Source organism: Dendrobates tinctorius, unplaced genomic scaffold (genome assembly GCF_039654945.1).
Source record: "Dendrobates tinctorius isolate UK_male_01 unplaced genomic scaffold, ASM3965494v1 ptg000019l, whole genome shotgun sequence".
Lineage (NCBI taxonomy): Eukaryota > Metazoa > Chordata > Amphibia > Anura > Dendrobatidae > Dendrobates > Dendrobates tinctorius.
In genome coordinates this window covers 27,390,950-27,679,307 of record NW_027361687.1, presented here as the reverse complement: position 1 = coordinate 27,679,307, position 288,358 = coordinate 27,390,950, and the positions used below count along the sequence as shown (strand labels likewise).

The window sequence follows — 288,358 nt, the reverse complement described above, 5'->3', positions numbered from 1 at the left end:
AAGGAGAGCAAACTGCAATGTTGTATGAAAAAAAGTTCCAAAATGGAATAGTTTTTATTTTTACGCGTTTCTTGCTAACACCAACTCTTTTTTATTTAAAAAAAAAAAAAAAAAAAAAACACGACATAGGTGTGCTTTCAACTAGGATGCCCATATAGTTGAAAGTGTGATGCTGAGCTGGGGACCCACCTGGCATTGCGGGACAATAGCACACCCTGCGGGATAGAGTTTGACATATGTTATTTAGAACATTAAGTCACAATTCTGCTGCCTTGGAGAAACCCTTGACTATGCCCTATCTTTCAAACCATACATCCAAGCCCTTATTAAACTGTAAAGCGCTGCGGAATATGTTGGCGCTATATAAAGATTATTATTTCTACGTCCAACTCAAAAATATTTCCAACATTCGTCCCTTCCTCAACCCTGGATCTACTAAAATGCTAGTCCATGCCCTCGTCATCTATCTCTGACTAGTGCAACATCCTCCTCTGTGGCCTCTCTACTACCACGCTCACACCTCTCTAGTCTGCTATTAACTCTGCTGCCCAAATAATCCATCTCTCCTCTCTGCCAATCCCTCCACTGGCTTCAAATTTACCAGTAAATTCAGCTTAAACTAACAATGATTTACAAGGCCGTTATCCATAATCCATCTCCGTCATACATCTCCAAACTAATCTCACAATACATCCTCCAGTCTTTATAAGATCTCCCTATAGCCTCTGCAATCATACAATCCTCACCCAATCGCATCCAAGATTTCTCCCGAACTTTCCCCATCTTCTGGTAATCAGCACCTCAACACAACCGATCGTCTCCAACACTTGGAACGTTCAGAAGTAACCTGAAAACTCATCTCTGCAGAAAAGCCTGCAATGACCTCGCTTACAAAATGGAAACTGGGCTGATGCAAAAGTTTAGGCACCCTTGTAGATTTGTGTGTTCAGATAACTTTGACCAAGGTTTCAGACCTTAGTCAGCCTGTTAGGGTTATGACTTGTTCACTATCATCGTTAGGAAAGACCATGTGATGTAAATTTCCCAGCTTTATAAAAACCCAGCCTCCTCTAACTTTGTGGCAAAAAACAGCAGCCATAGATTCTTCTAATTAGCTGCCTAGTGTGCTGAAAATGAAAATGGTGGAGGCCTACAAAGCAGAAGGCTACAAGAAGATAGCAAAGCGTTTTCAAGTTGCCCTTTCCTCAGTTCGAAATGTAATTAAGAAATGGCAGTTCCCAGGAACAACGGAGATCAAGATAAGGTCTGAAAGACCAAGCAATATTCGAGTGAGAGCTGCTTGTAGGATTGCTACAGGGGCAAATCAGAACCCCACGCATGACTGCAAAAGACTTTCGGAAAGCTTTAGAAGACTCTAGAGTTATGGTACATTGTTCTACTGTTCAGAGACAGCTGGATAAATATGGCCTTCATGTAAGAGTCACCAGAAGAAAAACCTCTCCTGCGTCCTCGCCATAAAATTCAGCATCAGAAGTAAGCAAAAGAACATCTAAACAAGCCTGATGCATTTTGGAAACAATCCTGTGGACATATGAGGTTTAAACAGAACTCTTTGGCCACAATGATCAAAGTTTGGAGGAAAAAGGGCACAAAAATTCAGGAAAAGAACATCTCGCCAACCATTAAGCATGTGGTGGATCAATCATGTCTTGGGGTTGTGTTGTAGCCAATGGCACGGGTAACATTTCATGGGTAGAGGGAAGAATGGAGTCAATGAAACTTCAACAAATTGTTGATGCAAACATAGCACCATTTGTAAAAAAGCTGAATTTGAAAAGAGGATGTCTTCTGGATAATGATCCTAAACACACAACAAAATCCACAATAGACTACCTCAAAAGGTGCAAGCTAAAGGTCTTACAATGGCCCTCACAGTCCCCTTATCTGAACATCATTGAAAATCTGTGGCTAGACCTCAAAATAACAGTGCATGCAAGATAACCCAGGAACCTCACAGAACTGGAAGAATTCTCCAAAGAAGAATGGTTGAAAATCCATCAAACAAGAACTGAAAGACACTCGTCTGGCTACAAAAAGCGCTTACAAGCTGTGATACTCTCAAAAAGGGGGCGCAACTAGGTACTAACCATAAAACACAATAGCATCGGTGTATAGCTGCATCCTGTATGCCATGTTGACACACAGGTGCAGCTGGTAACAGACACTCAAGGATCAATCGCTAAAATACACGGAGCGGAGATGTGGAAACCACAACAAAAATTGCGACCATAGATCAACATCTTTAAAAATATATATATCATCTTTATTAAACCATGGACAAGACAAGACAAAATGGGGGATCTGTGCAAATGGCAACCAAAAGTGCAAATACAAGAACGAGCAGGACCAACCACGGTGAACCTGAGCTGTAATGAAAAGGCTATTGTTTAGATATCCCAATCTGTATAGGGAGAGGTATATACCAAATCCAAATGGATTCAAAGGGTTAATAAGTGGGAAACCTGAACTGCCTTAAATTACTAGGACATCTGCACATGTCCATTGTTCTACATAGAAGGGCTAATGCCCAACATTTATTGTCCACATGTGCCTTCCATATTGAGGGGCTGGATGTCAGTTGGATATACGACTACCGCCCCAAGATATAACCAGATATACTAAAACAGCATATGTATATAAATGGAGCGTCTAGATATTCCAAATGCTGCAAAACATGCATATGACCCAGCGGGGTGTATACCCCGATACACATTACCTCTCTCAAGCTTCAGGATGACCGGGCAGTGTGTTCGTCTCCCCGACGCGCGTTTCGGAGCAATGGGCTCCTTCCTCAGGGGGCGTAAGTGAACAGCACATAGTGCGTCTATTTAAATGCGCCTGCCAGATATGCCGCGGACGCGCCGTCCGCCAGTCCCACTGCGGGCACGCCCCCCACCAGTGACGAGACCGGAAACACGCGGGCCCACGTGATCCGACACCCGACACCGGCAGGGCATGTCACACAGGGGGAACAGCAGGCACGCATGTGCGGCATATGCTAGAGCAATGGCGGCCATATTGCATAGGGGCAAATGGAATGAACACATAACATTATATACAAGTACAACAGGGAAAGGAAACATACTATAGGCACAAACGTGTATATAGGGTCATGAGCCATGATGGTTCATGGAAATTCATTATTCATGGAAAGCTGGGTCAAGAGAGAGGAGAGGGAGAACACAAGATGTGGGCAAACACACATGATATGCCCACACTGAAACCCCCCGCACCAAAGTCACAGCAATACATATTTTCTTCAGTATATCCCCACACAAACAATATTAAAGATATATCTAGTACATAAATGACCCTTTCTCTGAGAAAACATTCATGCATACCCCCTAAGGCCCAGCAGGAAAAAACCATCCTGAGAACAAGTAATCCCATCTATATGGACATCATATCCACGAAATATGGGCCGAAAGAAAGGGGAGAGCCAAAACAGTTGTATTATTACAGCCTTATATTCCATATCTACATACATATAGGATAACAAGACACCTATAGGGCACCATGTCTCATAATATTTAAAGAGGGGGAACGGAAGCCATAGGAAAAAGTCCATCTAAATTAACGATATAGAATTCCTTGATAGAAGGACACAGCCAGAGTTCACACCATCTTCCTCATAAATGACAATATCCCCCATGATGTCGAGAATGGATATCTCCAGAATTCTTCTCCATATTGTTCCGTGGGTGTCACCGGGTTGCATGGAATTCTTCTTTCTTAACCAGGAGCAAAGACTATCAGTGTCCCAAAAACACACCATTCACCCGTGGAACAGGCTGCCACGAGAAGTGGTGAGTTCTCCTTCAATGGAAGTCTTCAAACAGAGGCTGGACAGACATCTGACTGGGATGATTTAGCGAATCCTGCTTTGAGCAGGGGGTTGGACCAGATGGCCCAGGAGGTCCCTTCCAACTCTACGATTCTATGATTCTATGACCCTAATAACAAACTAAAACAAAGCAAAGAATTGCCCTCACGCACAATTTTTTCACGTTCAGGGGGTCTTTCTTCCTGCAGCTCCAGGAGACAGCGATGGGGGCGGCGTTCGCACCCTCCTATGCCAATCTGTTCCTGGGTCTGTGGGAGAGAGACCTCCTGATGTCAGATCGGCTGTCATCTATGGAGCGCCTCCCCTTTTGGACGCGCTACATAGATGGACATTCTATTATTCTGGCAGGGGGATATGAGATTGTTGGACAAGTTTATTTTGGAGCTTAACAATCCGCAGCATATCCGGCAGGCGCATTTAAATAGATGCACTATGTGCTGTTCACTTACGCCCCCTGAGGAAGGAGCCCATTGCTCTGAAACGCGCGTCGGGGAGACGAGCACACTGCCCGGTCATCCTGAAGCTGGAGAGGGGTAATGTGTATCGGGGTATATACCCCGCTGGGTCATATGCATGTTTTGCAGCATTTGGAATATCTAGACGCTCCATTTATATACATATGCTGTTTTAGTATATCTGGTTATATCTTGGGGCGGTAGTCGTATATCCAACTGACATCCAGCCCCTCAATATGGAAGGCACATGTGGACAATAAATGTTGGGCATTAGCCCTTCTATGTAGAACAATGGACATGTGCAGATGTCCTAGTAATTTAAGGCAGTTCAGGTTTCCCACTTATTAACCCTTTGAATCCATTTGGATTTGGTATATACCTCTCCCTATACAGATTGGGATATCTAAACAATAGCCTTTTCATTACAGCTCAGGTTCACCGTGGTTGGTCCTGCTCGTTCCTGTATTTGCACTATTGCACTTTTGGTTGCCATTTGCACAGATCCCCCATTTTGTCTTGTCTTGTCCATGGTTTAATAAAGATGATATATATATTTTTAAAGATGTTGATCTATGGTCGCAATTTTTGTTGTGGTTTCCACATCTCCGCTCTAGGTACTAACCATGCAGGGCCCTCAAACTTTTGCATCGGGCCATTTTCGTTTTTGTAATATTTAAAATGTAAAAGATGAAAATATAGATTTTTTTTCCCAAAATACACTTTAGAAATAAAAAATAATGCTTCCCAATCTAAAACCTGACTGCAGATATCCCCTAGGCTGGCTCCCTTGCTGCACCACTCTTTTCTCTGCATCACCGTTGGCGCAGTCAGATACTGGCGGGGCGACTGGTTCATGCAGCTTTGTTGATACTTTTCGTGCCAACACAAAGGGCTGGATGCCAGGACAAGAATAGAACCTTTTACCTATCTGTGTCACTCCGCCCATTCCATTTATACTGCAAGCTCTGGTGACATTTACTTGCTTGTCCTCATGGGTCAGATCATTTTCTGGGTGTAAAACCCACCGAGTATAACATTACCAACAGAGTAGAAGGATTTCTATGGAATGTCAACAACTCACTGCAGAAACAACCTGCAACAAATATTGCATGGCTCTGCAAATCTGTCATCCTTAGCAAGGACATTCATACACATCCGTCCTGGTCCACAACTTAACATTAAAGCAAATCTGTTGCCAGATACCAAAATAAATTATTAAGTAGACCTGATGAGACTAGGGTGCTTACTCTAAGTCACAAGGGAAATGGCTGCACACTCCTCTTATTAAATTGAGCATTTGGTAAATCAAGGCAAAGTGTGACAGAGCGTATGGGTCCAACTGTGTTTCGCCTCTGCCCCCTGTACTGTCAGACGGCTGAAGCTTGTATTGAGCTGCTTGAAATCTCAACAGCAGCAGGAAGGAGGGACACTGAGGAGATGTCAGTCAGGATAAGTGGGCAGAGATGGAGTGTAAACTTTCAAAAAAGATTATACAGCCGTTTCAACATGAATTTCCAAAAGTAAGTACACCAGTCTCGTCAGGTATTTGAGTCCAGTATTAAGCAATACAGGTAATAAACAGTCAAGTACTAGAAGAGCAACATGAAAAACTAGTGATCACCAGGGTACCTTTGACAAAATAATGGTATCCCATGTGGTTGTAGGCAAGAGTTTTCTAAAATGCCCGAAAGTACTAAAAGCCCCTTTAAGGAAAGCAAATTCACATCCTGAGCATTTCATTAATTCCCAGTTCCGACAGCTCAGAATTGCATACAATATGTCTCTTTTACGCTCCATGGCCAAATCCTACTTTTCTCAAAAGCATGGGAAGAAAATTCAATTGGAGGTAGCAAGGTTGGGAGTAATTCCTTTGTTCCGTGTGCTGGAATGCACTTGCCTAAGCCGCATTCCAGAATATCAAGTCGCATTCCCAAGAGCGTGAGTGTGAGCAGGCGGCTGCTGAAAAAACTTTATATAGTACCGGAATTCCTGCAACTTACCATTTCTGTGCATTCATCAGGATCCAGTGCTTCTAGAATACATGCACAAAGACTTCATGTACACGGAAACAGCGCTACACGTGGTGCGGAGAAAAAGTTGGATATACAATTTGATTAATCAGAACTCACCGGACAACTAAGAAACTAGAGAATACAAAGAGCCAGAAACAAACTTCGGATATAGATATCTGAGAACAACACACACAAAAAAATTCTATATATGATAATAATAAATAAAAAAAAAAATTATATATATATATATATATATATATATATATATATATATATATATATATATATATATATATATATATATATATATATATATATGTGTGTGTGTGTGTCCGGGATTGGCATCCGCACCATCGCGGCTACAGCCACAAAATTTGGCACAGTCACACGTCTGGACCCCGAGAGCGTCATAGGCTATGTTGTGAGGCGAAATTTTAACCCCGCGTGTTCCAATTCACCAAACAATTTTGCCTATTCTTATCATTTCTATGGTGTTATCGTCCTTCTGTAAAGCTGGAAATAACAATTTATTACCATGTCAACACAGACCACCCTCTGACACAGACTGCAGGGGGAGCCCAGTATCACACAGGAGAGGATTAGATACACGGCTCAGCAGTCAGTATCACACAGGATAGGATTAGATACACAGCTCAGCAGTCAGTATCACACAGGATAGGATTAGATACACAGCTCAGCAGTCAGTATCACACAGGAGGATTAGATACACGGCTCAGCAGTCATTATCACGCAGGATAGGGTTAGATACACGGCTCAGCAGTCATTATCACACAGGATAGGATTAGATACACAGTTCAGCACACAGTATCACACAGGATAGGATTAGATAGACGGCTCACCAGTCAGTATCACACAGAATAGGATTAGATAGACGCCTCAGCAGTCAGTATCACACAGAATAGGATTAGATACATGGCTCAGCAGTCAGTATCACACAGGATAGGATTAGATACACGGCTCACCAGTCAGTATCACACAGAATAGGATTAGATAGACGGCTCAGCAGTCAGTATCACACAGAATAGGATTAGATACATGGCTCAGCAGGCAGTATCACACAGAATAGGATTAGATACACGGCTCAGCAGTCAGTATCACACAGGATAGGATTAGATACACGGCTTAGCAGACAGTATCACACAGAATAGTATTAGATAGACGGCTCAGCAGACAGTATCACAGAATAGGATTAGATACACGGATCAGCAGTCAGTATCACACAGGATAGGATTAGATGCACGGTTTTTATGTGCAATATAATCATTATAATTTGTTATAACTAACCACAGTTGGTTACTATGCCCAGGCAACACCGGGCTCTTCAGCTAGTAGGTGTGTATATATATATATATATGTATATATATATATATATATATGTATATATATATATATATATATATATATATATATATATATATATATATATATATATATATATATATATATATATACACACACACACAAACATACATACGTATAGGGGTTTGTGAAAATTGCAAAGTGCTTGTTCATATATCCAAGGAGGCTAAAGGCCCTTTTACATTTAGCGATGCACCAGCGATCCAACCAGCGATCCGACCCGGTCAGGATCGCTGGTGCATCGCTAAATGATCGCTAGTGAGCTTTCATACAGAAAGATCTCATAGCGATGCAGCAGCGACGCAGCGCACGATACTTACCATTCACACACAGCGATCCTGCGTCCTCCCGCCCGCCTCCACGCGTCGCTGGACGTCTCAGCAGGAAGCGCCCGACGAGAAATGGAGCCGGACATTCTCGCGCGATCAGCGATGAGCAGCGGGGGAGCCGGTCGCTGGTAAGTATCACACATAGCGATATCGCTAGCAATATCGCTATAACGTCACAAAACCAGTGACGTTTTAGCGATATTGCTAGCGATATCGCTTAGTGTAAAACCCCCTTTAGGAGCGGTAAGCGGCTGAAAAAAGAAGAGGACACAACCCCTTTATTTGTCAGCAGGTTTTTGCTATATAATCTGAGAGCAGGATGATGTAGAGACAAAGTGTCACTTACTAGGCTTCTTGGTGCACTTTTGATAAATTCCCTATTTTCTCTGCTGTAGATATAGCAGTGCTGAGATGTGTAACCCCACTCATACCACTGATTGGCAGCTTTGTATGTTACTGTTGATTAAGCTGCCAATCAGTGGTGGGGGCGGGGTTGCACATATTAGCCTGGTTGGCCTGCATGTGACACCAGTCCTGCAGTGATAATCTCCTGCTGATAAAACACTGATTGTATTACAACACACCTAATAAGTGACACATCCCTGGAATCGGGCTCTCTTGCTCCATATTATGCTGCTCTCAGATCAAATAGCAAAAACTTGAAGACAGACTTTCCTGTTTTGTGTCAGTGAATTAATTTGAGGATTACACCACGTGTACATTCACCTTGAATCCAGATTTTTCTCTCAGTTTTACTACAGTGTAAATAAATTGTTACTAAACATATGTGAAGTGTGAGAAACGACAACAAAAATGCATCGGCTTTGATTAAAAAAAATATAATTACAGTTCAGTGTCCTTTATCGAGGATCAGATAACCATCGAGATGTGCAAGAAGATCTACGCTGATTAAAGCCTTAGGAAATTGTATCCGATGCATGGGGAAGGAATCAGCTAGCATCGGCCTAGAGAGTCATCTTGTGTTGATTTGGGCTATAGTAACATCACGGATTAGACTCCGTTTGACAAAATCTAAGAGTATACATGATACATAAAGCTGTGATTCCTAGTCGCTTCAAGGAAATAGTGTAGACTACTATACAAAAAAAAAAAACAAAAAAAAAAATTGTACAGGTAATTCATCAGTGCAAGGGTTAAGCTAATTAAAAACGGAATAAGCCATAAGATCAGCAAGAGGCTATTTAAATTAGTGAAGGCTTCTTTGCACTTTCGATCATATATAATTTACAAGTTTAGCAGGGAAGCATGACGCTCGCCTCCAAGTATCAATTATTAATGGGAGGATTTTTTTCTCGCAGTCAAATTATAACACATAGGTTGATGGCTTAAATCTATTTTGAGTCAGCGGATGTGAACGTGCATTAATGAAAGGGCACGATCGCACAGGTCACAGCAGGCCAAATGCGGAGAACGGGACTCATTTTTGCCCTTTCACTGCCGCGCGGAGGTCAGTGCTTTAGAAACCTATTGGTCACAGGATATATATCATATCCATCTTATCCAAATCGCTGCTTCTGAACAAGCCGAGAACGGTGACGTGCATCTATATGCCACATCTGTATATTCTGCAGCATTTGCAGGCAACTAGGTACAACTGCAGCTAAGAGGGTTTGGGTGTGTGCACATGTCGTATTGTTGCTGCGTTTCCCCCATGTTTTGCAGTACCAGCAAATTGAAGATTTCTGAAATTCATAGCACACATTGAGAGTCCTCAGTGGTTGATACCTTTTAATGGCTAACTGAAAAGATGGTAACACATTGCAAGCTTTCCAGACTACTCAGGTCTCTTCATCAGACATTGACTAATACAACATCTGAAGAATCACATATTTATGCACAATACAGCACAGAAATAACGCAATAGATAAGACAAGTGACGTGACGCAGAATTATCATTATGGGATAGGGAGAAACATAAGTATTGGACTAGTTCATAGATAAGGAGTCTGGATGTTTTATTGTCCTCTGATTGGGGTTTCCTAATGTGTTGTGATGCCCCTACAAGGTCTTAGAAGCAAATTCCTTAATTGATGTAAAAATACATAAATCCATGCGACACATTCATTCCAGCACTGAGCGTGTCAAAGGTCGTCATAAATTTATACTCAGACTCTTCTGTCTCTCTGAGATGTGAAGTTACTTTCATATCCATGGTGGTGTTGTGATCAGGCATACAAAAATGTTTTTCCACAGGTAGATCCATTATTTTTTCTCTTATTGTGTGACGATGAGCATTCATCCTTGTTCTAAGCTTTTGCCCTGTCTCCCCCACATACAGACCCCCAGTTGGACATTTAGGACAAATAATTAAGTACACCACATTGCTTATTTTTCCTTTTTACACTTCCTTTTCCTGTGTAAAGAGGTGATATCTGTCAGTGAAATCCTGCCTCTGGTGATAATGAGCCTGCTGAAAACTCTCCCTGAAATGACAGGCAGTAAGGGACTAAAATAGCCCCAGTGTGAAACTTGCAAGATCATCATTTGTTTTAAAGCTCAGTTTTGAGGGGAAAAAAAAAAAAAAGAAAAGACAACAACATTGCCAAAAATGTTGTAAAAAAAATTGTCATATTCTGGTGTCACATTCCCTTTAAAAGACATTTGCCTAAAGACCAATGCACGGTATATAAAGCTGGCATCAGTAATTAAAAAGTAAATAAAGTGTCAGTCTACTGTCACCAACCACAGATTCTAAATTAAAGGGGCTGTCTGGGAAGAAGTTATCCAACTCACCGATTACTGTAATGCTGATTTAGGGATTACCGTTTTCTCTGGAAACCCCTTACCATATCTATGGATCATGTCCTAGTGACACAAGTCAGGTACAATGTATATGCGCTGTCGATTTATTGGTCCTGAACCCACAAAATCAGGAAATTACCAAGAAAGATTTTTATAACCCGGGAATTCAAAATCCAAGGAAGCTCATGAAAAGGATAACAATTACATCACTTTTGAAAAGTGCCATTAATAAACTTAGGACCTGATTCATTATTGTGTATAGGTCTTTCTTTTCCTCTCGTTTTCAAGCTTTTTCGCCTACTTTTCATTTGTGCCTTTCTAAAGTCTACGTTATATGTTTTCCTGCATTTTATGTTCACCACTATAGTTGAGGTTTCAGTGTTTCCAGACTTTTCCCGGCTGAATCATCATTTGCAACTTATTAAAATGGCCCCATATTTTTTTTTAAGCAAACGTACAGCCACACAGCTGGATCTGGAGAGAGGTCAGACAATAAGATAGCAGCCAGCCCGGCGGGTCGGGAGCATCCCTCCAGGGCGATATTAGGAAGCTGCTCGCCTCCTTAGCGGCAGGTTGTAACGGTCAATTATTCAGGAGTGCAGCACCCATGGGACACCTAATATACTGAGCGAACAGAACCGACACCAGCATACGGGCCTTTACCACGTCGCCCTTTTATTGAGATTTACGCGCTGTGTTCCCCTTTACCCCAGATGAACCGTCTCGATACTACGATGCTTTAATGGGGTGCAGCTAAATCATGCTTTCGGAACACGGGCAACGGTACCAGTACAATCGGACCTGCCATGTCAAGGTTACCTACAGAAGTTTCCACTAATCCTAAGATTCAGGAGAGTGGAGGAAAATATTGATCCAGGGAGCAGTCTGCTGTTCTAGGGTGTTATAAGTGCCTTCCTTGAGATTACCTAGTGTAAGTATAAAAAGGTTGACCTCCAAAGGCCCAAAGACTTAGTGCTCGTTATTCAAGCCTCCTTATATAATCGCACTGACCACCTGAAATGACCTGTCAATCACCAGGAGCGGAGCTGGGAAGAGCTGGACTAGTCTTGTCTCACTCTAGAGTCCAGCCGGATATTTAAAGTACGGTAAATTTTCTCTGAAATGCCACAGAGAAACATATCAGGCTGCAATTATGCAGGCAGAATCACATTCACTCTGCCAGCGGTTTGGGCAGCAGGAATCCGGTGACAGGTTCTCTTTAAATTGCCTTTTTTTATTTTTTATTTTTTTTTTAAATAATTGTGTCCAGCCTAAAAAGTGATGCAACTTTGCAAATCACTTTATTAGGGGGTTGGTCTTCATTCACTTTTCCCCAGTCTATTTTCCTGCCTACTGCTGCATTTATATCAGAACATATTCATTTGGAGTACAGATGATGGCAGTGATGGGTAAGCCCCGGTCTCCTCCTCTGAGTGTTGTGCTTATCAGAACAAACTCCTGCAGCAGCGTATACCCAGAGACAGCGAGACACAGGGGCTGACCCATCACTGCCATCATCTGTACTCCAAATGAGTATTTTCTGGTATTAAGCATCTGCCTGGTATAGTAGGGGCTCTGCTCCAGTGTATGTTCTACACACGGGGAACCTGACATAAGAATTAACAGCAAGTCCCATGTCAGGAATTGTTTAAAGGAGTATTTCCATCTCATAAAGTCATTGCTAATCACCATCACAAAGAGGTTGCCCGTGTTCTTGCCAAAAGTCTGCAGTCACTTTATGTGACTGCAGACCTCTGAACCCTCATGGGGTGCGCACTACCCGCTGTCAGGATTCTCTTCGAATGGTGGTGAGAGCAGGACGTCACATTCCAGCTAGACATGAACAGCCATGCCTAAATCAGCTGTATCAAGCAAGGCTGTGAATGTCTAGTTGGAATGTGGCTGGAAATAGACAAATCGCACAGTAGACCCCCTGCTCTTGACGACGCTGGGGAATGACTGCAGACTTAGCAAAAGATAAGACAATCCCTTCAATGATTATAACAGGGTCGGACAAGTTGGATGCCCCACACTGATCGCGAGAATAAAGGGGCTTCAGGGTTACACCCACAGCCATAATGCTCTATTGGCAGCTGCAGTTTCCAGCACACAGTTGGGGAGATGTAGTTGGCCCCTGGCGATGTTCCCAGTGACTTATCCAAGGCGCTCAGTGATGGGAATAGCCCTGTTATTAAACAGCACCGCTTCCAGTACACAGGGCTGAACTGCAAAGCCAGACAAAGCCCACAGATTTGTCTTTTCAAGTTGCAGCAAACCTTTAATCTTAGCACCTATTTTATGTAACGAGGTGAGTCCATGTGATCATCACAAGAACGGGAGAGATTCCCATCCTCTGCAAGTAATTAAAGGAAACCAGTCACGGGAGGACAAGGCTGCAATATTAAGGAGCAGCTCTGGGCACTGACGGAAACCAGAGACGTCCAAAGCTGAACTTTCTGGTATCGTCTGCCACTTAGTCAGGTGACGGGGCTAGGAGTGGTTGCACCGCTGTATACTGTAAGTACACAGCAGAGCGCACCAGCAGAGCCAAACATGCCACCATCAGAACTATGGGGTCACAAATGTCTACAGCTTCTTTTAGCCAACCTGATCTCATTTTGATACTCAATGTGCCGAACAGATCAGCAAATCAGAATTTATAAATTATGTTGTCTTAAGCCCCATAAAAAAAAAAAAAAAAAATCACTCCACACTTCTGGCGACTAGGTGTCTCCCTTTCATGTAACTTGCTGCCCACTGCCTGGTACCCAGTGTAATCTGTCTCTAGCAACGGCAGAGATGCAGACGGATTTCAAGAAAAGTAAGATCAGGCTTCTTTGCTCATACTGCATGAAGACCATGGCTGTGGAGTCGGTAAGCCAAACCTCCCACTCCAACTCCACGACTCTCATACCAGGGCTGTGGAGTCGGTAAGCCAAACCTCCAACTCCACGACTCCGATTCTCTAATACCAGGGCTGTGGAGTCAGTTAACCAAACCTCCAACGCCGACTCTCTCATGCCAGGGCTGAGTCGTTAAGCCAAACCTCAGACTCCAAATCCACCTCTCCAATACCAGAGCTGTGGAGTCGGTAAGCCAAACCTCCAACTCCGACTCTCTCATACCAGGGCTGTGGAGTCGGTAAGCCAAACCTCCAACTCCGACTCTCTCATACCAGGGCTGTGGAGTCGGTAAGCCAAACCTCCGACTCCAACTCCACAACTCCGACTCTCCAATACCAGGGCTGTGGAGTCGGTAAGCCAAACCTCCGACTCCAACTCTCTCATACCAGGGCTGTGGAGTCAGTAAGCCAAACCTCCGACTCTGACTCTCTCATACCAGGGCTGTGGAGTCAGTAAGCCAAACCTTCAACTCCACGACTCCGATTCTCTCATACCAGGGCTGTGGAGTCGGTAAGCCAAACCTCCAACTCCAACTCCACAACTCCGACTCTCCAATACCAGGGCTGTGGAGTCGGTAAGCCAAACCTCCGACTCCAACTCTCTCATACCAGGGCTGTGGAGTCAGTAAGCCAAACCTCCGACTCTGACTCTCTCATACCAGGGCTGTGGAGTCAGTAAGCCAAACCTTCAACTCCACGACTCCGATTCTCTCATACCAGGGCTGTGGAGTCGGTAAGCCAAACCTCCAACTCCAACTGCACGACTCCGACTCTCTCATACCAGGGCTGTGGAGTCCGAAAGCCAAACCTCCGACTCCAACTCCGACTCTCATATACCAGGGCTGTGGGTTCGGTAAGCCAAACCTCCAACTCTCTCATACCAGGGCTGTGGAGTCAGAAAGCCAAACCTCCAACTCCACGTCTCCGACTCTCTCATACCAGGGCTGTGGAGTCGGTAAGCCAAACCTCCAACTCCAATTCTTAAGGAAATAATTTATGGACTTCAATGCGCTGCTTGACAAAAAACAGAATCCCACTTACGGTGAAAGATTAATCATTTATTCCCAACGCGTTTCGAAGGACTACTTCTTCCTCAGGGGATGACAAACATGTCCTTACTTCGAAACGCGTTGGGAATAAATGATTAATCTTTCACCGTAAGTGGGATTCTGTATTTTGTCAAGCAGCGCACGGAAGTCCATAAATTATTTCCATAAGAATTGATGTATCAGCGGTCACTCGGCTTGACCTTTGGATGTGCAGCAGCTGACCACGAATCCTATGTGCTTGATCTCTCCTACAAATAGGCAAATGAATTTCTTTTAATCTTTTAATATTAACTCGGATAAGACCCTATTGCGCTTTTCTATTCCTTTAGTATATTGCATTGAAACCTCCAACTCCGACTCTCTCATACCAGGGCTGTGGAGTCGGTAAGCCAAACCTCCAACTCCACGACTCCGACTCTCTCATACCAGGGCTGTGGAGTCGGTAAGCCAACCCTCCGACTCCTATATTGCTGGTAGACTGCTGATGAATAAGAACCATACATTCAGATACTGAAGATGGTAAGTTACACTGCGTAAGAATTTAGACAGAACGCACCAAAAGAAAGTTTAACTTTTTGTCGGGGATGAGAGCAGCTAGACCATGATTTTTCTGCAAGTCTTGTGTGAATGGTGTAAAGTGACCTGATTATTGCAGCTTCTTCCTACATAATAACTGTTACAGGGAACCGGTCATCTTTCTTTTTGCCCTAACCAAGGCCAGAATGAATCAGAGTCTGGGTGCACTATTGCAGGCATGTACATTTTACTCTGAAACAATGTGGTAGTTCAGAAGAATCATACTTTGAAAAGCCACCAGGGACTCGGCTGATTACTCCTATGCCAGATCGTTGGTGGCTTCTCCCCGGAACCATCACTCTGACAGCGAGTGACCCGAGAGTCTAGGAAATCAGGGTGGGGAAAAGCTGGCCCATGAGCTGCCTTGGCCCTGGATGGATTTTCAAAGTAAGTTTTCACTGAAAAGCCTTAAGCGTTTCAGAGTAAAATCCACATGCATGCAATAACACAGCCAATGTCAGAGTCACTCTGTCCATGGTTGGGGTCAGTATGAATCTCCTGTCAGGTTCCCTTTAAGCACTAACGTCCACCTTTGCACCTTTACTTGTTCCGTTCCATGTAAAGTGAAAAAAACTTAAGTAAATTTGGAAATATTCTTAATTGAAGGGAATCTGTCACCAGGTTTTTCCCTTAATGTGAGAGCAGCATGATGTAGAGACAGAGACCCTGAACCCAGTAATGAGTTCGCTTACTGGGCCGTTTAACGTCATCTTGATAAAATCTTTGTTTTATCAGCAGGAGATTATCACTTGAGATCTTGCTGCCAAGTAGTCTAAGGGTACCGTTACATTTAGCGATGCACGAGCGATCCCAACAACGATATGGATCGCTGGTGCATCGCTAAGTGGTCGCTAGTGAGCTGCCACACAGGCAGATCTCACCAGTGACATAGCAGCGGTCGGGGTCGCTACTTACCTGTCAGATGCGGCGATCCTGACGTCCTCCCGCCCGCGTCCACGTGTCGCTCGTCGGCGCCACAGGAAGCGCCCGACGAGAAATGGTCCAGGATGTTCTCGCGCGACCAGCGATGAGCAGCGGGGGAGCCGGTCTGAGGTAAGTATCACATGTAGAGATATCGCTGCTGCGTCACAAAACCAGTGACGTTACAGCAATATTGCTAGCGATATCGCTATGTGTAACGGGCCCTTAACCTCGTCCTCACCACTGATTGGAAGCTTTCTGCCAATGTACAGTGTACACAGAAAACAGCCTGGGGTGTGGGCGGGATAATAACGTGCTCAGTATTCAGAGACCTGCTAGAAGTGGAGCAGAGAAAACTGATTTTATTAAAACTGCATCAAGTGACATATTGCTGGAATTAGGCTCTCTCTACATTATGCTGCTTTCAGATGGGGTAGCCAACGTCTGGTGAAATAGCCCATTTAAAAATCACCTACTGTTAAGTGTCTACAGCTTCTATGCAGATGCATGCCTTTATGGCAGCACACCACAAACGACTGCTGTGTCACCATGTAGCTATACAGGTCAGCACATGATAACTTACTGCACACCAATGAATTCCCTTCTTTTGGAGTTACACTTAGATCAGCTTCCTTAGCGTGACCCACACTGCACATAGAGCATGACAGGCGAGCCTGCACGGCTACGGTCCGCTGTGATCTACTACTGCGCAGGTCCTTGATGGATCTCTGCTTCAGTGAGTGTCATCTCTACCTGTAGAAAGGATGCTTTCCACAGTGCTGATCCATCGCCGCAGAAAAACTGAACTTGACAAATCCCTTTTCTTTTCACAGCCCGGCCTGCAGCAGTGGATGCAATACAGCATAGAGGATTTCTCCCAATACGTGCCCACACTACCGAAAATCTGTGCATCCAGATCACTGTACGCACACTGTATTACTGGATTATCACACAACCCTGTGGCCAATGGCTCCCCGTGCCTCCTCTATCCCATAATCCTCTCTTTAGGGTATTTATACCTGCGCTCACACGGGGCACAGCTGGCGGGGTGGCTTATGTGCAGTCATTAATAATCCCCTTGATATTCACATGAGACAAGTCCCCGCACAACACATGAATTTCTACTACTGTATCACCCCCCCCATACTCCTCTAGGACTAATCTTTCTTCATGGGGACTATAATTGTCCTCTCCAGCGCTGCACAATCTGCAGCTATCCTCTAGTTATTTCTTGCAGGACAAATCGCAGACTTATGGAATTAGTCATTTGTGTGCACTATATAACAAAAGGTGGCTGAACCCATTAGGATCAGGGATCAGCAGCCTACAGAACGATAGCTGTTGTGGAACTACAACTCCCAACATGCCCAGACAGACTGAACATTACTGGCCAGTATGAACGACTGAAAATGTATGGGTCACTGAAAAGATGCATAGCCAGGCACAAGCCAATACTACCCAATATAAAATGCTTCCAGATCCGTCATCCACACACTACTTACACAGCTCTGTGGGGAAAATCATATGGGTCTTCTCAACGGCTAACTCTTTTGCAAATCTGCACGCGACAGACACTCTGGATCTATGACAATATCCACAGTGGTTTTCTTCTGGCACGTGTGGATGTATGATGCAGATATGTCCATATTTCCATTTGCACATTCAGACAAGCGGAATTCATATGCAAAACCAAAGACAGTTCCAATGAGAACAACAGTAGAAGGGCCCTACTGACTGTTGCTGGGCCCCACTGGGTTCTGATTAGTGTCAGGTTTAGGCTAAGTGCACACGTTGCAGAAAATTTCTGCTCAAAAACCTGAATCCCTTCCCAGAAACCGCACCTATTTTTCTGCGGCGGTTTTTGCGTGTTGATGCGTTTTTTTCCGCAGCGGTTTCAAACCGCATGGAAGAAGCCAAAACCGCGGAAAAATCTGCAAAATTAATGGGCATCTGCGTTTTTTTACCGCAATGCATTTTTTTCGCGGTAAGAATTGCATCAATGTGCACAAAAAGTGCAAAATGCATAGAAATGACTGGGAAGCTTATTTTTAGCGGTTTTATAGTGAAAACCGCGGTAAAAACCGCTAAAAAAACATTGTGTGTGAACACAGCCTTAGAATGGAAGAAAAAGTGAAGGCAGCAGAACATTGTCTCCCGTTCTAACAGCAAGTACATTGACAGACCAAACAATCATTAGGATCTGTTAGCAGCAGTGCTGCAATTGCTCCGTTATGCACATGAACTATGTCTTTTTCTTCTAAACAGAATGTGCAAACTAATGTTAACTAATAGTCTAAGCTGACACAAAAGACGGGAAGGCATGCAAATTAGTCTCTTTTGTTCCTCAAGAGAGCAGTCTTGCAAAGTAATATCTAGGAGAGGTAGGAGTCAATGTCTGACCCTTTAAACATGACCTTGGATAAATGCCAAACCAGAAACTCATCTACAAATGCCTTTATGGGGGGTGTTTGCCCCTCATAGGTGTGGATTGGATTCTGGTTGGGCTGGCTGAGTGTGACACCCTTGAGGATCTGCTCAACATGGATGAGAGGCAAATACCCTGAAATAGGCATCTGTAGTTGAGTTTTTAGCTTAATATTTGTCTACATTAATCAAGACTGGCGTTCGTCACTCCGGGCTTGATGAGGAGGGTGTGCTGGAGCCATGGGCGTGCACCTCTTCACGAGTGTAAGATGAGCGGCATACGCCTCCCTCCAAATCCTACCCCTTCTGGAGTAAGACTTGCGGCATGGGGAACACAGCCATTCGACGACCCACAGACGCCCCTCATCCCACCCATTTTATCGGAGCTATGAAAACGCCAAAAGCTGTAAAATTTGGGTGCAACTTGGAGTTGTGCCTAAATTTAGTGACTTTTCAAAGTTTTAACAGAAGAATTCTGGGGTGAAAGCTTGGATGCATCGGACGCATTGACATAAAGGGTAGGCATCTAGGTGGTGAGATAATGTTGAAAACAAAAACTAATTTTCATGCTTTTTACATATAGAGTATTATATTCAAACTGCCACAAGACAATGCAGACTTGTTACAACAGACATTAAAATATTTTGGATTTTGAATGAATATTGTGATACCAGGAATACTTCTGTTTACATAATAAGGAAAGAGTTTATTTATAAAGCGCAAGTGTATCCTTAAATGGGTTATTCCCATCTCCACAGATGAATACAGCTTGGAAATACAAGCACATCTGCAATTTACTGCTTATTAAAACTTGCAGCAGTTTTTGATACAAACGTTTCTCTTTCCCTTACAACCTGATGCTTAGGAGACCGACCATGGCTGCAGTCTAGCTTGTAAGCAGCAAGCTACAAGAAAAAGAGAAATGTTAATATCTCAAGAAGGGCTGCAAGTTTTAAGGGATTAGTTGATAACACTGTGCTCCAGGGATCCTGGACAGCTTCAAAACAGAACACAGCCTGCAAACACTGTGCATGTTTTGCTGTCTTGCAGCAGTGGTCGGTCTCCAAAGCAACAAGCTGTAAACAAAAAGTGTATCTCTCAAGAAGGGCTGAAAACTTAAGCAAGCCACAAATTGCACAATTGCTTCCATCCAACGATAACCATTTGTAACGATGGAAAGAACCCCTTAAAGTTCATCTCACATATCAACAAGACAGTAAATATTCTCCGCAGAGACTCCCCACAATCAGCTAATGTATATCAGCCAGGATAACATGAGAAAAGCTGATTTCCATTACTGTCCAATACTTTTAAGAAGCAAAAAGGGGCGAAGCAGGTACCAAAGGCCCTTGCATCTAGCAATCCATGGGAGGGAAGAGTGCCATCCACATCAAGTCAACTGGTGCTCAAGGACAAAAAGTGACACATTCACTCATTTACATTCCTGACAAACCTCATTGTCAGCCACTTTTTCCATCACAAGATACAGTGTACCATGCGATCGCTACTTCCAATAGGTGGCGCTAGCATTCAAGTCCTTGCATGGCGTGTTAGTCTCCTCATTCTGACATGCCAGGCCTGGCTCGGCTTGTCACTCTACACAAGAAACTTTACTCCTTAGATACTAGATACATTGTTTTATAGAACTTTTCTTCCCGCAGCAGATCTGGGTCACTCAGATCCCTTTATACAGGTAGTATAGAGCGAATGCGGGAGATATAATGTCAGTCCCTCTAGGGGTAAAACTAGTAACATGACACAGCGGATACATGAGCCATCATGGTGCAGCTGCATCCACCAGTCTCTGGGAGTTTCCTCAGAGTTTACCAGTCACTGGCAGGTCTTCTGCCACATCCACTGTCCTGACATAGTGTCATGGTCTTTGATGGAAATTTGGGCAAAGGAGTCCATGGGAAAATCAGAACACACTGGGTTACTATGATTTTTTTTTTCTTACATTTATGGCATCAAAAATACGCGTGCAAATTTTTTTTTTTTTTTTAAGGCGTGCTTTGAGACTCCCATCAATCAGAAGTCTTAATCTTATAGACATGATAAACAGCCTTATAGCACATCGTTCAGAAGGTGACTGTTTCCGATAAAGGAATAATTTATGACATCACGCCAGCCTTTCTAGAAAACACCGGCGATTGTCTAAACGCTGTGACTAACATCATGTCCTCACTATATCTGAAACTGAACCTGTCAAAGACTGAACTCCTTGTGTTTCCTCCCTCAACTAATGCACCTATACCCGATATTGCCATTTCCGTGTGTGGTTCCACTATTACTCCCCAGCAACATGCCCGCTGTCTTGGGGTCATACTTGACTCCGAGATTTCATTCACCCCCCACATCCAATCACTGGCTCGCTCTTGTTATCTGCATCTCAAAAACATCTAGAATTCGACCTTTTCTTACCTTTAATCCTGCAAAAACTCTTACTGTTTCTCTTATTCAGTCTCGTCTGGACTACTGTAACTCTCTTCTAATCGGTCTCCCTCTTACCAAACTCTCCCCCCTCCAATCTGTCTTGAATGCTGCAGCCAGGATCATGTTCCTCGCCAATCGTTACACTGATGCCTCTACCTTGTGCCAGTCCTTACACTGGCTACCCATCCACTCCAGAATCCAGTACAAACTTATTGCCCTCACCCACAAAGCACTCCATGGCTCAGCACCACCCTACATCTCTCTTGTTTCAGTCTACCACCCTACCCGTGCCCTCTGTTCTGCTGATGACCTGAGGTTAGCATCCCCGATAATCAGAACCTCCCACGCCCGTCTCCAAGACTATACACGTGCTGCGCCAATTCTTTGGAATGCACTTCCCAGGTCAATACGAGTAGTCCCCAATCCCTACAATTTTAAGCGTGCCCTGAAAACTCATTTATTCAGACTGGCCTACCGCCTCAACACATTAACCTAACTATCCCTGTGTGGCACAGCCAAAAGTTTTACCATAACCAGGTTCCCCACATGCTTTAGGCATCCATTAGCCCTCTGTGTCTGTACTGTTACACACTTAACATTACGGCTGGTCCAAACAATCAGGGCAATTGTTACCACCCACCTTTCGTGTCTACCTTTTTCCTCATAGACTGTAAGCTTGCGAGCAGGGCCCTCATTCCTCTTGGTATCTGTTATGATCTATGTGATTATTGTTATGCTGTAATGTCTATCGTCTGTACAAATCCCCTCTGAAATATAAAGTGCTGCGGAATATGTCGGCGCTATAGAAAATGTATTATTATTAACAATACCCCATTGTCATGTGCTCATGTCTGCCTGCTCAGACGGATCCATGTGGGGACTACTGCCACATTCCTATATGTATGGATGTGAGATGGTTTCATAAGAATTTATTTTGTTTCTATGGTTTTGAACTGGAAACAAAATGTCACCTCTACAGGTAAAGTTAGAAGAGTGCGCCATCGATGACTACTACATCAGACACGGTGGCCAGGCGGCGTTCACAAATGGTGACCAAGAGCAGTATTGGAGCTGTGTACATCCATATCCCCAGTATAATGTCCTCCCCGCCACCGGACAGAAATCAGGGGCAGGACTGGGGGATGCGTATATCCATATGCCCAACATAATGCCGACACACACACACACTGGAGTGATCAGGGGCAGAATTGGGGGCTGTGTATATCCAGAATATCCCCAATATAATGCCCCCTGGTAGTGATCAGGGGCAGGATAGTGGGCTGCATACATCCATATCACCAATATAATTCCCCTCCCTCCCCCAAAGTGATCAGGGACAGAATTGAAGGCTGTGTACATCCATAACCCCAATACAATGTCCCCCCCATGCAGTGATCAGGAGGAGGATTGGGGGCTGTGTAAATCCATATCCTCAATATAATCCCCCCCATGCAGTTATCAGGAGCAGGATTGGGGGCTGTGCATATCCATATCCTTAATATACAATCCCCTCAAGGCAGTGATCAGGGGCAGGAGAGGGCTGTGTACATCTGTATCCCCAATATAATGCTCCCACCCACTGGCAATGATCAGGGGCAGGACTGGGGGCTGTGTACATCCACATCCTCTATACTGTATAATGCCCCCACCCTGTGCAGTGATAAGGGGCAAGATTGGGGGGTTGTGTACACATACATCCCCAATTCAATGCCCCCCTGGTGTGATCAGTAGCAGGATTGGGGTCTGTGTACATCCACATCCTCAATACAATGCCCCCCGTAGTGATCAGTAGCAGGATTGGGGGCTGTGTACATCCATATCCCCAATACAATGCCCCCCGTAGTGATCAGTAGCAGGATTGGGCGCTGTGTACATCCACATCCCCAATACAATGCCCCCGTAGTGATCAGTAGCAGGATTGGGGGGGGGGGCTGTGTACATCCACATCCCCAATACAATGCCCCCGTAGTGATCAGTAGCAGGATTGGGCGCTGTGTACATCCACATCCCCAATACAATGCCCCTGTAGTGATCAGTAGCAGGATTGGGGGCTGTGTACATCCACATCCCCAATGCAATGCCCCCCCCGTAGTGATCAGTAGCAGGATTGGGGGGCTGTGTACATCCATATCCCCAATGCAATGCCCCCCGTAGTGATCAGTAGCAGGATTGGGGGCCGTGTACACCTATATCCCGTATGTAATGTCCCCCCAGGCAGTGATTAGGGGCAGGATTGGGGGCTGTGCACATCCCCCTCCATATATAGACCTCTGTGCATGTAAACAAACCCTCCCCCACCGATACAGGCTGTGCCCTTACACATGGAGTATCTGTATAGGGTGACGGGCACATGACTACTACCCCCATCCTCCGCACTCACCTGGGAATACAGCTGGGGCTGGAACCATCTATCTCCCAAGTGGCAAACAAGTTCATGGGCACCGGCCTATTCAGCGCTCCCGGGAAGCTCAGCCGCCCCTTGTCCGCCATGGTGACCGATGTCTGCTCCCGGCCAACAGAGGGATGTCGCCTGCCTCAGGGCGGAGGACACAAGCAGCCTCCTCCGGTCACATCTCTCCCCACTCCGTGCCCTCCTCAGGCGCGTCCCCGACACTCCGTGCCCGCGCGCTGACGCCGATACGCCGCTTCTACAATTTTTTTTTTTGAATATTAAATGCTTTATCAACAACAACACACAAGGCTCCAGTGCAGGAAAGGGCGGCCGCCGCTGTCCCAAAGCCCACCAAGCGCGCCCCAGCAGCTCAGATGTTTCACAGCTATTATTATCCGAGGCTACTAATCCGCCCGATCGGAAGTGACGCCGCCGGGAGCCAGCGGTGCGCTGAATAATACAGGACTCATGGCAGCGGACAATTACCTGCCCCAGTAAACGCCATGTGTATGGCATGGAACAACTAATCGAATTGCCTCTTACATGGTAAAACGAGCATTGGCAAAATAAAAGCTGCAATGTGATTGGTTGCTGTGGACAACTACTATATTTTTTTGCATACGAAAAGCTTTATGCGTATAATGACAACATAGCTGCTAAATAACAACCAATCAAATTACTTCTTACGTGATAGAACATGCAAACACAAAATACGAGCTGGTATGTGATTGGTTGCTACGGACGGACGGCTACTACTACAACATAATCTATATATAACGTGGACAAAGTCAGCTGGTGTTGGAACAACCAATCAAATTGCCTTCTACATAAAACACGCAGGGACATTATGAAAGCTGAAATATCCTTGTTGCTATGGGCAACTGCTCATAATCTTTACATGCTATCTATGGTCAGCGACTCAGGTTTTTTTAAATATTTACATACCCACAACATATTTAGCAGGTATATGGAGCTATCAATCAAATTGACTCTTACATGGTATAACAGGTTCGTAAAGATGTCCCTGTGTGATTTCTCTTTTGCTCCATTATGAACAAAATGAGCTGTATCCTACTTACCTCTGAAGAGTCATGGGGGCGGTGCTTCTAGTGTATAGAGCTATGGGGGAAGTGCTACCATCCTAAAGAGTCATGGGGCGGTGCTATTATTCTAAAGAGTCATAAGGGCAGTTCTACTATTCTAAATGGTCATCTGATGGTGCTACTATTGTAAATATCATGGGGGCAGTACTACCATTCTAAAGAGTCATTGGGGCGGAGCTATAATTCTAAAGAGTTATGGGGCAGTGCTACTATGGTATAGAGCTATGGGGGAAGTGCTACCATCCTAAAAAGTCAGGGGGGCGGTGCTGTTCTAAAGAATCATGAGGGCAGTTCTATTCTAAATGGTCACCTGATGGTACTACCATTCTAAAGAGTCATGGGGCGGTGCTACTATTCTATAGCTATGGGGGCGGTGCTACCATCCTAAAGCGACATGGGGGCGGTGCTATCATTCTATAGAGCAGGGGGGCGGTGCTGCCATTCTATAGAGCCATGGGGGCGGTGCTACCATGCTATAGAGCCATGGGGCGGTGCTACCATGCTATAGAGCAATGGGGCGGTGCTACCATTCTATAGAGCCATGGGGGCGGTGCTACCATTCTATAGAGCCATGGGGCGGTGCTACCATTCTATAGAGCATGGGGGTGGTGCTGCCATTCTATAGAGCCATGGGGGCGGTGCTACCATGCTATAGAGCCATGGGGGCGGTGCTACCATTCTATAGAGCCATAGGGGCGGTGCTACCATTCTATAGAGCCATGGGGGCGGTGCTACCATTCTATAGAGCATGGGGGCGGTGCTGCCATTCTATAGAGCCATGGGGCGGATGCTACCATGCTATAGAGCCATGGGGCGGTGCTACCATGCTATAGAGCCATGGGGGCGGTGCTACCATGCTATAGAGCCATGGGGCGGTGCTACCATTCTATAGAGCCATAGGGGCGGTGCTACCATTCTATAGAGCCATGGGGCGGTGCTACCATTCTATAGAGCATGGGGGCGGTGCTGCCATTCTATAGAGCCATGGGGGCGGATGCTACCATGCTATAGAGCCATGGGGCGGTGCTACCATGCTATAGAGCCATGGGGGCGGTGCTACCATGCTATAGAGCCATGGGGCGGTGCTACCATTCTATAGAGCATGGGGGCGGTGCTACCATTCTATAGAGCCATGGGGCGGTGCTACCATTCTAAAGAGCATGGGGGCGGTGCTACCATTCTAAAGAGCATGGGGGCGGTGCTACCATTCTATAGAGCCATGGGGGCTGTGCTACCATGCTATAGAGCCATGGGGGCGGTGATACCATTCTATAGAGCCATGGGGGTGGTGCTACCATTCTATAGAGCCATGGGGGCGGTGCAACCATTCCATAGAGCCATGGGGCGGTGCTACCATTCTATAGAGCCATGGGGCGGTGCTACCATTCCATAGAGCATGGGGCGGTGCTACCATTCTATAGAGCCATGGGGGCGGTGCTACCATTCCATAGAGCCATGGGGCGGTGCTACCATTCTATAGAGCCATGGGGGCGGTGATACCATTCTATAGAGCCATGGGGGTGGTGCTACCATTCTATAGAGCCATGGGGGCGGTGCAACCATTCCATAGAGCCATGGGGCGGTGCTACCATTCTATAGAGCCATGGGGCGGTGCTACCATTCCATAGAGCATGGGGCGGTGCTACCATTCTATAGAGCCATGGGGGCGGTGCTACCATTCCATAGAGCCATGGGGCGGTGCTACCATTCTATAGAGCCATGGGGCGGTGCTGCCATGGGGGCGGTGCTACCATGCTATAGAGCCATGGGGCGGTGCTACCATGCTATAGAGCCATGGGGGCGGTGCTACCATGCTATAGAGCCATGGGGCGGTGCTACCATTCTAAAGAGCATGGGGGCGGTGCTACCATTCTATAGAACCATGGGGGCGGTGCTACCATGCTATAGAGCCATGGGGGCGGTGCTACCATTCTATAGAGCCATGGGGCGGTGCTACCATTCTATAGAGCCATGGGGCGGTGCTACCATTCTATAGAGCCATGGAGGCGGTGCTACCATTCTATAGAGCCATGGGGCGGTGCTACCATTCTATAGAGCCATGGGGGCGGTGCTACCATTCTATAGAGCCATGGGGCGGTGCTACCATTCTAAAGAGCATGGGGGCGGTGCTACCATTCTAAAGAGCATGGGGGCGGTGCTACCATTCTATAGAGCCATGGGGGCTGTGCTACCATGCTATAGAGCCATGGGGGCTGTGCTACCATTCTATAGAGCCATGGGGGCGGTGCTACCATTCCATAGAGCCATGGGGCGGTGCTACCATTCTATAGAGCCATGGGGCGGTGCTGCCATGGGGGCGGTGCTACCATGCTATAGAGCCATGGGGCGGTGCTACCATGCTATAGAGCCATGGGGGCAGTGCTACCATTCTATAGAGCCATGGGGCGGTGCTACCATTCTAAAGAGCATGGGGGCGGTGCTACCATTCTATAGAACCATGGGGGCGGTGCTACCATGCTATAGAGCCATGGGGGCGGTGCTACCATTCTATAGAGCCATGGGGCGGTGCTACCATTCTATAGAGCCATGGGGCGGTGCTACCATTCTATAGAGCCATGGAGGCGGTGCTACCATTCTATAGAGCCATGGGGCGGTGCTACCATTCTATAGAGCCATGGGGCGGTGCTACCATTCTATAGAGCCATGGGGCGGTGCTACCATGCTTTAGAGCCATGGGGGCGGTGCTACCATTCTATAGAGCCATGGGGCGGTGCTACCATTCTATAGAGCCATGGAGGCGGTGCTACCATTCTATAGAGCCATGGGGCGGTGCTACCATTCTATAGAGCCATGGGGCGGTGCTACCATTCTATAGAGCCATGGGGCGGTGCTACCATTCTATAGAGCCATGGGGCGGTGCTACCATTCTATAGAGCCATGGGGCGGTGCTACCATTCTATAGAGCCATGGGGCGGTGCTACCATTCTATAGAGCCATGGGACGGTGCTACCATTCTATAGAGCCATGGGGCGGTGCTACCATTCTATAGAGCCATGGGGCGGTGCTACCATTCTATAGAGCCATGGGGCGGTGCTACCATTCTATAGAGCCATGGGGCGGTGCTACCATTCTATAGAGCCATGGGGCGGTGCTACCATTCTATAGAGCCATGGGGCGGTGCTACCATTCTATAGAGCCATGGGAGTGGTGCTTCTATTCTAAAAAGTCACGGGGGCGCTGCTGCCATTGTAAAGAATCATGGGAGCGGTGCTACTGTTCTAAAGGGTCATGTTCAGGTTCCTACAAGACAATGACCCAAAACATACTGCTAAAGCAACACTCGAGTGGTTTAAGAGGAAACGTGTAAATGTTTTGGAGTGACCTAGTCAAAAGCCCTGAAATTAATGCAATTGAGAATCTGTGATCAGACTTGAAGATTGCTGTTTACCAGAGGAAACCATCTAACCTGAAGCAGCTGGAGCAGTTTTGCCTTAAGGAATGGGCAAAAATCCCAGTGGCAAGATGTGGAAGCTCATAGAGACTTATCCAAAGCGACTTGCAGCAAAAGCAGGCTCTACAACGTACTGACTCTAGGGGGTGAATAGTTATGCACACTGAAATATATAATTATTTCATCCTATTTTTTGTTTGCCTTATAAAAAACAAACAAACAAATATTCACAGTTGTAGGCATGTTCTTTACATGAACTGATGGACACTCTCAGAAGAGAAAAAACAATTAGGTATATCTATTAAACAATACAACTGTGTAATAATTTAGCGTGCTTTGTAGAGCCGACATCAGCACCCGGTGAAACTAGCCAAGTGCAGGGTCTACGGCACCTGGAGGTGGGCATGGAAGGGGTTAATTGACTCACCTTTACATTGGAGTCAATTGGACCAATGTATATAAATAGGCAGAAAGCGCCCCCTAGTGGTCGTTTCCTTTTTAGAAAGCTAGACAGTGCATGATGAAGTCATGGGAAATATCAACTCTTTGTACATTGGAAACTTTTTAAATCCAATTATATTGTAAGCTCTTGGAGCAGGAGTCCTTTTATTTAGTCCTTGTTCAGATTTTGCAAATTGTAAAGTGCTGCACGATATGATGTTCGTGGATGAAACGCGACCATTTGCAATCCTTTTTACTGGTTTTGTACTAATATTGAGCTATATAAAAGGTCGTCTTGTTGTGCACTCCCAAAGTGAAGGGATTTGCTGGTCCTGTCCCCTATGGGGCACTTCTCCGCCCGCACCATTCACTTATAGAGGAGTCATCAAACCCTCTGTCTGGTCTTTCATGAGGCCAAAACAGCAGTTCTCCCTCACAGCCTCTCCGCTCAGGAAGCACAATGGCCGCTTCTTATGTGAAAGGACAGTGGGGAACACAGGGATAGGTAAGTAGAGTAGGTAAAACCCTGCCAGACTGAGAATTAAGGCTCATTCACACGTCAGTATTTTGCATCCGTGTTTGTATGCCAAAGCCAGGAATGGAACTTACCGAGAAAAAAATATAATTGAAAGACTGATGTCTGTTCCTTATTTTGGAGACATTCCTGGTTTCGGCATACAAATACTGAGGAAATACTGATCAAAAATACTGATGAGTGAAAGAGGCCTTAGAGAAATAGGGAGAGAGAATATGCCTGGGTCTGGCGATTTCGGGGCCACCCTTTCAGCGGCCTTAATGACAGAGGATACCAGAAGTCAAGGAGGACAGGTGAGGTATACAAAAAGGGGCTGTGCACAATATGGCCTCCAGGGCATAAGCAAAGTAAGATGGGGGACATCCACTGCACCGTAAAGCAGAAAAGTGCAGCAGACCTAAAAAGGTAGTGTCTGCCTCCTCCAGACACTAGTCTAAAACGGAGCTGCCTAGTGTGAGGAGAGGGTTTAACCCACAGGACGGACCCTCTCATCCCCGCCTGCCCCCAAAGTGTGCGCAGTCTGGTGGAACGGCCCAGGGCTACCAGTGTCCCCCCCAATGTTTTTAACAAGAAAGATCATTTCTGATCCCATTTTTAATAAACTAGTGTGCACAATAATAATGTACAATGAAAAAAAAGTCATCAGTAGCTGCAGTACAGCAGAGGGCAGCCATCTCCGCTCTCTATATCCTGCAAATCAATGAACCTCTCCGGAAGCAGAACAAGACGGCCAAGAATACAGACACTCATGCCAACAAAGGTCACATGAAGGACGATAACCCTGGAAATACAAGTGTGCCGAGGACTGAACAGCCTCAAATACCGCGCCGCACTGCCCAGTCGCTACCTCTTGGCATCACATGTTACACATCATTTGTGCAAAGTCCCCATCAGGCAGCAGAAAGTGACCAGCGCTTCTACTGCAAACACAGGCACTCCTCATCTCCCCACACAGTGGCTGTATACGGCACTTCACTACAGATATAGTCTCTCCTAGGGGCAATCTGGCACAGGTAGAAGGCCTCCATGGTACAACAATGGACACAGTCCATATTGGCTCTCAAAAAAGCTTTTGGTCAAAATCCCCTAATGTTTCTCTTGCCCTACCTCAACTTGATTAGGTAGAGAAAGGAGTAAAGTATGCTTTCTTTTACACCAATTCTTTGCTGTGTACTATTAACCCCTTTACCCCCAAGGGTGGTTTGCACGTTAACTCCCGGGCCAATTTTTACAATTCTGACCACTGTCCCTTTATGAGGTAATAACTCTGAAACGCTTCCATGGATCTCGGTGATTCTGACATTGTTTTCTCGTGACATATTGTACTTCATGTTAGTGGTAAAATTTCATTCATATAACTTGCGTTTGTGAAAAAAAATGGAAATTTGGCAAAAATTTCGCAATTTTCCAACTTTGAATTTTTATGCCCTTAAATCACAGAGCTATGGCACACAAAAAACTTAATAAAGTAACATTTCCCACATGTTTACTTTACATCAGCACAATTTTGGAACCAAATTTTTTTTTTTTTAGGAAGTCATAAGGGTTAAAAGTTGACCAGCGATTTCTCATTTTTGCAGCACCATTTTATTTTTAGGGACCACATCACATTTGAAGTCACTTTGAGGGCTCTATATGATAGAAAATACCCAAAAGTGACACCATTCTAAAAACTGCACCCCTTAAGGTGCTCAAAGCCACATTCAAGAAGTTTACTAACCCTTCAGGTGCTTCACAGGAATTTTTTGAATATTAAAAAAAAAAAAAAAAAAAATGAACATTTAACTTTTTTTCACAAAAAAAATTACTTCAGGTTCAATTTTTTTTTATTTTAGCAAGTGTAAAAGGAGAAATTGGACTGGAAAAGTTATTGTGCAATTTGTCCTGAGTACACCAATACCTGATATGTGGGGGGAACCACTGTTTTGGCGCATGACAGAGCTCGGAAGGGAAGGAGCGCCATTTGACTTTTTCAATGCAAAATTGGCTGGAATTCAGATCAGACGCCATGTCACGTTTGGAGAGCCCCTGATATACCTAAACAGTGGAAACCCCCCCAAGTGACCCCGCTTTTGGAAACTAGACCCCCCAAGGAACTTATCTAGATATGTGGTGAGAACTTTGAACCCCCAAGGGCTTCACAGAAGTTTATAGCGTACAGCGGTACAAATAAAAAACCTTATTACCACAAAAATGATCTTTACACCCTCAATTCTTACTTTTCCAAGGGTAACAGGACCCTAAATGTTATTGTGCAATTTGTCCCGAGTACGCTGATACCCCACATGTGGGGGTAAACCACTATTTGGGCGCATGGCAGAGCTCGGAACGGAAGCAGCGCCATTTGACGTTTTTGGCTGGAATTGCGATCGGACACCATGTCGTGTTTGGAAAGCCCCTGATGTACCAAAACAGTGAAAACCCCCCACAAATGACACCATTTTGGAAACTAGACCCCCTAAGGAACTTATCTAGTTGTGTGGTGAGCACTTTGAACCCCCCAGTGCTTCACAGAAGTTTATAACGCCCGGGCGTGAAAATAAAAAAAAAAAATTGTATTTTTTCCACAAACATGATCATTTAGTCCCCAATATTTTTATTTTCCCAAGGGTAACAGGAGAAAATGGACCCCAAAAGTTGTTGTGCAATTTGTCCTGAGTACACCGATACCCCATATGTGGGAGAAAACTACTGTATGGGCACACGTCGGGGCTCGGAAGGGAAGTAGTGACGTTTTGGAATGCAGACTTTGATGGAATGGTCTGTGGGTGTCATGTTGCCTTTGGAGAGCCCCTGATGTACCTAAACAGTGGAAACCCCCCACAAATGACCCCATTTTGGAAACTAGACCCTCTAAGGAACTTATCTAGATGTGTGGTGAGCACTTTGAACCCCCAAGGGCTTCACACAAGTTTATAACGCCCAGGCGTGAAAATAAATCATTTTTTTTCCACAAAAATGATATTTTCCTAAGGGTAACAGGAGAAATTGGACCCCAAAAGTTGTTTTGCAATTTGTCCTGAGTAGGCTGATACCCCATATGTGGGGGTAAAACACTGTTTGGGCGCATGGCAGAGCTTGGAATGGAAGGAGCACCATTTGACTTATTCAACGCAGAATTGGCTGGAATTGAGATCAGACGCCATGTTGCGTTTGGAGAGCACCTGATGTGCCCAAACAGTGGAAACCCCCCAATTCTAACTCCAACCCTAACCCCAATCTCAGCCCTAGCCCTAATGGGAAAATGGAAATAAATACATTTTCTTGTAATTTTATTATTTTTTCCTAACTAAGGGGGTTTGATTAACTATTTATGGTGGGTTTTTATGTTTGGCGTCTGTCACACGCTAAAAGACGCTTTTTATTGTAAAAATAGTTTTTGCATCACCACATATTGAGAGCTATAATTTTTCCATATTTTCACCCACTGAGTCATGTGAGGTCTTATTTTTTGCGGGACAAGTTGACGCTTTTATTGGTATCATGTTCGGGCACAGGACTTTTTTTTTTTTAATCGCTTTTTATTCCGATTTTTGGGACGCAGAATTAACAAAAACCAGCGTTTCATGAATTTGATCGCTGATCTGTCACATCACAGATCACTGTGACAGATCAGCGATCTGTCACAGGCATGGAAGACGACTTCCTCTTGCCAGCGCTTTGCAGGCACTGAGGAAGCCAGCTCCCTGCAGGACCCCAAAGGTCCGTCGCCATCTTGGATTCGGGGACCTGCAGGGAAGGAGACCCCCGCAGCAGCGCTGCACATTGCGCTGCTGTGGGGGGCTCAGGGAAGCACGGAGGGAGCCCCCTCCCTACCGATGCTTCCCTTTAACCCCCGGTACACCGTGATCGTGGAGTGCAAGGGGTTAACGTGTCGGGGCGGTCCGTGATAATCAGCTGACACATGGGCGCCGCTGATCGCTGTGACGTACTATCCCATCCCTGGGAATTGAGTCCCAGGGCACATGGACGGGATAGTACGTCACATAGCAGTAAGGGGTTAAAGGGAGTCCATCACCAAGTTTTTGCTATATAACCTGAGCAGCATGATGTAGGGGCAGATAACCTGATTCCAGCAGTGTGTCACTTACTAGGCTGCTTGGTGCAGTTTTGATAGAATCCCTGTTTTCTCTACCATAAATGTAGCTGAGTTGGGAAAGCTGAGATGTGTAAAGCCCCGCCCACACCCCTGATTGGCAGACTCCTGTGTACACTGTCAGCTTGCAACTAATCAGTGGTGGGGGCGGGGTTATACAGATCAGCCTGACTGCTCTGCATGTGTGATGTAGTCCTGGAGCGCTAACCTGCTGCTGATAAACTACAACACTGGAATCAGGATCTCCTGCTCTACACAAAACTGCTCTCAGATTAAACAGCAAAAACCTGCTTACTTCTTCCCTTTAAGCCTCTCTTTCTGAACTCCAACAACTTGATTCACAACTTCTGAAAGTGGCACAAATATTTGACTTTTTTTTTCCATTTCGTCAATATGGCTTATGTCAAAATTTGCATACAAGCTTCTTTAAATTAATACATTCCCCATTATGTTTGTAAAGAACAGCAGCGTCTCCCTGCCCCATGCACATGTGCTTTGTGCACAGCGTACGCAGTGATCGGCATCGGGCAGGTCCAAATCAATCTGCCCCATCCTTCTTTTATCTGCTCTTGGGATATTTTGGAGGCCCCTATACACCAACCACTCATACTTATAGCTAGCCTACAAAGCATTTATCAGAAGGGTTTTTGTCCTTTATGGTGTGATATTCAGCCTTTACTAATTTTTAACCTTTCAATGGAAAAAAACAGGAATGCTGGGAAGTTATTATGGGGGTCCAGGTTCAGAAACAGAATGGGGTATCTTTAGAATATGCCGAGACAAAGCCCCAGCAATCCGCTTGCTTGACGAGTGCTGCGGCCACTTCTGCATATCGTCCACATAGGAGCTACTCATGAAAAACCCTGCACAGACAACAAATATACGGTATACTGAAGCAGCCGGCACCTGCCCCAAATATACAAATAGAGAAAAAACACACGATCTTAAGAACATTCATTTAATGGGATTTTCCTTTCAGTTGTAGGTATTTACAGCTAATAGAAGTTTAAACAGCCATAAACATCATGGATTGCAGCTGAAAAAAAATAAAAATATATATTTATAAAGATGGGGGGGAAAAAAACAAAACTTCCTTTTGTAACAAAAAAATGCAGTGCCATGTTCTTCTGAAATCTTTCCTTATGAGAAAGTGCAGGGTACTGGTAAAACATGAAACCAGCTCATCTTGTGTGGAAACCCATAGGGTGCTTACACAGTCCGGTGTGGGGGGGGGGTTTAGGTTTTTTTTGGTTTTTTTTGCACACTGGATTGCTAAAATACCTTGTAATACTGGAGCGAAAAAGACCAGGTTTTAGAAAAAAAACAAATTATAGGAGAAAACTCACAAATCCACAATCCAAAGAGGGGCAGAAGAAGAAAAGACATGGTGTAAAATATATACAGTTTATTTACAATTTGATTTTCGGGTTGTACAGTCTTCTCTTCAGTCCGCTGCTCCAGTCTGGTGAAGACAGATAGAAGATGGAAAAAAACCCAAAGAAAAAAAACAAAACCTGATGGAACACGATGGCAACATGCAAGGACTGGAGCAGCGGCCAAATTCTCTCAGATAAGTCCTCTTCTTTTCTTGTAGTCCTCTAAGTTCAATGATCTACGGGGTGCTCCGTCCTTAGCAGCGGGAGCTTTCGAAGAGATAGCGAGAGACTTGGATTCTACAAAAAAAAAAAAAAAAAAAGTAATATGATTAGATATTAGAGAATTTATTTTCTAGCTCATTTAAATACAATATTAAAAAGGATTAACAAGGGTATTGTCACGAATTACAAGGGGGACATATTTGTATCCCACCGTTGCCAATTTGTCATTACAAGGGGGATATATTCATATACCCCACCACTGCCACCATTTTGTCACGTACCCGCTTCTCAACACATGGGGATGCGCCTGCAAGGGTTAATCTGTCTCCTCTCACTCAGTCCAGCATTTAACCTCTGTCCTATGCTGCAGTGGGATTATAAATCACACCCCGACACAGACTGACACAGACTGCACACCCCACGCACCGAACACATGGGTGATGAGTCCCGGAAATACTACTACTATGTGCCAAACACCAGGAGCACACACTCTAAGGCTATGGATTCTTTAGACTAGAGCAACAATGTTCAGACTTAAAGTTTCAAGCTTTAATACAAAAGGTACAGTGCTTACAATAAAAAGGATATAAAAATGAAAATAAAAAGTGAGATAAATATGCAAGAACAGTGATAACATAAAAGGGAGAAAACTTACAGAAATATTGAACTTTGCATTCTGGCATTCTGTCCCCAAGGGAGGGGGGAATATGAAATTGAGTAAAACAGCTAGGCTGCCCCTCAGGCTGGGTTCACACGTAGCGGAACTCTTGCGGAAATTACCGCGAGAATTCCGGAATTCCATTCCGCGGGAAAATCAAATTTTAAATTCCCGCGATTTTCCCGTGGAAAAACTAGCAATTTGCAAGCGTAATTAGCTTGCAGAATTGCTAGCATTTTCCAAGCGATCTGTAGCATCGCTTGGAGAACTGATTAACAGGTTGGTCACACTCGCCAAACAGTGTTTGACGAGTGTGACCAACTTTTTACTATTGAGGCCGCCTATGCGGCATCAGTAGTAAAAGATAGAATGTAAATAATAATTAAAAAAATATTGTTATTCTCGCCTTCCGATGTCCCGCGCAGTCTTCCCGCCTCTCTCCACGCTCCCAGTAAGCCTTTGCAAGCGATGATGTCCGTCCTCGCGGGATCGCAATGTCTCGCGGTAATTCGCGATGACGTCGTGCGAATGACCGCGAGACTTCGCGATCCCGCGAGAACGGACATCATCGCTTGCAAAGGCTTACTGGGAGCGTGGAGAGAGGCGGGAAGACTGCGCAGGACATCGGAAGGCGAGAATAACAATATTTTTTATTTTAAATTCTATTTTTTACAGGGATATGGTGCCCAAAGCCCGGAGGACAGTCTCCTCTCCTCCGGACCGTGGGTACCATTCGCAATTGTTCTGCTTACTTTTCGCATGGTGTGCACAGCCACATGCGGAAAGTAAGCAGAACAACGCATTCCTATGGGTGCGGGATCGCCGCGATTCCGCAAATTAATGAGCATGCTGCGTTTTTCACCGCGAAGCGCTGCATTAGCACAGCATTGCGGAATGCCATAGGAATGCATAGGATGCTTATTTTTTGCGTTTTCGCGGCAAAATCGTGTGGTAAAAAACGCCACGTGTGAACCCAGCCTCACTTTGAGCAGGTTTTTACGTGTACAGGCCTAATTTATAGATTAACTGGGAGATTGGATTTCTAGACCAGCCTCTCATGTTAATATTCTAATTCTTGATTTGTGACTAGATTATGGCTATTTAACCATGAATACAATATTTTCCTCTGAGCACTATTTGTGTGATCTTTCTCGTAGACAGATAGTGTCAAGCTGCAATTGGCGTCTCCCTTAGAAGAGTCAGGTGGTGTGAAATGTTTACACTTTGTGTGTTCTTGGCAAGGCCCCCTGGAGAGACTGGAAACAGGAGACTTCCTTTCTCTGGATAACATATGCTATCACATTTGTGAAAGCTGAAAGTCTAAGGACAGATGCTAATTTTTAATTTTATATATATATATATATATATATATATACACACATACATACACATATACACACACACACATACACACACACATACTGTACATATTTCACTACAGGTACTTTTGTAACAGTTGGGGATTAAGTATTGTTTTCTTATTACTTAAATCATTATCGGAAATTGGTTTCATTAAAAAATAACATCTACCATTTGCACGTGATTGCTAGATGGAGAATGAGTTAACTAAGACTCCATCAGTGAGCTCATTCTAAGGTTCTGGGTTTGTAGCATGGAGCTCCTTACAACTGATTTATGACAACAGATTACCTTAATGTTGAATGTGCAGGGAAACGAAGCCAAAACCTTTAAAAAGGCAAACATTACAAACTTTCTAATGAAACCCAATTGCAAAAATGATCTTTGCAATGAACTTTTTTTTCTAACAAAATGTCCCCAAAAGGTGAACTACCCCTTTAAGTTTCAGATTATTATTTTGGGGAGGGTAGTAAACAGCAGCAGGAAAGACCACCACCGGTGGATCGGACACTCTCTGCTGAAGTCATTGGTAACCTCAATAAATTGTAATATTAACACCTTCAACCTTCAACTTTTTCCAAGAGCCAAAACTTTTTTTTTCCCTCCATCTACATAGCCATGTGATGGCTTTAGTTGTACTGTTGAATGACACCATTAACTTTACCACTCTCTTAGCTTGACTAATTAGTGGACACCATGTAGCGTTTGCAGAGCCCCTCTGTAAACCCCCACAAGTGACCTCATTTTAGACACTAGACCCCTCAGGCAACGTATCTAGAGGTGCAGTGAGCCCACCGTGAACCCACAAGTGCATCACAGAATTTTATAACGTAGAGCAGTGAAAAAGAAAAAAATACATTTTTCACACAAACCATGTACCTTTTGCCTCAAATTTTTCATTTTCATAAAAGGTAGCAAAAGAAAATGACCACATGATACGCTGTGCAATTTCTCCTGAAAACAACGATACAACATAGGTGGGGGGAAACTACTGTTTGTGTGCACGGCAGGACTCGGAAACAAAAGGTGCACCAACTGAATGTTGGAGCGCAATTTTGGCTGGAATAGATAGTAGATGCCATGTCGCATTGGCAGAGCACCTGATTTGCCGTAACAGTGGAAACCTCAACAAGTGACCATTTTGGAAACTCCACCTTGAGGAATTCATCTAGGGATGTAGTGAGCAATTTTATTTCTCAGTCATTTCATAGAATTGTATGACATTGGGGTGAGTAAATGGAAAATTACCATTGTTTAAACAAAAAAAAAAAAGTTGCTCTGGTCTCAAGTTTTTAATTTTCAAAAAGGGACAATAGAAGAAAATGAAAGGTATAACTGTGTGCAATTTCTCCTGAGAACGCCAATACCCAATATGTGGCCGAAAACTTCATTTGAGGCACAGTGCTCAGCTCATAAGGGAAGAAGTGTCATATTGGAGTTCAAAGTTTGCTTGAATGGTTTGAGAGTGCCATGTCACATTGGCAGAGGCCCTGAGGTGATAGAACAGCAGAAACCCCCATATATGACCTAATTTTACAAACTACAACCCCCCGCCCAATTTATTCATCAGGGTGTGCACACGTAAGCGTTTTTCCGCTTTTAAGCGTTTTTACTGGCAAAATCGCTTAAAAAAACGCTTAAAAGAAGCATCCCATTCATTTTAATGAATTCTGCACTTTGTGCATATTGATGTTTTTTTCGCGAAAAAAAGCATCGCGGTAAAAAACACAGCATGCTCATTAATTTCGTGGAAAAATCCACATTTCTATTTTCTACGAGACTGGGGTCGCTCCGGAAGAAAAATGCATAAAAAAACCACACGGAAAATGCACATTTTCTGGGAAGGAGTCCGGTTTTCAGTCAGGAATTTTCTGCGTACCTGGGTACATAGCCTCAAGGGGTGCAGTGATCATATTGACACTACAGAATTTTTTTTATTTTTTATTTTATTTTTTTTTAACATTGAGCAAGGAAAAACTAAAACATTTTTACCACTAAAATGTTGTTTTAGCCCCAAATGTTTAATTTTTCTAAGACAATCTTAACAGGGGACAGGGCGGCTTTAAGCACTATTTTATTGCAGCCGCGGCCGATTTCCCCGAGTCCGGTCCCAGGCATCCCCCTTTCATCCCTGGCCGCGCCCCCTCTCTGGTTTCCCTGGCCATTCTCTACCGAGCGCTTGAATTTCAGACTCTCTCTGGGCCAATAGGAGGCCTCACTGGGTCAGAGAGTGTCTGCTCTGGCCAGGCCACGTCCCCCGCTTTGCGCGTGTGTTTTCAGTTCCTTTTTTCTCGCCTATCGGAGCTCCCTCTCCCGGCCGGGAAACGCCCCCCCCAACGATTCTCCAATCAGATTTGCTCTCTGTTCAGGCCGGCTGACAGATCCTTCGGGCTGCCCACGCCACCAGGTGTGTCAGCCAATCAGATACAGTCTTTCGTTTTCACCGGCCAGCATTTTCCCAAGGATACCAGTAGAAATTAGACCCCCAAAGTTGATGTGCAATTTTTCCTGAGTACGCTGATACCCCATATGTTGGGGTAAACCACTGTTTGGGCACACGTCGGGGCTTGGAAGGGAGGGAGCACCGTTTGACTTTTTGAACGCAAAATTGGCTGGAATCAATGGTTGCACCATGTCGCGTTTGGAGACCCCCGTGATGTGCCTAAACAGTGGAAACCCCTCAATTCTAACTTTAACCCTAACCCCAACACATGCCTAACCACAGCCCTAACCCCAACACACCCCTAACCCAAATTCTAACTCTAATTCCAACCCTAACCCTCTTTCCAACCCTAACCCTCTTTCCAACCCTAACCCTCTTTCCAACCCTAATGGAAAAATAATACAAATTTCTTTATTTTATTAGTTGTTCCTGCCTATGGGGGTGAAAATCAGGGGGTTTATTTACTTTCATTCTATTTTGATCACTGTGAGAGTTTACCACAGTGATCAAAATGAATGAAAGGAAATTGCAGCAGGCGGGCGCACTGTGCATGCGCCCGCCATTTTCCAATATGGCGGCGCCCATGGTCCGGGACCGCGGGACACCGGGAGCCATAGCTGCACTCGATGAGTACCGGGGGGGGGGGGGGGGGGGGGGGTGCGATCGGAAGGTGAAAGGTGGGGGGAAGCGGAGGGAAGGCGGGGTCGAATCGGTGTCACCAGCCATGTCCGATGCTACAGCAGCGTCGGACATGGCTGGATTGTAATATTTCATCAATTTTCATTGATTAAATATTACTATCGCTCTGATTGGCTGTTGAAAGTGAAACAGCCAATCAGAGCGATCGTAGCCATGTGAGGGCGAAGCCCCCTGTATCTGCGGGTCGAGTGACCCGCAGGGGGGCTTTGAAGTCATGACACAGGGTATGCGTCGTTGGTCGGAATGGCACCGACTTTCATGATGCATACGCTGTGTCACTGCTCGTGAAGTGCTTGCATTTACGAGCTCTATCCAACAATATTCATTTATTAAACTGGGAATAATCCCTTACAGTAAATATATATCTCCATATACACATTTCATATTTGTTGGATGAACATCTTTGAAGATGGTTTTCATTTACCTGAACTGGGGACTTGTAAGTCAATTTTCACATCAAAGTCATGCACTTTAAATAGGTCCTCTGACAGGTCGCTGGTTGACTTTGTGTTGCCGTCTTTATCTTTGCTTTGATTCTGGAAGATAAAGATGAATTTGGATTACAGTGAATAAAGATCTCACCCAGGTGGACCTGAGCTCTGCTGGATAGCAGACATGGGGTGGGCTCTTACTGTTGCATTATCTTTAGCAGGTTCTGGGTTTCCCGTTGATCCATACTTGGCATTCAACTGCGCAATAATAGCAGCCTGTACTGCAGGGTCCCTGGACTGGGAATTCAAAGGAGACAGGTTAATCATTTTTTCCCCTTTTTGGGTCTTTGCCCTTTCATTCCCCATCATATAACTAGTCAAGAAGGCTAAAATGAGACGTTTACCCCAAATCTCATTACAGGTTTCAAACAATCAGATTACCAATGACTATCTAGGGGTAATGTCCTGAAAGGTCACTGGTATCCTATAATGATACTGAAGAGGGGGAATAAGTAGAATCACTTACATTGGATACCATCGTAGGTTTGCATTGTCTCCTGGTGAAGGGATCCATCTGCTGCTGCTTCATGCTCTGAGACTCTGCCTACAAAAGAAGGTACCGTCAGCGAACTACAACACTAAGCCTGAATTCACACCTCCAAGTCTCACTGCCTTCTACCATCACTAGGTCTTTTGATCTGAACTCAACAGCTTTATATATGACTAGATTGCTCAGTACAGATCATAAGACCCGCAGCTGCTACAGGACTCAATACACAGACAGGGAAAAGTGGACATGCAAAACCAGTCATCTCCCATTGTCAGGGCTGAGGAAATCCCAACAGTCAGACATCCAACAATCACCCTGAGGATAGGAGACATATGTATTTAGAGCTAGAACCGTGACTGGCAGCAGATGTTATACAAGATAATGTTAGCAATTACAAGTCTAATGCGAACTCACCACTAAGGCCTTCTCAGATTCCACGATGTTCCACTCTCGGTTCCTCTGATTAATGTAGCTGCAATTGACAGGAAAGTGAAGACATACTAAATATGTGACAAAACTACAAAATCAATTTGTAAAGAATATTTGCGTTTTCTTCGCGTGATTGAATGTGATAACTAGTTGGGACATTCATCTTCTGTCACACAGTTTTGATAAATACAACCCAATGAAGTGACCATTACTCATCCTCACCTAATGGCAGAAATATTCTTCGTCCGTTGACGATCAAGAGCTTCAGCCCTTTCCTCCAATTCATTCAGCTCGTCTTGGATCCTTTTAGCCCGATCCTGTTCTCCTGCCTCCTCGGCCATGGCCTAAAACAATGTCAATTAGTAAAGCCAGCTAGGTCTTGGGGTTATTTTTTATATTATTAAATGTATTTTTTGGGAATAAGAATTAAATTACAAGTATTGGATCTTTTGGCTTCTGCAGCCTCTATGCATCACAGTACAGGGCAGACTATTGAAGCAAAGCTGAACTTTGATGTGGTCGTAAATCAGCATAGACTATATTTCAGGGAAAGATAGATCAGAGCTTCAGGATAATAATCCAGGCAGTTTCATTGTTTGCTACATGTAATGCAAGAGACTTCTGGAAATACCCATTGTTCTTAAGAAAAAAAAGACAAAACAAAAAAAACACGTGGCTTTATTTTAGGAAGTCTAATCAGTAAGTGATGGTTATACCTTATCTTTCAGGAGCTGGGTTTTCTTCATAGCATAATTAGGGGGAGCTTTCCTAAACCGTTCCTTTTCTTTTACAATCTGCAACAGGTTTGAGAACAGCAGCGGTGGTGAGCCATAAATAAGATGATCCAGTAAAAGACTTTTTGCGTGACAGGTGGAAAACATTGCAAACATTTCACAAGTGTTGGGAGCACTGACTCTTATTATTGACTACACTAAACCTCATATAATCACGAGACTTGTATAAATTTAGCATTAATTAAAATAGCTCCTATTCCTGTAGAGGTTTTCTAGCCATAGACTTACAGAGAGAATATTCAAAACGTGACCTCCGCTCCACAAAGTAATCACTAAGTGATCCGGCAGGCAGTGGACCGGTGTGGGGATGAAATTGGGAGAAGACAGTGACCGGCTATACCCGACTACACTTTCGTACAAGATATCTAACACACAGGGGGCATAACACTGCTCACCGTAGTGCTCTTATGAAGGGAACCTGACCGCTGGATAAACACCTAAACACTAATTAGTGAACGTCGTGAATTTGCCCATGCGCAGTGGACCTCTACCTACATAACAGGGCATTCAAGTCACACTGCACATGCTCAGAGTCACGGAGTTCCCTAGCAAAGTTTTGGGTGGAAAGAGAGAGGGTCTGGATCAGGGATCGACATCTGCGTAGTACAAGTACAGACTACTTACGTCCTCGATGTCCTGGTCGTTGAACTTATAGTTCATGGCCTCTTTAATAGTTACTTCTTTTTTGTTAATCTCGTCCAGTGTGGGGAGCTGCATGCTCGCTGAGAACATCTACAGACCAGAAAGAGGGTTTTTAAAAAAAACTAAAAACATAAAAAACAAATGACAACTTATTGGAACAGACTGTGCTGTGTTATGGTGTTAACAGAAATAACAGAATGGAATAAACCTCTTAAATTACAGAATACACATTTGGTAAAGAAAAAGGCAATACTCACAGCTTCCTTCCATTTCATGAATTCACTTTCTGTGAACTCCTGGTTGGACACAAACTCTAGGCGAAATACTCTCTGGTCATTCCCATGTCTTAAAGAAAAAAGGAAGCAGAAGTATGTCACAAATATGATAGGAGATAATCATTGTTACAGGCACCATGTCCAGAGGGGTATTACCTGAGCTGCAAACCTTTGTTTGTCCTCGTGCTGCCCAGTTGGTAAACTTTTGCCGTTTCCACTACACCAGTGATTTCGGCCACCTGTGAAAGAAAGACCTTGCACATATAAAAACTGTGCAGAACAGGTGCCCTGTGTGAGCTCTCTCACCAGTCATCGGCATTAACACTGCTGCACAAATACTCTAAAGGGAGCACATGGTAAAGATGACATAAGAGGGGCTTGGACTGGCTCACTGGGCTCTCGATACCTGATCGATTTATGGCTCCATGGCAAAGGAGGATAAGGTGGAGGGGGTTAATGTATAACTTTTATTTATTCCCCTGCCTTAAACATGGTGACTTCCAGTGCCTGGACACACGGCTTACCCTGTACACAGGTTTGCTGTTGTGGTTGCCGATTCCGATCCGTACGAAGCATCCAGACACGGTCTTGGCGAAAAAGGGCATGTGGCACCAACGTTCCAATTTATGGCGCGACAGGCGGACTTTATTCAGTTCTTCCGGTAAGGAAACAGGCAAAGATTTTGGTGGAATTTCTTCGGTTCTGTAATAAAATTTTATTTTATACAATTTTCATGTAGATCTTATTTCTATGAAAATACTCAGAGCCATACTCATGGAGACCACCACGTCCTTACACTTAGTACAGCATCCTATATGGTAAAGTTATACAACACCATTACCCACCCAAGAACCCTGTCCTTCAAATTATTGGAGTGAGAATATTGCTCCCTGATTCGCAGCTCGATTGTGTAATAATCATCATTTATTCATGGCAGCAATGGAAAACTTACTCCATTTCATCTTCAGAAGAGGAAGACGATCTAGAGGAGCGGTCGCTCTTCTCACTAGACTTCTCATCTTCCTCCTCCTCTTCATCATCGGAGTAAACTTCGCTAGTCTTTAGAGGCTGCTTACGAGCAATAAGCTCAGCTTTAGAAAAGAGAAAAAAAGGAATTTAGTCAAACATTATACTAAATATTGCTACCATCTCAGTGGTTGGTTGACTGGAGGTGGTGCAACCGCTGAGACCTTCAGCGATGGCTAAAACTAGCAGTCCAAAATCAGATATGAATGGACCGGTGGTAAAGCAAATGAGCTCCATTCACACTATGCGACTGCTAGTGATGGTCATATAAAGCCACAGTCCAGTAGTCTGTAATAAGTACATCATACGGCACATTCAAGACCACCACTCCTATTCTTGTAGTGGAATCAGGATTCCCATTCTGCTGACCAGTGTGGGCCTCAGTGGTCGACCTCACTCCAAACTAACAGTTCTCACCTATCCACAGAAATTGGATTATAAATTGGTAGAGCGGCGGGACGCACGGTGGAAACCACCACAGAAAACCCATGCAGACACTGGGACAACATAGAAACTCCATGAGGATTTTGGCGTTTGTCCGCTTCAGTCCAATGAGTGCAAAGTAACTGTACTATCCACTGAGCCACCATACGGCCTATCATCCACTACAACTCCCAACGGACACCAATAATTTTTTTGTGCGACACACACCCCTGTGGTCATATGAGGAACGTCATACCAGTCTTGTTCTTTCTCTTTTCTCTCTCTGCTCGCAGTTCCTCCATAGCTTGGGACTTCTTGTCCAATTTCTCATCTCTCTTGGAGCGTCTCTCCTTATTATGAGACGTAACCTTCATTATAATTAAAAAAAAAAATTACAGAAGGAATTTTAATTTCAAATGCAAAAAGTTTTTCTATCTCAAGGTAAACGTTTGGCATTGCTAAATATTAAAAGTGTGTAATATACAGACTGCTAGGATTCAGCACTCCTAGCCAATTAGGTCCCAAAAGTATTTACTTTCAGTCTCTTCCCGACTAGATTCTCTTTCACGTCTCAATGCTCTACTGAGAGAAGCGGATAAGAATCTAGTCAGTCAGTGACAAGTGTACAAACTGTGATCACAGCTAACAGTGGCTAGCAGATCTCAATCTTAACAATATGCATATTACACACCATTAGTATTCGGCAGGCCGCAATTAACTAGATGACGACACTTTCACGTCCTGTGGATATCAGCTTTGTACCTGAGCCTGAGCTTCCAAGATCTGCGTTTGCTTTTTCTTTTCTTGCTCTTCATCGTGCTTCTTCTTTTTCTCTTTCTTCTCCTTGCGCTTTGCAGTTTTCAGTTTCTTTTTAATCTCAAACCTATAACATAGATGAAAATTTTTAGCATGAAAAATTACAAGAGTGACTTCTTGTCCGTCCATAGGCCCTGCTAGGAGACTGACATCTAGGAGGGGGACCAACCTATGCACCATTGGACATTGTAAAGCGATGTTCTCCGCTTCCTTTATCAGCTTAGCATCCAATGAATGAAGCAGCATGAGTAGACCCATCCCCGCTCCATCCTCCTCACCCCTGTACATATAAGGATAATAGCGAGCGTACCGTCTTTTAAGCACTTCTCGTTTTTCAATCCGGTTAAATAACTCTTGTTCTCGTTCCTTCTCTGTCATCTGCTCCAGCCGTGCTCTGTCCTCGTCATCGCCCATAAGATCATCCCCATATCCATCACAGAACTCCTCTTCCTCTGAAGAGGAGTCTGAATCCGAGCTTGAGGAAGAACTGTTACTATCGGAGTCCGAAACTTCACCTGGAAACAAGGATTTCACAAAATATAGAAGAACTTTAATTACCTTAGACACACGTCATATTTATTAAAGGACATCTTAAAAGGGGATTCTACTGATGTGCAGTCCTTGGGGATATGGGCTCAACCTAACGCAAGTGACCCCTTCACTCTCCTGATTGTGGTCGGACCACAATCATACACTTCTGACATACCCCAATGATAAGCCATCGATGTGATTCTACAAACCTTCATAAAGGGGTTGTGTAGGACAAAAGACCTATAGACTGTCTACTTGTCAGTGACCACTGAACAATACATTGAGCTGTGAAAGCCCCCTGTCCTGTTGTGCATACCGCCGGTCAGTGAGGGTTTCTGACCTCCACCAATCTATTCTACAGAAAGATCAATCGTTGAGTCCTGGACAACCTTTTTAAAAGTGCAAAAATCAGTATGATGTTAAAAATGCAACCATTCCCACAGATTTATACCCCCTTATGAAGATTACTACTCACCTTCTTCAGGTGCAGAGCTCTCCCCCGAGCTGTCCTTTCCGGAGCTCCCTGAGGAGGCGCCTTTGTTAGTCGTCTTTTTCATGGACGCTTTCTTGTCAAGTCCTTTTCCAGGTTTTCCCTTTTTCTTATTTTTCACTCCTCCGACAGTCCACTATAAGAAGCAGAAATGAAAAGTCAGATTTTTTAGTTATGCTGCCCCCATAAAGAATAAAAAGGTATAGCTCCTCACTTCATCGTCACTGTCAGAGGTTTCAGAGTCAGAGGTTGCGGCAGGTTTGCTCACTGGCTGTTCCTTCTCTTCGGAGTCACTTCTCTTCCGCTTAGCGAGGGACAACAACTCCTAGGAGGCAAAAATAACAATTTGTTTTTTGTGGAGGGAGAGAGGGAATTATTTAAAGGAACAATAACGCCAGAAATTACATAAATCCAATATCCCAGCAATTTCACCATTACTTTCATTTTTTAGATATTTTAATATTTGACAAAACAGAGACATAAAACTTGAGAAATACATAAAATCAGCAGTGCTGTCCGTCCTCCTGCATGTCACGAGCCTCGCATGTCAATACCTGGCACTGCCGCCGGCAATCGGGACCTATAATATGGCTAGGAAATTCATATACGATACCCATGTATATCCCATATTGCCAAGGGTTTCCTAGGCGAACAAAACTTTTTAATGAAAAATATATCGTCTTGGGTGAACATTGGTGGTGTAAGGACAGATTGGGCATAAAGGGATCTGTACCAAGTAGGTAAGTTACAGTGATCGGCTCACTCCAGCAGTCCCAGTCAAGCTCGACCTCTGCTCCATTCAGAGGGGACTTTGCTACGGCTCTTAGGATCTGTGGTGGTTTAGTAGGACATTGTCCACGGTCATATGGATGATTATGGTATCTCACACCACTCCTCTTCATTTTGGGAGTCAGCAGTTAACTCTCTGAAGAATGAGCTATTGAGTAGCAGCGTCTATTAGATGGGGCAGGGCTGGCTCACATTTGAGAAATATCCAGAAAACACTGCCGCCCTTCAGGACAAAATGGTGCACTACTAGGACACGCCATCACTTTATGCTGGGAAAGAGGCCCATTTCTGAGATCTCAAATGGAAAAATGTGAAAGTATGTGCACGGCAGCACCTCCCTGCCACCTACTATATGCAGCACCACACTACAACAGCAGCCCCTTTCCAGATCAGAGGTCTGAGCACCCCTAGAAATATGCCATCACTATAAAATCCCCTATAACATGTACAGCCTTACTCTTAGACTGTAGGTTACATTCACACATCAAATATTCGATTAAGTTTGCACCAAAAAAGTGTAATGAAATTGGCATGTGATTTTATTGCAGATTTTGCTGCAGGGAGGCGGCAGATTTCACACTACTGAAATCTGCAACAGATTTGAAGCAATCTGATGCAGATGTCATAACCATTATAGGCGTTCCTTCATCCTCATTAGGGCGTACAGTTACAAAGTAAATGCTTTGCAAACTTTGCAATTTAATAAACCCCCCCCCCCCCCCCTTCGTTCAATTACAGAGTCATTTGTAGGCTAAGTCAACACTAGGCGATTTTTCGGCTTTTTTATGCCAATTTTGAGCTGCGTTTTACAGTACAAGTTATGTATGAGATTTCATATATCTCATGCACACATATTGGTTTTTTGCTATCAGGATTTGGTGCTTTGCATGCTTTTTGGACAGAGAATATCACTACTTTCAACATTTTTTACCCATTGAATTGAACAAAATTCCTGCAGGAAAAAAAAAAAACGCTGCCAAAAAAAGTCCAGTGTGAACTTAATGTTATTGTTTGCTCCTCATTGCCTAGCTTATTAGCCACCTCTGGATGGGGCCAGCTTCAGTGCTTCCCTGATTGCAGCATTAGAGAGGGCACAGTTCAGACAAACCTAACAATGAAGACACTAGTCTGAACTGTCAATCATCAGAAGCGTACCGGCCCCGGCAGGCAGGAAACTGGGAGCAGCTACTCCTGATTGATGACTTTAAGGGGTCCCAAGCCCTCAATGTTTAACCAGCGAGAATAGGACCTCCGGGACCACTGCAGATAGACCCATTCAATCAATGCATGACCAGTGTGGGGTCCTCAAGGTTGTTCCATAAACTTCTAGGCCAGGCCCCCCCCCCCCCCAAAGACAAGAGGTGGACATGAATGCATAGATCTTTCAATTCTTATTTTTTAGGGGAGCTACAAAAAACGCCTTGAGTGCTTGCCTGCCAATTCTCAGCAAGTTAATATCAGCAATTTGAGAGAGATCTGGTCACATACGGCCACCTCTCTACAACAGAGAGCAAAGGGGCGCTCTACACAAGGTAGATAAGGGCACAACACCATCAGCCATTTACGGGACATCTTATTGATGTGCCACATATGTCCCAGGTAAAAATAACCCTTTAAAAGGGATCATCCACCCAAGAGCAATGACAGTATATTCTCACGCTGGGGTCCCCTTTAGATACCCTAACTTAATGCTGTAGTGTACATCTACATGGGAAAGAGGAGCAGAAAATGTACCAGCAAATTCGCCAGCACATTACAGTACCATTAAGGAATCAGATCTGATCCACACGCTGCAGAATTTTTCCGCATCAGAATTGACCGTGGTGAGGATTTTATAATGCCACATTACATCAGTTTCTGTTGCAGATTATCACCCCTTTCAATATTACTAGTGCAGGATTGCCGCCAGGTAGCCTTCCGACCACTGCAAACTCATCCTTACTGTCAGAACAAAGTGGCGATGTTAATATTCAGGACCGCTCTGTTCAGAAACAGCACTTTATTGGGAAGTTAGGGGTATCAGTCATTAGACCCCTTTGGGGTAAGTGAACACGGTCAGGAATTGGCAGCGCTTTGGAGACGGCGCATGTCCACTGTGTTCAAGGCGCTGCCAGCTATTGAACGCATGTGTTCATCGGACAGTGTGGACTCACTGCGTCCGATGCATTGCATGGGTGAAATTCATCTTGTGGAGGCTCACGTCTCCTCACGATAGACATGCTGCAGTCTGGAAAGACGCGCCGCATGTCCATCCCAGCGGGTGAGCCGTGGGCGTCTGTGGACGCATAGTGGGCATGGCATTTCTTCAGATCCCATCCACTATGCTGTAACATCTGGACGCTGCACAAGTACACAGAGGCCAACCCGCAGGATTTACTGATCGTGTGCGGGTATCAGATACCACTCACTTTCAGAACAGAAGTGACGGGTGCAGAGAACGTTACGGACCCCATACACCAGTGATTCGTGCATGAGTTCTAGCAGATGTGTGGTGTTGTAACATGATTGTTCTGATGTAGGAGTGAGTGGCAGTGGATAACCCCTTTAAATGTCACTGATGGGAAGAGCCCTTTAGAAAGTAGATAATACGATCACTTTTATTATAGCAGGAGGACACCAGGGTCTGAAGAATAGAAGGAAGACCAGCAATCCGATGGCTTGACACAATCATGATAACAGAGAAGACCGAATTTCCTACAAATCGTTCATCCATCAAGTCACCATGGCTCGAGACCAAGCCGAAGGCTGTTAACTGATAAACATTATAGTGGGAGGGGTGGATGATCTCTGGGACCCTTACTAATCCAGGGACTGAAGGAGAAGAGCTGTTGTAGCAGCGCACCCCTTTCACATATTTACTGCAGTAAAGGGGCATTTCTGGTCACTCTCGGCAACTTGGCTACCCGGGAGAAGGGAAAATACTATAAAAGTGCTTCCATCCATCCTCAAAACCACAGGTCTCTAAAAAGTGAGAGCCAGTGATCAATAGAGGATGGCAAAGCCTTCTCCAAGAAAACCATCCCCATTTGCATTGCACTTTTCATGAGACAGCAGTGATTCCAGCAGCAGCATACAGCAATCTGCATCCTGGATAAAGTCGCCCCCATCCTAAATTTGAAGTCATCTCTTGGCCACGGTGTTGGGTATAACTTCCAACAGCTGGGACCCCACCAATCTTAGGAACAGAGGTTGCACATTCACACCAGTCATTAATGGGAGTGCTGACCACCAGCCAACCACAAGTGGTCTCAGACAGAATGAATGAACCTTCGTTCTTAGGACTGTGGGGGTCCCAGACGAGGCAAGGAAGCCCTCAGCCTTCCGGCAGAGGATTACAACAGAGAGAAGACAGCCCCTAGCCCCACGCCAGAGGGTCCCAGCAGGGGAAAGGCGGCTCCTAACCCCACGGCAGAGGGTCCCAGCAGAGGAAAGGTGGCCCCTAGCCCCACGGCAGAGGGGTCCCAGCAGAGGAAAGGCGGCTCCTAACCCCATGGCAGAGGGGTCCCAGCAGAGGAAAGGCGGCTCCTAACCCCATGGCAGAGGGTCCCAGCAGAGGAAAGGCAGCTCCTAACCCCATGGCAGAGGGTCCCAGCAGAGGAAATGTGGCCCCTAGCGTCACGGCAGAGGGGTCCCAGCAGAGGAAAGGTGGCCCCTAACCCTACGGCATGGGGGTCCCAGCAGAGGAAAGGCAGCCCCTACCCCCACGGCATGGGGGTCCCAGCAGAGGAAAGGCAGCCCCTACCCCCACGGCATGGGGGTCCCAGCAGAGGAAAGGCAGCCCCTACCCCCACGGCATGGGGGTCCCAGTAGAGGGAAGGCAGCCCCTACCCCCACGGCAGAGGGTCCCAGCAGAGGAAAGGCAGCTCCTAACCCCACGGCAGAGGGTCCCAGCAGAGGAAAGGTGGCCCCTAGCCTCACGGCATGGGGGTCCCAGCAGAGGGAAGGCGGCCCCTAACCCCACTGCAGGGGGGTCCCAGCAGAGGGAAGGCGGCCCCTAACCCCACGGCAGGGGGGTCCCAGCAGAGGAAAGGTGGCCCCTAACCCTACGGCATGGGGGTCCCAGCAGAGGAAAGGTGGCCCCTAACCCTACGGCATGGGGGTCCCAGCAGAGGAAAGGCAGCCCCTACCCCCACGGCAGAGGGTCCCAGCAGAGGAAAGGCAGCCCCATGCCATCTGGCAGGTAGCCTCCCATCCCCATGAATGGAGACAATGTGAGGGCAGATCAAGTCTCCGCTCTCATGTGTAGCACTACAACAGCCAGCAGTCTGGCGAGGGCTGGGCGGCCGCAGTCATAGACGTGGTACAATACACAGCGCCCCGGGTGTGATGGACCACAGATGCCCCCCCGGCGTCACTTGGGCACAAGGAATAGTCGGTGCCCAGCTATAGTCCAACCGGGGCTCTGTGATCCCACCGCTGCCAGGAGGAGCTAGCAGAGCCCTGCTGATTACTCCTGCGGCATTACAGCGGCGTGTGCACAGAGTCCACAGTCACAGCCTCCCACAGAGCCCATGGCGACCACATAAAGGCTCCTGAGCGCCAGCAGCCCGGGCCCGGGAGAAGGGCACTTGGCCCAAGTCACTCCCGAGCCATAACAAAGCATCTGCCGCCCACCTGGTCCAGGTTGTCGTCGCTGCCGCTATCATCTGAGTCAGAGTCGATCACTATCCGGTTCTTCCGCTTCTTCACCATGACTGCAGCTTGTGTGCAGCACGGCCGCGGCGCCGGAACCTCTACCAGCACTCAGAACACGTCTGCGCACGCGTACGATTCCTCAGCGTTCTAACCACGCCTCTGGATATTGTGACGCCAGTACGTACAAAAAAACGCATCCAAGCGTGGGCGTGACGCAAGACTCACGTGTCCTCTCCTGCGAAAAAGATGGGGAGAAAACACGTGACCCGTCCTCAGTTTTCCGTACCTGTCGGAATGTAGCGACTGTATCATCGCTATTAGTGGAGCCACTAAGACGAGAGCAATCGAGCGACTACATGGATCCCCTCAGCGGGCGCGAACGTGCTGCCGTCTTCTGGATGGGTAGTGGTATTACACGTTGGACCGGAGTTTAGCCTTTTACTGAGTTTTTGTCTATTACCTTCAGCACCCTCACTGTTTAAAATTGTTATGAGAAGTTTTTGGAGCAGAACAGTTCCAAATCTGAAAACTCCTTAGAAAGATGGAGGATCTGCTCATTTTTCTCTAAAAAAAAAAAAAAAGCTCAAAAAAGAAAACCTGAAACTCAGCTCCAAAAACCCAGGAAAAAACTCAGCGGATGGGTTGCTATGCCATCTACGGTAAACTACTGCCAATGGGTTGATGTGGCGATTAACGTACACAAAAGCTGATGGTCTGCTATGGTGTTTATCGTATACTACAGCCAATGGGCTGCTATGGTGTTTGCCATACACTAGTGCCAATGTGTTGCTATGGCGATTACCTACACTGCAGCCGATGGGCTGCTATGGTGTTTGCCATACACTACTGTCAACGGGTTGCTATGACGATTACCATACACGAAAGCTGATGGGTTGCTATGGCAGTTACCGTCTACTAAAGCCGATGAGTTGCTATGGCGTTTGACATACACTACAGATGACACGTTGCTAGGCCGATTACCATCCACTAATGTCAATGGGTTGCTATGGCATTTTCTGTACACTGTAACCAATCCAATCCCAGAGGAGTTGGGGCTTGATATATTGAGACAAGAGTGTAATACACACCACTCCCCAAGCATTGCTGTTTACTACTATGGGGGACTAAAAAAACTTTGAAGTGTTAAAAACAAATCCCATAAATCTGTTTAAAAAAGGAAAAAAAATGGTTTAAATATAAAAGTGTATTGTCACCTTTTTGGTATTGCCACAGCCATAATGACCTCTACTATAACACTATATTCTTTCTTATGCTGCACAGTGAATACGGCAAAAGAAGCAAGCACAGCAGCAGAATTGGCATTTTACTTTATCCTGTCACACAGAAAAAAAATAAAACATATGTCATAATGGTGCCAACAAATACTACAGCAAGACCCTATAGAGCTCTGTAAGTGGAAAGTTATGGCTGAGAACAAGATGCAACTTAAATAAATATATTATCTTAAAAAAGTGATTTTCTTATGCAAAAGTAGAAAAATGGAAAATAATTCTATAAATGAGATTGCATTGTATTTACCATACCATAAAACAGTATCATTATTAGTTATTCTGTATGGTGTACATCATAAGAAAAAAATACCAGTATTCGATTGTTCTCCTATAGGCTCACAAAAAAAGTGATCAAAAAGTAGTATTTTTCTATCCAAAATTGGCACCAGTGAATGCTAAAAGCTCATCTGGCAAAAAATAAGCCCTCTATAGAAAAAAAAATAAATTATGGATCTCTGGATAAGGCCAACCACATTCTCCCCCTTCAAAAAAAAACAAACAAGGAAACAAAAATAAGTTTTAATTATGTGTTTTTGTGAGAGTAGAAACACACAACGAGACCTACATGAATCGGCTACTGTAATTATCGCATCGACCAACAGAATAAAGTTAATATGTCAAACTGCATAATAAAGCATACAAAAAATAATTCCAGAATTTCTGCTTCTTTTCTATTTTCCACCATAAAAAAGTGTAATAAAAAGTGATCAAAAAAGTTGCATATATTAGAACAATTTTAGCACTGAAAACTACATCTTGTCTCGCGATCAACTAGTAAATTCTGAATTTTCTCTGAAATTATGGTGGCACAAAAACTTTTTTTTTTTAGAAACAGTATTTAATGTCACACAAATATAAATAATTGTGCTGGCCCATACAGTTAAATTACACATTATTTGTAGATCACATGAATAGTTGGAGGGAAAAAGAAAATTGCTGTGTTTTTTTATACCTATTTCCCTTCATAAAGATATAATAAATTAGGTAACAAATTATTTGTACCTCAAAATGCTGCTACTGACAATTACAACTAATCCCGCAAAAAAAAAAAAACATATTAATACTATACTGCTATACCGATAAGTCACTAAATCGCAAAAAAATAAATAAATAAAAATACTATGCTTTCTGGAATAAGTAATATGTCCACGTGACCCAAAATAGGCAATTCCTCAAGGAATTAATATAAATATGTGAATATATTTCATGTTCCCTTTAAGTGATATTATGTACAATTTTGGCACATCACATGGATGCTCTTTTAAAGCACCACTCCAGTGTTTTTGTTTTTTTTTCAGCACTGAAATGGTGCCACTGGTATAAGCCTTCTGCGCCTAGCAATACACTTACGTATGAGCCACCGTCTTTATCTATTATCAGCGTCACTCCAGTACCGATCTGCTATCTTGTGATCGCAATTTCTGACTTCCTGGAAGTGAGAGGTAATGGTCCCCATCACTCTAAGGGGAGAGGCACATGGCTTTATAAGTCAGACGAGGATTGCAAAGCAATGCTCGTACTGGCCGCCGGCTCTTCCGAAAGGGGCATGACAACATGTATCTCTATGCAGCTGTTAGGAGAGCTGACGGCCAGTCCGAGCATTGCATTGTGATCCTCGTCTCAGTAATACAGCCGTGTGACTCTCCAGTTAATGTAGGTCTAAAGAGCCTCATTCTGGCTTTCATAGACGTACATTGAGTTGTGACCTCTGGCTTGCCCAGCAAACACTGGAGCAATCCGGCAGGTCACAACCTACAGAAGATGACCGGAGTGGTGCCGATAACTGATGATGACAGAGGCAGGTAAGTATAATACTAAGGGCAGGGAATTTACATTGGTAGCACCACTCCAGTGCTGCAATAAAAGGAAACAAAAAACGCTGGAGTGGAGCTTTGACGCCGGATGAATGTGGGTCTCACGTATGAGGTTCAACAACCAAACCTGATATTAGAAGGGAGTCATTACTTCTGAGGCTATGTTATGGCCTTAAATGTTGGAAAAATAAAGAGCAATCAGAAACATGGTCTAGAAACCGAGACATGTACGAGATTGAGTTGAAGCTGGTCTAGGTTTGTGCATACATCTTGTGATCGTATGGGCTACGACAACTGGGTCTCATTAACAGCAGTCACTTTCTTGGCACTAAATCCTACAATACTGGCTGTAATCACCAATGGACATGAATTCTGTGAAATTATGACAACAATAAGAATGCCAAGAGGGTAGACAGGTCATTAACAGTTAAAGAAAGCAGAAGATGACAGTGGCTCGGGGAATGGCATCAAGGCTTCCGCCACTATCTGTACACAAAACATACAGTACTTTGTTGAGATGGCTTCCTCTAAACTAAGTGGTAATATCCAGGAAAATGCATAAACATAATGTAGACGTATCCCTGAGATTAAAAAGTGCTTTTAGTTTTTCCCATATCTCAGGTTGATGGCCAAAGCTGGTTCTTGGAAGCTCCAGTTTCAAGAAAAATGTTAAGGCACTTCTAAAAATTCTTTCCAATGTTGACCTCAACCATAACTTCCAGTAAAGTCAGAGGTCTTATGATCCAACCAAGTACTTTCAAGATCTCGGTGTTCAAAGATACATTCTCCATGGCCTTGTGTTCCAGCTCTTTAGAAGATTTTACTTCAATGCACAAGCTGTAAAATAAAATGAGGGAAAAAAAGTTCTAGACAAAACACAAAAGATATCATCACTGAAAAAAAAGGAAATGTTATTTACCATACAGTCAGGGAGTTGTAGATTTGTTGGTGCAACAGCTCGGTTCATCTTCGAGGTTGGATACCTGAGAAAGTTACAATAAAATTTGAGTGAGGAATATATATATGGTACACTGTTTCATGAGTATTTTGATTCTATGTGTTCCATCGTGTCTGACCCTTCGATATTCTGTAGGCCCATTCTTGCCATGCTTAACTGTTTTCCTAGGCTTCTTTCAATTGTTGAGGTTCATTCCCTTGATGTTATTTAGCTAATGGTCTTTAGATATCCCCTATTTTCTTTTACCACTGACCATTCCTAGTATAATTTCCCTTTCTAGTGAATTTGCTCTCATCGCTCACCCAAAAGAGGTACGGTATGTCTGGTGATCTAGCCTTCTAACGATATCTCTGGGTTTAACGAATCAAGAACATCTTTGTTGGCCATCCTAGCTATCTATAGGAGATCTGCAACACCACAACTCAAAGGCATCTATTATTCTTCTATCTTCTTTCATGAGTGACCACCTCTCGCATCCATGTTTCATTTCCAGTCATCAGTCTTTGTTTGACTGTTAATGAGACATCCTTGCACTTCCACTTTTGCTCCATGCTCACCATGGATGCATGCCTCAATTTTTTTCGACACCTGATCTCTGCTGCCATACCACTAATGTGATTAATTATGGACCCAAGCAAAACTAAGCTGTAGTCCATCTGTTCCATCTTTCTAGGGACTATATACAGTGGGTACGGAAAGTATTCAGACCCCTTTAAATTTTTCACTCCAGAAATGTAAACATTTTTTGCAAATTTATTAAAAAAGAAAAACTGAAATATCACATGGTCATAAGTATTGTCACGTCACCGTCAGACTCGGGGCCTGCTGTTCCGCCCTCAGCCACTAGGAGGCGACGGACTGTCACGCCGCCCTCGGGCTCGGGGCCTGCTGTCCAGGCCTCGGCTACCAGGAGGCGCCGGACTGACATGTCATCGTTGAATTCAGGGCCTGCTGTTCCGCCCTCAGCCACTGTGAGGCGCCGTGGCTCGCGCCCGAGTAATGGCGGCAACAGTGAAAGGGCTTCTGCGCAGGCGTCTAGTGGACACAGACTCCGCTCCTCTGTCAGTCATGAAGGGGTTGGTGCATCGTCATCAGGTCTGGTCCTGGGGGCGGTCCTGATGACATCATCAGCCCGGGAGCCTGTGAGGGATGACCTGATCCCTCAAATACCTTTGGACTGGGCTTGCAAGCCGCCGAATATATTCTTGGTTCCCCTGCGTGTTACTGTGTGAATTGCTGTTGACTGACTCTGACTTTTGCCTGGACTTCTGACTCTGCTTCTGCCTAACGATTCTGTACCTCTGCGACTCTCCTGGTTTATGACTCTGACTTTGGCCTGGATTCTGACTCTGCTTCTGCCTAACGATTCTGTACCTCTGCGACTCTCCTGGTTTATGACTCTGGCTTCGGCCTGGAATCTGACTCTGCTACTGTCTACTGTTTTTGTACCGTTGCTGCCTGACTGGTTTAGTCTCGGATATCATTGCCTCTGTGTCCTGTATTGGAACACCTTTCTGGCGACCGTCCTGCTCTGGTCATTGCTCCTATTCAGACAGCGCCTCCTGGGCTCTGCTATAAATCCAGATCCCTGTATAGGGGTAAAGGGTATCAGTGTTTCTCGGGGTGCTGTCTGGCTGCAGTCCAGACCGCAGGCAGACGTCACAAGTATTCAGACCCTTTACTCAGTATTGAGTAGAGGCACCCTTTTGAGCTAGTACAGCCATGAGTCTTCTTGGGAATGATGCAACAAGTTTTCCTCACCTGGATTTGGGGATCCCCTGCCATTCTTCCTTGCAGATCCTCTCCAGTTCCGTCAGGTTGGATGGTGAACGTTAGTGGACAGCCATTTTCAGGTCTCTCCAGAGACCCGTCTGAGGTTTGCTAGAAAGCATTTGGATTATCCAGAAGAGTATTGGGAGAATGTCACATGGTTTCATGAAACCAAAGTAGAACTGTATGGTAGAAACAAAACTCGTCGTGTTTGGAGGAGACAGAATGCTGAATTGCATCCAAAGAACACCATGCCTACTGTTAAACATGGTGGTGGCAACATCATGCTTTGGGTCTGTTTCTCTGCAAAGGGACCAGGAGGACTGATCCGTGTACATGAAAGAATGAATGGGGCCATGTATTGTGAGATTTTGAGTGCAAGCCTCCTTCCATCAGCAAGGGCATTGAAGATGAAGCGTGGATGGATCTTTCAGCATGATAATGATCCCAAGCACACTGCCAGGGCAACAAAAGAATGGATTCGTAAGAAGCATATGAAGGTCCTGGAGTGGCCTAGCCAGTCTCCAGATCTCAACCCCATAGAAAACCTTTGGAGGGATTTGAAAGTCCGTGTTGCTCAGCGACAAACCCAAAACATCACTGCTCTAGAGGAGATCTGCTTGGAGGAATGGGCCAACATACCATCAACAGTGTGTGCTAACCTTGTGAAGACTTACAGAAAACCTCTGTCATTGCCAACAAAGGCTATATAACAAAATATTGAGATGAACTTTTGCTAATGACCAAATACTTATTTTCCACCATAATTTGCTAAATAAATCTTGCCAAATCAGACAAGGTGATTTTCTTGATGTTTTCTAATTTTGACTCTCATAATTGAGGTCTACCTATGATGTCAATTACAGGCCACTCTCATCTTTTTAAGTGGGAGAACTTGCACAATTGGTGGCTGACTAAATACTTTTTTCCCCACTGTAGATTTTTAAGGCCTCTAAAAAAATCAACTTCACAGTTACCTAAGGGGGAATGGTATTTGTACAGACTACGGTAGATCACTTTGGTAGAAGATCAAGTTCATTCATGTCTTCCTGTATTTAATGAATGGGGACCCTACGTTGTGTAATTTGCATTTCTCTTAAAGAAATGTTTTTATCTTCTGTTACAGAAGTTAGCTTTCCTTCAGAAGAAAGAAAACGCTCTCTATAGATTCCTGGAAGTAGCTACTGTATAAATTAATGTCCTACTTTTTAACAGGTCTGTCGCCACATCACTAAGGATATGAATGAAGCAAAACAAAAAACACCTATTCTACAAACAGCTGTCTTGGAGTTTCCTCACCTCTCACCCTCATTACAACAGAGGAGGGTACTGACTGCCTGTTTGAAAAGTCTTTCATGGAGAACCATTTGACGTTACTATGGGAGCAACATAGTCAAGATTGACAGCAAAAGTTAAGAAAGTTTGAGTTAGGTGATGACTAGAAGACTATAACTTCAAAATGGCTTACTATCTTGGTTGTAACTTCCTATCAAATAAAATTAAAAAAGTCAAAATAGATGTAATCGAATTGACATTTTTCATATCGGCTTTCAGCAACTTACCTCCTCATACTCTTCTTTAGTCTTCATACTACATGAAAACAATATCAGAGAGATCTTAGAATAATCAAGCAGTTGCATAGAACACATATAGATATATAGATACAAAAAGGAAAAATTATACACAGCTTACGTTTTTCCACGAGAGACATTGTTGAATGTAGACTCTAAAATAAGAACAAAAGAACAACAGTTTTACTGAACCAGTAACATGCACTGTGAGTTTCTTGGGCTTGTGTTGATTCAAAACCCAATGACCTGACCATCAATGAAAAATGAAGAGGGATATTAAGAATCTCCAGGGATCAGAGACTCTTGTTATGTTCAGAGTCTCCAAGTCTATCCAACTCCTGGACATACTTGTATATACACTGAAGAGAACAACACCACTTGGGAACCCATACTGGAAAGATGAGGTAAGCTAAGTCTCAGTGAAGCCTGTCCCACATTGTCCTTCAAATATGTCCTATTGAGTTGTGTCAAGTCTATATGAATATGCAACTTATGAACCGATCAACAATCAGATTGCCTAATGTTGATTATTCCCAATGAAGGAGGCCAATCCTCTTGTGGATCTATGCTAGGGCAACCTGGAATTTTGGAGCATATCCGCTAGAGAAATCCATTGAGTAAGCCCTGGATTCCTGCCATGAAACATACATGTTGTGAACATACCCTTGAGTTTCGTCCAAACCAGCTGATCCCTATATTGAGGAGCATCTTTTACTTTCCTCACAGGTCATCATCATTGATATAACAGTTGATCTAGCAACATGCATCCAGCAATGTTCTAGGTCATTCAACCAACACAGCCACAAAATAAGATTGTAACATCTAATCCTTTTACATTGTGAACACACCCTAGGTTTTTGCCTATACCGGATGATTCTTTTATTCAGAAGCATCTTTCCCTTCCATTACAGGTCATCGTGATTGATCTATCATTTCATCTATCGATGTCCTTTCTCTAAACTGTGGGTTATTTTAGCTTTCGTCTCTAATCTTCTCAACATGCATGATGAAAAAACGGTGCTCCACACATGCAACCAATATTTCCACTGACCAAATAGGGGACCTTTCATGATAGAGGATCCTTCAACAATGGTCTATATCACTCAGCCAATATGTGACTTAGATTTTCTGATCTTTACAGAAGAACAAAATCCAGTTATTCAAACATTTGGTTTTCCAGTTTTGGTCTCCAAAGACAGTGCTATTGGCCTTTATGATTTTCCCTACTCCCTTCACCTCACTGACACTGTTGACTTACCTGAATCTTGAATAGAAGATTTCAAGTTTTTATTCTCAGCGATATCTGTGAATAACAAAGTATATTACCATAATATACATATATAAAATTCTTATTCAAAAAGTCCCTTCCTTTAAAAAGAAAGTGGGATCATCCACTAATCTGGTAGGCCAATATTTAAAGCCTTCAGGTTACTGAACAGGTCGTAGCTCAAAAATATTGAACCCAAATTATGTGATGCCATCTATGCACTGCATTGTCTAGCAATGCAATGTTAAAGTAAAGTGGCGCCCCCAGCAGAGCCCAAGGCATAGTGGTAGCACAAGCAATATAAAGCTGTGCTACAGGCAGGGGGTACAACGAAATCTCAAGGAAATGGCAGAGGCTCTGAATATTGATCCTCAGGCACTGAAGGGTGACACAATGGATTACAGTGTAAGCTCTGGTGATTTTACACCACAAATTGCATAGTAATATGGAAGGAGATAGGTCCACTGTCACATAATTCAGAGAACAATACTCAGCAAAGCTAACAGTTTCCAATACCAACAGGTAGAATTGTGAATGCAGCTCTGGAGTATTACGCAGGCTAGAACTTAGAATCAATACAAAATACTGTTAATAGTTGTTTGTTTGTTTTTTATATTCTTACTCCAGAAACACAATTCTAAAAGATGGAAAATAAGAGGTCAGAAAAGATGGAGCAGCACAGTTATATCTCTGCTCTGGGGTCGTAGGATGGAACTACTTAAAGGGACATGTCTTTAGATCAATACTGGCCAGTTTTTGCTCTAATTTTATTATTTTTTAAATCAGGTAATTTTTTATTAAACCTTTTCAAAAATTGAAAAAACAGGTAATCATATACAGGATATTTCCCAAATAGTATATTACATACAGTTGTGGCCAAAAGTATTGACACCCCTGCAATTCTGTCAGATGATACTCAGTTTCTTCCTGAAAATGATTGCAAACACAAATTCTTTGGTATTATTACCTTCATTTAATTTGTCTAAAATGAAAAACCACAAAAAGAATTGTCCTAAAGCCAAATTGGATATAATTCCACACCAAACATAAAAAGAAGGTGGACAAAAGTATTGGCACTGTTCGAAAAATCATGTGATGCTTCTCTAATTTGTGTAATTAACAGCACCTGTAACTTACCTGTGGCACCTAACAGGTGTTGGCAATAACTAAATCACACTTGCAGCCAGTTGACATGGATTAAAGTTGACTCAACCTCTGTCCTGTGTCCTTGTGTGTACCACATTGAGCATGGAGAAAAGAAAAGAAGACCAAAGAACTGTCTGAGGACTTGAGAAACCAAATTGTGAGGAAGCATGAGCAATCTCAAGGCTACAAGTCCATCTCCAAAGACCTGAATGTTCCTGTGTCTACCGTGCGCAGTGTCATCAAGAAGTTTAAAGCCCATGGCACTGTGGCTAACCTCCCTAGATGTGGACGGAAAAGAAAAATTGACAAGAGATTTCAACACAAGATTGTGCGGATGTTGGATAAAGAACCTCAACTAACATCCAAACAAGTTCAAGCTGCCCTGCAGTCCGAGGGTACAACAGTGTCAACCCATACGATCCGTCGGCGCCTGAGTGAAAAGGGACTGTATGGTAGGAGACCCAGGAAGACCCCACTTCTTACCCCGAGACATAAAAAAGCCAGGCTGGAGTTTGCAAAACTTACCTGAAAAAGCCTAAAACATTTTGGAAGAATGTTCTCTGGTCAGATGAGACAAAAGTAGAGCTTTTTGGGCAAAGGCATCAACATAGAGTTTACAGGAGAAAAAAAAAGGCATTCAAAGAAAAGAACACGGTCCCTACAGTCAAACATGGCGGAGGTTCCCTGATGTTTTTGGGTTGCTTTGCTGCCTCTGGCACTGGACTGCTTGACCGTGTGCATGGCATTATGAAGTCTGAAGACTATCAACAAATTATGCAGCATAATGTAGGCCCAGTGTGAGAAAGCTGGGTCTCCCTCAGAGGTCATGGGTCTTCCAGCAGGACAATGACCCAAAACACACTTCAAAAAGCACTAGAAAATGGTTTGAGAGAAAGCACTGAAGACTTCTAAGGTGGCCAGCAATGAGTCCAGACCTGAATCCCATAGAACACCTGTGGAGAGATCTAAAAATGGCAGTTTGGAGAAGGCACCCTTCAAATATCAGGGACCTGGAGCAGTTTGCCAAAGAAGAATGGTCTCAAATTCCAGCAGAGCATTGTAAGAATCTCATTGATGGTTACCCGAAGCGGTTGGTCGCAGTTATTTTGGCTAAAGGTTGTGCAACCAAGTATTAGGCTGAGGGTGCCAATACTTTTGTCTGGCCCATTTTTGGAGTTTTGTGTGAAATGATCAATGTTTTGCTTTTTGCTTCATTCTCTTTTGTGTTTTTTCATTTAAGACAAATTAAGTGAAGATAATAATACCAAAGAATTTGTGTTTGCAATCATTTTCAGGAAGAAACTGAGTATTATCTGACAGAATTGCAGGGGTGTCAATACTTTTGGCCACAACTGTAAACATAATAGAACCCCACTAAAATCCCTCCCAACTCACCCCCCACCCTCACCTGAAAAAAACACCTCTCGTCTCTACCGATGCATTTGGTCTCTCACAGCTACAAGTTTTGGGTAATATCCTCCTCAACGCTCTCATCCATGTTAATCTAGGAGGCGCCAACCCGGGTGTGTCCAACCAAGGTGCCCACATATCTTCCCATTTCTTAGTTGTTCTCTTTTGATACACATATTTTTCCATATCTATATTATTATTAACTGAATCGGTAACTTCCGTCTTTGTGGGTACAGAAGATCCTTTCCAGTGAGCCGCCACCTTTTTACGAGCTTGATATAATATTCGTGAAACTGTCAGCTGGTGCTCCTCCGATATCGGCAAAGTCTCCACCCGACCCAGAAGAGCCATTTTGGGGTCTAGTACCATTTGACATTGATAGACAGTATTAAGTAAATCATTTACATCTCCCAAAAACCTACGTAACCTAGGACAGTTCCATGACGTGCATCAGATCCGCATTGGGCGTTCCACATTTCCAACAATCTGCCTCTCTAGCATAGTCCATTTTCAACAGCCGTACAGGAGTTCGATATATTCGATGAAGCAAATAAAGATCCGACACTCTCTGCGCCTTGCTAACCGAGACTTTCGTGACTTCTTGCAATGCATCCTCCCATTCATCATCTGTTAAATCATCTACATCAACTTGCCACTTATTCATCACTACTCTATCCAACAGCGGAGTTTTAGCTGGATTACCTAGTGGAGCGAGTCGCTGTTATGCTTCACAAGCATGTCTCAGCTGGAGATATTGAAAATATCTTTTATTAGGGATGGAAAATGTCTGTTTGAGATCCTCAAAAGATCGAAACTCCCCTTCAGAATAAAGCTGTGATACTAGTTTAAGCCCTCTCCTTTCCCATAGCTCAAAACCCTCTAATTCATTTAGCTCTGTACATGTCAAGTTTCTCCAGATCAGGGAATGCGCCGTGACTCCCTGTATACCCAATATTGCTCTAATTTTATTCTTGCTATATCGGTGAATATTTATTTTTTCTTGCTTGATTTTCTTTAAATCCACCATTTGTTATCAGAGATATGGGCTGTTTTATTTAGTGAGTCCAATATGATTGCTATAATCTTCATCAAGGGGGTAGGGCTCAGGGGATCCTCCGGGGTGTGCCTTTAGGTTGCCATGCATTATTACCCTGTGAGACATACCCATTATGGGAAAGGATATCAAAATTAGCAGTAAATAAAAAGGCCCATCTCTCTGGAAACATATGGCGGATTTTACAGTTGAAAAAAATGGAATAGTTAGGGGAAGAACAGGAGTAAAACAACAAATACTGGTCATTTTTGAACAGTCACCATTATTTCAACCAGACATCTAGAGAGAGACCTACCTTGTCCACTTTTGCTTAAATACATCCAAACTATCACGCTGAATGCTGCTGCTGCTGCCACGATTATGATGTATATTATTATAGGCACATGGCTACGTGTCTTCACATTTTCTATAATAAGCAAAACCAGACTTATAATATAGGTAAGATCTGTGGAAGAATACACAGGTTATTGACTTACAGTAAATATGAGTGCTGTATTAGTGGGCACAACGACACCCACCAAGTCCCCTCCAGGGCTATTAATATGGGGCGAAGGTGGAGAGAGTAGACCGTAAAAGCACCTCCCCATATTGTCTATCCGGTTTTCTCCTTGTGCCTGCTCCGTTCTTCCCCAGCTGTGGGTATAAGCATCGGAGATGTGGTGCACATGCACCATCCACACACTCTGTACTCCAGCCTGCGATATTCGTACACTCTGTAAGCCGGCATGTGCCATCCGCACACTCTGTTCGCCGGCATGCGCCAACCGCACATTGTGCCATTCCAACACTATGTACACTCACATGCACCATACTGCTTGCGTAGAATGGAAAAGTCGGTTGCTGCTAGAGGCGTTTGAAGTGTTGCTCTTCCGACTGTTGCTTGGTGTTTCTGCTGTGTGCGATTCCTCATCCCCTTTATTTTGTTTACCTCTTTTACCTCCCCGGTGTTCCTCTTTGTTGTATGTGAGTGCGTATTTGTATGGCGCCTCTAGCGTTACCGAGCCCCTGGCCTCCTTGACCAAGTAGCTCCCCTCACCCTCAGAACCTCCAAGCACAGAGTAAAACAGCCCTGGCTCACATTGCAAACTCGACTTCTCCAGCAATGCTCTAGGAGTGCTGAACGCCTATGGAGAAAAACCCGCACACCAGAAGACTTCATCCACTTCAATTTTATGTTAAGAACCTATAACGCTACCCTTCACCTCGCCAAACAGACCTTCACCACCCTGATCTCCTCACTAGGCAACAACCCCAAGAAACCTTTTGACACTTTTCACTCCCTCCTCAGGGCAAAAGCACAAGCCCCTATCACAGACATTTGTCCTGACGACCTGGCCTCCCACTTTACAGAAAAAATAGATAATATCCGTCAGGAAATCTGCTCCCAACCACCAAGTGCTGTGACTCCCATCCCTTCCTGCATCTTCCCTGGCTCACTTTCCACATTTGATCCCATCACAGATGAAGAAGTCTCCAGACTCCTCTTGTCCGACCACATGCACTACCGACCCCATTCCCTCACATCTCCTCCAGTCTCTCTCTCCAGTCGTCACAACTCACCTAACTGCAATCTTTAATTTCTCCTTCTCCTCGGGCATTTTCCCATCCTCCTTCAAACACGCCATCGTTACTCCATTACTAAAGAAACCCGCTCTCGACCCATCCTGCACAAACTACAGACCAGTCTCCAATCTCCCCTTCATCTCTAAACTTTTGGAGCGCCTAGTTTACTCCCGCCTTACCCATTACCTCTCCACTCACTCCCTCCTAGACCTTTCACAGTCCGGCGTCCGCCCCCTACATTCGACTGAAACTGCACTCATCAAAGTGACCAATGACCTGACAGCAAAACGTAACGGTGACCACTCTCTGCTCATTCTTCTTGACCTATCTGCAGCTTTCGACACTGTTGACCACCATCTTCTACTCTCTAGGCTCCAGTCACTAGGCATTAAGCACTCTGCTCTCTCCTGGTTCTCTTCCTATCTTTTTGACTGCTCCTTCAGTGTTTTGTTCTCTGGCTCCACGTCATCTCCTCTTCCTCTCACTGTTGGAGTACCTCAGGGCTCAGTCCTTGGCCCCCTTCTCTTCTCTCTCTACACAGCCCCAATTGGACAGACCAACAGCAGATTTGGCTTTCAGTACCATCTTTATGCTGATGACATACAACTATATAAGTCATTCCCCGACCTTACCCCCGCTGTACTAAAGAATGCCAGTGACTGTCTTTCCGCAGTCTCCAACATCATGTCCGCTCTCTATCTGAAACTCAACCTCTCCAAAACTGAACTTCTTCTGCTCCCGCCGTCTACTAACCTCCCTAAATCTGACATCTCCCTCTCCGTTGGTGGCACCACAATAACACCCTGGCAGCAGGCACGCTGTCTGGGCGTTATGTTTGACACCAATCTCTCCTTCACATCCCATATACAATCTCTTGCCAGCTCTTGCCGCTTACACCTAAAGAGCATCTCTAGAATCTGCCTGTTTCTCACCATGGAAACAACAAAAACCCTCACTGTAGCTTTGATCCACTCTTGCCTTAATTAGTGCAACGCTCTATTAATTGGCCTTCCCGTTAATTGACGATCTCTCCAGTCCATACTTAATGCATCGATCATCATGCAGGATCGTCCATCTGGCTAATCAGTACTCGGACACGTCCGCTCTTCACCAGTCCTTACATTGGCTGTCCATTCATTATAGGATCCAATTCAAAGTACTTGTTCTCACCCACAAAGCTCTCCACATTTCTGTCTATCGGCCTAACCGACCGCTGTGCTCTGCAAATGACTTTCGACTAACCTCAGCACTAATCCGTACCTCCCACTCCTGACTCCAAGACTTCTCCAGCGCTGTGCCAATCCTCTGGAATGCTCTACCACAAGAAATTAGGACTATCCACAATTTGCATAGTTTCAGGCGCTCCCTCAAAACACATTTGTTCAGAGCGGCCTATCATGTTCACTACTCACAATCATTCTATGTGCAAGTGTGCATGTGTAGCCCATTCACTATCTCCATCCATCCTTCACTCCCTCAAGATGGCTAGACCGTCATTGTAAATACATAATTGTAAATACACACCTGTACTTTGTATCTCCCCCACATCATTGTAGATTGTAAGCTCTCACGAGCAGGGTCATCTTATTTTGCTTTAATTATTGTATTGTTTATGTTGTTACTTATGACTTGTGTTTGGAACTGTTAAACTGTAAAGCACTGTGGAATATGTTGGCGCTATATAAATAAAGATTATTATTATTATTATTTACTAGCTGAAGAGCCCTGCGCTGCCCGGGCATAGTAACTAACTGTGGTTAGTTATAGCAAATTATAATTATCCTCCATCACATAGTCCCGTGCCCATATACCCATCATACATATCCACGATCCCATAGGCCCGTGCCCATATACCCATCATACATATCCTCCATCCCATAGTCGAGTGCCCATATACCCATCACACATCCTCCATCCCATAGTCCCATGCCCATATACCCGTCATACATATTCTCCATCCCATAGTCCCATGCCCATATACCCATCATACATATTCGCCATCCCTTAGTCGAGTGCCCATATACCCATCACACATCCTTCATCTCATAGTCCCATGCCCATATACCCATCATACATCATACATACATATTGCTTCCTTTCTGGAAAGTGGGGCGGGGTTCAATTTGATCAACCCTAGGTTCTTCCAGGCTTATGGCCTCAAACCACAAATATTGTCCCGATCAATATCCTTTATCACTATTGACTATGCACCCTTGAGCCAGGGGTACTTTACTCAGGTAATTCGTAAGTTGCATTTACGGGTAGGAGCTATGTACTCTAAATTTATAGATAGTTATGTGCTAGAGGGCTTGTCCTCTCTTGTGTTTCTTGGACTATCTTGGACTACGCTGCACAACCCTGTGGTAGACTGGCAGACTCGGGAGGCAGTGAAATGGAGTGAGTATTGCCAAGAACACTGTTGGGCACCCGGCTAACCAGGGTTGGTTATCAATCTTTGCCTGAATACCTGTCTGACTTCGGGTATGTGTTTTCGGAACAAGGGTGTCTGGAACATCCTCCACATCGTCCTTATGATTACGCCGTTAATCTGATTCCTGGGGCCAAGCTGCCAAAAAGCAGGTTGTACAATATTTGTGGTCCATAGGGATAGGCTATGAAGGACTATATCATTGAACTTCTGCCAAAGAATCATATCAGACAACCTATCTCATTCCTGCAGGGTTTTTCTTTATCAAGAAAAAAGACGAGGGCGTTACGCCCTTGCCTAGAGTTTCGCGAACTCAATCGAATCACAGCCCGGGATCCATACCTTCTTCCTCTTATACTGGAACTCTTTAATCAGATTGTGGGAGCCAAATGGTTTTCTAAACAGGATCTCGGGGGGGGGGGCGTATAATCTCATTCGCATTAAGGAGGGGGATTAGTTGAAGATAGCCTTCAATACGCCTGTGGGATAATATGAAAACCTCATGATGCCATTTGGGTTGACTAATGCTCCAGCTGTCTTTCAACACTTTGCTAATGACACTTTTAGTCACCTGGCAGGTAGGTTTATTGTGATCTACCTTGATAACATTTTAATTGGTTCACCTAATATCGAGTCATTGCAGGTACATGTCAGACAGGTCCTCCAGATACTCAAGGACAATACTGTACATATTTTTGTCAAACCAGAGAAATGCATGTTCCTGGTTCATGAGATCCCTTTTACGGCTTATTTTTTATCATCCACCGGTTTTCGCATGGATCCAGCGAAAGTCCAGGCGATACTGAATTGGGATCATCCTGAGGACCTAAAGGCCTTTCAAAGATTTTTAGGTTTCGCCAACTACTACCGAAAGTTCATCAAAAACTTTTCAGTAGTAGCCAAACACCTGACAGACATGACTAGGAAAAGAACAGATTTTCTAAATGGTCCAGCCCGGCCTGGGAGGCTTTTGTTACCTAAGATGTTTTACAACTGAGCCAATTTATTATAGAAGTTGCTGCGTCTGAGGTGGGGGAAGTATTTTAGGAGGGCGCATCTCCTAGTAAATGGCGTCCATGTGCATATTTTTCTAAGAAACCATCATCTGCTGAGAAAAAGTAGGACATTGGTAATAGGGAACTCTTGGCAATCAAGTGGGCTTTTGAAGAGTGGCATCATTTTCTGGAAGGATCAATTCATCCAGTCATGGTAATCACGGATCATAGAATCAGTGTAGCATCGGACACTTTTAGACAGGCAAGGTGGTCTTTGTTCTTCGCTAGAGTTAATTTTTTGTGACATATAGGATGGGGAATAATGATGTTAAGGTGATGCCTTATCTCATTGTTTTCCTGGGGTGGAGATAATTGTGAACCAGTTACGCCATTTTTTTTCGGAAAAGCAATCTTTTAATAATTAAATACATGTGCAGTAAGCTGCACACACACTGTACTAATTGTATTTGTCACAGACATCTCTATATCTACATATTCTGAGTGTAATCCATCTCTTTTATGCTGTTGGCTCCTGCTGTAATTTTACAGTACGTGGCTGCTGAATTGCCGGCTTTTCTAACTATCTATCTATGTAATATATATCGTAGTGCAGCAGGGTTGGTGCTGTGTGACAGACAGGCAGTGACCAGTCAAGAGTTTGTTTTCTGCTGTCTTCTATTTGGACTGGTCATGCAGGGGTTAATCCCCTCTGCCTTGTTCTGGAGCTGTCTGGGCTATTTCAGTCCTCTGCAGCCTGCGGGCCAGCGTCAGCTATACTGCAAGCTTCCAAGCTATTGCCTCTGACCTGTATTCCATTAGTGTTCCTTCTGCCTCTGATTACCTGGACTTGTGTATGACTCGGCTTGATCTCTGGACTCTGCTTCTAGTTTTTCCGTTTCTGATACCACGCTTCCCGACTGGCTTTTTGACTCTCTGGCTTGTACCCTGACTACGTCTTACTTTTCTGATACCACGTTCCTGGCAGATCCTGACTACTTGCTCATCCCTGACTACGCACTAGCTGTCTCCCTTGGTACATCTGCTCCTGACAGTTGCTGACTTCAGCTAGTCTGACCACTCTTTCTTTACCAGTGGCAACTGTGCGGCTGCTCCGTGTTATTACTCTGTGTGTAACCTCTCTTCCCTCACCAGCACCCCCTGGTGGAGGTTACACTGTAATGCACTATAGCAGCACCTTACAGGTATCCTCCGGATCGCAGCAGAGAATCAAGATAGTCCGTATCCGAGACCGGTTGCTGTGGGCGACTGTACCACCATGTAACTCTGAGGGGTGCCAGGCCTTTTGGCTTTGTTTGGCTCCGTGTTACTTCACACAGGCAGAACCTTGCAGAGCCACCTGCTCTGCAGTTTGCAACCCAAGACTGACACCCCCAAACCTTTGCTGCAGGGTTTTTAAATGGAATCTGTGGCCATGGGCCACTTGTAAGATCCGGTCTGGAGGGAGTGAACCACCCCACTACCATCCTGTAGTTCGCTCCAAAAATAAAAGCCTTCAACCGGTTTTCCTAAACATTGCCTTGGTCAAATATCTTGACCAGTTCCACACTTACCTTTATTTGCACTGCAGCCATAGCTATGCCTGTGACTGCAATGCAGTCCAGCGGCCTCAATACGCTTCTACGCGCATCCTAGGGGATAAATAGCGACCTTCGCATATAACACCCATCACTGCCTCACAACATAAATACAGGTCTGGCAAAAATTAAGAGACCACTGCACAGTTTTATAAAAATCAGCTTCTCTACATGTTTGACAGCCATTCCATTCCAGTGCCAGTTGAATTCCAACCAGAGTACACTTCATTCTACTTAATGTGCTTCTGATTAGGTGATCAGCTGAACCAAATCTTATTTAACGAAGTATGTCTCAAAAACATCTTATATAAAGTGCACAAAAAGTGTAAAAAAAGCAAGTGTATCAAAAGTGCACATAAGAACAAGATATATGTGTATAGTAATGTGCTCCTGGACCCCTGACGAAGGCAGTGTGCCGAAAGGGCGCGTTGGGGAGGGCGCCCATCCAGGAGACCAGGAGCACATTACTGTGTGAGTTACTATATGATTTTGGTGATATATTGTCACGTGCTCCGTCCTGAGTGACACGGCCAGCAGGCCGGTAACTGATAAAACAGGACGCGGCACGTGTTATTATCCTATGTGTCGCGGCCCGCAGGCCGGTAACTAATACAGTAAGACAAAGGGAATAGGGAAAACATGGGTAACAATAACAATGGTGGCCCTGCGATAGGGAATAGGGACGTGGAGACCTCCTGCACTCCCCTGAGTCAGTGTCTCTACACTCCTAACGTTCCCTAGGCCAGTTCCGCACCGGGCACCAATCAGGAACCTCAAAACCCTGACTCGCCCTGCACCTAAACCCTCACTAGGGAATTGGTCCGTGCGGAAACTAATCCCACCACTGCACTAAAGACACACAAGGAAAAGTGACAAAACAGGGGAAACAACATTTATCTTTGCTCTGTTGCTTACGCTCCTAGCAACAGAGCCCACCACCTGCGTGCATCTTTTCCTCCAACCGGGTCCAACACCATAGTGCAGCCTTGGAGCTCTTATAGAGCTATCACACCTGATACATAATTAAGTGCACAAACTAAGCTAACCAGAGTGTAATGGCCCGAATGGCCACCGGGGGAAAACTACAACTGAAATCACCACAGTGCAATGACCCTAATGGCCACCGGGGGCAAAACCACCTTTGGCACACAGCCAAGGGAAAAAAAGTTACTTTGTGCATTTACTCTGTCAGATCCAACCTGGATCGTGACATATATATCCATTATTCTTCTCAAATATGTTTCCTCCGTGGTCCTGCAGTATATGATGTGGACACACTGACACCTTGTGGTGTCTTTTGCACTTAGCAATTTACTTTTCTATGTACTTTGGGATAGCTCCTTATATATTGTTCTTATAGGCACTTTTGATACACTTGTTTTTTTACACTTTTGTGCACTTATAATAATAATAATAAATTTTATTTCTATAGCGCTGACATATTCCGCAGCACTTTACATTTCGGAGGGGATTTGTACAGACAATAGACATTACAGCTGAACAATAATCACATAGATTATAACAAATACCAAGAGGAATGAGGGCCCTGCTCGCAAGCTTACAATCTATGAGGAAAAAAAGGGAGGCATGAAAGGTGGGTGGTAACAGTTGCCCTGATTGTATGGACCAGCCATAATGTTAAGAGTGTATCAGTACAGACACAGAGGGCTAATGGATGCATAAAGCATGTGGGAACATGATGCGGGGAGCCTGGTTATGGTAAAACTTTTGGCTGTGCCACACAGGGATAGATTAGGTTAATATGTTGAGGCGATAGGCCAGTCTGAATAAATGCTTTTTCGGGGCACGCTTAAAATTGTGGGGATTGGGGACTAGTCGTATTGACCTGGGAAGTGCATTCCAAAGAATTGGCGCAGCACGTGTAAAGTCTTGGAGACGGGAGTGGGAGGTTCTGATTATTGAGGATGCTAACCTCAGGTCATCAGCAGAACGGAGGGCACGGGTAGGGTGGTATACTGAAACAAGGGAGGAGATGTAGGGTGGTGCTGAGCCATGGAGGGCTTTGTGGGTGAGGGTAATAAATTTATACTGAATTCTGGAGTGGATGGGTAGCCAGTGTAATGACTGGCACAAGGTAGAGGCATCGGTGTAACGATTGGTGAGGAATATGAACCTGGCTGCAGCATTCAAGACGGATTGGAGAGGGGAGAGTTTGGTAAGAGGGAGACCGATTAGAAGAGAGTTACAATAGTTGAGATGAGAATGAATAAGAGAAACAGTAAGAGTTTTTGCAGACTCAAATGTAAGAAAAAAGGTCAAATTCTAGAAATGTTTTTGAGGTGCAGATGACAAGAGAGAGCCAGTGATCGAATGTGGGGGGGCAAAGGAAAGCTCGGAATCAAGTATGACCCCAAGACAGCGGGCATGTTGCTGGGGAGAAATAGTGGAGCCACACACAGAAATGGCAATGTCGGGTATAGGTACATTAGTAGAGGGAGGAAACACAAGGAGTTCAGTTTTTGACAGGTTCAGTTTCAGATATAGTGAGGACATGATGTTAGACACAGCGTTTAGACAATCGCCGGTGTTTTCTAGAAAGGCTGGCGTGATGTCAGGAGAAGAAGCGTATAATTGGGTGTCATCAGCATAGAGATGGTACTGGAAACCAAATCTACTGATTGTTTGACCAATAGGGGCAGTGTACAAGGAGAAGAGGAGGGGGCCTAGGACTGATCCTTGAGGAACCCCAACAGTAAGGGGAAGATGATAGGAGTAGGAGCCAGCAAAAGATACAGTAAAGGAGCGGTCAGAGAGATAGGAGAACCAGGAGAGAACGGTGTCCTTGAGGCCAATGGAACGGAGCATAGTGAGGAGGAGCTGATGATCCACAGTGTCGAATGCTGCAGAGAGATCCAAGAGAATTAGCATGGAGTAGTGACCATTTGATTTAGCTGTTAGTAGATCATTAGAGACTTTAGTGAGGGCAGTTTCAGTAGAGTGTAAGGAGCAGAAGCCGGATTGGAGAGGGTCGAGAAGAGAGTTATCAGAGAGATAGCGGATAAGACGGGAGTGGACCAGTCGTTCCAGGAGTTTAGAGATGAAGGGAAGATTAGAGACAGGTCTATAGTTAGCGGCACAGTTTTGGTCGAGGGATGGTTTAAGTAGTGGATGTATGATGGCATGCTTAAATGAGGAGGGAAAGATACCAGAAGAGAGAGAGAGGTTAAATATTTTAGTTAGATGGGTGGTGACAGCAGGGGAAAGGGACTGGAGGAGATGTGACGGAAATGGATCACTGATGCAAGTGGTTGGGCGAGAAGATGCTTACGTCTTCTTCTGTGACTGGTTCAAAATCAGAGAGTGAGCTAGATGCAGTGGGGGAGGGAGGACAGTGCATGGTATGAGGTGATTGGGAGATAATTTCCTGTCGGATCTGGTCAATTTTTTCTTTGAAGTAATTGGCCAGATCGTCAGCTCGGAGCTCCGTGGTTGGGGCCTGTACTCTTGGGTTGAGTAGAGAATGAAAAGTGTCAAAGAGACGTTTCGGGTTATTGGACAGTGAGGTGATGAGGGTGTTGAAATAGGTTTGTTTGGAGAGGTGAAGGGCAGTGTTGTATGTTCGAAGCATAAACTTATAATGGATGAAATCTTCGTGTAGATTGGATTTTCTCCACAGACGTTCGGCGCACCTGGAGCACCGCTGCAGGAAACATGTTTGCAGGGTGTGCCACTGTTGTCGCCGTCTGTGTTGTGGTGTTCTAGGTGTTCTATTTATAGGGGGTGCAAATTCATCCAGGGCACTTTGAAGTGTTTCATTTTAATGCTCCAATGCAGAATCAGGACTTGAGAGGGAGGAGATAGGGGCCAATGATGACTGCAAGTTCTTCGTAAGTTTCTGGGTGTTAATGGCCTGTACAGTATGTTTCTATAAGTATGGACAGTGGGGGTGACCTGAGCAGCCTGGCAGTTCTTGATAGAGAATGAAAGAAGATTGTGGTCAGAGAGCGGGAGAGGGGAGTTTGCAAAACCATCCACTGCACAAAGCCGAGAGAAGACCAAGTCGAGGGAGTTTCCGTCTTCATGCGTTGGAGAATTAGTAAGTTGCAAAAGGCCAAACGAGGAGGTTAGAGATAAAAGGTGAGTAGCAGATGGGGAGAGGGGAAGAGCAATGGGGATGTTGAAATCTCCCATGATGAGGGTAGGGATGTCACAGAAGAGAAAATGTGGAAGCCAAGTGGCAAAATGATCCAGGAACTGATGGGAGGGGCCGGGAGGACGATACACCACCGCCACTCGCATGGAGAAGGGGGTGTAGAGTCTGACGGCATGGACCTCAAAAGAAGGGAAGACTAGTGAGGGTAGTTCAGGGATAACCTGAAAGGTACATTTTGGTGATAGGAGCAGACCAGCGCCTCCACCTGCTCTATTGTCTGATCTTGGGGTATGAGAGAAGTGTAGTCCACCATATGAAAGAGCAGCAGCAGTAGTGTCTGACTGCTGGATCCAGGTTTCAGTAAGAGCCAGGAGGTTAAGAGAATTAGAAAGGAAAAAGTCATGAATGAAGGAGAGTTTGTTACACACTGAGCAAGAATTCCAAAGTGCACAATTAAGAGGGACAGATGGCATGCAGGGAATATTAATAAGATTAGAGGGGTTTCTGAGTGTAGCAGTTGGGGGGTTTGACTTTCTATAACATGGGGGACCAGGGTTGGGAGCAATGTCTCCTGCGACTAGGAGAAGGAGGATAGAAAGAGTGAGCAGATGGTTAAGTGATTTGTGAGAGCGTCTCTTATGTTGAATGGGGGGACTGACTGGATCTGTGTAATTTAACAATGTGAAAAGAGCGTGAGTGCTATATATAGGAGAGAAAAGAAGCGAGGGGCTGATATGGATGGAGTGTAGAGAGTTAATGCCAGGGCAGTGGATGTGTGTGAATGCAGCGGCCAGGATATAAATTACACAAATGCATATGGTATATATTTGTTGTACTCCAAATGTACAGGGAGTAGATGTATATAAATGTCTTACATGTCTCCTGCCCTGTCTAACTGCCATGTTATAACTGCCAGTACTTTCATAAACTGTACTTCGATAAAGTGTGCATAAATGCCCCCTGCATAAATTCGTTCCCCAAACTATGTCTGAATATATAGGAGGCTAAGGATTGGGTTTTTTTCTCTCTCTTCTTGTTAATCAATCAAACTAAATTGAGACAGCAGGGCCCAATAAAATGTTGGGGTCAGATAAACAGATGTCCAGCACTACATGGATCATAAAGCACTTTGAAAAGTTTCTTGACCTCACAACATAAGGGGACAAGCAGAGTAAAGCCCCCGTTACACACTGCGATATCGATAGCAATATCGCTGTAAAGTCACCGATTTTGTGACGTTGCAGCGATATTGCTAGCGATATCGCTGCATGTGATACTTACCTCTGACCGGCTCCCCCGCTGCTCATCGTTGGTCGCACGAGAACTCCCTGGACCATTCCTCGTCGGCCACTTCCTGCTGCGCTTCCTGTGGTGCCGACGAGCGAGGCGTGGACGCGGGCGGGAGGACGTCAGGATCGCCGCGTCTGACAGGTAAGTAGCAACCCCCGACCCCTGCTATGTCGCTGGTGAGATCTGCCTGTGTGGCAGCTCACTAGCGACAACTTAGCGATGCACTAACGATCCATATCGTTGTCGGGATCGCTGGTGCATCGCTAAGTGTAACGGTACCCTAAGTTGAAATAACTATATATCAGATATAAGCTTGCATAGTTGAAAAGACATAGAGCATTCAGGATTAACTGCTTGCTGACATTGAATGGAGGAGTTGATTCAGAGCAGAGATTGAAAGAGGTGGTTATCAGATATAAGCTTGCAGAGTTGAAAAGACATAGAGCATTCAGGATTAACTGCTTGCTGACATTGAATGGAGGAGTTTATTCAGAGCAGAGATTGAAAGAGGTGGTTACCTGTATGAAGAGAATAGAGATGCGTGTCACATTTCATCCATGTTATAACTGCCAGTACTTTGATAAACTGTACTTCGATAAAGTGTGTATAAATGCCCCCTGCACTTTATATAAGATGTTTTTGAGACATACTGTTTGGATTTCATGACTCTCTGATTTTTATACACATTTTTAGTGTTGTGTTTTCACATCAACTAGCTAGATATATACTGGATATCAGCGCTCTTTTTTAACATACAAGTATTTTACTGTTTACATTGATCTCTTGTCATTATTAATTACCTGTGATACCAATAAATATTGAACTATTTTTCTTAACATTATGGACTTATGATTGGTTTTTGCTTGAGATAAAAAAATACGGTATCTATAAAGAGAAAAATCAGACAAAATTAAAATTTTGCAGTGGTCTCTTAATTTTTGCCAGAGCTGTATATATTTTTGTGTGTGTGTCACTGACATCTATATAAATATGTGTATATACCTATTCTATCTATTCCATCCTAACCTGTCACGCTGTGATTGTACTTCACACGGCACATGAATTTCCAGCTTTTATTCTTTCTATCTATTATATATATACAGTCATATGCAAAAGTTTGGGCACCCCTATTAATGTTAACCTTTTTTCTTTCTAACAATTTTGGTTTTTGCAACAGCTATTTCAGTTTCATATATCTAATAACTGATGGACTCAGTAATATTTCTGGATTCGAATGAGCTTTATTGTAGTAACAGAAAATGGGCAATCTGCATTTAATGAAAATTTGGCTGGTGCAAAAGTATGGGCACCCTTATCATTTTCTTGATTTGAACACTCCTAATTACTTTTTTCTGACTTCCTGAAGCACTAAATTGGTTTTGTAACCTCATTGAGCTTTGAACTTCATAGCCAGGTGTATCAAATCATGAGAAAAGGTATTTAAGGTGGCCACTTGCAAGTTGTTCTCCTATTTGAATCTCCTATGAAGAATGGCATCATGGGCTCCTCAAAACAACTCTCAAATGATCTGAAAACAAAGATTATTCAACATAGTTGTTCAGGGGAAGGATACAAAAAGTTGTCTCAGAGATTTAACCTGTCAGTTTCCACTGTGAGGAACATAGTAAGGAAATGGAAGAACACAGGTACAGTTCTTGTTAAGCCCAGAAGTGGCAGGCCAAGAAAAATATCAGAAAGGCAGAGAAGAAGAATGGTGAGAACAGTCAAGGACAATCCACAGACCACCTCCAAAGACCTGCAGCATCATAAAAATAGTGTTTTTCTTGGAATGCTGTGTTTTTTAGCCTCCATGCATAACGCCTTTTTGTATGACCAAACAACTCAATCTTTGTTTCATCAGTCCACAGGACCTTCTTCCAAAATGTAACTGGCTTGTCCAAATGTGCTTTTGCATACCTCAGGCGACTCTGTTTGTGGCGTGCTTGCAGAAACGGCTTCTTTCGCATCACTCTCCCATACAGCTTCTCCTTGTGCAAAGTGCGCTGTATTGTTGACCGATGCACAGTGACACCATCTGCAGCAAGATGATGCTGCAGGTCTTTGGAGGTGGTCTGTGGATTGTCCGTGACTGTTCTCGCCATTCTTCTTCTCTGCTGTTCTGATATTTTTCTTGGCCTGCCACTTCTGGGCTTAACAAGAACTGTACCTGTGTTCTTCCATTTCCTTACTATGTTCCTCACAGTGGAAACTGACAGGTTAAATCTCTGAGGCAACTTTTTGTATCCTTCCCCTGAAAAGCTATGTTGAATAATCTTTGTTTTCAGATGATTTGAGAGTTGTTTTGAGGAGCCCATGATGCCACTCTTCATAGGAGATTCAAATAGGAGAACTACTTGCAAGTGGCCACCTTAAATACCTTTTCTCATGATTGGATACACCTGGCTATGACGTTCAAAGCTCAATGAGGTTACAAAACCAATTTAGTGCTTCAGGAAGTCAGTAAAAAGTAGTTAGGAGTGTTCAAATCAAGAAAATGATAAGGGTGCCCATACTTTTGCACCAGCCAAATTTTGATTAAATGCAGATTGCACATTTTCTGTTATTACAATAAAGCTCATTTGAATCCAGAAATATTACTGAGTCCATCAGTTATTAGATATATGAAACTGAAATAGCTGTTGCAAAAACCAAAATTGTTAGAAAGAAAAAAGGTTAACATTAATAGGGGTGCCCAAACTTTTGCATATGACTGTATATATATATATATATATATATATATATATATATATCTGCTCAAAACAATAAAGGGAACACTAAACAATACAATGTATTGTTTAGTGTTCCCTTTATTTTTTTGAGCAGTATATATATATATGTGTGTGTGTGTGTGTGTGTGTGTGTGTGTGTGTGTGTGTATGTGTGTGTGTCCTTAGAAGAATATTTCCTTTGACAACGATGTGTAAATGACAGAGAATTGCTGTGTGTAAAAGCTCATGTTAAAATCGCATTGCAGTCAGATAGCAATCGCACTGCTTTCGGATGTAAATCGGATGCTAGATGTGAAAAATCGGATTGTACTCGCATGACACTTGTGCGTCTCTCGGCACGGAGACTCGGACCGATACTTCATACATTTAGTGTGACGCCGGCCTAACTCACATGACCTGTCACATGATCTACCGTGAGGGGGGAGTGAAGTATTGTGACATGTCATGTGATACATTGGGTACCTGGGGTTGGCGGGGCACACTCCAGGTACTGCTATTCCACTCCTGCTGGGTAGTGGGAGGAGGGCAGTGAGACCAAGCCTCTCTACAGGTTTTATGTAAAAGGACAGGTATTCCTTAATAATCTTAATTAAGAGGGACACCTACCATGATCCATGAGGTAAAATGTCTCAATTACTATTGTACCATTTTCCAAAGTAGCTTCAGCGATGTACTCCCCATTATCATATTCGGTCACATTACAGATACACAAAGTCCTTCCATTATTGTCCACCGTGTATCTACTGTTCAGCCTGTCCATCATCGAGTCATCTTGAATCTTGGCAATATGCATTAAATTTTCTGTGGTTCTATGCGTCCAGATAACTTCTTTAGTAGGTTGGTGAAAAGATGTTGGAAGGCGAATGGAGGAACGTGAAATACTGTGTATGACCTTATGCCATGGAGGGAGTGCTACAATTGAACACATGAAACAAAGACATAATTAGAGTGAATGCACCCCCAATCCCTCCCGTTGTCTTACGTCCCCCAGCTTAGTAATTTATCATAGATAAACCTAAACCATCGACATGCAATGTTTTCTTATTGTAGTGACTGTGCAGTTGTGCCCAAACAGCAGTGCTAATGAGAGGCGCCCAATAAACTGTGGCAGGCAAGTCCCATCTGGCAGAACCTGGACAGTCCTCCTGATCAATCACATTAAAGAGCAGCCATACAGCTGCACCAATAACTTAGGCTCAGCAGCAAAATAGTGCCTGTGCCTAGCTGCTACAACCATGTACCACTGTACCAAGAGAGTAAAGACCACCACACGTTTGTGTAATTTTGGTCCAGATAGAAAGGTCAAAGGATAACTGTTCCTTAAAGGGGGGACGTGTCACTTGCAGTGAATTATTCATTTATTTAGGTATAAAAGATGCTTTCTCCGAATTTTTTTTTTTAAATTTGTTTATAACAAAAAAAGATCGTACACACTTGTATATATCCAAAATAACACGTGTAACTTACAGAGCATTTGCAAAAGAATAATAAGTTTTGCACAATAAACTATTTGTACCATGTAGATTATACAAGTTTTGTGTGGTTACATAAGTAATAAACCAGTTAACAAGTGAACAAGGAACATTGAGTATCATTCAATGGACCAGTCACAGAAGAAGAAGTAAGCAGGCTCCTTGCATCTTCTCGCCCAACTACTTGCACCAGTGACCCATTTCCGTCATATCTCCTCCAGTCCCTTTCCCCTGCTGTCACCCCTCACCTAACTAAAATATTTAACCTCTCTCTCTTCTGGTATTTTTCCCTCCTCATTTAAGCATGCCATCATACATCCACTACTTAAAAAACCATCCCTCGACCAAAACTGTGCCGCTAACTATAGACCTGTCTCTAATCTTCCCTTCATCTCTAAACTCCTGGAACGCCTGGTCCACTCCCGTCTTATCCGCTATCTCTCAGAAAACTCTGTTCTCGACCCTCTCCAATCCGGTTTCCGCTCTTTACACTCCACTGAAACTGCCCTCACTAAAGTCTCTAATGATCTGCTAACAGCTAAATCTAATGGTCATTACTCCATGCTAATTCTCTTGGATCTCTCTGCAGCATTCGACACTGTGGATCATCAGCTCCTCCTCACTATGCTCCGTTCCATTGGCCTCAAGGATACCGTTCTCTCCTGGTTCTCCTCCTATCTCTCCTTTACTGTATCTTTTGCCGGTTCCTCCTCCTCTCACCTTCCCCTTACTGTTGGGGTCCCCCAAGGATCGGTTCTAGGCCCCCTCCTCTTCTCCTTGTACACTGCCCCTATTGGTCAAACAATCAGTAGATTTGGGTTCCAGTACCATCTCTATGCTGATGACACCCAATTATACGCTTCTTCTCCTGACATCACGCCAGCCTTTCTAGAAAACACCGGCGATTGTCTAAACGCTGTGTCTAATATCATGTCCTCACTATATCTGAAACTGAACCTGTCAAAAACTGAACTCCTTGTGTTTCCTCCCTCTACTAATGTACCTATACCCGACATTGCTATTTCTGTGTGTGGCTCCACTATTACTCCCCAGCAACAGGCCCACTGTCTTGGGGTCATACTTGATTCCGAGCTTTCCTTTGCCCCCCACATTCGATCACTGGCTCGCTCTTGTCATCTGCACCTCAAAAACATTTCTAGAATTCAACCTTTTCTTACTTTTGACTCTGCAAAAACTCTTACAGTTTCTCTTATTCATTCTCGTCTCGACTATTGTAACTCTCTTCTAATCGGTCTCCCTCTTACCAAACTCTCCCCTCTCCAATCTGTCTTGAATGCTGCAGCCAGGATCATATTCCTCACCAATCGTTACACCGATGCCTCTACCTTGTGCCAGGCATTACACTGGCTACCCATCCACTCCAGAATTCAGTATAAACTTATTACCCTCACCCACAAAGCACTCCATGGCTCAGCATCACCCTACATCTCCCTTGTTTCAGTATACCACCCTACCCGCGCCCTCCGTTCTGCTGATGACCTTAGTTAGTATCCTCAATAGTCAGAACCTCCCACTCCCGTCTCCAAGACTTTGCACGTGCCGCGCCAATTCTTTGGAATGCACTTCCCAGGTCAATACGATTAGTCCCCAATCCCCACAATTTTAAGCGTGCCCTGAAAACACATTTATTCAGACTGGCCTACCACCTCAACACATTAACCTAATCTATCCCTGTGTGGCACAGCCAAAAGTTTTACCATAACCAGGTTCCCCGCATCATGTTCCCACATGCTTTATGCATCCATTAGCCCTCTGTGTCTGTACTGTCACACACTTAACATTATGGCTGGTCCATACAATCAGGGCAACTGTTACCTCCCACCTTTCGTGTCTACCTCTTTCCTCATAGACTGTAAGCTTGCGAGCAGGGCCCTCTTTCCTCTTGGTACTTGTTATAATCTACTGTATGTGATTATTGTTATGCTGTAATGTCTATTGTCTGTACAAATCCCCTCTGAAATGTAAAGTGCTGCGGAATATGTCGGCGCTATAAAAATAAAATTTATTATTATTATTATTATTATTCAATCTTGTACATATTCGGTAATACATGACTCATAAGAATTCTCTAAACTACAACTACAACAACTACTATCTCGCTGCCTAACACTTTGTACTGTATTATCCTCTATGTAATGCCTTAACCCCTTAAGCCCCAAGGGTGGTTTGCACGTTCATGACCGGGCCAATTTTTACAATTCTGACCACTGTCCCTTTATGAGGTTATAACTCTGAAACGCTTCCATGGATCCCGGTGATTCTGACATTGTTTTCTCGTGACATATTGTACTTCATGTTAGTGGTAAAATTTCATTCATATAACTTGCGTTTATTTGTGCAAAAAACGGAAATTTGGCGAAAAGTTTGAAAATTTCGCAATTTTCCAAATTTGAATTTTTATGCCCTTAAATCACAGATGGCACACAAAAAACTTAATAAATAACATTTCCCACATGTTTACTTTACATCAGCACAATTTTGGAACCAAATTTTTTTTTTGTTAGGAAGTTATAAGGGTTAAAAGTTGACAAGCGATTTCTCATTTTTGCAACACCATTTTATTTTTACGGACCACATCACATTTGAAGCCACTTTGAGGGGTCTATATGATAGAAAATACCCAAAAGTGACACCATTCTAAAAACTGCACCCCTTAAGGTGCTCAAAACCACATTCAAGAAGTTTATTAACCCTTTACGTGCGTCACAGGAATTTTTTTAATATTTAAAAAAAAATGAACATTTAACTTTTTTTCACAAAAAAAATACTTCAGGTTCATTTTTTTTTTATTTTACCAAGGGTAACAGGAGAAATTGGACTTATTGTGCAATTTGTCCTGAGTACACTGATACCTGATATGTGGGGGGGAACCACTGTTTCGGCGCATGGCAGACCTCAGAAGGGAAGGAGCGCCGTTTGACTTTTTCAATGCAAAATTGGCTGGAATTCAGATCGGACGCCATGTCGCGTTTGGAGAGCCCCTGATGTACCTAGACAGTGGAAACCCTCCACAAGTGACCCCATTTTGGAAACTAGACCCCCCAAGGAACTTATCTAGATATGTGGTGAGAACTTTGAACCCACAAGGGCTTCACAGAAGTTTATAACGTACAGCGGTACAATTAAAAAATCATATTTTTTCCACAAAAATGATCTTTTCACCCCCAATTTTTATTTTTCAAAGGGTAACAGGACCCTAAAAGTTATTGTGCAATTTGTCCTGAGTACGCTGATACCCCATATGTGGGTGTAAAGGCCCCGTCACACTAAGCGACTTACCAGCGATCCCGACACCGATATCAAGGTGTCAGGATCGCTGGTAAATCGCTATGTGATCGCTGGTGAGCTGTCACACAGACAGCTTCACCAGCGATCAGCACAGCGATGCCGAGCGCCCGGCATCGCTTGCCATCCTGTAAAAAATAGAATCAAAATAAAAAATATAGTTATTCTCACCTTCCGACGTCCCATTCAGCCATCCCGCCTCTCTCCACGCTCCGGTCCCAGTGATCCTATGCACGAATGACCGCGAGATGTCACGGTCTCGAGGGATAACAAAGTCTCGCGGTCATTCGTGCAAAGGATCACTGGGACCGGAGCGTGGAGAGAGGCGGGATGGCTGAACGCGACGTCGGAAGGTGAGAATAACTATATTTTTTAATTTTTTCAATTATTTTTTACACCTGATCGCTGGTCTCCCGCCTGTCACACACAGAGATGCGTGCTGGCCAGCGGGAGACCAGCGACCAAAGAAATGTCCAGAGATTTCTTCCAGTGATCAGCGATACCGGCAGGGGGGCCGCTCGCTGATCGCTGTCACACACAGCGATCTCGCTGGTGAGATCGCTGTTACGTCACAAAAGTTGTGACTCAGCAGCAATCTCGCTACCGAGATTGCTTAGTGAGACTGGGCCTTAAATGACTATTTGGGCGCATGGCAGAGCTCGGAAGGGAAGCAGCGCCATTTGACGTTTTTGGCTGGAATTGATCGGACACCATGTCGCGATTGGAAAACCCCTGATGTACCAAAACAGTGGAAACCCCCCACAAATTACATCATTTTGGAAACTAGACCCCCCATGGAACTTACCTAGATGTGTGGTGAGCACTTTGAACCCCCAAGTGCTTCACAGAAGTTTATAACGCCTGGGCGTGAAAATAAAAAAATCGTATTTTTTCCACAAACATGATCTTTTAGTCACCAATTTTTTATTTTCCTAAGGGTAACAGGAGAAATTGGACCCCAAAAGTTGTTTTGCAATTTGTCCTGAGTATGCTGATACCCTATATGTGGGGGTAAAACACTGGGCGCATGGCAGAGCTTGGAAGGGAAGGAGCACCATTTGACTTTTTCAACGCAGAATTGGCTGTAATTGAGATCAGACGCCATGTAGCATTTTGGAGAGCACCTGATGTGCCCAAACAGTGGAAACCCCCCAATTATAACTCCAACCCTAACCCCAACACACCCCTAACCCTAATCTCAGCCCTAACCCTAGCCCTAACCCTAGCCCTAATGGGAAAATGGAAGTAAATATATTTTTTTTATTTTATTATTTTTCCCTAACTAAGGGGGTGCTAACGGGGGGTTTGATTTACTATTTATGGCGGTTTTTATGTTTGGCAGCTGTCACACGCTAAAAGACGCTTTTTATTGTAAAAATAGTTTTTGCATCACCACATATTGAGAGCTATAATTTTTCCGTAGTTTGAGCCACCGAGTCATGTGAGGTCTTATTCTTTGAGGGACGAGTTGACGTTTTTATTAGTACCATTTTCGGGCATGTGACATTTTTTGATCGTTTTTTATTCCGATTTTTGGGATGCAGAATGAACAAAAACCAGCGTTTCATGAATTTCTTTTGGGGGGTGCGTTTACACCATTCCGCGTGCGGTAAAATTGATAAAGCGCTTTTATTCCTCGGGTCAGTACGGTTACAGCGATACCTCATTTAGGTTTTTTTATGTTTTGGTGATTTTATGCAATGAAAACTATTTTATATAAAAAATAATTATTTTTGCATCGCTTTATTCTGCGAGCTATAACTTTTTAATTTTTTTGCAGATGATGCTGTATGGTGGCTCGTTTGCGGGACAAGCTGATGTTTTCAGCGGTACCATGGATATTTATATGCATCTTTTTGATCGCGCGTTATTGCACTTTTTGTTCAGTTTTATGATAATAAATCATTATTTTTTGCTTCGTTTTTTATTTTTATTTTTTAAGGGGTTCGCTAAAGGGGTTAACTAATGGGACAGTTTTACAGGACGGGTCGTTACGGACGCGGCGATACCAAATATGTGTACTTTTATTTATTTTTTTTTTTAATGAATTTATTGGGGGATATTTTTTTTTTTACTAATTTATTTAGCGATTTTTTTAAAATTATTTTTACACTTTTTTTTAACTTTATTACATTGTCCCAGGTGGGACATCACTGTCCTGTGACAGATCGCTGATCTGTCATATCACAGATCACTGTGACAGATCAGCAATCTGTCACAGGCACTGCTGCAGACTTCCTCATGCCTGAGCTTTGCAGGCACTGAGGAAGTCAGCTCCCTGCAGGCCCCCGAAGGCCCCCGTCACCATCTTGGATCTGGGGGTCTGTAGGGAAAGAGCCCCCCGCAGCAGCGCTACACATTGCGCTGCCGTGGGGGGCTCAGGGAAGCACGGAGGGAGCCCCCTCCCTGCCGATGCATCCCTTTAACCCCCGATACACCGCAATCGTGTTTGATCGCGGTGTACAAGGGGTTAACATGTCAGGGGCGGTCCGTGACTGCCCCTGACACATTGTGCCGGGTGTCAGCTGTGATAATCAGTTGACACCCGGCCGCGATCAGCGGCACTCACCACGCGGGCGCCGCTGATCGCTATGACGTACTATTCCGTCCCTGGGAATGAAGTCCCAGGGCACATGGACGGGATAGTACGTCTCATGGCAGAAAGGGGTTAAAATGTAAATCTTAACATTTCACAGTGGTGTCACATCATTACGCCTTAGTAGAGTAAGATGAGAAGAGTTCCACCTATCCCAAATTTTACGGAGTAACCGAGTTCACCAATTCAATCCAGGCTCTAAGTGAGGGGCGTGAGTCCCCCATCCAGCGCAGTGCCGATACCTTCCTGGCCATGAAAAGAGTCTCCTGTAGGAAGATCCTAACATAATGTCCCCAAGTTTCCTCATCCAACACCCCAAACAGACTAGTGGATGAAGAGGAACCGGAGTTTGTACCAGGGATGTCAACAATGATGTCACCTCTTTCCAATAAAGGAGGATAATAGGGCATGCCCATATCATATTGTTCTGTCACCACATGAGGTGAATGGAGGTGTAGTTGATTGGGGCTGGGAGAGATTCCTACCTTCCGTTTCCTCGATGCAGAGCAGACAGGACCATTGTTGCTGTTTTTCTGTTCATGCAGCTGGAGAGATGATACACACCAAGGATTGTGAAGTCCAGACTTGTTTATTGGAAATCTGGACATGCAGCATAAGATTGGTAATGCAGTACTTCTCCAGAAATGCAGGTGTAACAACCAAGCTGGTACAGCAAAGTGTGTGCAACAAGGTGCAACAAATGTGGTAAAAAAACTGATGCCTTTCACAGCTAGGTACAGGCGCGTCTCTCCCGGGTGAAGTGAAAATAAGAGTGGCAGCCAGCAGGAAGAGAAGGAGTGACCTGACCTAGAAGTGGAAGACATGTGCTAGAATTAATTAGCTGCAGGCTGCCAAACAGCAAAAGGACATCAGGTGGCAGCAGACCAAATGTAAGATTTATACAAAGAATGGTAATATAATTCAATCTATTAAACCATATAATCATAACTTAGACGGAACAGCACACTCCCCGTCTGAAATTCTGTAAGGGATTTCACTATATTAATGATTTTTTTTGTTTTTAAGTAAAGTTCAATAACCTAGAAAATAAACAGAAATATGCATGCATGCAATAATAACTTCAAAACGAGGTAGCTAACAGACAGTTCCTGAGACAATCCAAAGAAACCCATCTTCGGATCGGAGAAGCCGCACTAGGCCAAACTATCTCCGACCCAACGGTAAATGTTATGAATGAGTCACCATAGGAGGCAAAAACAGAAATACTAGCTAAGTCCCGAAAACCAGAGAAGTTGGCAGCTATCGGATTGCAGACCCCTGAACCTAACAACAACTAGCAGTAGCCGTGGGGGGTTCCTACGGTGCCCTAGACCCCTCGATCACAGCCGGAGAACTACATAGCCTAAAGACAGAAAGGGAAATCTAAACTGCCCCAGAGCAGACCCCAAAGCCATAGGCAGCCCCCAAAATATAATGACGGTGAAGCAAGATGAAAAAACACTCACACAGATAGAAAGATAGATTGAGCAAATGATGGGGCCCAAACTAACTAAATTGGACAGAACAGAAAAGCTGCTGTCTGCAATCCGCCAAAACCCTCTCAAAAACAAGAGCCAACAGACTGATAGGGAAAAAAGCCCTGAAGACGCTAGGCTTCAAAAAGACTATATCAGTACTCCGGTATTATCTGAAGACAGAGCAAAAAGGAATTCAGCTCACCCAGACGGAAAGGCAGAAATCCAGAAAAACAAGGCCAAACAAAACCAAAACACAAATGCAAAAAGTAGAGCAGAAAACTTAGCTTTTGAGGAGCAGGAATCAGACTGGTCTCCAAGAATCCCTCAGAGTAATCACCCGCAAGGCAGAAGGGCGTCGGCTGCCTTATATCCAGTCAGCAATCCCAGTCACCCAGTCATCATCATTCTGCTCAGGTGCTTTGTAATCAGCCTCACTACCTTCCTTCACCAGAAGAGGGAGTTCATCAGACCTCAATGGTGAAGGGGAAAATTAACTCACAACAGTACCTCCCCCTTGAGGAGGGGTCACCGAACCCTCATCCACACCACCAGGGCGATCAGGGTGAGCCCGATGAAAGGCACGCACCAATCTTTTGGCATGAATATCAGAGGCAGAGACCCAGGAGTTATCCTCCTGACCATAACCCTTCCACTTAACCAAATACTGGAGTCTCCGTCTAGCCAGACGGGAATCCAGTATCTTCTCTACCTCATATTCCATGTTACCTTCAACTAATACAGGGTCCGGAGGTGCCACCCCAGGAACAACTGGTTCAACAAACCTCTTCAACAAGGGCTTATGAAACACATTATGAATTTTAAATGTGACAGGAAGAGCCAAACGAAAAGAGAACGGATTAATAATCTCCAAAATCTTGTAAGGTCCAATAAACCTAGGCTTAAACTTAGGAGAAGCCACCTTCGTAGCGATATTTTTTGATAACCAAACCATATCACCAACCTTAAACTGGGGACCAATGGTCCTATGTCGGTTGGAAAACCGCTGGGCCTTTTCCTGGGAGAGAGATAACTTATCCACCACTTGGTCCCAGATCAGGTGCATTCTATCCACCACAGTGTCAACACCTGGGCAGGCAGAAGGCTCCACCTGCCCTGAAGAAAATCAAGGATGAAACCCAAAGTTACAAAAAAAAAGGTGACATCAAAGTGTCAGAACTAGCTCTATTATTTAAAGCAAATTCGGCCAAGGGCAAAAATGAAACCCAATCATCCTGATCAGCGGAAATAAAACATCTCAAATACGACTCCAAGGTCTGGTTTGTTCTCTCCGTCTGCCCATTGGTCTGAGGGTGAAAAGCAGAGGAGAAGGACAACTGAATTCCCAGCTTGGAACAGAAAGTCCTCCAAAATCTAGACACAAATTGAACTCCTCTGTCAGATACAATGTTCTCAGGAATCCCATGCAAGCGAACCACCTGTTGCAAAAACAGGGGCACCAACTCAGAGGAAGATGGCAACTTAGGGAGTGGTACAAGATGAACCATCTTAGAGAACCTATCACAAATCACCCAAATAACAGTAATTCTCTGAGAGACAGGAATATCAGAGATGAAATAAATTGAAATATGGGTCCATGGCCTCCTGGGGACCGGCAAAGGCATCAACAACCCACTAGAGCGAGAATAAGGTTTAGACCGGGAGCAAGTCCCACAGGACTGCAGAAAATTCCTGACATCACGAGACAAGGCGGGCCACCAAAAAGACTGACTCACCAGATATCTAGTACCAAAAATACCTGGATGACCAGCCAATGCAGAGCAATGAACTTCAGACATCACTCTCTTCTTCCACTGGTCATGAACATACAACTTTCCACAGGGACAACGCTCAGGTTTGTCCTCCTGGAACTCTTCCAGAGCACGTCTCAAATCGGGCGAGATGGCAGAAAGAACTACCCCTTCGCCTAAGATGGTAGCAGGCTTGGTCACCACAGGAGAATCAGCAAAGAAGCTCCTAGAGAGGGCGTCTGCCTTGACATTCTTAGTGCCAGGAAGAAAAGAGACCACAAAATCAAAACGTGTAAAAAACAAGGCCCACCTAGCCTGTCTAGGGTTCAAGCGTTTGGCCGACTCCAGGTAAATCAAATTCTTGTGGTCAGGGAGGACCAAGACTTGGTGTTTAGCTCCCTCCAACCAATGTCTCCACTCCTCAAATGCCCATTTCATTAGATTAGATTAGATTAGATTAGATTAGATAAACTTTATTGATCCCGGAGGAAATTACAGTATTACAGCAGCAGAACAAAGATCAAGAACATTACAAGAACAATACACACTTTACAAAATAAGTCTATATGGACAGCAGATGCGGATAGACTGGTACTTGTAACTCACCAATTCCCCCCCATACACTTTGAACTTCATTTAGTCTTGGGATGCTTTACACTTATACATTTGTTAAACATCCCCACAGCTGTCGGAACAAACGATTTTCTATATCTTTCCTTTTTACACATTAGTTGGAGTAGACGCTTGCTGAATGTGCTCTTTTGCTTCGCAAACAGTTCATAGAGCGGGTGTGTATTGTTGCTCATTATAGCCTTGCATTTCTTAGTAATTCTATCCTCTAATACCTCCTCGAAAGTCCTGAGTTGGAGACCCACCGCCGCACTAGCCTTCTTGATAAGTTTATTCAGCTTATTCGCGTCAGCTGTGCGCACACTACTACCCCAGCATATAATTGCATCAAAGATTGCACTCGCCACAATGGATTGGTAGAACATTTCAAGCATTTTGCTACACACATTAAACGACCTTAACTTCCTTAGGAAGTAAAGTCTACTCATCCCTTTCTTGCAAACCTTCTCCATATGGCACCTCCAATCAAGCTTGCTGTCCAGGTGAACCCCCAAATATTTGAAATTCTCCACCATCTCCACATCCTGACCATCAATAGTGATAGGTAAGCAATCCTTCATGCACCTTCCATAACTCAACACCAGCTCCCTGGTTTTCTTTACGTTGAGTTCTAAATGGTTAGCCTGGCACCAGTCAACAAAGTCCAAAACCACCCTTCTGTATTCCTCCTCCCCCCGGTCTCTCTCAATACCTCCGACTATCACTGAGTCATCAGAGTACTTCTGAAGGTGACAAAGGTCTGATTTATACTGAAAATCAGCTGTGTATAACGTAAAAAGGAATGGCGACAGCACCGTTCCCTGAGGGGCTCCAACACTACTCCGCACACTATCCGATACGGCCGCCCCCAACCTCACAAACTGTGGCCTGTCCGACAGATAATCAATGATCCAATTCACTAGTCCCTCATCAACCGCCATTTCAACCAGCTTTTTACGTAATAATAGTGGCTGTAAGGTGTTGAATGCACTGGAGAAATCGAAGAACATGGCACAACATGGCTAACAGTTCCCGATTCCCCACATCATAGTTACGTTCAGATGGAGAGAACTTTCGGGAAAAGAAAGCACAGGGATTCATTTTAGATGTTACAGGATCCTTTTGGGACAAAACAGCTCATGCACCAATTTCAGAAGCATCCACCTCTACCTGGAACGGGAGTGAGACATCAGGTTGCCGCAAAACCGGGGCAGAAGTGAATCTTCGCTTCAGCTCCTGAAAGGAAGAAACAGCCTCCGGAGACCAATTCAACACATCAGCACCCTTTTTAGTCAGATCAGTCAATGGCTTGGCAATCCTTGAAAATTTTGCTATAAATTTCCGATAAAAATTAGCAAAACCCAAAAACTTCTGGAGGGCCTTCAAAGAAGTGGGCTGAACCCAATCATAAATGGCCTGTACCTTGGTCAGGTCCATTTCAATAGTTGACGGAGACAAAATAAATCCCAAAAATGAAATCCTCTGTACCCCAAAAAGGCATTTCGATCCTTTGACATACAGGGAATTCTCCCTCAAGATCCGGAACACAGTCCGAACATGTTCCACATGAGAATCCCAATCCTTGGAGAAGATCAAAATATCATCCAAATAGATAATCAAAAATTTATCCACAAAGTCTCGGAAAATGTCGTTCATGAAGCACTGGAAGACAGAAGGGGCATTAGTGAGCCCAAAAGGCATCACCAGGTACTCAAAATGTCCCTCCGGAGTATTAAACGCCGTCTTCCATTCATCCCCATGCTTAATGTGGATAAGATTATACGCCCCCCTGAGGTCAAGCTTGGTAAACCAGCAAGCACCTTTAACTATGGAGAATAGATCCGAAATCAGGGGTAACGGATTCTGATATTTAATAGTAATTTTGTTGAGGGCACTGTGAGAATCATGTGGGAATAGTGGATGAGGGCAGGTATATCTCGCCCAGATTCCTTTCCTATGTGGCCTAGTCTGGTCAGTATCGCACCTGCTTGCTAATGAATAATGGGAGGTGGATATAAAAGGATGCCAGGTGGTTGTGTGAGTGTCTCAGCCTGGGAACACAGAGAGCCTGTCTGTGTGAGAGACACACGTGAGTGGAAGCAGTGCCCACTGCAACTGTGGTTTGGCTGGACGGGAGAAGCCCGCCAGTTGGTAGTTAGGTTGTCCATTGTTTAGTTAGTGCCGGACAGGCAAGGATTTGTTTTATGTTTTATTTCCTTTTGCATTGCTTTCACCGTTAATAAACCTGACCCAGGGTCAGTTACACCCGAATCCCAGCTCTGCGCCTGAGTTTCATGCTGAATGCACGTGACCTTTGACCCCAGCAAAGGCGATCCCGGAGTGTTTTATCACATTGTGGTGGAGAACGCGGGCATCACGTTGCAAGCATGAGCATGGAGGACGTGGTGAAAGCGCTGGTACAGTCCACCGCCGTCCAGCAAGAAGCTAATCGGGTGATGATGGCCCAGCTGAAGGAGTTGGTGGACATGACAGTTACCGATCGTTCGCTTCTCCAGCAGGTGGCGCAGCGCTTGGCAAGCTTACCTGAGGTTAACCTGGAAGCCGAGTCGAGAGTGATTCACGTGAGTCGGTACTGGCAGAAGATGACGACAGAAGATGATGTCGAGGCATACCTGACTACGTTTGAACGGACGGCGTTGCGAGAAAAATGACCGAAGGCAAGATGGGCCGGCCTGATTGCCCCGTTTCTTTCCGGTGAGGCCCAAAAGGCTTATTATGACTTAGAGCCTGAAGCTGCGCAGGACTTTGACAAACTGAAAGCCGAGATCTTGGCCCGGCTGGGAGTGACGACCGCTGTCCGTGCACAGAGAGTGCATCAATGGACTTATCAGCCGGATAAACCACCGCGGTCACAGATGTTCGACCTGATCCACGTGACGAAGAAGTGGCTACAACCCGAGGTGCTGACAGCGCCAGAGATAATCCAGAGAGTCGTCATGGACAAGTACCTGAGAGCTCTACCGCCAGCCCTGAGGAAGTGGGTAAGCCATGGAAATCCTACGACGGCAGATCAACTGGTGGATCTGGTTGAACGTTACTCCGTGGCGGAAGGACTCCGAGACGACGCTACCCCACCTCGTTCTTCATCATCTCCACGTGGAACCGGTAAGACTGTTCCAGGGAGTAGGGGAGATGGAAAAATCCCTAAGACAGTGGGGGAGGAAAACGGGACTGCCCGCACTGCGAGGCCGAGAGTAACGAACTATGGTCTAAGCAAGGGGCCCGTTAGGTGTTTCCGCTGCCAAGAGATGGGAAATATTGCTGCGAACTGTCCGGTCACTACTGAACCCATGCAGTGCGACGTCACAGACTCTAAAAACCGCATGTCTATGGTTGCACGGGTAGTGAGTGTGAATGCCGGTCAAAAGGATGTGGAAAAACACTTGTGTGATTTAACTGTTGATGGCAAAAATGTGGTGGCATTGTTAGACTCGGGAAGTGTGGTGACTCTGGTGAAGGCCAGTCTGGTGTCAGGCCCGACTGGACCATCAGACAAATTTTCTGTAACGTGTGTGCATGGAGACACCTGTTCGTACCTCACCACGGTCATATGCATTACAACTTCCTATGCAACATAAAGTGGGACTCGTCCCGGCGTTATTGCATGATGTTATCCTGGGCCGGGATTTTCCCCACTTCTGGCAATTGTGGGAGAATCAGTTGATGCCTTTGGGTAATAGTGTACATGATTCTTCTCCCAGGGCGCGTGTGGGTCCCGAAACCCGGGAAGAGGTCTCCCCGGAAGACTCGGGGGAAGAGTCTGCGGGAAATGACCTGCAGTTCCCGTTTTCAGTCATGGCGGGTGATACGGAGGAGACCGGGGAAGAGGAGGACGCTGACAGCCATCCACCTCCCCGTTTGCCGGATTTAGAAGGTCAGAAAGATGACTTCCAAAGCGAGCAAATAAAGGATCCTACCCTTTCTCAGGCTAGGACAAATGTAAAAGTGATAAATGGGGTACCCGTAGAACCTGGCTCTAGGCTGGCATATCCTTACATGGTTCTGGAGAATGATTTACTCTATCAGATAGAGAAAAAGGGGGAAGATACGGTGCAACTATTAGTCGTGCCAAAACCCTACCGGCGGCAGGTGCTGGACCTGGCCCACGGACATGTGATGGGAGGTCACCTGGGTATCCAGAAAACCACCGAAAGGATATTACACTGTTTTGTTTGGCCAGGCATGCATCACGATATCCGTGTATATTGTGAGTCTTGTCCTGACTGCCAAGCCTCTGCACCTAAGCCCCGGTTCTGTAGCCCTTTGGTACCCCTACCTATTATTGAAGTCCCGTTTGAGAGGATCGGGATGGATTTAGTTGGGCCCCTTCCACGGTCTGCACGAGGACACCAACATATCCTGGTCATCTTGGATTATGCCACTCGTTACCCGGAGGCCATCCCTTTGCGTAACACGGCCACCAAGACGATTGCCAAGGAACTGGTGCATGTGTTTAGTCGGGTCGGTATACCAAAACAGATACTCACCGACTAGGGGACCCCCTTTATGTCCAGGGTAATGAAGGAGCTCTGCCGATTGTTACAAATCGAACCGTTACGCACATCCGTGTATCACCCTCAAACAGACGGGTTGGTCGAACGGTTCAATAAAACTCTGAAGCAGATGCTGAGAAAGGTGATAGACAAGGATGGGAAGAACTGGGACTATTTACTTCCATATTTGCTTTTTGCCATCAGGGAAGTACCCCAGTCTTCCACGGGATTCTCGCCTTTCGAGTTATTGTACGCCCGACGTCCTCGCGGACTGTTAGACGTTGCAAAAGAAACCTGGGAGGGTCAGGTCACTCCGTTTAAAACAGTGATAGATCACGTCACACAAATGCAGGACCGTCTTGCGGCTGTTATGCCTATCGTCAAAGAACACATGATACAGGCTCAAGGAGCCCAAAAAAGAATCTATGATAGGGGCGCCAAGATCCGTACGTTTGCACCCGGAGATAGGGTGCTGATCCTGGACCCCACGGTGGACAGTAAGTTCCTGGCAAAGTGGCAGGGCCCCTTTGAGATCAAGGAAAGAGTTGGTGAAGTAAACTACAAAGTATACCAGGCAGGTAAACGGAAACCTGAACAGATTTATCATGTAAATCTGATAAAGCCCTGGAAGGATCGGTCTGCCTTGTCAGCGGAGCTGGCCCGTCCTGTCTGCTCTCATACCGTACCGGAGGTACGGGTTGCAGAGACTCTCTCGGAGCAGCAAAAGACTGAGGTCAGGCAGTTTCTACTTCACAACCAAAAGTTTTTCTCAGAAAAACCCGGGCAGACTACACTAATAAAACATGACATCGTAACGGAACCTGGTGTCACAGTTCACGTAAAGTCCTACCGAATCCCGGAAGCGCGCAGTGAAGCCGTTTCCCGAGAAGTGAAGGCAATGTTAGAGTTAGGTGTCATTGAGGAATCGCACAGTGCTTGGTCCAGCCCGATTGTGCTAATTCCTAAACCGGACGGCACCATCCGGTTCTGCAATGACTTCAGGAAACTGAATGCGGTCTCAAAATTTGATGCCTACCCCATGCCCCGGGTCGACGAGTTAATAGATCGGTTAGGAAAAGCCCGGTATATTACGACCCTAGACCTAACAAAGGGGTATTGGCAGATCCCTCTGATGGAGGCTGCCAGAGAAAAGACAGCATTTGCTACCCCAGAAGGTCTATTTCAGCATGTGTATATGCCGTTTGGACTGCACGGAGCACCGGCGACCTTCCAGAGACTGATGGATCGAGTCCTGAGGCCACATAGGCAGTACGCTTCGGCCTATTTGGACGACATTGTCATTTACAGCTTGGACTGGGAGACTCATCTCCAGAAAGTACAAGCTGTGATTGACGACCTGTGGGAGGCAGGTTTAACCGCGAACCCCAAGAAATGTCACATCGGGCTAGAAGAAGCCCGGTATTTGGGGTATGTAATTGGGAGGGGTGTTGTTAAACCCCAGGTTGATAAGATTCAGGCGGTTCAGGACTGGCCACAACCTGTCAACAAGAAGCAGGTGCAAGCCTTCCTGGGGATCGCCGGTTATTATCGCCGGTTCATACCCAATTTTGCAGCCATCGCTACCCCCCTGACGGATCTTACAAAAGGGAAAGACTCTGTCATGATTGAATGGAGTTTAGCGGCTGAAGCCTTCCATAGCCTAAAACGGGCACTTTGCTCTCAGCCCGTACTGGTGACTCCGGACTTCCGCAGTGAGTTTGTGGTACAAACGGATGCCTCTGATACCGGTATCGGGGCCGTACTCTCACAAGTGAGGGACGGAGTGGAACACCCAGTCCTCTATCTCAGCAGGAAGCTGAATAAACATGAGCAAAGGTATGCAGTCGTAGAAAAAGAGTGCCTCGCCATTAAGTGAACTCTAGAGGCCCTCAAATATTACCTGGTGGGCCGAAAGTTCAGGCTGATCACTGACCATGCCCCTCTCAAGTGGATGCACTTGAACAAGGAACGGAATAGCCAGGTGACCCGGTGCTTCCTTGCCCTGCAGGCCTACACTTTTACGGTGGAGCACCGCCCAGGGGTACAGATGGGAAATGCAGATGCCCTGTCCCGAGTGCACTGTTTGACGGGTGTCATTGCTCGACCGGAGTGGTCTGAGCAGAAGGGGGGGGATATGTGAGAATCATGTGGGAATAGTGGATGAGGGCAGGTATATCTCGCCCAGATTCCTTTCCTATGTGGCCTAGTCTGGTCAGAATCGCACCTGCTTGCTAATGAATAATGGGAGGTGGATATAAAAGGATGCCAGGTGGTTGTGTGAGTGTCTCAGCCTGGGAACACAGAGAGCCTGTCTGTGTGAGAGACACACGTGAGTGGAAGCAGTGCCCACTGCAACTGTGGTTTGGCTGGACGGGAGAAGCCCGCCAGTTGGTAGTTAGGTTGTCCATTGTTTAGTTAGTGCCGGACAGGCAAGGATTTGTTTTATGCTTTATTTCCTTTTGCATTGCTTTCACCGTTAATAAACCTGACCCAGGGTCAGTTACACCCGAATCCCAGCTCTGCGCCTGAGTTTCATGCTGAATGCACGTGACCTTTGACCCCAGCAAAGGCGATCCCGGAGTGTTTTATCACAGCACGATAATCAATACAAGGCCTTAATGAACCATCCTTTTTGGCCACGAAAAAAAACCCGGCACCTAAGGGTGAAGAGGATGGTCTAATATGACCCTTCTCCAACGCCTCCTTAATATAGGATCGCATAGCCTCGTGCTCGGGTACAGATAAATTGAAGAGCCGACCCTTAGGAAATTTACACCCCGGGCTCAGTTCAATTGCACAGTCATAACTCCTATGAGGAGGCAAAGACGCAGACTCGTTCTCACTAAATACATCATAAAAGTCCGCCAAATAGTCAGGAACATCATGCGACTGAGGAGAGGTGGAAAAAAACGGAGCCTCACTAAGGGCACACCGACAACCCCAACTCACCACAGACACATATTTCCAATCCAAAACTGGATTATGAATTTGCAACCAGGGAAACCCCAGAACAATTGTATCATGTAAATTATGCAACACCAAAAATCTGCAATTTTCTTGATGGTCTGGGGCGACCCGAATTACCACCTGGGTCCAAAACTGAGGTTTATTTTTCGCCAAAGGAGTAGCATCAATCCCCCTCAAAGGGATAGGCGTCCGCAGAGGTGTCATCGGAAATCCACAATGTTTAGCAAAATCCAAGTCCATTAGATTCAGGGCTGCTCCCGAATCCACAAAAGCCTTGGAGGAAAATGTGGACAGGGAGCAGATCAGAGTAATTGCCAGAAGAAACTTAGGTTGAATACCACCCACAGAAAACGTGTGTGCAAAACGTTTCTCTCGTTTAGGACAGACAGAAATAATATGGGAGGCATCTCCACAAAAAAACACAGCTTATTACGCCTTCTGAACTCCTGACGTTGCTCCCTGGACAAAACTCTATCACATTGCATAGGTTCAGACACTTGTTCAACAGGTGGCAACACCTCTCGTGCAGTCCTGCGTTCACGTAAACGCCGATCAACCTGAATGGCTAATGACATAGAATTGTCAAGACCAGAGTGAACAGGAAATCCCACCATAGTATCTTTTACGGCTTCTGACAAACCCTTCCGAAAGAGAGCTGCCAAGGCATTATCATTCCAGGTAGTAAGGACTGCCCACTTTCGGAATTCTTGACAGTACAATTCTGCAGAATCTCGACCCTGGCTCAATGCCAACAGGGTCTTTTCAGCCTGATCAATAGCATTAGGTTCGTCATACAACAACCCCAAGGCTTGAAAAAATGCATTCACATTAGTCAGAATAGGATCATCTGGTTTAAAAGAAAACGCCCAATCCTGGGGATCGCCACGCAGCAAAGAGATGACAATTTTAACCTGCTGCGTGGAGCTCCCTGACGAGTTAGGCTTCAAGGCAAAAAATAATTTACAATTATTTTTGAAATTCAAAAATTTAGACCGATCCCCAAAAAACACATCAGGAGTAGGGATCTTTGGTTCAGCAACATGTGAATGAGCAAGGTAGGCGGAAATTCCCCGCACTTCCGCAGCGAGCTGCTCCACACGATCAGACAATTGCTTTATCTCCATTGAGAGAAAAAAAATTCCCCCTATGGCCTCAGAGATATAGAGGAAAAAATATACACACTCTTTTTTTTTTTTACAATTCTTTACTGCTATTGAGTACCCTAGGATCTGCGGTATGGCGGGTGATTCTGCTATGAATGAGTCACCATAGGAGGCAAAAACAGAAATACTAGCTAAGTCCAGAAAACCAGAGAAGTTGGCAGCTATCGGATTGCAGACCCCTGAACCTAACAACAACAACAACTAGCAGTAGCCGTGGGGGGTTCCTACGGTGCCCTAGACCCCTCGATCACAGCCGGAGAACTACATAGCCTAAAGACAGAAAGGGAAATCTAAACTGCCCCAGAGCAGACCCCAAAGCAATAGGCAGCCCCCAACATATAATGACGGTGAAGCAAGATGAAAAAACACTCACACAGATAGAAAGATAGATTGAGCAAATGATGGGGCCCAAACTAACTAAATAGGACAGAATAGAAAAGCTGCTGTCTGCAATCCGCCAAAACCCTCTCAAAAACAAGAGCCAACAGACTGATAGGGAAGAAAGCCCTGAAGACGCTAGGCTTCAAAAAGACTATATCAGTACTCTGGTATTATCTGAAGACGGAGCAAAAAGGAATTCAGCTCACCCAGACGGAAAGGCAGAAATTCAGAAAAACAAGGCCAAACAAAACCAAAACACAAATGCAAAAAGTAGAGCAGAAAACTTAGCTTTTGAGGAGCAGGAATCAGACTGGTCTCCAAGAATCCCTCAGAGTAATCACCCGCAAGGCAGAAGGGCGTCGGCTGCCTTATATCCAGTCAGCAATCCCAGTCACCCAGTCATCATCATTCTGCTCAGGTGCTTTGTAATCAGCCTCACTACCTTCCTTCACCAGAAGAGGGAGTTCATCAGACCTCAATGGTGAAGGGGAAAATGAACTCACAACAGGTAAACCAATGGATGAAGTACTAGGACAGTGTTCTGTTCATGGTTTATCCTACCAGAATGTCCTCAACAGAGGGTGGTTTAAGGCAGACGTGCCAACCGTGACAGTCTTTGTCTCCAAGTGAGCTGAGATAAGATCTCGCAATGTGGACTAACCTTGCTATAGTCCTGACGCGTTTCATTCAATTGGAGAAGCGTTGGCAACCGAGACTGGAGGTTGGTTTAGTGTTCGTCGCCAGAGCACTGACCTCAGAGCGGTCTTCTGGATCGCCATCCGGATCCTGGATGCTGAAGACTTCCTGGACACATCCACTTCCCGTCTGTTCCAACAGAAACTTAGGACCTGAAAGCCAAGAAGAGTTAGCAAAGGACCTTATAGACATAGGTCTCGTGGCATGGTCAGCTGGATTAAGTTCAGATGGGATATAGTGCCATTGTTCAGGCTTGCAAGACCTCCTTATTCTCTCGATGCGGTTACTGACATACACGTAGAAGCGCCATGTTTGGTTGTAGATGCAACCTACGACAACCTTACTGTCACTGTAGTATTGTACGTCGTCTCTGTTGGTGTCCAGCTCGTTCTGTATAAAGTCTGCGAGTTCTACTGCAAGCACGGTTGCACAGAGTTCAAGCCTGGGAATAGTGTGATCAGGCTTGGGAGCCAACTTAGCCTTGCCGAAAACGAACCCAACTTGATTTTGATTGTCGGGTCCTGTCACCCTCAAGTAGGCGACAGCTGCAATGGCTTCTGTGGATGCGTCTGAGAACACATGGAGTTCCTTCCTAGTGCTAGCAGCAAGTGAGGTTCTGGCGTAGCATCTTGGTATATGGATTTCATCCAAGGCACGCAAAGACTGCTTCCAGGTTTCCCATTTTGGTTCCTTATCAGGCGGGAGTGGGGCATCCCAGTCCTTGACGGTCTCGGAAAGCTATCTCAGAAAGGATTTACCTTGTATAGTAATTGGTGCTACGAACCCCAGTGGGTCGTACAAGCTATTCACCACTGACAGGACACCACGTTTAGTGAATGGTTTGTCTGCACAGTTGATTTGGAAACTGAAGGTGTCGACAGACAGGTTGCACCTCAAGCCTAAGCTTCTCTGCACAGGCGGACAGGCTGGTCCCAGGTCTATGTCCTTGAATCCTTGTGCGTGGTCACTTGAATCAAAGGCTCTCATGACAGCCTGGCTGTTTGAAGCAATTTTGTGCAATCTAAGCTTAGCTTGGTACAGCATACCTTGGGTCCTCTTGAGTAGATCGATAGCCGCTTCTTCTGTGGGTAGAGATTTTAGTCCATCTTCTACCTAGAAGTCTTTCTCTACAAAGTCTCTGGCATTTGTTCCATATTCGGTCTCTCCTTCTTGAGCGGTTCTCCGCAGGCCAAAGGTTGCCACTGCGGGGGAAGGGCTCTTCCCGAATATGTGCACCCTCAAGCGATACTCCACGATCTCTTTGCTGAGGTCATTGTCCTTGTACCACAGGAACCTGAGGAAATTCCTGTGGTCCTCTCTGACTATGAAACAGTGGAACATCTGTTCAATGTCAGCGGTGATGGCAATGGGCTCTTTCCGGAACCTCATCAACACTCCTACTAGGTTGTTTGTAAGATTAGGACCCGTGAGGAGGACATCGTTGAGAGATACACCTTGATGTTTGGCGCTTGAATCAAAGACAACTCTAATTTGCTTAGGTTTCTGTGGGTGATATACTCCGAATGAGGGTAGGTACCAACACTCCTCGTTTTCCTTTAAGGGAGGCGCTGGCTCCGCATGGTTGTTCCGGAATATCTTGCTCATAAAGGTGACAATGTGTTCTTTCATCTCCGGTTTGTTGCTAAGTGTGCGCTGGAGAGAGTTGAATCTGGACAAGGCTTGTTCACGATTGTTCGGGAGTCTTACACTGGTAGCTCAGAAGGGTAGGGGAAAAACCCAGTGATTAGTCTCATCCTTAAGGAACTCATTGTCCATTATCCTGACAAATTCCTTGTCTTCCATTAACGGGGCTACATTGTTGCATTCTTAGTTGTATGAAACACCGATCTTCCCAAGTCGTCTGCATAGGGAGAAGGAATGACATCAGGCAGCTGTACAGGATCTGGAGGCTTCTCTTTCACCTCATAGTGATGAGGGCATGGTTTGCAGAAAGTAGCTCGCCTGTCTCTGTGTACATAGGTCTTAAAGGAATCGACTCTTGTTCGGTCCAAGCACACATTTCCTATGATTACTCACCCCAAGTCGAGTCTCTGTGCGTAGGGGGCATAGTCAGGACCATTACACTGTTGGCGGACCTTATGTATCCTTAAATTGTCTCTCCTGAGCAGAAGTAGGATTTCAGCATCTGAGTCCATAGGTGGGATAACACTGACTAGGTGCCTTAGGTGTGGTTGGTGGAACGCAGCTTCCAGGGTAGGGATCTCATCCCTTTGGTCGGGTATTTGATCGCATTCGATTAGCGTAGGTAAGGGTATTTCTACGCCTCCGTTGACAGGAGAAGCAATGAAACCTTGTGCCCTTCTGCCGCTAGTCTCTATGCGGCCTGAGCAAGTGTTCAGAGTATATGGCGTTGCTGGTCCCTTGATTACAAAGGTTTCAAAGAACTTAGGTCCAGCTAGGGATCGATTGCTCTGAATGTCAATGATGGCATACATTTTTACTGCCTTCTCTGGTTGCTCTTCTAGATAAACTCTGATTAGGCATATCCTGGCACAGCATTTATCACTTTGGCTCTCCCCACATACCTCTGAGCATGAGCAGGAGACAGCCGTGGTAGACTTGGCGTTATTCTGTAGCTCCCCGCCATGGCTTGTAGCCGGACTAGAGGTAACTGCGACTGCTGGATCGCTGGTGGCTGAGGTTGGATGCAAAGCTGATAGGCGTTTGTCACTATGGCACTCTTCACACTTAATGGCGGAATTGCAGTCCTTGGCCATGTGTCCTAATGAGGCGCAGCACTTGAAGCATACCCCAAGTTCGCTGAGGATTTTCTTGCGCTCCTGCATGGTTTTGGACCTGAAGCCTCTACATTTGTTCAGTAAGTGTGTTTTTTTGTGAATGGGACACTCACAATTGAAAGACTTATCTCTCGATGGAATAGTGTACTGTTTATCGGCAGTTACTGCAGATGGTGGCAGGTTAGTCTTTCTGACACTTATACTGCTCCTCAAGTCCTTGCGTCTATGTGAGGCGCTTTCATACCTTGATGACGGTGTTGCTGGAGCTGTAGTATTAGACTCCAGGAAATCTAGGCTAGGGTCGTTCCTCATTTGGGCATGTTCATCGACAAACTTGCAGAACTGATTAAATGGAGGAAAGGTGACATCATGTGACCTTTTGTACCTCGAAACGCACACTGCCCACTTCTCTTGCAGACTATGTGGAAGCTTTGAGATGATTGGGTTCACCCCATGGGCGGTGTCCAGGTAGCACAATCCAGACGCGGGTCTCTTTTTGCAAGTTCCAGCTCCATAAGCAGATCGCTTAAGTCCAGAAGCTTGTGGGCTTCCTTAAGGTTGATCCTTGGAACGTTCTGCAGTCTCTTGAATAGGGGCTTTTCTATTTCTTCAGCGCTGCCATAGGTTCATTCGAGTCTCAGACAGTCAGCAGCAGCGAGACGTGCTTCAGCTTGCCCCACGCTGACGGTCCGAAGACTCTTGATACGGTTTGTGGAGTCAGGACCCAACCATTTTACCATGAGGTCGAGCTCCCGTTCTGCCGATAGGTTTAGGTTAGCAATGGTGGCCTTGAAGGTTGCTTTCCAGGCTCTGCAGTTCTCTGCACAGTCGTCAAACTTTGAGAGGCTGGTGCTGATTAGATCTTTGCTCACCATAAACCTGGCTAACTCAGGCATATCCAATCCTTCACTCCTTGTTACCATGCTAGCTTGTGTTGCCTCTCGGGAGTATAAGTTGTGTGGCGTGGAAGGGTGAATTGTTCCCGGGTAGAATGATGTTGCTGCAGGGTTGAGCTGTGGTTTAACCTCTGGAGGTTTTGATGACTGCGGCTTGAACTGTGGAGATGGATTGGAATGCGTCTTGTGATCATCTTGTGATGATTGCTGCTCCTGAGGGGACACATTATGACGTTGGTCTTGGGTCTCTGCAAATGCTGTGGGTAACACTGGCACCGTAAGTTGGGCTGACTTGGACATTTCCACATTGTTGGGTTGAACATCTCTGGAGAAGGTGTGTGCTGCAGATATCTGTTTCTGCACGTAATCACTGGTACGGACAGCTGGGTCCTCTTCTTCCAGTGGTGGTAGGCAAATCGGGTCGAGGTTTTGATTAAATGCTTGCTCGAGTATTTTTACTTCAGCTAGCGCGATTTCTTCCTCCATTTGTGTTTGAAGAATCTTTGCTCGAGCCTCTGCTTCTGCTTTCTTTTCTGTAAAGGAACGTCTTAGTTTGGATCGCTCTGCATTTAAACGGGCCTCTAGGATTCTGTCGCTGAGGGCTGAAGTTCTTGAGCAGGATGATTTGTATGACCGAGCAGAGTGTCTGCATGAGCCTGACGTGTGGGATCTTGATTCTTGCAGATGAGCAATATGGACCTCCGCTTTACCTTTGGCGTCTTGCACGGCGGCATCCCTTTCTCTTTCTGTGGAATCTACTTTGCTCAATTCTGATGAGGCTTCATCAATATTAGAGTCTTTTAGGAAGGCAACGTACCTTGCGGATAGTCTCTTGTATCTTCCGTGGGCCGTGTCTAGCCGTTTTATAGTGTCCTGTAGATTTGCTGCATCATTTTTGTGGTGACATGCTTGACATGAGGGAGGTGACTCGTTCCCATAGGTCGTCCAGGTTGTCATTGAACTCATCCTTTGTACTGTGATAGTTTTCGACAGCCTTTATGGTTGGTTTGACAGAGTGTCTTGGTCGTGAGTCTTGGCCTGTTTCTGAAGCTGGCTCTGTTTCCCCCTCTTCATAATGGACAGTATCGGGTAGTATTTGCTCTGTTTCAGCAGTGGGAGACTGTGCAGGGTCTTTTTCGGCCATTTTGATTTAAGGTGCACTGTCTCTTTAAGAAACTGAACTTTTGAATTGGGGGCTGGAAATCGCAGTGCAGCTTAGTTAAGATGTCCTGACAAGATTCCCAATGTGTTATTAGAGAATTGTGGGGTTTGCAGTCCGATAATCTGCAGTGATGTTGTATAATATACAGAGAGTCTCTATGCACAATGCGGTCTGGGGTGACGCTGCAGAGTTTCTTAGCAGAGCAGGGCTGCAGTATGTGAGTGGGCAGACAGGTTAGGATATAAGGGTGATTTTTTGCCAGGCTTCAAGGCAGTTTTTTGACTGTTCTGTCCCCACATGAGGTGAATGGAGGTGTAGTTGATTTGGGCTGGGAGAGATTCCTACCTTCTGTTTCCTCGATGCAGAGCAGACAGGACTATTGTTGCTGTTTTGCTATTCATGCGTCCGGAGAGTTGATAAACACCAAGGATAGTCCAGACTTGTTTATTGGAAATCTGGTCATGCAACGTAAGATTGGTAATGAAGTACTTCTCCAGAAATGCAGGTGTAACACCAAGGTGGTACAGCAATGTGTGTGCAGCAAGGTGCAACAAATGTGGCAAAAAAACTGATGCCTTTCACAGCTAGGTACAGGCGCGTCTCTCCCGGGTGAAGTGAAACTAAGAATGGCAGCCAGCAGGAAGAGAAGGAGTGACTTAACCCGGAAGCGGAAGGCATGTGCTAGAATTAATTAGCTGCAGGCTGCCATACAGAAAAAGGACAGCAGGTGGCAGCAGACCAAATGCAAGACTTATACAAAGAATGGTAATATAATTCGATCTATTAACCCCTTCCTGACATCAGACGTACTATCCCGTCCATGGGACCCGGGCCCCCGACACGATAACCCCTTGCACACCGCGATCAAACATGATCGCGGTGTACCGGGGGTTAAAGGGAAGCATCGGCAGGGAGGGGGCTCCCTCCGTGCTTCCCTGAGCCCCCCCACGGCAGCGCAATGTGCAGCGCTGCTGCGGGGGGCTCCTTTCCTGCAGGCCCCCGAATCCAAGATGGCGACGGGGGCCTTCGGGGGCCTGCAGGAAGCTGGCTTCCTCAGTGCCTGCAAAGCGCAGGCATGAGGAAGCCTTCTGCACTGCCTGTGACAGATCGCTGATCTGTCACAGTGATCTGTGATGTGACAGATCAGCGTTCTGTCACAGGACAGTGATGTCCCACCTGGGACTATTTAATAAAGTTAAAAAAAAATAAAAAAAAAGTGTTAAAATAAATTTAAAAAAATCGCCAAATAAATTAGAAAAAAAAAAAAAAATATTCCCCCAAATAAATCCATTTTTTGGAAATGAAAAAAAACCAAAACAATAAAAGTACACATATTAGGTATCGCCGCGTCCGTAACAACCCGCCCTATAAAACTGTCCCATTAGTTAACCCCTTTAGCAAACCCCTTAAAAAATAAAAAACAAAGCAAAAAATAATGATTTATTATCATACTGCCAAACAAAAAGTGTAATAACGCGCGATCAAAAAGACGCATATAAATATCCATGGTACTGTTGAAAACATCATCTTGTCCCGCAAAAAACGAGCCACCACACTGCATCATCAGCGAAAAAATAAAAAAGTTATAGCTTGCAGAATAAAGCGATGCAAAAATAATTATTTTTTTATATAAAATAGTTTTCATTGCATAAAACCGACAAAACATAAAAAAAGGCCTAAATGAGGTATCGCTGTAACCGTACTGACCCAAAGAATAAAACTGCTTTATCAATTTTATCGCACGCGGAACGGTGTAAAAGCACCCCCCCAAAAGAAATTCATGAAACGCTGGTTTTTGTTCATTCTGCGTCCCAAAAATCGGAATAAAAAGCGATCAAAAAATGTCATGTGCCCGAAAATGGTACCAATAAAAACGTCAACTCGTCCCGCAAAAAATAAGACCTCACATGACTCAGTGGGTCAAACTACGGAAAAATTATAGCTCTCAATATGTGGTGATGCAAGAACTATTTTTACAATAAAAAGCGTCTTTTAGTGTGCGACAGCTGCCAAATATAAAAACCGCCATAAATAGTAAATCGAACCCCCCGTTATCACCCCCTTAGTTAGGGAAAAATAATAAAATAAAAAAAATGTATTTAATGTATTTATTTAGGGTTAGGGCTAGGGTTAGGGTAGGGTTAGGGCTAGGGTTAGGGCTAGGGTTAGGGCTGAGATTAGGGTTAGGGGTGTGTTGGGGTTCGGGTTGGAGTTAGAATTGGGGGTTTCCACTGTTTGGGCACATCAGGTGCTCTCCAAATGCAACATGGCGTCTGATCTCAATTCCAGCCAATTCTGAGTTGAAAAAGTCAAATGGTGCTCCTTCCCTTCCAAGCTCTGCCATGCGCCCAAACAGTGTTTTACCCCCACATGTAGGGTATCAGCCTACTCAGGTCAAATTGCAAAACAATTTTTGGGGTCCAATTTCTCCTGTTACCCTTAGGAAAATAAAAAATTGGGGGCAAAAATATCATTTTTGTGGAAAAAAATGATTTTTTTATTTTCACATCCGAGCGTTATAAACTTCTGTGAAGCACTTGGGGGTTCAATGTGCTCACCACACATCTAGATAAGTTCTGTGGGGGGTCTCGTTTCCAAAATGGGGTCATTTGTGGGGGTTTCCACTGTTTAGGTACATTAGGGGCTCTCCAAAGGCAACATGACACCCGCAGACCATTCCATCAAAGTCTGCATTCCAAAACGTCACTACTTCCCTTCTGAGCCCTGACGTGTGTCCATACAGTAGTTTTCTCCCACATATGGGGTGTCAGTGTACTCAGGACAAATTGGACAACAACTTTTGGGGTCCAATTTCTCCTGGTACCCTTGGGAAAATAAAAAAATGGTGACTAAAAGATCATGTTTGTGGAAAAAATATGAATTTTTTATTTTCACGCCCGGGCATTATAAACTTCTGTGAAGCACTGGGGGGTTCAAAGTGCTCACCACAGATCTAGATAAGTTCCTTGGGGGGGTCTAGTTTACAAAATGGTGTCATTTGTGGGGAGTTTCCACTGTTTTGGTACATCAGGGGTTTTACAATCGCGACATGGTGTCCGATCTCAATTCCAGCCAAAAACGTCAAATGGCGCTGCTTCCCTTCCGAGCTCTGCCATGCGCCCAAATAGTGGTTTACCCCCACATGTGGGGTATCAGCGTACTCAGGACAAATTGCACAATAACTTTTAGGGTCCTGTTACCCTTGGAAAAATAAGAATTGAGGGTGAAAAGATAATTTTTGTGGAAAAAATATGATTTTTTAATTGTATGGCTGTGTTATAAACTTCTGTGAAGCCCTTCGGGGTTCAAAGTTCTCACCACACATCTACATAAGTTCCTTAGGGGGTCTAGTTTCCAAAATGGTGTCATTTGTGGGGGGTTTCCACTGTTTTGGTACATCAGGGGTTTTCCAATCGCGACATGATGTCCGATCTCAATTCCAGCCAAAAACGTCAAATGGCGCTGCTTCCTTTCCGAGCTCTGCGATGCGCCCAAATAGTGGTTTACCCCCACATGTGGGGTATCAGCGTACTCAGGACAAATTGCACAATACCTTTTAGGGTCCTGTTACCCTTGGGAAAATAAAAATTGGGGTGAAAAGATCATTTTTGTGGAAAAAATATGATTTTTTAATTGCACCGCTGTACGTTATAAACTTCTGTAAAGCCCTTGGGGGTTCAAAGTTCTCACCACACATCTACACAAGTTCCTTGGGGGGTCTAGTTTCCAAAATGGGGTCACTTGTAGGGGGTTTCAACTGTTTAGGTACATCAGGGACTCTCCAAACGTGACATGGCGTCCGATCTGAATTCCAGCCAATTTTGCATTGAAAAAGTCAAACGGCGCTCCTTCCATTCTGAGCTCTGCCATGCGCCGAAACAGTCGTTCCCCCCCACATATCAGGTATCAGCGTACTCAGGACAAATTGCACAATAACTTTTGCAGTCCAATTTCTCCTGTTACCCTTGGTAAAATAAAAAAATTGAACCTGAAGTATTTTTTTTGTGAAAAAAAGTTAGATGCTCATTTTTTTTTAAATATTCAAAAAAATTCCTGTGACGCACCTAAAGGGTTAATAAACTTCTTGAATGTGGTTTTGAGCACCTTAAGGGGTGCAGTTTTTAGAATGGTGTCACTTTTGGGTATTTTCTATCATATAGACCCCTCAAAGTGGCTTCAAATGTGATGTGGTCCTAAAAATAAAATGGTGTTGTAAAAATGAGAAATCGCTGGTCAACTTTTAACCCTTATAACTTCCTAACAAAAAAAAATTTTGCTTCCAAAATTGTGCTGATGTAAAGTAAACATGTGGGAAATGTTAGTTATCAAGTTTTTTGTGTGCAGTATCTCTGTGATTTAAGGGCATAAAAATTCAAAGTTGGAAAATTGCAAAATTTTCAAAATTTTCGCCAAATTTCCATTTTTCTCACAAATAAACGCAAGTTATTTGAATGAAATTTTACCACTAACATGAAGTACAATATGTCACGAGAAAACAATGTCAGAATCACCGGGATCCATGGAAGCGTTCCAGAGTTATGACCTCATAAAGGTACAGTGGTCAGAATTGTAAAAATTGGCCCGGTCATGAATGTGCAAACCACCCTTGGGGGTGAAGGGGTTAAACCATATAATCATAACTTAGACGGAACAGCACACATATGTATAAAAACTTTTTTAATAAGAGGTTTTTTATATAAAATTTTTTTATATATTTTTCAATAAAGAATATTTTTAATAAAATTGTCAGCACACTATGATTTTATCGGGTACAATATACAGTATGTGTAGGGAGAAAAAAGTTTTTCATTGATATATTAGGTTCATACACTTTTTAATGGAGGACTGAACGGTATTCATATTGAGCGGACAGTGAGGCGTGCATAGATATAAACAGACAGTGGTAGTGCAGGAGCCATACCTTGAGAAAGAGGGACATTTCCCTCGAAACGCGTCGGGATTGGCCCTTGCACACATCCGTCATTCACGGACAGGTGACGTGAACGCTTAGCCACGCCCCCCGCTCACCACGCTACCTCACAGCAGCGCCGTCGGCCGAGGCTACCCACTGTGCCTTTCAGTGTCTCCACCGGGGTTTCTTTTCAACGGGAGGACGCTCCCAACATTAGACATTACTGGACATTGTACAGAAAACTCCCCCGACGTCTGATCATCACACGCAGGACCCTGTCATACCTCCCACAGCTTGTGAATGACAAAGACAGGTCAGTTTCATTTCAGCAGCACCTTTGGAACTTGCTATTGTGCGCGGCAATCTAATTTGCATTTGAACAAGTATAAAAACTTCATTTGATGAGTGGCATCGTAAACATTCTGATGTTTGGAACCGACCCATCTTAAAGAGTCATAACGGAGTTAAGTATGATTGGTATATTATATACAGTATAACTGGGTCATTCTATTATTAATAGATGGGGATACCTTGATTGGAGACTCCAGAATCTCTTCCCATTCCTCTTCCTGCACATCAGGGAAGAGTCTCACCCACTTCCCCTTAATTGATCTCATAGCAGAGTCAGTTCCTACTGATAGCATGTATGTACATAAAGAGGAGATAAGGCCCTGAGGACCTAGTGAGTTAAGGATTCCTATCAAAGGTAGAGACGAGGAGATGCACGTGGTGTGGGCCATGCTATGTGACTGAAAGGCTGATCTTAGCTGGAGGTAACAAAAAAATTGGGATTTCGGAATACTATGTTTAGCCTGTATTTGCTCAAAGGACATTAGGGTACCATGATTATACAAATCTCCTACTGAGGAGACATCATATAGAATCCAGAAGTCAGTAGACAGGTGGTTTAACAACACCGAAAAATAAATATTGTTCCACAAGGGCAATTCAGCTAGATGTCCTCAAATCTGATAACTTTTTTAATTTGTCTCCAAACTGATCGTGCTAATCGAAGTAGAGGGGTAATAAATGAGGGACACTAGTTTTATCTGATTCCAGGAAACCCAGTGGGCAGTCAGTCCGTGCAGCATGAATCAAACGACTTTCAGAATTAGGTAAGTAGTTATCAGGCATCCATATACTTAATGATTTAACCCTTTTCCTACATTGGAAGTAATATTCCGTCCATGTGACCTGGGCCCTAATTCCCATGGACAGAATATTACGTCATAGCGATCAACAGCACCCACGAGGTGAGCGCCGCTGATCGCAGCCGGGTGTCAGCTGATTATCACAGCTGACACCCGGCACAATGTGTCAGGGGCGGTCACGGATCGCCCCCGACACGTTAACCCCTTGCACACCGCGATCAAACACGATCGCGGTGTACCGGGGGTTAAAGGGAAGTATCGGCAGGGAGGGGGCTCCCTCCTTGCTTCCCTGAGCCTCCGACAGCAGCGCAATGTGCAGCGCTGCTGCGGGGGGGCTCTTTCCCTGAAGATCCCCGGATCCAAGATGTCGACGGGGGCCTTCGGGGGCCTGTAGGGAGCTGACTTCCTCACTGTCTGCAAAGCGCAGGCATGAGGAAGTCTGCGTCTATGCCTGTGACAGATCGCTGATCTGTCACAGTGATCTGTGATGTGACAGATCAGCGACAATGTAATAAAGTTAAAAAAAAAAAAAAGTGTAAAAATAATTTTTTAAAAATCGCTAAATAAAAAAAAAAATATTCCCTAATAAATTCATTTTTTGGAAATAAACAAAAAAACAATAAAAGTACACATATTTGGTATCGCCGCATCCGTAATGACCTGCCCTATAAAACTGTCCCATTAGTTAACCCCTTTAGCGAACGCCTTAAAAAATAAAAATAAAAAACGAAGCAAAAAATAATGATTTATTATCATACTGCCGAACAAAAAGTGAAATAACGCGCGATCAAAAAGACACATATAAATATCCATGGTACCGCTGAAAACGTCATCTTGTCCCGCAAAAAACGAGCCACGACACAGCATCATCAGCAAAAAAATAAAAAAGTTATAGCTCGCAGAATAAAGCGATGCAAAAATAATTATATAAAATTGTTTTCATTGCATAAAACCGCCAAAACATAAAAAAAAGACCTAAATGAGGTATCGCTGTAACCGTACTGACCCGAAGAATAAAACCGCTTTATCAATTTTACCGCACGCGGAACGGTGTAATCGCACCCCCCAAAAGAAATTCATGAAACGCTGGTTTCTGTTCATTCTGTGTCCCAAAAATTGGAATAAAAAGCGATCAAAAGATGTCACGTGCCCGAAAATGATACCAATAAAAACGTCAACTCGTCCCACAAAAAATAAGACCTCACATGACTCGGTGGGTCAAAATATGGAAAAATTATAGCTCTCAATATGTGGTGATGTAAAAACTATTTTTACAATAAAAAGCGTCTTTTAGCGTGCGACAGCTGCCATATATAAAACCCCGCTATAAACAGTAAATCAAACCCCCCGTTATCACCCCCTTAGTTAGGGAAAAATAATAAAATTAAAAGAAAATGTATTTATTTCCATTTTCCTATTAGGGTTAGGGTTAGGGCTAGGCTTAGGGCTAGGGTTAGGGCTGAGATTAGGGTTAGGGGTGTCTTGGGGTTAGGGTTGGAGTTATAATTGGGGGGTTTCCACTGTTTGGGCACATCAGGTGCTCTCCAAATGCAACATGGCGTCTGATCTCAATTCCAGCCAATTCTGCGTTGAAAAAGTCAAATGGTGCTCCTTCCCTTCCAAGCTCTGCCATGCGCCCAAACAGTGTTTTACTCCCACATATAGGGTATCAGCCTACTCTGGACAAATTGCAAAACAACTTTTGGGGTCCAATTTCTCCTGTTACCCTTAGGAAAATAAAAAATTGGGGGCAAAAATATCATTTTTGTGGAAAAAAATGATTTTTTTATTTTCACGCTCGGGCGTTATAAACTTCTGTGAAGCACTTGGGGGTTCAAAGTGCTCACCACACATCTAGATAAGTTCCGTGGGGGGTCTAGTTTCCAAAATGGGTTCACTTGTGGGGAGTTTCAATAGTTTAGGCACATCAGGGGCTCTCCAAACGCACATGACACCCGCAGACCAATCCATCAAAGTCTGCATTCCAAAACATCACTACTTCCCTTCCTAGCCCCGACGTGTGCCCATACAGTAGTTTTCTCCCACATATGGGCTATCAGCGTACTCAGGACGAATTGGACAACAACTTTTGGGGTCCAATTTCTCCTGGTACCCTTGGGAAAATAAAAAAATTGGTGACTAAAAGATCATGTTTGTGGAAAAAATACAATTTTTTTATTTTCACGCCCGGGCGTTATAAACTTCTGTGAAGCACTGGGGGGTTCAAAGTGCTCACCACACATCTAGATAAGTTCCTTGGGGGGTCTAGTTTCCAAAATGGTGTCATTTGTGGGGGGTTTCACTGTTTTGGTACATCAGGGGCTTTCCAAACACGACATGGTGTCCGATCTCAATTCCAGCCAAAAACGTCAAATGGTGCTGCTTCCCTTCCGAGCTCTGCCATGCGCCCAAATAGTGGTTTACCCCCACATGTGGGGTATCAGCGTACTCAGGACAAATTGCACAATAACTTTTAGGGTCCTGTTACCCCTGGGAAAATAAAAATTGAGGGTGAAGAGATCATTTTTGTGGAAAAAATATGATTTTTTAATTGTACCACTGTACGTTATAAACTTCTGTGAAGCCCTTGTGGGTTCAAAGTTCTCAGCACATATCTAGATAAGTTCCTTGGGGGGGTCTAGTTTCCAAAATCGGGTCACTTGTGGGGGTTTCCACTGTTTAGGTACATCAGGGGCTCTCCAAACGTGACATGGCGTCCGATCTGAATTCCAGTGTCATGTCGGACGCTATTCACACCACAGCGTCCGGAAGGCAGCGGTAGTTCCATCTCCGTTCACTATAGCCTCAGTGGCGCCGGCTTGATTTTACTCAGGTTATCGGGGGTTAATCTAGCTGGAAATCAGGTAGGATGTTTGGTCACGCCCACGGTCTTTAAATAGTCGTGCTGGCCTATGGGCGTCGCCAATTATAGCTTGTGTTTTATGCCAAGTGGTTCCGGTCTGGAGAGGAGGTGTTGGAGAGAAAAATTTGTTGCTGGTGGCGTATGATCCATTGCTACCTTTTCGCCTTCCTATATTTGTGTTTTGTTTTGCCCTGTTAACATTACGGTATTGTCCTGTGTGTATGCGGCGCGGTGCGGTTTATGTTCTCCCTGTCTGTCATTACTGTGTGGGCTTTGGTGGTTTGACGACTCACTGGGTGGAGGGTGGAGGGTTTAGCTTAGGGCTGAGCAGGAGATAAGGAAAGGTTGGAGGCTCAGGCATTTGCACCATTAGCAAAAACCCTGGGTTGAGGGTCAGACAGGGTTTTCCCTAGTTGGAGGGACTCCGCAGGGGCCCCGGGTATTTCAGCCTTCTTTGACCTAATTATAATCAGCCCACAATATTTGGGTAGTCCATGGATTCCATGACTTCCATAAACCGCCAGTTGGCGGCGCTGTCCTTACAGGTCACCGAGTTGAAGGGGGCAGTTCAGCAGCAGGGACTGGTTGTAGCTAATGTGCAAGTGGCTTCTGCAGGTGCAGGTGCAGAGCCGAAGATTCCGCTGCCTGAACGATTTGCTGGGGAACGCAGCAAATTTGTCATCTTTCGGGAGGCCTGTAAGTTATACTTTCGCATGCGCCCTGTCTCCTCAGGTAATGACGTTCAGCGGGTGGGTCTGGTGTTATCCTTACTGAGTGGGGACCCCCAAGCATGGACGTTTTCCTTACCAGCTGACTCTGCTACGTTTCATTCGGTTGAGAGTGTTTTTTCAGCACTCGGGCCCATTTATGATGATCCCGACAGATTGGCTCTAGCGGAATCTAAAATCCGCGCCCTCCGTCAGGGGGAACGTATGGCGGAAGATTATTGTTCAGAATTTCGCCGTTGGGCAGTAGACACACAGTAGAACGACCCAGCGCTGCGGAGTCAGTTTATTCATGGGGTTTCAGGAAGAGTTAAACAGGCCCTCCTGATGTATGAGACTCCTGCATCGTTAGAGCCTGCCATGAGTTTGGTTATTCGTATTGATCGCCGTCTGCGTCAGGGGGCGCAGGAGACGTTGCCCCTGGGGGAATGCAGGGGTGCAAGTGTGGTTGCTGCAGGTGAGCCCACGGAACCTATGCAAATCGCTGGGGTATCACTTGTTAAGCGTCGCGTTCCTGGGTTCAGGAAGTAAGGAGCATGTTTTTACTGTGGTAAAAGAGATCATTATGTAAATGCTTGTCCTGTGCTACCTAAGAAAGTCGCGCCGGCGGAAAACTGGTAAGCTCAGAGGGTATGGAGGAGGCCCAACTGAGCATATGCATATCCTCCATGATGGTATATCAATGTATGCTCCCTGCCAGGGTTATTATTGCGGGCAGAGAGCTACCAATATCTGTGTTTGTGGATAGCGGTTCCACCACTAATCTCATGGATGAGGAGTTTGCACGCACGGCCGGTTTTAAGATCGAAAAACTCCCTCATCCTATTCGCGTGGTTACCATTAATGCCGCTCCCCTCCCACAGGTGGAGATTACTGAGTTTGTAGCTGAGGTTAAACTCCACATTGGGGTCCTACATTCTGAGTGGGTTACATGTAGGGTACTCAATAATCTCCCAGCACAAATGGTCCTGGGTTTCCCATGGTTGTCCAAGCACAACCCGGTGATTGCCTGGAGAACCCAGGACATCGTCCAGTGGAGTGGTTTCTGCCAGGAAAATTGCTTGGCCACATGTGTGTCCGCCGTGAAGTCCAGCCTTCCAGAGGCATTGCTGGATTTTGCGGACGTATTCTCTGAGAGGGGTTGCTCAGAACTACCTCCACATCGAACCTATGACTGTGTGATTAGGTTAAAACCCGGGGCCAAATTGCCAAAGGCTAGGATGTTTAGTATTTCTGGTCCGGAGAGACAAGCTCTTAAAGACTATATCGCGGAGTCTAAGTAAAGGGCACATCCGGCCTTCATCCTCGCCTGTAGCAGCGGGGTTTTTCTTCATTAAGAAGAAAGATGGGGGGTTACGCCCGTGTCTGGATTTCCGGGAGTTAAACCAGATTACGGTCCATGATCCCTACCCGATGCTTCTGATCCCTGATTTGTTCAACCAGGTGGCGGGTGCGAAGTGGTTTTCCAAACTTGACCTCAGGGGGGCGTACAACCTCATAAGGGTCCGTCAGGGGGATGAGTGGAAGACGGCGTTTAATACCCCTGAGGGTCATTTTGAAAGCCTAGTTGTGCCATTTGGGTTGACAACCGCGCCTGCTGTTTTCCAACATTTCATAAATGATGTATTCGCTCATGTGATGGAGAAATTTGTGATTGTGTACCTGGATGATATCCTCATTTATTCGAGCGACCGGGACACTCATTTAGAGCATGTTAGGCAGGTGTTACAGTTGCTCCGTGAGAATAAGCTCTATGCTAAACTTGAAAAATGCGTATTTTTTGTTCAGGAGTTGCCTTTTTTGGGATATAGTGTGTCTGCCGCAGGGTTTAAAATGGACGCCGCGAAGGTGCAAGCGGTGCTGCGATGGGAACGGCCTGATAATCTAAAAGCGCTCCAGCGGTTCCTTGGGTTTGCCAACTATTATAGGAAGTTTATTAAGAATTTTTCTACTCTAGCCAAACCGCTCACGGACATGACGAGAAAAGGTACCAATCTCGCTATCTGGTCTGAGGTTGCGGTGCGTGCATTTGAGCTTTTGAAAAACCGTTTTGCTTCAGCCCCCATTCTGGTGCAACCGGACGTATCTAAACTTTTTACTGTGGAGGTCGATGCGTCTGAGGTGGGAGTGGGGGCAGTACTGTCACAGGGCTCGTCCTTGAGCAATATGCGTCCATGCGCCTACTTCTCCAAGAAGCTGTCGCCTGCCGAACGGAATTACGATATCGGCAACAGGGAGTTGTTGGCCATCAAATTGGCTTTTGAGGAATGGCGACACTTCTTGGAGGGGGCGGTCCACTAGGTCACAGTCATCACCGACCATAAAAACCTGCTCTATCTGGAGTCGGCCAAGCGTCTGTCTCCCATGCAGGCTCGCTGGGCATTGTTTTTTACACGATTTAACTTTCTGGTGACTTACCGTCCTGGGGCTAAAAACACCAAGGCGGATGCCTTGTCCAGGTGTTTTCCGGGGGCAGAACTGCGGGAAGATCCGGTACCCATCCTCCAGGAAGGTGTAGTGGTTTTAGCTCTCACGACTGAGGTAGAGGTGGAGATTGCTGAGGCCCAGGAGGAGGTACCGCCAGGACTTCCCGCTAACAAGTCATTCGTACCCCTTCATCTTCGCCTTAAGGTGTTGGGGGAACACCACGACTCTGTCCTGGCTGGTCATCCAGGTGTTAGGGGCACCTTGGAGCTGGTATCGCGCCGCTTCTGGTGGCCAAAGATCCGGCAGGACGTGGTCTCGTACGTGGCAGCTTGCATCACGTGCGCCAGGGCCAAGTCGCCCAGATCCCGCCCTGCTGGCACTCTACAACCTCTGGGGGTACCTAGTAGGCCATGGACAGAAATCTCCATGGACTTTATCACGGACTTGCGTGCCTCGGCGGGGAACACGGTCATCCTGGTGGTGGTTGATCGATTTTCGAAGATGGCGCATTTTGTGTCGTTGCCTTCTTTGCCCAACGCGAAGACGTTTTCTCAGGTTTTTGTGCAGGAGGTGGTTAGACTACACGGAGTTCCGTCGGAGATATTGTCTGATAGGGGTACCCAGTTTGTGGCGAAGTTTTGGAAAGCTTTTTGCTCACGATTGGGGATCAAGTTGTCTCATTCGTGGGCGTTTCATCCGCAGTCAAATGGTCAAACTGAGCGCATGAACCAAAATCGGGAGCAGTATTTGCGATGTTTTGTGCCTGACAACCAAGAGGAGTGGTCGACATTCCTTCCCTTGGCTGAGTATGCGTTAAATATTCACCGCCAAGAATCATCGGGAGAGTCTCCGTTCTTTTGTGTTTACGGTCACCATCCTCAATTTTGTACCTTGCGTCAGGGTGGCTCTGGGGGCGTCCCGGAGGAGGACCAGCTAGGAGTTCAATTATCATCGGTTTGGAGGAGTGTGAAACAGCGATTGCTGAGCATGAGTGCAAGGTACAAACGAGTGGCTGACGCTAGACGCGTGCCAGGTCCGGACCTGTGTGTGGGTGATTGGGTGTGGTTAGCTACTAAAAACATAAAACTCAAAATTCTATCATTGAAATTGGGTCCAAGGTTTATTGGCCCTTTTAAGATTGCTGCCATCATTAACCCGGTTGCTTATCGGTTGGAACTTCCTGTGGTATACAAGATACACAACGTGTTTCACAGGGCTTTATTGAAAAAGGTGGTAGGCTCTGAGGACACGACGCCGATGCCACCTCCAGTCATGGTGGATGGCGATTTAGAGTTTGAAGTCTCCAAGGTGGTAGACTCTCGAGTACTGCGCCGTACTCTTCAGTATTTGGTACACTGGTGGGGGTATGGTCCGGAGGAGAGGTCTTGGGTACCAGCCACGGACATACATGCGGATCGGCTGGTCAGTTCGTTTCACCGCCGTCATCGGGACAAGCCGGGTCCTATGAGTCTTGAGGGCCCTGGGGTCCCTCGTAGAAGACGGGGTACTGTCATGTCGGACGCTATTCACACCACAGCGTCCGGTAGGCAGCGGTAGTTCCATCTCCGTCCACTATAGCCTCAGTGGCGCCGGCTTGATTTTACTCAGGTTATCGGGGGTTAATCTAGCTGGAAATCAGGTGGGATGTTTGGTCACACCCACGGTCTTTAAATAGTTGTGCTGGCCTATGGGCGTCGCCGATTATAGCTTGTGTTTTATGCCAAGTGGTTCCGGTCTGGAGAGGAGGTGTTGGAGAGAGAAATTTGTAGCTGGTGGCGTATGATCCGTTGCTACCTTTTCGCCTTCCTATATTTGTGTTTTGTTTTGCCCTGTTCACATTACGGTATTGTCCTGTGTGTATGCGCCGCGGTGCAGTTTAAGTTCTCCCTGTCTGTCATTACTGTGTGGGCTTTGGTGGTTTGACGACTCACTGGGTGGAGGGTGGAGGGTTCAGCTTAGGGCTGAGCAGGAGATAAGGAAAGGTTGGAGGCTCAGGCATTTGCACCATTAGCCATGGTATTTTGTAGACTTTTTTTCTTGCACATATACCTTATTTTATTGCGGATTTTGCACACATGGACTAATAAGGGAATTGTGCAATTATTTTATACATGGTTTATTTTATATACCAGTGGTTATGTCATATTATATGTGGTTCAGTGGCCTCTGTTATTTGATGTGATGTATTAAAAAACATTTTTAAAGGAAAAAAAAAATATTTTGAATAAACATTTATATATTTTTTGGATTATACTTGGTTGTTCTTTGTGGTATTAATACATATCTAACCAGACCAATGGAAATAGAATTGAGTGGCTAGCCTCTCAAAGGTTATATACCCAATACACAGACACTAAGTCTAAACGTAAACTATTCTTTACCTGTCAGTCCTATTTTGAGCTGGGGAACCAGGCAAGTAAATTTTTGGCCTTCCTGGTGCACCAACACAACACATCTAATACTATACTTCAAATTCGTAAACCGGATAATTCAATAGTAACCTCGACTGAAGATATACTTCATTGCTTTTACGATTATTATAAACTGTTATATGAATCTAAGAGTGATTCTGATATTTTGGAATGTCTAGATCACTTGTCAGATATAACATTCCCTACATTGAGTCCTGCCCAGCGGGCCTTTATGGATGCCTAGTTTACTGTAGAAGAGATAGAGGATGCCATGGCGGACATTGCTTCCGGGAAGGCTCCTGGGCCGGATGAGTTCCCCATTGAACTATACAGGAAATATCGGAACATATTGGCACCTCTCCTTTTAAGGGTGTTTCGGGGGATTTGGGAGGAAGGGTCTCTGCTTGAATCCTTTTACAAGGCAAATATTATCGTACTTAAGAAGGAGGGGAAGGACCCTCTGGAATGGGGATCTTACCGCCCAATATCGCTAGTAAATGTAGACTATGAAATCTTTACTAAGGTCCTTGCATCCTCTTAAATATGCCTTAAGGGCATCCCAAAAAAAATTAACATTCTGGGGTTCTGGGTGGAATCAAATGAAGCAGTTTAACTGATCGATAGCTCTATCATTAGATCCTATCAATTTCAACCAAAAAGAATTCAACTTCCAGACTATATTATTATTCAGTTGCCCATATTTAATGCCACGTGGACCCGTCCTGTGTGACTCGACCCGTAGGCCGGTAACTAAAACAACAAGACTGTACAAAGCTGTATATGGCCCCTCTAGTTGAGGTAGAGGATAAGCCTCAGACCCATAAATCCACTACAGGTGCTGCTGAAACACATCATTCAGCTCCTCACTAACCTCAGTGTCTCCATTCCAACCTCAGTGAGGGCCAGCAGCAACTGCTCACTGGTCGGAACTTGGCCCATGGCTCACCAGAGAAAAATGTATGGTTGGTGATAATGTCATGTGGACCGGTCCTGTGAGACACGACCTGTAGGCCGGTAACTCAGACAACAAGACACGGCACGTGTAACTGTCCTGTGTGACAGAGCCCGCAGGCCGGTACTAAAACAACAAGACACGGGGAAAGGGGCAACAGTTACAACGGTGGGCCCTGTGATAGGGAACGGGGACGTGGAGACCTCCTGCACTCCCCTGAGTCGGTGTCCCTCCACTCCTAATGATCCCTAGGCCGGTTCCGCACCGGGCGCCGATCAGGATACTTGTCACCCTAGCACACCCTACACCTATCCCTTGCTAGGGAGCTGGGTGGTGCAGGCACTGACCCCACCGCTGTACTAATACACACCAGGGAAAAATACAAACAGGGGAAACACAAAAAGACTTATCTTGCTCTGCTGCAGCACCAGGCAGCAGAGTGCATCACCGGATTAACTTTTCGCAGTGGCTCGACACCTCAGAGCCAGCTGCCACCTTCACCATCTCGCTCTGGGCAGCCAGGGTTCAACACCAGTTTCAGCAGTGGCTCCAACCTTCAAGCCAGCTGCTAACTTCACCAGGTTTCTGCAGTGGCTTCCACCTCAGCCAACTGCTCCCTTCACCGTGGTTGGAATCCCAAAAAGACGCTATCACCAACACCTGCTCGTAGACCATGTGACCCTACATAGGAAAAGGGAATGGTCAAATGATCAGGGACTAAAGGCTGCTATAATCCCAGTGACCACCGGGGGCAAAAGGCAAAGCAAAGAAAACATCAAGTGCAATGACCCTAACGGCCACCGGGGGCAAAACTAGAACTGAAACCACACAGTGAGGAAAAAAAAAGGTTACTAGTGCTTTCATCTGTCATGATCCAGCATGGATCATGACAGTACCCTCCCCTTAATGAGGGGCCTCCGGACCCTCAAGACCGCTCTTCATCAGGGAACCACCTACAGCGGGGACGCCCAGGTCCAGAGTTCACTCCAGCAACTACCTGCACTTCAGGTTTATGACAAACGAGCACCACTGGTATTGGCAATGTATGTTCCGGAGGCACCACCCATCTCCAAAGCGCCGATCTGGGGAACGAGAGGTGTTTGGGCAAGTATGTGGTTAACTCCAGCTGGTAAGTCTCTGGGCCCTGGACAGCCGAAACCAGATACGGCCCGATCACCTGAGAATTCCAGAGCCCCGCAACACACTTCCACTGGATGTTTTTGGTGGCCACCCATACATGCTCGTTCACACACAGGTGAACTCTCTGGAACTGACAACAGAGGCGTCCTCCTGTGTCGCCACATATGTGGCGCCCCTGAGGCTCAGTCGCCACAGAGGTACTGCACCTTCTCCTAAGGTGTGGTGCCCCACCATCCAGGTAAGTTGGAAGCTCCTGACCATGCTCCAACACTCGCACCCCACACAATAGAGTAGTTCAGCAAAACCACATTGCGGCTCTTTGCTTAGAGAGAAGCAGAGCGCCTTTGGTGGTTCCCTGCTTGGAACACTAAACGTGCTGGGAGGTGGGTGGAGTTGAGAATACACATAAAAGAGCGGGAAGGTTTTAGGATTGTGGTCAGTCAGTCAGAAGGAGAGTCTGAGAGAGGAAGCCACTCGGAGAGGAGTGGGGATCCCTGGAAGAGGGATGGAGGAAGGAGTGCTGCAGCTGCCTCAGTGATCTGAGCCAGCTGGCACGGGAAAGGAAAGAAGGAGAAAGACATTGAACCGAAGCCTGAGCTTCCATAGGAGAGAAAGACAAGTACGGAACATAGGAGTGAAAGGGAACACAGAGGACATGAGTTAGAGGAAGAACCCTGCCTAGAAGTTCTAAGCGCAAGGCCGGGGCCCGGTCCCCGAGGTTGTATGGACACTAATGGTTCTGCAGCAGACACAGGTGGAGTAGTGAGCTGTAAATGCACTACTCCCATCTAAGACTTGAGGGCACAACAGCAACACGGATAGAGAGCCGGGACTCAGGAGTAGAGAGTCCCCAAAGCAGGCTACAGCTGTCTGCCGTACAAGTAGAGTTCTTGGGAACATCTGTCAGGAGGAACTCCAGTGTAACTCAGTACTAGGAGATCTTCACACTTAAAGGCGCTATAGAGGAGACGTTCAGAAAAGGCACATAAGTTGGCGAACTGTGGAAGGGAGCTATCATGATCCAGCGTGGATCTGACAGATTAAATGGAAAAGTGACCTTTTTTTCCTTTGGCTTGGTGCCAAAGTGTGTTGTGATTGCCCCCGGTGGCCATTAGAATTATTACACGTGGTGTCATTCATTCTAAGTTGCCCAGGTGGTGGTGAGTGGTATCGCACCTTAGTTTTAGGTTTAATGTGCACTTAATTACAAATCAGGTGTTAGGCTCTATAAAAGGGAGCCAGCTGGGTTCAATCACTGTTGGTGATATTGATTGTGTGTGTCATTTGGGAAGCAAGCCTGGGTGAGGAAGGAGCTGAACATGAGTCCTGCACAGCCCAGCCAGAGGGGCGAGTGGCAGCTAGGTGGTCTGCAAGAAGGGCTTGCATGGCTTGGTGGAGTGACGACTATGGAGAGAGTTGCACTCAGCATGCGGGACTTGGTTGCTGAGAGCTGGACTCAAGCATGCTTGACTTTTTGGGCAGGAGCTGAACTCATCTTTGGGACTCTGTTACTGGACTTCTGCAACTGGTGGTGGACTCTGCTCCAAGGCTGCACTATGGTGAAGGATCCAGTTATGGTGATGGATCCGGGTGGAGAAGATGCACGCAGGTGGTGGGCTCTGTTGCTAGGAGCGTACGCAACAGAGCAAAGCTAAGTGGTGTTTCCCCTGTTTTGTCATCTTTCCTCATGTGTGTTTTAGTGCAGTGGTGGGATTAGTTTCCGCACCGACCAATTCCCTAGTGAGGGTTTAGGTCAGGACGAGCTAGGGTTTTTAGGTTCCTGTTGCGCGCCTGGTGTGGAACCGGCATAGGGAACGTTAGGAGTGCAGAGACCCTGGCTCAGGGGAGCTCAGGAGGTCTCCACTTCCCTATTCCCTATCGCAGGGCCCACCATTGTTAATGTTACCCAGGTTCCCCCTTTATTATTTAAATTCACCTTACTGGAGGCGGGGTTTCCAGACTTGTATATACGTGTTTATTATTTAAATTCGCCCCACTGGAGGCGGTGTATCCAGGGTCACGTGTGTCATATGGGTTCGCCTTGCGGTTCTCGCTGCGTCCAGACACACGTGACCGTGACATTATCACCAACCCTACATTTTTTTTTTCTGGTGAGCTTTGGACATGTGGAGACCGCTGAGTAATTGCTGCCGGGCCTCACTGAGGTGAGTGGGGAGCACCAAGGTGTTTAGAGCCGCTGCAGCAGCAGTTATCAGGGTCTGGGGACTCTGCTCAGGTAACTAGGAAATCAAAATGGCGGCTTTGGCAAATTGCGGGTCTGGCAAAAGCCCCCTTGAGTCGCTGCTGGGGAGCGGGACTTGTTCATACAGGTGGACGTATCCAGACAGGTGGGTGGAGTTGGTGATCCCCATGGTGCTGTCTGGGGTTCTCCGAGGTGAAGGGGTACGTCCCTGTAGTGGGCAGACTGGTGTATAGTCCGCGGGGCTCACGCCAAATCTTCCATACCATTGAAGAAGCCGCCCCCTCCTGGTCGTTTGGAGGAAGGCAACCAGTGAGTGTATATATCCTCCATATTCCTGTCCCCTTCTCCTCCAGGTGTGTGCAGCAGGTGCGCTGCGGGGGAGTAGGGACAAATCTCAACCCTCCCCATTAACCAACCCTGGGAGGGTAGACCTCATGGTGAAAGGGTTGGAGGGTGGTGTCCCTTGGTGAATAGCAGGGGTTTGAGTGTGGTGACAGCAGGGGGACGCCTCTGTTGTTGTGTCCAGAAGGAGTTCACCAAATATATGACTAACGAATGTGTGCAATAAACGTTCAGGTCCGGACCTGTGTGTGAACGAGCGTGTATGGGTGGCCACCAAAAAACATCTTGTGGAAGTGTGTTGTGGAGTCTGATCAGCTCATAGCAAACATACACATACATAAACTCGTTCCCCAGGTCGGCGCTGTGGAGATGAGTGGTGCCTCCAAAACGAACATTATTGCCAATACCAGCGGTGCGTTTGTCATTAACCTGAAGTGTCAGGTAGTGGTGGGGTGAACTCAGGATCTGGGCGTCCCCGCTGTAGGTGTTTCCCTAATGAGGAGTGGTCTTGAGGGTCCAGAGGCCGCTCATTAAGGAGGGGGTACTGTCATGATCCAGCGTGGATCTGACAGATTAAATGGAAAAGTGAATTTTTTTTTTCCTTTGGCTTGGTGCCAAAGTGTGTTGTGATTGCCCCCGGTGGCCATTAGAATTATTACACGTGGTGTCGTTCATTCTAAGTTGCCCAGGTGGTGGTGAGTGTTATCGCACCTTAGTTTTAGGTTTAATGTGCACTTAATTACAAATCAGGTGTTAGGCTCTATAAAAGGGAGCCAGCTGGGTTCAATCACTGTTGGTGATATTGATTGTGTGTTTGTCATTTGGGAAGAAAGCCTGGGTGAGGAAGGAGCTGAACATGACGCAGCCCAGCCAGAGGGGACGAGTGGCAGCTAGGTGGTCTGCAAGAAGGGCTGGCATGATGTGGTGGAGTCACAGTTTATGGTGTCGGCAGGAAGTGCTTGCATGGCTTGGTGGAGTGACGACTATGGAGAGAGTTGCACTCAGCATGCAGGACTTGGTTGCTGAGAGCTGGACTCAAGCATGCTTGACTTTTTGGGCAGGAGCTGAACTCATCTTTGGGACTCTGTTACTGGACTTCTGCAACTGGTGGTGGACTCTGCTCCAAGGCTGCACTATGGTGAAGGATCCAGTTATGGTGATGGATCCGGGTGGAGAAGATGCACGCAGGTGGTGGGCTCTGTTGCTAGGAGCGTACGCAACAGAGCAAAGCTAAGTGGTGTTTCCCCTGTTTTGTCATCTTTCCTCGTGTGTTATAGTGCAGTGGTGGGATTAGTTTCCGCACCGACCAATTCCCTAGTGAGGGTTTAGGTCAGGACGAGCTAGGGTTTTTAGGTTCCTGTTGCGCGCCCGGGGCGGAACCGGCATAGGGAACGTTAGGAGTGCAGGGACACTGGCTCAGGGGAGCTCAGGAGGTGTCCACCTACCTATCGCAGGGCCCACCATTGTTAATGTTACCCAGGTTCCCCCTTTATTATTTAAATTCGCCTTACTGGAGGCGGGGTTTCCAGATTTACGTGTAATACCTAAATTCGCCTGTCGGAGGCGGCGTATCCAGCTGCACGTGTTATTACTTAAATTCGCCCCACTGGAGGCGGTGTATCCATGGTCATGTGTGTCATATGGGTTCGCCTTGCGGTACTCGCTGCGTCCAGACACACATGACCGTGACAGGAGCATTCCATCTTGCCTGGAGGTTCACTGAGTCCCTGACCCGGAGGACATGGCACAGAAGCGGGCACTACAGACTGTGAGTAAAGCTTTGGAACTACATTCCCTGGTGTCCTCCATTCCTTCCTGTGTCCGTCCGCCTGGCACTGCTACATCCCCTGCGCCAAACACTACACCATCTAAGTGTCTCCACATTTACACTACCCTGGGACAACAGCCCTGCCTGTGGAGGGCTATAACATCACTGCTGCACCACACCATCTGTCCCAGAGGATCTGTCTGCAGCGTCGGCTTAACACCTCTCTTTCCGAACACCACAGGTGGCGTCACGAACTATTCATCTAACTACATTCCACCATTCACATCTTTCTATTACTTGGGCGCCCAGGGCCACGGTCCGGGTCACCGATGCTGTGACACATCCCACTGATACCGGCCCGGTACCGAGTACCCTACGGCCCTGGAAGGGCGACCCACACTCACACCCCCGCAATTCACCAAGGGAAACACCACCCTCCAACCCCTCCCACTATGAGGCCCGTGCCTCTCAGGGTTGGCATACAGCTCAATGTCTTCTACGACTTGGTTCAAGCCCCCCTGGCTCAGCGGGAGAGAGTTAATGGCTTGGACGCTTATGGGTTTGTCCAGCGTCTTACACCTCAGACTATGAGTCTGGACAACCTGAGCATCCACCAGACTGACTTCTGCTCCACTGTTCACAAGCACTGGTATGCCCTCAGGTACCTCGTCAACCATCACCTCTGTTGTCATAGTACCTTCTGAGGGCGAGGAGGAAATATACACTCCCAGGTCGTCTTCCTCCACACGACCAGGGGAACACGGCTTCTCTGACAGTACAGAAGTTTCGGCGTCAGTGCCAAGGACTAAATCATTAGTCTGCTCACTACAGGGACGTGCCCCTTCACCTTGGGGAACACCAGGCAGCACCATGGGGACACCGACTCCACCCACCTGCCTGGGTACGTCCGCCTGTATAAGCAAGTCCTGCTCCCCAGCAGGGACTCCACGGCACATCCTCGCCAAAGCTGTATATGGCCCCTCTAGTTGAGGCAGAGGATAAGCCTCAGACCCATAAATCCGCTACAGGTGCTGCTGAAACACATCATTCAGCTCCTCACTAACCTCAGTGTCTCCATTCCAACCTCAGTGAGGGCCAGCAGCAACTGCTCACTGGTCAGAACTTGGCCCATGGCTCACCAGAGAAAAATGTATAGTTGGTGATAATGTCATGTGGACCGGTCCTGTGAGACACGACCTGTAGGCCGGTAACTCAGACAACAAGACACGGCAGGTGTAACTGTCCTGTGTGACATGGCCCGCAGGCCGGTACTAAAACAACAAGACACGGGGAAAGGGGCAACAGTTACAACGGTGGGCCCTGCGATAGGGAACGGGCACGTGGAGACCTCCTGCACTCCCCTGAGTCAGTGTCCCTCCACTCCTAATGATCCCTAGGCCGGTTCCGCACCGGGCGCCGATCAGGATATCTGTCACCCTAGCACACCCTACACCTATCCCTTGCTAGGGAGGTGGGTGGTGCAGGCACTGACCCCACCGCTGTACTAATACACACCAGGGAAAAATACAAACAGGGGAAACACAAAAAGACTTATCTTGCTCTGCTGCAGCACCAGGCAGCAGAGTGCATCACCGGATTAACTTTTCGCAGTGGCTCGACACCTCAGAGCCAGCTGCCACCTTCACCATCTCACTTCTGCTGCGGACACCGGGCAGCTAGAGTTCAACACCAGTTTCAGCAGTGGCTCCAACCTTCAAGCCAGCTGCTAACTTCACCAGGTTTCTGCAGTGGCTTCCACCTCAGCCAACTGCTCCCTTCACCGTGGTTGTAATCCCAAAAAGACGCTATCACCAACACATGCTCGTAGACCATGTGACCCTATATAGGAAAAGGGAATGGTCAAATGATCAGGGGCTAAAGGCTGCTATAATCCTAGTGACCACCGGGGGCAAAAGGCAAAGCAAAGAAAACATCAAGTGCAATGACCCTAACGGCCACCGGGGGCAAAACTAGAACTGAAACCACACAGTGAGGAAAAAAAAAAGGTTACTAGTGCTTTCATCTGTCATGATCCAGCATGGATCATGACAGTACCTTCCCCTTAATGAGGGGCCTCCAGACCCTCAAGACCGCTCTTCATCAGGGAACCATCTATAGCGGGGACGCCCAGGTCCAGAGTTCACTCCAGCAACTACCTGCACTTCAGGTTTATGACAAACGAGCACCGCTGGTATTGGCAATGTATGTTCCGGAGGCACCACCCATCTCCAAAGCGCCGATCTGGGGAACGAGAGGTGTTTGGGCAAGTATGTGGGTAACTCCAGCTGGTAAGTCTTCGGGCCCTGGACAGCCGACACCAGATACGGCCCGATCACCTGATAATTCCAGACCCCTGCAACACACTTCCACTGGATGTTTTTGGTGGCCACCCATACATGCTTGTTCACACACAGGTCCGGACCAGAACATTTATTGCCACACATTCATTTGTCACAACACGGTGAACTCTCTCTGGAACTGACAACAGAGGTGTCCCCCTGTGTCATGTGATCTGAGCCAGCTGGCACGGGAAAGGAAAGAAGGAGAAAGACATTGAACCGAAGCCTGAGCTTCCATAAGACAGAAAGACAAGTACGGAACGTAGGAGTGAAAGGGAACACAGAGGACGTCGGTTAGAGGAAGAACCCTGCCTAGAAGTTCTAAGCGCAAGGCCGGGGACGGTCCCCGAGAGTGGACCTTCGGGCGTGCAGCAGCTGACAGTCGACTTATGTGCTTTTATCTCTCCTGGAATAGGTGAGTACATTTCTTATCATTTATTCCTAAACACCACCCGGATAAGACCCTATTGCGCTTTTTTATTTCCTCAGTCTCTTATATATCTAAGACTTGTGGGCACAACAGCAACACGGATAGAGAGCCGGGACTCAGGAGTAGAGAGTCACCGAAGCAGGCTACAGCTGTCTGCCATACAAGTAGAGTTCTTGGGAACATCTGTCAGGAGGAACTCCAGTGTAACTCAGTACTAGGAGATCTTCACACTTAAAGGCGCTATAGAGGAGATGTTCAGAAAAGGCACATAAGTTGGCGGAGTGTGGAAGGGAGCTATCATGATCCAGCGTGGATCTGACAGATTAAATGGAAAAGTGAACTTTTTTTCCTTTGACTTGGTGCCAAAGTGTGTTGTGATTGCCTCTGGTGGCCATTAGAATTATTACACGTGGTGTCGTTTATTCTAAGTTGCCCCAGTGGTGGTGAGTGGTATCGCACCTTAGTTTTAGGTTTAATGTTCACTTAATTACAAATCAGGTGTTAGCCTCTATAAAAGGGAGCCAGCTAGGTTCAATCACTGTTGGTGATATTGATTGTGTGCTTGTCATTTGGGAAGCAAGCCTAGGTGAGGAAGGAGCTGAACATGAGTCCTGCGCAGCCCAGCCAGAGGGGATGAGTGGCAGCTAGGTGGTCTGCAAGAAGGGCTGGCATGACGTGGTGGAGTCACAGTTTATGGTGTCGGCAGGAAGTGCTTGCATGGCTTGGAGAAGTGACGACTATGGAGAGAATTGCACTCAGCATGCGGGACTTGGTTGCTGAGAGCTGGACTCAAGCTTGCTTGACTTTTTGGGCAGGAGTTGGACTCATCTTTGGGACTCTGTTACTGGACTTCTGCAACTGTTGGTGGACTCTGCTCCAAGGCTGCACTATGGTGAAGGATCCAGTTATGGTGTTGGATCCGGGTGGAGGAGAAGATGCACGCAGGTGGTGGGCTCTGTTGCTAGGAGCGTACACAACAGAGCAAAGCTAAGTGGTGTTTCCCCTGTTTTGTCATCTTTCCTCATGTGTGTTATAGTGCAGTGGTGGGATTAGTTTCCGCACCGACCAATTCCCTAGTGAGGGTTTAGGTCAGGACGAGCTAGGGTTTTTAGGTTCCTGTTGCGCGCCCAGTGCGGAAGCGGCATAGGGAACGTTAGGAGTGCAGGGACACTGGCTCAGGGGAGCTCAGAAGGTCTCCACTTCCCTATTCCCTATCGCAGGGCCGACCACTGTTAACCCCTTAATCCCCAAGGGTGGTTTGCACGTTAATGACCAAGCCAATTTTTACAATTCTGACCACTGTCCCTTTATGAGGTAATAACTCTCAAACGCTTCCATGGATCCCGGTGATTCTCACATTGTTTTCTCGTGACATATTGTACTTCATGTTAGTGGTAAAATTTCATTCAAATAACTTGCGTTTATTTGTGAAAAAAATGGAAATTTGGCGAAAATTTTGCAATTTTCCAACTTTGAATTTTTATGCCCTTAAATCACAGAGATACAGCACAGAAAAAACTTGATAAGTAACATTTCCCACATGTTTACTTTACATCAGCACAATTTTGGAACCAACATTTTTTTTGTTAGGAAGTTATAAGGGTTAAAAATTGACTCATTTTTGCAACACCATTTTATTTTTACGGACCACATCACATTTGAAGCCACTTTGAGGGGTCTATATGATAGAAAATACCCAAAAGTGACACCATTCTAAAAACTGCACTCCTTAAGGTGCTCAAAACCACATTCAAGAAGGTTATTAACCATTTAGGTGCGTCACAGGAATTTTTTGAATATTTAAAAAAAATGAACATTTAACTTTTTTTCACTAAAAAAATACTTCAGGTTCAATTTTTTTATTTTACCAAGGGTAACAGGAGAAATTGGACTGCAAAAGTTATTCTGCAATTTGTCCTGAGTATGTTGATACCTGACATGTGGGGGGGAACCCACATGCAGGGAAGGAGCGCCGTTTGACTTTTTCAATGCAAAATTGGCTGGAATTCAGATCGGACGTCATGTCGTGTTTGGAGAGCCCCTGATGTACCTAAACAGTGGAAACCCCCCCAAGTGACCCCATTTTGGAAACTAGACCCCCCAAGGAACTTATCTAGATATGTGGTGAGAACTTTGAACCCACAAGGGCTTCACAGAAGTTTATAACGTACAGCGGTACAATTAAAAAAAAATCATATTTTTTCCACAAAAATGATCTTTTCACCCCCAATTTTTATTTTTCCAAGGGTAACAGGACCCTAAAAGTTATTGAACAATTTGTCCTGAGTACGCTGATACCCCATATGTGGGTGTAAATAACTATTTGGGTGCATGGCAGAGCTCGGAAGGAAAGCAGCGCCATTTGACGTTTTTGGCTGGAATTGAGATCGGACACCATGTCGCGATTGGAAAGCCCTTGATGTACCAAAACAGTAGAAACCCCCCACAAATGACACCATTTTGGAAACTAGACCCCCCAAGGAACTTATCTAGATGTGTGGTGAGCACTTTGAACCCCCAAAGGCTTCACAGAAGTTTATAATGCCCAGGCATGAAAATAAAAAAATCGTATTTTTTCCACAAACATGATCAATTAGTCTCCAATTTTTTTATTTTACCAAGGGTAACAGGAGAAATAGGACCCCAAAAGTTGTTGTCCAATTTGTCCTGAGTACGCTGATACCTCATATGTGGGAGAAAACTACTGTATGGGCACACGTCGGGGCTCGGAAGGGAAGTAGTGACGTTTTGGAATGCAGACTTTGATGGAATGGTCTGCGGGTGTCATGTTGCCTTTGGAGAGCCACTAATGTACCTAAACAATGGAAACCCCCCACAAATGACCCCATTTTGGAAACTTAGACCCCTAAGGAACTTATTTAGATGTGTGATGAGCACTTTGAACCCCCAAGGGCTTCACAGAAGTTTATAATGCCCAGGCATGAAAATAAAAAAATCGTATTTTTACCACAAACATGATCAATTAGTCTCCAATTTTTTTATTTTCCCAAGGGTAACAGGAGAAATAGGACCCCAAAAGTTGTTGTCCAATTTGTCCTGAGTACGTTGATACCTGATATGTGGGAGAAAACTACTGTATGGGCACAAGTCGGGGCTCGGAAGGGAAGTAGTGACGTTTTGGAATGCAGACTTTGATGGATTGGTCTGCGGGTGTCATGTGCGTTTGGAGAGCCCCTGATGTACCTAAACTATTGAAACTCCCCACAAGTGACCCCATTTTGGAAACTAGACCCCCCACGGAACTTATCTAGACATGTGGTGAGCACTTTGAACCCCCAAGTGCTTCACAGAAGTTTATAACGCCTGGGCGTGAAAATAAGAAAATAATTTTTTTCCACAAAAATGATATTTTTGCCCCCAATTTTTTATTTTCCTAAGGGTAACAGGAGAAATTGGACCCCAAAAGTTGTTTTGCAATTTGTCCTGAGTATGCTGATACCCTATATGTGGGGGTAAAACACTGTTTGGGCGCATGGCAGAGCTTGGAAGGGAAGGAGCACCATTTGACTTTTTCAACGCAGAATTGGCTGTAATTGAGATCAGACGCCATGTTGCATTTGGAGAGCACCTGATGTGCCCAAACAGTGGAAACCCCCCAATTATAATTCCAACCCTAACCCCAACACACCCCTAACCCTAATCTGAGCCCTAACCCTAGCCCTTACCCTAATGGGAAAATGGAAATAAATACATTTTTTTTATTTTATTATTTTTCCCTAGCTAAGGGGGTGATAACGGGGGGTTTGATTTGCTATTTATGGCGGTTTTTATGTTTTGCGTCTGTTGCACGCTAAAAGACGCTTTTTATTGTAAAACTAGTTTTTGCATCACCACATATTGAGAGCTATAATTTTTCCGTGTTTTGACCCACCGAGTCATGTGAGGTCTTATTCTTTGCGGGACGAGTTGAAGTTTTTATTGATACCATTTTCGGGCACGTGACATTTTTTGATCGCTTTTTATTCCGATTTTTGGGACGCAGAATGAACAAAAATCAGCGTTTCATGAATTTCTTTTGGGGGGGTGCGTTTACACCGTTCCCTGTGCAGTAAAATTGATAAAGCGGTTTTATTCCTCGGGTCGGTATGGTTACAGCGATACCTCATTTAGGTTGTTTTTTTATGTTTTGTCGGTTTTTTGCAATGAAAACAATTTTATATAAAAAATAATTATTTTTGCATTGCTTTATTCTGTGAGCTATAACTTTTTTATTTTTTTGCGGATGACGCTGTATGGTGGCTCGTTTTTTGCAGGACAAGATGATGTTTTCAGCGGTACCATGGATATTTGTATGCGTCTTTTTGATCGCGCGTTATTGCACTTTTTGTTTGGTTGTATGATAATAAATCATTATTTTTTGCTTCGTTTTTTATTTTTGTTTTTCAAGGGGTTCGCTAAAGGGGTTAACTAATGGGACAGTTTTATAGGGCGGGTCGTTACGGACGCGGCGATACCAAATCAGTGTACTTTTATTGTTTTGTTTTTATTTTCAAAAAATGAATTTATTGGGGAATATTTTTTTTTTTTTTACTAATTTATTTAGCGATTTTTTTTAAAATTATTTTTACACTTCTTTTTTTTTTTACTTTATTACATAGTCCCAGGTGGGACATCACTGTCCTGTGACAGATCGCTGATCTGTAACATCACAGATCACTGTGACAGATCAGCAATCTGTCACAGGCAGTTCTGCAGACTTCCTCATGCCTGCGCTTTGCAGGCAGTGAGGAAGTCAGCTCCCTACAGGCCCCCGAAGGCCCCCGTCGCCATCTTGGATCCGGGGGCCTGTAGGGAAGGAGTCCCCCGCAGCAGCGCTGCACATTGCGCTGCCGTGGGGGGCTCAGGGAAGCACGGAGGGAGCCCCCTCCCTGCCGATGCTTCCCTTTAACCCCCGGTTCACCGCGATCGTGTTTGATCGCGGTGTACAAGGGGTTAACTTGTCGGGGCGGTCTGTGACTGCCCCTGACACATTGTGCCGGGGGTCAGCTGTGATAATCAGCAGACACCCGGCCGCGATCAGCGGCGCTCACCACGGGGGCGCCGCTGATCGCATTAGACGTACTATCCCGTCCTTGGGAGTTAAGTCCCAGGGCACATGGACGGGATAGTACGTCTAATGTCAGAAAGGGGTTAATGTTACCCAGGTTCCCCTTTATTATTTAGATTCGCCTTACTGGAGGCGGGGTTTCCAGATTTACGTGTAATACCTAAATTTGCCTGTTGGAGGTGGCGTATCCAGCTGCACGTGTTATTATTTAAATTCGCCCCACTGGAGGCGGTGTATCCAGGGTCAGGTGTGTCATATGGGTTCGCCTTGCGGTACTCGCTGTGTCCAGACACATGTGACCATGACAGGAGCATTCCATCTTGCCTGGAGGCTCACTGAGACCCTGACCCGGAGGACACGGCACAGAAGCGGGCACTACAGACTGTGAGTAAAGCTTTGGAACTACATGCCCTGGTGTCCTCCATTCCTTCCTGCGTCCGTCCGCCTGGCACTGCTACATCCCCTGCGCCAAATACTACACCATCTAAGTGTCTCCACATCTACACTGCCCTGGGACAACAGCCCTGCCTGTGGAGGGCTATTGTAAGGTACTCCTGGGGTGGACCCGCTAGACCGTGGCACCGAACCTCCCGGGGGCGAGCTGACCAGGTGGACCACCCCCTATACAGGGAGTGTTTGGGGCAAGCCCGCGGGTAACTATTACCACGGCAGCTGGTACCCAGGGAATGTATAGAGAGGCCGGCCACAGGCTTGGGATGCTGGCGGGAACCTCCTCTGGATCCGGAAGACGGATGGCGGTCAGGTCAGGGACACAGGCGAGACGGGGACAGCAAGCACGAACAGAAGGACACTGGTGCGGGAACAGAACTGGACGGGACACGACCACGGACCTCCCGATCCTAGGAGAGAGGACAGTGGAAAAGGCAGGTGAGCTACAGACAAACAGGACGCAGGGGCGTACATAGGAGAACGGGCCAGAATCACTAACGAAGCGAAGTGATAATCAGGCACCGCCAGCAGGAAGAGGCGGCCTGATATAGGAGAAGTAGCAGAGATCTTCCGGGTCGTGACCTCTCAGTGCAGGAGAGGAAGGCGCGCATCCTCAGGAGGAACAGGAGGCGCGCGTGCGCCCGGGCATAGTGTGTGCGGGCGCCCGCCGAGGAGGAGGGGCGGGAGCGCGCACCCGGTGCGGTCCAGAAGACCGGACGGACGTGATCGCCGGGCGGAGGAGAGGAGCCGGGAGGGACCGCGGAGAAGCCCGAGGCAGCCGACGCCGCGGCGAGGAGGCCACCGGCGAGCGGGTAAGCTGCGGTCGGGGAGAAGCAATGGGAGGAGTGCGCGGCTGCCGCCGCGTGACAGTACCCCCCCCCTTACGCGCCCCCCTCCGCAGACCGGAAAAAAATTTAGCCAAGATTCGAGGAGCCTGGATGTTCTCCTGGGGCTCCCAGGACCTCTCCTCGGGGCCAAAGCCCTTCCAATCAACCAAAAAAAAGGTTCTTCCCTTTTGCCTCCTCATGGCCAAAATATCTTTAACCTCAAACTCATCGTCTGCGGAGACAGGCGGAGGCGAGTGAGGAGCCGTGGAACGGAAACAATTGAGGATAACTGGTTTTAGAAGAGACACATGAAAAGCATTAGGGATGCGGAGAGAGGCGGGAAGCCGTAGTTTGTAGGAGACGTCGTTAATGCGGGACAAGACCTCAAAAGGTCCAATATAGCGGGGGGCCCAGTTTATGGGAAGGGATATTGAGGCGAATAAACTTGGAGGCCAGCCAAACTTTATCACCTGGGTGATATGGCGGGACATCCAGGCGCCTCTTGTCTGCGTGTCTCTTTACCTTGTCACGAATCAACTCGAGAGCGGTCTTGGTCTCCTGCCAGATCCTGGAGAATTCACCGGTCAGAATATCAGCCGCCGGTACACCCGAGGCAGGAGGAACCGGTAGAGGTACACCTGGATGTTGCCCGTAGATGACAAAGAAAGGGGACTTGCCAGAAGACTCACTGACGTGGTTGTTATAGGCAAACTCAGCCCACGGGAGTAATTCAGACCAGTCGTCCTGGTGGACATTAGAAAAGTGCCGGAGTTAGTTCACCAAATTCTGATTCGTCCGTTCCGCCTGACCGATGGACTGTAGATGGTAAGATGAGGAGAAGTCAAGAGTGACATCCATCGATCTGCATAGGGCTCTCCAGAAACGAGAGGTGAATTGGACTCCTGTCACAAACAATATGTTGGGGAAGTCCATGAAGGCGGAAGACATGCTGAACGAAAATCTTCGCCAAGGCTGGTGCCGATGGCAATCCGGGAAGAGAGATGAAATGTGCCATCTTAGAGAACCTATCTACCACCACTAGGACAAAAGTACAGTTGGCAGACTGGGGTAGATCAGTAATAAAGTCCATGGCAATGTGTTGCCAAGGGGACGAGGGTACTGGAAGCGGGTGTAGAAGGCCAGAAGGCAGCTGCCTAGGCACCTTGATCTTGGCACAGGAGAGGCAGGAAGCGACGAAATCCCGGACATCCCGGGGAAGAGTCGGCCACCAGTAATAGCGGGACACCAGGACAAGTGTCTTTTTAAGCCCGACATGACCAGCCAGCTTGGAAGCATGTCCCCAGTGTAGGATTCGTCTTCGGTCCTTTTCCGGCACAAAAGTCTTGCCAGGTGGAGGTGAAAGGAGAGAAAGCGGTGCCACCGTGATGAGCCTGGATGGATCCAAGATATGCGTGGGTTCCTCTTCGACATCTGCGGAAAGAGAGGACCTGGACAAAGCGTCAGCTTTGAGGTTTTTATTGCCTGGACGAAAATGCAGAGCAAAATCGAATCGACCGAAGAACAGAGACCACCTGGCCTGTCGTGGGTTGAGTCTCTGTGCAGACCGAATGTAAGCCAGATTTTTATGGTCTGTGAAGATTGTGAAGGGATGTACGGCGCCCTCCAATAAGTACCTCCACTCCTCCAGAGCTAACTTGATGTGGCAAGCAGTTCTCGGTCTCCGATGGAATAATTCCGCTCTGGAGTGGAGAAGGACTTGGAAAAGAAACCGCACGTAACAAGCCTACCAGAGGGAGACTTTTGAGATAAAACCGCTCCAGCTCCAGTTGCAGACGCATCCACTTCGAGGACGAAAGGCTTGTTGACCTCAGGACGATGGAGTACGGGTGCCATGGCAAATGCTTGTTTCAGAGACAGGAAGGCGTCCTCTGCTTCAGGGGTCCAGACGTGCGGGTTGGCTCCTTTACGGATCAAAGAGGAGATAGAGCCAGCCAACGAGGAAAAATGAGGGATGAACTGCCGGTAGTAATTTGCGAAGCCGAGAAATCGCTGAATGGCTTTCACCCCATGGGGACGTGGCCAGTTAAGCACGGCAGACACCTTCTCCGGTTCCATACGCAAGCCAGAGTCGGAGATGATATAGCCTAGAAATGGAAGGGAAGACAGTTCAAAGGCGCATTTCTCCAATTTGGCATACAGGCGATTCTCCCTCAATCGTAACAGAACTCGGCGGACATCTCTTCTGTGGGTGGACAGATCGGGAGAGAAGACGAGGATATCGTCAAGATATACGACCACACAGGAGTACAGAAGGTCTCGGAAAATGTCATTTACAAATTCCTGAAAGACTGCGGGAGCATTGCACAAACCGAAGGGCATGACAAGATACTCGTAGTGTCCATCCCTGGTGTTGAAGGCGGTCTTCCATTCATCTCCGGAGCGAATACGGATGAGATTGTAGGCTCCACGGAGATCCAATTTAGAAAAGATTTGCGCCCCTCGTAGCCGGTCGAACAACTCGGGGATGAGAGGTAGAGGATATCTGTTCTTGATAGTAATCTCGTTAAGGCCCCGATAGTCAATACAGGGGCGGAGAGACCCGTCCTTCTTCTTGACAAAAAAAGAAACCAGCTCCGGCGGGAGAAGATGACTTCCGGATGAAGCCTCTGGCCAAATTCTCCTGTACGTACTCAGTCATGGCCTGGGACTCGAGTGGACTCAACGGATAGATTCGCCCCCGGGGCGGGGTCGACCGGGGAACAAGCTCGATCGGGCAATCATATTGCCGGTGCGGTGGAAGAATCTCTGCCTCCTTCTTATCAAAGACGTCCGCAAAGGCCCAGTAGGCCGAGGGCAGATCCACAGGGCCCGAGACAGGAGACGAGCTCTTGAGGGGTTGTACTGGACGGAGACATCTAGTCTGGCAGAAGCGGCCCCAGCGAAGAATATCTCTGGACCGCCAATCCAGGACAGGTTCGTGCATCCTCAACCACGGAAGTCCCAGGAGCAAGGTGTGGGACAGAGACGGCAGCACGAAGAAGGCTATTCTCTCACGGTGCAGGACCCCGATCTGTAACTCCAGCTCTTCAGTGACCAGTGTAACGGTCTCGCGCAAGGGAACGCCGTTGACTGAGGCTAACTGCCGGGGAACCTCCAAGGACCTGACAAGTATCCGCAATCTCTTCACCGCCTCGAGTTGGATAAAATTCCCAGCAGCCCCAGAGTCAATATAGGCTACCTCAGAAAGATGTTTGGAACCCTGGATAAACAAAACAGGAAGGGTCAAGGGTAGAGAGGTATCAATGACACCTAGGGAGGCCTCTCTTACCTGTCCTAGGCGGAGGCGTTTCCCGGCCTCACAGGGCAGGAACGTAGAAGATGGGAGGCGCTGCCACAATAGAGACAGAGACCATGAGTGAATCTCTCCTGGCGGCGTAGCTCCACGGGTCTGAGTCGGTCCACTTGCATGGGCTCAGGGGCTGACGCCGAGGTGGAGGGTCGCGAGCGGGGAGGACTGCGTGTCGGAGGAGAAAAACGAGTGGGCCTTCTCTCCATGGCGGCCTCGCGGGAGCGCTCCCGGAAACGCAGATCAATTCGCGTTGCCAGCGAGATGAGATCCTCCAAAGACGTAGGTGTATCCCTGCCTGCCAACTCGTCTTTAATTCGAGCCGACAAGCCGCGCCAAAAAGCCCCCACTAGGGCCTCGTTGTTCCATCCAAGCTCAGAGGACAACGTACGGAAATGGATGGCGTACTGTCCCACAGAGAGGGTACCCTGGCGAAGGCAAAATAAGGACTCGGTGGCGGAGACCAGACGGCCGGGCTCATCAAAGACCTTACGAAAGGTCTCCAAGAAGGTCGCAAGCTGGGAGACTATCGGGTCATCACGCTCCCACAAGGGATTTACCCAAGCCAGTGCCTCACCCTCTAAATGGGATACCATAAAGGCCACCTTGGCCCGGTCGGTAGGATACTGCAGGGGCGCCAACTCGAAATGCAACTGGCACTGGTTAATGAACTCCCGACAGAGTTTGGGATCACCGCTATAGCGTGGGGGTTTAGCCAACCGGGGGGAAGGATGAGGAGCTGCCACCGGTACAGGGGCAGCGGCCGCAGTCTGAGGAGCTAGTAAGCGGTTATCTACTGAGGCTGTATAGTTCAAAATGTGGGCCTGGGTGTCGCGCTGCTGGGCAAGTTCCTGCTGCAAGACGGAAATCTGGGAGGCAATCCCAGGATCGGAGGTTTGCAAAGAAGAAAGACGGGACTCCATTGATTTGAGGAACGACATGATCCTCGCCTGATTCTCCAAAGGAACAAAAGTTCCTTTTGGGTCGGGGTCGGGGTACCAGCAGGATCCATGGCCTGATTATTCTGTAAGGTACTCCTGGGGTGGACCCGCTAGACCGTGGCAACGAACCTCCCGGGGGCGAGCTGACCAGGTGGACCACCCCCTATACAGGGAGTGTTTGGGGCAAGCCCGCGGGTAACTATTACCACGGCAGCTGGTACCCAGGGAATGTATAGAGAGGCCGGCCACAGGCCTGGGATGCTGGCGGGAACCTCCTCTGGATCCTGAAGACGGATGGCGGTCAGGTCAGGGATACAGGCGAGACGGGGACAGTATGCAGGATCAGAAGGACACTGGTGCGGGAACAGAACTGGACGGGACACGACCACGGACCTCCCGATCCTAGGAGAGAGGATAGTGGAAAAGGCAGGTGAGCTACAGGCAAACAGGACGCAGGGGCGTACATAGGAGAACGGGCCAGAATCACTAACGAAGCGAAGTGATAATCAGGCACCGCCAGCAGGAAGAGGCGGCCTGATATAGGAGAAGTAGCAGAGACCTTCTGGGTCGTGACCTCTCAGTGCAGGAGAGGAAGGCGCGCGTCCTCAGGAGGAACAGGAGGCGCGCGTGCGCCCGGGCATAGTGTGTGCGCGTGCCCGCCGAGAAGGAGGGGCGGGAGCGCGCACCCGGCGCGGACTAGAAGACCGGACGGACGTGATCGCCGGGCGGAGGAGAGGAGCCGGGAGGGACCGCGAAGAAGCCCAAGGCAGCCGACGCCGCGGCGAGGAGGCCACCGGCGAGCGGGTAAGCTGCGGTCGGGGAGAAGCAATGGGAGGAGTGCGCGGCAGCCGCCGCGTGACAGCTATAACATCATTGCTGCACCACACCATCTGTCCCGGAGGATCTGTCTGCAGCGTCGGCTTAACACCTCTCTTGTCGAACACCACAGGTGGCGTCACGAACTATTCATTTAACTACATTCCACCATTCACATCTTTCTATTACTTGGGCGCCCAGGGCCATGGTCGGGGTCACCGCTGCTGTGACACATCCCACTGATACCGGCCCGGTACCGAGTACCCCACGGCCCTGGGAGGGCAACCCACACTCACACCCCCACAATTCACCAAGGGAAACACCACCCTCCAACCCCTCCCACTATGAGGCCCGTGCCTCTCAGGGTTGGCTAATGGCGAGGGTTGAGCCTTGCCCCTACTCTACTGCCGCACCTCAGCTGCTACCACTGGAGAGGAAGGGGACGTTTGTAGAGAGACGGCAGAGACAGTAGCCCCTAGGCAGCAGCCCTCACACGACTGCTCCCAGCTGACTACTTCCCTAGTCCGCCAATCTAAAACCGGGTTGTGTTTTTTAGACCAAGGGGGCCCACAACGACAGGCGCTGGACCTCCCCCCATGATGTAGTATGGCTGGGACACATCCTGATGTCCGCCATACAGCTCAATGTCTTCTACGACTTGGTTCAAGCCCCCCTGCCTCAGCGGGAGAGAGTTAATAGCTTGGACGCTTATGGGTTTGTCCAGCGTCTTACACCTCAGACTATGAGTCTGGACAACCTGAGCATCCACCAGACTGACTTCTGCTCCACTGTTCACAAGCACTGGTATGCCCTCAGGTACCTCGTCAACCATCACCTCTGTTGTCATAGTACCTTCTGTGGGCGAGGAGGAAATATACATTCCCAGGTCGTCTTCCTCCACACGACCAGGGGAACACGGCTTCTCTGACAGTACAGAAGTTTCGGCGTCAGTGCCAAGGACTAAATCATTAGTCTGCTCACTACAGGGACGTACCCCTTCACCTTGGGGAACACCAGGCAGCACCATGGGGACACCGACTCCACCCACCTGCCTGGGTACGTCCGCCTGTATAAGCAAGTCCTGCTCCCCAGCAGGGACTCCACGGCACATCCTCGCCAAAGCTGTATCTGGCCCCTCTAGTTGAGGCAGAGGATAAGCCTCAGACCCATAATTCTGCTACAGGTGCTGCTGAAACACATCATTCAGCTCCTCACTAACCTCAGTGTCTCCATTCCAACCTCAGTGAGGGCCAGCAGCAACTGCTCACTGGTCGGAACTTGGCCCATGGCTCACCAGAGAAAAATGTATGGTTGGTGATAATGTCACGTGGACCCGTCCTGTGAGACACGACCTGTAGGCCGGTAACTCAGACAACAAGACACGGCACGTGTAACTGTCCTGTGTGACATGGCCCGCAGGCCGGTACTAAAACAAGACACGGGGGAAAGGGGCAACAGTTACAACGGTGGGCCCTGCGATAGGGAACGGGGACGTGGAGACCTCCTGCACTCCCCTGAGTCAGTGTCCCTCCACTCCTAACGATCCTTAGGCCGGTTCCGCACTGGGCGCCGATCAGGATACCTGTCACCCTAGCACACCCTACACCTATCCCTTGCTAGGGAGGTGGGTGGTGCAGGCACTGACCCCACCGCTGTACTAATACACACCAGGGAAAAATACAAACAGGGGAAACACAAAAAGACTTATCTTGCTCTGCTGCAGCACCAGGCAGCAGAGTGCATCACCGGATTAACTTTTCGCAGTGGCTCGACACCTCAGAGCCAGCTGCCACCTTCACCATCTCACTCTGCTGCGGACACCGGGCAGCCAGAGTTCAACACCAGTTTCAGCAGTGGCTCCAACCTTCAAGCCAGCTGCTAATTTCACCAGGTTTCTGCAGTGCCTTCCACCTCAGCCAACTGCTCCCTTCACCGTGGTTGGAATCCCAAAAAGACGCTATCACCAACACCTGCTCATAGACCATGTGATCCTGTATAGGAAAAGGGAATGGTCAATTGATCAGGGGCTAAAGGCTGCTATAATCCCAGTGACCACCAGGGGCAAAAGGCAAAGCAAAGAAAACATCAAGTGCAATGACCCTAACGGCCTCCGGGGGCAAAACTAGAACTGAAACCACACAGTGAGGAAAAAAAAAAGGTTACTAGTGCTTTTATCTGTCATGATCCAGCATGGAACATGACATTTAAGTTTAAGTACAACCGGGCTATGATCCGAAACCCCTCTACTACCAAGTGCTATATTATCCACCCATATCGCTAGACCACTGGATCCGAATATGTAATCTATGCGCGACAGAGAGCACCTGGTAGATGAGTGACAAGAATATTCCTTCACCTCAGGGTGACGCACCCGCCACAAATCCAACCATCCACTGCCACAACCTGTCGAAGAGTCAATTCTTCCTGTTCATTCGCCTCCTCACTATCAGAGGCACGGTTTTTGCGCTGTTCTGCAATCTTGACCTGTGAGGAATTATTTCTGAGGGACAGTTCTGGCAAACTCCTTTAATTTGTCAGCCACTCCTGATCCCCTTGAACGATTCATGGTTTACAGCAATGTGGTACAGCAGGATGACTGAGCTTGTATTTATGGGGGATTCCTCACTCCCAGTTACGAACACAGCAGAGCTATTGCAAGGTATATATGTCTTGAAGCAACTCTGGGCAGACGGAGTGTATAAAGTTTTAAGTATTGTGACAGGATCCGGGTTGTTACCGGGATCCTGTGCAGCAAAGGAGATCCACAGTGCCTGCAGAGACAGCAGCAAGGGTCTAGGGACCCTTAAAATGGCGGCACCGACGTGTCTGGCATTTTATTAATGAGAGAGTGTGGGGCCCGTCTCTTAGGGCACACACCGCACGTCCCCCTTAGGTATCAAACGGCCCTCCAAGGATGAGATCCAAAGTCGTCTCTCCTCCTGTTGGAGCGTGCCTAAGAAAATGGCAGCCGCTTCACACAGGCCTCGCCGTCTCCTTGTGGATTACATCCTCGAAAGCACTCAGCAGAGATACAGTGGGGAAAAAAAGTATTTAGTCAGTCAGCAATAGTGCAAGTTCCACCACTTAAAAAGATGAGAGGCGTCTGTAATTTACATCATAGGTAGACCTCAACTATGGGAGACAAACTGAGAAAAAAAAACCCAGAAAATCACATTGTCTGTTTTTTTTTCATTTTATTTGCATATTATGGTGGAAAATAAGTATTTGGTCAGAAACAAGCAATCAAGATTTCTGGCTCTCACAGACCTGTAACTTCTTCTTTAAGAGTCTCCTCTTTCCTCCACTCATTACCTGTAGTAATGGCACCTGTTTAAACTTGTTATCAGTATAAAAAGACACCTGTGCACACCCTCAAACAGTCTGACTCCAAACTCCACTATGGTGAAGACCAAAGAGCTGTCAAAGGACACCAGAAACAAAATTGTAGCCCTGCACCAGGCTGGGAAGACTGAATCTGCAATAGCCAACCAGCTTGGAGTGAAGAAATCAACTGTGGGAGCAATAATTAGAAAATGGAAGACATACAAGACCACTGATAATCTCCCTCGATCTGGTGCTCCACGCAAAATCCCACCCCGTGGGGTCAGAATGATCACAAGAACGGTGAGCAAAAATCCCAGAACCACGCGGGGGGACCTAGTGAATGAACTGCAGAGAGCTGGGACCAATGTAACAAGGCCTACCATAAGTAACACACTACGCCACCATGGACTCAGATCCTGCAGTGCCAGACGTGTCCCACTGCTTAAGCCTGTACATGTCCGGGCCCGTCTGAAGTTTGCTAGAGAGCATTTGGATGATCCAGAGGAGTTTTGGGAGAATGTCCTATGGTCTGATGAAACCAAACTGGAACTGTTTGGTAGAAACACAACTTGTCGTGTTTGGAGGAAAAAGAATACTGAGTTGCATCCATCAAACACCATACCTACTGTAAAGCATGGTGGTGGAAACATCATGCTTTGGGGCTGTTTCTCTGCAAAGGGGCCAGGACGACTGATCCGGGTACATGAAAGAATGAATGGGGCCATGTATCGTGAGATTTTGAGTGCAAACCTCCTTCCATCAGCAAGGGCATTGATGATGAAACGTGGCTGGGTCTTTCAACATGACAATGATCCAAAGCACACCGCCAGGGCAACGAAGGAGTGGCTTCGTAAGAAGCATTTCAAGGTCCTGGAGTGGCCTAGCCAGTCTCCAGATCTCAACCCTATAGAAAACCTTTGGAGGGAGTTGAAAGTCCGTGTTGCCAAGCGAAAAGCCAAAAACATCACTGCTCTAGAGGAGATCTGCATGGAGGAATGGGCCAACATACCAACAACAGTGTGTGGCAACCTTGTGAAGACTTACAGAAAACGTATGACCTCTGTCATTGCCAACAAAGGATATATCACAAAGTATTGAGATGAAATTTTGTTTCTGACCAAATACTTATTTTCCACCATAATATGCAAATAAAATGAAAAAAAAAACAGACAATGTGATTTTCTGGATTTTTTTTTCTCAGTTTGTCTCCCATAGTTGAGGTCTACCTATGATGTAAATTACAGACGCCTCTCATCTTTTTAAGTGGTGGAACTTGCACTATTGCTGACTGACTAAATACTTTTTTTCCCCACTGTATTTGGGAAAATGCTATGGAGTTTAACTGGAACAGGATATGTTCTATGAGGAACCTTCAATGAGGTCTCCACGAGGGATGATTGGTGGCTGCCTTTTGATAATATATCACAGCAATGTCTCCATTCCGCTATCGACAAATCGAATCTCATTTCTTCCTCCCATTGTATCAAGTATTTTAATTTTTTCTCATCGTGGGGGGGTTTAAAGGGAATCTGTCACCCCATTTTTCGACTATGAGATGGCGGCACCAACATCAGGGGCTTAGCTACAGCATTCTGTAATGCTGTAGATAAGCCCCCCCGATGTACTCTGAAAGAGAAGAAAAAGGGGTTCGATTATACTCACCCAGGGGCGGTCCGGGTCCGATTCGGGTCCGGAGGGAGTCGCGGTCCGGTGCCTCCAATCTTGCAGCGATGACGTCCTCTTCATTCCTGCCCATCACGGCTCTGGCGCAGGAGCACTGCTCTGCCCTGTTGAGGGAAGAGCAGGGTACTGCAGTGCGCAGGTGCTGGAGCTAGAGCCGCGACGGGCAGGAATGAAGAGGACGTCATCGCTGCAAGATGGGAGGTGCTGGACCGGACCGCGACTCCCTCCAGACCTGAACTAGACCGCCCCTGGGTGAGTATAATCTAACTCATTTTTCATCTCTTTCAGGGTACATCGGGGGCTTTTTCACAGCATTACAGAATGCTGTAGATAAGCCCCTGATGGCGGTGGCCGCAGCTGATAGGCGAAAAATAGGGTGACAGATTCCCAGGGGCTGGCTGGCAAATTTTAGCATGGAGGGCAAGCACACAGCAGTGGCCCACGAGTAGTTGCCCATCCTTAAAGGGGTTGTCGGATCTTAAGCTACATGTCTACATTCATTATGTGTGAATCCTCACATCATGCGCACCATGTGTTGTGATGATGGTCCGGTGCCGGCGCCGGGAACAGGTGGTCTTGTGACCACAAGCATGTGATACATACAATGGGTACAGAAAGTATTCAGACCCCTTTACATTTTTGACTCTTTATTTCATTGCAGCCATTTGGCAAATTCAAAAAAGTTCATTTTTTTTCTCACTAATGTACACTCTGCACCCCATCTTCATTGAAAAAAAAAACAGAAATGTAGAAATTTTTGCAAATTTATTCAAAAAGAAAAAATGAAATATCACATGGTCATAAGTATTCAGACCCTTTGCTCAGACACTCATATGTAAGTCTCATGCTGTGCATTTCCTTGTGATCCTCCTTGAGATGGTTCTACTCCTTCATTGGAGTTCAGCTGTGTGTAATTAAACTGATAGGACTTGATTTGTAAAGGCACACACCTGTCTATATAAGAGCTCACAGCTCACAGTGCATGTCAGACCAAATGAGAATCATGAGGTCAAAGGAACTGGCCAAGGAGCTCAGAGATAGAATTGTGGCAAGGTACAGATCTGGCCAAGGTTACAAAAGAATTTCTGCTGTTCTCAAGGTTTCTAAGAGCACAGTGGCCTCCATAATCCTTAAATGGAAGAAGTTTGGGACCACCAGAAGTCTTCCTAGACCTGGCCATCCAACCAAACTGAGCAATCGTGGGAGAGCCTTGGTGAGAGAGGTACAGAAGAACCCCAAGATCACTGTGGCTGAGCTCCACAGATGCAGTAGGGAGATGGGAGAAAGTTCTACAAAGTCAAATATCACTGCAGCCCTCCACCAGTCGGACCTTTATGGCAGAGTGGCCCGATGGAAGCCTCTCCTCAGTGCCAGACATATGAATACCCGCATAGAGTTTGCTAAGAAACACATGAAGGACTCCCAGACTATGAGAAATAAGATTCTCTGGTCTGATGAGACAAAGATAGAACTTTTTGGTGATAATTCTAAGCGGTATGTGTGGAGAAAACCAGGCACTGCTCATCACCTGCCCAATACAATCCCAACAGTGAAACATGGTGGTGGCATCATCATGCTATGGGGTGTTTTTCAGCTGCAGGGGCAGGACGACTGGTTGCAATTGAAGGAAACATGAATGTGGCTAAGTACAGATATCCTAGATGAAAACCTCTTCCAGAGTGCTCTGGCCCTCAGACTTAGACCGGGGTCACACTTGCAAACGGAATGCCAGAAACTTGTGCGAGTCTCTCAACTCAATACCTGGCACTGCCGCCGGCACTCCGGACCGGTGTGTGCGGCTGCAAGTATTCCTATGCAGCTTGAATGCTCCGGTCCCAAATGCCAGCAGAAGTGCCGGGTATTGAGGCGAGAGACTCACGCGAGTTTCTCACATTGCAGTTGCAAGTGTGACTCCGACCTTAGTCAAAAGGTTCACCTTCCAACAAGACATTGACCCTAAGCACACAGCTAAAATAACAAAGGAGTGGCTTTGGAACAACTCTGTGACCATTCTTGACTGGTCCAGAGCCCTGACCTAAACCAAATTGAGCATTTCTGGAGAGACCTGAAAATGGCTGTCCACCAACGTTCACCATCCAACCTGACGGAACTGGAGAGGATCTGCAAGGAAGAATGGCAGAGGATACCCAAATCCAGGGGTGAAAAACTTGTTGCATCATTCCCAAGAAGACTCATGGCTGTACTAGCTCAAAAGGTGCTTCTACTCAATACTGAGCAAAGGGTCTGAATACTTATGACCAGGTGATATTTCAGTTTTTCTTTTTTAATAAATTTGCAAAAATTTCTACATTTCTGTTTTTTTCAGTCAAGTTGGGGTGCAGAGTGTACATTAGTGAGAAAAAAAGAACTTTTTTTGTATTTACCAAATTGCTGCAATGAAACAATGTGAAAAATTTAAAGGGGTCTGAATACTTCCATACCCACTGTATATTCCCAGCCACATTCCGACCAGACTGTCAATACAGTTGCATTAGGTCGTGCAAGTCTAGTCGGCATGTGACCGCATGTATGCAAATCTCAAACTTGCAGTCACACACCCGCCGAATAATACAAACACAGCCCCATTGTATAATGATACACACACACACCACAGTCCTTGAATCTACTCTAGCAGTAAAACTCTTGGCCCAAAACTCCCTTTCCTCCTCTCCTCTTGTCAGGCCATATAATCTTCATTTCCTATGTGAATCACTGCTTATCATGCCCGCCGTCCGCAACCCATACGGTCCCTCCATAACACCACCATACAGTCCCTCCATAACACCACCATGCAGTCCCTCCATAACACCACCATACAGTCCCTCCATAACACCACCATATGGTCCCTCTATACCAGCACCATACGATCCCTCCATACCAGCACCATACGGTCCCTCCATACTAGCACCATATGGTCCCTCCATAACACCACCATACGATCCCTCCATACCACCACCATACGATCCCTCCATACCACCACCATACGATCCCTCCATTACTCCATCATACGGTCCCTCCATTACATCACCATACGGTCCCTTCATAACACCACCATACGGTCCCTTCATTACTCCACCATACGGTCCCTCCATTACTCCACCATACAGTCCCTCCATTACTCCACCATACGGTCCCTCCATTACTCCACCATACGATCCCTCCATAACACCACCATACGATCCCTTCATTACTCCATCATACGGTCCCTCCATTACATCACCATACGGTCCCTTCATAACACCACCATACGGTCCCTTCATTACTCTACCATACTGTCCCTTCATTACTCCACCATACGGTCCCTCCATTACTCCACCATACGGTCCCTCCATTACTCCACCATACGGTCCCTCCATAACACCACCATATGGTCCCTTCATTACTCCACCATATGGTCCCTCCATAACACCACCATACGGTTCCTTCATTCCTCAACCGTACGGTCCCTCCATACCAGCACCATACAGTTCCTCAATAACACCTTGTCCACCATATAGTTTCGCAACAGAACAATACACTGCCTCACTAAGGCTGGTTTCAGACTAGCGCATTTTACATGCAGCGCACGGCACCACTAAGCCCCGCCCCCTGCCCGTCCCATCCAGTCATTTCCTCCTACTATCGCACACGACTGCATGTTATCTGCGCACCCTATCTTTAGCATAGGGTGCGCAGACCGGCAGACCGTGCGCTAGTAGGATTTTTGCGTGCGCTGCGCACTTTTGAAGGTGTGCCGGTGTGCGCCGAACGCACCATGTTGCATTTTGTTGTGCTCGGCGCACCTTCAAAAGTGCTAAAGATAGGGTGCGCAGATCGCATGCAGCCATGTGCGATAGTAGGAGGAAATGACTGGACGGGGCGGGCAGGGGGCGGGGCTTAGCGGCGCCGTGCGCTGCATGTAAAATGCGCTAGTCTGAAACCAGCCTTAGAACAATGAACAATGCTTTACTAATACCACCATAACGTGCCTCAGCAAAACCAATAGAGTGTCTGAACAGTACCACACACATATCCATATGTACACGCAGAATCATACAGTATATTATATCTGTAATATAACGCTGGGAGCGTCACTCTGTCTGAAGCCTTTATAGACTGCACAAGCGCAACCTGCCTGCGCAGTCTGGCTCCAGACAGAAGAAGGCATCCAGCGGTTACAGGTAAGAGGAGTGTGTATGGCGCCACAGATGGCGGTACGCATAGACACTGAATGCATACTGTGATCTCCGGCGCCATACTTACATACTTACCTGACCAGGAGGAGCGTTGCCGCGGCGCTTCTCTTCTCGCTGGAGACCGAGGCGTCGGAATCGCGCATAGCGCTGTCCGGCACCATTTTACTGAAGACACATTTGCAGTGTCTTCAGCAATATGGCGCTGGACAGCGCGGTATGGGCATGCGCGTACTCCGGCACCGCACTCGGCACCGGTGCAGTTTAATAGGGGTGAGGGGGCAATGCATGCCAGGATTAGGGGGTGAGGGGACCATGCATTCCAGGATTGGGGGGTGAGGGGGCCATGCATATCAGGTTAGGAGGGGGCAGCACATACCAGGATGGGAGACCATATACCAATAAAAATGCTCGCCACCCGGGCGTAGAACGGGTTCATAGCTACGTGTGTGTATATATATATATATATATATATATATATATTGTGAGGTAGCACTGTCATTCAAGTAGGGGATACTCGCTCAGCAGCCACAAAATCAGATCCGGCACAAATTTTCCATAAACTCATAACAGTCCATGCGGTTTATTAGGCATCATAAACCATGACCAGCAACATAAAGATCATATAAACGGCATAGCGTCCATGACAGAGCTTCACTCTGTTAGCAATGTCCAATACGCAGGCTTTTCAGCCTCACAGTTATATCTCACCCCATAAGGGTTCTCTCATGGCTGCTTCTCCATACTGCAGACATTCATTCCCTCCAGGGAACTCTCAGGCACTTGCAGCCATTAAAACACAGCGTCCACATGCTGTCAGGAAGGTAGCCACACAAGACCTTCCAAACGGACCAATCGGGTCCCTGCATTCACCCCATGTGACCTACCCTGGCCACATTACATGGTCCATAGCCATGCCCACCGGGTCACATGACTATGACCTCATCATAGGTCCTTCAACCACACATATACACTTTGCAATAGCGTTATTAAACACACCCCCTGGGTGGGATTGTAGGTAACTAGTCCCTGACACAGAACCAGCACCTCAGCAGTATCACTGCTGATTAACACACACATAAATCTCCATCTCAAGGTCACCCACCTTGAGATACATAACAGTCATTCCGTATTTCGCCATTCATCCCCTCTTTTGGGACATTCATACAGCGCCCCCTAGTGGACACAGTGGTCACTACACCACAATATACACACACACACATATATGGAGAGGTAGGGATACAGATGGTTTTATCATTGGTGTTCTGCTGCCCGGGTTACAGTTCTCAGTCCAGTGCAGGATTCTGCTCTGCGGGGGTCAGTTGGTCGCTCTGTCTGTGGTATGATGGGATTTATGGCAGCTGTTTCAAATGTCACAGATCGGGGTCTCAGAGAAAGTTCAAGCAGCTGCCATAAATCAACCGCAGCCACAAGACAGAATCCAGACTTCTTCTCCTCACTAGTCTATGCACAAACCTCCGGCCCCAGTGGAATATGAGGACTCCAGTGTGAGGAAGCCTTTCCCTACAGCCTGAGTGGCAGCATTACTGCACCTGTAATGGGGTGAGCTGCAGTAATGGCTATGATAGCTGACAATCTTCCATAATACATCCTCTTACCACCGAGGATGAAGGAGCCCACACAGGAGGTGAAGCAGACAGGAAGGACATGAATCATGGGAAGGTGCTCACCTGCAAGCAGTGCAGGAACTCCATGGCCCCAGGCAGCAGAATATACAGCAGAAGCCATCCAGCAGCTTGAGCTGCTGAGGAGTGGAGGAGCTGTCATACTCCTCCTCCAAGAAGCAGCTGCAGGAACAGAGCCGGAAGCTTCCCTGCAACTACTCTGCGGCTCCCTGGCTGTGCCCGGCCGCAGAAAGATTTAAAGGGGCCGCGGGGCCCAATTTACCTTCAGCCTATTGCCACTGCCTGTCTAGACCTGCTCATGACATACTGCTGCAGCCTGCATGTCGGGGCGGCTGGGGGGATGACGTAACCACGCACTACAGTTGCGCTATGTATTAAAATCATTGCCGGTCCTCCAGCGGCCCTGTGCAACTGCTTAGGCACCAGCCCGGGAGGCATATGCCCTCCTGCCACCCGGCCCAGCCCGCCCCTGGGGAGATGACAGTTTTAACCTGCTGCACCGAGTTCCCCAAGGAATTAGGTTTCAAGGCAAAAGACAGTTTACAATTATTCTTAAAGTTCAAAAATTTAGACAGATCCCCAGAAAATAAATCAGGAATAGGGATTTTAGGTTCTACAGCAGACAACTGAGCGAAATAGGCAGAAATTCTTCGAACTTCAGCAGCGAGCTGCTCAACACGATCACACAATTGCTTAGTATCCATAAAAGAAAAAATCCTCCTACGGCCTCCAGAGAAAAAAAGGAAAAAATATATAAAAAATTCTGACACCTTTTTTTTTTTTTTACTATTCTTTCCTTCATTAGAGTACCCTAGAATCTACAGTTTGGCCATAGATTCTGTTATGAATAGGTAACCGAGGAGGATAGCAGGGGAATAGACTAGGCAACCAGATAACCAGAGAGGTTGGTAACTTAGCGGATTGCAGACCCCTAAACTGACAACACAGCTAGAATTAGCCATGGGACGTACCTAGAAGCCTCGGCACAGCCAAAGAATTAACTAAGCCTAAAGAGAGAAAGGGGAAAGCCAAACTGCCCTGGAGTAGAACCCCAAAGGAATAGATAACCCCCAAACATATATTGCCGGCGAGAAAAGATGAGGCACAAAACACAGGCAGAAAATAGAGTAAGCACATGATGGGGCCCAAACTGTCTAGATAGAACAGGACAGGAAATGATACTGTCTGCAATCATGCAAAAAACCCTAAGAAAAAATCCAACACGTCTGATATGCAAAGAGTAGGCCACACAACCTCTCCCCCACTAAATCAGAACTCTGGTGTGAACTGGACGCAAAACAAAAGATACTGATATAACAGGGGATTAGAAACACTGAAAAGACTGACATGAGCTGTGGCATAAGGAACAGAGTCCAGCACAGGTCCCAGCAGGGAACAAGGCTGAACTCACACCAGCAAAGCAGAAATCAGAGAAAAGCAAAAAATGGATCAAATGCAAAAAGATTCAAGCAGACAAATAACTTATCAACACAATCACACAATTGCTTAGTTTCCATTAAAGAAAAAAATCCTCCTATGGACCCCAGAGAAAAAGAGGAAAAAATATATAAAAAATTCTGACACCTTTTTTTTTTTTATCTTACTATTTTTTCCTTCATTAGAGTACCCTAGAATCTACAGTTGGGCCGGTGATTCTGTTATGAATAGGTAACCGAGGAGGATAACAGGGGAATAGGCTAGGCAGCCAGATAACCAGAGAGGTTGGTAACTTAGCGGATTGCAGACCCCTAAACTGACAACACAACTAGAATTAGCCGTGGGACGTACCTACGATGCCCTAGACGCCTCGGCACAGCCAAAGAAATAACTAAGCCTAAAGAGAGAGAGGGAAAAGCTAAACTGCCCCGGAGTAGAACCCCAAAGGAATAGATAGCCCCCGAACATATATTGCCGGCGAGACAAGATGAGGCAAAAAACACAGGCAGAAAATAGAGTAAGCACATGATGGGGCCCAAACTGTCTAGATAGAACAGGACAGGAAACGATACTGTCTGCAATCACGCAAAAAACCCTAAGAAAAAATCCAACAGGTCTGATATGCAAAAATACTGAGGCCACACGACCTCTCCCCCACTAAATCAATCAGAACTCTGGTGTGAACTGGACGCAAAAAGAAAAAAAAGATACTGATATAACAGGGGACTAGAAACACTGAAAAGACTGACATGAGCTGTGGCATATGGAACAGAGTCCAGCACAGGTCCCAGCTGGGAACAAGGCTGAACTCACAGCAGCAAAGCAGAAATCGGAGAAAGGCAAAAAATGGATCAAATGCAAAAAGATTCAAGCAGACAAATAACTTATCTGAAAGATGCAAGACAAAGCAGGAGCCAAGCAGACTTCCAAAATGCTCAGGAAGAAAACCAAATCACCGGCAACAACTGAGGGAAGGTTGCTCACTTAAATCTCTCCAGTCTGTAACACCTGACCTCCAATCATCCTCCTCAGGTGATTGACTTCTGTCAGCCAGACCAGCTCCATTACCAGCAGCAACCAGCAGAGGGAGCCCAAACTCAGAAGCCAGGTCAAAAATGTTCACAACAGACTGCGTTCTGGACATCTGTCAAGTCTGCAGTCTTTTCCATGATTGTGGAGCCTATTAAAACAGACTAAGGGACCTTTTTAAGCTCTTAGGAAACCTTTTCAGGTGTTTTTTGTTAGTTATTCTAATTTACTGAGATAATGACTTTTGGGTCTTCATTGGCTGTAAGCCATAATCATCAACATAAACAGAAATAAACACTTTAAATAGATCACACTGCATATTGGGGGCTATATGAGGGCTCATATTGTATATAGGAGGGCTATGTGAGGTCTGAGGGGAATAAATAAAGGTGACTTTCTCCCATCAGTGTTTGGATAGTAACGCTATTCACCTTCAGATTAACCCATATCTGTAGGTTAATAGTGTTTTTTCTGGCGACATGTCATTTTAAACCAGATATTTATTAATTATTTTGTGTGATATAGATAACATTTCCCACACGCCTACTTTACATCAGCATCACTTTTGAAACATTTTTTGTTGTTGTTAGGAAGATATAAGGGTTAAAAATTGATCAGCAAGTTCCCATTTTTCCAAAAAATTTTTCAAAACCATCTTTTAGGGACCACATCACATTTGAAGTGACTTTGGGGGGCCTATATGACAGAAAATACCCAAAACTGAAATGTTAAAAGCTGCACCCATCAAAACGCTCAAAACCACATTCAGTAAGTTTATTAACCCTTCAGGTGCTCCACAGGGATTAAAGCAATGTGGAAGGAAAAAAATAAAATTTTACTTTTTCCCAAAAAAATGTTACTTTAGCCCCCGAAATTTTCATTTTCACAAGGGTAACAAGAGAAAAGGCTACATACGATTTGCTTTTGCCACTGGTTTTACTGCATCGTTAGTTGGTCTTCTGGTTTTTCCCCCCGGTGGCCGCTGGTATTACTGCATTGTGATTAATTATCTATGCAGATGGAAACCACTCCCACCTTCCTATATAAGCTCACCAGGTGCACCAACTAACTGTTGGTGATATTGTTCCTCTTTGGAGACCAACCAAACTGAAGTTCAGGAGCTGACAGCATCCTATGGTGCTTCAGTTGCATGCTGCTTTCATGTGGCTATCTCTGCTGTCCATTAGTATTGCAGCAGAGCAAGCTAAGTCTTGTCTTTCAGTTTATTTAACCCCAAGGTGTTTGTATTACCCTTTCCCTGGTTTTTGGTGCAGTTTACTTTATCCCCTCTCTCACCTCCTGGGGAGGGGGTTGGCTGTTTAGCTCAGGGCTGAACAGGATATAGGGACAGGTTGGAGACTTACCTTTAAGTGTACCCCCAAGTTAAGGAAAGTCAGGGTACCCCTTAGTCTTAGGGGCAGTTCAGAGGCCCTTGTTCCACATCCCCTGTTTTCCCCTTACTGCCCCGTGACAACTCCATTTTACAACCTACTCCACTGAAAGAATTCATCTAGGGACACGGCCTAGTATGGACTATGGGGCCCGGTGAGGAGAGGGGCTTGCTCTGGGCCTCCCTTTTCGCCGGGCCCCAGGGGCAGGATTTGGCCATTTACTAATAACTGAATGTGCGCCCTCAGACGCACGTTCATTTGCAATCTCTTACCATGCAGGATCGCCTCCTGCACTGCAAAAGGAGCCGCCAGCCAATCAGAGGCCGGCAGCTGACATGAATGCGTATATCGCTGGAGTATGACGTCACTGCCAGAATGTAAGACATTACTACTATAAGGGCTAATTAAGGTATATTATTACTGCTGTGATGTATTTTATTTTTGAGGATATTGTTTTCAGTGGGAGTGCTTTTTTTCTTCATTTGGTGTAGTGTAGAACTTGGGGAAAAATTGGGGACTGTGTTTTAGATAACTGTTATTTTCTGCAGAGACGTGTCCTGGCTGGAAGAATTGATGGTGGTCTGTGCTGGATGAAGAAGAAAAGCAAAGATGAATATCTTCAACTAAAGACCTCACTGGTTATCACTGTATTACTTGTACACTGACACTATACACTGTATACTCCATACAGAGCTCATTTGTATAATGTCACCGGTAATCCCTGTATTACCTGTACACCGACACTATATACAGAGCTCCTGGGTATAATGTCACTGGGGATCACTGGATTACCTGTACACTATACACTATGAACAAAGTTCATGTGTATAATGGCATTGGTGATCCCTGTATTAAATGTACATAGACACTATATACAGAGCTCCTGGGTATAATGTCACTGGTGATCACTGTATATTGCCTGTATACTGACACTATAACAGAACTCATTTGTATAATGTCACCAGTAATCCATGTATTACCTGTACACCGACACTATATACAGAGCTCCTGGGTATAATGTCACTGGTGATCACTGTATATTGCCTGTATACTGACACTATAACAGCGCTCATTTGTATAATGTCACCGGTAATCCCTGTATTACCTGTACACCAACACTATATACAGAGCTCCTGGGTATAATGTCACTGGGGATCACTGTATTACCTGTACACTATACACTATGTACAAAGTTCATGTGTATAATGGCATTGGTGATCCCTGTATTAAATGTACATAGACACTATACACAGAGCTCCTGGGTATAATGTCACTGGTGATCACTGTATATTGCCTGTATACTGACACTATAACAGAGCTCATTTGTATAATGTCACCAGTGATCCCTGTATTACCTGTACACCGACACTATATACAGAGCTCCTGGGTATAATGTCACTGGGGATCACTGTATTACCTGTACACTATACACTATATACAGAGTTCCTGTGTATAATGTTACTGGTAATTAATGTATTACCTGTATACTATACACTATATACAGAGCTCCTGAGTATAATGTTACTGGTGATCACTGTATTACCTGCACACTGACACTCTATACAGAGCTCCTGTGTATAATGTCACTAGTGATCACTGTATTTCCTGTACTCTATACACTATATACAGAGCTGCTAGGTATAATGTCACTGGTGAGTCACTATTACCTGTACACTGACCCTACACATATATAGTATAATAGCACTTATGGTAATATTAATATTGTGGGTATTTTTTTATTACCAGTGTCAGTATTCTAGCATTCAGTCACTATGTGATGGTAATATGTGATCTGGTCATGGTGTGGCAGCAGTTGTTCTTTGTATGTAGTATTATTCAGTCTCTATGCAGTGGTAATATATGGTCTGGTCATGGTGTGGTGGTATTTCTCCCTTGTATGTGGTATTATTCGGTCACTTTGTGGTGGCGATATGTGGTCTGGCCATGGAGTGACGGTATTTGCCTCGTACGTGTTGCATATTTGTCCCATGCATGTTGTATTTTTGGTCAATTGAAAAAATGGCCCCCGTTCCACTCTGTATCCTTCTTCCAGCTTGGCGGCTGCCCAGGGTGCGCGCAGGTCCCAGGGCACTGTGCTTAGGGCGCGAGCACGCTTTCCCTCTCTTAACCCCTTCCAGGCATTTGCAGTAAATATACATCATGATAGGGAAGGACTTCCAGACCAATGCAGTACATGTATGTCATGGCGATTGACGCTGGGTGTCAGCTAATTCTGACAAATGACACCCAGCTCTCGGTGCCAGGAGGCACTTTAACTCCCTAAATGCTTCAATTGGTGAGATCGCAGCATTTAGCAAGCAGGCAGAGGGAAGAAAACCCCTCTGCCCTTGGATCTGTCCCGATCATTAAATGACAACATCCGAGTCATCAGGCACTAGCAAGTCAGTTAAATCATGCACAGTGCATGATCTAACTCATTTGTGTCTGCAGGACTGACAGCCTATAACAGTGATGGTGAACCTTTTAGAGACAGAGTGCCCAAACTGCAATCCAAAACCCACTTATTTTTCGCAAAGTGCCCTTAATACTGAGGTTTTAGATTAGAAAGACAACTCATACATTAGCACGCTATAGAGTCAATATCAAAGAGCTTGTAAGCGCTGCACTCCAAGCCTCCAAGATACCAACCACCAATTATAGTGAGGGTTTGTTCTTGAGAATGGAGAGGATTTTTAATTAAATATAAAATTGCAAAGTTGTTTTGTTTTTACAACATCTTTACAATTGTAACCCTTTATCATGATGAGAACAATCCCTTTAAGGCAGGGATATCAAACTCAAATACACAAAAGCGGGAGTCACACATGGCAATCTCGCTAGCGATATCGCTGCTGAGTCACACTTTTGTGACGTAACAGTGATCTCACCAGCGATATCGCTGTGTGTGACAGCGATCAGCGAGCGGCCCCCCTGCCGGTATCGCTGGAAGAAACCTCTGGACATTTTTTTGGTCGCTGCGTGTGACAGGTGGGAGACCAGCGATCAGCTGTAAAAAATAAAATTAAAATAAAAAATATTGTTATTCTCACCTTCCGGCGTCCCGCGCAGCCTTCCCGCTCTCTCCACGCTCCGGTCCCAGTGATCCTTTGCAAGAATTACCGCGAGATTTCGCGAACCCGCGAGAACGGACGTCATCAAGGTAATTCTCGCAAAGGATTACTGGGACCGGAGCGTGGAGAGAGGCGGTATGGCTGCGCGGGACGTCGGAAGGTGAGAATAACAATATTTTTTATTTTGATTCTATTTTTGACATGAATCCATGGCATCAGCGCTAACGAACACAGCGATGCCGGGCGCTCGGCATCGCTGTGCTGATCGCTGGTGAAGCTGTCTGTGTGACAGCTCACCAGCGATCACATAGCGACTTACCAGCGATCCTGACACCTTGATATCAGTGTCGGTATCGCTGGTAAGTCGCTATGTGTGACTCCAGCTAAAGGGCCAAAGTTAAAAGCTTGCAGAAAGTTGCAGGGCAACCTTGATATTTGTTAAAAAATTTTCTACAATTGAGGAAGTTTTTCCTTATGAAATAAAATGATAAACTATTGGAATTATACTGGAATAATATAATATAACAGCAGTAAAAAGCGTATGGCCTAATGGCCTAATTTACATATGTAATAACAAAGAATAAAAACCTTGATTAAAACAGATAATAAAGTTGATGCAAACAAACACAGTATGATACCTTCACAGTGAACTCCTCCACACGCATAGTATGATGACCCTACTGTACCCCCCTCCCTCAGTATCTGCTTTAAAAACAACAGCATCACTGTGTTTGATTGGCCTGCAAACTCGCCTGACCTTAACCCCACAGAGAATCTATGGAGTATTGTCAAGAGGATGATGAGAGACACCAGACCCCACAATGCAGATGAGCTGATGGCTGCTATCAAAGCAACCTGGGTTTCCATAACGCCTCAGCAGTGTCACCGGCTGATCGCCTCCATGCCATGCTGCATTGATGCAGTAATTGATGCAAAAGGAGCCCTGACCAAGTATTGAGTGCATTTACTGAACATACACTTCAGTAGACATACATTTCGGATTTTAAAATCATTTTTCCAGCTGGTGTTATAAAGTAATCTAATTTACTGAGATAATGACTTTTGGGTTTTCATTGGCTGTAAGCCATAATCATCAACATTAACAAAAATAAACACTTGAAATAGATCACTATGTGTGTAATGACTATATACTGTAATAGGAGTTTCACTTTTTGTATTGAATTGTATTCTAATTTTGTGAGATGTACCTGTATACTCACGTGGTCAAAATCGTTGGTGCCCCTTGTTTAATGACAGAAAAACCCACAATAGTGACAGAAATAATTTGAATCTGACAAAAGTAATAAATAAAAAATCTCTGAAAATGAACAAATTAAAGTCAGACATTGATTTTCAACCATGCTTCCACAGATTTAAAAAAACAAATAAAACTCATGAAATGATGGTACCCTTTAATTCAATATTTTGCTATACTGTATATACCTAAATATATATATTTATATATATATATATATATATATATATATATATATATGTAATAACCCTGCTGGCATCACTGCATGGCCACCCATCCCCCGCACACCAACTTACTTTCTGCTTCAAGCCATGCTGTGAATTCTGTCTGTTGCCAGCTCTGTGCCTCTGCTCTCCATGTTTCCAGACTGTGTGTATAGGGGGGCGGCGCCTGAACTCTCTGGTTCTTATGCAGTCAGGGTGCACCTGGGTAATCTGTCCCTGACCAATCACCTGGAGCCCTTGACTATTTAGCTTCGCCACTCCCACTGAAACATTGCCTGTGCAATGTCTAAACTCAGTTAGCTCCTTGCTGCTGAGCCAGCCAGGCCCTGTTCTGTGTATCTCCTTCTCTGGAGGAATACTTCTTATCTTGCCTTGTACCTTGTCCACCTGCCAGGAGGCAGAATATCCTGGTCCTTGTGTCTTTATCCCTGTCTCTCTGTCTGAACTCAGTCTTACCTTTCTCTATCATTCTCCCTTTCTCCTTGTCCGTGGCCCCCTTCCTTGCTGTGTTTTTCCTTGTGTCCTCCCTGTCTGTGCATCTGCACTCTCACAGCTTTATCTGTGCATCTGCACTCTAGCCACTCTGTCTGCACGGCTCCTGCTGCCGCTGCAGAACCTCTTGCTGCAGCTTCTCTCCACAGACCTTGTGGTTCAGCTTTGCTCCATTCTTGCTGCTGCTGCAGAACCTCTTGCTGCAGCTTCTCTCCACAGACCTTGTGGTTCAGCTTTACTCCATTCTTGCTGCTGCTGCAGAACCTCTTGCTGCAGCTTCTCTCCACAGACCTTGTGGTTCTGCTTTGCTCCATTCCTGCTGCCGCTGCGGAACCTCTTGATGCAGCTTCTCTCCACAGACCTTGTGGTTCAGCTTTGCTCCACTCCTGCTGCCGCTGCAGAACCTCTTTCTGCAGCTTCTCTCTCCACTCCTGCCTTCACCTGCACCTCCTGTGTGAATAGGTCCAAACCTGTTCCTTCATATTCCACTCTTGCCTGCCTGCATCCATACCTGCACCTGCTGTGTGAACAGGTCCAAACCCATTCCTTCATATTCCACTCCTGCCTGCCTGCATCCATACCTGCACCTCCTGTGTGAACAGGTCCAAACCTGTTCCTTCATATTCCACGCCTGCCTGCCTGCATCCATACCTGCTGTGTGAACAGGTCCCTACCTGTCCTGTGTCTCAAGCCGTGCCCGCCTGTCCTGTGTCTCAAGCCGTGCCCGCCTGTCCTGTGTCTCAAGCCGTGCCCGCCTGTCCTGTGTCTCAAGCCGTGCCCGTTTGCCCAGTGTCTCCAAGCCGTGCCTGCTTGCCCTGTGTCTGTCTGCCAGTCAGTCACATCTGTCCAAGTGACTTGTCTCCAAATGGGATCAGCAGCCACAGCCAGACACCACCCTGGAGTGGCACCCGACAGCTATCTGCAGCACAAGCCTGACCTCACCATCAGAGGCTCCATTGAAGACCAAGGTAGCTGTCGCAGTCACGCCCCTTCCAGGGTAGTCTGGTCTGTGGCACAGTGGGGCCATAACCCCCGGCTCGCGCCATTCAGCCAAGGCGCGAGCTTGACAGTATATACATACACACACACACACACACACACACACACACACACACACACACACACACACACACACACACACACACATTGTATCCATAATTAAATATTATGAAAAAAAAACAACAACATTTGGTATCACCGCAGCTGGAAGAACCCAAGCTATAAAACTGTACCACTAGTTAACCCCTTCAGTGAACAGCATTAAAAAATAATTAAAGGGAACCTGTCACCCCCCCAGGGTGTTTTTAAGTAAAAGAGTCACCTTCAGCAGCACCAAGGCTGCATTCTGTGAAGGTGGCTCTTCCGTTTCTGACCCCTAATAACGCTGAAATATCGACTTTTATAAATAGGTCCTCATACCTGTAATGCGTCCCATAGGTATGGTGTGGCCCCCTGTATCAGCCGCCTCCCATCCGTCCATCATGCCTGTGTCTTGTGCCTGGGCACCGCCTACCATCCATCAATCATGCTGCTTGTCTTGTGCCTGGGCACTGCCCTCCATGCCCTCCATGCAGAGCAGTGCGCCTGCACAGGAGCCGCGACAGGAAGCATAGAAGAGAACGTCACCACTAGAAGATGGGAGGCGCCGGACCGGACCGCGACACCCATCGGACCAAAACCAGACCCGGACCGCCCCTGGTTGAGTATAACTCATTTTTCTTCTCTTTCAGGTTACATCGGGGGCTTATCTACAGCATTACAGAATGACGGTGGCGCTGCGCAAACAGCCCGTCCTCATTAGCCCCAGAAACGCTTCATTGTGTAGACGGATGCCTCTAACGTGGGCCAAGGAACAGTCCTGTCAAAGGATGTGAACGGAGAGGAGCACTCGGTCACCTACCTAAGTAGGAAACTCACCCCGGCTGAGAAAATTATAGCAGAGTGGAGAATGAGTGCCTCACCATTAAGTGGGCCTTGGAGTCCATACACTATTATAATGTATACTCGGTCGACCATTTTGCTTGGTGACAGATTATTCACCCTTGGTATGGATGAGAAATGCCTAGGAGAGGAATGCTCGGGTCACCAGCATTCTCTCTCTGCAGAATTTTAATTTCATTGTGGAACATCGGGCGGGAAGTCGCAGGGAAATGCTGAAGCCTTGTCCCGGGCCTCCTGTATGGTGACAAATGTTCAACCCCACAAGTTTGAACAGAGGGGGGTATGTGAGACAGTGACCGGTGTTATATGCGAGGGTCGCTATGTGTCCCCCAGGATGCTCACAGAAGTGTATTAAGGCTGCTGGAGTGCATTGCAGCCACAGATATAGCTGTGGTTGCAATACAAAATAAAAGTAAGTGTGATCTTGGACAAGCTATTTGCCCAAGGCAGATTTAGAAAACCCGGCATGGGCTTTTATTTTTGGAGCGAACTATAGGATGATAGCAGAGCAGTTCACTGTCTCCAAGCCGGGTCTTGGTGTGGGAGAGAGGGTCTCCATCGAGTGTCCGGGTCGGAACCAAGGGGACCGTCATTTGGGTTCCGGGGGAAGCTGTCCCCAGGGGACAGAGTTCGGGGACGGACCGTTGTGACAGACAGATGGGCTGGGGGAGGGACCAGTATAAAGGAGGCGGGGAATTCCCGGGACAATGAGTCAGCAGACCGGGACAGAGGCAGCAGGAGACTGCGGGAGTGACTAGAAGCTAGAGCGACTTACCGGTGCCAGGGAAGACGCTCACTGAGGACTCCAGAGGGACGGCGCCACTGAGATCCTCTGAAACTTGCTGCCCCGCTCCTGACCACGGCCTCTGCGGCCCCAGTTCGACCCGCGGCCGCTGCCGCCTCACCTCAGCCCGCAGCTGCGGCCTACCCGCCTCGTTCTAGCTCGCGGCTGCAGCCCGCCACCCGCAGCCGCCCAGCTCTCACCAGTGGCCGCGGCAAGTACAGTGCCGTTGGCAGCCACCACTGTCCCGCTCCGGTCCGCAGCAGGGGCCAAGCCTCTGCTGACCGCAGACTCCCCGTCGCAGCCGTTGGCTGCGCAGGTGGCCTGTCATCCGCCACCCCACATCGCTGCCACTTGCCCCAGTCCGGGGGTTGCAGCCCATCCTGTTATGAATGGGTCACCGAGGAGAAAAAGGCAAAACAAGCTAAGCCACAGAAAACCAGAGTGGTTGGTAACTCTGCAGATTGCAGATCCCTGATCTTACCACACAACTAGCAGTAGCCTTGGAGCGTGCCTACGATGAACCTAGACGCCTCGTCACGGCCGGAGGACTACATAAGCCTAAAGCAAGAAAAGGGAAAACTAACTGCCTCAGAGCAGACCCCAAAGGAATAGATAGCTCCCACACATGTATTGACGGTGAAACAAGATGAAGGCACAAACACAAGCAGGAAAATAGGCTGAGCAAATGATGGGGCCCAAACTAACTAGACAGGAAAGGAAAGGGAAGACACTGTCTGCAACCTGCAAAAAAACCCTACAAAAATAATGTCCAACACTTCTGATAGCAAAATTAACCGTGAAGTCACTAGACTTCTCCCACTATATCAGCACTCTGAAATATTCTGAGACAGAGCAAAAAGAGATCAAACTAGTAAAGGACAAAAAGCCAATTGGCAAAACACTGATAAAAAAGAGTGGAAATTCAGCTCAGCCCCCAGCCGGGGCTGGCAGACCACACAAAAAACTGAACAGACCAACAAAATGTGTGAACATTAGCAGAAAAACAGCTTTAGATGACTGGAACAGAGCTGAAAACCAAGAGCTGACAAGCCAGAAGGAATCACCAGCAACTGAATAGGGCGTCGGCTGTCTTAAATCCAATCTGAGAATCCTGAGAACCAATCGTCATCCTCATTCTCAGGTGGCAGATCTCCACCGATCAAACCAGCCGGACCACCTCCCAACACCACCAGAGGGAGTCCAGAAGGGGAACCAGAGAATTAACTCACAACACCATCCGTCCAAGGACTCCGCCGGGGCCTGTGGGGCTCCAGTGTCATCGGCGCGCCGGATCGCGCGAAGACTTTGCCAACGCCTCAGCAACTGGGCCCAGCGACTACTACTCCGAAAGACCACCAACCCAAACGGCAAGGGACGTCTGGACGGCTAAGGTGACTATATAATTAAGGACCCGTAGTCTGCCATACCGCAGCCCTATAGTGACCGGCTATTGCCGGAAGTAGTCGTGTTCTACCCGTTTGTGTTTGCTTGTACTTTATAGAGCCCCTGCGAGGGCAACCAGTGTTACCCCCTTTTGTTGATCAGGCCGTGACTGAGGAAAGTTCCCTCTAGTCTTATAAACGTTATTCTAGAAAGCACCAAATTGTCTCACAACTCGCCACTGCATCCTGCAAGTACCACATTAGAAACCCTGCAGCAAAGGGTTTGGGTATGTCAGAGTTTGTTTGCAAACTGCAGAGCAGGTGGCGCTTAGGTGTGCAGTAACACAGAGCCAAGGGAAGCGACCGTCTGGTGCCCCTCAGCGTGACATGGTGGTGTCGTCGCCCAAGGCAACCGGTCTCGGATACGGACTGTTTTGACGCCCCAGCTGTGATCCGCAGGATATAGTTGTATTCCCTTTGTAAGTTTATTTTGGACATTTCATGGGACCTTAACCACTTTCTGACATCTGACGTACTATCACGTCCACGGTACCCGGGCCCATATGGCCGGGGATGGGATAGTACGTCATCACAGCTGACACCCGGCACTATGTGTCGGGGCGGTCACGGACCTCCCACGGCACATTAACCCCTGGCACACTGCAATCAAACAAGATCGCAGTGTATCGGGGGATTAGGGAGGCATCGGCAGGGAAGGGGCTCCCTCCGTGCTTCCCGAGCCCCCCCGAGCAGCGCGGTGTGCTGTGCTGCTCGGAGGGTCTCCTTCCCTGCAGGCAGTGAGGAAGCCTGTGCAGCGCCTGTCAGAATGCTGATCTGACACAGCGCTGTGTTAAGTGTCAGATCAGCGATCTGAAACTTCACAGTAATGTCCCCCCCGGGACAAAGTAATAAAGAAAAAAAAAAGGTGTAAAAATAATTTATAAAAAAAAGTAAATTTAAAAAATAAAAATCCCTAATAAATACATTTTTTGGACATAAAAACCCCCCAATAAAAGTACACATATTTAGTATGGCCACGACCATAACAACCCGACCTATAACACTGTCCCACTAGTTAACCCCTTTAGTGAACCCCTTACAAAATAAAAGAACAAAGCAAAAAACAATGCTTTATCATCATACCACCGAACAAAAAGTGCAATAACGCGCGATCAAAAAGACGTATATAAATAATCATGATACCGTCGAAAATGCCATCTTGTCCCGCAAAAAACGAACTGCCAAACAGCGTCATCAGCGAAAAAATAAAAAAGTTATAGCTCGCAGATAAAGCGATGCAAAAATAATTATTTTTTATATAAAACTGGTTTTAATGAATAAAAGCGCCAAAACATAAAAAAAAGACATAAATGAGGTATCACTGTAATCGTACTGACCCAATCAATAAAACAGCTTTATCAATTTTACCACACGCGGAACGGTGTAAATGCACCTCCCAAAAGAAATTCTTGAAACGCTGGTTTTTGTTCATTCTTCATCCCAAAAATTGGAATAAAAAGCGATCAAAAAATGTCACGTGCCCGAAAATGGTACCAATAAAAACATCAACTCATCCCGCACAAAATAAGACCTCACATGACTCGGTGGGTCAAAATATGAAAAAATTATAGCTCTCAAAATGTGGTGGTGCAAAAACTATTTTTACAATAAAAAGCATCTTTTAGTGTATGACAGCTGCCAAATATAAAAACCCACCATAAATAATAAATCAAACCCCCCTTTATCAACCCCTTAGTTATGAAATAATAAAATAAAAAAAAGTATTTATTTCCATTTTCCCATTAGGGTTAGGGTTACGACTGAGATTAGGATTAGGGGTCTGTTGGGGTTAGGGCGGAAGTTAGAATTGGGAGGTTTCCACTGTTTGGGCACATCAGGGGCTCTCCAAACGCAACATGGGGTCTGATCTCAATTCCAAGTCAATTCTGCATTGAAAAAGTCAAACGGTGCTCCTTCCCTATCAGCGTACTCAGGACAAATTGGACAACAACTTTTGCGGTCAAATTTCTCCTTTTTCCCCTGGAGAAAATAAAAAAATTGTGGACTAAAAGATCATGTTTGTGGAAAAACTATGATTTTTTTATTTTCACGCCCGGGCGTTATAAACTTCTGTGAAGCACTTGGGGGTTCAAAGTGCTCATCACACATCTAGATAAGTTCCTTGGGGGGGTCTAGTTTCCAAAATGGGGTCATTTTTGGGGGGTTTCCACTGTTTAGGCACATCAGGGGCTTTCCAAACGTGGCATGGCGTCCGATCTCAATTCCAGCCAAAAAAGTCAAATGGCGCTGCTTCCCTTCCGAGCTCTGCCATGTGCCCAAATAGTGGTTTTACCCCACATGTGTGGTATCAGCGTACTCAGGACAAATTGCACAATAACTTTTGGGCTCCTGCTACCCTTGGGAAAATAAAAATTGGGGGTGAAAAGATCATTTTTGTGGAAAAAAATATGATTTTTTAATTTTACGGCTGTACGTTATAAACTTCTGTAAAGCCCTTGGGGGTTCAAAGTTCTCACCACACATCTAGATAAGTTCCTTGGAGGTCTAGTTTCCAAAATGGTGTCATTTGTGGGGGGTTTCCAGTGTTTTGGCACATCAGGGTCTTTCCAAACGCGACATGGTATCCGATCTCAATTCCAGCCAAAAAAGTCAAATGGCGCTGCTTCCCTTACGAGCTCTGCCATGCGCCCAAATAGTGGCTTACCCTCACATGTGGGTTATCAACGTACTCAGGACAAATTGCACAATAACTTTTAGTGTCCTGTTACCCTTGAGAAAATAAAAACTGGGGGTGAAAAGATCATTTTTGTGGAAAAAAATATGATTTTTTAATTTTACGGCTGTACGTTACAAACTTCTGTGAAGCCCTTGGGGGTTCAAAGTTCTCACCACACATCTAGATAAGTTCCTTGGGGGGGTCTAGTTTCCAAAATGGTGTCATTTGTGGGGATTTCCACTGTTTTGGCACATCGGGCTCTCCAAACGTGACATGGCGTCCGATCTAAATTCTAGCCAATTTTGCAGTGAAAAAGTCAAACGGCGCTCCTTCCCTTCTGAGCTCTGCCATGCGCCGAAACAGTGGTTCCCCCCCACATATCAGGTATCAGCGTACTCAGGACAAATTGCACAATAACTTTTGCAGTCCAATTTCTCCTGTTACCATTGGTAAAGTAAAAAAAAATTGGACCTGAAGTAATTTTTTTTGTGAAAAAAAGTTAAATGTTCATTTTTTTTTTTACACATTCAAAAAATTCCTGTGAAGCACCTGAAGGGTTAGTAAACTTCTTGAATGTGGTTTTGAGCACCTTAAGGGGTACAGTTTTTAGAATGGTGTCAATTTTGGGTATTTTCTATCGTATAGACCCCTCAAAGTGGCTTCAAATGTGATGTGGTCCCTAAAAATAAAATGGTGTTGTAAAAATGAGAAATCGCTGGTCAACTTTTAACCCTTATAACTTCCTAACAAAAAAAAATTTTGGTTCCAAAATTGTGCTGATGTAAAGTAAACATGTAGGAAATGTTACTTATTAAGTTTTTTTGTGTGCTGTATCTCTGTGATTTAAGGGCATAAAAATTCAAAGTTGGAAGATTGCGAAATTTTCAAAATTTTTGAAAATTTCAATTTTTTTCACAAATAAACGCAAGTTATATCATTGAAATTTTACAACTGATATGAAGTACAATATGTTACGAGAAAACAATGTCAGAATCACCGGGATCCGTGGAAGCATTCCAGAGATATTACCCCATAAAGGGAGAGTGGTCAAAATTGTAAAAATTGGCCCGGTCATGAACGTGCAAACCACCCTTTCGGTGTTAAGGGGTTAATGTCTTTTGAACAATTACAGGTTAAGCATGGTGTCTCGAGATCCCAATTTTTCTGCTACTTGTAGTTGAGGTCCGCCTTTCAGTCACACATGAGGTGTATGGATGTGGGCCGTGCTCTCTCCTCTCTACCTCTGATAGGAATCCTTAAACCGCAGGGTCCCCAGGGCCTTATCTCCTCTTTGTATACATACATGCTGACAGTGGGAGGGAAGTGGAATCTGCCATAAGCTCTATTAACCCCTTACCTACAATTGACGTAATATTCCGTCCATGTGACCATGGACCTAATTACCATGGACGGAATATTACGTCATCGCGATCAGCGGCGCCCACGTGGTGAGCGCCGCTGATCGCGGCCGAGTGTCAGCTAATTATCATAGCTGACACCCGGCACAATGTGTCAGGGGCGGTCACGGACCGCCCCCGACACGTTAACCCCTTGCACACCGCGATCAAACGCGATCGCGGTGTACCGGGGGTTAAAGGGAAGCATCGGCAGGGAGGGGGCTCCCTCCGTGCTACCCTGAGCCCCCCACGGCAGCGCAATGTGCAGCGCTGCTGCGGGGGGCTCCTTTCCTCCAGGCCCCCGAATCCAAGATGGCGACGGGGGCCTTCTGGGGCCTGAGGAAGCTGGCTTCCTCAGTGCCTGCAAAGCGCAGGCATGAGGAAGCCTTCAGCAGTGCCTGTGTCAGATCGCTGATCTGTCACAGTGATCTGTGATGTGACAGATCAGCGATCTGTCACAGGACAGTGATGTCCCACCTGGGACAAGGTAATAAAGTAAAAAAAGAAAAAAAAAAAGTGTTAAAAATAATTTTAAAAAAATCGCTAAATAAATTAGTAAAAAAAAAAAAAAAATATTCCCCAATAAATCCATTTTTTCAAAATAAAAAAAAACAAAAACAATAAAAGTACACATATTTGGTATCGCCGCGTCCGTAATGACCTGCCCTATAAAACTGTCCCATTAGTTAACCCCTTTAGCGAACCCCTTAAAAAATAAAAATAAAAAACGAAGCAAAAAATAATGATTTATTATCATACCACCGAACAAAAAGTGCAATAACGCGCGATCAAAAAGACGCATATAAATATCCATGGTACTGCTGAAAACGCCATCTTGTCCCGCAAAAAACGAGCCACCATACAGCATCATCCGCAAAAAAGTAAAAAAGTTATAGCTCGCAGAATAAAGCGATACAAAAATAATTATTTTTTATATAAAATTGTTTTCATTGCAAAAAACCGACAAAACATAAAAAAACGACCTAAATGAGGTATCGCTGTAACCGTACTGACCCGAAGAATAAAAACGCGTTATCAATTTTACCACACGCGGAACGGTGTAAACGCACCCCCCCAAAAGAAATTCATGAAACGCTGGTTTTTGTTCATTCTGCGCCCCAAAAATCGGAATAAAAAGGGATCAAAAAATGTCACGTGCCCGAAAATGGTACCAATAAAAACGTCAACTCATCCCGCAAAAAATAAGACCTCACATGACTCGGTAGGTCAAAATACGGAAAAATTATAGCTCACAATATGTGGTGATGCAAAAACTATTTTTACAATAAAAAGCGTCTTTTAGCGTGCGACAGCCGCCAAACATAAAAACCGCCATAAATCGTAAATCAAACCCCCCGTTATCACCCCCTTAGTAAGGGAAAAATAATAAAACTAAAAGAAAATGTATTTATTTCCATTTTCAGGGTAGGGTTAGGGTTAGGGCTAGAGTTAGGGTTAGGGCTAGGGTTAGGGCTAGGGTTAGGGCTAGGGTTAGTGCTAGGGTTAGGGCTAGGGTTAGGGCTAGGGCTCAGATTAGGGTTAGGGGTGTGTTGAGGTTAGCGTTGGAGTTATAATTGGGGGTTTCCACTGTTTGGGCACATCAGGTGCTCTCCAAAGGCAACATGGCGTCTGATCTCAATTCCAGCCAATTCTGCGTTGAAAAAGTCAAATGGTGCTCCTTCCCTTCCAAGCTCTGCCATGTGCCCAAAGAGTGTTTTACCCCCACATGTAGGGTATCAGCCTACTCAGGACAAATTACAAAACAACTTTTGGGGTCCAATTTCTCCTGTTACCCTTAGGAAAATAAAAAATTGGGGGCAAAAATATAATTTTGCGGAAAAAAATGTTTTTTTTATTTTCACGCCCAGGCGTTATAAACTTCTGTGAAGCACTTGGGGGTTCAAAGTGCTCTCCACACATCTAGATAAGCTCCGTGGGGGGTCTAGTTTCCAAAATGGGGTCACTTGTGGGGGGTTTCCACTGTTTAGGTACATCAGGGGCTCTCCAAACGCACATGACACCCGCAGACCAATCCATCAAAGTCTGCATTCCAAAACGTCACTACTTCCCTTCCGAGCCCCGACGTGTGCCCATACAGTAGTTTTCTCCCACATATGAGGTATCAGCGTACTCAGGACAAATTGGACAACAACTTTTGTGGTCCAATTTCTCCTGTTACCCTTGGGAAAATAAAAAAATGGGGACTAAAAGATCATGTTTGTGGAAAAAATACGATTTTTTTATTTTCACGCCCGGACGTTATAAACTTCAGTGAAGCACTGGGGGGTTCAAAGTGCTCACCACACATCTAGATAAGTTCCTTGGGGGGGTCTAGTTTCCAAAATGGTGTCATTTGTGGGGGGTTTCTACTGTTTTGGTACATCAGGGGCTTTCCTAACGCGACATGGTGTCCGATCTCAATTCCAGCCAAAAACGTCAAATAGCGCTGCTTCCCTTCCGAGCTCTGCCATGCGCCCAAATAGTGGTTTACACCCACATGTGGGGTATCAGCGTACTCCGGATAAATTGCACAATATCTTTTAGGGTCCTGTTACTTTTGGAAAAATAAGAATTGAGGGTGAAAAGATCATTTTTGTGGAAAAAATATGATTTTTTAATTGTACTGCTGTACGTTATAAACTTCTGTGAAGCCCTTCGGGGTTCAAAGTTCTCACCACACATCTAGATAAGTTCCTTGGGGGGTCTAGATTCCAAAATGGTGTCATTTGTGGGGGGTTTCCACTGTTTTGGTACATCAGGGGTTTTCCAATCGCGACATGGTGTCCGATCTCAATTCTAGCCAAAAACGTCAAATGGCGCTGCTTCCCTTCCGAGCTCTGCTATGTGCCCAAATAGTCATTTACACCCACATATGGGGTATCAGCGTACTCAGGACAAATTGCACAATAACTTTTAGGGTCCTGTTACCCTTTGAAAAATAAAAATTGGGGGTGAAAAGATCATTTTTGTGGAAAAAATATGATTTTTTAATTGTACCGCTGTACGTTATACACTTCTGTGAAGCCCTTGTGGGTTCAAAGTTCTCACCACATATCTAGATAAGTTCCTTGGGGGGTCTAGTTTCCAAAATGGGGTCACTTGGGGGGTTTCCACTGTTTAGGTACATCAGGGGCTCTCCAAACGCGACATGGCGTCCGATCTGAATTCCAGCCAATTTTGCATTGAAAAAGTCAAACAGCGCTCCTTCCCTACTGAGGTCTGCCATGCGCCGAAACAGTGGTTCCCCCCCACATATCAGGTATCAGCGTACTCAGGACAAATTGCACAATAACTTTTGCTGTCCAATTTCTCCTGTTACCCTTGGTAAAATAAAGAAAATTGAACCTGAAGTATTTTTTTGTGAAAAAAAGTTAAATTTTCATTTTTTTTTTAATATTCAAAAAATTCCTGTGACGCACCTAAAGGGTTAATAAACTTCTTGAATGTGGTTTTAAGCACCTTAAGGGGTGCAGTTTTTAGAATGGTGTCACTTTTGGGTATTTTCTATCATATAGACCCCTCAAAGTGGCTTCAAATGTGAAGTGGTCCCTAAAAATAAAATGGTGTTGCAAAAATGAGAAATCGCTGGTCAATTCTTAACCCTTATAACTTCCTAACAAAAAAAAATTTTGGTTCCAAAATTGTGCTGATGTAAAGTAAACATGTGGGAAATGTTATGTATTAAGTTTTTTGTGTGCCGTATCGCTGTGATTTAAGGGCATAAAAATTCAAAGTTGGAAAATTGCGAAATTTTCAAAATTTTCGACAAATTTCCGTTTTTTTCACAAATAAACGCAAGTTATTTGAATGCAATTTTACCACTACCATGAAGTACAATATGTCACGAGAAAACGTCAGAATCACCAGGATCCATGAAAGAGTTCCAGAGTTATGACCTCATAAAGGTACAGTGGTCAGAATTGTAAAAATTGGCCCGGGAGTTAACGTGCAAACCACCCTTGGTAGTGAAGGGGTTAAGGGCAGTGGGAAAGGCTCATCCCCAATTTGCAGGGAGAGGAGTGGGAAGAGATTCTGGAGTCTCCAATCGGGGTGTCTCAGTCTATTAATAATAGAATGATACAGTTACAGTGGGGCAAAAAAGTATTTAGTCAGTCAGCAATAGTGCAAGTTCCACCACTTAAAAAGATGAGAGGCGTCTGTAATTTACATCATAGGTAGACCTCAACTATGGGAGACAAACTGAGAAAAAAAAATCCAGAAAATCACATTGTCTGTTTTTGTTTCATTTTATTTGCATATTATGGTGGAAAATAAGTATTTGGTCAGAAACAAGCAATCAAGATTTCTGGCTCTCACAGACCTGTAACTTCTTCTTTAAGAGTCTCCTCTTTCCTCCACTCATTACCTGTAGTAATGGCATCTGTTTAAACTTGTTATCAGTATAAAAAGACACCTGTGCACACCCTCAAACAGTCTGACTCCAAACTCCACTATGGTGAAGACCAAAGAGCTGTCAAAGGACACCAGAAACAAAATTGTAGCCCTGCACCAGGCTGGGAAGACTGAATCTGCAATAGCCAACCAGCTTGGAGTGAAGAAATCAACTGTGGGAGCAATAATTAGAAAATGGAAGACATACAAGACCACTGATAATCTCCCTCGATCTGGTGCTCCACGCAAAATCCCACCCCGTGGGGTCATAATGATCACAAGAACGGTGAGCAAAAATCCCTGAACCACACGGGGGGACCTAGTGAATGAACTGCAGAGAGCTGGGACCAATGTAACAAGGCCTACCATAAGTAACACACTACGCCACCATGGACTCAGATCCTGCAGTGCCAGACGTGTCCCACTGCTTAAGCCTGTACATGTCTGGGCCCGTCTGAAGTTTGCTAGAGAGCATTTGGATGATCCAGAGGAGTTTTGGGAGAATGTCCTATGGTCTGATGAAACCAAACTGGAACTGTTTGGTAGAAACACAACTTGTCGTGTTTGGAGGAAAAAAAATACTGAGTTGCATCCATCAAACACCATACCTACTGTAAAGCATGCTGGTGGAAACATCATGCATTGGGGCTGTTTCTCTGCAAAGGGGCCAGGACGACTGATCCGGGTACATGAAAGAATGAATGGGGCCATGTATCGTGAGATTTTGAGTGCAACCCTCCTTCCATCAGCAAGGTCATTGATGATGAAACGTGGCTGGGTCTTTCAACATGACAATGATCCAAAGCACACCGCCAGGGCAACGAAGGAGTGGCTTCGTAAGAAGCATTTCAAGGTCCTGGAGTGGCCTAGCCAGTCTCCAGATCTCAACCCTATAAAAAACCTTTGGAGGGAGTTGAAAGTCCGTGTTGCCAAGTGAAAAGCCAAAAACATCACTGCTCTAGAGGAGATCTGCATGGAGGAATGGGCCAACATACCAACAACAGTGTGTGGCAACCTTGTGAAGACTTACAGAAAACGTTTGACCTCTGTCATTGCCAACAAAGGATATATCACAAAGTATTGAGATGAAATTTTGTTTCTGACCAAATACTTATTTTCCACCATAATATGCAAATAAAATGAAACAAAAACAGACAATGTGATTTTCTGGATTTTTTTTTCTCAGTTTGTCTCCCATAGTTGAGGTCTACCTATGATGTAAATTACAGACGCCTCTCATCTTTTTAAGTGGTGGAACTTGCACTATTGCTGACTGACTAAATACTTTTTTGCCCCACTGTATATATAATAAACCAATCGTATTTGACTCTGACACGACTCTTTAGGATGAGTCGATTTCAATCATCAGAATGTTTGCGATGCCACTCATTAGATGCAGATTTTATCCACATGATATGGCAGTGTCCTATTATCCTACAATACTGGAAAGAGGTGATGTCATTATTGACATCTCTGGTACAAGCTCCTGCTCCCCTTGAACCACTGGTCTGTTTGGGGTATGGGATGAGGAGACTTGGGGTCACTATGTTGGGATCTTTCTGCGAGAGACGCCATTTATGGCACGGAAGGTACTGGCGCTGCGGTGGATGGGAGGCTCATATCTCTCAGAACCTGGATTGACCTGGTGAACTCGGTTATCCCATATGGACGCACATTGTATCAGAATAGGGGATGCCCGGGTAAATTTGAAAAGATTTGGGAGAGGTAGAACTCCTCTCATCTTAAGGTACTGTCACACTTAGCGATGTACCAGCGATCCCGACCAGCGATATGACGCGGTCAGGATCGCTGGGTGGTCACTAGTGAGCTGCCACACAGGTAGATCTCACCAGCGACATCGTTGGGGACGGGGGTCGCTACTTACCTGTCACACTAGGCGATCCTGCGTCCTCCCGCCCGGCTCCACACGTCGCTCGTCTCTCCACAGGAAGCCCAGCAGGAAGCTGACGACGAGAAACAGTCCTGAACGTTCTCGCGCGATCAGCGATAACCAGCGGGGGAGCGGGTTGTAGGTAAGTATCAGACACAGCGATGTTGCTAGCAATATCACTGTAACGTCACAAGTTATAGCGATATTGCTAGCGATATCGCTTAGTGTGACATGCCCTTTACTCTACAAAGTGGGGGCATCGCATAGGAGATAATATAATGTGAGGTATTCGGCTGTGAAATAGTAGTTGCTGTACCTGGAGTTGTAGTTTAGGAACTTAAAATAGGTTTTATTATCTGTGTAACAATATAAGGGCTTGTATGATTTACCTGACATAAATATTTCATAGTATACAGCCTATTGTCCATTGCATATATTTAGTAGGCTATGTATCACCTTGCATATAAATAAGAGTGCACATTTTGTTTTGTATTCAACAATATATGGAAGTGTGTATGTTTTGCATAATGCTTACTACCATATGCAAATACGTATGTTGTACATTTTGTTTTGAGGTTAAATAAACGAATTTGGAAAAAAAAAAAGAAGTTTATTTTGGACATTAAAGACACTTTGCTTTGAAGTTTCCTGTGGTCCCTGCTTATCTGTCGCACTGCACCAACACTGCTGCACTACTGGGTGCATTATACCACTATGGGGCTGCATTATACCACTATGGGGGTGCATTATACTATGTATGACTAAGGGGTACATTATACTACTATGGGGTTGCATTTTACTTCTATATATGACCATGGGGTACATTATACTATTATTGATGACTATGGGGGCAATATGGAGAAACATGGGGGAAGTATGGAGAGACATAAGCCAGAATGGGAGGACACGTGGGGTCCAGAATGTGGGATATTATTACTGTAGGGGCTAACTAAAGGATATTATTTTTGAGGATATTGTTTTCAGTGTGGGGGAGCAGAGGTCCTGTTACTGCGCAGGGCGACACGGTTGCTTTTTTCTTCATTTGGCATAGTATATAAGTTAGGGAAAAATTGGGGAATGTGCTCTAGATTACTGTGTTATTTTCTGCAGAGACAATTCCTGGCAGGAAGAAGTGATGGCGGTCTGAACTGGATGAAGAAAAGTGAAGATGAAGGACTTCAACTAGAGACATCACTGGTGAGTCAGTGTGTTACCTGTACACTGACACTATACACTGTATACTATGTACAGCGCTCCTGTGTATAATGTCACCAGTGATCACTATATTATCTGTACACTGACACTATATACAGAGCTCCTGTGTATCATGTCACTGGCAGTGGTGATCCCTGTATTACCTGTACACTGACACTATATACAAAGCTCCTGTGTATAATGTCACCGGTGATCGCTGTATTACCTGTACACTGACACTATACACTGTACACTATATACAGTAGTCCTGTGCATAATGTCAATGGTGATCGCTGTATTACCTGTACACTGACACTATAAACAGAGCTCCTGTGTGTAATGTCACTGGTGATCACTATATTACTTGTACACTGACACTATATACAGAGCTTCTATGTATATCACTGGTGATCCCTGTATTACCTGTACACTGACACTGTCACGATCCATGATGGATTGTGACAGATAAAAGCACATGTAACTTTTTTTTTCCTTTAAGCTGTTTGCTTAAAGTTAGGTTTGCCCCCAGTGGCCAGTAGGGTCATTACACAGTGGTGTCTTTAGTTCTAGTTTTGCCCCCGGTGGTAGCTAGTATTATTACACGGGAATCACTAGCAGGTGTGATTGCTCTGGCTCTTGCCTATAGAGGAGAGTCAGGTGGTCTCACTCACTATTGGTGATATTGGTCATTTGCAACCATCCTTGGTGGAGGAAGGAGCTGGGGAAGAGTTCCTTGCAGCTCAGTCAGAGTCCTGGTGTGGAAGGAGCAACAGTGAGGAGTTGCAGCTCTGACAAAGCTTTGGTGAAGTAGCAGCTGTTCAGGAGGAAAAGCTGCACTCAGGTGTTGGACTCTGTTGCTGGAAGCAATAGTAATAGAGCTAAGCTAAGTGGTTTTTCCCTGTTTGTAACTTTCCTTATGTGTGTTTTAGTGCAGTGGTGGGATTAGTTTCTGCACCGTCCAATTCATTAGAAAGGGATAGGTGCAGGGCAGCTAGGGTTTTTAGGTATCCTGCTCGTCGCCAGGTGCGGAACCTGCCTAGGGACCATCAGGCGTGTAGAGACACTGACTCAGGGGAGTGCAGGAGGTCTCCATGTCCCCGTTCCCTATTGCAGGGCCCTTCATTGTATCGGTTTCCCTGGTGTTTCCCTTATCTATGTAAATTCGCCCTGCTGGAGGCGGTGTATCCAGATACACGTGTAACTATTGAAATTCGCCTGCTGGAGGCGGTGTATCTGGCTGCACGTTTCATTGTTTAAATTCACCCTGCTGGAGGCGGTGTATCCAGGGTCACGGGAGGCATAGAAATTCGCCCTGCTGGAGGCAGAGTATCCAGTCACCCGAGACATCACAGACACTATATACAGAGCTCCTGTGTATAATGTCACTGGTGATCCCTGTATTACCTGTACACTGACACTATATACACTTTATACTATATACATTAGTCCTGTGGAAAATATCAATGGCGATCGCTGTATTACCTGTACACTGGCGCTATATAAATGCATAATAATAATAATCTTTTATTTTTATATAGTGCTAACATATTCCGCAGCGCTTTAACAGTTTGCACACATTATCATCACTGTTCCCGATGGGGCTCACAATCTAAATTCCCTATCAGTATGTCTTTTAGAATGTGGGAGGAAACCGGAGTACCCGGAGGAAACCCACGCACAACATACAAACTCCTTGTAGATGTTGTCCTTGGTGGGATTCGAACCCAGGACCCCAGCGCTGCAAGGCTGTAGTGCTAACCACTGAGCCACCGTGCCGCCCAATAACAATAATACATTACCTGTACACTGACACTATAAACAGAGCTCCTGTGTGTAATGTCACTGGTGATCACTATATTACTTGTACACTGACACTAAATACAGAGCTTCTATGCATATCACTGGTGATCCCTGTATTACCTGTACATGGACACTATATGCAGAGCTCCTATGTATAATGCCACTGGTGATCACTGTATTACCTGTGCACTGAAACTGTATACAGAGCTCCTGTGTGTAATGTCACTGGTGATCACTATATTACTTGTACACTGACACTATATACAGAGCTCCTGTGTATAGTGTCACTGGTGATCACTGTGTTACCTGTACTCTGACATTATATACAGAGCTCCTTTGTATAATGTCACTGGTGATCACTGTATTACCTGTACACTGACACGATATACAGAGCCTTGTGTATAATGTCACTGGTGATCACTGTATTACCTGTACACTGACACGATATACAGAGCTCCTGTGTATAATGTCACTGGTGATCACTGTATTACCTGTACACTGACACTATATACAGAGATCCTGTGTATAATGTCACTGGTGATCACTGTATTACCTGTACACTGACACGATATACAGAGCCTTGTGTATAATGTCACTGGTGATCACTGTATTACCTGTACACTGACACGATATACAGAGCTCCTGTGTATAATGTCACTGGTGATCACTGTATTACCTGTACACTGACACGATATACAGAGCCTTGTGTATAATGTCACTGGTGATCACTGTATTACCTGTACACTGACACTATATACAGAGCTCCTGTGTATAATGTCACTGGTGATCACTGTATTACCTGTACACTGACACGATATACAGAGCTCCTGTGTATAATGTCACTGGTGATCATTGTATTATCTGTACACTATACACTATATACAGAGCTCCTGTGTATAATGTCACCGGTGATCACTGTATTATCTGTACACGGACACTGCATACCAAGTACAGATCTACTATGTATAATGGCACTTATGGTGATATTAGTATTGTTTTTTTTAATTAATGGTCAGTATTGTAGTATTCTGTCACTATGTGGTGGTAATATGTGGTCCTAGGCATGGTGTGGCGGTATTTGTTCCTTCTTTTTGATATTATTGGTCATTTTAAAAATTGAAAATTAAAGAAAAATATACCTAAATTGTATTGGATATTTTAACAAAAGTTTAGTAAGTTACAGTAGAGTAGGGCCCGGCCAAAGGAGTCTACCTTGTCATGGTGGTGTATTAAAAATGTTTTGGCCAAAAGAAAAGCTGCTGGCTATGTATGTGGTGATGGGAGCTGTAAATGTGTGAGTAGTGAGGATGTGGTGCAGAAGTGGAGTTTTTCCAAGAGAGGGCGGTGGAGGTGGGGCTGGGGGGGAGCCTGGGTAGAGTCTCAAGAGGACCCCAAAAATGTTGTCAGTGTGGGGATATGAAATTCCCAGTGGCAGCCCTGCATGTTCGTGAACATGTACTCTGCAGGAGAGGCTTAGAGCCGGAGCGGTGGGGGAGGGAGCGCAGACCAGTTATAGGAAAGAGAGTTGGGGGAAAAACGAGCCGTAACTGGTGCACAAGTAGGGTGACGATTACGGAGGTGCAGCTCACATTGCCGGCTACACAGGCAGCACTTACCAAGGACAGGCAGCAGCAGCAATGCAGCAAGCACGAGAATCCCCACGGCCTTCATGTCTTGTTTGTATGGCTGGAAGCAGGGAGGCAGTCAGCTCCTACAGTACAGCATGGTGCACTGCTGACATCCCACAGTCCTGCCCCTAAGTGTGACGCCTCTATAATACCAGAAAGGAGACAGCTCTGGGCTTACTCCTTCCAGCCACCGAAAACGGTCATTTTTGGCTTCCATTTTTTCCTCTACTGTTCTTAGCCGCATGAGAGACGTGACTTTCTTTGCAATGAGTTGTAGTTTTGAAGGACACCATAAGTTGTTTTACCATATAATATATTGAACAGCGGAGAAAAACCGAACCCAATTCCATCAGTGTTTTTGGGGGTAAAACGTCCGTATGCTGCATTTGTTATGGGGCCAGATCTGGGTACATGTACCTTACTGATTACTGACTGTTCCTGCAGAAGCAAAAAGAACAACTGCAATTTCTCCAGAGTTTTATGCAGTTCCCCCCACTGTCATACTAGTGAGATCAGCGACTCCGAACAGCTTGTGCCGTCTCCTCTGGCAGAGCTGCTGAAATCACTGATTGGCTGCAGCGCTGCAGCCAGTAAAGACCCTCGGCTCTGCAGTGGAGACTGTGTCAGCGCTGGCGAGAATGAGTAAACCGCAGGGGTTCGTTTTTATTACGCTGTAGCAGCTGGAGCAGGGGGACAGGGGATTCTGACATTGGAAACACTTTTAATACTTCATTTTTGTTTAAAATGATGATACAAATCCCGGTATAAGGTTTTCCCTAAGGCCGGGTTCACACGTAGCGGAACACTCGCGGAAATTACCGCGAGAATTCCGGAATTCCATTCCGCGGGAAAATCGCATTTTAAATTCCAGCGATTTTCCCGCGGAAAAACTGGCATTTTGCAAGCGTAATTAGCTTGCAGAATTGCTAGCGTTTTCCAAGCGATCTGTAGCATCGCTTGGAGAACTGATTGACAGGTTGGTCACACTCGTCAAACATAGTGTTTGACCAACTTTTTACTATTGAGGCCGCCTATGTGGCATCAATAGTAAAAGATAGGATGTAAATACTAATAATAAAAAAAAATAATATTGTTATTCTCACCTTCCGATGTCCCGCGCAGTCTTCCCGCCTCTCTCCACGCTCCCCGATCCCAGTAATCCTTTGCGACAATTACCATGATGACGTCCGTACTCGCGGGATCGCGGTCATTCGCGATGACGTCGTGCGAATAACCGCGAGATTTCGCGATCCCGCGAGAACGGGCGTCATTGCTCGCAAAGGATTACTGGGACCGGAGCGTGGAGAGAGGCGGGAATGCTGCGCGGGACAGTCTCCTCTCCTCCGGACCGTGGGTACCATCCGCAAATGTTCTGCTTACTTTTCGCATGGTGTGCACAGCCACATGCGGGAAGTAAGCAGAACAATGCATTCCTATGGGTGCGGGATCGCCGCGATTCCGCAAAATAATGAGCATGCTGCGCTTTTTACCGTGAAGCAATTCCGCCGCGCTAAAAACCGCAGCATTAGCACAGCATTGCGGAATCCCATAGGAATGCTTATTTTTCGCGTCAAAATCGCACTGCTAAAACCGCCGCTGAAACGCGAAAAAAAGCCACGTGTGAACTCAGCCATATGATATCACCGGAAAACCCGCGCGTCCTCTCCCCTACTCCGTTGTAGACCTGGACTGCGGCTGAGTGCAGTGGGCGGTACTACTGGACTGTCAATCACTGATAGGACCGCCCACTGGACTCACGTAGGCAGACACCAGGAATTCCAATAGATAAAATACAAGTCATACTGAAACTTTCCCACAACTGTGTTTATCAACGTGATCAGCTGCTTCGGCTCTATAACCTGCCGCCTGCAGACCAGAGAGCATTTTCCCATGCCAGGTCCCTTTAATTTAATAAACTCAACTACAGTAGCCCCGCCTCCTAATCTCTGCGCTCTAGTCTGCACCCTGCAGGTGGCGCTGCGTTATGACTCACACTCATAAAGTAAGGCGCAGTCTTTACATGAATATAACCGGGCGCCCGATTACATCTGATTAGTCACATACTGAACAGAACCGTGCTGTTTTTAGACTCTGGTGTGAACTCAGCCTTATGCACTGATACATCACACAGCGCTCGCGCAGAGACCTTCCCTCAGCAGTACAGCTTTAAGGCTGACCCCGCCCTCCCACGTGACTGATCACATGGTAGTGACATCACCAAAGGTCCTTTCGGCCAGTAGGATTTATCATCTTTCTTCCTTGCACGGTAAGGGCATGCCAGAGCTCTCCTTAGTGGCCGGCTGTGGTTGGTAGGGAGCCATTGTGTTGGGCGTGAGGGCAGAATACAGCCCTGTTCACACCTTATAGTGTCTGGAAAGGTCAGGAAGACAGTCGGGGTCACCGTGTGCTGAGATGTGGCGTTAGGTGCTCAGTCACTGAGGCCTTGGGGGCCGGTAATACGCGGTCAGGCGGGGGCACACCGGCGATACTCTCTAAACCGAGAGACTCGGGTGGATGGTGCTGAGCACGATGTTCCGGAATGTGGAGACTCAAACCCTCCATTCTGTCAGTCTGTGGATAGCAGACCGCACCATGTCACCGAGTGCAGCCTGATGCTTTCCCCGGACCCATAGCCATGACTGGCCGAGTGCAGCCTGATGCTTTCCCCGGACCCATAGCCATGACTGGCCGAGTGCAGCCTGATGCTTTCCCCGGACCCATACACATGACTGGCCGAGTGCAGCCTGATGCTTTCCCCGGACCCATAGCCATGACTGGCCGAGTGCAGCCTGATGCTTTCCCCGGACCCATAGCCATGACTGGCCGAGTGCAGCCTGATGCTTTCCCCGGACCCATACACATGACTGGCCGAGCGCAGCCTGATGCTTTCCCCGGACCCATAGCCATGACTGGCCGAGCGCAGCCTGATGCTTTCCCCGGACCCATAGCCATGACTGGCCGAGCGCAGCCTGATGCTTTCCCCGGACCCATACACATGACTGGCCGAGCGCAGCCTGATGCTTTCCCCGGACCCATACACATGACTGGCCGAGCGCAGCCTGATGCTTTCCCCGGACCCATAGCCATGACTGGCCGAGTGCAGCCTGATGCTTTCCCCGGACCCATAGCCATGACTGGCCGAGTGCAGCCTGATGCTTTCCCCGGACCCATAGCCATGACTGGCCGAGTGCAGCCTGATGCTTTCCCCAGACCCATAGCCATGACTGGCCGAGTGCAGCCTGATGCTTTCCCCGGACCCATAGCCATGACTGGCCGAGCGCAGCCTGATGCTTTCCCCGGACCCATACACATGACTGGCCGAGCGCAGCCTGATGCTTTCCCCGGACCCATAGCCATGACTGGCCGAGCGCAGCCTGATGCTTTCCCCGGACCCATAGCCATGACTGGCCGAGCGCAGCCTGATGCTTTCCCCGGACCCATACACATGACTGGCCGAGCGCAGCCTGATGCTTTCCCCGGACCCATAGCCATGACTGGCCGATTGCAGCCTGATGCTTTCCCCGGACCCATAGCCATGACTGGCCGAGCGCAGCCTGATGCTTTCCCCGGACCCATACACATGACTGGCCGAGCGCAGCCTGATGCTTTCCCAGGACCCATAGCCATGACTGGCCGAGTGCAGCCTGATGCTTTCCCCGGACCCATAGCCATGACTGGCCGAGCGCAGCCGGATGCTTTCACCGGACCCAAAGCCATGACTGGCCGAGCGCAGCCGGATGCTTTCCCCGGACCCATACACATGACTGGCCGAGCGCAGCCTGATGCTTTCCCCGGACCCATAGCCATGACTGGCCGAGTGCAGCCTGATGCTTTCCCCGGACCCATACACATGACTGGCCGAGCGCAGCCTGATGCTTTCCCCGGACCCATACACATGACTGGCCGAGCGCAGCCTGATGCTTTCCCCGGACCCATAGCCATGACTGGCCGAGTGCAGCCTGATGCTTTCCCTGGACCCATAGCCATGACTGGCCGAGCGCAGCCTGATGCTTTCCCCGGATCCATAGCCATGACTGGCCGAGCGCAGCCTGATGCTTTCCCTGGACCCATAGCCATGACTGGCCGAGCGCAGCCTGATGCTTTCCCCGGACCCATAGCCATGACTGGCCGAGTGCAGCCTGATGCTTTCCCCGGACCCATAGACATGACAATCCAAGTGCAGCCTGATGCTTTCCCCGGACCCATAGACATGACTGGCCGAGTGCAGCCTGAGCTTTCCCCGGACCCATAGCCATGACTGGCCGAGTGCAACCTGATGCTTTCCCCGAACCCATAGCCATGACTGGCCGAGTGCAACCTGATGCTTTCCCCGGACCCATACACATGACTGGCCGAGTGCAGCCTGATGCTTTCCCCGGACCCATAGCCATGACTGGCCGAGTGCAGCCTGATGCTTTCCCCGGACCCATACACATGACTGGCCGAGTGCAACCTGATGCTTTCCCTGGACCCATACACATGACTGGCCGAGCGCAGCCTGATGCTTTCCCCGGACCCATAGCCATGACTGGCCGAGTGCAGCCTGATGCTTTCCCCGGACCCATAGCCATGACTGGCCGAGTGCAGCCTGATGCTTTCCCCGGACCCATAGCCATGACTGGCCGAGTGCAGCCTGATGCTTTCCCCGGACCCATAGCCATGACTGGCCGAGCGCAGCCTGATGCTTTCCCCGGACCCATAGCCATGACTGGCCGAGCGCAGCCTGATGCTTTCCCCGGACCCATAGCCATGACTGGCCGAGCGCAGCCTGATGCTTTCCCCGGACCCATAGCCATGACTGGCCGAGCGCAGCCTGATGCTTTCCCCGGACCCATACACATGACTGGCCGAGCGCAGCCTGATGCTTTCCCAGGACCCATAGCCATGACTGGCCGAGTGCAGCCTGATGCTTTCCCCGGACCCATAGCCATGACTGGCCGAGCGCAGCCGGATGCTTTCCCCGGACCCATAGCCATGACTGGCCGAGTGCAGCCTGATGCTTTCCCCGGACCCATACACATGACTGGCCGAGCGCAGCCTGATGCTTTCCCCGGACCCATAGCCATGACTGGCCGAGTGCAGCCTGATGCTTTCCCCGGACCCATACACATGACTGGCCGAGCGCAGCCTGATGCTTTCCCCGGACCCATAGCCATGACTGGCCGAGTGCAGCCTGATGCTTTCCCCGGACCCATAGCCATGACTGGCCGAGTGCAGCCTGATGCTTTCCCCGGACCCATAGCCATGACTGGCCGAGCGCAGCCTGATGCTTTCCCTGGACCCATAGCCATGACTGGCCGAGCGCAGCCTGATGCTTTCCCCGGATCCATAGCCATGACTGGCCGAGCGCAGCCTGATGCTTTCCCTGGACCCATAGCCATGACTGGCCGAGCGCAGCCTGATGCTTTCCCCGGACCCATAGCCATGACTGGCCGAGTGCAGCCTGATGCTTTCCCCGGACCCATAGACATGACAATCCAAGTGCAGCCTGATGCTTTCCCCGGACCCATAGACATGACTGGCCGAGTGCAGCCTGAGCTTTCCCCGGACCCATAGCCATGACTGGCCGAGTGCAACCTGATGCTTTCCCCGAACCCATAGCCATGACTGGCCGAGTGCAACCTGATGCTTTCCCCGGACCCATACACATGACTGGCCGAGTGCAGCCTGATGCTTTCCCCGGACCCATAGCCATGACTGGCCGAGTGCAGCCTGATGCTTTCCCCGGACCCATACACATGACTGGCCGAGCGCAGCCTGATGCTTTCCCCGGACCCATAGCCATGACTGGCCGAGTGCAGCCTGATGCTTTCCCCGGACCCATACACATGACTGGCCGAGCGCAGCCTGATGCTTTCCCCGGACCCATAGCCATGACTGGCCGAGTGCAGCCTGATGCTTTCCCCGGACCCATAGCCATGACTGGCCGAGTGCAGCCTGATGCTTTCCCCGGACCCATAGCCATGACTGGCCGAGCGCAGCCTGATGCTTTCCCTGGACCCATAGCCATGACTGGCCGAGCGCAGCCTGATGCTTTCCCCGGATCCATAGCCATGACTGGCCGAGCGCAGCCTGATGCTTTCCCTGGACCCATAGCCATGACTGGCCGAGCGCAGCCTGATGCTTTCCCCGGACCCATAGCCATGACTGGCCGAGTGCAGCCTGATGCTTTCCCCGGACCCATAGACATGACAATCCAAGTGCAGCCTGATGCTTTCCCCGGACCCATAGACATGACTGGCCGAGTGCAGCCTGAGCTTTCCCCGGACCCATAGCCATGACTGGCCGAGTGCAACCTGATGCTTTCCCCGAACCCATAGCCATGACTGGCCGAGTGCAACCTGATGCTTTCCCCGGACCCATACACATGACTGGCCGAGTGCAGCCTGATGCTTTCCCCGGACCCATAGCCATGACTGGCCGAGTGCAGCCTGATGCTTTCCCCGGACCCATACACATGACTGGCCGAGTGCAACCTGATGCTTTCCCTGGACCCATAGCCATGACTGGCCGAGCGCAGCCTGATGCTTTCCCCGGACCCATAGCCATGACTGGCCGAGCGCAGCCTGATGCTTTCCCCGGACCCATAACCATGACTGGCCGAGCGCAGCCTGATGCTTTCCCCGGACCCATAATCATGACTGGCCGAGCGCAGCCTGATGCTTTCCCCGGACCCATAGCCATGACTGGCCGAGCGCAGCCTGATGCTTTCCCCGGACCCATACACATGACTGGCCGAGCGCAGCCTGATGCTTTCCCCGGACCCATAGCCATGACTGGCCGAGCGCAGCCTGATGCTTTCCCCGGACCCATAGCCATGACTGGCCGAGCGCAGCCTGATGCTTTCCCCGGACCCATAGCCATGACTGGCCGAGCGCAGCCTGATGCTTTCCCTGGACCCATAGCCATGACTGGCCGAGCGCAGCCTGATGCTTTCCCCGGATCCATAGCCATGACTGGCCGAGCGCAGCCTGATGCTTTCCCTGGACCCATAGCCATGACTGGCCGAGCGCAGCCTGATGCTTTCCCCGGACCCATAGCCATGACTGGCCGAGTGCAGCCTGATGCTTTCCCCGGACCCATAGACATGACTGGCCGAGTGCAGCCTGAGCTTTCCCCGGACCCATAGCCATGACTGGCCGAGTGCAACCTGATGCTTTCCCCGAACCCATAGCCATGACTGGCCGAGTGCAGCCTGCTGCTTTCCCCGGACCCATAGCCATGACTGGCCGAGTGCAGCCTCATGCTTTCCCCGGACCCATAGACATGACTGGCCGAGTGCAGCCTGAGCTTTCCCCGGACCCATAGCCATGACTGGCCGAGTGCAACCTGATGCTTTCCCCGAACCCATAGCCATGACTGGCCGAGTGCAGCCTGCTGCTTTCCCCGGACCCATAGCCATGACTGGCCGAGTGCAGCCTGCTGCTTTCCCCGGACCCATAGCCATGACTGGCCGAGTGCAGCCGGATGCTTTCCCCGGACCCATAGCCATGACTGGCCGAGTGCAGCCGGATGCTTTCCCCGGACCCATAGCCATGACTGGCCGAGTGCAGCCGGATGCTTTCCCCGGACCCATAGCCATGACTGGCCGAGTGCAGCCGGATGCTTTCCCCGGACCCATAGCCATGACTGGCCGAGTGCAGCCGGATGCTTTCCCCGGACCCATAGACATGACTGGCCGAGTGCAGCCGGATGCTTTCCCCGGACCCATAGCCATGACTGGCCGAGTGCAGCCTGATGCTTTCCCCGGACCCATAGCCATGACTGGCCGAGTGCAGCCTGATGCTTTCCCCGGACCCATAGCCATGACTGGCCGAGTGCAGCCTGATGCTTTCCCCAGACCCATAGCCATGACTGGCCGAGTGCAGCCTGATGCTTTCCCCGGACCCATAGACATGACAATCCAAGTGCAGCCTCATGCTTTCCCCGGACCCATAGCCATGACTGGCCGAGTGCAGCCTGAGCTTTCCCCGGACCCATAGCCATGACTGGCCGAGTGCAACCTGATGCTTTCCCCGAACCCATAGCCATGACTGGCCGAGTGCAACCTGATGCTTTCCCCGGACCCATACACATGACTGGCCGAGTGCAGCTTGATGCTTTCCCCGGACCCATAGCCATGACTGGCCGAGTGCAGCCTGATGCTTTCCCCGGACCCATACACATGACTGGCCGAGTGCAACCTGATGCTTTCCCCGGACCCATAGCCATGACTGGCCGAGCGCAGCCTGATGCTTTCCCCGGACCCATAGCCATGACTGGCCGAGCGCAGCCTGATGCTTTCCCCGGACCCATAGCCATGACTGGCCGAGCGCAGCCTGATGCTTTCCCCGGACCCATAGCCATGACTGGCCGAGCGCAGCCTGATGCTTTCCCCGGACCCATAGCCATGACTGGCCGAGCGCAGCCTGATGCTTTCCCCGGACCCATAGCCATGACTGGCCGAGCGCAGCCTGATGCTTTCCCCGGACCCATAGCTATGACTGGCCGAGCGCAGCCTGATGCTTTCCCCGGACCCATACACATGACTGGCCGAGCGCAACCTGATGCTTTCCCCGGACCCATAGCCATGACTGGCCGAGCGCAGCCTGATGCTTTCCCCGGACCCATAGCCATGACTGGCCGAGCGCAGCCTGATGCTTTCCCCGGACCCATAGCCATGACTGGCCGAGTGCAGCCTCATGCTTCCCCCAGACTCATAGACATGACTGGCTTAGTGCAGCCTGATGCTTTCCCCGGACCCATACACATGACTTGCCGAGTGCAGCCTGATGCTTCCCCCGGACCCATAGACATGACTGGCCGAGTGCAGCCCGATGCTTTTCCCGGACCCATAGATATGACTTGCCGAGTGCAGCCTCATGCTTCCCCCAGACATGACTGGCCGAGTGCAGCCTGATGCTTTCCCCGGACCCATAGCCATGACTGACCGAGTGCAACCTGATGCTTTCCCCAGACCCATAGACATGAATGGCCGAGTGTCATCCCATAATCAGGTGGAACTTGTGCGTGCTGCGTGTTATTTCCTCGCACCAGGTAGGTTCAAGGAAAAAAAAACCTCAGAAGTGCACGGCCCCATAGAATAACATGAGGATGAGTGCGATCTGTCACAACGACGGCTGTCACCCATCTGATCATTACAGTGCACTGAGGATTCCGCTGAGAGAAGCGTCAGGTGACAACCACGTGTACCGAGAAATAGGAGGAATCCTGACAGTGGATATTACACACTGCTATATTGCTATTGTTACACTTCCCGCAGGTTTAGAGTGATCCCCCATGTTAAGGCTAGGTTTACATTATGAATTTCACTTGCCTGGACAGCAAAATACTGTATTAAAATGTATATGGCAAAATACATATAGACTAAAATGGTTGAGAGGGATCTGTCGCTTGCTAAAAAAATGGAGTTTATTACCTTGTCAGAATCTCTGACCTCCTTTGATTCTGACGCTATTTTTAATTTTGTGCTGTGTCGCTCCATTACAGAAATATTCATTCTTGTTTCTTCTGCAGTGCAGTATGTGAAATCTCTTGTTTGTAGCCCAACTGAGTATTTCTTCAGTGTCTTCTCTGGGGTCGTGTGTTTTCACCCTCCCACCCAGACACTTCCAATCACAATTTGTTAGCATCTGACACTGCTAGATCAGCTGCCACGCCGTGATTACAAGCACTTTGCAATTGTATCCAATAATGAAGATGAGACAACCCCTTTCATTTCCCCTGTAGTGGGGCAGCAGGGAAACTGAACATGTGCAGGCGGGTTCCACCAATTCACTCAAGTTCTCTTGTTAAGGTGCCTTACTAAGTAGGGTATAAAGTTCTTTATAAGGGTTCTCTAGGAATGTGATTTTAATGGCTGCCATCATATATTTCAAGCTGCAACCCGTCTTAGCCATGTTTCAGGATAGGATGCAGTTTGAAGAAAACTGCTCAACATGTGTCTTGTTTGTCAGGCTGAGAAGCAGCATTCTTAACAAATATATCTGATCTGGTCGCTCAGCCTAGGAGCAGGGGAAAAAACCCCAGAGCACAAAGTTTTTTTTCTCTAGCTTCCGTCCCCTTTGTGCTCATTTGTAAACCTGTTCTGCTTAGTCAGTCGTAGCGCTTTACAGAATAGCACGGAGCAGGACTGAGGTTGGAGAATGAGCACAATGAGTTTTTCAGTCAGCTGAAAATTTATTTTCTTCTTGCTGCTTCTTGGCTAAGTGAGCTGATCAGTTGTTTGTTTAACATGCCTATCCTCATCCTGACGGACGGGACACGTCTTAAGCCTGTTTCACACTTCCGTTTTTTGGCGTCAGTCAAAATCCGCCAATTTCCGAAAAAAAACGGATCCGCCAAAAAGGGGCGGATCCGTTTTTTCCCCCCATAGATTTACATTAGTGGCAGATCTTGATTGACGGTCGTCCGTCACACCGGTTTTTTGACTGATCCGCCAAAATTTTACGGTCTCCCGGGCGGATGAGACTGACTCTGCAACGTTTTTTTGTCTTGACGGTCTGTTATTTTTAACTGCGCCTGCGCGGAAGCTTTACTCCAGGAACACTTTTAACCCTGAAATGCCGTTCCAGGGGAAAAAAATCTCTCTCTCTCTCTTCCTCCTTTTTCCCCAGGCTGCGGTTCCTTAAAAATGCAGACTTCGGCGGATCCGTCAAAACAACGGTCCGGTGGCACCCGTTAATTTCTCAACAGACACGGATCCGTTCTCCGCCTTTTTCACGGATTGCAACTGACAGGAAAACTGAGTGTGAAACAGGCCTTAAGCTGTGATTCTTTAGGCTGCAACCCATCGTGATACATGGCTTGGACAGGTTGTTGCTTGAAATGTGATGGTGGCAATTAATTGCATTCTTGGAAAACCCCTTTAAGTATGAACTCATTATGGTTAACACTCTTTCCCTAAGAGACAAACTCATAATGAGAGCTGCCATGATCACCTGTTACCTATTTGATAATATACCTTTTCCATATTGTTACATGTGGAGTATCCTGTAACTGATTGACCTTTTTCCTTTCTTTTAGAATAGGAAATTGCGTCTGGATCCAATGGACATATAGGAGCGATGTGACTGTGATACCCAGCAGCTCATTGTGATACTATGGCGTTAATGCTTTGGATGAACAGTGGACTCCGCCTATGTAAGAACCATCCGTGGAGTAGACATTGGCTAGCCTTCTGTCCCGCTGTTTCACATTCTGTGGTATACATCAGTAGTTACAGGAGACCCGGCCTCCCTCCAGATAAAACACCTTTTTGGAAGAAGACAGATTTCAGTATAAAAAAGGGAGTCAACAGCGTGAAGAAACATTTTGGTCTAATGATGAAAGAAGCAGCCGATCATCTTAGAGGGCCAAATGGTAAAACCTTACGTCAGGACATCTTGGAGCAGACGAGCGTGGTGTGGGAGTTCAGAGAGCCAGAAGATCTGGACAAATGGTTGGTGTCCTCTGATGTGGAGATAGGTGGTAAAAGCCAGGCTTTTCTGAAAACTGGCAACAACAGCAAGACAGCCCTCTTTTATGGAGTCCTTAATAATGACGTTCCCCGTGACGGAGAAACCAGATATAGTGGATATTGTACCTTGAGAACAAAGGCTCCAAAGGTTTGTAGAACAGGTCATTGGCATATGAAGGTTTATTGCAGAACCTGATTAGAGTTTTCAGTTTTTCTCTCTGGCTTCATTGGGGGAGACAGGAAACCATGGGTGTATGCTGCTGCCACTAGGAAGTTGACACTATGCAAAAAAAAAAAAAAAAGGGTTAGCTCCTCCCCAGCAGTATATACCCACCAACTGGCAGAAAGCTAATCAGTTATAGCTTAGTGTCAGTGGGAGGTGGACACAGTTCTGCACTCAACCCCGTTTCTACCTTTAGGTTTTGTTGTTTTTTTATTAATGATCTCTCTTTTTCCAGGACGTCCTATCCTGACAGCACCATGGGGGTGACCTTTCATCCTTGCAGGGACAGGAAATACACGAGAGGTTACAAGGTCCCCTCCCACACCACACTCCAGTGTTTTTCCTGTCCCTGTAAGGACAGGCACGAGAGCGCCGCGGCGGCAGAAGAGCAGCAGAACTTACCGGGGCCAGGAGGTTCGGGGTCCCAACCGCCAACTCCTCCGGTCGGATGGTGCGCGTGGCACCCCCCTAAGGGGGGTTTCCCGCCTGTGGTCCCGTGGAGCGTCGCTCCGGGACGATGTAGCGCTCCCCCCGGCGCGACTCCCGCGAGAGCCGGCGGCCGCGTCACTTCCGGTCGCCGGGTATGACGACTTCCGGTTTGGGCCTGCGTCGTCAGAAGGAAGCGTCATGGACGGGAGAAGCGTTTCCAGCGCAAGATAAGGTAGGATAAGAGCGGGGGGGAAAGCGGGGGTAGCGGTACAGACCGGTCACCTTCAGCGCGGCATCATGGACGGAGAACACGGACGCAGGAGCGAGCCAGACCCAGCGTCCGTGAGTAGGAGGCAGGGGGGCTGTGAGTTCAAAGACAGGAGCTGTGAGTAAAACGGTCTCCTGTTCTTTGTTAGGACAAGTCGGCGCCGACCGCGGCGGCAGCAGCAGCAGCATCTAGGGGATCAAGCAAGCCCAAATGCCCCATCTGTGCCAGCAAGCTGCCGACCACATGGAAGAAACCCTTATGTGAGGACTGTACCCTGCGGATCATCAGAGGAGACCAGGCCACGTTCCTCACGGAGATGCGCACAGTGGTCAGAGAGGAGGTCCAGACTTCCGTCTCTGCATGGCTGCCCACGCAGTCGGCCGACCGGTCCCTATCCAAAAGACCAAGATGGGAGTCCGACCAGTCTTCAGAGGAGGAGATACGGGGTACGGACTCGGAGGAAGAAGGCGAGATCACCTCTGAACCCCTGGAGACAGGGAAAAAGTACCTCTTCACATCAGAGAATACGGACGAGCTCCTCAGGGCAGTGAGGAGTACGATGCAGATCGAGGAAGCCCCGAAGGAGCAATCCATCCAGGACGCGATGTTCGGGGGGCTAAGAGCCAAGGTCCATCAGGTCTTCCCAGTCAATGACCATATCCGGGCGATGATCCTGGAGGAATGGGAGGATGCCGAGAAAAGACTGATTGTGCCGCGAGACTTTAAACTGCGACTTCCATTTAACCCGGAAGACATCAACACTTGGGATGAGGTGCCTAAAATCGATTCCCAGGTGGCTAAGGTGTCGAGGAAGACCTCAATTCCCTTTGAGGACTCTTCCAGTCTCAGAAAAACCCATGGACAAAAAGGCCGACGTGCTCTTGAAGAGGGCTTGGAAGGCCTCAGCGGAGGTGATGAAAGCAAACATAGCCGCCACTTCAGTCGCTAGGTCCATGCATTTATGGATCGACCAGATGGAACAACAATTAAAAGGAAAAAGCCCCTAGGGGCGATATCCTTGAGAGCATTCCCCTGTTAAAGATCGCAACTGGTTTTCTGGCGGATGCTTCGGCGGAATCTGTAAGATTTGCGGCCAGGAATAACTCTTTATCCAACGCGGCCCGTCGAGCCATATGGATGAAAACCTGGTCGGGGGACTACCAGTCTAAAAATAAATTATGTTCCATACCCTTCTCGGGGGGGAAAGTATTTGGGCCGGCTTTAGATAAGATTCTAGAGAGTGCCTCTGATGACAAAAAAGGGTTTCCAGAGGAGAAATCTAGAAAGCAGTCTTCCTTTCAGAGATTCCGTCCTTACCAAAGGCAGGAATATAGAGGGAAGGGGAAATCTCCTCGCTGGGAATATTCGAAGGGGGGGAAAAGTAGGGCTCCCCCGTCTCGTTCCGGGCAAAGTTCCAGAAGCAGAAGACAATGACGCCATACCGGTAGGGGGGCGTCTCACACACTTTGCGGGGGCTTGGCGACTCATCTCCCAAAACCCATGGGTCCTCAATACAATTTCCCAGGGTTATTCCCTCGAATTTACAAAAAAACCCCCCCTGCACGATTCGTGGTCACAGAACCCCGTTCCAGAGCCCTGATAGATCCTATATAGGCCGACATAGAAGATCTATTAAAGACCGAGGTAGTGGTTCCCGTCCCAGAAACGGAGAGATGTCAGGGGCACTATTCAACTCTCTTCACGATAAAAAAACCGTCGGGAGAAAGCCGAACCATCATAAATTTAAAACCATTAAATCAATGGATTCGGTACAAGAGATTCCGAATGGAATCACTGAAAACCGCCATCCCGCTGATAGACCAGAACGCTTCCATGTGCACTATAGACTTAAAAAGTGCGTATTATCACGTGCCCATCCATCCTCAATCTCAGAGGTTCCTACGTTTCGCCCTAAAGAAAGGCGGCAGATACTACCACTTTCAGTTCCAGGCCCTTCCGTTCGGCTTGGCGTCAGCACCTCGAATTTTTACGAAACTGGTCGCCGAAGTCGTGGCAAATTTAAGACAGGAGGGCATAATCATCGTGCCTTACTTAGACGACTTTTTAGTGGTATCCCGTACAGTGGAGGAGTTGAAGGAACAACTCATTTCAGTAATTTCCAGGCTCGAGAGCCTAGGTTGGATCCTGAACAGAGAAAAATCAGATCTTCGGCCCAGTTCTCAGAAAAAATTCCTGGGGGTCATGTTGGACTCCAGAAGAAGAATCTCACTCTTACCCGAAGAGAAGAAAAGGCCCATCATGGACAAGGTTCGTCAGCTCGGTCAGCACCAGGTTTCGATAAGGACCGCGATGAAGATTCTGGGCACTCTAACCGCATGCATACCCTGCGTTATGTGGAGCCAGGCCCACACAAGAATCCTGCAGAGGGAGATCCTGTCAAGATGGGACAGACGACAGTCCTCACTGGACAAGAAGTTCCGGCCGTCTCCAGCTTTAAGATCATCCCTGAAGTGGTGGACCAACCACAGAAATATCAGCCAGGGGGTTCCTTGGATCCTGTCTCCTTGTGTGACCATCACCACGGATGCCAGCAGAGAAGGATGGGGAGCTCACCTAGAGGGAAGATACCTGCAAGGAACATGGCCCAAGAACATCAGCTTACAGTCCTCAAACTACCGAGAACTACGAGCAGTTTGGGAAACGCTGAAGAGAAACAAGTCATGCCTACAGAACCAGCATATAAAGATCATGTCGGACAACGTGACCACAGTGGCCTTCCTACGCCACCAAGGGGGTCCAAGGCACGGGAAGCTTCAGGACCTAGCGGCTCGCATTCTCACCTGGGCAGAAAACAACACCCGCTCCTTGTCAGCAATACACCTGGAAGGCTCCCAAAACAATATAGCCGACTACTTAAGCAGGCAAGAAGTCCGGGCCACCGAGTGGGAGCTAAAAGAAGAGATCTTCATGGACTTGTGCCATCGCTGGGGGACACCCCAACTGGACCTCTTTGAGACAAGAAGAAACGCCAAGCTGGAGAGGTTCTACTCCCTCAATCCGGCGGACCATCCGGAAGATATCGACGCCCTGAACCAGAGCTGGAGAGGGGGACTACTATACGGGTTCCACCCTATCGCTATAATACCAAGGGTTCTCAGAAAGATTCAGGAGGAGGGAGCTCGGGTGATGCTAATCGTACCCTTTTGGCCCCGGCGGAGTTGGTTTCCCCTCCTCAAGAAAATGGCTCAGAAGGGACCACTCCATCTACCAACGTCGTCGGACCTACTCGCCCAGGGCCCAGTTCAACACCCAAACCCAGGAAGTTTGCAACTAGCAGCATGGATCCTGAGAGGGACATTCTGAAGTCCAGTGGCCTCTCGGACCAAGTGATCTCTACATTACAGGCCAGCCGTAAACCTGCCACGCGGGCAATATATCGTAAGATCTGGAAGAGGTTCTGCTCAGAAAGTGGTAGTGCCCCTTTAGACCTGTCTCGGCCCAATATCCCTCAAATCCTAGATTTCCTACAGGCAGGATTTGATAAGGGCCTAACCCCGAGCACACTCAAGGTCCAGATAGCGGCCTTAAGTACTTTCTTCAATTTCTCCCTATCCTCCCATCCATGGATAGCGCGATTTACCAAAGCCACCCAGAGGTTAAGACCCACATTAAGAAGGACGGTCCCCCCGTGGGACCTAAATCTAGTCCTCAACTCTCTGTGTAGACCCCCTTATGAGCCAATATCAGAGGTAGACATTGCAAAGCTCACACAAAAAAACGTATTTCTGGTAGCGATCACCTCAGCCAAGCGCTTAGGGGAGATCCAGGCCCTCTCAGTCCAGAACCCCTACATTCAGATCTTTGAGGATCACATAGTGCTCAAGCTAGACCCGAGGTTCCTCCTGAAAGTAGCATCTCCGCAAAATCTAAACCAGGAGATAATCCTACCCTCATTTTGTCCAGACCCAAAGAATGATAAAGAAAAACTGATCCATTCCCTGGATGTTAGACGTGCAGTCATCCGCTACCTAGAGGTCACCCGGGATTGGTGACAGGACACACAACTATTTATCCAGTACGACGGTAAAAATAAGGGTAAAAGCGCAGCTACACAGACCCTGGCAAGGTGGATTAAGACAATTATCACCTCGGCGTACGAGGCCGAAGGGTTTCCTGTACCGGTAGGACTTAGGGCCCATTCCACTAGGGCAATAGCGACATCATGGGCAGAGAGGGCGGGGGCCTCAGTAGATCAAATATGCAGGGCCGCCACCTGGTCTACACCGAACACTTTCTGTAGACACTATAAGTTGGACACTTTGACAGCTAGCCAGTCGACCTTCGGTCGTAGAGTGCTACAAACAGTAGTCCCACCCTAAGCGAATTCCTACTTTGGTATTCCCCATGGTGCTGTCAGGATAGGACGTCCTGGAAAACGGAGATTAGAACTACCGGTAATGTTATTTCCAGGAGTCCATCCTGACAGCACTGGTAGTTCCCTCCCTAGGATTTGTACTGGTGTCAATATGCTTGTACTAAATCTCAATAAATTTTAATTGCATCCATACTGGTGTGGTACTTGGAAAATCACTGGAGTGTGGTGTGGGAGGGGACCTTTTAACCTCTCGTGTATTTCCTGTCCCTGCAAGGATGAAAGGTCACCCCCATGGTGCTGTCAGAAACCGGCAGCACAGTATGGGATTGCGTCACTACTGTACCCTCTCGTGTCTACCTGGCAGGACCCCATGCCTCCTAACACATCAAGAGTGTTTGGGGCAGCCGCAAGAGAAGATGCTTACTGGTCCTTGCCACTACCCCCTGCACCGCCTGCCCTCGAGAGCCAGTTGTGCAGGGTAGGAAGACGGAAACTTTGCCTGACAGCCACCGAAGATGTCAGTGGTCCAAAGGTCTACATTCAAGTCCTTCTTCCATCACCAGTTTGTGAAGAGGGATGCGGGATCATCTTCAGGACAGATTTTCCATGCGGCAGTGCAGGGGGCTCCTTTTAAAAAAAAAAAAAAAAAAAGCCACATACTGTTTATACATACAGTATAGCTTTAAAAGATAGGTTTAGGCCAGGTACTAGTTGTGTTCTGGTCTTATCCCCGACTGCCTGTGATGCCTACTGTGCCATCCCTCTCTCCACTGCGGCTCCCCGGGTCAAATTTAGTCACCGGCTCCGACTTGGGCATACCACAGGGCTAGGCCACACCCCCAGCCGGCCACCCAATTGCTTTCTCTGGCTCTCCACTAAGCCCCGCCCACTCCTGACCGCCTATCAGAATGGCTGTCTCTCCTCCCGAGACCTGGCAACACTGCACGCCTTTTCCCCTGGCCCTCCTCCCTCCATGCCTCACCAAGTGGCAAATCTGCACGCACTCTCAGGCTCCACCCATGGCCCGGTGCCATCTTCACGCTGTCTGTGGCCTCATCCTCGCATCTCTCAGACTCCAGCCCATTACCCTTGGTAGCGCTGCCTGCCGTTTTATCAGTCATGATTTAGATCTGTAAGCTCAGTCACTGGGGGGTCAGCTCTTGTCCCTGGCACATATTCTCTCTCCCTTTTATCCCATCTATGTCTAACTTTAGGGAGTCTCACTCCCATCCTCCTCCCATCATTGTATACTTTGCATGTTCCTCCTGTAACAAGAAGTTACCCTATGATCAGACCTCATCCCTCTGCCATAATTGCAAACCATCTAATATGTTTTCCCAGGAGCCCCCACTGCTCTCAACGAGAGTGTGCCCCCTCCTGAGTGGGTGACATCTCTATCTCAGTCCATAGCTGACCTAACCAAAGTATCTCACACTTTGGTCTCGGTTTTGGAACGGCTTCCTAATCCTGCCCCTGCCAGTGGGTCACAATTATCCCCCTCGCATACGCAAAGGGATTCCCCTCGCAAGAAGTTCCAAAAAGCATGCCCGTATTTTTTCACCGTCTAGCTCATCATCTCTGTCACCGTCCTCCCGACGCTCCAGAGGCGCTAGAGTCAGACCCACATTCTGAGTCAGATTCCAATCTGGACTCTGCACAGATCTCCAAACTGCATGGCACGGTGGATAGTCTAATTGTCGCCGTTAATGACACTGTTAACATAAAGGACTCGGATCTCTCCCTCTGAGCAAACTGTGTCTTTCAGGAAAACAAAGCGCCCTCTCCGTGCCTTTGCCAACCACGACGAGTTCAACCGGATCTTCGTGGTGGAATGGCAGCACCCAACAAGCGTTTCCAGAGAAGAAAACGCGTGAGCGTCCTGTATCCTTTTGAAACTGACCTGCTTAACAAGTGGGCAGTGTCTCCCTCGGCGGATCCTCCAGTCTCCCAGTTGGTCACTAATACCATTCTCCCTCTCCATTCTCCTTAAAGGAACCTTCTGACAGACACATTGAATCTTTTGCCAAGTCTGCCTTTGAGGCCGCGGGTTCATCCCTCTACCCGTCCTTCGCAGCTACCTGGGTAGCCAAGGCTGTTTCCACCTGGGCAAGACATCTCCGCCAGGGTATTGTCACAGGTGCTCCTACAGACGAGCTGGCAGATCTTGCAGACCAAATCGGCCACGTGAGAAAATACCTCTTGCCCGCGTCCCTCGATGCAGCTGGCAACATCATCACCATCCACAAGGTTCTATGGCTGAAAGCTTGAAATGCGGACTCCGCTTCAAAGAAGTCCCTCTCAGGTTCTCGTCTCTTCGGAGAGGAGCTGGGCAAGATAATCTCCAATGCCATGGGGGGAAAGAGTACTTCTCTACTCCAACAGAGAGCCAATCGTCTGCCCCGTCGCACAGTTCCATTTTGTTCCTTTCTGAGGTTCCCATCTCAGAGTAACCCCCAGCAGGACAAGTCACAAGTGCGTCAACAAAGGAAAAGGCCCTCATTTAAAGCAACCCCAACCTGGCGTTCAAGACTTGCCCAATGCCGACCACCCAGGTCAGGTTCCAAAAGATTCTCCTCGGCATGATGGGTCACCCCACCTGGGAAGTTTCTCAGGGTGGGCGGTAGTCTCCTTCAATTCCAGGACGAATGGCTGTTATCGACAACGCCTGGGTCCGAGACAAGATAGAATTTTCTACTTTCCCTGTATTTCGTTTTTTTTTTTCCGAGTCCTGCCCACCGAAGAATGCTTAGCTTATTCCGGGTTTTTTTGAGGCTGTCAATTCCCTCCTCAAGGCCGGCGTCATTGTCTCCGTTCTCACACGAGAGCACTTCAGGTTTTTATTCAAACCTGTTTGTGGTCCCAAAGAAGGATGATACAGCGAGTCCCATCTTGGACCTCAAATTACTAAACAAATATGTGCGACTGCATCATTTCAAGATGGAGTCCTTTCGATCTGTAATAACCTCCATGGAGCCAGAGGAATTTCTCTGCTTGTTGGACATTCAAGATGCCTACCTGCACATTCCCATTTTTCCCCCCACACCAGAGATTCCTTCAATTTGCTATTCAGGGGCTTCACTTCCAATTTACAGCGCTGCCGTTGGGCCTAGCCACCACCCCTAGAGTTTTTATGAAAATAATGGCAACAGCTATGGGCCATTCTACGTAGCAGGGGCATCATCGTCATTTCCTATCTAGACGACATTCTCATGAAGGCCGCAACCCCCTCGACATGCCAAGAGATCCTGCAGATCACCTTGGACATTCTGTGCTGGATTGTCAACACCGCAAAGTCATCTCTGATCCCGGTCCAACATCTTGTTGTTCTAGGAATGCTTTTCGACGCCGTCCAAGCAAAGATTTTCCTACCAAGGAAAAGTCTCTAGCACTCATGTGCGGGGTTCGGTCTCTCCGGTCGCTCTCCCTGTTCCCTCTGCTTCTGCATGAGCGTACTAGGCAAGATGGTTGCCTCAATGGAAGCAGACCCGTTTACTCAGTTCCACATACGTCCTCTCCAACTCTTCCTTCTGGCGAGATGGGACAAGTCGATCCGTTCCCTGGATCGGCTTGTCTCACTTCTCTCATGGATAAAGAAGTCCCTGGAATGGTGGGAATGCTCCCCGTCTGTCCATCTCAGGAGGTCTTTCCCACCCGTTCATTGGAAGATGGTAACAACGGATGCCAGTCTCCTCGGATCAGTATTCCAAGATTTGACAGTACAGGGTCGATAATCCACTCAGGAATCGTCCCTTCCGATCAACATTCTGGAACTCAGAGCACTATTCCTCGCTCTGCTTCATTGGCAACAGCTTCCTTACGAATGTCTGATTCGAGTCCAGTCCGACAATGCCACGGCAGTGACGTATGTCAATCATCAAGGGGGAAACCGAAGTAAGGCAGTGATGTCAGAGGTCGCTCAGATCCTGTCTTGGGCCGAGCAGAATGTCCCAGCAATATCCGCAGTGCAAATCCCGGGAGTGGACAACTGGGTGGCAGGCTTTCTCAGCTGAGGGTCTCGCTGCAGGCGAATGGTCTGCCACAGGTGGGGGACTCTGGATCTCGACCTTATGGCATCCAGACTCAACCACAAGGTACCTCAGTTTGTGTCCAGATCCCGCAAACCCACCAGCAATCGGATCCGATGCACTAGCAATACCCTGGACACAGTTCTCCCTTCTCTACCGCTGATTCCTAGGGCAATCATAAAGCTGAAAGCTATGGGAGTACCAGACATACTCATCGCTCCAGATTGACCCCGAAGACCCTGGTACACGGAGCTAGTCAACCTTTTCGCGGACACGCCGTGGAAGCTCCCGTGTCTTTTGTTGCAGGGGCCCCTCTTCCACCAGAGTTCTCAGTCACTCAATTTAACGGCATGGTTGTTGAAGCCGCAGTTCTGAAGTTGGCCGGTTTCTATGATCGAGTCGTCCAAACCATGACTAAAGCAAGGAAGTCTTCATCATCTCGCATCTACCACCGGATCTGGAAAGCCTTTGAGTTCGGACTGTCCCTTAGTTCCATTAAGGGACAAGTTTCTGCCCTTTCCATCCTTTTCCAAAGAAATCTGACCGTTAGTCGACAGCTCAAAACATTCATTCACGGAGTTGCTCACTCCATTCCCCCCTACCGGCCTCCAGTGGACCCCTGGGATCTTAATTTAGGTCTCGACGTTCTACAGGAGACTGTTTGAACCACTGTGTGAGATCTCTTCCACCTTTCTTTCTTCGAAGGTCGCTTTCCTAGTTGCAATTACTTCAATTAGATGAGTTTCAGAGCTGGCAGTGCTCTTGTCGCTCTCCTTAACTCGATTTTCATCAAGGCAAGGTGGTCTTACGTCCGGTTCCATCCTTCCCAAGGTGGTTTCCGCTTTTCATCTCAACGAAGACTTCGTACTTCTCTCCTTTTGTCCGTCTCCCTCTCACCCCCAAGAGTGGTCACTAAATAAACTGGACCTGATAAGAGCACTCCGGGTTTACCTGTCCAGGAATGTGCCCTTCAGGCACTCGGGTTCTCTGTTCGTCATCCCAGAAGGTCCACAAGGTCTCTCTGCGTCCAGGTCCACCGTTGCAAAGGGTAGGGCGCACCCACTAAGGATCACGGCACACTCCACTTCGTTGGTGGGGGCTTCCTGGGCAGTGCATCACCAGGCATTAGCCTCGCGGCTCTGCAAAGCTGCTTCCATTCATACATTTACCAAGTTCTACAGGGTTCACACTCACGCTTCATCGGATGCGAGCCTTGGTAGAAAGGTTCTGCAAGCTGCAGTGGTCTGAGCTGACTTGAGGTTATTATACCATTGCCCACCCTTGGGACGTCCCATTGTTTCCTGTGTCCCCCCAATGAAGTGAGAGGAAGATTTTGGGTGCTCACCGCAAAAATTTTTTCTGAGAGTCTTCATTGGGGGGACACAGCACCTGCCCTTGCTTACTTTTGTATCAGGTTCTATTGTTTTTTTTCTGTTACATTCGTGTTATGTTCTTTGCTTCTCCTACTGCTTTCTCACTAACGGATTAGCTTTCTGCCAGTTGGTGGGTATATACTGCTGGGGAGGAGCTAACCCTTTTTTTGCATCATGTCAACCTCCTAGTGGCAGCAGCATACACCCATGGTTTCCTGTGTACCTCAATGAAAACTCTGAGAAAAAGATTTTACAGTGAGTACCCCAAATCTTCCTTTTTCCTTCCTTTCTTCGAAGTCTTATATTATTTATGGTGTGTGGAAATAACCGGACTGCACTTGGATGACATCTGAGTGTAGTTCGATTTCTGTGCTCTCACATAAAAAAAGGAGAAATTTTGCTCTCCATCTTCTCCTCACAGTGAGTTCCAATTCTCTAATTTGACAGTATCAGATCACACTATGCCGTCATTCAAATCAGAGTGTCATTTGCATAATCAATCTCATTCACTTGGATGTGAGACTCCACGGTGGTGTGAACGCACCTTAGGGTTGAGACTCTATAGTCTTAGACTTGCTTTGAGTAAACTAAAAAAAAATGACCTCAGCTCCAAACATATAGCACTGTGTGGTTGGGGATGTCACAAGTACAATCAACGTAGTGCCACAGTGTTGCTAACACCATATTTTGATAAACTGGATTTTTACTGACGTAGTGATACTAAATACTAAATGTTTAGTTTTTAAATTTCTCTATTTTTGAATGGTTAAACGGCAGCAATCACCTAACTCTGAAAGTCATCTGGTCCATGCTGCAGGAACTGACTGCCCGCTGGGTTTTCTAGAAACGAATAAACCCGGCACTCCCTGATTATTACCTTTTACTCCGATTGGCGAGGTCAGTCTGGAAACAAATTAAAAAGGTGGTCCATTTTGGGGATATTGTAGCTGAGATGCCACTGTGGAACAATGCTCATTTCCCCGTGCTGTTGAACCACCCATCTGCTGAGTTTTGGATTTCACACGGTGTCTCCTCGGTCAAGGACTTATATGTACACGGTGTCCTAGTGTCCTTCTAACAAATTCATTCCAAAAACAATATCTCGAGGTCTCAATATTTTCGCTACCTTCAGCTTTTCAGTCACACCTACGCTCCACGAGTGAGGTCCAAACTATTTAATCTCTTACTATAATAGGAATCCTTAAGTCACAGGGGCCCGGGTCTCATTTCCGCTCTATACTCTTATATGCTATCTGTGGGAGCTGGCTCTGCTGTGGTGGCGATTAGGAGAAGTTGGGAGGGTCTTCTTTCTGATGCTTAGGATGAGGATTGGGAAGAGGTTCTTGAGTCTTCGATTGGGGTGTCTCCGTCAATTAATAATAGAATGATTCAATTACATGATACACCAGTCATATTTAACTCCGTCACGACTTTTCAAAATGGGTCGACTCTAGTCTTCGGAGTGTTTGAGATGTCACTTGATGGAGGCAGACTTTATTCATATGGTGTGGCGTTGCCCAGTTATCCTTTCCTACTGGAATGAGGTAACATCGCTGCTGACTTCATTAGTACAAATCCCGCTTCCCCTTAACCTAATGGTCTGTCTGTGTATTGGTTGGGGAGGTGTGGGGACATTATGTTCGAATCTTCCTGCAGGAGACACTCATTCTGGCTAGGAAAATGTTGGCACTGTGATGGATGGGTGGTGTACATCCCTCTCTCAGAGCATGGATTGAATTGGTAAATTCGGATATACCGTATGAGCTAACTCTGTATCAGAACCAGGGTGGTCTTGGGAAAATTGGGACAGATGAAACTCCTCTCATCTTACCGTTCTAGTATGTGGAGATTCGGTACCGCCATAGATATTATACTTAAAATTCTTTGGACTATCCTATGGCATTGAATGAATGGCTGTTTATAATAATACATAATGGCGCTTGGCAGTGTTAGTAGTAGTTGTAGTTTAACCCCTTCCCGACCAATGACCCCTACGTAGACGTCATGAAAACCTGTGCCAATACGACCAGTGACGCCTACATACGCAGCATGGTATAAATCACCCTCCTGCGGGTCAGGTGACCAGGGTCACTGAAAGGTCACCCGATCCACAAGCACAGGACCCTTTGTGCTTCGCCCCCCCCGTGGCTACGATCACTTTGATTAGCTGTTGAAAATGAAACAGCCAATCAGAGCGATAGTAATATTTCATCAATGAAATTTGATGAAATATTACAATCCAGAAATGGGTGATGCTGCAGTAGCATCGGACATGGCTGGAGACCCAGATCAGACAGCCCCCCACGCCGGCTGACGGGGGCGATCTGCCGCTGCCATCATCTGCTCCCGATCACCCCCCGGTACCTTCCGAGTGCCGAGTCGCTCCAGGTGCCCTGCCGTCCCGAATCATAGGCGCCGCCATCTTCCAAAATGGCGGGCGCATGCGCAGTGCCCCGTCGAATCTGCCAATCGGCAGATTCCATTCATTCATTTTGATCACTGTGATAGATCCTATCACAGTGATCAAAATAAAAAAAAAAGTAGATTACCCCCATAAGTAGGGGCAAATAATAAAATATTTTTATATTAGGGTTAGAATTAGGGATGTGTTGGTTAGGGTTATGGTTGTGTTGGGGTTAGGATTGAGGGGTTTCCACTATTTAGGCACATCACGGGGTCATTAAACGCGACATGCTCCCTCCCAAGCCCCGACGTGCCCAAACAGTGGTTTATCCCCACATATGGTGTATCGGCGTACTCAGGAAAATTTGCACAACAACTTTTGGGGTCTAATTTCTCCTGTTACCCTTGGGAAAATAAAAAATTGGGGGCTAAAAATTTTTTAGTGAAAATTTTATTTTCATGGGTCTGCGTTCTAAACTTTTGTGAAGCACTTGGGGGTTCAAAGTGCTCACCACACCTAGATAAGTTCCTTGGGGGGGGGGGTCTAGTTTCCAAAATAGGGACACTTGTGGGGAGTGTCTACTGTTTAGGCGCATTAGGGGCTCTGCAAACGTAACATGACGCCCGCAGACCATTACATCAAGTCGGCATTTCAAAACGTCACTACTTCCCTTCCGAGCCCCGACATGTGCCCAAACAGTGGTCCCCCCCCCCCCCACATGGGTTTAACAACTTTTGGGGTCCAATTCCTCCTGTTACCCTTGTGAAAATAAAAAATTGCAGGCTAAAAATTAATTTTTTGAGGGGAAAAAAGAAAAAAAGTGATTTAAAGAACATTACAATAAAAACTAATCATACAAGTTTTGACGTAACAAGCTATTTGACAGGTGTAAAACTCACAATATTGGTGTAAGTATCATTACCAGAAAGTAAGTCACACAGGTTTGAAGAAGTCAGCATATTTAGTGCTTATTCGACAGGCATAACTCATAAAATAACCCTCCCCCCAACATACAAACCCCTTAAACGGCTCTGCATTTGGTTAACGAACAACAAAATCAAGGACTAGGATTATGTCTAATTTTCTGAAGAAGGTACCACTGAGTGTTTTCAAAATGTGTCCTTAGTTTGTCTCTGGTGCCTTGAGACAGTGATGGGATGAACAATGACCATGTACTCAAAAACCTCCCAGTCAATTTTTCTTTGTGTCAGGGTATCTAACCAGTCAATTCGAAAAATATACATTATTTTGGAGTGTATGAGAGATTTGGGTGGTGGCAAAGTACTTAGCCAGTGCAAAATGATTTTTATTTTCACAGCTATGTGTTATAAACTTCTCTGAGAACCTGGGGGTTCAAAGTGCTCACTATGCATCTAGATAAGTTCCTTAGGAGGTCTAGTTTCAAAAATAGGGTCATTTGTGGGGGAGCTCCAAAGTTTAGGCACACAGGGGCTCGCTCTACAAATACGACATGGTGTCCGCTAACGATTGGCGCTAATTTTCCATTCAAAAAGTGAAATGGCGCTCCTTCCCTTCTGAGCCCTGCTGTGTGCCCAAACAGTGGTTTCCCCTCCCCACATATGGGGTCCAAGTGTACTCAGGACAAACTGGACAACAACTTTTGGGGTACAATTTCTCCTGTTACCCTTGGGAAAATAAAAAATAGCGGGCTAAAAAAATCATTTTTGAAGGAAAAAAAAAATGATTTTTTATTTTCACGGCTCGGCGTTTATAAACTTCTGTGAAGCACTTGGGGCTTCAAAGTGCTCACTCCACATCTAGATAAGCTCCTTGGGGGGGGTCTAGTTCCCAAAATGGTGTCACTTGTGGGGGGGTTTCTCCTGTTTAGGCACATCAGGGGCTCTGCAAACGCAACATGACGCCCGCAGACCATTCCATCAAAGTCTGCATTCCAAAATCGCGCTCCTTCCCTTCCAAGCTCTCCCATGCACCCAAACAGTGGTTTCCCCCACATATGGGGTATCAGTGTACTCAGGACAAATTGCACAAGTTTTGCGGTCCAATTTCTCCTGTTAGCATTGTGAAAATAAAACATAGTGGGCTAAAAAAATCATTTTTGAAGGAAAAAAAAAAAAGGATTTTTTATTTTCACTGCTCTGCGTTATAAACTTCTGTGAAGCACTTGGGGGTTCAAAGTGCTCACCACACATCTAGATAAGTTCCTTAACCCCTTCCTTACCGATGACGGAATAGTGCGTCATCGGTAAGGATCCCCTGCTTTGAGGTGGGCTCCGGCGGTGAGCCCACCTCAAAGCCGCGACATGTCAGCTGTTATGAACAGCTGACATGTGCCCGCAATAGGTGCGAGCATTAAAATAGCGGGCATTAAAATAGCACCTCCGGCCACCGGGCCGGAAATGAGCTCATCGCCGACTCCCCCCCCCCCCCCCCCCGTCACGTGATCTGGGGTCGGCGACGCATTGCCTGGACAACGAGAGCTCTCAGACGTCTATGGTTGTTCCAGGCAGATAGCTTTGAGCGCCGCCCAGTGGTCGACGCTCAAAGCACAGCAGTAAATCTGCTACATATGGGCGATCTGCTCATTCCGAGGCTATTTAAGCATGTCAAAAGTAAAAAAAAAAACAAACCCAAAACTTCAAATCACCCCCTCTTTCCCCCCAATCAAAATAAAACAATAAAAAAAAAAACACATACACATATTAGGTATCGCCGCGTTCACAATCGCCGGTCTATTAAAAAAAAAAAAAAAGCATTAACCCAATCGCTAAATGGCGTAGCGAAAAAAAATTCAAAACGCCAGAATTACATTTTTTTTTTGGTCACCGCGACATTGCATTAAAATGCAATAACGGGCGATCAAAAGAACGCATCTGCACAAAAGTGTGTTACAAACGTCAGCCCGGCACGTATAAAATAAGCCCTCACCCGACCCCAGATCATGAAAAATGGAGACGCTACGAGTCTCAGAAAATTGCGCAATTTTTTTTTTTTTTTAAGCAAACTTTGGATTTTTTTTTCACCACTTAGATATAAGAGAACATAGACATGTTTGATGTCTATGAACTCGTAATGACCTGGAGAATCATAATAGCAGGTTAGATTTAGCATCTAATGAACCTAGCAAAAAACAAGTGTGGGATTGCACTTTTTTTTGTAATTTCACCGCACTTGGAATTTTTTTCACGTTTTCGAGTACACGACATGGTAAAACCAATTGTGTCGTTTAAAAGTACAACTCGTCCCACAAAAAATAAAAAAGTTATGGCTCTGGAAAGAAGGTGAACGAAAAACAAAACAAAAAATCGAAAAAAAGCTCCAGGAGTGAAGGGGTCTAGTTTCCAAAATGGTGTCCTTTGTGTTTTTTTTTTTTCACAGTTTAGGCACACAGGGGATCTCCAAACGCGACATGGTGTCCGCTAACGATTGGAGCTAATTTTCTATTCAACACGTCAAATGGTGCTCCTTCCCTTCTGAGCCCTGCCGTGCGCCCAAACAGTGGTTTATGACCACATATGAGGCATCGGTGTGCTCAGGAGAAATTGCCCAAGAAATTTCAGGATCCATTTTATCCTGTTGCCCATGTGAAAATGAAAAAAAATGATGCTAAAAGTACATTTTTGTTGGGAAAAATTAAAATGTCCATTTTTTTTCTTTACATTGTTGCTTTAGTTCCTGTGAAGCACCTGAAGGGTTAATAATCTTTAAGGCTATGGGCCCACGTAGCGTTTTAAAACACACAATGAAAACCAGACTCCTTCCCAGAAATTGCGCGTTTTTTCCGCGCAATTTCACCGCGATTCTGTTCGCGATTTTGCCGCAATTTTCTCAAGCACTTTCCAAGCGATTTGAAGCATCGTCTGGAAAGTGATTGACAGGTTGACAAGTGTGACCAGCTTTTTACTATTGAGGCCGCCTATGCGGCATCAATAGTAAAAAGATAAAATGTTAAAAATGATAAAAAAAAATAAAAAATCGGGGTATATTTACCTTCAGACGTCCCACGCTGCATTTCCGGGCCTCAGCGTTCCCAGCGATGCCTTGCGAGACCTGTGATGACGTTGGTCTTGCGTTACTATAGCGATCTCGCGAGACCGCTAGAGTCACGTGATACTACGTCATCACAGGACCTTGCCGCAAGGCATTACTGGGAACGCTGAAGCCCGGGATTGCAGCGCGGGACGTCGGAAGGTAAATATACCCCGATTTTTTTATTCTTTTTTTTACAGGGGTATGGTATCCAGGGCCTGGAGGACAGTCTCCTCTCCTCCGCACCGTGGGTACCAACCGCACATGAGACGCTTAACTTCCCGCATGGTGGGCATAGCCACATGCGGGAAGTAAGCGATTCTCATGCATTCCTATGGGTGCGGAATCTCGGCAATTCTTTGCGGTTCCGCACAAAAGAATGATCATGCTGCAATATTTTTCCGCGATGCGATACCGCCGCGGAAAAAAGCGCAGCATTAGCACAGCATGTGCGGAATGCCATAGGAATGCATGGGGGGCGTCATGTACACGATTTTTAAACGTTTTCGCACCGAAAATCGCGGCAAAAACGCTTAAAAATCGCATCGTGGGCACACAGCCTAAATGTAGTTTTGAGTAGCATGAGGGGTGCAGTTTTTAGAATGGTGTCACTTTTGGGTATTTTCTGCCAAATAGACCCCTCAAAGTGACTTCAAATGTGAGGTGGTCCCTAAAAAAAATGGTTTTGTAAATATGAGAAATCGCTGGTCAACTTTTAACCCTTATAACAACCTAACAAAAAATGTGTTTCCAAAATTGTGCTGATTAAAAGTAGACATGTGGGAAATGTTATTTATTAACTATTGTGTCACATAACTCTCTGGTTTAACAGAATAAAAACTCAATTTGAAAATTGCAAAATTTTCGCCTAATCTCCGTTTTTTTTTTTTACAAATAAATGCAAAAATTACCTTAATTTACCACTAAAATGAAGCCCAAGATGTCACAAAAAAAACAGTCTCAGAATCGCTAGGATCCATTGAAGCGTTCCTGAGTTATTACCTCATAAAGGGACACTGGTCAGAATTGCTAAACATGGCCTGGTCATAAAGGTCAAAATAGGCTGGGTCATGAAGGGGTTAATTGGTGTAGAATTATATTGAGATATATGTCACCAAGTGGTTATAGAGGCAAGATGTTATGCTCATCTGTTAACTTGGTTTATTATCCCTACAGCAATGCATGGACTCAGGAAAACAAAAGTTGTGTTAAGAATTGAATGTGCATGTTCTTTTGTGATGTGTGGACATATGAATGTATACTACTTGGCTATATACATTGTTTTATGGTTAATAATAAACTAATTAAAAAAAACCAGCAGCAATCAGAGCTAGCGGTGGTTGCTTCTGTAGAACAGGCACTTGCCCTGTATCGGACAAGCTCTGCTCTCGACACCTGATGTACAAGTCTGGGTAGGTGTTAGGCTGGTTTCACATTAGCAATTATTTGTGCAGTGCACCGTGTGCGTCCATGTGCATGCGTACCTATGTTTAACATGGCGTGCGCATGGTCTTGCGTTTGCACGCGGTTTTTTAAGGTGTGCGCCTAGGTGCACCAGACGCAACCTGTTGCATTTTTGGGTCCGCTGAAAGGCGTAAAAAAAACCCGCTTGCGCACAGAATGCTACAAGATAACGCATTAGTCTATGGGAACGCAGGCGTGCGCATGGACATGCGTTCGTCTGCATGCGTTTTTGGCGTAAATATGTGTAGACACTGGTTTTAACCCCTAGAGAATGAATGCGCATAAAAAACGCATGCAAAAAAAAAAAGCATGATGTGGTTTTTTTTTGCATGCGTTTCTATTACGCACGATGCGCTGCGCTAAAAACCGCTCATGTGAAATGAGTCTTAACGGTGCCGATTCACTAACACCAGCATCTGGCTGGGACCAATTTAATTTGTGCATGTTGTAGTGAAGCTTTGGTGTTTGTTTCACCCTTTACTGACATGCAAGAAATAAATGTTGGAAAGGTATTGTGGTATTTACAAATCTCCCAATGGGTATGAGTAATGTGTTCCTTTCTTTCACAGATTATTTTTTTTAAATTACAGGGCTCATTCAATCGTAAATTGTCTTATGATTGGTCCAACTTTAACATTTTGCATCTGAGGATTCGGGGAGACGGCCGGCCCTGGATGGTTAACATCCAGTCTGAGACGTATTTTAGTGCTCAATGGGACGACTTATACAATTATTTCCTCTACACTCGCGGTGGGCCGTACTGGCAGGACGTTAAGGTAATGATGTAGTACGTCACTGTATTGGAAGAAGCATTTCAATGAATTAGTACAATAAACAGTTTAGTATTTTCTTTTTTTGACAAGTTGTCACTCCTCCTCAAAATAGGGGCTGTCAGGTCTTGGGATATCAGCGATCAGTAAGTTGTCCCTTATCCTAACTTTCATTTCTCATCTGCAATACCAGTTAAATTTGGGAAAGGTCCATCTTAGCCTTTGTTCACACTTTGTTATTCAAATACAATTGTGCTCAAAAGTTTACATACCCCGGCAGAATTTTTGCTTTCTTGGCCTTTTTTCAGATAATCTAAATAACACCAAAACCTTTTCTCCCCTCATGGTTAGTGGATGGGTGAAGCCTTTTATTGTTAAACTACTGGATTCTCTTTTTTTGAAATCATAATGACAACCCAAAACTTCGAAGTGACTCTGATCAAAAGTTCACATACCCAGGTGATTTTGGCCTGAGCACAGAAGTTGACACAAATGAATTTGAATGGGTAATAAAGGTAACATCCTCACCTGTTTGCTTGTAATCAGTGCATATGCATAAAAGCTGAGTGAGTTTCTGCCGGGGTATGTAAACTTTTGAACACAACTATACCTCAATATTTTCTCCATGGACTGCTAATTAATGCAGGAAAACTATCCCGTGTATTCATGAGGGCATCCACTTCTCCGTTACTGTTGACAGACAGCTGGGGCGAGATCTCCTTGTGAATACAACAGGTTTATAAGCTTTCTTCGTGTTCTGCGTTACCCATAGCTGAAGAATTTTGCGGCACGGACATGTCACACTGCCAAAAATCACTGTGCAGTGGTTACATCACAGCAAAACACTACAGGGGGTGATTTTATTATTCTACAAATTATGCTTCTAAAAACAGTTGCAATTAACGGTCACATTCTGATCCCCAGTTTACCACAGCCGCACCACAGAAGTCCCAAAAATTTAACCAGTTGGGTGTTTGTGTACAACTTGGTACTCTAGGGGGTCACAACGCTGGCATACGGCATTTTTATTTTTCAACTGCACAACATCACCATGAGCCCCCAAGCCTTAAGAGCAGATTCAATCCTATAAATTAAATAAGGTAAAAAGCCACTTGGTAATATACATCCATTTGCATGCCATTCTGGTAAACCCCATTCACACACGACACTGTTACATTCCCTTCAGACTGATTACTGTAATGTATACACATTCGTACGCCCCTGGAAGAAGAAATGTCGAAACGCGCGTTGGGGTGGGAGACAGGGCAATTTTGGCTTTCCATCAAGGTGAAAAAACTTTTATGCACTTTTCTTTCATCTGGTTTTCTCATGCTACAGCCTCACTATCAGTATTTCTAAGCCAAAATCAGGAGAGGAGCAGTCAGAGGACAAGGTATAATAGAAACAAGCGCACTAATTGTGCATGTCTGACCCACTCCGGGTTTTGGCTTACAAATACTGATGTGAAATACTGATAGTGTAGCCGTAGAATTTAGTTTACATGCACTGAGGCTTTTTATAGGATTATTTAACAGTAGTTATTGTTTACATCCATTGCAATATCCATTTTATGTAGATCTGTTCATTGTACTAGTGCACTTTATTTGTATTATTTATATATCCAAGTACTGATAAAAGATATACATAGGTGGTTTTGTAAATATATAATTAACTGCAACAACTCAGCAAGTGATGGAACCATTTAGATTTGGGCTATTTTACCATTAACTAAGAGTGGCTAGCATATTTTGCTTTACTGTTTATTGTACGAGTATTGATTATCATACTCATGCCTTTCCTTCATTGTGGAGGGTTTGTTTAATGAATACTGTAATGATACAGTGCTTTGTGGCAGTACATGTTATTGAAGGAGATTCACTAACTTTTCCAACGGTTCACAGATTCCTTTATCCAAGTTCTTCTTGACAAGTCGAGGAAGGATTCAGGATGGCCAGTTCCCCCTGTGGGCAGATAAGGCGAGTACCAAGACTAATACACTGCTACTTAACCAATTTGGGTACCTGATATCAGGCAGCCCACTGTAATTATGGCACCAGATACAGTTGGCCCTATGGCTGAGTTACATTAACACACAAATGGCTGGGTTTTTTTTACATTTCAAAGTGTAAGCTTTTCTTTTTCAGATTACCACCCTTGGATTTACTCTTGCAGACAGAGCTGATGGACCATTTCATCTTGAAATTGACTTCATTGGGTTGTGTAAAGACCAAGCACATACGGAGGAGTTTGCCTATGAACAGTATCAAACTAAACCTTTGTAACAAAAACACTTAAGCATCTTGTGATCTCCTTACCAATAAAAGACGCTTTGTCAATTTTAATGGACAAGTCAAAGTTTTTTGTTTTTTTTTAGAAAAAAGGCATTTATTAGGAATGTTACAATTATAATAACATTCATGTATGTTATGTCCCTATAACAGCAACATCCTACACATCACTTGTATCTGACAGGAAATTAAAAACTGAATTATCTACATGCTCATTAAATAAAAAATATACCGTATATATTTTCAAAGTTTTAGCCAAAGAACCAATATTTGTTGAAGCACCACTCCAGCTGAGATTTTCTCTCTCTTCAATTCCAGCACTGGCTTGGTGCTACTAATCCAAGTTCTCTGACCCTAGTCATACATTTCCCAGCCACTACTCTTCCTGGTGCTGCAGCTTCTGACTGGACCGCACAGAAACTTTGTTTTGGCTCTCACTTACATGGAGTTGTGGCTTCTGCAATCACTGGAGAGATCTGACAGGTCACAACCTGCAGAAGATGGCGGCTGCTAACAGGGGCATGGAGCTTACATTGTGGACACTGCTCCAGCCATCAAAAACCAAAACGCTGGAGTGGTGCTGTGAGTCCAGGAGGGATTAGTATAGCTTTTAATTGTGCATTATATTTACGTAGTAAAGTGAAGCCTGGTGGTATAAATGCCCCCTTCAAACAGGTGAATAGTGACGGCTCTCTTGGATGGGAGGTGTCATGGCTTTGTGCCTCTAGAGCTTTAGTCACACAGATTCTGGTTCTGTGCTCAGTGTCATATGGATGTTTGCCCCCCTACTGTACCACAGTCTTGGGGGTTTGGCACATTTTACCTAAGTGTCAGAACTACAGCTGGATCTGGGTTAAGAGTTGCAAAGATCTTTTGAACGTATCTGTATGCTGAATGTAGTGGTGAAACCTAGCTGGTTAGATTGAAAAGGATTAATAAAATGTGGTGTTTTGATTACCAACCATAGAAATGTTAATCTTTGCATCTCAATTCTCTGATGAACGAAAATCATATCTGCTTGACCATACAATTTTCTTGTTATGGATGGGCCCAACACAGATTCCTTAGAAAGCACTTTCCACTTTTGGGGACAATTTACGGTAACTAAATTTTGCACCATTTGCCTTCCATGGCCTCCGTGATGTACTGTCTAAAGTTGGCTACAGGAGCTAACCAAATTCAATAATCTCGTGGTGGCAGGGAGATTTCTGCTGATTTATGACCACAAATCACAGCAAACTCAAAAGGGGCTGGGAAAGTCTGTAAATGCTAAATTTTCAATGAAGCACTAGTACAAAGATTTTTAGCCTTCAATAAATGCATGAGAGTATTAAACAAAAGTTTTGAGAGCTGACCCCTCCCTTAATCCCATAAAGTTTTTATTACTTTGTTAGTAAGAGTAGTATATAAAAATGTTCTGAGCTTTTAATTCCTGGGCTTGTATGGTAACAAATAGGGATACATTTACTGTAACCAGAAACAAGATTGCCACTTTCAGTATTCTTATAGAAGCCCCTTCTCCAATGCAAGATATAATTCTTTAGCACATTTCTAAAACTAGCCGCCTCATCTGAATATTAACATCCATTATAGCGCTACCGTAGTAAGCAAAAATGTTTGTTTTTAATATCTAACTTAGTAAAATACACTTTAGAACAAGAATTTTGAAAATCCGTAACTAAACTTTCTATGGGATGGCAACTCCTCTATGTGATCCAAATGTTTTCTCTCTCTTGCTCTTTCGGTCCTTCTCCAGTTCTTTACGCCGGGTATCTCTGCTAAAAGGGGAAAAAAAGTTATATGGGGAAAAAGTTTTTTTTCTTTTTTTGCCTTTTAAATTTGTGAAGTCAAACCTGAGTTTTTTCAACTGAACACATCAATTGGACAAGAAGTGCCATTCAGGAGCCCCCTTCATTATCTTTTTTAGGCAGTCTCTAAACACCAGAGTAACAAACGGCCCCTGTGAGAGTGCTGGTAGGCTATAGAAATACCAGTATTTTTCGCTTTATAAGATACACCCCCAAATTTAGTGAAGAAAAATAAAAAATTTTTTTTGTTAAATGGAGGTGTGTCTTACATGATTTGAAAGACCGACACTGCCATTATATGTCCGTCATCCTGGTATCTATATAACCCTCATCCTGGCACATTGCCCCCTTGTACTGGCACATCCAGGATGGAGGGGGGGGGGGTCACTATATGACCCCCTGCTGGCACTCACATGGCCCCCCCATCCCTATATTCCCCCCTGCTGTCATTCATACAGGCCCCCCCAATCCCTATATTCCCCCCTGCTGGCATGCACATGATAAAATAACAAACACTTAACTCACCTTCCGATGATGGCTCCTGCTTCCAGCATCCCCGTGGCTCTTCCTGTGTCTGTGCCGACATCCTCCTCCTCCTGCAAGGGTGCACGGCAGAAGCTGCTGTTATGAATAGGACGCCGAGGAGGATGGGAGGAACAGGCTAAGCCACCAGAAGACCAGAGAGGTTGGTAACTAAGCGGATTGCAGACCCCTGATCCTATCCGCACAACTAGCAGTAGCCGTGGAGCGTTCCTAGGGTGCCCTAGACGTTTCGTCATAGCCGGAGGACTAACTAAGCCTAAAGACAGAAAGGTGAAATCTAAACTGCTCCGGAGGAGATCCCCAAAAGGAATAGATAGCCCCCAAACATATTGTCGGTGAGACAAGATGAGACACAAACATTGGCAGAAAACAGACTGAGCAAACGGTGGGGCCCAAGCTGTCTACACAGGACAGAAAAGATACTGTCTGCAATCACACACAAAACCCTAAAAAAGTCCAACTCTTCTGATATGCAAAAAACCTGAGGTCACACGACCTCACCCCCACTAGATCAGCACTCTGGTATAAACTGGAAGCAAAGCAAAAAGATACTAACAACAGGGGACTGAACAAGCTGCAACATATGAAGCAGGGCCCAGCGCTGCCCCCCGCAAGGAGCACACTGAACCCTAGCAACAAAGCAGAAAGCCAAAAAAAAAAAAAAAAAAAAAAAAAAGCGAAACCAGATTAGATGCAAAGGATTTGCAAAAGAATCACTTAGCTGAACAATGCAGATCAGGCAAGGGACAAAAGAACTTCAAATACACGGGGGGGAAATCACCAGCAACCTCCAAGAGCAGCCAGCTCAATTATATGCTCCCAGCCAGTAATCCCAGGTTTCCAATTATCGTCGTCAGGTGGGGAACTTCCATCCACCTGGCCAGCTCCACTACTCTCAGCAACCACCAGAGGGAGCTTCGGCTCAGAACTCCGAGCAAGAGAATTCACAACGCTGCTCATTCAGGCAGTTCATTGTAGCTTCAGGACCTTGCGTCACGTGACCAATAGGACCTGCGGTCACGTGACTCAGTGCACACTGGGAGTCACGTGACCGCAGGTCCTGAAGCTACAATGTACTGCCTGAATGAGCAGCTCCTGCCACGCGCCCTCGCAGGAGGATATCGGCACATACACAGGAAGAGCCACGGGGAGCTGGAAGCACGGAGCTATCATCGGAAGGTGAATATAGTGACAGGGCGGGTGGGAGTGAAGGCTCATGTAATATGCACCGCTCCCCTGTCTACCAACTCGGCGTGGCTTCAGCACCGAGGTGATGGACATCGGGTGCAGTGAATATTACATGAGCCTAATGAGCAGGAGCACGTGACCACCCGCTGTCTCTGCCGCCCGCAGCCAGCCCTCCCCAGCCCCCTGACACCATGCCAGAGCCGCCCCCTTCCCTACTCTATAGCACAGCAGCACACAGATTTGGATTATAAGACGCACCCCCCATTGGGGGAACAAGAGTGCGTCTTATAATCTGAAAAATACGGTACATTTGGGTCTTCAGAGGGGGAATCATTGGAGATGGGCAATAACAGGATTTTTGGTTACTCACTGTAAAATCTGTATCTCGGAGCCTTCATTGGGGGACAGGAAACCATGGGTGAATGCTGCTGCCACTAGGAGGCTCATGCTATGCACAAAAAAAGCTGGCTCCTCCGCAGTGTACACAGATAATAGACTCGGGACGACGACTGTTTTTTAGCCTGGATCATGGTCTGAATGACCTGATCTGAAAACCGGACGCTTTCGGAACCGCGGTTTCAGCAACTACGCCGTTAAATCAAGCGACCAAGAATTCTGGTGGCAGATTGGTCCTTGGTCTTCCAGGAGGCATCCACGAATAGAATGACTATCTCTGCGAACCAAGCAGAATGACTGGCACCCCTTCCGCCTTGATCTTCAATAGCCTTGGAAGAAGGGGGAGGGGAGTAAACAGATCGGGAAAAACAAAATGTGACCAGGGTATTGCCAGAGCGTCAGCACCCACCACGAGATGATCGTGGGACCTGTTAACTTACAGTGGAACCTTCCTGTTCAGCCGGGACGCCATGAGATCCACATCCGGAGTACCCCATCGAAGGCAAATTTGATGGAAGACTTCCTGATGTAAAGACCACTCTCCCACCGCAAGGCCCTCACTGCTGCGAAAGTTGGCGTACCGATTGTCCATGCCGGAGATATGTACTGCAGATATTGCTGAAACCATCGCCTCTGCCCAAAGGGTAGTGTTGGATACCTCGGCCATCGCCAAGGAACTCAGGATTCTTCCCTGGTGATTGACATATGCCACTGCTGTGGCATTGTCCATTTGAACTCTGATTGGCAGCCCCGTAAGAAGCCTTTCCCAGTGGCGGAGGGACAGAAGCATGGCCGTCATCTCGAGGATGTTGATTGGCAGAGAAGATTCCTCTGCCGACCAGCGACCTTGAACAGACTGGTCGTGAAAGACCGCACCTCAGTTAAGAAGGCCATCGTCACCACCTTGCCAGTGAACCGGAAGGAAGAACCAACCCAGGAAGATGAGAGGAGATGACAGCCACCACTTGAGAGATCGTTTGACTCGGCAGGAGAGCCGATCAAGAGAGAGAACAGACTTGTTCCACTGAGATGGGATGGCTTGCTGAAGCGATCTTGAATGGAATTGCGCAAAAGGAATCGCTGCCAACTCTGCCACCATCCTTCCCATTACCACCATGGTCGAGTGGAAGGAAGCAGAGGACCCTGCAGAGAGCAAACCTCCTGCTGGAGGATTGCCCACTTCTCTTTGGGAAGAAAAACCCTAGTCTGGCGGGTGTTAAACAGCATGCCTAGAAAAATGAGGTGTCGAATCGGTGACAAGACTGTTCCTTGTTGATTAGCCATCCAAATCGGGATAGGGCATCTAGAACGATGGACAGACTTTCCTGGGCCTGATAAAAAGACGGAGCCTTGATAAGGAGGTCGTCGAGGTACGGGATGAGCACTAGACCTCTGATCCGCAAAATGGCCACTAACACTTCCGTGATTTGAGAAAATCGTGGGAACAGTTGCAAGCTCGAACGGAAGGGCGACAAAGTGAAAATGGTCTTGCCACATCGGAAAACACAGGAATCTCTGATGCCCTGGGAAGATTGGACAGGGAGGTAGGCATCCTGGATGTCTATGGAGCAGAAGAACTCCTGTGACTCCATGGAAGCAATTACTGATCGAAGGGACTCAATTCTGAAATGTTGCAGACGGACCATTTTGTTCAATTACTTCAGATCCAGGATGGGTCAAACCGCATCCTTCTTTGGCACAAAAAATAGATTTGAATAAAACCCTGTGAAATGTTCCTGGTCTGGGACAGTAACAATCACACCTGAACTGAGAAGGGAGGCAATCGACGCAAAGATCCGCAGAACCAGAGAGGCATCTCTTGAAGGGCGAGATTCGTAGAATCGATCTCTGGACCTCAAAACCAAATCTATTTTCTATCCTGAGGATACAACCTCCCTGACCCATGTGTCCTCTACCGAGGTGAGCCAGACATCTTTGAAAAACCGGAGACAAGCCGCACAGCCTGAGAAATTCCCTGGAATCTGGAGAGGAGTCATGCAGAGTGCATTTGTTTTGAGGTAGGCCTAGACAGGTAAGCATCTCTGCCTTTTTTCAGTCATTTTTGTATATTTTTGGAGGATTTTGTAAGTCCTTTTTTTTTGTCAGTGAGAGGAGTCATGCAGAGGAAGATCTGCCAGGTCTAGGTCTGGTGGATCTACCCTGCGCATTACAGGAAGGCCAGGAGGGTGTGGGTTCAAAAGAAGCCCTTTTCCCATCCTGGCAAGCCTGTGGCCTTCTCTTGGCAGGAAAAATCCTCTGTTGCAGAGAAGCAGACAGAAGGACCAAAACCTACGCTTCAGAGAAGGTCGGCAAGGTTTAGACTGAGGAAGGAGGGAGCTCGTCCCTCTGGTGGCCTCCTTAATAATTTGGTCCAACTTGGAGCCAAATAGACAGGAACCCTGGAAAGGCAAGCTGGGAAGGGGACTTTTTTGAAGTCCACCTGCCACACCTTAAGCAAAATAGTCTGCCGGATGGCCACAATATTGCTGTACACCTGAGCTGCGCATGAAGCGGCCTCCAGGGTGGCGGATACCATGTACTTTCCTGTATGAGAAATCTGGTCCGCTAGGTAGGTCAATTCCTCCGGTCGGGCTCCAGAAAGAATGCCCTGATGGAGTTGTTTAGCCAATGCAGCTATGGACTTTGTGCCCTGCCTTTGCTACCACCTGGGTGTCAATGTAGAAGCGGCAACTTCAAAGGCAGACTTAGCAAAATACTCTGATACTGTCCATTGAAGTCCTTGAGAGATGCACCATTCGTAAGGGGGAAGACTGTGTTGGTGGATACTCTGGAAACTGTAGGGTCCACAGTTGGAGAAGCGGTCCAGTTTGCTGTGAGCTCAGGGGTGAAGGGATATAGGATGCAGAGACTCTTCCCTCTTTGGAAGCGTCTGGTCGGGAATTCCAGTTCTCTGGAAGGTACTTCATTAATTTCTCTGTGTGTGCCAAAGACCTTGGGAGCTGGTCTCGACCGTCTAAACGAAACCGCCTGTTCTACGGGTTCCGTAGCGGTATCCGTAATGTTAAAGGTCTGATTGACCGCCACAGTGAGGCTCTTGACCATGTCTCGCATATTAGAGGCCTGGTCAGAATCCAGGTCCGAGTCAGGAGAGGAAGACAGCTGGGAAATTCCAGTGGGAAAGACAGAGGGAGAAGGAGCTAGAAAGACGCTCCTGACTGGATCTCTTATGGCCGATGTTGGTTGGCACAGCCAGTGAGTTCTGTGATCCGCTAGTAATGGCGGAGGCAGGAAGAGGCAACCTGTCAAGGACACCAAGGTTTGTGAAACCTTGGTGAGGTCTGCCACAGATTGTGATAGAGAAGTAGCCCATACTGGGATAGGATCACCATTCTCTCCTGGGACAGTAGGCACAGGTGGGCTGCTGCAGCCCTGACAGAGAAAGCTTGCAATTACATGAAGAGCAGGCAAAGTGCCTGACAAGAGCAGAGGAAGAAGAGGCAAGAGCGCTCTCCTCTAGGATTAGGCATGATAAGGAGCAGATCCACTAACTGATGCCAGAAGGTTAGTGAACAGAAAGATATGAGCTGGAGAGAGTGTCAGTTTGCAGAGCAGAGATACTCACAGCAAAATGGCGGTCCTGAAAACAAAACAAAAAAAAACTGCTACTAGGCTGTAGTCCAGGAGACAAGCAGGACTGCAGGGCAACTGCAGGAGAAGCAGGTCCTGCCAAGATGAGCCACCTTCCGGGTACAGATGCCGAAAAATGGCGACCGCAGAGAGGAAGAGGTCTGGCAGTGCCAAGAAAACATGCGAAGATTCCGTGCTGCAGAGAGAGGTGGTGGTGTAGACTGAAAAAGCCGGCTCAATGAGGCCGGAAGGAGGGGCGGAACTAACCGCCAGAGCAAGAGGCAGATGAAAACTCCTTTGATGGAGACAGGAGGAGTGCTTGGAGCTAATCGCTGAAGCCAGGAAGAGGAGGTGTCAACAACGGGCAGGAGAAAAACCCACCTGAAAACAACTGGGGGTAGGGCCAAATGCATGAATTAGGCCGGGGAGAAACCGGGGCCTAGATTAAGAACAGTGGCCGAAAACGCATGGGAGGCAGTGCGGAGGCCCAAAAACATGTTGGTGAGGCAGCCTGCACCATCAATCAGCAAGGAGTTAAGTGAAAAGAGGGAAATAAAGTGCACCACTGTTAAGAATCTGAGGATTGCTGCAGCAATAACAGAGTGAGGGAATCAGAGGACTCCTGATGTGCTGAACCATCTCTGAGCTTATCCTTCAAATCTTCTTCTTTGTTATCTTCATTACCTGAATCTTCTTCACTTGAGTCTTCCCCTCGTCACCTCTGGAGAAATCTGATGCAGAGAAGTAAAAGATGTACCTTTCCATCCATGAAATCTTTCACAGACGTCCAAACCTCTTGGGGATGTGGGACGTCCATGATTCCTGAAACAGGCTCTGGTGGGCGAGTGGGCAGGATATGGAGCCAGAACCGATGTTCGGATCACCTAAACACTCTTCATGTGTTACAGGTTGGGATCCTGCTGGATAGACATATGAGGATACGGGGTGGCAGTACAAGCCGTACTCAGTCTCTACGTGGAAGTACAATGTGACTTTTCACACTGCATCCCTCCAGAGGCAAGGAGAAAGATCCATCTGAAAAATAGACATTACTGGAAAAGGACAAAAACCGAGGCAGATACAGGTCTTGTAAAAGACCCATGTCCACTTCCTACTGACACCAACCTAAAACTGATCAAGCTAGTGCCAGTTGATGAGGCGTACACTGCCGAGGAGGAGATAACGTTTTTTGTTCATAGTGCCAGCAGCATACACCCATGATTTCCTGTGTCCCCCAGTGAAACGATAGAGAAATTAGAAATGTTTCACATTGTTTGTGCCCCACTCTGCTAACCCCCTGTCACATTTCAAAATGTTAGTGGAGTTTGCTGGGCCTGGTGTAAAAAGCAAGGATTTTTGTGTGTACTCACCGTAAAATTCTTTTCTCCGAGCCAATCATTGAGGGACACAGGACCATGGGTGTTATGCTTCTGCCACTAGGAGGACACCAAGCAAATACACAAAGAAAATTGGCTCCTCCTCCGCAGTATACACCCTCTGCTGGCTCTATCCTGAACCAGTTTGGTGCTAAAGCAGTAGGAGTTCACAGATGGCCAACAAATAATGCAACATGTCAAAAACACAAAGGACAACCACAAGCCAACAAGCTAACAGGGTGGGTGCTGTGTCCCCCAATGATTGACTTGGAGAAAAGGATTTTACGGCGAGTACACACAAAAATCCCTGTTTCTCCTTCGCCTCATTGGGGAACACAGGACCATGGGACATCCTAAAGCAGTCCCTGGGTGGGAAACAGCACAACAGCTGAAACCTTAACTACCCAGTGATAAATCTGGTCTACAGATGCGCTACTGTCGATTACAGAACTTGTCTGCCAAGAGCAGCATCTGAATATGCTTGAGAATGAATGTTGTAGAACTTAACGAACGTGTGAAGACAGGACCAAGTTTCAGCCATGCAGACTTGCTGTACTAACGCCTGGTGCCGAAAGGCCAAGGAAGCTCACCACTGACCGAATGGAGTTTGCCATGAGCCTCTCCAGCGAGGGTGACCTCTGACATGGTAAGCTTCGTGAAGTGCAGAGCGGAGCTATCTGGCTATTGTAGCTTTTTAAGCAGGTAGGCTTTTGATATGTCGCTCTGGAAACAAAGAGAGGGAATCCGATTTGCGGAAAGGCGCTGTTCTGGAAATGTATTTCCTGAGTACTTTCACCAAATCCAAAGTGCGGAGAGCCTTCTCAGTACGATGACCCGGAGCTGAGCAGAACGAGGGCAAGACTGTCTTCATACAGATGAAGAGAGGAAACGACCTTAGACAAGCAGGCCGGAAACGTCCTTAACACCACCTTGCCCTGGTGAAAGACCAGAAATGGAGGTTTGCAAGACAAAGCCGCCAAATATGAGACCCGCCTGCTGGACGTTACTGCCACGAGAAAGGCAACTTTCCAAGAAAGAAGGGTGAGTGGTATGTCCCGCAGGAGTTTGAAGGGAGCCACTTGTAAGGCATCTGAGACCAGATTAAGATCCCAAGGCTCCGAAGGCATCTTGTAGGGAAGAACAAGGTGCGGCACTCCCTGTATGAAGGTCTTAACCTGAGATTTGGAAGGTATTTTTCGCTGGAACAGGATGGAAAGCATTTGAGAGAAGACCGTGCCAGGCTTGAATCAAATCCTGCTTTGAGTAACTCCAACATAGACAAAATAGCAAACACAAGTGGGGAACATCCGTGGTTTTTTTTTTTTTTTTTTACACCAAGAGAAAAAGGGTCTTCCCAAATATGATGGTAAATACGCCTGAAGGTAAATTTCCGGGCGTTGATGATGATCGTGGATGCTACTTGTCGCGAGCAACCGGCCTGGGCTAGGTTCCAGCATTCAATGCCCAGGCCTTTAAGCTCAGCACTCTCGAGTCCTGGCGGTAAATGGGCCCCTGAGAGAGGAGGCCTGGGCGGTCCAGGGAACGCCGGCAACTAGTTGCACTAGTTCCGTGCACCACACTCGGCGTGGCCAGTGTGGTTCCACGATAATCACCAGGATACCCTCCTCCTTGATCTTTTGAATGACGCTTGGGATAAGTGGAAGCGGCCGAAAAATATAAGGGAGGCGAAGGTGATGGCACTGAAGCACCAGCGCTTCTGATCCGATGGCTAATGAATCTCGGGAGCGAGCAACGAATGCCGGAACTTCGGCGTTTAGCCTGAAGGCTATGAGATCCACATCCGGAGTACCCTAGCGCTGACAAATGTGTTGAAAAAAAAGCTTCCGGATGAAGGGACCACTCTCTCGAGGCTTGACCTTGACTGCTGAGAGAATCTGCTGCCCAATTCTCTACTTCCGGGATATGAACTGCCAAAAAGGCTGAATGGTGAGTCTTGACCCACCGCAGAATGTATGCTACTTTGAGCATCACTTTTCTGCTCCATGTGCCCCCACCTTGCCATTAATGTACGTCCCCACCGTGGTGTTGTCCGACTGGATCGAATGGGCCAGCCAAAAGTAGATGGAAACAATGAAGGGCCATCCTGATTGCCCGAATCTCGAAAATATTGATCGGGAGATGTGACTCCTGAATGGACCAGCATCCCTGGGCAGAGTGGGACAAAAAAAAGAAAAAAAAAAAAAAACCACGCACCCCAACCAGTGGACCGGAAGAAACGTTGTTCCTTGATCCAGTGACGATGTTGACATCCACCGCCTGAGACACCGCTTAATCCAGGGGAATAGTCGAAAACGGCGGTCCAGGGGGGCTGGGTTAACGTCCCACACCGACGGCAATGCCTCAGTAGAGGACGGAGATGAAGTTGGATAAACGGTACTGCCTCGATCGACACCAGTTTGAGAGAGAGAGCAGAGTGGACATGACAGCAACCATGACCGAGGGTGAACACTGGGGCAGTGGCGAGATCGAAGGGCAAGGCCGTGAACCGAAAAGGTCAGTCTCCGATTGGCCTGAGAAGACTGGAATATGGATACGCGTCCCTGATGTGACCGACGCGAGGTATTCCCCCATTTCCAATGAGGAGATAAACAGAATGGAGAGATTTGATTCTGAAATGACATACTTTGACAAGCTTGTTTAACAGCTTTAGGTCTAGGTTCAGATTTATTCGAACCCACGCATGCACAGCGGATTAGCAGTCCATCGCCTTAACCACTCGGCCACCTCGTCCTTGATAAAATGGAACTGCACGCGCCTCTGTCCTCGAAAGACGCAACTGGAAGAAGCGTGTTGGCGGGGAAGACGCAAATTCTATTTTTGTGTCCGGGGGACACCAGATCTCTGACCCCTTGTTCTTGAACGACCGCCAGTGGGACCTGTCAAAAGAAGCGCAGACAGCCACCTACCCTGCCTGTGTCTTCCGGATATCGGAGTCATACCGCAGAAAACATGCGGGAAGAGGGACCCCTGGATCTGGACAGAGAGGGCCTGTGTCTCCAGGAATGAGGGCTTGAATGCCAGTTTGAGGATCCCTATCCCTGCGCGGGGAAATTAGAGATTTCCTGGAAGCGGAGTCTGCTCGCCACTCCCGGAGCCCTAGGGGCTCTCCTGATGGTAACGACGTTAGCAGCTGCAAGTGTGACACAGTTAGCCGCATCATGCACAGCATAATCTCCGGCTGGGGCAAACTGGTAAGCGAGACACTGACCGCCTAGGGAGGTAGGTTAATGTCTTGACCAGACTTAGCTAGAGCTTCTACCCGGGCTACCATAGGTCTCGCCACCAGGGGGAGGCAAAGGAAGTAAAGAATGCTGCTCCGGCAGCCTCAGAGACAGACCGAGCAAGATTGTCTGTCGGTCAGTGGGGTTTTAATGGAAGAGCCGTCAGTCAGAGACAGGAGAGATTTGCAAGTGAGCAGTGACATGTGGAGCCACTGCGGGGGACTGAGTCCGCTCCTTTCTTAGAGTAGGTGGCTTCAGGCGGCATTTGCCCTGGGAATCGCCAGTCTGGGCAACTTCTATGCCTCTGAACAATGTCCGTAACTCAGAGTGGTTAGCAAAAAACCCTGTGAGGATGTTTGGTCCTATAGAAAGACACAACGTGGTCCAGACTGCTGCGTCTACTATCAGGATTTTATTAACCTCGTCAATGAGAGAATCTAGAGACTACTGGTAGTCTAGCGAGTCCGGGACTACGGCCACATCAGACTCGTATTGTGAGCAGTGTAAGCAGCAAGCCCCTGGTGAGCGGAAGCATGAAGCAGAGTCAGAGGACACCGAGGCATGAGAATGTCAGGGGGAACGATTTCTAGAAGATTGTGTATCTTCTGCCGCAGTCCGGTCCCTGTCCGAGGATAACTCTCGTGAGGCGGAAGAATCTATCGCCTTGGCCAGAGAGGCCATGTACTGTACCAGAGACGAGGCCTATTAGGGCGGACTAGACCCACTAGGGTAGGCATTAGCAGGGGGCTCCTGTACGCATAAGGGGTCGCAGGCTGTACAGATTGCCTACATTACGTGCTGTACATGAGGCATACCACTGTGTTTTAACAGACTTCTTAGATGTCTTGAATGAGACATATTGCACATCTTTTGATGCTGCGGGGAATGGGTTAAGAGCTGTGTACCAGCTTACCCAGGTCCTGAGTCCGTGCACCAGAGAAGGTAGTGAAATCATGTAGTCACACTGCGCAGGAGCTAGGATGATGTTTGGGAGTTGCACGTTGCCTTGGATTAGCGCTGTCCTCAGCGCTGAATGTCGCAGCCGCTTCCGTGCCAGCTTGTGAGGCGGTCGTGGGGTGTGCAAGATGGCCAACGAGCGACTCGGGGGAGCTTCTCGTTCTGTGCGAGATGCGCCAAGAAAGTGGGAGGAGCTGACATCGCACGTGCGGGGTTTCGGGCTGCGGCCTAATGTAGACCGAAGCCGGGGTGCTCAATTTTCGGCACCGGCCGACGCAAGAAGGGGTCACATATCGCGCCCCTTCCCCTGCTGCAGGATGAACCCCCTTATGCCAGCGCCACTCCCAGAAGTGGGGGGCTGTGAACAAGACGGCGCTTCTCGTGAGAAACAAGAAGCGCCAGCAGAATGTGGCCGCAGCGCTGCTCGCTCAGAGCGAAAGGCGCTTAAGGTAGGTGGAACTTGGCCTATCCCGGTCAGAAGCCGGGGGCTAAATTTTCGGCCACGGCGGCGGTAGCGGGGCAGCAGCGCTATCGTGGCAATGAGCGATGACGTCGGCAGCTGGCGGTTTGGTCCACATAATCCCCCCTGGGGACCTGGACATGTGAGAGGACCATCGGAGGAGCCCCCATCTCCCCCTGCCAACCTCAGGTGCGGCGCTGCTGAAAGGGGATGCAGCAGAGCCGGGTGGGTGCCAAGGGCAGCATTCATCAGGGCCTGGTTGTGGGCCGCACAGATCCTCCTCAATCCACCTTCCCTTTGATAAGGAGGTGGAGAGGTCTCGTTTGCCTCCAGTCACTATCCACTTTCGGGCAGTGGTGGTGCAGTGGGGCCGCACGGACGCCACATGGAGCCTCTGCATGTTACCTGATGTAATTTTTCTTGTCAGGAGTGGTGAGGCAAGCTGGAATTTCCGGCTGAAGAACCTGGCTCCAGAAGGGGGTACTTGGGGGCGACACCCCAAGTTCCCGTCAGTTGGTGATGTGGGGAGAGCGGAACCATTGAAGGGAGCCGTCACCCCTAAGGAGAGCCCAGGCCGGCGTTGACGTTGCAGGAGGGGATACGGGGAGACGACACTCCGTGTGCCCGCCTGTTGATGATTTTGGGATATCGGGACCTTGAAAGGCCCCGTCGCCCCTTCAATCCGTAGAAAGAAAAAAAAAGGTAAAAATGGAGAAGCTAAAATAATAACGTTGGGGCCTGAAGCCAGACCCTAGTGCCTCCTACAGACACTAAGCAAGAACTGGTTCATGACAGAGCCAGCAGAGGATGTATACTGCGGAGGAGGAGCCAATTTTCTTTGTGTATTTGCTTAGTGTCCTGGCAGCAGCATAACACCCATGGTCCTGTGTCCCCCAATGAGGCGAAGGAGAAACACCAAAAGTTGCAAACTTGTCACTGACAGCCCATCCCTAACAACCAAATCAGTATCAATACCTACCCACCACTTGTAGAAAAGAGCTTATGCCCACCTCACCAGGTACACTAAATTCTGACAACCAGTATTTGCTGCATGACTTCTACAAGACATCAAGGGTTTCTACCATTCATTTCTAGGTTTAAAGGTTCCCTCAAATACCTGGTTGGAAGATGAGGCTGTTTATAGGTATTCTTCAATATGGACGACTTGCTCTGGACTGCATCTGTGTTTTCTTTAGTATCTCGCCAAGGCTTCAGCTTGCCTTTTAAAAAAAATAAATAATTTTACATTTGAGACTGAAGATAATTCATATATACTTTCTACTTTATGTCAAAGGGTGGAAAGTGGCTGAAATAGTAGGCACAAAACAAATTTTGGCCAAAAAAAGGAAGAGAAATCAAAATAAAATAATCTTTAATGTAAATTAATCTAAGAACATGATTTAAAGGGAATCTGTCACCCATCTTTAGTGACATTATGTAAAGATATCACCCAATTATGCGTCCCATAAGGATTCTATTGGAGTAAAATAACAGATTAATCCAGCTCACCGCACTGCCTTGCTGGTAGGATCCAAATCCTGCGCACGGATTTGACTAGGCAGTCAATCAATAATAGAAAAAAGGGAAGAAAGTTCCAGCGCTAGGAATGGAAAATTAAAAATCCATTTTATTGTGCCTATGCATATTAAAATTCCAGCAGGTACAGCATATCAGTCGGATGACTGCAGAACAACGCGTTTCGACGAAACGCGTTGTTCTGCAGTCATCCGACTGATATGCTGTACCTGCTGGAATTTTAATATGCATAGGCACAATAAAATGGATTTTTAATTTTCCATTCCTAGCACTGGAACTTTCTTCCCTTTTTTCTAATAAGGATTCTATTAGTACTTTTGATTCCCCCCAACCCCGCACCTTTGATGCATAAATCCCTTTTTTTATCTTGGTGGAGATGTATGGCAATCGCAGCGGCCCGGTCCGATGAGCGGGGCTTATTCGCCTTCTCCTCCCCCCCCCCTGAACACAATCTTCATCTGTGAATATCACAGATGCCGTAGTTTTCACTGCGCTTGTGCATTGAAAAGGCCTCCGGCGCTTGCGCAGTATGCTTTGCCCAACTGTGGCGAATAAGCCCCGCCCATCGGACCGGACTGCGGCGATTTCCACACATCTCCACCAAGATGAAAAAGGTATTTATGCATCAAAGGTGCGGGGTCGGGGGTAATCAAAAGTCCTAATAGAATCCTTATGGGACCCACAATTGGGTGATATCTTACATGATATCACTAAAAATGGGTGACAGATTCCCTTCAAAAAGCAAAAATGCCAAATAGGGGACGCTACTAAGTCATACAACTAATACTATAATTATATCAAATATTATAATATAACCAAAAAGGATACAGTATTCATCAGATAATGTTAAGTCCAGTGACTTTCAGGCCTTGCTATACATCTCTAACATTGAAACTCAATGTTAGATCCAATGGGGTAAAAAGGTACAAGATCTACTGAATGTACAGTTAGGTCCATATATATTTGGACAGAGACAACATTTTTCTAATTTTGGTTCTAGACAATATCACAATGAATTTTACACAAAACAATTCAGATGCAGGTGAAGTTCAGAATTTCAGCTTTCATTTGAGGGTATCCACATTAAAATTGGATGAAGGGTTTAGGAGTTTCAGCTCCTTAACATGTGCGACCTTGTTTTTAAAGGGACAAAAAGTAATTGGACAATTGACTCCAAGGCTATTTCATGGACAGGTGTGGGCAATCCCTTCGTTAGGTCATTCTCAATTAAGCAGATAAAAGGCCTGGAGTTGATTTGAGGTGTGGTGCTTGCATTTGGAAGGTTTTGCTGTGAAGGAAACATGTGGTCAAAGGAGCTCTCCATGCAGGTGAAACAAGCCATCCTTAAGCTGCAAAAACAGAAAAAACCCATCTGAGAAATTGCTACAACATTAGGAGTGGCAAAATCTACAGTTTGGTACATCCTGAGAACGAAAGAAAGCACTGGTGAACTCATCAATGCAGAAAGACCCTGGGCGATCACAGATGATCGCAGAATAATATCCATGGTGAAGAGAAACCCCTTCACAACAGTCAACCAAGTGAACAACACTTTCCAGGAGGTAGGCGTATCAATATCCAAATCTACCATAAAGAGAAGACTGCATTAAAGTAAATACAGAGGGTTCACTGCATGGTGCAAGCCACTCATAAGCATCAAGAATCAAAAGGCTAGACTGGACTTTGCTAAAAAAACATCTAAAAAAGCCAGCACAGTTCTGGAAGAACATTCTTTGGACAGATGAAACCAAGATCAACCTTTACCAGAATGATGGAAAGAGAAAAGTATGGCGAAGGCGTGGTACAGCTCATGATCCAAAGCATACCACATCATCTGTAAAACAAGGCGGAGGAAGTGTGATGGCTTGGGCATACATGGCTGCCAGTGGCACTGGGTCACTAGTGTTTATTGATGATGTGACACATGACAGAAGCAGCCAAATGAATTCTGAGGTATTCAGAGCCATACTATGTGCTCAGATCCACCCAAATGCAGCCAAACTGATTGGCTTTGTGTTTTGGGTCATTGTCCATCTGTAGTATGAAACGATGACCAAAGCAACCCAGGAGTTTATTAAAGCAAAGAAGTGGAATATTCTTGAATGGCCGAGTCAGTCACCTGATCTCAACCCAATTGAGAATGCATTTCACTTGTTAAAGACTAAACTTCAGACAGAAAGGCCCACAAACAAACAGCAACTGAAAACCACCGCAGTGAAGGCCTGGCAGAGCATCAAAAAGGAGGAAACAGAGTGTCTGGTGATGTCTATGAGTTCATGACTTCAGGCAGTAACATTGCCAACAAAGGGTTTTCAACCAAGTACTAGAAATGAACATTTTATTTACAATTATTTAATCTGTCCAATTACTTTTGGTTAAAAACAGGATGGCACAAGTTTTTTTTTTAATCAGATTGTTATAATGAAAATGTTAATAAAAACTAATAGGTGAAAAACAACTGTATCACCATCCATCCCACCCTCCCCCCCACCCACATCCCCAGCCTGGTCCACAAAAGAAATAAGAAAATTATACAGAAAAGCACAAACCTTATGAAAATATAAAATACATGCACATAGACACAGTGGATAACAATGTCGACCAAAATCAGCTATTTAGACGAATAGGTTCGCTGCCGATAGACCCGGGATGTCCAGCCAACCAGCCCAAATTTGCTCAAAAGTATTCGGTTGTCCCCTCTTAAAGTATATGGCTTTTTCTCTATAAAGTATATACCGTATTTTTCGCTTTGTAAGACGCACTTTTTTCCCCCCAAATTTGGGGGCAAAATAGGGGTGCGTCTTACAATGCAAACATACGTTTTTTTGTGCTGCCACTGCGGGTGTCCGATACTTGCCGCCACCGCACTGGGTCCTCCGGGTGCTGCCGCCGCGCTGGGTCCCTCGGGTGCCTGCCGCCGCCGTCGGGCTCTGTCCCGTGCTGCGTGGGGGGCTCTGCCGTCCCATCCATGCCTGTGCGGTGGCTTGCTTCCTGGAAAATGGCCGCCGCGCAAGCGCAGATGGAGATCTCGCATTGAAATCTCGGGAGATGAGATTTCAGCGCGAGATCTCCATCTGCGCTTGCGCGGCGGCCATTTTCCAGGAAGCAAGCCACCGCACAGGCATGGATGGAACGGCAGAGCCCCCCACGCAGCACGGGACAGAGCCCGACGGCGGCGGCAGGCACCGGGGGACCCAGCGCGGCGGCGGCAGCACCCGAAGGACCCAGTGCGGCGGCGGCAGCACCCGAAGGACCCAGCGCGGGGGGCGGCAGCTCCCCGGGGACAGAGTGGGCGACAGCACCCCGGGGACAGAGTGGGCGACAGCACCCCGGGGACAGAGTGGGCGACAGCACCCCGGGGACAGACCAGTAAGCAATAAGACGCCTGGATTATAAGAAGCACCACCATTTTATTAAAAAAACATTTTTTCCTATTTTTCTCCTCAAAATTTGGGGTGCATCTTATAAGTCGGAGCGTCTTATAAAGCGAAAAATACGGTAGTTTAATTTATTAATATATTCTGTCCGAGATGGCACCTTGTCTGAAATCCAATGGTATGCTATCAGTTTCCTAGCAGAATAAAGCATTCTGGCAACTGCGGTTTGAAGGTATTCATCACCCTCCACATAACCCTAGACACAGACAACGGGGTCTCGCGGGATATCCTGTCCTGTAGTCACGTGAATCAAATTAAGGACCAGAATCCAAAATACCTGCAAGCAGGGGCACGTCCACAACATATGCACGATATCAGCATTCTCGTGCGCACATTTAGGGCACTGCGAATCCGTCCTCATCCCCATATCAAATAACCATTTAGGGGTTCTATAAACTCTATAAAGAATATACAGTTGGGACAAACGATTGGGTTCAGTAAGAGACAGCCTGGGGACCATCTGCAGAATAGATTCCCATTGTTTAGCGGGCCCCAAAAAGTTGTCAAGGTCTTCAATCGAGGCCCTGGTGTGTGAGGAGTATAACAAGTCTCCAAAATTCTCAAAATACCTGGTGTGTCATTGAAAAGTTGCCCACCCACATCCCGAAGGTCGGCTATAAACGAGGACCCCCGCTGTGCTGAAGTTATAACCGAGAGCAAATGACCCACACTCTCCGCATTTTCAAAATATTCAACTGACTGAAACATACGTTTTCGTTTCGCAATTTCTAGTGTCATTTTAGTCACCTTCAACTGTGCCTCTTTTAGCCTTTTCTGAGTGGCGAGAGTGAACCGCATGGAGAGCCTTTTCCGCATCCTCCAGCTCATGAAGTATAAGCTGAAATTCTGTTCTGGAATTGGATTTAAGCGTTGAAATCTCACGTATATACAGTACATGCCCTGCAGGTATGCCTTCAGAGTTTCCCCAACAGTCAAACTAGATGCTGAACCCAAATTAAACCTGAGATATTCCTGTATCTCAAAGCTAAAGCTATCATTCTTATCCACTAGCTGCAGCCAAAACGGATTAAGTCGCCATAACGGTTTAGTTTTCAATCTATTATTCCTCCCCCTTGATTATAATGGACATGGGCGAGTGATCCGACACTGTTCTCGGCAAATAATTAACGTCTAAAATTTTTCTCAGCATCAAATCATCACCCACTGCCAAATCAATGCGTGACACTGAGACAAAGGTAGAGGAGAAGCATGAATATTGGTAGATATCAGGATTACGACTTCTCCATATGTCAGTCAGGGCTAGCTCCTGTAACAAAACTGCGAAAGGTGTACAATTACCTCTGTCCCAGTGAGAGTCCAAAACATTATTAAAATCTCCCACCACCATATAAGGGACCCCCGGAAAGTCTCTCAACATGGTATGAATTTTATATATAACTTTGCTACTATATGGCAGGGGGATGTATATAGAAATGAGTATCATTATCTCGGCAAAGAGTTTGCAGAATAAAAAGACAAATTGCCCCTCCATGTCCACCACCACCTGACTGCATGTAAACTGGGTACCTGTACAGACCAGTATGCTAACTCCCCGGGAGTATTGAGAGTATGTGGAATCATACCCATGTTGTACCCACCTCTTATTTAATATATCAAGTGTCTCAGGAGTAAGATGCGACTCTTGTAAGCATATACGGTAACATTTGGCTTCTGATCCATTATAAAGGAAAATATGGCCTGTTTTTTTACTGGGGACTTTAGCCCTCTAACATTCCAGCTAAGTATTTTAACGTCACCCATTCTCAAGTCGATGTACAGTCGGTGCCAATATCCACCATGTCATAGTAGAACTCACATTGTTGTGCACAGAAGTTACATAGGACTCAACAAACCCATAGAACCCCCCCCCAGAACTCTCCCCAACATATCCCCCGGAAGTCAAGGGTATTTCAAACAAGGGCGATGTTATTCCCTTCCACATTAGTCAATGGGCGTTTCACTTCCTAACTGCTGCCCACACATAACAGGATGAGTCCCCACAGCACATGGCAACCATCTATAGCAAAATGACAACATGTCAAGCAGTTTCCTACAACAGAACCGAAAGTCAAGACACCAGACAGCGCAGAAGTGACCAAAGTAGCAAATACATCATCAGCCGCATTCCCGGTCAGGGTGGCACATGTTAAGGAGCTGAAACTCCTAAACCCTTCATCCAATTTTAATGTGGATACCCTCAAATGAAAGCTGAAAGTCTGAACTTCAACTGCATCTGAATTGTTTTGTTTAAAATTCATTGTGGTAATGTCTAGAACCAAAATTAGAAAAATGTTGTCTCTGTCCAAATATATATGGACAAAACTGTATATTCATGGACTCCGTGAGTAATCAAATCTGTCAGAGATCCAATACAAAGTTCTAATGAAGAATGTGTTAGAAAAATTAATCTAATGAATAGGTGCAATTCAATAAAGGAACTATATCATTAAGTAATGCCAGTGATTGCAACTCCCCTCAACAGTGAAATCATACCTTATGGTGCCGAGGAGTGAATATCCAAGAATAAAACTCAATGATGACTAGTGCAGCATCCCCTCACCCTGATGTGCATTTCAACACCTGCTTCTTCTTTCCTAACTTATCCTTCACTGGAGGCTGTATTTGATTATTCACATATTACTCACGACATACCTTTTCTATTGCCAGTAGATTTTATTATAACTTTGCAACTCCTTAACACTAAAACTTAATGTTAGATTCAGTGGGGGTATTTAGAGTCTCATGGTATAGCAAGGTCTGAATAGACAGACACTGGACTTAACATTATCTGACGAATACTGACTCCTTTTTGGTTATATTATAATAGTTGATTTTGCATGCTTAGCATGAATTGTATGAACATAAAAAAAAGTTAATTTTTTTATTACTGCAATTCCAAAATAAAATGCTGTAATAAGTGATCAAAATGTCATATCTATCCCAAAATGTTATATAAAAAAAAAAAAAAAAAAAAGCCATCATGCAACTCCATTGACCGAAAAGGTTATGGGTCTTGGAAAATGGTGACAACCCTCCAAACTTTTTTTTTTTTGCATACTGTTTTTTTTCCTTAGTGGTAAAAAAGATAAAAAAAAAAAAAATCAAAAGAAAAAAAACCAACTTTATGTTTGGTATTGCCATAATCATACTGATGAGCAAAGTAATATAATACAGGGTCATTTTTATGACAAAATGTACACTGGAAAACAATTCCCATGTCAGAACTGCGTTTTTCCCCCCCTTCACATTCTCCCCACTTAGGCTGGTTTCACATTAGCGTTTTTTAGAGCAGCGCATCGTGCACGTCCATGCGCCCCTATGTTTAACATGGGGGCGCATGGTCTAGCGTTTGCATGCGTTTTCAAGCGTTTTGTAGTGTACGCCTAGGCGTGCCGGACGCAACCTGTTGCATTTTTGGTCCATCCAACCTGTGCCAAAAAAACGAATGCGCACGCTTGCGCATGGAACGCGCCCCCCCCCCCCCAAAAAAAATCAGTCTATGGGAACGCAGGCGTGCGCATGGATATGCGCACGCCTGCGTTTAAAATCGCATGCTTTAAGGGTTAATATGGCTAGAAACTGGTTAAAACGCATGCGCCTAAAAAAACGCATGCAAAACGCATCATGCGGTTTTTGCATGCGTTTCTATTGCGCACGAAGCGCAGTGCTAAAAACGCTAATGTGAAACTAGCCTTAGAATTTTTTTTGTTCACATTTTCCAGCACACTGTGTGGTAAAATGAACGGTGGCATTCAAAAGGTACAAATTGTCGCACAAAAAACAAGCTCTCATATGTTTATGTGGTCAGAAAAATAAGAGAATTGTGGCTCTGGGAAAAAGGGAGGAAAAAAACTGCAAAAGTGGAAATTGGACCCGTTGTTAAGGGTTAAAACAAAATCTGCAACGCAACACAACACCGATATAATCTGCAACACAACACCAATATAATCTGCCACCCATCTACCACTGTGCAAGTTGATGGACATATTACATTAGTAATTCAGAAACACTCACCTTTGTGTGGCTGATAACCAAGAGGTCGTGACAAGCTTGCCTGGAGGTCAAATTTCATCTTTTTGCTATTATTTGGAGTTGCTATATTTTCAGCAGTAAACTTGAAAGGTGTGATGGCTAAATCCAAAAGAAAGGACTCAAAATAAAACAATGTTCTACATATTTCCCAAAGTTGTCAGGTTCAGGTATGAAATGAGCCATTTCTTAATTATTTTGACCTCCTGAATTCAATTCTGACAATGAATATTTTTAGTTGGCTCTTGTTTCTATGATATCAAAGCGTTTACCTTTTACATATAATACATAAACATTACAGTACTTTGAAACATTAGTTTTGCAAACATAATGCAGAATATTTTGCCATACCAATTTTTGGATATTTAGAGGAAACTGAGCAAAAATTCCAATAAGTAAAACCTGTCTAAACACTATTGAAAACCGTTCCAGAAAATTGCACTACAAAAATGTGGTCCTCATTCAGCGACAACTTTTTTTTTGGTTGTCTCTTGTACTCCTGCATCGACCCTCGATGACCTTTTATCTGACCCCCAGGCAGATTCCTAGGGACTGCAGGCTTAGGCCAGCAGTTGTATTTTGATGGCCCTTGGCCCATAAATTTCTTCTTGCACTGAGCATGCACATGCAGTGTTCACTACTGAGTCACATACAATGAAAGATTACGTCCTGACACCAGTGCCAGGAAAGTTTGTGGGCGGAGTTATCGCACAATTTGTACGGCTCCCAAAGTAATGTATAAAATAACAAATGGCCCTTGGAAGGAAAAAAAAAAAAAAAAAAAAAAATTCTCCACCCCTGTACTAAGCCAAGAAATACTAAAAACTGTATACCTTACACAGAGAGCATGTATTAACCCCTTTCTGACCTTGGACATACTATTCCGTCCATGTGCCCATGGATGGAATAGTACGTAATACGTGATCCTCACAGCTGCCACCCTGCACTAAGTGCCAGGAGCGGTCACGGACCACCCCCGGCACACTGTGATCAAACATAATCGCAGTCTTCCGGTGGCATACAGAAGCATCGCGCAGGGAGGGGGCTCCCAACATGCTTCCCTCAGAACAACGCGATGTGATCGCATTGTTCTGAGGCTCTCCATGGAGACTCCCGGCTCCAAGACGGCCACGGGATGCTTCTGGGTCTTGCAGTGAGGTGGCTTGTCAGTGCCTGTCAGATCACTGATCTGACACAGTGCTGTGCAGAGTGTCAGATCCGATCTGACATGATATAATAATGTGCCATCTTGGGACAATGTAATAAAGCAGAAAATAAAAAAAACATGAAAAAATATTTTTTTAAAAATTCCTAAGACAAAAATAATTGTTTCCCCAGTAAATACATTTCTTTATGTAAATTAAAAAAAAAACAAACAGAAAGTACACATTTAGTAGCGCCGCGTCTGTAACGAACCAACAAATAAAACTGTCCCACTAGTTAACCCCAGAAAAAGAAAAAAAACAAGGCAAAAAAACCAATGCTCCGTCATCATACCGTCGAACAAATGGTGGAATAACACGCAATTAAAAAGACGGATATAAATAAACGTGGTACCGCTGAAAAAGTCATCTTTTCCCGCAAAAAAACAGCCACCATACAGCATCATCAGCGAAAAAATAAAAAAAGAGTTATAGCTCTCAGAATAAAGCGATGCAAAAATAATTTTATAAGTTTTTATTGTATAAAAGCGCCAAAACAACAAAAATTATATAAATGAGGTATCGCTGTAATCGTACTGACCCGAAGAATAAAACGGCTTTATCAATTTTACCACATGCGTAACGGTATAAACGGCGCTCCTTCCCTTCCGAGCTCTGCCATGCGCCCAAACAGTGGTTTACCTGCATATATGGGGTATCAGTGTACTCAGGACAAATTGTACAACAACTTTTTGGGTCCAATTTCTCCTGTTAACCTTGGTAAAATAAAATAAAAAAGGAGATTTTTGTGTACTCACCGTAAAATCTTTCTCTTAGCCTTTAATTGGGGGACACAGAACCGTGGGTGTTATGCTGCTGTCCACTAGGAGGCGACACTATGCATAATCTGAAAAAGATTAACTTTGTCTCCTCCTCTGCAGTATACACCCCTGGACGGCGTCAGCCTTCTCCAGTTTTGTGCAAAAGCATTAGGAGGAAAATACCAGAAACATAACCATGCCTGTAAGAAGGCTACTATAAACGAGCTCAAACAACAATATGAGAACCCAACCGTAACAACGGCCCGCAAGGGCAACAGGGTGGGAGCTGTGTCCCCCAATTAAAGGCTAAGAGAAAGAGATTTTACGGTGAGTACACAAAAATCTCCTTTACTCTGTCGCCTTATTGGGGGACACAGAACCGTGGGACGTCCCAAAGCAGTCCCTGGGCGGGAAGCAGTGGACGAATATTGTGCTGACAGTCCCCTAGACTTGGGGTACTGCCGCCTGCAGGACCCGTCTACCCAGGCTCGCATCCGCTGAGGACTGGGTATGCACTCGGTAGTGTTTTGTAAATGTGTGCAGGCTAGTCCAAGTGGCTGCCTTACACACTTGATGAGCCGAGGCTTGATGCCGAATGGCCCAAGAGGCCCCTACCGCCCGCGTAGAGTGTGCCGTGATACCGGCCGGAAGAGGAGAATTGTTGAGGCGGTAAGCCTCTTGAATGGTGGACTTGATCCACCTAGCAAGGGTGGCTTTGGAAGCCGGTAGGCCCTTGCGAACGCCTTCTGGAAGAAGGAAAAGTGAATCAGACATCCGGAAAGGAGCAGTCCTAGACACGTAAACACGCAATGCCCTGACAAGGTCAAGCGTATGCAGAGCCTTCTCCACCCTATGAACGGGAGCCGGGCAAAGGGACGGTAGTGAGATTTCCTCATTGAGGTGGAAGCTGGACACAACCTTCGGAAGGAAGGATGGGACTGTACGTAGAACCACCTTGTCCTGATGAAAAACCAGGAAGGGTTGTCTGCAGGAAAGAGCTGAAAGTTCAGACACCCTGCGTAGCGAGGTGATCGCCACCAGGAAAACCACTTTCTGTGATAGAAAGCAGAGTGAGACCTCCTTAAGGGGTTCAAAAGGAGGTGACGGTAGTGCTGTCAAGACCAGGTTGAGGTCCCACGTCTCCAACGGACGTTTGTAGGGGGGAACCAATCGGGAAACCCCTTGGAGAAAAGTCTTCACTTGCGGCTTGTTAGAAATACACCTCTGAAAGAGCACTGAAAGCGCTGACACCTGGCTCTTCAGCGAGTCCAGGGATAGCCCGGCGTCCAGGCCTGACTGAAGGAAACCGAGGACCCTTGGAAGAGAATAGGGGAGTGGGATCTGCCCACGAGATTCGCACCATGTGAAGAAAACCTTCCAGGTACGACAGTAAATCCTGGCTGAAGTTGGCTTTCGAGCCCTGATCATGGTTTTAACGACTTCCGGTGAAAAACCTGCTTGGGTCAAAACCCAGGTCTCAATGGCCACGCTGTCAAATTGAGAGCTCCTGAGTTCTGGTGGAAGAACGGGCTTTGTGACAGGAGGTCGGGACGTGTGGGGAGACGCCAGGGAGCGTCTGCTGTGAGTTGCACGACGTCGGCGTACCATGTACGCCTGGGCCAGTCTGGAGCGATCAGGATGGTGGGAACACCCTCTTGTTTGATCTTCCCCAGGACTCTGGAGATCAGGGGGAGGGGTGGAAAAATGTACAGAAGCTGGAACTGGGTCCAGTCCTGAACCAGGGCATCTGCTCCGAGCGACCGCGGATCGCGCGTCCTGGCCATGAAATTGGGAACCTTGGCATTGAGATGGGATGCCATTAGATCCACGTCCAGGGTGCCCCATCGATGACAGATCTGACAGAAAACTTCGGGATGGAGAGACCACTCCCCCGAGTCCATTCCTTGTCGGCTGAGATAGTCAGCTTCCCAGTTGTCCACACCTGGAATGTGGACCGCAGAGAGTACCGACCTCGCATTCTCCGCCCATTGTAGGATACGTGTTACTTCGGTCATCGCCAGGATGCTGCGGGTGCCGCCTTGATGGTTCACGTATGCCACTGCCGTGGCATTGTCTGACTGTACTCTGATATGAGAGTCTGCTAGCAAGTGATGGAAGGCTTTCAACGCCAGGAAGATGGCCTGAAGTTCCAGGATGTTGATGGGCATGGTCGCTTCCATTGGTGACCACCTCCCTTGCGCTCTGTGATGCAGCTGCACCGCGCCCCAACCTATAAGGCTTGCGTCGGTGGTCAAAACCTTCCATTGACCGGAGAGAAAGGATTTTCCCCTTGCAAGCGAGGTTGGCTCGAGCCACCAGTGCAGGGACCTCCTGGTTTTTGCTGATAACCGGAACTCCCTGTCGAGGGAGAACGGATTCCTGTCCCAGGACTTGAGGATGGCCAGTTGAAGGGGTCTGAGGTGAAACTGGGCAAACGGTACCGCCTCCATTGCTGCTGCCATCCTGCCAAGTACTCTCATGGCATACCGGAGAGATCTGGGGGACTTGCGGTGGAGTGTGTGAACTCCCAGACGGAGAGCCAGTGCCTTGTCTCTGGGGAGAATCACCAGACCCTTGGAGGTGTCGAATAACATCCCCAGGAAGGTCAGAGACTGACTTGGGGTAATCGAGGACTTCTGTAAATTGACTAGCCATCCCAGGCGCCTCAGAGTGTCGATCGTGATCGAGACGTTGACCTCGCAGTCCTTGAGGGTGGGGGCCTTGATGAGAAGGTCGTCCAGGTATGGAATGACTACTATGCCTCTGGAGTGCAGAACGTCCATGGTAGCTGCCATGACCTTTGTAAATGTTCTGGGAGCCGTGGCGAGACCGAACGGGAGGGCCACAAACTGGTAATGGTCTTGGTCGATTGCGAATCTGAGGAACCTCTGATGGGCGGGAGCAATCGGTATATGCAGGTATGCGTCCTGTATGTCTATGGAGGCAAGATATTCTCCTTTTTCCATGGACGCAACGATTGACCAGAGGGATTCCATGCGAAAGTGACGAACTCGAACATACTTATTGAGTTGCTTGAGGTCTAGTATGGGTCGGACGCTGCCTCCTTTCTTGGGCACCACGAACAGGTTGGAGTAGAACCCTCGGAAGCGCTCTTCTGCTGGGAACGGCACTATGACTCCTGCTTGCAGGAGGGAAATAACCCCTTGACGGAAGGCCTGAGCTTTGAACGTGGATTTTGGAGGGACAGAGGGAAAAAACCTGTGCGGTGGGCTGGTAGTACTCGATTTTGTATCCTGAAGACACTATTTCCTTGACCCACTTGTCGTCTGTAATAAGCAGCCAGACCTGCTGAAAGAGTAGCAGTCGTCCGCCTACAAGTGGGGTGTCTTCCGGAGGGCATGAGTCAAGATGAGGGAAAAGTCTGAGGTTTTCCTCCTTTAGATTTCGCTTGGCTTGCCTTGCCTTTGACTGCCAGTTCCTGTCCGGCCTCTGTGCCGCACGCGTGTTGTCCCTGCGGGGGGAACGATTACGGTTTTGTGCTGGGCGTGAGACGGACCAGCCTGAAGAATTCCGAAAGGATCGGAAACGATATTGATTACGTCTTTTAAACGTGCGTTTTGGTCTTAGTTGAGGGAGGGAAGTACTTTTGCCCCCGGTAGCATTGGATATCATTGTATCCAGCTTCTCACCGAAAAGACGGCCACTGAAGTACGGGAGATTTGTTAGGGACTTTTTTGAGGCCGCATCCGCTTTCCATTCTCTTAGCCAGAGAATACGCCGGATTGTGATGGCGTTTGATGCTATTGCCGCTACCCCTCTTGCAGAGTCCAACGCTGCATGGACCATGTAATCTGCCACTACTGCAATTTGCACCGCCTGGTCCGCCAGCTGAGGATTTGAGGCTTGAAGGCCCTTTTGCAAGAGATCAGCCCAGGCCATGATGGCCTTGGCTGCCCAAACTGAAGCAAAAGCGGGAGCCAGAGAGGCACCTGCCGCTTCAAAGATCGAGCCATGCGTTCAACCTGTCTGTCTGCTGTGTCCTTGAGGGTTGAACTGTCCGGCAGCGAGAGAAGCGTTTGTGCTGCTAGTCTAGAGACTGGAGGGTCCACTTCAGGCGGATCTGTCCAATCCTTGGTGTCTTTCTGTGGGAAGGGGTACTTTGCTTCCAAATACTTGCGATTGGTGAATTTTTTCTCAGGCTGCGAAAAATGCTTAGAAAGGATTTTTTGAAATTCCAGGTGATTAGGGAAGACCTTCGATGGTTTCTGAACACTTTCAAAGGAAATCTTGTGTTCTGGTGCATCCGGGGTTGGATCTGAAATGTCCAGCACCCGAAGGATGGAAGAGACGATATCCTCAACTATCGCAGTATTGCTAGGGGGACAAGGGAGCAGATTCGTCTCTGTTTCGTTATCTGAGTTGGAGTCACATATGCCCTCTGAGTCTTGCGCATAGCTAAGGAACTCCCTAGCGGGCGAACTAGAGCGGAGGTTTTCCCTGGTCTGGGATCGTTGTGGAGATCCGCATTGTCTTTCCCCATCAGGGGACGGCCTCGGTGACCTGGAGCCACTGTGTCTCCCCCTGGAGGGGGAAGACCTATTGCTATGTGAGGACGCAGATGAACGCGACCTGTGGGTCCGTTTACGCCTCGAACTGTCGGAAGCGCCCTGTACGTGAGACAGGACGTCCCTTTGCTGGGTAACGTTCATAGCCGAGACATGACCCTGCAGAGCCTGCAGTAATGTGGAGGTCAGGTTGTCTATAGACTGTGTCATAGACTGCGACATCTGAGTTGCCCATTCCGGCGCAGCAGCGGTCGCAGAAGCGTTGGTAGGGACTTCTTGGGGTTCTGCTCCGGTTTTTTGGGTACAGTCCCGGCAGTGCGGATACGTGCTGCCGCTGGGGAGAGTGACCTTGCAGGCTGTGCAGACTGCATAAAAGCAGTCTTGCCTGGTTCTTTTCTTTGAGCCCGACATAGTACCTAGGCTGATTAATAGAGGCCCTACAGGGGTATCTATGCAGAGGAAAGGAGTAGGAGAGCGCTATAGGTTATAGGAATTCACAGCTGAGTACCAGAACCCAGCTGTGATCTTACCCCACCGGTGCTCCCCTTAGGTCCAGCGCTGATAAGTCCCACGTCCTGTGCCCCCCAGAGACTGCTGTGCTGCCTTCCTTCAGGTGCAGCAAGATGGCCACCGGATTCTGAGGTGGAGACGGAAGGGGGCGGAGAGGTGGAAAAGGACGCGCTGAGCTATGTAAAAGCGCGCCCTTCCTGCCTCGATCCGCCCCTTCTATGACACTGCAGTGTCATTTTCGTCATCCGGGGGGCGGGGAAAAGGCGGCGGCTTCGGCTAGGCCGAAGCCGCGGTCTAAATTAGAGGCCTGATGCCCAGGAGGGCTCCAGAGCGGCGCGGTAGTCCGGGAGGGGGTCGGATTTGCACCGGACCCCCCCGGAATGGGCGACTGGCTAGCGGTGGGGGGAGCAGGGCTAGCGGTACCTGTGTGGGGGGGTCCCTGGAGCACCATGGAGCCACTGCTGCTGCAGAGGCAGGGGAGCAGAAAGCCCTGTCTCTGCTGTGCCACGTCTGCCTGCACCCTCCCCCGGCCCCAGCAGGATCCCACAGCTGGTCTGGGGTCCCTGGTGCAGAATGCTGTCTGTACTCAGACCCTACCTGCGGCGTCTCAAGCTAATGCCCCCTGCGGGGGATTAGGGAGGGTGCGTCTGTCACCGTCAGGGGGTCTTCATCCTTGCCTCAACCTCAACCCAGACCCTGAAGGGGGTTGAGGAAGGAGGGGGGGGGTCTCAACTTCGGACCAGTACCCGAGGGACTGGGGAAGGAGCGACATGGGGAACCGCCATCTCCACTTCAACTGGGCACCCCTAAAAAGGGGGCCAAGGAATTAGCCATGCCGGGAGTCTCGCTGGAGACCCACTTTTCTTCATCTGTTCCGACGAAAGGAAAAAAAGAAAAAGGTGTGTCTCCTTGCGACACTAAGCAAAAACTGGAGAAGGCTGACGCCGTCCAGGGGTGTATACTGCAGAGGAGGAGACAAAGTTAATCTTTTTCAGATTATGCATAGTGTCGCCTCCTAGTGGACAGCAGCATAACACCCATGGTTCTGTGTTAAATGTTCATTTTTTTTTTAAACATTCCAAAAATTCCTGTGAAGCACCAGAAGGGCTAATAAACTTCATGAGTGTGGTTTTGAGCACCTTAAGGGGTGCAGTTTTTAGAATGGTGTCACTCTTGGTTATTTTCTATCATATAGACCCCTCAAAGTGACTTCAAATGTGATGTGCCCCCCCCCCCAAAAAAAAAAAAAAAAAGGGGGTGTACAAATGAGAAATCGCTGGTCAGCTTTTAACCCTTATAACTTCCTAGCCAAAAAAATAAAAAAATTGGGCTTCAAAATTGTGCTGATGTAAAGTAGAAAAATGTTACTTAAGTATTTTATGTGACATATCTCTGATTTAAGGGCATAAAAATTCAAAATTGGAAAATTGCAAAATTTTTGCCAAAATTTCCGTTTTTTCACAAATAAACGCAAGTCACATCGAAGAAATTTTACCACTATCGTGAAGTGCAATATGCCATGAGAAAACAGTGTCAGAATCACCGAGATCCATGGAAGCGTTCCAGAGTTCTGACCTCAAAGAGACAGAGGTCAGAATTGTAAAAACTGGCCTGGTCATTAACGTGCAAACCACCCTTGGGGGTAAAGAGGTTAAAATGAAAAAATATTTTGTTTATAGCAGGGCTGTGGAGTCGGTGCTCATTTTGGTGGAGTCGGTATAAAATGGACCGACTCCTAAAATATATAATAAATTGGGTACAGTAGTTCAATGCAGAATATGCTGAATATTTTTTCATAGGAATTTGGGAAAGTTATGAAATGTCCTATAAATGACTGTTCTATTCCTGATCTAAGGCTACATTCACACACAGCGTTTGAGGATATGTTTTTCAGTTGCAAAAGCAGATCAGCTTTTTAAAAAACCGCATCACCTGAAAGGTTTTTGAGCTCATAGATAATGTTTTCAATAGCAAAAGCAGATTAGAAATCTGCTCTATATATCCATATCTGTATCCATATCATATCTGTACCAAAAAGAATGAAAGCCGGATAGCACACAGACTAACACTTTTTTTTTTTTTTTTTTTTTAGCACCAGTCAGGTACACCTCATAGCTGCCCAAAAGGACGCCCAGGACAGGCATTGCTCGTCTTCAGTAACATCAACTGATAGTTGGAATAAATAGACTGCATTCACCACCACATCTTCTTAAGGTGCAGGCTTTATTTTCAATTGTAGGGGTGTGAAGTATGAGGTTCTGCAGCAGCTGAGGGGTGCAGTATGAAATTCTGCCCCCCCCAGGTTTGATCCTGGCTACACCCATAGTGTGAATGTAGCCTGAGGATCTAGGCTTTATCTTTTCATCTTAGCCGAGATAAGTCATAGTGTGTATATATATATACATATATATATATATATATATATATATATATATATATATATACAGTGCCTACAAGTAGTATTCAACCCCCTGCAGATTTAGCAGGTTTGATAAGATGCAAATAAGTTAGAGCCTTCAAACTTCACACAAGAGCAGGATTTATTAACAGATGCATAAATCTTACAAACCAAAAAGTTATGTTGCTCAGTTAAATTTTAATAAATTTTAAACATACAAGTGTGGGTCAATTATTATTCAACCCCTAGGTTTAATATTTTGTGGAATAACCCTTGTTTGCAATTACAGCTAATAATCGTCTTTTATAAGACCTGATCAGGCCGGCACAGGTCTCTGGAGTTATCTTGGCCCACTCCTCCATGCAGATCTTCTCCAAGTTATCTAGGTTCTTTGGGTGTCTCATGTGGACTTTAATCTTGAGCTCCTTCCACAAGTTTTCAATTGGGTTAAGGTCAGGAGACTGACTAGGCCACTCCAACACCTTGATTTTTTGCCTCTTGAACCAGGCCTTGGTTTTCTTGGCTGTGTGCTTTGGGTCGTTGTCTTGTTGGAAGATGAAATGACGACCCATCTTAAGATCCTTGATGGAGGAGCGGAGGTTCTTGGCCAAAATCTCCAGGTAGGCCGTGCTATCCATCTTCCCATGGATGCGGACCAGATGGCCAGGCCCCTTGGCTGAGAAACAGCTCCACAGCATGATGCTGCCACCACCATGCTTGACTGTAGGGATGGTATTCTTGGGGTTGTATGCAGTGCCATCCAGTCTCCAAACGTCATGTGTGTGGTTGGCACCAAAGATCTCGATCTTGGTCTCATCAGACCAGAGAACCTTGAACCAGTCTGTCTCAGAGTCCTCCAAGTGATCATGAGCAAACTGTAGACGAGCCTTGACATGACGCTTTGAAAGTAAAGGTACCTTACGGGCTCGTCTGGAACGGAGACCATTGCGGTGGAGTACGTTACTTATGGTATTGACTGAAACCAATGTCCCCACTGCCATGAGATCTTCCCGGAGCTCCTTCCTTGTTGTCCTTGGGTTAGCCTTGACTCTTCGGACAAGCCTGGCCTCGGCACGGGAGGAAACTTTCAAAGGCTGTCCAGGCCGTGGAAGGCTAACAGTAGTTCCATAAGCCTTCCACTTCCGGATGATGCTCCCAACAGTGGAGATAGGTAGGCCCAACTCCTTGGAAAGGGTTTTGTACCCCTTGCCAGCCTTGTGACCCTCCACGATCTTGTCTCTGATGGCCTTGGAATGCTCCTTTGTCTTTCCCATGTTGACCATGTATGAGTGCTGTTCACAAGTTTGGGGAGGGTCTTAAATAGTCAGAAAAGGCTGGAAAAAGAGATAATTAATCCAAACATGTGAAGCTCATTGTTCTTTGTGCCTGAAATACTTCTTAATACTTTAGGGGAACCAAACAGAATTCTGGTGGTTTGAAGGGTTGAATAATAAATGACCCTCTGAATAAACTTTTCACAATTTAAAAAAAAATTAAACAAAGAAATAACATTCTTTTTTGCTGCAGTGCATTTCACACTTCCAGGCTGATCTACAGTCCAAATGTCACAATGCCAAGTTAATTCCGAATGTGTAAACCTGCTAAATCTGCAGGGGGTTGAATACTACTTGTAGGCACTGTATATATATATATATATATATATATATATATATATATATATATATATATATATATATATATATATATATATATATATATATACATATACACACACATACATACATACACACACACACACACATATACATACACACAGTACAGACCAAAAGTTTGGAGACACCTTCTCAATCAAAGCGTTTTTATTTTCATGACTATGAAAATTGTAGATTCACTCTGAATGCATCAAAACTATGAATTAACACATGTGGAATTATATAATTAACAAAAAAGTGTGAAACAACTGAAAATACTGTATGTCTTATATTCTAGGTTCTTCAAAGTAGCCACCTTTTGCTTTGATTTCTGCTTTGCACACTCTTGGCATTCTCTTGATGAGCTTCAAGAAGTAGTCACCGGAAATGGTTTTCACTTCACAGGTGTGCCCTGTCAGGTTTAATAAGTGGGATTTCTTGCCTTATAAATGAGGTTGGGACCATCAGTTGTGTTGTGCAGAAGTCTGGTGGATACACAGGTGATAGTCCTACTGAATAGACTGTTAGAATTTGTATTATGGCAAGAAAAAAGCAGCTGAGTAAAGAAAAACGAGTGGCCATCATTACTTTAAGAAATGAAGGTTAGTCAGTCCGAAAAATTGGGAAAACTTTGAAAGTGTCCCCAAGCGCATTGGCAAAAACCATCAAGCGCTACAAAGAAACTGGCTCACATGAGGACTGCCCCAGGAAAGGAAGACCAAGAGTCACCTCTGCTGCGGAGGATAAGTTCATCCTAGTCACCAGCCTCAGAAATCGCAGGTTAACAGCAGCTCAGAATAGAGACCAGGTCAATGCCACACAGAGTTCTAGCAGCAGACACATCTCTACAACAACTGTTAAGAGGAGACTTTGTGCAGCAGGCCTTCATGGTAAAATAGCTGCTAGGAAACCACTGCTAAGGACAGGCAACAAGCAGAAGAGACTTGTTTGGGCTAGAGAACACAAGGAATGGACATTAGACCAGTGGAAATCTGTGCTTTGGTCTGATGAGTCCAAATTTGAGATCTTTGGTTTCAACCACCATGTCTTTGTGCGACGCAGAAAAGGTGAACGGATGGACTCTACATGCCTGGTTCCCACCGTGAAGCATGGAGGAGGAGGTGTGGGGGTGCTTTGCTGGTGACACTGTTGGGGAATTATTCAAAATTGAAGGCATACTGAACCAGCATGGCTACCACAGCATCTTGCAGCAGCATGCTATTCCATCCGGTTTGTGTTTGGTTGGACCATCATTTATTTTTCAACAGGACAATGGCCTCAAACACACCTCCAGGCTGTGTAAGGACTATTTGACCAAGAAGGAGAGTGATGGGGTGCTACGCCAGATGACCTGGCCTCCACAGTCACCAGAACTGAACCCAATCGAGATGGTTTGGGGTGAGCTGGACCGCAGAGTGAAGGTAAAAGGGCCAACAAGTGCTAAGTATCTCTGGGAACTCCTTCAAGACTGTTGGAAGACCATTTCTGGTGACTACCACTTGAAGCTCATCAAGAGAATGCCAAGAGTGTGCAAAGCAGTAATCAAAGCAAAAGGTGGCTACTTTGAAGAATCTAGAATATAAGACATATTTTCAGTTGTTTCACACTTTAATTATATAATTCCACATGTGTTAATTCATTGTTTTGATGCCTTCAGAATGAATCTACAATTTTCATAGTCATGAAAATAAAGAAAACTCTTTGAATGAGAAGGTGTGTCCAAACTTTGGTCTGTACCGTATACATGTACATGTATACAGTGTATTACATATTTACAATTTATTACAGTTTTTTGTGTTCTAAAGTTGTATTCCAATAAATAGATATTATGTTCTATCTAAATATCTTGATTATTGGATCATAGAAATGATTAAATGTCTGATGTTCACATTGTACTACAATAAATTTTTCACTTAAATATAAGCAATATATGTGGGAGTCGGAGTTGGTGTAAGGGAAATTGAGGAGTCGGAGTCGCAGGTTTGGCTTACCGACTCCACAGCCCTAGTTTATAGGGCTAAATCTTCATGAATGTGGTTTTGAGAGGTGCGGTTTTTAATATAGTGTCATTTTTAGGTATTTTGTGTCACATAGCCATCTAAAAGTAACTTCAAATGTGATGTAGTTCCTAAAAGAAAATAGGTTTTGTAAATTTTCCCTCTTTCCTCCGCATCTGACACCCTCTGCTGACCTGCTCCTCAACCTCCGATATCTCCTAAGGGTGTGTGCACACGCTGCAGATTCTGCTGCGGTTCCGCAGTGGATTTTTCAGCTGCGGTGTACAGTACCATTATTCCCTATGGGAATAAAAAACCGCAATGTAGACGGTGCAGATTTTCCCGCGTGGTTTTGAAACCACCGAAAGAATTGACATGTCAATTCTTTCTGCGGATTCTGCTGCGGTTTGCCATCTCCTCCATTGTGGAGATGAAAAACCGCAGGCTAATCCGCAGATCTTTTGACCTGCAGATTTGCCTGCTGATTTTACAAAATCCGCAGCGTGTGCACATACCCTAATAAAACAAACCAAGCCGGCCACTCTCCTCCCACCTGCTCTCTCTCTGCTTCTCCTCACTGCTGGCGACATATCTCCCAATCCTGGACCCCCACAGCTCATATCTCCCATTAATTCCCCCTCCTTATCTAACATGAACTACCGCAAGCTCTCCAACGTAAAACCAGCCCCCTGCTCCCTCTCTCTGGAGCACTCTGGAATGCCACCTCCATCTGCAATAAGCTTCATGTGATTCATAACCTCTTTCTCTGTAGCAATCATGCCTTCCTCGGCATCACAGAAACATGGCTTACACCCTCTGACACGGTCTCCCCTGCTGCGCTGTGTAACGGCGGCCTCCACTTCACCCACACTCCTCGCCCCGGCAATAGAAATGGTGTAAGAGTGGGTCTTCTCCTTTCAACTAACTGCACCTTTAACCCAATCCCACCTCTCCCCTCCCATAGCCTCCCCTCTGTTCGCATTTACTCTCCCTCCAACCTCCAAGTGGCCGTCATATACCGACCTCCGGGCCCGGCCACTGCCTTTACTGACAAATTCTCTACCTGGCTTCTTTACTTTCTTTCCACTGACTTCCCCACTATCATCATGGGTGACTTCAACATCCCCACTGATCCCCTTCACACAACAGCCTCCAAACTCCTGTCCCTTACTTCATCTTTTGGACTAACTCAGTGGTCCTCCTCAGCCAACCACACAGATGGAATTGCATTAGACCTAGTCTTCACCCATCTCTGCTCTCTATATAACTTCACAACCTACCCTCTATCTGACCACTATCTACTCACTTTCTCATCCCTGGCCTCCTTACCTGTCACCCTTGTCCAGCATCATGAGCACCCCCGCAGAAACCTTGCACATCTAGACACACCTGGCATTGATATCCTCACTCCACGACACAGACAGTGCCACTGCTTTCTACAGTGCCACTCTCGCATCAGCTATTGACACGGTCGCCCCTCTCGTTCATGGCCAAGTGTGACGTATCAATAGACAACTTATGAATGGGTCACCGAGGAGGATGGCAGGAACAGGCTAAGCCACCAGAAGACCAGAGAGGTTGGTAACTAAGCAGATTGCAGACCCCTGATCCTATCCACACAACTAGCAGTAGCCGTGGTGCTTTCCTACGATGCCCTAGACGCTTCGTCACAGCCGGAGGACTAAGTAAGCCTTAAGAGAGAAAGATGAAATCTAAACTGCCCCGGAGCAGATCCCCAAAGGAATAGACAGCCCCAAAACATATATTGTTGGTGATACAAGATGAGACACAAACACAGGCAGAGAACAGACTGAGCAAACGGTGGGACCCAAGCTGTCTAGACAGGACAGGACAGAAAATATACTGTCTGCAATCACGCACAAAACCCTGAAATAGTCCAGCACTTCTGATATACAAAAAACCTGAGGTCACACGACCTCACCCCCACTAGATCAGCACTCTGGTATAAACTGGCAGCAAAGCAAAAACATACTAATACAACAGGGGACTGAACAAGCTGCAACATATGAAGCCGGGGCCCAGCGCTGCCCCCAGCAGGGAGCACGCTGAACCCTAGCAGCAAAACAGAAAAAAAACACAGACACAACCAGATTAGATGCAAAGGATTAGCAAAAGAAACACTTATTAGCAAAAGAAACACTTAGCTGAACCATGCAGATCAGGCAGTGGGCAAAAGAACTCCAAATGCACACTGAAGAAATCACCAGCAACCTCCAAGAACAGCCAGCTCAATTATATGTTCCCAGCCAGTAATCCCAGGTTCCCAATTATTGTCGTCAGGTGGGGAACTTCCATCCACCTGGCCAGCTCCACTACTCTCAGTAACCACCAGAGGGAGCTTCGGCTCAGAACTTCGAGCAAGGGAATTCACAACAGACAACCCTGGCACAATAACATTACTAAAAAGCTCCGGCAAGTGTCCAGGGTTGCAGAGTGACGTTGGAAGAAAACAAATTTGCAAGGTGATTTTACTGCATTCAAACAACCAACACTCGCTTTCTAATCTGCCTTCACCTCTGCTAAACAGGCCTACGTCACAACCCTTGTATCTTCTCTATCCTACAACTCCAAACAGTTATTCAAAACCTTTAACTGCCTCCTCTGCCCCCTCCAACCTCCCTCATCTCTACCGAGGACTTTGCCACACATTTCAAAAATATTAACCAAACAAGGCAAGTCTTTATTGTTCAACCACCACAACCCCTTTGTATGCCAGACCAATTCCAAAACCCCATAACCTCCCTCTCCAACATCACTTAAGGGAAGCTTGTATCCTCTACAAAGCACACCTCACCACTTGTGCACTAGACCCCATCTCACCTCCTCTCCAACATCACCAACCTCACCACTTGTGCACTAGACCCCATCTCACCTCCTCTCCAACATCACCACCACACTTATCTCATCCCTGACCTCTCTCTTCAACCTATCACTAACTTCTGGTACCTTGCCTTCTGCTTTCAAACATGCCACAATTACGCCTATCCTTAAAGAGCCAACCCTCGACCAAACAGCCATGTCCGGCTATCACCCAATATCACTGGTCCCATTTGCTTCCAAACTCCTGGAGCAGCACGTCCAGGCTGAACTTTCCTCCCACCTCTCATCTAACTTGCTCTTTGACAATCTACAATCTGGTTTCCGCCCCCATCACTCCACTGAGACAGGACAGGACAGAAAATATACTGTCTGCAATCACGCACAAAACCCTGAAATAGTCCAGCACTTCTGATATACAAAAAACCTGAGGTCACACGACCTCACCCCCACTAGATCAGCACTCTGGTATAAACTGGCAGCAAAGCAAAAACATACTAATACAACAGGGGACTGAACAAGCTGCAACATATGAAGCCGGGGCCCAGCGCTGCCCCCAGCAGGGAGCACGCTGAACCCTAGCAGCAAAACAGAAAAAAAACACAGACACAACCAGATTAGATGCAAAGGATTAGCAAAAGAAACACTTATTAGCAAAAGAAACACTTAGCTGAACCATGCAGATCAGGCAGTGGGCAAAAGAACTCCAAATGCACACTGAAGAAATCACCAGCAACCTCCAAGAACAGCCAGCTCAATTATATGTTCCCAGCCAGTAATCCCAGGTTCCCAATTATTGTCGTCAGGTGGGGAACTTCCATCCACCTGGCCAGCTCCACTACTCTCAGTAACCACCAGAGGGAGCTTCGGCTCAGAACTTCGAGCAAGGGAATTCACAACAGACAACCCTGGCACAATAACATTACTAAAAAGCTCCGGCAAGTGTCCAGGGTTGCAGAGTGACGTTGGAAGAAAACAAATTTGCAAGGTGATTTTACTGCATTCAAACAACCAACACTCGCTTTCTAATCTGCCTTCACCTCTGCTAAACAGGCCTACGTCACAACCCTTGTATCTTCTCTATCCTACAACTCCAAACAGTTATTCAAAACCTTTAACTGCCTCCTCTGCCCCCTCCAACCTCCCTCATCTCTACCGAGGACTTTGCCACACATTTCAAAAATATTAACCAAACAAGGCAAGTCTTTATTGTTCAACCACCACAACCCCTTTGTATGCCAGACCAATTCCAAAACCCCATAACCTCCCTCTCCAACATCACTTAAGGGAAGCTTGTATCCTCTACAAAGCACACCTCACCACTTGTGCACTAGACCCCATCTCACCTCCTCTCCAACATCACCACCACACTTATCTCATCCCTGACCTCTCTCTTCAACCTATCACTAACTTCTGGTACCTTGCCTTCTGCTTTCAAACATGCCACAATTACGCCTATCCTTAAAGAGCCAACCCTCGACCAAACAGCCATGTCCGGCTATCACCCAATATCACTGGTCCCATTTGCTTCCAAACTCCTGGAGCAGCACGTCCAGGCTGAACTTTCCTCCCACCTCTCATCTAACTTGCTCTTTGACAATCTACAATCTGGTTTCCGCCCCCATCACTCCACTGAGACAGCCCTGACCAAAATTACTAACGACCTACTTACAGCCAAAGCCAACGGACAATACTCTATACTCCTCCTTCTAGACCTGTCCTCTGCTTTAGACACAGTTCACCACTGCCTCCTACTACAGATCCTCTCTTCCTTTGGCATCAAAGACATCGCCCTATCCTAGATCTCCTCATACCTTTCCAACCGCACATTCAGTGTCTCCCACTGCCTCCTCATCCCACCCTCTCTCTGTTGGTGTTCCCCAAGGATCTGTTCTAAGACCCCTACTCTTCTCAATCTATACACTTGGCCTGGGACAACTTTAGTTTAAAGAATTCCAGTAGCATCTTTATGCTGATGACACGCAGATCTACCTCTCCGGCCCAGACGTCACCTCTCTGCTGTCCAGAATCCTGGAGTGTCTATCAGCCATATCCTCCTTCTCCAGCTTCCTCAAACACAATGTGGACAAATCTGAACTCATCGTCTTTCCTCCATCTCACAGATCTTCCTTACCTGATCTATCACAATAAATGACATCATGCTTTCCCTTGTAGAAAAAGAAGTCCAAAGGCTTCGGAGTAAACCTTGACAGTGCCCCATCCTTCAAACCGCACATCAAAGCTCTCTCAACCTCCTGTTGCCTCCAGCTCAAAAATATTTCCAGAATCTGTTCTTTCCTCAACCCTCAATCTACTAAAATGTTTGTGCATGCCCTCATCGACTACTGCAACATCCTCCTCTGTTGCCTCCCTGCCAACACTCTCACACCTCTCCAGCAGGGCTGTGGAGTCGGTGCTCATTTTGGTGGAGTTGGTATAAAATGGACCGACTCCTAAAATATATAATGAATTGGGTACAGTAGTTCAATGCAGAATGTGCTGAATATTTTTTGATAGGCATTTGGGAAAGTTATGAAATGTCCTATAAATGGCTGTTCTATTCCTGACCTAATGCTACAGTCACACAGCATTTTTGCTGCGTTTTTTGAGGATACGTTTTTCAGCTGCAAAAGCAGATCAGCTTTTTAAAAAAAACGCATCAAGTGAAAGGTTATTGAGCTCATAGATAATGTTTTCAATAGCAAAAGCAGATTAGAAAAATGCCACACAAACTGACATGCTCATTCAGCCCAAAAACAGTTCCTCACAAAACAATGTGTCTGAATATCATATCTTGAAACCCATCGACTTTGCTGGGATGCCCAAAGTCACTGCATTTTACTGCAAAAAACGGATCCGCAAAAACGCTGTGTGAATCATGGCCGTAGCCAGCGAGTGGCGACTGCCCCCCCTAGAAGCAGGGGCATGCACCTATCAAAACTCACTTGTATGCTGCAGTGCTCCCGTCCTGCACCAGACTGCAGGGGGCAATCTCCCCTCCTCTGTCCCGTCTTCACCAGAGAGAGGAGGGGCAGGGGAGCCTGCCCTGCACAGGATCCGATTCCTGGGCCCCGAGCGGGAGAAAGTTGTGCACACGCTGCAGCTGGCAATAAGAGATAGTAAGCAGGGCTGTGGAGTCGGAGTCGTGGAGTCGGTGCTCATTTTGGTGGAGTCGGAGTCGGTATAAAATGGACCGACTCCGACTCCTAAAATATATAATAAATTGGGTACAGTAATTCAATGCAGGATGTGCTGAATATTTTTTCATAGGAGTTTAGGAAAGTTATGAAATGTCCTATAAATGGCTGTTTTATTCCTGATCTAAGGCTACATTCACACACAGCGTTTTTCCTGTGTTTTTTGAGGATACGTTTTTCAGCTGCAAAAGCTGATCATCTTTTTAAAAAACTGCATCACCTGAAAGGTTTATGAGCTCATAGATAATGTTTTCAATAGCAAAAGCAGATTAGAAATCTGCTCTATCTATCCATTTATCCATATCTGTCTATCCATATCGTATCTGTACCAAAAAGAATGAAAACCGGGTAGTACACCAATATATATTCTGTTCTATCTAAATATCTTGATTATTGGATCATAAAAATGATTAAATGTCTGAGGTTCACATTGTACTACAATAAATTTTTCATTTAAATATAAGCAATATGTGTGGGAGTCGGAGTCGTGGAGTCGGAGTTGGAGTCGGTGTAAGGGAAATTGAGGAGTCGGAGTCGCAGGTTTGGCTTACCGACTCCACAGCCCTGATAGTAAGCAAGAGGGACATGCTGGCAATCTGATTGGAAAAGTGAGGAAATAGGTTATTGCCGCCAGAACTTTCTTATAGATATGGCGAACCCTCAGGTAACCCTAAATGAAGGTCAATGGACACAGGTGGCTAAATTGAAGGAAATGCTTAATCACCCATTTACCGTGACTAAAAAAATTACAAGCCGAGGATTTAACTCCTGGCATTTTCAAAAGGGAGTGGAAAAACTTGCTATTTTGCCTGGGGTCATCCAATAAAATTTTTCTAATTTTTAAATAAGCCCTGTGAGTGAGCTGGATCCACTTCTATCTTTCCTATTGCCTTGGACGCGGTGCAGCAGTGAGGAAGCCGTGCTCCTTTTTGTGCTTGGAATTACATCTCAGGAATGAGCTGAATGTTCTCTTTTGTTTTAGCTGATCTAATTAACACTGGATTTAAGACAGCCGACTTCTTCTATCCCTGCTGGTGATTTTTCCCTGCCTCCTGAGGTCTTAGTTTCCAGCTCAGTCCCTGCATGCTCAGCTAAGTGGTCTTTTGCTATTGTTCACATTTGATCTGGTTTTGTCTGTTTATTTGGTTCTCCAGCTGTGTCGAGGCGTCTAGGATCATCGTAGGTATGCTCCACGGCTACTGCTAGTTGTGTGGTTAGGATCAGGGGTCTGCAATCCGCTTAATTTCTGTGGCTTAGCTTGGTCTTGCTTTCCTCCTCGGTGACCCAATCATAACACCGTCTCCTCCATATATCTCTGAACTAGTCTCCCAATATCTCCCCTCACGTCATCTCCGGTCCTTCCAAGACCTCCTTCTCTCCTCCACACTTAATCGCTCCTCACCTAATCACCTCCAAGACTTCTCCCGAATATCCCCCATCCTCTGGAATTCTGTGGCGCGACTGTCAACCACATTCGGATCCTTCAGACGGAACTTGAAGCCCCACCTCTTCAAGAAGCTCACTGCCTGCAAAGACCCACGCTGCCTTCTCTCCACTACCGGGGCTACCACCTCACCAACACCAGAGCTGCTGCAACCCCCCCAACCTAGTGTCTCCTTTCCCACCATCCTGAGTATAGAATGTAACCCTGCAAGGGCAGGGTCCTCTTCTCTCTGTATCAGTCTGTCATTGTTGGTTTGTTTACTGTAAGTGATCTCGGTAATTTTTATGTAACCGATTCTCATGTACAGCAACATGGTGCTATACAAATAAATAAGAAAATAAGTTTTGTAAATTTTGCTGGAAAAATTAAAAGTTGCTGATAAACGCTTAGCCTTTCTCCCTTCCTAAAAAGAAAACAAACATAGAAAAAAAAGATGTTTCAAAAACGATGCAGATGTAAAGTAGACATATGGGAAATGTTATTTATTAACCCCTTAACTGGACAGTCTGTGGTGCAACGTGACGTTGGTGGATGGAGCGAGACATGATGTCCCAGATGTGCTCAATCGGATTCAGGTCTGGAGAATGGGCAGGCCAGTCCATAGCTTCAATGCCTTCATCTTGCAGGAACTGCTGACACACTTCAGCCACATGAGGTCTGGCATTGTCCTGCATTAGGAGGAACCCAGGGCCAACCGCACCAGCATATGGTCTCACAAGGGGTCTGAAGATTTCGTCTCGGTACCTAATGGCAGTCAAGCTACCTCTGGCGAGCACATAGAGGGCTGTGCAGCCCTCTAAAGAAATGCCACCCCACACCATTACTGCCCTACTGCCAAACAGGGCTGTGGAGTCGGAGTCGTGGAGTCGGTGCTCATTTTGGTAGAGTCGGAGTCGGTATAAAATGGACCGACTCCGACTCCTAAAATATATAATAAATTGGGTACAGTAATTCAATGCAGGATGTGCTGAATATTTTTTCATAGGAGTTTGGGAAAGTTATGAAATGTCCTATAAATGGCTGTTATATTCCTGATCTAAGGCTACATTCACACACAGCGTTTTTCCTGTATTTTTTGAGGATATGTTTTTCAGCTGCAAAAGCTGATCATCTTTTTAAAAAACTGCATCACCTGAAAGGTTTTTGAGCTCATAGATAATGTTTTCAATAGCAAAAGCAGATTAGAAATCTGGTCTATCTATCCATTTATCCATATCTGTCTATCCATATCGTATCTGTACCAAAAAGAATGAAAACCGGGTAGTACACCAATATATATTCTGTTCTATCTAAATATCTTGATTATTGGATCATAAAAATGATTAAATGTCTGAGGTTCACATTGTACTACAATAAATTTTTCACTTAAATATAAGCAATATGTGTGGGAGTCGGAGTCGTGGAGTCGGAGTCGGTGTAAGGGAAATTGAGGAGTCGGAGTCGGAGTCGCAGGTTTGGCTTACCGACTCCACAGCCCTGCTGCCAAATCGGTCATGCTGAAGGATGATGCAGGCAGATCGCTCTCCATAGCGTCTCCAGACTCTGTCACGTCTGTCACATGTGCTCAGTATGAACCTGCTTTCATCTGTGAAGAGCACAGGGCGCCAGTAGCGAATTTGCCAATCCTGGTGTTCTGTGAAAAATGCCAAACGTCCTGCACGGTGTTGGGCTGTGAGCACAACCCCCATCTGTGGACTTCGGGCCCTCAGATCATCCTCATGGAGTTGTTGTCTAACCGTTTGTGCAGACACATGCACATTTGTGGCCTGCTGGAGGTAATTTTGCAGGGCTCTGGCAGTGCTCCTCCTGTTCCTCCTTGCACAAAGGCGGAGGTAGCGGTCCTGCTACTGGGTTGTTGCCCTCCTACGGCCCCCTCCACGTCTCCTGGTGTACTGGCCTGTCTCCTGGTAGCGCCTCTGGACACTACGCTGACAGACACAGCCAACCTTCTTGCCACAGCTCGTATTGATGTGCCATCCTGGATGAGCTGCACTACCTGAGATTGTAGAGTCCATCTCATGCTACCACGAGTGTGAAAGCACAACCAACATTCAAAAGTGACCAAAACAGCAGCCAGACAGCATTGGTAATGAGATGTGGTCTGTGGTCCCCACCTGCAGAACCACTCCTTTATTGAGGGTGTCTTGGTAATTGCCAATAATTTCCATCTGTTGTCTATTCCATTTGCACAACAGCATGTGAAACTGATTGTCAATCAGTGTTGCTTCCACAGAAGTTTGATTTACTTGAAGTTATATTCTGTTGTTTAAGGGTTCTTCATTTTTTTGAGCAGTGTATTTTTAAAAACATTTTCTTTTTACTTTTGGCATGCTACAATAGTCTCCATGGGAGACTAGAAGCTGCCACAACCCGATCAGCTCTGCTACATAGAGGCGATGATGAGCAGACATAGCAGATTACTTACTTGCTATGAGCGCCGACCACTGGGTGGCGCTCACAGCATGCAGGCACTGACAACCAGAGAGGTCTCCAGTAGACCTCAGATTGCCATGCCAACACACCGGTGACCCTCAATCACGTGACGGGGGGGGTGTGTCACCGGTGTGCGCATTTCCGGCCCGTTGCGCTTGTTAAATGCCGCTATCAGCGTTTGACAGCACTATTTAACTGGTGAATAGGCACGGGTGGATCACGATTCTACCCGCGGCTATTGCGGGCACATGTCAGCTGTTCAAAATAGCTGACATATCCCAGGAAAGATGTGGGGATGTGGGCTCACCACCGGAGCCCACATCAAAGGGAGGGAGTCCGTCATTGGTGTAAATGTATGCACAATGTCAGAAAGGGGTTAAATATAGTGTGTGATAGAACTCGGATTTAAGGGCATAAAAAATATCAAAGTTTGAAAAGGGAGAAATGTTCTACCTTGTCAAATTTTATTTTAGATATTGTCATGAATGAAAATTATATCAACCAAAATTTACTAACTAACGTAAAATACAAAGTGTCACTAAAAAAAAAAAAAAAAACAGTCTCAGAATCACAGGGATATGTTGAAGCATTTCAGAGTTATCACCAGCAACTCTGGTCAGATTTGAAAATTGAGGCCCGGTCATGAACATACAAAGTGGCTCAATTCTAAAGGGGTTAAAGATGCTGGCCACTATTTTTTCTTTTTATTGATGGCCCATCCTTCTGAAAGGCCATGAATATCTTATTTGGGGAAGGGGGCAGGGCCAGAAGTTTTCAGATTCTGCTACCACACAGAAGCGCCATCAGGTCTGTAACAGCCAGGTTTTCAGATCCAATCTGTCTATGAATGAGAGTTGTATCTGCAATACCTGTACACAGCCACTATAGGTGTGGTGGAGCAGTTTTCTGGCCTACACCGGTATACAAAAAGTAGAGGCCAACCTCTAAGTTTATACTTCTAGAGACAAGACTAGGCATTTGCTTTATAAATTGCATTGTCTGAAACATGGATAGGTTATGATTGAAGTTTCAATGTCAGGTATAGCAAACAAGCGACTGAGAAAAATAATCCAAGATAACTAGCAAATACCTGCTGGAATCTTTGTTTCTTTAGTGGCCGGTGTGGCCTTCACGCTACTCTGTGGTAAACTTTTTCTTGGTTCACCGTTGTTGGGCACAAAAGTAGAAGATTTCCTGGCCGGTGTCTTTACCAAAGAATATTTGTGTTCATTGTCCTTTGTTGCTCCAGAAAACCTGAATGAAGAAGCCAACATGAGAACTAATATACTAAACTTACTTTATTTTGGCAATTTCATTTTCTTATGACCATAAGATCTTGAGCAGCTGTGATCTGGAAAACACTAGACCGACAAAGATTTTGTTCCCCAATATCCTTTTCACCACCACTTAGTATTTTTTTAAGCCTGTGGCATCAACAGTGTCACAGGTTTCCATGGCAAAGCCCAAATACAAAAACATACCAGAAAAAGAAACATCCTTACTAACATTAAGTCGAATTGAATTTAAATCCTTTGGTGAGCAGTTTTTAATTTTAGTGTTAGGACTTGCAAGTATGAGGACCCTTAACGTGGGTTGCGAGCTGGTGTATTTTGTCCACCATATCGAAAACCTCAAGTAATGCATTTATTGACATTTTTCACTGCACATTTTTTCATTTTTTTTTTGCAGGATGCAGTCAGGCCCTTTAGTGTTGGTTGGGCGTACTGGGGCGTCTGTCTTGTGGGGTGCACTCACAGTGCTGGGCAGCCCGCCTGATCTAATAGTATGGGTGTCATCAATAGGCTGTAAGCCGGACTCTGTGCACTACATGTACCTGTGTGACTGGGGCCCTTTATCTGTGGGCATTTTTACTAGGCAGCCACCCTCTCCACGAATTGGTAGGTTTGTGTCTATATTCATCAGTATTTTGCACCTGTGCTGCCCCAACCTTTACCATGGGGGTCTGCTGCATTTTGCTAATGCATTTATAATCTGACGTGGCGTTGGTAAGAAGTTTCTTTTTCTGGCATGTTTTTTGAATTTATGTCCTTTGGTGAGCCATTTTTAAAGCCCAATTACAACAAAGAAGTCCCCAGCTTTTTGTGGAAGGTGGCAGCGTTGGCAAATCAGTTCCTAAATGCAAAGGACCACGGTGTCTGCCAGCTCCCACACGACGTTGTTCTTTCCCAAGAGCGCTACTGCGGATAGACTGCTGTGACAATATTAAATAAGCGGCTGGGAGGGCAGTATAGGAGTACATTTTACATGGTGATCTGATGCATTTAAAAAAGTGGTTGTCGCAGTTGTAAAACATTCACTTAAAGGGAAAGTCAGGTTCTCTGATGCTTTTAAGCTAACTGAAACAAAAAGTTTATGGGAATAAAGTCCTTGCTGGACTAGACCAAGGTCATTATCATACAGCAATTATATTCAAATATATACCATTTTGTTAAAACAATAAAAATATTACTGGAAAACCTGAACGAAAGACCAAAAAAAATAAATAAATGTAATGAGCACGGTTTGATAGTCAGGGGACCAGAGTAGTTCCTGTAATGAAGTCAAAGGTGTGACACAAGTATGCCCAGTTTTCATAGGTGTTACAGAGATACGCCCTGTATACGGAATAAGAGGGATTTACAAACCACTTGGCTATTCCTTTCTGATTGGAAGTAGAAAGACAAATACCGTATATACTTGTGTATAAGCCGACCCCCCTAATTTTGCCACAAAAAAACTGGGAAAAATTATTGACTCTTGTATAAGCCTAGGGTGGAAAATGCAGCAGCTACTGGTAAATTTCAAAAATAAAAATAGATACCAATAAAAGTAAAATTATTTGAGACATCAGTAGGTTAAATGTTTTTGAATATCCATATTGAATCAGGAGCCTCATATAATGCTCCATACAAAATACACCCCATATAATGCTGCATAAAGGTTAATAATGGCCCCATAAGATGCTCTATAGAATAATATGCCCCATAGATGCTGCCCCCATAGACTAGGCCCCCCTATGCTGCCCCCATAGACTAGGCCCCCCTATGCTGCCCCACAGAAAATGCCCCCATATGCTGCCCCATAGAAAATGACCCCATATGCTGCCCCATAGAATATGCCCCCATATGCTGCCCCATGGAATATGCCCCCATATGCTACCCCATAGAATATGCCCCCATATGCTGCCCCATAGAATATGCCCCCATATGCTGCCCCATAGATTATGCCCCCATATGTTGCCCCATAGAATATGCTCCCATATGCTGCCCCATAGAATATGCTCCCATATGCTGCCCCATAGAATATGCTCCCCTATGCTGCTGCAAAAAAAAAAAAATGCCATACTCACCTCTCCTGCTCAGGACCCGGCACCTGTGATATTCACCTGTCCGGGATTCATCGCTGCTCACCACTCTCTGTGCGTCCTCTGTCAGTGACTGTTCAGCCAGCAGAGTGCGCGGCGCACTAACCACGTCATCGCGCCCCCTGCTGGCTAAACATCACGGACACAGGAAGCAGCAGATGGCGGCGAGCAGTGTGGGAACGAGGACAAGTGAATATCGCTATACTCACCCGTCCTGGAACCTCTCTGCAGCCTCGCTTCTGCCTTCAGCGGTCACGTGATACCGCTCATTACCACTCATGAATATGCACATATTCATGAGTTTAATGAGCGGTACCACGTGACCTCTGAAGGCAGGAAGAGAGACAGTGGAGAAGCGAGGGGGCTGCAAAGATTGCCAGGACGGGTGAGTATGATCTGTGACACCCCCTGCCCCCCCCTCCCCTGCTGACCCCCAGGTATATGACTCGTGTATAAGCCGAGAGGGGGACTTTCAGCCCACAAAAAATGGGCTGAAAATCTCGGCTTATACATGAGTATATACGGTAAATGCCCCGTGTCAGCCTTGGAAATGATCAGTAATGAAACTTTCACTTACCTCACATTCATTTTAGAAGATGAATATGTAGATGCTTTTCCACCAGACTTGTCCACCAGAATGCTCCTTTTGCCTGCAGATCTCGTATGAGACGGTGTCTTTGCTGAAAAGAGGAATCCAGTCTGTGGGACGGGACTTAGTAGAGAGAATCTATTCTGCGTGGATTTCTAAGTAGGGATAAAAAATAATAATAAAAAAAAAAAACAAAAAAAAACAAAACACAACAACAACTTAAAAAAAATTGGTTCGAAAGTAAAAGTAAAAACACCTCAAAAATATATAGAACCTCTTCCAAATGTAAAGTTTACCATAAAGAGCTGCATTTGAGCTGAAATTACAAATCAGCATCCCACATCTGATATGCGCTTTAGCCCATATGTAAGCATTACAGAGATAAGTAACGTGGGGGTGTAGGTGATCCTAAATTCTTCACAGCCCCCCAGAGTCTTTCGTGGAAAGCCACACTTCAATTCCCAACATTAGATATGGGTCAAATTCGCACATCTTAAACTTAAATATGTTGTGGAGCCAATGTTGCACCTAGAGAGCACTAGGTAAATTTATAAAGTTAAGACAATAACTATATAAACGAACATGAAGGAGGAGAATAATCAAACTTGTAGTCAGACACCTTGTCAGAACTGGGTGAATGGAAAATTATCCACTCTAAAACTACAAGCTGTCCCAGATGAGAATTTACAAAAGCCTGGGATGGGTAGAAACGTCTTGTGTGTGGATTTTCATTAAAGAGCACTAACTAATGTGAGTACCGTCCCAGATGCTACTCTTAAGAGAAATGCCATCTTGACTTATGACTAGTTCACTCAATGGCAGTAACTTTTTATATGGCCTATATAAGACAATTGAACAAACAAAAAATATAATATACATGTCTGACACAGATCAGTAACCCTGCTAGAAGTAGCACCTCAACCTCATTGTTTACAGAAGTGACCAAAGATTTGGGATGTGTGGTAGATCATATTCCAGTATCTGAAGAATATAGAGCAAACCTCTCTTACACAAGGATGGGTGCTGATTTGAATGAGCAAAAACTGCAATTGATACTAATAGGAGGTGACTTGTGTTTGGGCTGTAGCCACCAGCAAAAGTGCTTTGCATTGTTGGGCTCTAGACACATCACACTTTGCAAAGTGGATTTTCTTTTCAGGATGTACTGTAAAGTGACTTTATTAGAGAAAGAGTATTTAAGGAATACTTCTACATACGTTGGGAAAAAAAAATATCAATTTTTACAACCAGAATTACATTACACGAGTGTTCTCTCATTTCCAGACATTTTTGAGCCAGTTTGTAGCTGATATGATATTACACTTTGTGCTGCCATCTGACACAATAGCACGTGGAAATGATTATCTAAACTAAAGCTATATGCAACCCTATGTGGTCACCTCTTTACCTTAGTATTGCTGCCTGGCGTCTTCTGATTAGAGTTCTTTGTCAGCATCTGCAAAACAGAAAAAGAAACTGCATACTTGTAGTCCGAATTCAAAGTCCATCAACATTTACATGAAGTCTGTCTCTTTCAAGTCGTTTCCTACCTTCTGTAAAAGATTTTCTACAAGATTTTTTAAAGGTGTCAGACCCTGATGTTAGAGGAGAGGCTGGGCTCAATCTCAATTCATCTAAAAGGTGTTCGATGAAGTTGAGGTCCGGTCATGTTCTCCCACCAAACATGTCCTTATGATTGTGCTCAGTGCACAAGGTCCATTCAGGGATGTGGAGTCAGACTGTCCATTTTGGTGGAGTCGAAATAAAATGTATTCCTATTATATATAGTACTTTGGGTACAGTAGTACAATACAGAATGTGCTGTACATTATTATTTTTTTTTTTTATAAGAATTTGGGAATGAAATATCCTATAAATGTCTGTTCCGTTCCTGATCTAAGGATCTCGGCTTTTCGTTGAGAGGAATCTGTGCTGCACTTTATGTACATGCTCAGAAGTGAGGCAGTGCTGTGGATTAAGAGTCAGGGAAACTGAGGATACAGAGGTTTGGCTTACCGACTCCACAACCCCGGCATAGAAAAGGGGCTTTTCCAAACTAATCCCTCAAAGTTAGAAGCTACAAAATATCTTGTGCTGAAGTATTAAGATTTCCCTTCACTAGAACTAAGAGGCCAAACCCAGAAAAACAAGCACAGCATTAACCCTCCACCAAACCATACAGCTGCCAAGGAGAGGAGAGAGAAACCCTGTTAGTGGCTCTGTCAGGGCTTATGTCTGAACCCCAGCAAAATGGGATTGGGAAGTATACACCGATGGGGTGTAGATGGAGTCACAGTGTGCTGTCATACCAGGGCTGTGGAGTCGGTAAGCCAAACCTGCGACTCCGGTTCATCAATTTCTCTTACACCGACTCCACCATATATTGCTTATATTTAAGTGAAAAATTTATTGTAGTACAATGTGAACATCAGACATTTAATCATTTTTATGATACAATAATCAAGATATTTAGATAGAACATAATATATATGTATTGGAACACAACTTTAGAACACAAAAAACTAATTGTAAATATGTAATACACTATGTAATATCGAATATATATATATATATATATATATATTCGATATTACATAGTGTATTACATATTTACAATTAGTTTTTTTGTGTTCTAAAGTTGTGTTCCAATACATATATATTATGTTCTATCTAAATATCTTGATTATTGTATCATAAAAATGATTAAATGTCTGATGTTCACATTGTACTACAATAAATTTTTCATATATATATATATATATATATATATATATATATATATATATATATATATATATATATATATATATATATATATATATATATAGCACTATGTAATAAAAACTATGTAAGTGGCAAAAAAACAGTTTTCAACAAAAACATACTAAATAACATTTGTGCAGTCTATGAATTTGTTCTATGAAACAGAATTGCCTCCATCAGATCCTCCTTCATAGATGACCTCAAATCAGACCTAATAATTTTAAGGCCAGAGAACCTCTCTACACTAACTTGGGTTGGAGGCAAAGCCGTAACCACATGGGCAACATCTCTAACAATTTCCGGGTATAAAGGAATTGCTTCATGCACAGTTTTGATGAACGGTTGAATTTTTCTATTTCTTTGAGAGCAAGTGAAACATTTTGCTGAAATATGGTCAATCTGCTTTCTATAGGAGACGGATGAATATATGGCAGCAGTAGCACTGTCAGGACCCAAGTCCTCTTGCGCCTGGCAGTCCTCCTGTAGGCCACTCATTCTAACTGCTACTTCAGTCAGAGCTTCTTTTCCTTTAGTAAGCTGTTGATCATCAAGCAGTATACGATGACTTGGGTCCACATAAACAGCTGCCAGAACATTTTTAATTTTCCAATAGCTGTGTCTCTCTCCGTTTCATTGAAGCAGAAATGCCATCTGCGATTAAACCTCCTCTTTGGGACAGGCAAAATAGCAAGTTCTTCCACTCCCTTATGAAAATGCCAGGAGTTAAATCCTCGGCTTGTAACTTTTTAGTCACGGTAAATGGGTGATTAAGCGTTTCCTTCAATTCAGCCACCTGTGTCCATTGACCTTCATTTAGGGTTACCTGAGTGTTCACCATATCTATAAGAAATGGTTTTATTTCAAGCAGTCGCTCAATCATTAAATAAGTGCTGCCCCACCGAGTGGCTTGATCGACAATTGCCCCTTTCCCAGCACATCTCTTCAAGATGGAATCAATTTTAGGGGTTCTGGCAACAATAACCAATTTCCTCACTTTTCCAATCAGATTTCCAGCATGTCTCTCTTGCAGACTCTCTTATTGCCAGCTGCAACACAGCCCAAGTGATGAATATGAAAGTGTTTTAAAGCAGCTTCAACAAGATCATCTATTTCTACAGTATAATTTTGCTGTTCTTCTGTTGTAATATCTGTTTGTTCCTCAGTTACATGAACAGCACTGTGGCCTTCCATCTCAAACATACCGAATCCTAAATTTTATTCTAGCTGTTGTTCATTACTCTCATTCATCAGTTCAATTGTACTTATGTTTGAAGCATTGTCCATTACAATAGCAAGAACCTGCTGTTTTTTTGAGTTCGTAATCTTGTAGAACTTTTTCCACTAAGGACTGGAGAAACTGGCTCCATTATATGTCCATTTTGCAAACTTGCGAGAAATTCTTGGCATACGGATGCTTACATGGGAAAAATACGTGGCCACACCCTGACAACGGATGACATACAGATCACTATTTAGGGACCATTTATGCGTATTACGGCCGTACAATACGGTCTGTATTTTCTACGCTGTGTGTGACGCCGGCCTTAGTATCTTTTACTGCCAGTGTCTTGGTAACGATTTCTTTGTTGTGACAAACATATTGAACATTGATGGCAAAATAGTTCACTCTGTGACGTGTGCAGGCATCCATTTTAAGAAACATGAAGCGTCTTTTGAGAGTCTTTTTAAGATCTTCCTTTTGTTTAAGGGCTTCTTCAATCACTAATTTTCTAATAATTTCTCTTCCCAGAGAAACACCAATGGATAGATAGAGTAAGCAGATTAGAAATCTGCTCTGTCTCCTCATTGGGGGACACAGAACCATGGGTGTTATGCTGTTGTCCACTAGGAGGCAACACTATGCATAATCTAAAAAAGATTAAACTATGGCTCCTCCTTTGCAGTATACACCCCTGCACGGCGTTAGCCTTCTCCAGTTTTTGCTTAGTGTCGCATAGGAGGCACACCTAAGGATTACAGATGAAGAAAATGGGTCTCCTGCGAGACTCCCGACATGGCTCCTTCCTCGGCCCCTTTTATAGGGTGCCCGGTTGAAGTAGAGATGGCTATTCCCCATGTCGCTCCTTCCCTAGTCCCTCGGGTGCTGGTTCGAAGTCGAGACCCCCCTCCTTCCCCAATTCCCTTTGGTTTCTGGGTTGAGGTGGAGGCGAGGATAAAGCCACCTGAAGGTGACAGCAGGACCGTCCCTATTCCCCCTCTGGGGGTATTAGGTTGAGACGCCTCAGGTAGGGTGTGCACAGGCAGCACTCTGCAGCTCCCAGCGGTATGGGCCAGCACACTACGCATGCATCCAGGGACCCCAGACCAGCTGTGGGCTCCTGTCGGGACCGGGGGGGGGGGGGGGCTTATGGGGTAAGAGCACAGCTGTGATTCCGTGTTCCTATAAGGCCCCCTATAGGTTCCTCTGCATAGCCACCCCTGTATGGCCCCTCTGCATAGCCATCCCTCTCGTGCACTATGCCGGGCTCAAGGCCCAAGAGAACCAGGCAGGACTGTTTTTATGCATTCCGCACAGCCTGCAGAACCACTCTCCCCAGTGGCAGCAAGTACTCGCACTGCCAGGACTGTATCCAGACTACTGGGTCAGAACCCCAAGAAGCCCCTACCAATGCTTCGGTGTCTGCTACCACGCCGGAATGGGCTACTCAGATGTCGCAATCTATGACGCAGTCCATAACCTAACCTCCACATTGCTTCAGGCTCTGCAGGGTCATGCCTCGGCTATGAACATTACCCAGCAAAGGGAGAGCTCGACTCAGGGACATGCCGTTCCGGACACATCCAGACATAAGCGGACCCACAGGTAGCGTTCATCTGCGTCATCCCCTAGCACACGGTCATCCCCCTCTAGGGAGAGACACCGTAGTTCCAGGTCACCTAGACCGTCCCCTACCAGGGATCCCAGACCACAGAAGACCTCCACCCTAGTTCACCCACCAGGGGACGCCTCAGCGATACACAGGATTCGGAAGGCATCTGTGACTCAGACAACGAAACGGAGGGGTCCCTGATCCCAATTCCCCCTAGCAATACAGTGCTAGTTGAGGACGTAATCTCTTCCATCCATCGGGTGCTGGATATTTCTGATCCGCCCCTGGAGGCTCCAGAACACAAGATTTCCTTTGAAGGTGTTCTGAAACCGCCTAAGGTCTTCTCTAATCACCCAGAATTTAAGGTGATCATTAACAAGCAGTTCTCACAGCCTGAGAAGAAATTCACCAATCACAAATATTTGGAGGCAAGGTACCCCTTCCCGCAGAAGGACACCAAAGAATGGACAGATCCACCCAAAGTGGACCCCCCCAGTCTCTAGACTAGCAGCACAGACCCTCCTCTCACTGCCAGATAGCTCAACCCTCAGGGACGCAGCAGACCGGCAGGTAGAAAGCATGGCTCGTTCAATTTTCTAGGCTGCAGGGGCCTCACTGGCTCCCGCGTTCGCTTCAGTTTGGGCTGCCAAGGCCATTCTGGCTTGGGCCAAAAAATTACAAGCTGGCCTCCAAGCACCAACTCCTGAGCAGTTGGACCAAGCGGTTCAAATAGCAGTTGTAGCAGATTACATGCTTCATGCAGCTCTGGATTCAGCAAGGGGTGTAGCGGGGATAGCATCAAACGCCATCACGATTCGGTGTATCCTCTGGCTGCGGGAATGGAAAGCTGACGCGGCCTCAAAGAAGTCCCTCACGCACCTCAGTGGGCAGCTTTTCGGTGAAAAATTGGGCACGATGATATCCAACGCCACCGGGGGTAAGAGTACCTCTCTCCCTCAACTAAAACCTAAACGCAGTTACAAAAAGCGTAACCAAACACGATTCCAATCCTTTCGGAATTCTTCGGGCTGGTCCGTCTCGCGTCCAGCACAAAATCATAACCATTCCCCACGCAAGGACAACTCACAGTCGACGCAAAGGCCGGACAAGACCTGGCAGTCAAAAGCAGGCCAGTCGAAGCCCAAAAGGATGAAAACCTCAGACTTTCCCCTCATCATGACTCACGAACTCCGGAAGACACCCCACCCGTAGGCGGACGACTTTTGCGCTTTCAGCAAGTCTGGCTGCCTATTACAGAAGACAGGTGGGTCAGGGAACTAGTTTCTTCCGGATACAAGATAGAATCATAGAATCGTAGAGTTGGAAGGGACCTCCTGGGCCATCTGGTCCAACCCCCTGCTCAAAGCAGGATTCGCTAAATCATCCCAGTCAGATGTCTGTCCAGCCTCTGTTTGAAGACTTCCATTGAAGGAGAACTCACCACTTCTCGTGGCAGCCTGTTCCACTCATTGATCACTCTAACTGTCAAAAAGTTTTTTCTAATATCTAATCTGTGTCTCCTCCCATTCAGTTCACTTCCAACCCACCGAACCGGTTCTTCCTCTCTGTTCCCCCAAAACCGCCAGCCAAGGCTCGTGCCTTCCACCAAGCGGTTTCCTCCCTCCTTCAAGCAGGAGTCATAGTACCAGTTCCCGCGGCCGTGCGCTTCTACTCCAATCTATTCGTAGTCCCCAAGAAAGGAGGCAGCGTACGGCCCATATTGGACCTAAAACAACTCAAATATGTACGGTTCGTCATTTTCGCATGGAGTCCCTTCGGTCCATCAGTGCGTCCATGGAGAAGGGAGAATATCTCGCCTCCATAGACATACAAGACGCATAACCTGCATATACCGATTGCTCCTGCCCATCAGAGATTTCTCAGGTTTGCAATCGACCAGGACCACTACCAGTTCGTGGCTCTCCCGTTCGGACTCGCCACAGCTTCCAGAACGTTTACCAAGATCATGGCAGCCACCATGGACGTGCTACACTCCAGAGGCATAGTAGTCGTTCCATACCTGGACGATCTCCTCATCAAGGCTTCCACCTTCAAGGACTGCGAGCTCAGCGTCTCAATCACAATCGACACTCTGAGTCGCCTGGGCTGGTTAGTCAACCTACAAAAGTCATCGACTACCCCGAGTCTGTCTCTGACCTTCCTGGGGATGCTATTCGACACCTCCAGGGGTCTGGCACTCCTTCCCAAGGACAAGGCACTGTCTCTCCGTCTAGGAGTTCGCATCCTCCTCCGCAGCCCCCCCCCCCCCGATCTCTCCGGTTTGCCATGAGAGTCCTCGGCAGGATGGCGGTATCAATGGAAGCGGTCCCATTTGCCCAGTTTCACCTCAGGCCTCTTCAACTAGCCATTCTCAAGTCCTGGGACAGGAATTCTTTTTCCCCCCCTGGACAGGGAGTTCCAGCTAACATCGTCAACCAGGAGGTCCCTGCACTGGTGGCTCAAGCCAACCTTGCTGACAACGGGGAAATCCTCTCTCTCAAGTCAATGGAAGGTCCTGACCACCGACGCGAGCCTGATAGGTTGGGGTGCGGTGCACCTACACATCACAGGGCAAGTGGTCACCAGTGAAAGCGAACATGCCCATCAACATCCTGGAGATTCGGGCCATCCTCCTGGCATTGAGAGCATTTCGTCACTTACTGGCAGCCTCTCATATCAGAGTACAGTCGGACAATGCCACGGCGGTGGCATATGTGAACCACCAAGGCGGGACCTGCAGTATCCAGGCGATGAGAGAGGTGACACATCCTCCACTGGGCGGAAGACACGGGGTCGGTACTCTCTGCGGTCCACATTCCGGGTGTGGACATCTAGGAAGCCAACTTCCTCAGCAGACAAGGAATGGACTCAGGAGAGTGGTCTCTCCATCCCGAAATTTTTCGCCAGATCTGCCATCTCTGGGGGACCCCGGACGTGGACCTAATGGCATCCCATCTCAATGCCAAGATCTCCAATTTCATGGCAAGAACACATGGATCCACAGTCACTCGGAGCAGATCCAGTTCCAGCTTCTGTACATTTTTCCACCTCTCCCCGATATCCAGAGTGGTGAGGAAGATCAAACAAGAGGGAGTTCCAACCATCCTAATCGCGCCGGACTGGCCCAGACGTACATGGTACGCCGACATCGTACAACTTACAGCAGACGCTCCCTGGCGTCTCCCCGACGGTCCCGATCTTCAGTCACAAGGCCCGTTCTACCACCAGAACTCAGGGGCTCTCAATTTGACGGCGTGGCCCTTGAGATCTGGGTTCTAACCCAGGCAGGGCTCTCACCGGACATCATTGGAACCATGATCAAGGCACGGAAGCCAGCCTCCGCCAAGATTTATTACCGTACCTGGAGATCCTTCTTTACCTGGTGCGAATCTCGCTGCCAGATCCCACTCCCTTAAAAGTACTTGGTTTTCTCCAATCTGGTCTGGACGCCAGGCTGTCCCTGGGCTCGCTTAAGAGCCAGGTGTCAGCGCTCTCAGTGCTTTTTCAGAGACGCATTGCTAACAAGCCGCAAGTAAGGACTTTTCTTCAGGGGGTTTCCCCGATTGGTTCCCCCTACAGACGTCCACTAGAAACGTGGGACCTCAACCTGGTTCTGACAGCATTGCAGGGACCACCTTTCAAACCCCTTAGGGAAGTCCCACTCCGCCTTCTATCCCAGAAGGTGGTCTTTCTGGTGGCAATCACCTCGCTACGCAGGGTATCTGAACTGTCAGCACTCTCCTGCAGACGGCCCTTCCTGGCTTTTCACCAGGACAAGGTAGTTCTCAGTACGGTCCCATCCTTCCTTCCGAAGGTTGTGTCCAACTTCCACCTCAATGAGGAAATTTTACTGCCATCCCTTTGCCCAGTTCATAGAGTGGAGAAGGCTCTGCATACGCTTGACCTCGTCAGGGCATTGCGTATATACGTGTCTAGGACTGCGCCCTTCCGGAAGTCTGATTCCCTTTTCCTTCTTCCGGAAGGCGTCCGCCAGGGTCTGCCGGCTTCCAAAGCTACCCTTGTCAGGTGGATCAAATCCACCATACAAGAGGCTTACCGCCTTAAAAATTCTCCTCTTCCGGCCGGTATTACGGCACACTCTACACGGGTGGTAGGGGGATCCTGGGCCATTCGGCACCAGGCTTCAGCACAACAAGTGTGTAAGGCGGCCACTTGGACTAGCCTACACACGTTTCCTAAAAACTACAGAGTTCATACCCAGTCCTCAGTGGACGCGAGCCTGGGTAGACGGGTTCTGCAGGCGGCGGTGCCCGAAGTTTAGGGACCTGTCTGCACAATATTCGTCCATTGCTTCCCACCCAGGGACTGCTTTGGGACGTCCCATGGTTCTGTGTCCCCCAATGAGGTGACAGAATAAAGGAGATTTTTGTGTACTCACCGTAAAATCTCTCTCTCTTAGCCTCTAATTGGGGAACACAGCTCCCACCCTGTTGCCCTTACGGGCTGTTGTTACAGTTGAGTTCTCATATTGTTCTTTGAGCTCGTACATAGTGGCCTTCTTACAGGCATGGTTATGTTATTTCGGTTAGGTTCCTCCTAATGCTTTTGCACAAAAGTGGTGAAGGCTATCGCCGTCCAGGGGTGTATACTGAAGAGGAGGAGCCATAGTTAATCTTTTTCAGATTATGCATAGTGTCGCCTCCTAGTAGACAGCAGCATAACACTCATGGTTCTGTGTCCCCCAATTAGAGGCTAAGAGAAAGATTTTACGTTGAGTACACAAAAATCTCCTTTTTGCTATTGAAAATATTATCTATGAGCTCAAAAACCTTTCAGGTGATGTGGTTTTTTTAAAAAGCTGATCTGCTTTTGCAGCTGAAAACTGTATCCTCAAAAAACACAGAACAAAAGCTGTGTGAATGTAGCCTTAGATCAGGAATAGAACAGCCATTTATAGGACATTTCATAACTTTCCCAAATTACTATGAAAAAATATTCAGCACATTTTGCATTGAACTACTGTACCCAATTTATTATATATTTTAGGAGTCGGTCCATTTTATAGCGACTCCAACTCTACAGTACCAAAATGAGCACCGACTCCACAGCCCTGTGTCATACAACATTTTCAGCCGTCTACACCTATTGCAGGCAGCAGGACAAGTATGACAATTGTACCTACTTTTACATCCTGAATGGTGCTGCTTATTGCATCTAGACGCTTTTGCTTCCTCTCCAGATATTTGTCTATCGATTCCATCTTTTTGAAGTGGGCCTCGTGCATCCTCTTGAAATCTACATAATGATTTCCAATTAATTTCCTATAATCATGTATTGCAATGAAAACTTCAAATGTTGTGAGTTTGACTTACTGGGAGTTGAGGGCTTTGACCCGGCCTTAGATACAGAGTCTCTCTTTGGAATCTTACTGCGACGTTTCTTACCAGAAGAGGGGTTCCTTTTACCTACAAGAATACAGGAACAGTAGGTTCAGATACAATGTTTTCTTAATTATCCTTTGTAATTTTTGTTGTAAGCCAATTCAGAAATGCCTTAAAGTGCACCTACGGTTTCTACAAACTGGTCATGTCAGAAGTTTTAAACAGAGGAGGGCTGTCTGGCAAGTTTCTCACGGTTTGCTTATACAAGGCAAAGTGCCGAGCCCCTTCAGCTTTACACAGCTTTCCTTGGTTTTCTTTGGTCAAGCAAAGACAAAAGAGGCACAATAATTTTGCCTCTGTGATACAATGACTAGTGGTGATCTAAGCAGGCAAAAGCCCACTGATATGGCACTATGACATGCAAGAAAATACAGGTACATTTTTAGCAGGCTTTACATTGTACAGTATTAAAGAATTTAAAATTGACTGATCCTAAATTAGGGCAACTGTTGCCTGTTTTCAATAGAGATATATGAGCAATAGTACCACTACCAAACATTCACAGCATATCAAATCAAAGCCATCAACACCTTTAACTCCTTCATGACCTTCAAAGTACCTGTCAGTCAAAATTCATGTCCCTGCCTTTTCAGGGGGATATCATTCCACACTCCCATCGGCACGTCCGTGGGGCACTGATATGACAGCCGAGGGACTATTGAAGACCCCCATGCCCGTCATTACAATCCTCCTGTGAAAGCCAGCCCGCATAGCACAAGCGTTTGGACAATTGCAGCTTCAAGTAAAGTAACAAGTACAGTAAAAATGAGGAAAAAAAACCCAAGAGTTTGAAAATATGGGGAAAAAAAAAAAAAAAAAAAACACGCAAGTTCAGATCACAAATCTTTTTGCCCTATTAAAAAAAAAAAAAAAAGTACACATTTGCCATAGCTGCATTCACAAAAGTCCAATAAAAATACTACATAAAATTATCCAGATTGGTGAACGGCATAAAGAGGAGATAATAAAAAATCAAAAAAGCCAGAATAATGATTTTTCGGCCACCTATTATTGCATATAATAGGTGATCAAAACATCATATCTATCCTAAAATGTTATCAGTAGAAAAGTCAGCTCAGGGAGCAAAAAAATTAGCCATCACCCAGCCCCATATCCCAAAAAAATGAAACCGCTATGGGTCTTGGAAAATGGCGACACAAGCCTAAGTTCTCTTATCTTTTCTGATTTTTTTTTTTTTTTAAATATATCCATGTTTAGCATCTGCATACTCGTACTGACCTGGATAATCATATTGCCCATTCAGTTTTAACATATAGTGAACAAGGCAAATAATAAAAAAAAAAAAAAAATCTGTAATTGCACTTTTTTGACAATTTTAATGCATGTGGGATTTTTTTCCCAGTGCATCACGTGATAAAATGAATGATGCTATTTAAGTACAACTAGTCCCGCAAAAAACACAAGCCCTTATATGGATATGTGGAATGAAAAATAAAAAAACGTTATTGCTCTTGGAAGAAGGGAAGGCAAAAATTAAAACATAGAAAGTCGCAAAATCATGAAAGGGTGTAAGAGGTGCTTTCCTTTGCCTTGTGCTAATGAAGTACATAAAAGTGAGATCGAATACAAAGCACAGCTGCTGGCATAGCGTATGGCACGGTGGTAGGCAAGCAATGAATGACATGAACCACTCATAAGAGCACAGTGGCCTCTTCAGCTAAACTGACCAGCTTGGGTATCAGAAATTAAGTTACCAATCTGATATTACTAGTTTATCCTTAGATAAAAGACTTGCAGTACCCCTAAAAAGTACATCTCCACAATCAGGTGCCAGAGGCTTTTATACTATATTACTCGCCTATAGTGCAGTAATAAGCATGGTACTGTTATGCAGGATATTACGCCTATAGAGAAAAAGATCAAGACCTAACAGGAATGTTATTTTATAGCTACATACTTCGTCTCCTTGTAGTGATCTTAGCAGTGTCGTCTTTAGTCTCACGAGTCTCCACTTCTTCGTTCTGTTGGCCAGGCAGCACGCTTGTAGGAACAGGAATAGAAGTTTCCTTGGTATCATTCTCAGCGCTCTCTCCCTAGAGAGTAGTAAAGATTAGCCAGTGCAAGAACTTTTTATTAATTACAAAACCACAAGATTTTTAGTCTTAAAGCAAAAGTAGGCAGTGTCAGGTCCTCGTACCTTATGTGGCTAGGAGCTGCTTTTATTACTCTGTACCAGAGCAGTTTATTATGCACAAAGCCTCTACAGCTCTGACACACACACATCCCAGGACTAGGTATCTCTCTTGATAATAAGATGGCTGTAACAATCTGGTGGCTAGTCCAGGATTACAACACAGTAATTCTAGAGTATTATATAATGCTCACTGAAGTCACTGGCGCAGAGCCCTCCTCATTAGAGGAGACCATAGTAGAAAAGGAACTACTGAAGACGGGAAGCAGAAAGCCACCAATTGATGACAAATGGGATTGAAATCGTTAAACAAAATAATCCAAACGTGTCACTATCTCTGCATGCTGCAAGTCAAAAGATTTCTATAGGTTATTAACTAACCCTAAACTTCCAGTTTAAAAGGAGCTTCCATTACATACAGTGATTGCCTGTTCCTGAAATTGCTGCAGATCAGTAAAAAGACAAGCGTTACTGCAGCTCCTTCATTCTGCAAGGATATTAAAAGTCATAGAAAACCTCCAAGTACACACGTAATCTAATGCTCACTGCACTGGCTTAGCATCATGGACTAGATGATCATCTACCCTAGACGTGACCTCATAGTACTCAGTACCTGAATATGTTTTATTTCATCTTTCATCTCTGGACTGGAATCAGCTTTGATATTCTTTTTACCCCGACCACATCTGTTAGTAACATGACATATAGAGACCTGCTCAGTGCCATTCAGACTGCCTTGTGTGTCATCGGTTAGGGTAGAGTTACCATCCGAATCCTAGAAATCAGAACAAAAACATAGTATCATCTTGCATGTAGTCTACAACAAGATAGAAAAGCAAACTGTCAGCCATGTTTTCTTATCAGACAGCCTAATGGGGAAAACAAACATGAATCTTTTGATTGGAGAGGATTTACCCCCACATGTCCCAGATATCTGTACCCATCCTACAGTACATCCACAGGAGGAGCAGCTTCTTTGCTTTACGCATTTCCAGAGTAAAAACAATACAAAGATAAGGCATAACTTCCCAATAAACGTCAGTGATTTATGCACCAGGAAAGTAATTATCAACCCATCAATATTTAGTTGGGAGTACAATAATGGCCTCAGGCCAAAATCATTGCAAAAACCTGTTTGATAAGAAAAAAAATAAGGAAACTAGAACTGATCTTTGTACATTTTATATATATATATATATATATATATATATATATATATATATAAGCCCTGGCCTTCTACTTTTGTGTTTTTGTTTTCTTTTTAAATAGCTGTGCCTGGTTTTGCAGCTCAAATAAAATGGGCTGAACTAAACTACAAAATGTAGGGCGAGTGGATGTGTTATCTCAAAATCTCATCCATTTTCATGTGACAATAATACACTACAAACTTTTCTCCTGCAAATTTCTCCACAGCCTATGCACTTTATATGTGAACACACTATGATTAAAAGTAATTAACACAGCAGAGGCCAGCACAGACACTGCGTAAAATTCAAATAAAGACTTGCTGCAGATTCCACACTACAAATCCACAGTAATTTACAGTGCTTTCCAGTAAATGGTGCAGGAAAAAGATCAGCATGAAAATGGGAGCATGATGCAGGTTTCAAATCTGTAACATGCCCATTTTTGCGTGGATTGTCATTGCAGATTTCGCTCTGCTCAGTGATTTGTAATGGAGTAGGGTATAATCCACAGACAAATGCTGCAAGCATCACATCCGGATTCTGACTGTGAAGGTAAGGCCGGGATCACATGTGAGAAATACGGCCGAGTTTAGCGTGTCAATACCCGGCACTTCCGCCGGCACACGGGAGCGGAGCATGCTGCTGCATGTATTATTATGCGGCCACACGCTCCGCTCCTGAGTGTCGGCGGCAGTGCCGAGTAATGACATGTAAGACTCGGCCGTGTGATCCCGGCCTTATTCTGAGATCAGCATGTCCGTCTTTACCTCATGTGGTGAAAAATGGGAAAAAGTAAGATATATTCTGATCATACACATACATCAGCACTACAATTAGGCACCACTTATATATAAGGCTATGTGCACACGCTGCGGATTTGGCCGCTGCAGATCCGCAGCAGTTCTGCAGTGTACAGTACAATATAAGTCTATGTGATTTACATTCTGCTGTGCACATGCTGCGGATTTTCAACTGCAGAAAAGCTGCGGTTTTGAATCCACAGAAAGAATTAACATGTCAATTCTTTCTGCGGATTCCGCTGCGGTTTGCCACCAATTCCATTGTCCAGGTGGCAAACCACATGCTAATCCACCGGTCATTTTACCTGCGGATCTGCAGATACAAATCCGCGGGTGAATCCGCAGCGTGTGCACATAGCCTTAAACCTAAAGGAAGATGTGCTTTAGCACAGAGCAGCAAAAATATTCCACAAAAGTAGAAATTATGCCTTTTTCACTCATCGGTTAAAGGGGTTATCTACTACTTGAAAAAAAACCTTCTCAATTACTACAGTCCACCGTCTGACTTAAAAGACAAAAAAAAAAAAAAAAAAAAAAAAAAAAAAAAAAAGGAGTCTCATACTGTCCTCCAGTACTGGTGTTACTCCAACGATGACGGCACTGGCTCTCCTAGAGCTCATGATGTTATGTCATGCGAATCCTGCATTTAATTAGGGGACACTTCACTCTCACTTCCTTTGGACAAAACTGACACCCAGAATAAGTGAAAGCTTCTGCAGCTCTCCGACTTCCTCCCAATGTCTGTTATGCCCGAACAAAGCGAGAGTTTATCGGTCACCAATTGGCTGTAGGACTCAGGTGACAACGTCAAACCCCAAGTCATGGCTGGAACGGCGCCAGCAGCGAGTATAGGCTGTTTCTATTTTATAAGAGAGAATAAAGCAATTGAGAAGGTGATTGTCCGAGTAGTGGACAACCTCTTTAAAATTCAAACTTTATTCTAAAAGTAAACACAGACTGTCTAATCCGTATAAGTGCATAAAGGCAGAGACCTGTCAATTCAGGTCAGCGGGCAGAGAGAAGCTGCCAGGGACCGCCTGACCGACTAGTATACAGTGTGGTCTCCGTCCACAGCACCTATTACAGTACATTTTTCTCTCAAATGCCTCAGGGTTTAGCTAATAAAGCCAGTGCCTGATACATGCTGCCCACGTATTGGACAGCATATTTCAGCAGACAAGTTCTCTTTAACGAATAATGACATTAATAACCAACGGAATATACTGTATGAAATAATAATAAAAAAAAAAAAAAGGAGATAAGGATAGGTTGTCCAAACATAATTCTTACACTGCTACTGTTCTCTGTAACAACAGCTGGATGAAAGTGCGCCTTCAGAGTTCGGAGTAGTCGGTTAGCCTAGAATAGAAATAAGGAAACAATATTATAGATAACTCAGATTATCTTTTATTATTAGACTAGTCCAATGATGACCACTGACCAAATCCTCCTCAGTCCAGGTGACTGACAGGTTTCCCTCATATATGCACATGGAAAAAGACTTGTCAATTTGTCGAGGGGAGAAATTTGCTGGAGATGTCATCGGACTAGTCAGGTCTCTCCTTTACAGTCCTGTCAAGATTTTCAAGTTATATTGTCTCTGAATGGCCAGAGTACTTCAGTATGAAATATATAACTGGATGTGATAGCGAAGCAGACTCTGATATAAGCTGCCTATGGTTTGGGCAGAATGAATGCGAGTTTCCCTTTAAATAGGTTGTCCGGCCTTAGGCTACAAGTCAATGTGCATGCAGGATTGTGAATCCTTAGGCCTCTTTCACACATCAGGTTTTCTGCTTCAGGCGCGATCCGGCGCTTTTGACTAAAACCGGATCCGTCGAAATGCAATGCCGGATCCGGTTTCCCCCCCATTGATTTGCATTAGAGCCGGATCGAGCCGGATGGCCATGCGTTTCATCCGATTTTCGCCGGATCCGGCAATGTGACGCGATCCGGCGTCTGGAAAAAACGGTGACTAACGTTTTTTGTATCCGTCGAAAAAGCCGGACACGCCGGATCCGGCTTTTTCATACAATGAAAGCCTATGAGCGCCGCAATGCGCCGGATCCGGTTTCTTTGGTCTGAGCATGCTCAGTAGCTCTGCCCACAGGACATATATAAAAGCAAGACAATGGGACCCTCAGCCACACCCAACATGCCACCCAAGCCAAGAACCAGGAGCAGGAGAAGGCAGCAGACATCTGCAGCAGCAGCACCATCAGCACCACCCCAAATGGAGCAGCATGCTGAACGGGAGGGGAGTCCAGCAGCAGATGAGAGACGGTAATTATCAAATCCCCCATTCCTCCAAACTAGGGCTATGGAATATCAAGATATTCATTGGCCCTTTGTTTCTCTTTATTCAACAGCCGCCCAATAGATGCAGCAGCAGAAACACCACCCACAGCCATGGAGTCTGGCCATGAGGAAGACAGCACATCTTCTGGGAGCCCTCCCTCGCATCGTCAGCGTTTGACGGTAAGTTTTTATTTCCAAAATCCATCATCTCTGTAATATATGTGTATTCATTGCCTTTTATTTCAAAACAGGAATCACAAGATGAAGAGGAGCTCCCAGAAGAAGAAGGAAGGGGTGGACAGACACTTGGAGTGGGCTCACAATTGGTAAGTTTTTTGCATCAAACGCAGAAACACAACATCACACTACACACAACACATAGAAAACAATGTTCTGCAGACCACACACAGCAAACAAATGCCTACATCCAAAGACATAACATTTTTTGTTTTCTTCTCTAGTCTTCCCAATCTGGTGCTCGGCCAAGAGGTCCTCGCAGTGCCTCCCAGGGTCGTCGGCGACAGCAACGCGGCGGTCACCAGCGTGTAAGTATAAATATTTTTGCTTTGTTTTTTTTGCACTTTTTATTTCATTTCTTTTGTGGAGGCTAATTATGTTATTTTTGTCTTTTTCTTTAACAGCCTTCACAGCGTGCTCCCGACTCTGACGGTGAGGATGGAGGGATTGATGTGGACCGCCTCATCGATCTCGTCAGAGAAAGGGAGCCGCTCTGGAATATGGCTGACCGACGCCACGCTGACCTGATCGTTACCCGACGACTCTGGGAGGAAATCTGTTCGCTCCTTGTGGACCGCTGGGAGGACCTCGAAGCTCGGGCCCAGATTAAAGAGCGTAAGTATATACAGTACCGGTTGCTTGATTTAAACCAGTGTTTCCCGAACTCCAGTCCTCGTGGTCCCCACGGATCATGTGTTCAGGATTTCTATTTACTTTGGAAATCCTGAAAACATGACCCCTGGGGACCATGAGGACTGGAGTTTGGGAAACACTGATGTTGTATACTAACCACTTTGTCCTTTCTCGTTTCAGGGGAGAGAATTGTGAAGCGGTGGCGGTCTGTGAGGGATCGTTTCAAGAAGGAGTTCAATAAAGAGATGCGGGCCCCGAGTGGATCTGGAGGACGCAGGAGCAAGTACAAGTACGCACCAGCCCTGTCGTTCCTCCGGGAGACAATGCTCACCAGAAGGTAAATATTACACACCACATGTGACAAAAAAATGTTTAGATGTAACTTTTTTTTTTCAGCCAGGGCCATACCATGTCAGTATTTTAATTGTTTTTTTTTCTCTTTATTCCACAGCACGGTGAGCAGCACTCGGGAGCCTGCACGATTGGACCCTTCTGAGGCGATCCCTGAGACCGGCACCGAGGGACACTTCGACCGCCCCGGTACATCTGCACCTTCCCAGCCTTCCCACACATTCGACCCATCTGTCCCATCCACCAGCACAGGAGCATCGTGGCCGCCTACATTACATGAAGCTGCTGGTGAGGAGATCGCTTTCCCTTTACCCCAGAGGGGTCAGGAAAAGACTTATGCGCCAGAGTTCTTGCATCTGAATGCATCTTTCCAGAACGGTCTAAAAGTCTTGTCAGAGCAAATCTCCGCAGGCTATCAGCAGATCAACTCCAGCATTCTGGAGGTGAAGACACTTCTGCAAACCATGCATTCAGAAGCAAGATCTTCGCCAAACCACACCTTTTTCAGGTCTGTTGTGGAGCGCATGGAAACGCTCTCTCCTGCCCAGCAGATGCATGTAATGCATTCATGCCACGCTGCTCTCCAGCAAGTTACCTCCCAACCTCCTCCTCCCACCACAGTAGTTCCTCCACCTGCACCCCCTCCAGCCACTTTCCATCCTCCCCCTCCTATTACATCTACACCCCCTCCAGCCACTTTCCATCCTCCCCCTCCTATTACATCTACACCCCCTCCAGCCACTTTCCATCCTCCCCCTCCTATTACATCTACACCCCCTCCAGCCACTTTCCATCCTCCCCCTCCTATTACATACCATCTACCTCCCCAGCACCATCAACCTCCCCAGCACCATCAACCTCCCCAGCACCAGCAACCTCCCCAGCACCAGCAACCTCCCCAGCACCAGCAACCTCCCCAGCACCAGCAACCTCCCCAGCACCAGCAACCTCCCCAGTACCTGCAAACTCCCCAGTACCTGCAAACTCCCCAGTACCTGCAAACTCCCCAGTACCTGCAAACTCCCCAGTACCTGCAAACTCCCCACTTCCAGCAACCTGCCCCGTACCAGACATCTCCCCACTTCCAGCAACCTGCCCCGTACCAAACTCCTTCCCCATACAACTTGCCATCAACATCATCTGCTCCTACAGTCCCTGCCCAACCCTCCACTCCACCACCCACCACCTCTTCTGCTTCCCACATGTCCACCCATTCTGTAGTTTTTTCCACACCTTCACCTCTAACTGTTCCTTCCCCACCACGATCCCAGTCCTCTCTCCACACTCCCAGTGTCGAAGTGTCCCGCAGCCCCTACAGCAGTATTTCCACCACACACTACACAGATTTATAATGTGTGTATTTAAATAAAAATGACCAGTTTTATGGTTTCAAAGCTTTATTAAACAAGTTTATTAAAATTTTAAAAAAAGTTTACTAAAAAAAACATTTTTCAATAAAAGTTAAATTATTTTACACTGGTTGTCTGTCATTTCTTTCTGCGGCGAAAAAGGTTAAATACAGGGTATTTAAAAGGTGAAATGGTATTCAAAACTAGGTACATAACTGTGGTTAAATTTTAGCTTTTTGCCACAGTTGTGTTCCTGGTTGTGTTTGAAGCAAAGTATTTCACCTAAAAAGTTGTGTTTATTGTTGGTGATTTCCTAACAATGTTCACAACTTTTGTTAGGTGAAATACTTTGCATAAAACACAACCAGGTACACACCTGTGGCCTAAAGCTAAAAATAGAGACCATGACAAGATAGCCAACTTTGGTTGGCAAAGGTATATACTGTTGGTACAGAAGGTACACAAGTTTGGTTGGGCACAAATCTTTCACACTCTGTCATCCTGCCAGTGTACTCTGCCTTGAGGTGACATAAAGTATAGTGCAAAATTGTCCCTCATTACTGAAACCGTCACAGAACTTCTAGTGGTAATGTCATGGTAATCTTGCAAGGTGGTTTCTTCAGAGGTGTCCTCAATGGAAATGGGTTCCTTGCAGATAACAAAATTGTGGAGTACCAAGCACGCTTTGATCACCTCGTCCACAGTTTCTGTCTTGAGGTTGATGGCAGTCAATAGGACCCGCCATTTGACTGTCAGAATACCAAAGGTACATTCAACCATTCTTCTTGCTCTTGTGAGGCGGTAATTAAAAATGCGTTTTGGTCTTGTCAATCCTCTGCTAGAGTACGGTTTCAAAAGGTGTTCTGACAGCTGGAAGGCTTCATCCCCTACACAGACAAATGGCATAGGTGGACCAGATGTTTGCGGCAGCGGTCTAGGTGGTGGGAACTGGAAGGTGTTTCCATACAGTTTACGCCCCATGGCAGACAGTTTGAAAACTTGAGAGTCATTGGAGCGGCCATAGGCCCCAATATCAACCGCAATAAATTTGTATTCCGCGTCAGCGATGGCCATGAGGACAATTGAAAAATATTTCTTGTAACTGAAATATTCCGATCCCGATCCAGCTGGCTTTACAATGCGGATATGTTTCCCGTCCACAGCGCCCAAGCAGTTGGGAAACTGACATATCTGTTGAAACTTGTCAGCAATTTCAATCCACCTCTCTGTTGTGGGCTCTGGTAAAAACTCTTCAGCTAAGGAGTCCCACAGTGCACGGCATGTGTACTTCACTATTCCAGATATGGTGGAAATCCCGAGTCTGTACTGGAAATGCAGTGACGAAAGGGATTCTCCAGTTGCAAGAAATCTGTGGGGAATTAAAAAACAATAAATTAGTTTTAAATCACAGCATTACATACCAAAACTGAGCTATAACACTTGGAGATACAAACTACCACCAACAAGATTGCAGTGAAAGTGTGCTCTGATGCGATCACATCCAATAAATGTGGCTTACCTTAAAGTCACCATCAGACGCTCTGTGGGTGAAACAGAGAAGCGGCAATAGGTGTCCGCTTTTCTTATGAGGTGTGCAATGCGCTCCACCAAGTAATCAAAATTCTCCATTTTCATCCTAACATATCCAAAAAATTTATCCGGGTTTCGTCGAAGGTCCATGCAGAGTGTAGAATAGACCCCACGCGTCATTCTCTTGGCTGTGATGGGGTGGATCCACAAACGTCGTCTACGATGCCTGATGCGCTGCTGTCTCGCTCTCTCCTTCTCCAGAACAATCACCCTCAAACGATTCGCCTCCGCTATAAAATCCGCCAAATTCTTCAAAATATTTCCAATGACAACATCCATCTTCGCCAGTAACTTGCTCTTCTCTCCAACCTGCACTTTCTCCTCTACAACCTGTCAAAGAAGGGCTGTAGGAACATGCTATATATAGTTTTCCAGTAGCCAATCCCGTTCGGAAGGCCACAAGGGTCAATTTTAAAAACCGGATCCGGCGTAATCCGTCGAAAAACGGATAGAAAAACGGATGAACCGGATCCGGTTTTGTCTGTCAAGAAAAAGACGGATCCGGCAGAAAACCGGATCGGTCACATCCGGTTTTACTAAACATTTGCCGGATCCGGCGTTCCGGCACGACGCCGGATCGCGCCTGACGCCAAAAACCTGAAGTGTGAAAGTAGCCTTAGGGTGTGTGCACACGCTGCGGATCTGCAGCGGTTTTGGCCTTGCGGATCTGCAGCAGAAACTGCTGCGGTGTACAGTACCATAATATCCTATGGGAAATGGAAACCGCAGTGCAGACGGCGAGGATTTTCTGCGGTTCCTAATCCGCGGATCAATCCGCAGCGTGTGCACACACCCTTACATTATGTGTAGTGAGGATTCTCCAGTAGCGGCGTGCACACATGCAGTCACATTCCGAGTTGACGTGCACAGCTTCACTCAATGAAAGATTTTTTTTTTTTTAGATAAATACTGGGACATTTTGCTTGAGAAAAAACAACATCGCTAACAAGACATTGGGGACAGTTTAATAGCAAAAAAAGGATGTGACTGGTTCACTTTACGATGGATTTACATGCACCCATCAACAATTTGCCAAGTTAATGAGTGGTCATGCACCCCATGACATAAGATTATTATTGTCATGAAGCAGGTGGCTGTGTTATACGCCCAACATCTGCCTCTGACCGCTGCAGTCAGTCACCATGTATAGTGTGCAATCCGGATGGTACATTTGTTTCAGCACCCACCACTTCTGTCTTCATTGTGACAGCTACTGACATGACATTCTAGATTTTTAAAGGTGTGTATGTTTGTGTAATATATATATATATATACACACACACACACAAACACAAAGAGATCACCATTAAATATTTACTGTTGTTGTGTCCATAAAAGTCCAATTTATCAAAGTAGAGTTACTTACCCCAAAAAAAGGTAAAAAGCGGAAGAATAGAAGACAACAAACCCCAGAATTGCAGCTTTATTGTTTAATCCCCCCCCCCCCATAACCAGCATACAGGGCACCCCCGGTCTGGATTATATATACCCACCTGAGGTGTCAGTCATTTTTAATAGCATAATAAAGGAGGAGAAAAAGGCGAAAATAGCTCAGTACATCTCCATGGGAGGAAGAATAAGAAACAGCCCTGACAGGAAAGGGTTACTGCTCCCTGTCGTTAGGACACCGCTTTATGGCGCCTGTGTGACAGCGCGAGATGAGAGGGAGAACAACACACGGCAGTAATGGCGCCCGAGGGCCCCGGCCACAGACGGCTCCTCACCTTCAGGTTCGCCTTCAGTCCGGCCGCCTTCGCCAGCTTCCGTAGCTCCGGATACTTGAGGGTTTCCAGCTCGTCCACAGACGGCGCCTCCATGACTGCACCGACACCGCACTGACTGTAAGCACTAGAGATTTTGAAATTTGCGCGCATTAGTAACTGACTTTGAATAAAAAAAAAAATCAGATATCAAGACAACATGATTGGCTGTAGTGAACACGTGATCTGGAGGAGCTGTTGTCATTGGTACTTTTCCACTCCCTTTTTTCTGGCTGCGCCACAGCCTGTGTGTACTGTGTACAGCCCTCAGTGTGGAGAATGTCGTCACACAACTGCCAGCGCCGTGACAGCCCGTGATACACGTCATGTCGCCTGTCACGCACCAGTGCCCCCTTTCCTCCTTATTTCCTCAAACTCCTGCCAGCAATACTCAAATAGGGTTAACCCTTTCATGTTTGCTCTTTTTCCATCAAGAGCCATAACCAATTTTTTTTTCTTTTGAAAGTCACTGTTCACATTACAAAATCTTATGCAACATTTTATTTCATAAATATCAAGGTGAAATTATGAAAATCCATTTGCATTTCTTTGCCGTTTGTTTCTACACCGTTTATTGGGCAGTAAATAGCGATTAAGGCAATAAACTAAGAACTATATATTTTTCTCCTACGCCTCATTGGGGGACACAGACAGTGGGTGTTATGCTGCTTGCCACTAGGAGGACACTAAGTAAACCAGAAAAAAAAAAGTTAGCTCCTCCCCTGCATTATACACCCTCTCGCTGGCTGAGATATCTCCAGTTTAGTGATAGGAAGTTCGGCTCTTTTTGGTGATCTGGCTCATTCGGCTCCGCTCACCATAAAGACCCGGCTCTTTAAACGGCTCGTTTTTTTTAAATAGAAACCCGTTTACCAGAGTCATCGTTCTAGGTCTTTGCCTGTAAAGTGACGGCCTCATTCTCCACCTGTGTAAGGATCTAGTGACGCAGTGTAGACTGTTATTCAGCATTGCTGTTTCCCCAGATTGTCAGCTCTTGTGATCAGGCCCCTGCTCCTCGCTCCGGTCTCTCCTGTACAGTGAGGACTCATTATACCCCTGTATAAGGATCTAGTGACGCAGTGTAGACTGTTATTCAGCATTGCTGTTTCCTCAGATTGTCAGCTCTTGTGATCAGGCACCTGCTCCTCGCTCCGGTCTCTCCTGTACAGTGAGGACTCATTATACCCCTGTATAAGGATCTAGTGACGCAGTGTAGACTTATTCAGCATTGCTGTTTCCTCAGATTGTCAGCTCTTGTGGTCAGGCCCCTGCTCCTCGCTCCGGTCTCTCCTGTACAGTGAGGCCTCATTATACCCCTGTATAAGGATCTAGTGACGCAGTGTAGACTGTTATTCAGCATTGCTGTGTCCTCAGATTGTCAGCTCTTGTGGTCAGGCCCCTGCTCCTCGCTCCGGTCTCCTGTACAGTGAGGCCTCGTTATACCCCTGTATAAGGATCTAGTGACGCAGTGTAGAGTGTTATTCAGCATTGCTGTGTCCTCAGATTGTCAGCTCTTGTGATCAGGCCCCTGCTCCTCGCTCCGGTCTCTCCTGTACAGTGAGGCCTCATTATACCCCTGTATAAGGATCTAGTGACGCAGTGTAGACTGTTATTCAGCATTGCTGTGTCCTCAGATTGTCAGCTCTTGTGGTCAGGCCCCTGCTCCTCGCTCCGGTCTCCTGTACAGTGAGGCCTCATTATACCCCTGTATAAGGATCTAGTGACGCAGTGTAGACTGTTATTCAGCATTGTTGTTTCCTCAGATTGTCAGCTGTTGTGATCAGGCCCCTGCTCCTCGCTCCGGTCTCTCCTGTACAGTGAGGACTCATTATACCCCTGTATAAGGATCTAGTGACGCAGTGTAGACTTATTCAGCATTGCTGTGTCCTCAGATGGTCAGCTCTTGTGATCAGGCCCCTGCTCCTCGCTCCGGTCTCTCCTGTACAGTGAGGCCTCATTATACCCCTGTATAAGGATCTAGTGACGCAGTGTAGACTGTTATTCAGCATTGCTGTGTCCTCAGGTTGTCAGCTCTTGTGGTCAGGCCCCTGCTCCTCGCTCCAATCTCTCCTGTACAGTGAGGCCTCATTATACCCCTGTATAAGAAGCTAGCGACGCAGTGTAGACTGTTATTCAGCATTGCTTTTTCCTCAGATTGTCAGCTCTTGTGATCAGTCCCCTGCTACTCGCTCCGGTCTCTCCTGTACAGTGAGGCCTCGGTTGTGAGTTCATTCTCTGGTTCACCAGTTGTGAGTTCTCCTTCCAGACTCCCTCTGGTGGTAACATGAGGTAGTGAGGCTGATTTGATCAGTGGAGATCTGCCACCTGAGAATGAGGATGACGAATGGACCGCAGGAGTCTCAGATTGGATTTAAGACAGCCGACGCCCTATTCAATTGCTGGTGATTCCTTCTGGCTTGTCAGCTCTTGGTTTTCAGCTCTGTTCCAGTCATCTAAAGCTAAGTTTTTCTGCTAATGTTCACATTTGATTTTGTCTATTCAGTTTTTTGGTGTGGTCAGCCAGCCCCGGCTGGGGGCTGTGCTGAATTTCCACTCTTATTTATCAGTATTTTGCCAATTTGCTTTTTGTCCCTTACTAGTTTGGTCTCTTTTTGCTCTGTCTCAGAATAATTCAGAGTGCTGATATAGTGGGAGAAGTCTAGTGACTTCAGGGTTAATTTTGCTATCAGAAATGTTGGACATTATTTTTGTAGGGTTTTTTGCAGGTTGAAGACAGTGTCTTTCCTTTCCTCTCTAGTTAGTTTGGGCCCCATCGTTTGCTCAGCCTATTTTCCTGCCTGTGTTTGTGCCTTCATCTTGTTTCACCGTCACTACGTGTGTGGGGGCTATCTATTCCTTTGGGGTCTGCTCTGGGGCAGTTAGTTTTCCCCTTTTCATGCTTCAGGCTTATTTAGTCCTCCGGCTGTGACGAAGCGTCTAGGAACATCGTAGGTAAGCTCCATGGCTGCTGCTAGTTGTGTGGTAGGATCAGGGATCTGCAATCTGCATAATTACCAACCTCTCTGGTTTTCTGTGGCTTAGCTTGTTTTGCTTTTTTCTCCTCGGTGACCCATTCATAACAGAATCACCAGCCATACCACAGATTCTAGGGTACTCAAAATCAGGAAAAAGTTGTTAAAAAAAAAGTGTCAGAATTTTTTTTTTTTTTATATATATTTTTTTTTTCGTTTTTTTTTCTCTGGGGCCGTAGGAAATTTTTTTTTTTTTTCTTTTTCCCAATGGAGATTAAGCAATTGTCTGATCGTGTGGAGCAGCTGGCTGCTGAAGTGCAGGGAATTTCCACCTACCTCATTCAGTCACATGCTGCTGAACCTAAGATCCCTACTCCTGATGTGTTTTCTGGAGATCGGTCTAACTTTCTGATTTTTAAGAATAACTGTAAATTATTTCTGGCTCTGAAGCCTAACTCATCAGGGAGCTCTGTGCAGCAGGTTAAAATTGTCATCACCTTGTTGCGCGGCGATCCCCAGGACTGGGCTTTTTCTCTGACACCTGAAAATCCTATTCTGACTGTGTGTTATGAATGAGTCACCGGAGGAGGAAAAAACAAAAACACAAGCTAAGTCCAGAAAACCGGAGAGGTTGGTAGCTAGCGGATTGCAGACCCCTGATCCTATTCACCACAACTAACAGTAGCCGTGGGGGGTTCCTAAGGTGCCCTAGACCCCTCGTCACAGCCGGAGAACTACATAAGCCTAAAGAAGGAAAGGGGAAATCTAAACTGCCCCAGAGCAGACCCCAAAGCAATAGACAGCCCCCGACATGTATTGTCGGTGAAAAACAGATGAAAACACAAACACAGACAGAAAGACAGGCTGAGCAAATGATAGGGCCCAACTAACTAGATAGGAAAGGACAGAAAAGATGCTGGTTGCAATCACACAAAAAAACCCTGCCAAAAATAATGTCCAACACGTCTGATAAAAAAGGCCCTGAAGTCACTAGACTTCAAAATCACTATATCAGCACTCAGGTATATTCTGAAGACAGAGCAAAGAGATCAACTGATCAGAGACAAAAATGGAGTTCAGCCCGTCCCAACCAGGGCAGGCTGAACACAAACACTAAGTAAACAGACAAAATCTCATGGAAAAATAGCAGAGCAA

General features: G+C 46.3%; 5 protein-coding genes across 19 annotated transcripts in view; 1 reads left to right on the top strand and 4 right to left on the bottom strand.

The window, feature by feature from the left end:
• Positions 1-23,958, bottom strand: part of PACS2 (phosphofurin acidic cluster sorting protein 2) — a 183,534-nt gene extending 159,576 nt beyond the window's left edge. For 4 of the 5 annotated variants that reach the window (XM_073566764.1, XM_073566767.1, XM_073566766.1 and 1 more), the window contains exon 1: positions 23,490-23,958. In XM_073566764.1, coding sequence (XP_073422865.1) covers positions 23,490-23,599 — 110 coding nt within the window. In that variant the 5' untranslated portion in view covers positions 23,600-23,958. The remainder of the gene's footprint in view (positions 1-23,489) is intronic. The other variant, XM_073566765.1, reaches the window with a different exon arrangement.
• Positions 23,959-34,032: 10,074 nt separating this feature from the next.
• On the bottom strand, positions 34,033-51,867 carry RTF1 (RTF1 homolog, Paf1/RNA polymerase II complex component). Its single transcript, XM_073566757.1, has 18 exons — positions 51,656-51,867; positions 46,467-46,577; positions 46,238-46,388; positions 45,542-45,746; positions 45,178-45,298; positions 44,672-44,783; positions 43,919-44,057; positions 43,491-43,668; positions 43,123-43,205; positions 42,949-43,036; positions 42,674-42,781; positions 41,972-42,049; positions 41,478-41,599; positions 41,241-41,298; positions 40,803-40,880; positions 40,478-40,573; positions 40,270-40,381; positions 34,033-34,761 (listed from the first exon to the last, which is right to left on the bottom strand). The coding sequence occupies exons 1-18, from the start codon at positions 51,731-51,733 to the stop codon at positions 34,655-34,657; spliced, it is 2,025 nt and encodes a 674-aa protein (XP_073422858.1). The 5' UTR covers positions 51,734-51,867; the 3' UTR covers positions 34,033-34,654.
• A 1,605-nt stretch (positions 51,868-53,472) lies between these two features.
• On the bottom strand, positions 53,473-178,476 carry LOC141082812 (uncharacterized). 6 transcript variants are annotated; one of them, XM_073566759.1, is made up of 9 exons: positions 178,350-178,476; positions 79,279-79,584; positions 64,254-64,364; positions 60,340-60,384; positions 59,203-59,236; positions 59,073-59,100; positions 57,502-57,621; positions 55,702-55,765; positions 53,473-55,619 (listed from the first exon to the last, which is right to left on the bottom strand). In XM_073566759.1, the coding sequence occupies exons 1-8, from the start codon at positions 178,402-178,404 to the stop codon at positions 55,709-55,711; spliced, it is 756 nt and encodes a 251-aa protein (XP_073422860.1). In that variant the 5' UTR covers positions 178,405-178,476; the 3' UTR covers positions 53,473-55,619; positions 55,702-55,708. The 6 variants fall into 6 exon arrangements, with proteins under 6 accessions (XP_073422860.1, XP_073422862.1, XP_073422859.1 ...); XM_073566761.1 differs by lacking the exon at positions 178,350-178,476 and adding an exon at positions 158,796-160,281; XM_073566758.1 differs by lacking the exon at positions 178,350-178,476 and adding an exon at positions 150,362-150,486.
• Positions 178,477-180,489: 2,013 nt separating this feature from the next.
• Positions 180,490-211,468, top strand: NDUFAF1 (NADH:ubiquinone oxidoreductase complex assembly factor 1). 5 transcript variants are annotated; one of them, XM_073566751.1, is made up of 5 exons: positions 180,490-180,627; positions 189,387-189,967; positions 208,919-209,125; positions 211,021-211,095; positions 211,264-211,468. In XM_073566751.1, the coding sequence occupies exons 2-5, from the start codon at positions 189,464-189,466 to the stop codon at positions 211,399-211,401; spliced, it is 924 nt and encodes a 307-aa protein (XP_073422852.1). In that variant the 5' UTR covers positions 180,490-180,627; positions 189,387-189,463; the 3' UTR covers positions 211,402-211,468. The 5 variants fall into 5 exon arrangements, with proteins under 5 accessions (XP_073422852.1, XP_073422857.1, XP_073422856.1 ...); XM_073566756.1 differs by having other exon boundaries at positions 180,491-180,627; positions 208,940-209,125; XM_073566755.1 differs by lacking the exon at positions 180,490-180,627 and adding an exon at positions 180,653-180,670.
• Positions 211,469-212,814: 1,346 nt separating this feature from the next.
• Positions 212,815-284,423, bottom strand: NUSAP1 (nucleolar and spindle associated protein 1). Of its 2 annotated transcripts, none has more exons than XM_073566749.1 (12): positions 284,196-284,423; positions 277,304-277,372; positions 274,640-274,801; positions 273,793-273,928; positions 271,806-271,898; positions 271,616-271,728; positions 262,287-262,334; positions 260,867-261,033; positions 258,016-258,179; positions 233,953-234,069; positions 226,083-226,185; positions 212,815-213,182 (listed from the first exon to the last, which is right to left on the bottom strand). In XM_073566749.1, the coding sequence occupies exons 1-12, from the start codon at positions 284,343-284,345 to the stop codon at positions 213,095-213,097; spliced, it is 1,410 nt and encodes a 469-aa protein (XP_073422850.1). In that variant the 5' UTR covers positions 284,346-284,423; the 3' UTR covers positions 212,815-213,094. The 2 variants fall into 2 exon arrangements, with proteins under 2 accessions (XP_073422850.1, XP_073422851.1); XM_073566750.1 differs by having other exon boundaries at positions 212,815-213,185; positions 284,196-284,319.
• Positions 284,424-288,358: the final 3,935 nt, after the last annotated feature.

Coding starts and splice junctions, on each gene's coding strand:
- RTF1 (XM_073566757.1), bottom strand. CDS start 51,733: ATGGTGAAGAAGCGGAAGAACCGGATAGTGATCGACTCTGACTCAGAT. Junction 43,206..43,490: donor ACAGCAAACCTGTGTACAGG/GTAAGCCGTGTG, acceptor TTTCTTTCACAG/GTGGCCGAAATCACTGGTGT. Junction 40,382..40,477: donor CTGCTAAAGATAATGCAACA/GTAAGAGCCCAC, acceptor TTTATCTTCCAG/AATCAAAGCAAAGATAAAGA.
- LOC141082812 (XM_073566758.1), bottom strand. CDS start 150,458: ATGACAGCTCCTCCACTCCTCAGCAGCTCAAGCTGCTGGATGGCTTCT. Junction 60,385..64,253: donor TTTAAGCAAAAGTGGACAAG/GTAGGTCTCTCT, acceptor TGTTATTCACAG/ATATCGCTGAGAATAAAAAC. Junction 57,622..59,072: donor CTAAAGAAGAGTATGAGGAG/GTAAGTTGCTGA, acceptor AATGCTTTCTAG/CAAACCTCAGACGGGTCTCT.
- NDUFAF1 (XM_073566751.1), top strand. CDS start 189,464: ATGGCGTTAATGCTTTGGATGAACAGTGGACTCCGCCTATGTAAGAAC. Junction 209,126..211,020: donor CGTACTGGCAGGACGTTAAG/GTAATGATGTAG, acceptor AACGGTTCACAG/ATTCCTTTATCCAAGTTCTT. Junction 211,096..211,263: donor TCCCCCTGTGGGCAGATAAG/GCGAGTACCAAG, acceptor TTTCTTTTTCAG/ATTACCACCCTTGGATTTAC.
- NUSAP1 (XM_073566749.1), bottom strand. CDS start 284,345: ATGCGCGCAAATTTCAAAATCTCTAGTGCTTACAGTCAGTGCGGTGTC. Junction 234,070..258,015: donor AGAAACAAAGATTCCAGCAG/GTATTTGCTAGT, acceptor TTTTGGATTTAG/CCATCACACCTTTCAAGTTT. Junction 226,186..233,952: donor TGGTTATCAGCCACACAAAG/GTGAGTGTTTCT, acceptor TTTTTTTAAAAG/GCAAGCTGAAGCCTTGGCGA.